Source organism: Epinephelus lanceolatus, chromosome 12 (assembly GCF_041903045.1).
Source record: "Epinephelus lanceolatus isolate andai-2023 chromosome 12, ASM4190304v1, whole genome shotgun sequence".
NCBI lineage: Eukaryota > Metazoa > Chordata > Actinopteri > Perciformes > Serranidae > Epinephelus > Epinephelus lanceolatus.
The window spans coordinates 38,828,221-39,049,601 of record NC_135745.1 but is presented as its reverse complement, the minus strand read 5'-3'; the positions used below and the strand labels follow the sequence as shown (position 1 = coordinate 39,049,601).

Here is a 221,381-nt window from a genome sequence, read left to right as displayed (position 1 = left end):
GGGGTAGGGGTTGAAATCTTTCCCTAGGAATTAGGACACCACTCACTACGTCACCGCGTCGGTTACGTTCACACATACGTAACTATTTTAAACAGGAAGCTGCGACCCATCTACATTTCCAACCGGCATCTACAATGAAGTCTCATTCATCCTACCGATCGCGTTTGCCGCATTCATCATGCTTCGTTTGATGAACGACAGACGACAGGGGACTTCTGCTAGCTAGCTAACCAGCTAACATTACGAGGCAGCATAGTTATACTAGCTGGTTATCGTAATGTGAAAAATCCAACAATTTTGCAGAACAGGACAGATGACAGATGCTAGATAGTAAGAGCTAGCTAGCTAGCTAACAAGCAACCTGACGACGATAACATTAGCAATGTATGAACTTTTTCCCCTGTCTCTTGCTCGGTGGTAGCCATGGCGACGTCTACCCCTCACTGGCAAGTCAGCATCTGAAATCCCTCGCTCCGAAGGGCTAGTTTCATGCCCACTACCCCTCGTTATGCCCCCTACCCCTACACGCAAAAAGGAATTGGGACACTACCCCTCGCAGGAACGCGCAAATGTAGGGGTAGGGCTAAGGGGTAGGGCTAAGGAGAGGTATTGGGACGAGCCCTAAGTACTCATTGTTATTTCAGAGAGCTATATTGTGGTCGGCATGGAAAAGACTAAGGCAGCATTTTACATTAAGTATCTACTCACTGTTTAAACCTGGCACCTCGCATCAATAATAGGTGTACAAAGTCATCTAGTGGGCCGGATTGGAACCCTTGGTGGGCCAGTTCTGGCCCCTGGGCCGTATGTTTGACACCCCTGATTTAGGGCCGACTCATGCACTGTTCTCAAGTATAATTTTGAGGCACCTGCACGGGCGGATCATCAGACAATAGGTTCATGGGCACAGATATGCAAAGGGCCCCACCACCTCTGCTCAAAGAGGTAAGACATAAAATTTGTGGTGGGTTTGTGTCTCTTTGTGGTCGTTATGCACCTTCATGTGATTTTATGTCTCTATGTGGTTATTTTCTGTGTCGTGTTCTTTGGGGTTTTTTTTTGTCTTTTTGTAATTTAGTTTAGTTTTAGTTTAGTTTAGTTTATTTAAGAAGGGACAGTGCAAATTAATAAATACACATATATATGTATAAAAAGGCCAAATTAGCCAAAAGGCTATTTTTCACCCGTAGTCCCTTGGCAAAGATGTTACACAAGGCCACCTATAATACAACAAAGCACAAACAACAAACAAACAAACAAAAAAAAAAACAGAAAAAAGGCAAAAAAAGAAAAAGAAAATGAAAACAGGGCATACAGTTTTAACACACTTCTTTGAACACATCAACATCAAATGATTTTAACATGATTTGGGTTTCTTTGTTGTTGTTTTTTGCCTGTTTTAAGTAATTAATTTGTGTCTCTTTGCAGTTTCTTTGAGTGCCTGCTCAGTATGTGTTAATTTGAGTGACATTTTGCAGGTGAGGCCAGTGAGGCCCCTAAAACTCTGGGCTCCTGGGCCTGTGCTCGGTAGGCCCGTTCAGTAATCCATCCATGTGTACTTGTATTTCACTGGATTATTTTTATTTTATGAGGGTCTATCCTCCAATCTATCTGTTTGACATCTTTAGTTAGTTACTTTGCAGATGCAGACTACTAACAGAAGTTATACCTAACAAATAAATTATGATGCACTATGATAAGTTAAGCAACCTGGCAGTAAATAAATCTAGCTCTACCTTTACCAGCTGCAACAGCAAAGTGATGCTTACATATAAATGCATCAATACCTATAATACATTTATACAATACACACTATTGTGAAATAGGCCACTCTGCATAATGAGTACATTTACCTTTGTTACCCATATTTATTAATATTTTGATACTAACAGTTTTGCACTTTTACTTAAAAATTAAAGTAAATTTTAAATGCATGATGTTTACTTTTACTGGAAACTTCTAAACTTGTTAATCTCGAATCAGTTTTTATTGTACTGTTGTTTCCACTTGCCATATGTCTCCATTTATTGTATCTGACCTACGTAACTAATGTTCAGACGGCGACGACAACAGCGTTAGGGTAATTTAGTTTTTAGGTTGTTGGTTAGTCTTAGGAGTTTTGTAGGTTGTAAAGGTAACTGTATAATACATGCACTTTCTTTTTATTAAATCTAGACATGTTGAACATATTCAAAATATTATCTGCTTTGTGTCTGGGCCCTTAGTCTCAAACTTTAGATATGTTGTAGCTTATGAGGGTGTCCCATTTCACATTATGTCTCATGAATTGTTCTCGTCTTTTTTTTTTTGTTAATTCAACAGTTTATAAAGTAGTCAAATCCTGTACACTCCACAGAAAAATGTTGACCAGACCCTAAAAAATGTATTTGGTAATTTCATATTTCATTTGTACAGTTAACTGTTGAGTTATATTTTTCATACAGTAAGTACATTCAAACATTTTTGTGTCAGTGTCCTAAATGTCAGTCATTAGACATCTCATTCAGGTCAGCCTACAATAAATGAATTTAGAGTTCATCATAGAGATCATATTGTTGTCCAAGGTGGTGGAGGGAATTTATTTTTCATTTTCGTTTTTCCATATATGTAATTAAGGGTAGTTAAAGTCACTGATCACACATTTGTGTAACCAGTAGTGAGGCAATAGAGTCACTGTGGAGTCAGACTTTACTGTAAATCCACAGGCAGCCAGAAATGCCAGGACATTTGTCGGGCACAGATCTACTGATGACTTCAAACTCACCTCACAAAGCTAAAAAAGAATTGCAACACCACTTGTACTTTATGTTTGTGCAAATTTGCGACCTGCAAGTCAATCTCTTGTCACCTCTATTTGTATCTAACGATCTTTTGGCTCAACTTACCACAGTGTGTGGTGCGTTATGTGCTTGAGGCTGAGCCAAATTAAATGTGACGTGGTCAAATGTGAAGTCAAGTTGTGCATCGGTGTCCTCGACCAATAACAGCGGGGCACAAAGGCTCAATGCAGCGCATCAGAAATCCCTATAACTTAGTTATCAGTTTGGCACAGTTATAAGCTGAACAAAATTCAGGTAACTCTTGCAGTTGTTGAACCATTTTTGTTGTATTTTCCAGTTGTGTCGAAGGCTTCTTGTTTTTCCTATCTTCTACTTTTTTAGTTACATTACATTTACACTTGTTCTGATCTGTGCACTGCATGCACAGAGATGAAATTGGCACCAGTCCTCTATTCAGACTGTGGGTATTCAGCTCCTTTAAACCCTATCTTTGTCCTTAGTACCTTATCAGCATGCAGTGGTGGATGATCTGTCACACTTTCACCTGTTTTCTAAATAATAACAATACATAATTTGCAAGTATGGTCACGCCAACATGACGCCTTTTGTCTTTCTGCTCACTACAATTCTTAAGTATTATTCTGCCCATACTCTAAATAACCCTTCCATTATTTTAAACAGTAGCCTCTGAGCAAGACTAGAAATATATATGTCTTAATTGAGTGTAAACGTGAGTGGGGCAGGCTGAGAGATTGGCTGAACGTGCCCTGGAGCTTATGACACATTGTGTTCCACCGCCATCATGTTGACAGCTGCAATACCCAGCTGGTCAGGCCCATAATTAAGTTATGACTTCATACAGTGCAAAAGCCTCAAATATAGTAATGCGTTTAATCTATTTCCCGTGACATCTTCACCGTGATGAAAACACTTAATCATTCAGCATGACACAGCGATCATTAAATAGCAGGACATTTATTTCCATTATGCTTTGCTTTATCACAGATTTAGAGACATAACTCTGTTTCCTATATTTAATGATTTGTGCCTGTGAACAAGGGGTAGCAAGTCTTATGCCTTTCTTCCCTATTATTTGGCTTCCATGGTATTTTCTAGAGTGGGCTTTCCCCCAGTGTCAATGACTGACAGCAGCAGGTCGCCTGGACCCTGATTTAAACTCGCCGAAACTCTAGCAGACAGTAATCCACTGTTGCTGCTTGCCTCTGCATCATCCTGTTCTTGCTACTGTGTTTGGTTTCCATGCTCCTGGTAGTATACTGAGAAAAGGAAAAAAAAAAAAGACAACAAATTAATGAAGAACTGTCCTGCATTTTATCCAAACATTTTAGATCACTAATGTGTATTATGGAGGCAACATACGAGAATGTTTTTAACTTACCTTGAATCGTTTGTCACGTGGAGCACAACGCAGCAGAGGGCAGCACACAGGCACACAGCACCTGGCTATATGCTGTTTAGCAACTATAGAGTTACATAAAATCCCATTAAACATATCTTCGTGATGAGACAGTTTTCACAGAACAGTTGCGACGTATACTCGCCCATGTCTGACCTATGTGGCCTTCCACCTGACCTCTCAGCCATGTCAAGAATAAGGTCACAGTTGTATCATGTTCACAGCCAAAACAGATGGGTGTTACCTCAAAAGAACATTTACACAGCAGACGACAAGACAAATGTCAGCCGCACTGAGCATAGACAGCCAAGAATGAACAGCAGATGGCATTTATGCACTTAAAATGTTCTGTGGGCACTTGAACAATGATCCCAGCCAAGTGGATACAAAAAACAAAGCAGATGAGACAAAATAGTGTGTCTCAAAATAGAGGCATGTGGGTGTTTATTTACAATATGGATAGCATTTACAGTATTGACAGAGCACCACTAGGAAAACAGGTAACACAGGTCAATGAGATGCCAACACAGAAAACATGAAACAAAAGTCCAAACTAAACAAACACATGCAGCTAATCTACAAAGTTACTTTATCAAACTGCCATTCAACCCTGGATTTGACTGCAGGATTTCAGTCAAGCCAAGAGTGTTAATTCTGGTATGCACAGGTGAGATGGATGTAAACTGTGAGCGGCATCAGCTGATTATAAGATCTGAACAGAGACAGACTGAGCAAGAGGGAAGGAACGAGAGCAAGGGAGACGCACAGCACACAAACAGACATGGCATGTAAGCATAAAGTCTGCGTAAAGTCTAAAGAATGAAGTCTTCCTTACTGAAGATTTGCACCAGTGATCTCTTGTTGCACCTTTGAGAAAGGCGAGGTGGAATAAGAGTTCAAAAGGTGGACAAAAATTTGCATCATATCACAGAAATCACACGTATATATAATGTGAAATACATTATTCTCACTCTTTCAGATGTTCTTCATTAGGTACATAATTATTTTCATCAGTGGTTGATTGTTTTATGTGTTTTTTTACACACATTACACCTTTATTGCACCTTGCATTGCTGTCTACCTATAGTGTAATTGTTGATACCACCACTGGGAGTCTCCAAAGACAATTTCAAACCCCACACAGAGGCTTTGAGGAAATACTTCACCCTTAGTGACCATTGGTTTGTCAATTACTTGCCAATGTTACGTTAAATTCCTGAAGGAAATAGTTGATTCACATGTTTCTGAAGTGCATGTAGAATCCAAAAGAGGCAAACATTCATGATGAATTTAAGTAAAAGGGGGGTCATATATCAAAACATCCATTTAGAAACTCTCACACAACTCATGCAGTATAATCAAAGTCTCATTTATCCAGTTGTATGCTCAGTACTTGCCAAACAGACGCAGCTTTTCAGCAGGGAACTGAACTACAAATGATTATCAATTCTGTCTACAGCGCCAGACTCCATTGACAAAAACAATAATTTTACCTCCCTGAACACGGGAGCTGCTGCTCTACTACTGCCTCAGTTAGTGTTATTGTGTGACTGTTCTTTTAAAACAGTGGTTCCCAACTAGTCCAGCCACAGGGTCCAGATTTCTCCATAGTCATTAATTCAAGATCCACACAGTTTAATTCATTCGACGTCATACTTGTGTTTTGCCATGTCATCGAGCTAGTTTGCCGTCTCTGTCAAGTATCTGTCTGTTAGTCACTCACTCTACAGCAGGAAACAGCACTTCAAAATAAAAGCTCTGTGCCGAAATTCATTGAACTTAAAAATAAATTGTGTTTTTTTCAAACTTGATATGCTTGTGAGTCACTTGCGGTCCATTCAGAATGGACCTGTGACCCACCGGTTGGGAACCACTGTTTTAAATGGTTTACTCAGATTCAGATAAGTCACACAATAGCACAGACTATCAATTGAGGCAGCTCCCATGTTCAGCGAGGTAAAATTACTGTTTCTGTAGATGGAGTCTGAACTTGCTCTGCACGGGGATCTGACCCTGACGAGCAGAGCCCGCTGAATCGCCATCGGACCAATCAGATCAGCCTATCTGACAGAGGCAGGCTCTGGGCGGACGTAACATGATGACGACAGCGCTACGCTGTAGGAGTCAAAAAGTAAACAGCCAAGATGGCAGCTGCCGAAGGATCGCGTCCATTCAATTCAGCTTTGGAAGAAACACTAAGCCAACTACACATATCTTTTTCCTTGAGAGGAACAGAAGACTGCCCTAGAAGCCTTCACTTCCAGGAAGGACGTTTTTGCCTTTTTGCCAACGGGATACGGCAAAAGCATAATATATCAATTAGCCCCACTGGTCAGCAAACCAATGGGGTTTACTGCAATGAATATCTCACCTTGTTTTTTGCTCTGATTGGCCATCGTGCTATCCAATTGCGTGCGGCGGCATTTAATATGCCTCAGTTAGTGCCGGGGTGTATCAGTGAGGGCCAGACTCAAAATCTTTCTAGATTTGAGTCGGGATTTCCAGGCTAGAAGTGCTGAGCATATAACTGGAAAAATTAAATTTGGATTATACTGCACAGTGTGTTAGTTTGTAACCCGAAGTCTTGATATAGTTCTGCTGTTTTTAAATGCAGTCTCCAGTGACTCAGGTCAAGAACTTTTCGTTGTTTTTGGATTCTTCGTTCACTGCTGAGGCATGCAAGTTTTTTTCATGAACTTAAGGTCACACTGGTTGAGTTACTGACAAACAAATGACCATTTTGGGGCTGAAGTATTCCTTTAAGTTTCCTTTGGTTTATTATTGGTCTACTTCATCATTGAGCCACGCTAAATAAACCTATCAGCAACCCATGTTGTGATATAAACAGCTTCCTCTTCAGTTCAGAAGGACAAAAGCACCAGTACCAATATATCAGTGTCAGATATGTCCAAAGGTTTCACACTGTAGTCTCACAAGCTGAAATTGCAAACTAGCAACAGCAATATAAAACAAATGGAATGAAAATTTAAATATATTTTTATTTCAAATAAACAGCGCATAATCAACCACACATGAAATGATTAAATACACTCAAAATAAGATTTATTTGCCTCTCTACGCACTCACAGAAAAAACAACACATGTATTTGTAAAGCTGTGCCGAAAACAAGTTCTTTTGGCATGTTTCATTTTTCAGCTAGTGTTTCTTAATTTACAGAACAAAACAGACAAACCTATGTAACAAAAAAAAAAAACAAACAAAACAAAACAACAAACAAAAATAAACTAAAAATGTCTCACAACATGTTCAACATTTCACGATGAAAACTTAGCACCTTGTCCCAGTCAGTGTGATTGTTAGACTGGTGTATAGTGGGTAAGAAACCATGGTAAGATGAGAAGGTTGGCCGTGATGACACCGGCAATTACAAGGCATACTCCTGCTTCTTTAGGATATTGAGGACAGTGCAAATTTAGACACCATGATAAAAAGAAGTGTGCTGTCAGACTGACACGAGATCTCAAGATCAGTTTACAACTCATCTTACGAGCCACATCCACAACTTCACTACATACTTGATGCTATACACAATGACCTGCCAAAAGAAAATACTGTATGCAGTATGTGCTGCTAAATCTGTGAAAGTAAATCAAACAGTTTACATGAAATGGCTTCTATAAAGAGCAATTACTAATCCTTAATACTAAGGCACTCCTTAAAATAAAACAACAAACATAACAGCGAGGTGTAAATGTGGAGACGGTCAAAAGAAATCAACTCTGTGCACAAAGCTGAGCTCCAGTGTCTCTATGACATTAACTCACCGCACAAACGGACAGTGACCACAACATCCACGTAAGCATATTTAACAATGTGACAGAGACACACATCGTCCCCTACAGGGCGAACCTTTACTGACCCGAGGTAAGAACGACCTTATGTGATTGGCCACAGTGTTTCCAGGTGGGTCTGCTGTGGACAATGACGATACAATACGTGCTGATGTTTTGCTTATATACAAACAACGAGGAGAGGTCACTCAGGATGGAGACTGACTCAGTGTCCCTTTGAGACCTGCCCTTTCTAAAATGTAACTGATGCAAGTATTGTATATATATATATATATACAGACGTTAAAAAAAAAAGTTTATTTTCTGTCAGTGCAAAATTCAGAGTTCCTGCTAGCATAATTACGCAGGTGTCGAAATGCATTCCTTCCACAAACACACTCACAAACAAAGTGTTATAGTTCCTAAACACGAGAGGGCAAAGACACACGTGTACCTCTGAAGTCTTGCAGTTGTGGATGATGACATCTATATTACTGTGATCTATGAAAAATGCAATTTAAAAAAAAAAAGGGTGGAGATATTTGCACGCTGCATCAACAAGCAGACTTTCTCCCCAATCACATTCAGAATCATGCAGCTGCTGGCCATGTTATCTTTGCAATGATAAAATCAGAATTTATAAATCAATTTTTTTAAATTAAAAAGCTACTTTTAATTGGGGGGGATCATGCCGTTTCTTTTATTAACAAGATTTATAAATACACATATATCAATTAAATATCTGGGGGTTATGGGGAATAAATAAACCTAAAGATTGTGGAAAGGCTTTTTTCTCTTCGTGCTCGTAGTGAGCCAACACTGAGAGGAACTGCTTGTCCTAAACTCTTCAAAGCTGCAGAGGCAACATCTCTTGTCTGAAATCAGCCCTTATGATTAAGTTCCATTTTTAATGCGAGCCTTTTGCAAAAAAAGGGCGCAAACAAAATGCTAATATGCACAACTAAGATTTGTAAAAGCAATACCACCCTGTTTCATCCTAAAAAAAAAAAATCCTCCCCATGATTTCTGGGACATCCATGGTTTACTTAAAACGTGCTGGGCAAGAAATGTGAATATGAAACAGATTCCAGTTACACCTGCCATTAAAATCAAAATGCAGTTAAAAGATGTATCTGCACGCTGCAAAGAATCCCACATGTACTATATATATATATATATATATATATATATTTACACGAGAGTAATTACACTGCAGAGGTATTGATCGGAGGATTAGTTTTTCTTCACCACTACTGAGGTAATACGGAAAACTTGGATTTAAATGCATGTTGTTATATGGGTGTTAAGGCATAAAACTGACTTTGTGTGTTAAATAGACTTAAAACACATCTTGTATCTGCATTGGGATTTTAACACAAAGTGTATTTGAGGCCTGTGATTTCAGTCCTGTTTAAGAGGAATAGTGTCCTGATACGTCAGCTGAGGAAACATTAATACTGAGTAAAATCCATATTTTGACCACAAAACACAGACAGCAGCATCGCAGCATGTGTACATCTGGTTTGAAGAGCTGTTTTGCCAGGTACACATGGTGTAGTAGAACGGCTCCTGTACAGCCAGCTCTTTGTCAGATCAATACTTGGTATCTTTTTTCAAGGATTAGCTCTGGTAGTAAAAATGAGGACTTCTAAAGGATAAGTAAGACGCTAAAGTGTATTTACACATCACCAGGGTCAAACAGCACAACTTGAAGTATTGAATTATCTTCTGTCAGGTGATAAATTGTTCAGGCAGCTACGATACAGTTTGCTGTCTTTGTAGCACAGATCAAGACGCCACTCGGTGAGAAACTTCAATCAGACTCACACTGTAAATCTTTGTGATGCAAAAAAACGCAAGGTGTGCACGCACGGGCTCAGCAGAAGTCACGATGAGCCTTTTGTGCACCTTTTCACACAGTGATCCTATGAATACACTCTATTTTCTCTCTGTCACTTTACACACAGTTTGTCTGTACAGGTTTTTGACAAAATCATGATGGATCGGACGGAAGACGTATGGTTTCCCTGATGCCATAGTCTGCCTGATGTGACAGGATGAGGCGTGGCGGCACAGAGACAGTGGTTATTCAATGAGCCCCTCCTACAACAAACGCTGAATGATGTTTTAAAGGTCCATGCTAAATTCTCCATGAAGATCATCTAAGGCCACAATGTTCATAGAAGAAAGTAAAATGTAAACACTATAAAAAAAAAAGAGAGGAGAAATTATCATGGCGATGTATCCCTCGCAGGATAAAAGGCCATTGTTGTTAGGTTCGACAGACACACAGGATACAGAACCACAAAGCATAGGTCGTAGACATGTGTCTTATTACAGAGTTTAAAAGAGAGCATATACCTTATGACATAAGGCACTTCAAAAACTACTCCCAGTGCCCTGTTTTGGAGTAGATCCACTGTTAATCTCCTGATCATCTGCGTTCTCCTCTTCCTCCTCCTCCTCCTCCCGCCAGCCACCGAGGTGGACAGGGGCTGGCATGGTAATGCTGGAACCGAGGCCACTGTGTGCCTGGAAACCTGTCAAGAGTGTTGATACGAAGTCAGAGTCTCACTCGGGCATAATCGAGTTAACACAAGGGAAATGATTTGTTTTCAATGTTTCAATCAGGTCCCGCCTGATTTAACACATTAAAGCAGGGATACTAAACTTGCTTTGCCCGGGGCACTTTTGTAAAATGACAGGGGGCTATGGACCAGTTAATAACAATAATAATAACAAACATTAATGATTAGTATATAAATAATTAGCCTGGACCTCAGTTAGGGGTCCAGGGGACTGTCCCATGGCTATTTTGAGGCTTTTTTAATGCACTTTATTTACATTCAAAGTAGGTCTTTGAGAGGATGCACCTTCCCAATAACTGTTTGTGGTGCTAAACCAAAGTTCATATACTTCCAATGTTCAACAATCAAAGATAAAAAGGTAGCACACACACAAATACATAATCCCAGTGTCTATTAATTTACTTTTATGGATAGAGTGCTGCAGGGGTGACGTGTTTTCTTTTGTATGCTGACCCAGAAGTTAGCGTTACCCTGTCTTGCTTGACACAAAGCTAGTGGGAACTGTTTGTTGGATTCTGGATCTTTGCAGAGAATAGGCTCTGTAGCAAACAAAGTTAATAACACTTACACATTTTACTCAGCAGGATAATCTATGATACGATACAATGCGATACGATATGCGATGTGAAATGTTTTTTGGATAAGTATTGCTGCCTTACAATTATAGTCTAGAAGAAATAAAAAACATACAGTACATCATTAAAAAAAAACAGAAAAACATACTACACATAATGGTATTGCACGTAACACCAGCACACAATAGAGAACCATAAGTAAAACACAACACAACCCCTCAACATCAAGAGACATTATTTAAAATCTTAACTGAGGTTGGCACCGTTTTTTAAGTGTAAAAGCTATCGCCAGGAGCAAAAAGCTAATGAATAGGCTATAAACAAGCAACACCTGGCTCGCATGACTTTAAAGTCGCCATCACAACGATGCTGTAAATCCAAGTCTGCCGTGATGACGTTCTGTGGTGTCATTTAGCCACTTGTTAGCAACCATCTTTTTGAAGACAGCTAAAAGCTTCAAAATTCACAAGTGGAATATTTACGTCTTTTATGTCGTAGAACAAAACGTGAAAGTCTCTTAAGCTTGTGTTCACCACAGACCTTATTTAGGGCATCTAACTTAAAACCCATTGACTTCAAGGTGAGGGAAACTGAAGTGCTAAAATGCTAACTCATGTCTGCGTTTTCAGAGTCACTTCCTGCAGCACTCTATTAGAAAATTATCAGCATGCCGCCCAGCATAGGCCGTAAATTGTGTTACAGCTTTTAAAGGCTGGTCACCTGGCTGATAACATATTGGTCCATGCCTGTGTACACACTCTTAATACACTATGTTATGCATCATTTTGTGAACAAAAATGAATAATCATATCAATAGCATGTTTTAGCCCATATACTACAAACTATATACGTATACTTTGCTTTTTTATAACATGTTTTTTCACCTCTCTGGCAGCTATTGGTCTCCATTAATTTTACTATGGTGGGAAAATCTATTTGGAAAGACTTGTACTAAGTCTCAATGAGCTTCATATTTGCAGTGATGTAACCATTGTGTGCTGCTGCAGTCGAATGTAAATTTGACAAATATTAAAGCAGACATAATTATATGAATCATAACAATGTTTGGTGCTTTAAATCTCTGCTCAGGTTGTATCTGCTGCTCTGACTGGAGTGTGTAATTAAGTGCTACAGATTTAGGTCGTGACCATGATTTCAGCACTACAAGCTTCATCTTTCTCTCGTTACACACAGTCATTAGATTCAATGTTCATATAAAAACATTATGAAATTCTCACTCAAACCTGACAAACAGAACTGCTCACTGTCAGTCACTTGCTTTTCAACTACACTGCTGTATATTTTCCTCAAAAACAAGATCATTTACCAGTGTTTGTGTGCAGATCTCTCATTGGCACCGGGTTCTGCCAGTGCCCCGAACTTCTCTGTGGGTGGGAGCTCTGCTGGTGGAGCTGGGGGGAAAAGCAGCTGTCAGTGTGCAGCAGAATAAAGCTCTAGACAAGTGGTCAACAGGGGATACTGCAAAGTGTTACCCCACCTGAAATCTGTCTTTGCAGTATCAAAGTCTGTAGACTTAAAAGAGGACTTTTTTTTTTAACAATAAAACCTGGTCATCACTGGAATCCTTTGTAACTGACATGAGCTGAAGCTGGTCGCTGATCAAAAGACACATTTTGGGGAGAATCACTTTGAACTCCAGGCATAAACAGAGAAAAGGATGGTGCGTATATTAATTCCAACTGTGGGGCCTGAGGGCTCGCCTGGGTCCAGACCTTCGAGTCTGCTCACTCCACCAAGTTGACTGATTAGTCTGGCATCGTGACATGAAATAGCAGTTTCTTGGTTGAAATGAAATACAACCAATCAGTGCCACGGGCAGGACGGACGCTGTTGTCAAGCTGTTGTCGAGGGGTGCGAACCAATGAAGAGTAATAGCAACAATAGCAAGCGCCACAGACAAGATAAATGCTGCTAGTGAGGCTGTTCGAAATCGACATGTCTTCTTAATATTGCCCATTATCGTAATTTATCTTACTCCACTCCGCTCCACTCTTAAAACTCCATCAATACAAGTATGTTGGCATGGCTACGCATCAGTGTGGACTTAAATGACATTAGATTAAAGCGGATATGTTGGTTTCTAGTGACAGGTTAAATCAAATCCGCCTCCCCGTGGAAATCCAATGGAGTGGATGCAGTGTCAGACTGAAGATGGAAACGGAGTATAATGAGTTGACAATTTTGTCAGATATCAGGCAACCAGGAGGCCTTTGTTCATCGTCAGGAAGTTACCTCATGCAAGTAGATGGCATGGAGACTCATCTCTGCTGAGGCAAACTCTGAGTGCAGTGCATTGCTCTGGATGTGTGAGTCACTGACGGACATGCTGAAAAACAAAACACATCAACCAAAGCTGATAACGAGCATTTGCATTTATTCATCAAATTTCACTAAACATTGTTCTATCACCAGTGCGTAAATAATGCAGTAGCAAATGTAACGTGTGATAAAAACCTGTCAATGACGGTGCGATCGCTGCGGTACATGGTGCTCTCGGGGTGGACGGATGAGTGCAGGAGGCTTTGTGAGCGGCCACGGTTGACATGTGGGAGCTGGGAGGTGGACAGAGAGACCAGGACACTGGCAGCGGCAGAAGCAGCTGTGCTCGTTGGAATGAAGCGACGGTCTCGCCCTTGTAGTCCGGACGCAGTTAGAATCGGATGAGCCAAGACACTGGCCAACAGGTTATCAGTCTGGAAACAACAACATGCGTCAATACAGAGCCACTAGGTAAATAAGATTACATTGCAATAGTTTGTGCAGAGAAATCTATTCTGGAATTATTTAAATATACTCTGTTAATTAATATTTACACTGTTTTTAAAATGTATTAATGTTTCTCACATTGTCTGACTGTCTAAATGCAGTTACCAACATGTACGAACATTGCCATTTGGTCAGCATTGCTTATATCTTTTAGTTCATGTGTGGTACATGGTATCTGTGTGATCCTAAGGTTTTCTCACCCCAGCGCCAGACTCATTGGACTGCAGAGAGGTGCAGAGAGGAGCCTCGGAGAGCAGCAACTGGGTGGAGGGGCCACCCTGTGCATCATGCTGCACTTTTTCCTTCAGATGGCTGATAAACACTGAGCTCTCCTGAGGCGGCTGCCAGTGTGGGTTCTTAATGGTGAAATGCATCAGAGACAACTCCGTCTTGCCATTTTCAGCTTGTTGGTATATGGAGGCCTCCGTCTGGCCCTCTGACATCCACTGCAAAAAAAAAAAAAAAACATTCAAAGCCATTATAGATCTATTCAAGAAACAACATTAAATATTCAATTAGAGTTTTGCTTATTGACAGTCACACAACTGGCCTGAGCCCTGTGTTACAGAAGGAACACATCTTACTGTTGGGTTTCCATGGCGTCTGATGTCCATTTGCGCAAAGGAACAAATGTCTCCAACTCCAACCACCTCCACTGTAAAGTTCCTGAAGAAGTCAATGATCTCTAGAGACTTATTCCTCAGGTGGAAGATGAGAATAAAGGGTGTGACGATAGGACTGAGCAACTCCTCCAAGATGAACACCTGATTTGGACAGAGAAGACACTCATTAGATATCAGCAAATTTTACACATAATCAAATGTATGTTAAATACATGCACATATAAATCCAGTGATTGTTCTATTAGACTGTATTCAGCCCAACAAACTCTTATCACTGACCAGGTCCTACCTAAACAAACTCATCCATAACTTTAGTTCAGACTATGACAAATGTGTTCCTGTCCACTGAGCTTCTCCATCCCTCACCGCTTTGTACTGGAACAGCTGCGCCACCTCGTCACGGGTCTCGCTCTTGTTAGCATTGCCCCTCCAGTGGTCTGGCATGTAGTGAATGTGCGCCAGCATGCACTGCAGCAGCTGTTCTGGACACCACACCATATGCTCATCTGGGATGAAGGACCTGGTGTTGGACAGGTAGAAAGTATGTACACTTTTCAACAGTACCACTGTGAACTAGGAAACAGGATAGTTTTGTTTTTGACTGAAAACCTATGACTGATTGTGAGACAAAGAGAGCCCGTTGAAAATCTCCCCAAATTCATAAATGCATGATATGCAGAATGTCTATAGGTTCCTTTATGATTAACTGCCCTCACAACCTGAAAAAAGCTTCTATGAAATGATTGACATACTCAAATTCAATTAAAAAAAAAAACATAAAAACAATCATAAACAGTTGTCTGTATGTGATATAAACTGCAAGCGCAACAATTACAAAGTACAGACAGCTTCCTTAATTTCAACACCTGCTGATAGTGATGGTCACAGGAAAAAACCTGGCTCTAAAAACTCACCTGGCGATGGTAATAACCACTCCCAGCACAGTGATTGCGGTCAGAATGTGCTGCACTGTCAGAACATCCTCATCATAGACCGTCAGCGCAATGAGCACGGCCAGAATTGAGCCTGAGAAGAAGGCGAAGTTCTTCGCGAGCACAGTCAGCACTGGTGATGTAAAGGAGTTCATGTATTTGGAAGTGGGTTTGTAGCCGCGGCCTAAACGTCCATGCAGCTCATGGTCCAGCTCGTTGAAGTGGCGCAGGTACAAACGCCCATACAGGGACCAGCGCCGTGCACCGAGGCTTCCGGGTTCTCTGCGGATCACTTCGGTATAGCTGAAGAAAGCGTACAGCACCTGCCACACCAGAATGAAGGGACAGAGCAGCAAATTGGCCAAACCCATCAGCAGGATGACTCTACTGAGCTGCTGTGCGAGCTCCAGGCGGTTTCCACTCCGCTTGTACTTGGGATGCAGGTTCCACTTATTCTGAAACAGAGAGCCAGGACCCCAGAAGAGGATGAGCTCAAAGTTGTACTTGAGGCCCTGGGTGAGAAACACCACATTGCCCAGCAGGGGGAGCTGCAGCTGCACTGGCAGCAGTGATTTGTTTATCATGGCCACCATGTAGTTCTTGAAACGCAGGATGCGGTGATAGATGTCAAGTTCTGTCAGCTCTTTCTTGTGTATGCACATTTGCTGTTCTCGCTGCAGACTGATGAGCCGGTCCTGGACTTCCTGCCATGTGAAGTTGCATAGTTCATCCTGGGACAAGGAGGCAAGAAGTAAAAATTAGCTGACTAATGCTACAGGGACAAAGCATGACAACACAACTCATCGTTTTAGGTATGGTTATCCTCATGTTTTTAAAACCACAAGCACAAGACATCTGTCACAGTTTGATTTGGGTGATTTTTTTGATGTAGCGTGTAGGTCTGCAGGTGGAGCACTCACCATTCTGATCTTCAGTGCTTTGATGTAGAACTGCCTGATCTCCCAGTAGCTCAGAACATTGCAAAATACTTTAACAAGTCGATAGATCCAGAAGATGGCTGCCATGATGAGAAGGAATATAATCCAACTGTTCTCCTGGATCCTGAATTTAAAAAAAGCTCTTTTCAGACATGGCTGGGTTTATATATCCCATAGAGTGATTGATTTTTGTCATTCAGATATAAATTCACACATGTCAGGACCTTTACAGAGAGCAACAATGCTCACACAATATTTAGAAAAGGATGGAGAGATATCATTAAGAAAAACTATTAATATCCTGACAAAGTGGTTAAGGTCGAGGCTAGTTTGACATCTGAGATTCAGAATAACATCTACAGTTGGCACTGGGAGACCCATATGACACCCCTGTCCTCTAATGACATTGTAAAGTGACACTTTTTTCTGCATTTAACTTATAACATGATGAACAGATGAGAAAGTGAGCAATGTTGTAATGTATTACATGTTGTGAGAGACTCAGCCTGCTTACTTCATTCTAAAATTAAGGAATCTTCTGAGTATTAAATGTCAAAACATGCAGCACAGTTGGCATCATTTAAGCATATTCATAAGCATTCATTAGCCAATATTATTCACATCATTCTATATCATTTCATACTGGGTCAATTTAAATGTAACAAAATATGAGAATGTTTTCGGGACAATCATCTTGCTTTAAAAGGGAAATTAGAGAAGTTGTGACGAGGACACAGAGGATCCAAACTGAGGAACAAGCAGTTCCAAAATTAGAACTCCAGACAGTTTTACGTCACTGACTTTGATATAAATGACTATTGAGCCACAGTCAGAATCAGGAACAGATCCATGGCAGGCCTATCAGACAGGCTGGAGAAAACAAGCAGGGGTAGGGCTACATCTTGGGAAAAAAATATGACAACACGAGGGTGGTGGGGGCCCTGTCCCTTTCAGCCAGCTAGTGAGGCGTCATCTGGCTGTCAGCTTGCCATATCTCTGCTGGACAGTTTTACCTCACCAAAGCTATCAATTACATCACAGTGTTTCCTAAAGCTAAACTAAACACAGTACACAAATACCCTCCTTGAAGTAACTATCAGTTGCTGGAATGCGGCAACTGGAAGCTGCCGATCTCAGATTCAAATAAACAGCAAAACATTTCATAGAAAGAGAGTTACTTAAAATCAAACATAAAAATAAGAGATCAGTCTGGTTAAAAAAACACTTCATCCACAAAATGACCATCTGTATATCAGTTAGTAACGCCAGGTTACCTTGAATATGTGAAGAAAACTTTGTTGACTGATTGATTGGGGACCACGCGGCAAAATTATATCAAGCATCAGTTTACAAACTCTCACACAACTCGTGCAGTACGATCCAAGTCTCATTTATCCAGTCAGTGCTTTCCAAACACAAGTATAGCATTTAAAACTGAACTAAAAGTAAAACTCATCTACACTCTCTTTAAAGCGAGTGGATAACACTGCACAAGTTCTGTGAGAGCTTGTACATGGATGCTATGTTACAGTTTTGCTGTTGTTCAAGTGATTCCCACCCCCTCAATAAATCAATTGTATGCCGTTTCCTGTGGAGGCATGCAAGAAAAATAAAGTCTTCTTCACAAATTTGTATTAACACAGCATGATTAACTGATTTGAAATGGTAATTCTGTGGGTGAAGTATTCCTTGAAACCTTGTGCTTAACATCTGGGTCACATTGTCTTATTTTGGATGTGTGTTACAGTTTCTTCTTCTGGGACAACAGTTTAAGAATGAAAACAAGCACTGGATACTCAGGTCGGCCGATAGCTGAAAGGCATTGACGTAAAAAGATTGTTTCTGCTATTGCTTACAGTTAAGGAGCTTAAAGAGGCATTGCCTACCATTACAAATACAACAGGGTTCTCATAGTTTGCTGGGGTAAATCAAGAAACCCACAGGGAACAGCTAAATAGACAACTGTTCCATATTCCTTCCTCGTGAATGTTACTGTATCTTGCAGTCTGAAGCCACATCGGACACAATCCAATAAGAAATTAAGTCTGAAAGTCTGATTACAACTGTATTAAGCCAGACAAATTAAATCCCCCTGAAGGCCTGTCTCTAAAAGGGCGAGAGGACGAGCACATCTCTTTATGTGACTGTGCGGGCTTTTCTATCAATTCACCTGGACTTTTCCACTAATTTTACCCCTGAAGGAAAGAAAATACGCTTTCACACTCTGAAGCTCCCCATAACACTGTATTAAACACGATTACCTCTGAGTACACTGCTCACTAGGGAGGATGGCATCTGGAAGAGTGACCTTGTTCCTGTCCAGTGGGTTCTGGCCCGGCCCGGTGTGGTTGACTGCTCGGTTGGCAAACAGGACATCATACTCCACACAGTTGACAAGGAACGTCGTGAATGTGACAACAAACAAAAACTGACTGTTATGATGAGATTAAAAAAAGAAAGAAAAACAGATTAGGCATTGTTCTGCATGACAGTAAAAAACAAGAACATCAAAAGTAATTACAGTGACAAAACAGATTAATAAACAGCACTGAGATAAGTGACTATATTTAATTTCTAACCATCAAAACACAGACAGCACGCTCTGCATACACTGAGAAGTGATTAATAAATAATAGAGCAGATAAAACAGGTCAATTGCAATTCTTTTAATACATATGTTGAAAGACTGAGGGTTGTTTTGGGCTGTCGTTATGTGGATAGATTTTCTCCAGCTAATGGTTAAAGGGGCCCTGTATTAATAAACCAACTGCGGTAAGAACCAGAGTAACACCAGTAATAGAGAAGGCCTACTGGTGGTGGCAAAAAAATATCTTAGGCGACAGAACAGAAAATAAACAATATGTTGATAAGCTGGCATGGTGATGTGATTATGTTATACTGCTGAAATACTAAACAACAACAACAAGGCAATAATCAAAATGTTGGTGTTTAGTGCAGGGAAACTGCTTCACATGAGCTTCCAAGTACAGCTGCTGTTGAAATCATCTGGCTCAACTTGTTCACGCTGAGGCCCGAGGCACACTTAACTGTCATAACAACATAAAAAATCACCACGAGGCCCGAGTCTTAGTCACAACAAGCATCCTGTTAGACGTGCACACCCAAGCTAATGCATTTGATTACACACATATCACTGCATATCGTGATGTTTTCTAGGAACTCAGTGTTTTGTGCTACTTCATACTTACACAAGTTCAAAGAACTCGGACAACATCATACATGCAAAGCCATTCTTTTGATGGAAATGATAGATGTGGACAGGCTGGTTAAGGAAAATCTGAGTTTATATAGTAAAAACCTGGATTAAGCACAGATAATCTTCAGGACAACAAACTCAAGGGTGCCTCAAAACTTTCCTGTTGATCCCTGTTGTAACCACACAAGCACATGGCAGTTAGGAAGTAAACACTGTGAGACTCAGCAGACTCTAAATATGACTACTGATGAGCATCTTTACAAGTCTGAGGTCAGCATGACATGACGCCAGTGACATATGCAATGACAGTGCACTTTTAAACACCTGCTATCTAACTGTGGTTTAAAAGGATATCCTTTTGAAGAAGTTATCCAGGTTCTTGATATGGTGCCATGAGTCTGTAAAATAAATGACAGCATTAGCACTTTGCTTCATCTTATTTTCAGACTACATTCATGAAGTGCAGTGCTCTCAATGTGCACTTGTTCTATTAAAGATGATTTATACTGAAGTCGTAATGACATGTTTACCTTTCAGGCCTTCGGGCACATGCACCAGTAAATCCTCCTCCCCTGGTGGTGAGTCCTCCTCAAAGTCCTCAATTCTCTGATACTCCTGGTAAGCTTCAAAGTTGGCCATTGTGCTTCACATTCTCGAGGTCACTCCCAACTGACGAGCTACTTGTCCTAACACTCTGTACGAAACGGCTGCGGTGTGGTAACCTCAGCTACATTCTGTAGCTAGCTGCTCAGCAACTCAAGCAGCTCAAACGAGGGTAACGTTAGCTTCAGCTAGCATTAGCTTGCTAACTTGCTTGTCTGGCGGACAACGCTCGTGTAACACTACACTAGCATTGCAACACGAAGAATACTGGGTGGAAGTTATGAGTTAAATACACGACTATTAGATTGACTGGTGAATGTTAATCAGCGTCGTTTACAGTTACAACCTGACTCAAGTCTCAGGTGCTGGTTAGCCTGTGAATGATTCAGCCACTCATGTAGTCCGGGTGAAACGGTTTGTTTTGTTCGCGACTTGGTCCGTCCATCTGCTGCTGTTAGACCTCCTGCCGTCTGTGCCCAACGGTCAAATCTCAACCACAGCTCGGCCAACACACACAGCTGTGTTTATATCACGATATAGTGGTCTTCAGTGTGTCGCGAGGTCCGTTAGCTGGTTTCCAAAAATACACCAGCCAGTGTGTGTCCACTGTTTTTGTCTTTCACAAACAAATGTCAACAAAACGTCATTGACGGTACTTCCGCTTGACTCCACCGTCACTTCCGGGTTTGAATTGTAGTTTTCCGTCGTTTACCCAAATAAAATCAAATTTATGTCGCGTCGCTGTTCAACAACGTTGCGCAAGTCGCTTTAAATGTGTCAGCTTGTTGCCTGTTGTCACTCTGTCGTCACAAACTAACACTCAAAGTAAAACGAGGTCATCTGTAGGCAGAGAAATGCACTCTGGGTCACTGTCAACATGGCAGCCTGCATGGTGCCTGTGGATTACTGCACAGCTTAGCGATTATTTTCACCTAACCAGCTTCTCATCACTGAAACAAGCATAAAGCATGTTTCAGTTACTCTGCTGCAGAGCCAGCATCACGGCTCCGGCGCGATGCAATAAAACAGCAGACATATGGAAACTTTCACGGTAGGCTAAACTGACCGGTGCCTGGTGTACAGTAGCTACTGACAGCTGACCTGTAGCTGCTATAAAAGCCATGTGTTAGTTAATCAACACTGACAAAGCTAAGCCTGCTTTGATTTTCCAGGTGACATAGCTGGTTTACACTGGTGTTTAAGTATAGATAGGTACAGTGGGGTGCATGTGTGTGTTTGAGTTTGTTATCAGGACAAGGAAATGTATCAAACAGGATTTTCATATTTCATTTATCTTTTATTTTTAACTGTAAAAAAATAGACAAATTAATAGAAATAAATTGAATAATGTTCTTTAGGTCCAGAGTGTACAACTGACAGAATAATAGTGAATTTTAATCAATTTATTGTTAAAGAATCAGTGGCAACATCAGCCTGCTCCAGCTTCTCATATATGAGGATTAGCTTTTTCTTTGTTTTACATTATTTTAGATTCAATAACTAAACAAGCAATGTGAGGATACACTCGCAATAGTGATGTGCATATGTATGTTTAAATTATTGGTCACTGTCAGTGTCTCCTCTGCAATTCCAATATAAGGTGGAGACTTGACTGATTCATTTATTATTAATAACTGAGAAAGTAATCATCCGATTATTCAGTGGCAATAATTGCTAGTTGCAGATCAATCTAAATCTCTTATAGCCTTAAAATATATATTGTAAAAATCAACAGGCTTATATCTGGGATAGACATCTATATGGGACAGGCCTTTAATTCCTGTCACACAAAACTGTTGCTCAGCAAAACACTATCAAATTGTTTATTTAAACCTGTATGAATATTACCTGTAGTATCAGATAATATATGTTATGAATCACTAATTTGATCAAGCTCCGACAAACCTCATCAGAGAAAGAGAGAGTTACAGCACTCGAGGATTACGGCACCTAGCACACAGCCAGATTAATTTTTATGACAAACCGGTTTGATTCTTTTGATCTGAAGGAATATGAATAACTTACAGGGTAATCGAGGAATGGACACATAATTTGAGGTAGCCAACAGCCTGCTTTATACATCCAACGAACTGCTTGGCAACCAGACCAGGCATCTAATTGAGACAAGCGTTTATTTGTCAAAATGTGTAGCCATACCAGGCTAGTAAAAGGGACTGGGTGTTTATTTGGGACTTGAAGTTTTACAGTACCTTTGCTACAATAGCCCTGTAGTACTTTCATGATATGTTATTGAATGCCTGATTTTTGATCATATCCAGGTGGTATACATCCCCACGATCTCCAGCACACAGCTCCTCACAGCAGCCTGGAAATGCTGTCAGTCGTGTTTGGAGCCTCACCCGGAGAGCTGTCCGCCACTCCACCACCCGAACATCCAAACCCCCAGGAGTGGCCCTGAAGTTTATCCTGGGACCAGCAGTGCTCACTGTGTCTGCTCGGCTGTTCTGCCATGTGGCTCACTGCGAGGCAGATGTGAATAACAACATCCCGGTGGAAGCTGGAGCCAAAAACTCCGTGCCTGAGTTCAAATGGCATATCCTGTGGGAATTTGTCAAACCTCAGCTGTTTGCTCTCATCGGCGCTGTTGTGGTGAGCTTGAATCACATCTCTTGAACGTACTGTCATTTTCCAAGATAGAGTATGTCATATGCTGATCAACTAAACTGAGTAATTTTCTTTTCAGCTTGCGTTTGGTGCCGCTATTTTGAATATTCAAATCCCCTTGATGCTTGGGGATCTGGTGAATGTGGTTGCACGTCACCTGAGAGAACAGACTGGGAATTATTTCCAGGACATAAGACGCCCTGCACTGAAATTACTTGGACTTTATGGCATCCAGGTAAGTACGCAAGAAACCTGTCAAAGCTCTAAGCAGTTGCACAACTCACTATGACACGAGTCACGTACAATCAGCCTGTGGTGGACTAAGTGTGCCAGCACATGGCAGTGTGTTATAATAGTGATAAAGCAGCAGTGAGCATGTGCAGTGGTAAGTTACGTCATTTTCTGCCATGTTTTCCTGCTGTCAAATAAGTATATACTTCTGATATAACTATGATTGTCTGGCCAGATGTTTTATTTCCACAAAGACTCTTAATTGCACCTTTTTAACATATTTAATTGTAGCATCGGGGATAATAACTGGACATTTATTTCTCTGTTAATTAAATGAAAATAAATCCTGGGGGTGGATGCAATAAAAACAACACCTGCACAATATCATGCAATCCAAGACAACAGCTCTGAGATAACTACCGTTTTTATGAAACTTATTATGCTTTAATTATTGAAACTATTTCAGAGGAAAAGACCATCACTGTCGAGGCTGTTGTTAGTATGTTGTTGTATTGGATAACATTGTTAAGTGTGCCATTTTCTTGCAGTAATTCTACCTGTTTAGTGATGGCTTTCAGGTCTTATTCTTTCATTTTTCTTACAGCTATGATGCTTATTACCCTCACACGTCTGCTTGTTCTCTTATACTCAGTTTCATTTTGGAAAAAAAATGTGCAAGAAAATGTCACAGCTGTTTTCTGGAAAATGGTGTGTTGCACTGGTCATTAATCACCCCTCTTTGTGCAGGGCCTGCTAACGAGTGGCTACATCATCCTGCTTTCAAGGGTGGGAGAGAGAGTGGCAGCAGATATGAGGAAGACTCTTTTTGCATCCTTACTGAGGTACATATTCCCTGATGTATGAGCATCATATGGTCATCTCTTTTCAATCTCGGTTAATATTATTGGTTGTCTGCAACAGTGGTTCCCAACTGGTGCAGCCCCAGGGTCCAGATTTCTCCATAGTCATTAGTTCAAGGTCCACACAGTTTAATACATTCAGCATCATGCTTGCGTTTGGCCATGTTGTCGAGCTAGTTTGTTGTCTCTGTGAAGCAGCTGTCCGTTTGTCACTTGTTCTAAAGCAGGAAACAGCACTTCAAAGTAAAAGCTCGGAGCCAGAAATTCACTGTACTTAAAAATAGATTGTGTTTTTTACAAACTTGACATGTTTCAGTGTCACTCAAGGTCCATTTAGATAGGACCTGCAACCCACTTTTGGACCCCGACCCACCAGTTGGGAACCACTGGTCTACAAGTGTATTGACATAGTCTGTGTTATTGTTTTGTCTTAGGCAAGATGTGGCATTCTTTGATGCCAATAAAACCGGGCAGCTTGTGAACCGTTTGACTGCGGACATACAGGAGTTCAAGTCCTCCTTTAAACTGGTCATCTCTCAGGTAAAGTGCTACGTATGTGTTGTGAAGTAATAAGTATATTTTAGTTTGAGCCCTCTAATTCCTATTTGTGGCTCTTTTTGCATATTTGCAGGGTCTGCGGAGTATTACACAGACAGTTGGGTGTTTCGTCTCTCTCTATGTCATCTCCCCCAAACTCACAGGCTTGACTGTGGTTGTCCTCCCCTGTCTGGTGGGAGCTGGGGCTCTGATCGGCTCATTCCTCCGCAAACTATCCCGTTTGGCTCAAGAACAGGTGATACCAAATCATTTTATAATGTTGCTTAGAATCTTTAGACTGAGCAATGTCTTGTACACAGAGTTTCATTACCATGTCACAAGAGGCTGCAATATCAGAACAGCCAAAATTCAAAAAGCCGTAGATATAAGCAAGGAGAACAGACCTTTACAAACGTGTCAGACATAGTGCACCTTCTCCTGCCTAACACAATATAGATCTGTTCTCACTTCTGCCCACAAGATGCCAAGTTTCTTTACAACTCTTCCTGGCTCCGACTCTAATTCTCATTATTTTGCGGGCCGACGTACAAACAGAAAGATGTGACTATGTCAGTGCTTGTATTGTGAGAAATGTCACTGACACTCCAAAGACGCACCAGTCAGAGTGACAGAAGGTTGTTCCCTTCAGATTGCTGAAGAAAATCAATATCAATCTTTGCAGTGCTGCCACAAAGCCTAAGTATGTCATTACACGGTGACAAGGTGTCTGTATTTATAGCATGTACAATTTGAGATGGAATAAAGCTGCTATTATTTTGAAGTTTAAAAGTTAAATTTGCTGTGTGCCTTAACTTTGTCTGTTTAATTTTAAGGTGGCAAAAGCAACAGGAGTGGCAGATGAGGCACTTGGCAATGTGCGGACAGTGAAAGCTTTTGCAATGGAGGAACGGGAACTCCAGTAAGTGATAGGGCTGGGTATCGTTTAAAAAATTACGATACCAGTACCAATACCTGAAAAGTGACACATATACCAATAGAGTACCTTATTTGATTCATTTTTTTTCTTCATTTGATGCCCATCATGTGAATGGAAGCATTCAGTTGCATAAAATGCCAGAGGCCAGAAGTGTGTAGTATAGCCATACTTTTGAACACTTAAGCAGCATCTGAACTGCAAAACCACACAATTAGAGTTTCTTATCTAGATCTAGCGACTTGGTACTGGGTTATTTCGCTTGAAATCTTAAAGGTATTGAGTACCGATACCCAGCCCTAGTAAGTGAGAGTATATTTTAAAATACTCATAGCCATAGTACTTATAGAGACACAGTATACTGTATGTCAGAGATAATATGTTAATGTCTTTTTTCTAGGTTATATGCATATGAGGTCGACAAATCATGTGACATGAATGAAAATCTCGGTGCTGGAATTGCAGTTTTCCAAGGACTGTCAAACGTTGCCCTGAACTGTGAGTGTATTTCAACTATGTTCACTGATAAACACAGCATTAAGCAGATCAGTACTGTATCTGACGATATCCAGTAAAGTAATGTTTTTGTGGTGTGTGCTTTCAAAACAGGCATTGTCCTAGGAACTATTTTTGCTGGAGGGACTTTAATCTCTAGCAATGAAATGTCCCCTGGAGACCTCATGTCTTTCCTGGTTGCTTCTCAGACTGTTCAGAGGTAAAAGACACAACCTGCTTCACAGTGATTCCTCTTTCTTACCATTACCATACCAAATGAATCAGTTTAAATGTAGCTGATGTTAAGGTATAACTCCTGTTCTCTTTATGCTCAGGTCATTGGCCAGTATCTCTATCCTATTTGGACAGGTGCGTAAAAGTTATATGCATGTAGAGCATGTGTTATGTATGCATTTGTTAACATTTGAAATACTATTAAGTGAGAAATCAAGCTGTCAGTCTCTAACTTCTGCAACAGATGGTGAGAGGATTAAGCTCCGGGGCCCGGGTTTTTGAATACCTAGCCTTGGTGCCTAGCATTCCTCTGTCTGGAGGAGGACGCATCCCGTACCATTCACTGACAGGAAGAGTGGACTTTATGAACATTTCATTCAGGTTGGAGCCTCGAATTAATTCAAGTAGATTTCAAGACAATTCTAGATATTAACTAAACATAACTATCAGAGCTTACTATCTTTTGATTTATTTTTGTGTATATTTAAAGCTATCCAACAAGACCTGGCCATCAGATCTTGACGAAGTTCAGCTTGACGCTGCCTCCTTCTAAAACTGTCGCCCTTGTTGGAGAATCTGGAGGAGGTAATTTCCTCATTAATGATTCTGAGTGTAGATGTGTGAGATGTGAACAGTGTGAGACTGTAAATGAGTAATCCAATACATTTTAGGAAAGTCCACCGTGGCGTCCTTGTTGGAGCGTTTCTACGACCCAACTAGTGGTGTAGTCATGCTGGACGGACTTGACATCCGAACACTTGATCTGTCCTGGCTCAGGGGACAAGTCATTGGATTTATCAATCAGGTAAAGACTGTTATTAATTAAAATCTGGGATGCATTAATGATTAAGTCAGATTAATAAAACTGTTAATTATACACGGCTTTATCTTTCACCCTGTATCTTTGCAGGAGCCAGTTTTATTCGGATCATCGATCATGGACAACATCCGCTTTGGGAAGCCCGAGGCCACAGATGCTGAGGTCATTAATGCAGCCAAGCAATCCAATGCTCACGGTTTCATCATAGGTTTCCCAGACGGCTATAACACTGTGGTTGGTGAGTGCACTCCTTCAGGCATTTACAGATATTATCATATGTGTGCTGTTTAAATACTAAACTCTAGATTTTTGAACCCAGGTGAGCGAGGTGTGACATTGTCAGGTGGCCAGAAACAGCGCATTGCTATCGCCCGCGCCTTGATCAAGAACCCCTGCATCCTGGTGCTGGACGAGGCCACCAGCGCCTTGGATGCAGAATCAGAGCGGGTGGTGCAGGAGGCTCTGGACAGAGCCACACGTGGTCGCACTGTGCTTATCATCGCCCACCGGCTGAGCACCATTCAAGGGGCTGACCTCATCTGTGTCATGAGCAATGGTCGCATCGTAGAGGTGAGGTAGCAGAGTAGTCAGAGAAATGGAGGTGCTCTTATCTCCTGTTAATTTATTGGACTACCTGCAAGCTCAACGAGGCACTAAAGAGAATTTGCTTGATTCCATGTTCAGTAATTTATACATATATATTGGTCGCTTCCATCTCAATGTGCTGAGTGTGTAGAATAAGTTTTAATTATATCTAACAGCTTCCTCTTGTCTTTTTAAGGCTGGGACTCACTTGGAACTGCTGAGCAAAGGAGGACTTTACTCTGATCTGATCCGCAGGCAAAGAGCCGAGGGGAAGAAATGAACACACTAAAGCGTGTTTACTGTAGATCTACACTGAGTAATGAAATGTCTTTTTAAATGAATTCATAGGAAAGGTTTACCTCAACAGATAAATTATGTAAAACATGTAATGTAAATCTACCAGCTCTGCCTAGTTTTACAACAAACTCCAAAATGTATGTATGTAAATTTATAAGTGGACCAGCAGGATCGGCCTGTGATGATGAACAAACTACACTACTGTACTGTATTAAACTTAAAGCTGAGGTATGCAGTTTTCTGGAAACGGCAAAAACCAGCAGAATTTGAAAATATACACTCGTCCTGCAGCTCTCCCCTCTCTGTCCTAAGCCCCTTCCACCAGATCTGCACCCGCTATATACGGGAACTCAAGCTGCTGTAGTAACTCAAATTTAGCCCTGGGTCTAACCTGCATGATAGCAGCAACGGAGTCGGTGAGTCGGAGCAGTGTGGTTCCCTGGTGCTGGCTGGGTTCTAGTTGCTGCAGCCGCTGACTTGGGGTCTGTCTCAAAGGCTGCTACCTGCGCTCCTCCCAGCGAGGTGGTCTGTAGCGGCAGGGACAGAGCCCGAGGACACACTGTAGGGGTCAAGGTTTTTTTACACTCACACCCACCCGACCTGCAAACACATACGTTAATCAACAAGCCAAACTTGACCCCAAACTATCAACTACATGCATTATAGTAGCACAGTGGTCAGGACTGAGACAAGGACAGAGACAGACTGAGCACAGCAGTGTTGATAATAAAGCTGCTTGCATGTGTGTGTGTTTGAGAGTGAGACAGAGGTAAGGAAGAGAAGGTGGAAGGTGGATTATTGCATTCAGTGTTTCTTTAAGTTGTAATTTGACTCGCCTGCCCAAAATTCATTGTATTTTCTAGTAAGCTCACCCAAACCTACCAGACCCTCAGGATGTGGGTTGACCCACGCATCACTACTAGCCACATAAACATGAACTTGAATTAGCTGCAGTCTTAAGCCTCTGACTATGCTTAGCATTTTCTCTCCGTGCTTCACCGATATTGACGTGTTTTATCTTGCTTGTTGTCAGACTCTCCTCAGATTCTGTCGTCCTTTTATGGTGTTGCTCTACAGTGCAGACAGTTATTGGCCTGCTTGAATTGCAGCTATTTTTCTTTGGGATTCTACGCCACTGAATCAGGGTTTCACCCAAAGAACGCATGCATGTTTGTATTTGTAGAACACGCTCTTCCTGAAAATGGCCAGAGCCAACAGAATGTACACAAGTCTTGTTTTCTTTCAGACCACTTTAATTACAACATGCTCAAAGGTTATTCTGGGAATTTGCCCAGTGACGCCAGATAACACTGCCTGCCTCAGCTTTAAATGTGAATTTCACAACACTGTTTTCTCTTATTCTGTATAGAATGATCAATTATATTGTGGTAGAAAAAATAAACTTTGTTTTAATGAGAATATACTGTTTTGTTCCCTTTATTTTAGTGGATCATAATAGACATGAACTCCATGTTTTGTCGTGAATACAGGGTTAAAGACACTAAACACTGAACCTAAACAGTGAGCAATATATGCTCTGTGGGTAGTGTCATCTCTGTTAGTGATCACACAGTTAAAATTCTCCAATTCACTGCAGGATTTAAAAAAAGCAGAAATGGAATGTCCACTTTAGTTGCTCCCTACAATCATCCATTTTGTTTAGATGTGATACCAGGAGTAGAGCTGCTGTTTTTGGCACCAGTGTTACCTCCTGTATGCACGAAGTAACCGTGAACTGTCTTTTAAAGCTGTCATCTTACTATAACTAACAGGAGGGAAAATATTTTGAGCAAATTGTCGCCATTGAAATCTGTTATACAGATGCTGGAAACTAGTGTTTTATCCCAAGAGTGTATGTATGATTTTGAGTGTAGTATTACGTTGATGCCCTTGTGTGTCTGTACAGTATGTTCGCTGACACAAAGTCTTGCACACTGGTGAATATTAGCCATCACTATCATTAGTTGTATTGTGGGCTCATTTGTCAAATGAAACAAGTCAAACACATAGATCTGTCTCCCTTTAACATACTGTTTGCATCATTAAGCAGACAAATTAGGCTGTCTGTAATTAATAATTCAAAGTATATTAACATATAGCCTGACAGCCTCCTAGTGGAATCCATTTTCAGTGTAAGATTAGTTTACAAATGATCAATTTAAGTAAGGGAAACACATTTAAGATACCACATAGTCCTGTACAGTTGCCTACACACATCCCTCACATTGTTATCTATGACTAAAGTGGGTCAATGTGAAGAGTCTGAGGAGAACTGTAAATGTGGACCAGTTTACCCCCTGCACACAGCCATTTTGATCTTTTAAAAACCTAACTCTGCAACAAAACTAGGCACAAACAGAGAACTGCTTCTGCTTCTAATCATGAGAAAGACATTGCTGCATTCTGCTGTTTGTTGAGCCTGGTCTGGTTTTTCGAGACAGTTGCAGTTCAACTTTTGGCCTCTAGATGACCAACAAGACGAGCTTGGCTGCAGACCGACCAGGAGCAAGTGAGTGCAGATAGCTTCAAGCTAACGCTAGCTATCACAACATTATTTACCCCAGTTTGGGGCTTTAATCAGTCATTGGTTTGCTAGCTCGCCCAGGGGCTGGCTTCACTGGCCAAACATGCAGAAATATGAAAAGCTTGAAAAAATCGGAGAGGGTAAGTTTCATACGCTTTTGATAAAGTTACGTTGATATTAGCTAGCCTGGTTTGCTAACCTAGCATTCTTGTAGTTGAGTAGCTAGCTAACGTTAGCTATATTGTGAGCTTTGTGCCTACGTTAACTCATTCCCTAGTTAACCATATACAAAGCTGTGTGTACGGGTTTTTCTTACACGAGTATGTGTTTGTGACAAGATCTGTCAGAAGATGTATGCCTGCCTGCTTTTACGATATTAACGCAAGCTAGGTAGCTAGGTAGCTACGTAGCCGTTGCTATGCCATTCATCAATACGATAACTGATTTAACTAATCGTTATTATGCTCCGTAGGAACGTACGGGACAGTTTTCAAGGCCAAAAACAGAGAAACCCACGAAATTGTGGCTTTGAAGAGGGTCAGGTTGGACGACGACGACGAGGTATGTTCTCAAAACAACCTAATTCTTATTTCAGTATTTGCTAGCAAGCTGTTAGCATGCTAGTGCTAATCACTGTGGGTGTCATCTCTCTCAGGGGGTGCCAAGTTCAGCTCTGAGAGAAATCTGTCTCCTGAAGGAACTAAAGCATAAAAACATAGTCAGGTCAGTCTGCTGCCCAAACTGTGTCACTGTCTGTCAGAGGAGTTAAAATGCTGAGCAGGTTGCATTTAAGCAGGATGTCAACAACCATCAACTTAAAGCTGTTCTGTCTCCTGCAGACTACATGATGTTTTGCACAGTGACAAGAAGTTAACCTTGGTTTTTGAATATTGCGATCAGGTGAGAGAGAGTCATCATAAACATACAGTTTGTTTTATTGTGTGCCATCTGAGGCTAATGTGTCTCTTATCATATACAGGATTTGAAGAAGTATTTTGACAGCTGCAATGGGGACCTAGATCCTGAAACTGTGAAGGTGAGAGTTTAACCAAGGACAGCATGCCTGCTCAAACGCATACTGTGTGAACAGCTTGGTTTGTTGATAGCATCATTTTTAGCTTCTGGTTGTCATGTCTGTACATCTCATGAAACTTTGAATTAACTGCTTTTTCCCTTCGATGCAGTCATTCATGTATCAGCTGTTGAAAGGCTTGGCCTTCTGTCACAGTCGAAACGTTCTTCACAGAGATCTGAAGCCGCAGAATCTCCTCATAAACAGAGTGAGTGTTCAGGTGCATTTGGACTTTGTCTTAAAGGCTGAAGAAGCTACAGACTTGAAATCAGTAACAACATGTGTGACATGTAAAGCTAAATCTGATGGACTGTAGAGGCTATGGTTTATGATGTGTTCACTTGTGTCTCTGTCTATAGAACGGGGAGTTGAAGCTGGCCGACTTTGGGTTGGCTCGAGCCTTTGGCATACCTGTGAGGTGTTACTCTGCAGAGGTAGGTTGTACATTGTCATTATCATATCAGATCTTTAATTTTTAAATTTGTAATCGTGCGTGAAATTGCAGAGATTTTTGGCACATTCAATATCAAAAGAAAAATCAAGAGAGTTGTAGTACATGCCACACTACAACCAGCATTCAGTAGACTCTATTATGCACTTTTGTTGGCTTTACAGCTTATACACTTTACATTTATTACTCTGCTACTTCTCGTCTTATCTTGTCGTCATTTTTGAGCAATCTGTGGCACACGAATTTCCTTTGGGATGAATAAAGGTCTGTATTATCTCATGTTATGCAGTCTTAGCACTGTAGTTTGGTATTTTGAGTGCCGAGAAAAAAAAGTTGAGACCAATCTATGAGCTCTCAGTTCGTCATTTAGGTGCTATAATTAAGTGAAACACAAATGAATTTTAAACCCAAACAATATACCATCGATAAATCGGATCAAATGTTGTATTTTTATTTTAATTAGTATTTTTTCTTTTGCTCTTTAAGTCTTGAGCTGCTGTAACAACCTAATGAGGTATCCATAAAGTTTATCTTATTTTAAAGGCGCTCTTTGTGCTTCTCAACATGGAGGTGGCTCAGCTGCCGTGTTAACCAGGAGGGTGGGTGCTACACTTCCGCAACAATGCCATCCTGCTATCAGGAGTTGCCGCCATATCAGGGCAGTGCAAAGCGGCAGCAATGAGCTAGTCAGTGGGATACACACATGCACTAACAAAACAACAAACCACAGAGAAGCTCAGATCACAATAACACAGGAAGCGTCTCTTCTCAGGAGGCCACTATAGCTTTACGTAGCAAATAGTGATTTGCTGCTATATTCATGCTCTGAATGTCTCATACAGAACCGTTTCAGATTTTATTTTAGCCCTGAATGACACAACTCTTACATTTCTTACATAAAAAGTAATATCAAAATATGGCAGATGTAACTAACAAACTGCAACAACAGATCCAGGCCCTCAACCACAGTGTTCCCTGTGTCTTTGAGGTTATTAAAAAGCACTTATTTGTGTTATTATTTGTGTGAACAGTGTAAAGTTAAGTCATTAATTAATGATAGGAGAGAGTGGACCACACAATAGCATGAACTTTAAGTTGTGTTTGGATTTTCTTTTGTTGCTGACGTTATCAGAGAGATGACAGGCAAGTCTCAGATAGGTTTAGTGGATTTGGTTGGCTGACCTAAGGGCCCGGCGCACCAATCTCATGAGGGGGCACTTGACCCAGGGTGACTACAACTGATCTGAAAATGTAATAAACAGAAAACCTTGAGGGGGACAGAGTTTGAAGCATTGAGGATTTGAAGTAAGGTCATTTTAAAAGGTCATTTCATTTCAGAGGATGTATTGCCCTGAGACTCTTCGAACTGGTTCAGCAAGAAGAAATAAATGATCCAACAGTTATTTCACTCTACGTGGATATACTGTAATATGCAATACAGGCAGCATGAATTAAACACACAGACTAAAGATCTTGATGACAGTAAAGGGATTTTGCTGAATCAATCCCGCCAGGTAAAATGATTCAGAGTGGAGTTCATCAGCATTCTTACTTTTTCTTACGGCCCTTTTCCACCAAATTAGGATCAGGATTCCTTGAAATGTTGGTGCTACCGAGCAAATCAGTCTGTGTTTCCACCAGTTTATGGCAGAACCATCGTTGTCACGGGTGTGTTATCAGTGAAGGGTGTTTTTTTTTTTTTTTACCCAAAAAACAAGCACAGACCAACTATTAACGACGAGAAATCCATTACGTTCAAGAATCGCTTTTCAAATTGTAGACTATGACACGGCATGGTGCTGCAGTGGTTAGCACTGTTGCCTCACAGCAAGAGGGTTCCTGGTTCGAACCATTGGGGTGGGGGAGCCCATCTGTGTGGAGTTTGCATGTTCTCCCTGTGTCAGCATGGGTTTCCTCCAGGTGCTCCAGCTTCCTCCCACAGTCCAAAGACATGCAGGTTAATTGGTGACTCTAAATTGTCCGTAGGTGTGAATGTGAGTGTGAATGGTTGTCTGTCTCTATGTGTCAGCCCTGTGATAGTCTGGTGACCTGTCCAGGGTGAACCTTGCCTCTCGCCCAATGTCAGCTGGGATAGGCTCCAGCTTCCCCGCGACTCCTAACAGGATAAGCGGTCACAGACTAGAATTAATGAACGACACGCCCGCTGCTCTTTTTGATTCCGAATTTATTTTTTGGTCACAATGCTATGAATGGTTCAATAAAACATCTCCCACAACCCTACAGGTGGGTTGAGGCTGTGGAAAACAGGGCTCCAGGATGTGCTGCACACAGAGTGATTTCATATATTTTTAAAAAAGCTATCAGCACAAAGTCATCTTTGTACATATGTTTTTTGAATATTGTAAATAAGAACTCAACACTGCAGATGGTCGTGACTCAATATGTGATGTATTCATCACTTACCAGCTTAAAGCACATTCACGTTATTCCGGTTTTGAAGGATCCACAAATTTAACTTTCTCTGTGAAAATGACTCATGAAAAGTTAGCAGTGGTTCTTTAGCAGGTGGTTGTATCATTAGCATCTGTACTGAAATGAACTTTTAAACTTTTCAAGTTGAAACACAAGCACTTCATTCAGCCCACACAGTCTCTCTGGGAAATGAAACTTTTTTTTTTTGTTATGATTTAATTTTGTTCGTTTTACTCCTGTTCCGTCAGCACACTTCACCAAACGCATTTTCATATAACCCGAAAAAATGTCTCTCAAACACTCGACACCTGACAAAGCAGCAGTTTGTTAAAATTGTCAAAAAGGTGTAATGGAAACCGGATGGCTGATGAAAGTTCAACATTTAGTGTTAGTGAAAATCTCTTTGTGGAATCAGTGTTGGTACAAAATAACACCCACCCCGGGAAACAGTCATTACACTGAATGCCTGAACAATGTTAGCACCAGTTTGGCTGGATAATTGGTGTGATTGGGTCGAATTCTTACACTGAACTCTGTAATTTGTGTGTAGGTGGTGACATTGTGGTACCGGCCTCCCGATGTGCTGTTTGGTGCTAAACTTTATTCTACCTCAATTGACATGTGGTCTGCTGGATGCATATTTGCAGGTTTGTATGTGATTATTGACATAAATGTGGACATAAGTCACTCTGTTATTGTCTTTTTTGACATTGTTTTGTTAACTAGTGTAACTAGAATACTTAAACAGCTAATTTAAAAAAAATCATAATTCATAGGGTGCTTTAAATGTACAATACACTCTGCAGGATTTTCCTAAGAAGCGATGTACAGACTCGTAGAAAAGGAGTCCCTCTCAGTCATCACTTATGACCCACTAGAAGTGTGTGGCAGTGTATTTATCTGCAGAGACTCTGTCCTCTGCCTTTATTTTTATTTTGTTCTTATTTTGCTGTATTTGGGACACTCCTGGGCACAGCATGCAGGTGAGGTCAGGACTTTATAAAAAGTTAGAGACCTGTGCTACAAAGCCAGTTTAACTTACCCAGGATATCTTTTCTTATCTGGTTTGACTAACCCTAACATTGTCCGTCTGATAACTGGTACTACAAAGCTGGTAATCAGCTAGTTCAGTCAACTCTGGGTTTTCCTGTTGTGCGTTCATGTAAAAGGTGCAGGGCTGTTAATTAGGAGCGACAACATCAGAACTATGAATGAAGTAGGCTGCTTCGTATCATATGAGATGAAACCGTTCTGAAAGTGCCGGGGACTGCGAGACCGTAAAATACCAATGGTGCGAGATCTGAACAATGTTTTGTAATCTTATAATGTATAATGTAGAAACATTGAAAATACTGTCCAAGAATTCACCATCCCCCGAGACTTAAATCACATGCAGGTATCAGGCCTATGTGACACAGTAAAGGGCAGAAAAGTAGCCTCGTTAATAACTGATGAGGTCTGTCTGACCAAAATGTTGCGTTTATAATAACGAGAGATGATTAACAGTGTGTGGATTATGTTAGTAATAAAAAATCTGTTTTATCCTAATTCTCATCACACAGGTGTTCCATTTTATTTTGAGCTCGCAGTAATGAATCACAGTGGAAAAGTAGCAGCACTTTCAGCGATCACTGCAAACTAAACTAAACTTTGCGCAAGTTAAAATCCTGTTAAAATCATGTGTTTAGTGCTGTAAGAAGTGATCTCTGTGTTTGTTGGAAGCTCTGTTTTAAAACCAGCTGAAACAATGAAATGATTCTACTGACCTATAGCAACATATAGGCTCCTCTTTTGTACCCGAGACTCCAGACATTTGTCTATGTCAGGGGTTAGAGGTCGGGGTGTTTACAGGCTGTGATCTGATACTCTGACGTAAAGTCAGCACAAGTTGCCACGGTGATTTATCCCGCTAAAAAGAGAACCAGCTTTGTAGGATTGAAAACCCAGAGTTAACCCTTAAGTTACCTCACTAACTCCAAATCCTGCTTTGTAGTACAGGCTTCAGGTACCAGACTGTTGAGCAGCACGCATTCAGGAGGAAGCTGTGAAAATCAGTTACAATGCCGAAGCCCTACAGCAAATATAGCAAAGTAAAACACCTAGCAGAGAAAACTAGATCCAGACTGAATCCAGGGTGGGTTTCACTTTTGCTGGTGATACTGTTTACAGACAGTAACTAACGATTCCTGAATAGTGAGCCATTTATCACTACAGTGGTTAAATATTGTCAACAGGGTTCAGTGTCTTGTCTGTGTAGTGGGGCAACGAGGCACTATGGAAATAAGTACTTTAAACTTAATGTTGTTGTACAGTATGTAGGTTGTTTTTTTTTTGACAGAATCAAATGAAGCCAGATATAAGATATGAATTATATTTGACTCTGACTCCATGTCTCATTCAGAGCTGGCCAACGCTGGAAGGCCTTTATTCCCCGGGAACGACGTGGACGACCAGTTGAAAAGAATCTTCAGATATCTTTTTTTAATAGTTGTCAGTATCGACAGCTTGTGTCTCCTGCTCACACAGTCTGGTATGCGGGACTCACACTTTGTTCAGACAGAACTATTGATCTACTATGTGATGAATGATTTACAAACGGATAGTCTCGACAGGTCGGACACACCTCTCTGCTGCAAAAAAGTTTTTCTTTAACCACTCGGCACATTGTTGGGTACACCAACTGAAGAGCAGTGGCAGACGATGACGAAACTCCCAGATTACAAGGTAACTGATTGGTGTCATTTGTTTTGTTTGACACACAGTGGATGGAGTACAGAGAATGTGGAGGTACGTCAGGCTGTGTGGGTCTGCGGCGTGCAGTACCGCGCCCGCCCCACCTGCACATACGACCGATTACTACCACAACCTGATTTGAGCTGCTGACACAAAATGCACAGACGGATCGTGAGCTGTTCGTACATAAATGACGCAAACCTTAAATGTATATTTTAAGGAAGGTAATTCAGAAATGTACATATTCTTATAATATTGAGCAACACTGCTCCACTGTTACCGTACCTGTTAGTGATGCACCTGATTGAAGCGGCTCTCTTCCAGGTGGTGCAGAAGACAGAGCTGACACACACAGTAGTGAGTCAGAGGATTAAATGGTTAAAACATTGCATTATTCTCATTATTCTCATTTTATTTAAATGTATTCATCATCCAACACCCACGATGTGACCTGTGTGTCCTTTTTTTCCACCCTAAACTGACCCGTATATTAAATTAGGACAAATAACCACCTACAGATCACCTTTTTTGCGGGTCAGCTGCCGCCAGGTACCCATGAGTAGCCATCTCTGTGAGGACACGCTCTGTTATCTCTAAAGAGGTCTGTAATCCAAACTTTTGCTGCCATGTCATATAGATCTATGTTGCTTATCTTGATTAGTTCGTCCACATATCGTGGCTCGACCAGCATAGGTGGCACAGGTTACACAGCGCGATCCTCACAAGATGGCGCCTCCAGCCATCACAGCGTGACGTCAGCTTCACATTCTCTGTACTTCGTATGTTACCAAACTATTCTTTACTGCTTCTCTTCTCACCTGCAGCCATATCCCATGTATCCAGCCACCACCTCACTGGTGAATGTCGTCCCCAAACTAAGTAGCACAGGACGGGATCTACTCCAGGTACTTTCAACTTCTATACCGTTAAATGTTAAGAGTTAATTTGTCTGCATGCATTCGTTCATGGACTCAAATATCAAAATACATTTTACTTTGATGGTGAATAAAATGTTTCTTATTTCTATCTTTTTTTAAGTGTTGATGCAAAAAGTTCAGTAACTTAAGTTAAATTAATTTATCAGTAAACACTGATATACAGTTTTGGTTGCAGTAAATTTGATGTTGCCGTTCACTTATGTAAATTTTCCTTTGATCTCACCCAGAACCTGTTAAAATGTAATCCCGTCCAGAGGATCTCTGCAGAAGAGGCCTTGCAGCACCCTTACTTTGCTGATTTCTGCCCACCCTAAATGCTAAATGGCCTCTCGCTGAACCTCCGCCGCCAGAATCAATCATCCTTCACTCTGTTGGGTCATTAGGACCGGTCCCAACAAGGCAAATCCCTCACCAGTTTTCAAACACTCCCCTGCATCTCATTCTGTCGTGCCTCTGTGTGGAACAAAGTCCTGGTGGCTCTGCAAGGTTTTAGGTTCTTTTAAGTTGCAAGCCTGTTTAATTTGGTACATACACGTCTCCCAGTTAATTAGCACTAGCGTGGGAGGATGCGGTATGTGTCACATTGAATAAATTGTCTACCTGTGGAAACGGCTGAGAACAAAACACCCCTCTGCTCCAAAAGACTTTAATTAACATGCTGTTTATTTCTCACGTTTAAATGGTTCGTCATGAATGAAAGACGGCCCTTTGAATCTGCGGTCGTCTCATTTGGTGAATTCATTTTGTTTACCTAAAACTCAAAGTGCTGGCACAAACTGCATCAGCTCTGACATTATGGTCTCTGGTCCTGTTGTGGTGTGTTTTGCCACTTTGCTTCCATTAATAGTCTTACAGTTGGTGGAGAGAGTGTTGAGTTTTGATGCCAATATTAATATTTCAGAGATTAGAAAATGTGATCTTGATATATTGGCCATAAAAACAAAGCATAAACCTGTTTTATTATTATGAGCATCACTTCAATTTGGTTTTTAAAGCATTGTGATTTGGCTGTAGCTCCTCATGAGCTGCGATAAATGCTGGCGCTGACACTGATACATGTGTGAGAATTTAATACCCAGTTATATATTGGCTCTAGAGGAGACCACAGGTTCCTGAGACAGCTGATGCTCCAGTGTTCCTATTTCAGATATATTCACATTTCAAATTAAATTGCTCATTTGTCGGTTTTAGAACCGCAAGTGAGCAATTAATCTGAACATTTAAAAGGCTGAATTTGTTTAGTGTCTTTTCAGGATAACATGCTGATTTTGTTTTACAAGCCTGTAAATTCCAAATTTCAGAGGATTTTTTTTTGGATATAAATACTGTATGTAATTTGGTACTAATTTATTTATTTTTTTCAAGGAATTCCTCCCTTTAAACCTTTTGTACACACTTAAAAATTGTTAACTCGTTATTAGAAACTTTTTACACAGGTTTAATTTTTCTTTTTTATTTATAATAAGAAAAAATACTCCTATGTTAATACTAATACATTATTCACTTATTATTGGACTTTTTTTTCTTTCAGTTTTTGCAAAATTTAAAATAAAAATAAATAATGAAACCTGCCCAAATAGTTAAATTACTCACTTATTATTTTGAAAATTTTGCATAGGTTTATTTTTTATTTAAAATAAAAAATAAACAATTACACCTGTGTAAATAATTATTCACTTGTTGGAAAGTTTTTACACGGGTTTAATTTTTTATTTATAATTTAAAAAAAAGGTGTCGATTATTGGACTTTTTTTTTCATTTAAAATAGTAATAAATAATAAAATCTGTGTAAATACTTAGAAATTACTCACTTATTTGGAAAATTTTGCAAAGGTTTATTTTTTTTTATTAAAATACAAATAAACAATTAAACCTGTGTAAATAATTATTCACTTATTATTGGAAAGTTTTTACACAGGTTCATTCTTTATTTAAAATAAGAATTAATAATTAAACCTTTGTAAATACTTACAAATTATTCACTTATTATTGGAAAGCTTACACAGGTTTATTTTTTATTTAAATTAAATGTAAATCATTAAACCTGTGCAAATAAAATACTATAATAATAAATTACAAAAATTATAAATTATAAATTGGAAACTTTATCCTCCATATGAACTAAATTTGTCTGTACATAAATTAAAACAGTTCGTCTGCTTTGCACTAAAAGACTCTGGAGGTTACACTAGCAATTAATTAGAAATTAGTAATTAAAAGTATACCAGTTGAACACAGTCTCTATTTTCCCTCTAATTATTACCAAATTACATACTTCTTTCCTGGAGATTAAAAGGCAATTACAGACCTGTAAAATATGCTGTCGTATCATGACTTATTTTACATTTCAGACCGGAACAGAAAACACACTTACACATCCCAACATTACAATTCTTTGTCCCACTACCTATTACAAGATTGTATAATAGCACGGGAAGCTAATTTATAATTTTCTTTTTTCTCAGGCTTTATTATGTCCCCTTTTTTATTTGTCTTTTGTGCACTTTGTAAGTTTTATTTTAAATCGTTTAGGTCTCACTATAATAAATATGTTGAACACTGACAGCCAGGATTATAGACGGTTATCAATAAATGGGCCAATACACACATATATATGTATATTGTATATGTTAATGACTAGTGGACCATTAGTGACACATTACTTTTTTTTTTTTTTTTTTTTTTACATCATCTTTATCATAATTATACTAATGTCTTTTAGCTTTTCTGAAATGCTTTTGTATTTGTTAAATTAGAGATGAAAGAATCCAGGTAATCCACTGATAATCTGTATTTTCATATAATGATTGTTTTGCACCATTAGCTGTTTCCATTCTGGTTACTTATCATATTAACATGGTTAACAGCTCGCAGTGTTATTTTACTCCAGATTGCTACAGCGCTACTTATCCCATAAAAGCCTACATGATGAGTTGTGTTTGAAGTAGCTGTGTTAATAGGGGGATGATTTGTTTTCATTTTGCCGATGTAAGACAAGATAATGGATGCATGTATTTATTAATGATGGAATGTCTGCTCATTTGTTTTTGCATTCATTTAAATGTAGCACAGCTTCATTTGGTACAGGAACTCTCCTTTTGAATGATTTCATGTTACTCAGATCTAAAGCATTTAGCAGGCTCTTTTTAGGATTTAAAATGTTTGAAGGTTGTGTGTGTGTGGATTAAGTTATAATGAAAAAAAGAACAAAAGCATTTGCTCTCAGTATTTCATTATCTCGTGATGACAGGAGGTTTCAGACAAACTGCTGTAGTTACTTTATACAGCTTCAGTTTTACCTTTGAATGAAGAGTGGATTTTGCACTTTGCTTTTGTTAGTGATTATTTTTGTGTATATTTCAGCCATTAAGACTCAGTATTCAGTAAAGTGGACACAAATACATGTTTGCTTTTGAGATTAAAATTTCATCCTTGACTTTAAACACAGTAGTTGACAAAATGTCACCACAAGGTTCGTCCCTTTAGGAGCTGTTGTGGAGCTTTCGATCATATCCACGACAGCTGAGCAAACTCAGTCTGCTGAGAGTGTGTGTGGTGTGATGTGATTGACAGCTCCCCAACAGCCACCTTAATAGACCTTGTGGTGAGATTTGAAAATTATTTAACAGCCTGCTCATTTCTAGGTCACCTTGACTATTTCAGCATTTTGGGCGAAACTAGTAATAGTAAATACAATCGTGATTCCAAAAAAGTTGGGATGTTGTGTAAAACATGAATAAAAACAGAACGCAATGATTTGCAAATTGTTTCTGACCTATATTCAACTCAACACAGTACAAAGACAAACTCATTCAGAATTTGATGCCTGAAAAGTTGGACCAGGAGCTCAGCAAAGTTTAGAAATGCTCAAAAAACACCTGGAACATTCTACAGGTAAACAGGTTACTTGTTATCATGATTGGGTATGAAAGGGGCATCCTCGAAAGGCTCAGCTGTAGCAAGGATGGCGTTTAGTTTCACCACTTTGTGAGAAAGTGCATGGGCCATTGGAAGGACTTGAGGGATTTCACCATCTACAATCTATAATACCAAAAGATTCAGAGGCTCTGGACAAATCTCTGCAGATAAGGGGCAAAGCTGAAAACCAACACTGAATACCAGTGACCTTTGACCCCTCGGGTGGCACTGCATTAAAAACCAACATGATTGCTTTGAGGATATCACCACATGGGGTCAGGGACACTTTGGAAAACCACTCTACCATGCAAACTGAAAGCCATTTATCAAAAACATCCAAAAACACATCTGGCTGGAAAAGCGTGTTGTGGTTTAAATTGTTTTTGGAAATCATGGATGTTGTGCCCCTGAACTAAGGAGGAAAAGGACCATCTAGACTGTTACCAAAGTTCAAAAGCCAGCATCTATGATGGTATGGGGACGTGATCGTACTCAAGACATCTAGGTAAATCGCACATCTGAAGGCATCATAAATGCTAAAAGGTTTTAGAGCAACATATGCTGCCATCCAGACGACGTCTCTTTCAGGGACGTCCCTGCTTATTTTAGCACGATGATGCCAAGCAACATTCTGTACGTGTAACAACAGCATGGCTTCGAAGTAAAAGAGCGCGGATACTAGACTGGTCCACCTGCAGTCTAGACCTGTCTCCCATTGAAAATGTGTGGCGCATTATAAAGAATAAAATACGACTAAACAGACCCCAAATTTTGAGCAACTTAAGTCGTATATCAAGCAAGAACAGGAAATGATTTCACTTTCAAACTTAAACAGTTAGTTAAAAGAAAAGGTGATGTAAGGCAGTGCTGAACATGCCACTGTCCCAAATTTTGGGAACTTGTTGCAGGCATCAAACTGAGAATGAGTGTATATTTACAACTAGAACTACTGTCTCCTGGTTGTATGCCTCCACAAACCTGTCACGTTGCATTTACAGTTTACATCCATGTCTGTTAAAACATGGATGCTTCACACACATCTTCCCCCGGCAGCACAGAAGATCTACACAATCAGCACAGCCACCAAAGACTAGTCTCCAATGCAGTATCTGACCAAATGTCTCCCCTTCTGTTCCTGAGTTATGACATTAAGTAATGGCCAGTAAAGTGTTCTTGCAGTACATACACCAATCAGCCAAAACATTTAAACCACTTGCAGGTGATTGTGTTGTTACAATGCAATGTTCCATTGGGAAACCTTGGGTCCTGGCATTCATGTAAATGCTACCTGATGCGCTCCACCCACCAGAACACCGTTGCAAACCAAGTAAAGCCCCTTATGGCAAAGGCACTTGTTGAAGGCAGTGGCCCCCCAGCAGGACAATGCACCCTGCCACACCATAAAAACTGCTCAGGAATGACTCTAGGAATGGGATAAAGAGCTCAAAACGTTGACCAGGCCTCCAAATACCCCAGATACCAACCCGATCAAACATTTGAGGGACATGCTGGTACCCCAGAGGTACCCCCGATCCTTGGTGAGTCCTCCTTGGACCAGACTTGGCTTTGACCTGTCAAGGCATGAACACAGGACCTCTGGGGGGGGGGGTCCTATAGTGTCTGGCACCAAAGCATTGGCTTCAGATCTTTTGGGTGGTGTGGGTTGTGAGGTGGGGTACCAGCATGGCCCACAGATGTTTGATCAGACTGGGATTTGGGGATTTCGGAGGCCAGGTCGATGCCTTGAGCTCTTTGTCTCGTCCCTCGGGAACTCCTGAGCAATTTTCCTGGTTTCAGGGTGCATTGTCCCGCTGGGGGGGGGGGGGCACTGCTACTGGGTACCTGGTCTGCACCAGTGTTTAGATGAGTGGAGCGTGTTGGGTGGCAACCACATGAATGTCAGACCCCAAGGTTTTTCCACAGAAAATTGCATTGCAACATGATCAATGTTGTTCACTTCACCCACCAATGGTTTTAATGTTTTAGCTGATCAGTGTATGATCTCACAGTGAAGCTGACCTTCTGGATATTGGACGTTTGTGTGAAGTTTTGTCATAATTAGCGTATGAATTCCAGAGTTCTGCAAAAACACGTTTTGCGAGGTTCCAGTGACCTTCGACCACCAAATTCCAATCAGTTCATCATTGAGTCCAAGTAGATGTTTGTGCCAAATCTGACAAAGTTCCCCCAAGGTGTTCTTGAGATACTTTCATGCATCAGACGAGGTAAAAGTGACCTTGACCTTTTACCTTTGACCAAATTCTAATCAGGTTACGAGAATAGGGTGGACAGACGGACAGACGGACGGACGAACAACCCGAAAACCTAATGCCTTCGACTGAGGTTATCACCAGCGCAGAGGCATAAAAAAAACAATAAAATTAGTCAGTTTGAATATTAAGTATCTTGTCTTTGTACTGTATTTACCTGCATATAGATAGAAAAGGATGAGCACATCATTGCATTCTGTTTTTATTTACTATTTTGGTTTTGGGGTTGAAGTAACATAAATAAATAAAGGACTCAGACAGCTGAATCTCGACCACATTTTGACTTAATTCGAGCTTGGCTGCGAGGTTTGATTAAACCAGATGTCAACTTTGTTTAAATCCCTTTAAAACGTGGTTTCAAATATTTCTCTCAATAGCAAAAAATATGTCTCAGCAACAATCAAAGTTTCGGGGTAAACATCATGAGGTCTTGCTAATTAAGAGTTTAACAGTAAAAAAAAAAATCAGCTAATCTTCATCAGGTCTTCATGCTTGTGGCCTGCCAACAAATGTAAATGACCCAAATGTTGTACAACTGTGATTGGTGCAGGGAAGCTCTCCTGTCAGGTGACCAAACCTGTTCTAACCTTAGCAGATTATTTTGTGTTCTTTGTGCAAACGTGATTAAGTGAGCAAGTTTTCAAGGTCTTTGAAGATATACTATGCAGGATTTTCTAAAAGACAATGTATAGACTCACACAGGAGGAATACCACTTAATCATCTCTTAGGACCCACTAGAAGTGTGTGGCAGTGCTTTTTTCTGTAGAGACTCTGTACTCTTGCCTGGATTTTCTGTGTTCAGGACATTTACAGGCGTGTACCCCCACAGAAAAAGATAGTGACCCAAGAGACACAGCGCCAAAAAAAAATGCAAAGAGAGGGAGTGAATCTGGGGCTGGCTTCCTGCACAGTATATCTAAAGTAAGTTAGCATGCAGTTTGGTTTGTCAGTAAAGTGACAGTTTGACTTCAGACTGACTACGTTACACAGTTAAGTGTGTATTAACTATTTAATGTACAGTTCAGAGTTAAAATCACATATCTACAATAAAATGCACATAAAGCACGTAGAGCCAGATGAAGCAAGTTCAGTTCCCCAGATGTTTGTGCGCATGAAAATCTCGATGTCACCTATAAAAACCAGCCTTGAAGGCACATTTTAGTTTCACTTCAAGCCACATTATGTTTAGTTATTCCATGAAGGTTGATGGAAAGATAGGCTAGAGCAGTTTTTAACATCCTGCAGGATATCTTTTTTTTTTTTTTTTTTGTGGGGGGGTATTGCACAATCCCAAGCCTGGTTTAAGGAGGATGGAGAACATTGTTTTAATTCATCTGGCTCCAAAAATACATTTTGGACCATACAAAGTGAATAGCATGGCTAAGATTACATTAAGAGACCAGAGATAATAGGAATACATAATGGTCATGCAAGGAAGAAAATGGGCGATGCGACATAAATGATTAATTGCAGGAATAAAATAGTTCAAATCTAGGTGTTGGGTGACAGAAATATAGAGAATACGGTCTTCTATTTGGCCATAACTATGCGGTAAATATCAGGACTACTAAATGAGCACAAACAGTTCAGTAAGAGTTGCTGCCAGTTCAGATACACTCTGCTGTTCTGTGACTGGTAGTAAGGCAGGGGGTGTGGGGGGAGAGAGGTAAAGACCCGGGACATTTTTCACAAATCCTTCGTCCACAGTTTGCAGTAAATGCTGGGTCGTTTTTATGCTTTTTAAACCCGACAACAGGACACACACACACACACACACACACACACACACTCGAAATCATCATGGCAATGCAGCATCATCAGAATAGCATCATTGTGTAACATGAATTGGCATTTCTGTCTCTTTATTTGGTTAATGATGGTTAATATACAATTGTCATATCATACATCTGTGTTGCAGCTGTTCAGTTTACATCCATTCCAGCTGTTGAGTACGTCATGAATTGAAAATGGGAATCCCAAATCTTTTCTTTTCTTTTTTTTTTAAATGTCAATTTGATAACACTTTATCTGATTCAGTGCATTTATTGCTCATGACACAACGCCACTTTTTTTTTCCTGTTTCCTGAAAAGTAAAATTTCCATTTGGATAAAGTCTCTTCGTGAGGTGGTCTCTGGCTCCTCTTGGAGTACGCTCCTAATCCTATTAATGCTGGAGCAGTGAACACACCACCGTGTAACAGTGTGTAGTTTAAACTAGAGCCATAAAAGGTAGTCACAACCATAGACGTCCGGTCACTGGCTTTCAAGTGATGGCTGATCTCCAAGGGTTTGTGCTTCACATCAACAGTCATCTAATACACAGACAACAGAGTAATAAAGCTACAGTGTTATGAACACCACTTTACTTGATTGGCATTATACTTGAAAGTTTCACATTAAAAAACAAAACAAAAACTGTACTCTGAATTTCCAGTATTTATAGCGAGGATATGTAAGTGTACCTACAAGTCCATAACTGTAGTGTCAAGGATTTAAATAACAGTGAACATTAACAAGAGAGACTCACACGAAGATAAGAAGAAAAGTTGTGTACGTGAGTAAGATGGGTAAATATAGAGTTTATTATACTTGATCATTTATACATCACAAACTGTTATTTGTGACTTATTACATGTTCCGGAGTAATAATAATAATAATAATAATAATAATAATAATAATAATAATAAAAGGATACAATGGTAAAATCTTACAATGCATTTCTGTTATAAATCAATTGAACTGAATGGGGCTGAGGAGCGTGGTGGTTTGGATGTTTTGAGGCAATTCTCTTGTATCTAATAAAGTCTATTTAGTTTGTCAGTCACGTTATAATCACCAGAAACTCAAAGACACTTACGGTCCACCCAGATAGAAAGTCCAAATTCCTTCTGGTGTAAGAACAGATGAAAAAACACTTGTATCTCTCTTTATATATCTATGTATAGATATATTGATATATATGTATTTGACAAATGTCTCACATGAGCAGTATAGAATTTCTTCATGGCATTTGATTGCGGGTTATTTACAAATTTCTGTCAAGTTTAGGAATGTCACCAACCAGCCTTTTTTAAGTCTACGTATGTTCAATAGAGAATAGATTACTATCACAGGGGATTGTGCTGATGAACACCTTTAAGACACAGTAATGAAGAAATGTAGCTGAGAATTATCAAAAAGGCAAAAAAGTAAAACCTGATTGTTTCTCTTCTAATGAATTCAATGTAAATAAGGGCCTACTTCTGCAGCAAGCTGCATGCTAGCAGTTTTTTTTGTGACAGTCAGCACAGCAACACTCTCCCAGAAAATGGGAAGACAATGAGAATTGAAATGTCAGCTATATAAAGATACAATCAACAGCCTATTTTTGGCCTCCTGACTCTTGTTTGTCCCTTACTGAGTGTAAAAAGTGACTTACAAACACATCAGATTCAGTAGTTTCTGCCATCCACATGGAACAAAATGAGATACTTGCATATATACAAATAATCAAGTTCCTTTTCTGTTTTTTTTTTTTTTTTTAAACTGATGAAGCACAGTCGTCTAATTCATGAGACAATCCAAAGCCTCACGGTAGCAAAAGGCAACATTAAACACCAGTCTTGTGTTTTGATTCAGGCATGAGCAGCTCTTAAATCCAACAATCAGATTTCTGAAAAGGCTCTCCTGCTCAAACTGGTGACAGTATAAGGTCACTCAATACAGCATTGGTTAGATGCTGGAGACATAACACTGTTGAGAAACTGCAAAGCTACACATAATCCACATGTATTCTTTTTTTTTTTGGATTGATGCACAGCAGAACTTGCACAACAGTGTTACATCTCATCACAGATCAGAAACTCCTTCACATTTTTCTTCAGCGATTGTATAACTCTAAAGTGACTGCATAAGAAAAAGAAAATGAGACATGAATAACTTAACACTGATGCCTTGACATGGCAGTTAAACCTGAGTTCTGTTTTGGAAGTGGTCTCTTTTTTTTCTGATGATAGTACTCTATTTCTATTCAGGCCTTGATAAACTACTATACGTTTTTGAGTTACACACTCAACCATTTTTCTGTTAAATACATAAATTATTTCACAGTTTGCTGTCAAGTCCCCAGATGTGCCACCCCACCCCAACCCCTACTTTATGTTGTCAACAAGCAAACTCCTCAAAGTTGCCTAGAGTCGGGTGACGAGGTAACATGTTCGGCGTGAATCCGAGACTGTCCGAGTGACTCCGGAGGGTGTCACAGGTGCTCTGCAAAACAGAGGGAAGGGAAGGAGGGAAGACGAGTTCAACCGGGTTAAGGGAGGGGCGATGAAGGGAGCGATGATGATGATGATGAAATAAATGAGCCACAGGTAAAATGAGAGCGACCGGGACAATGGAGGGACGTGGTGGAAATTAAACAAATTGCATGAGGCGAGGAGAAATTGTACAAAAACAGAATTATTAACCCATCAGAAACAAGGATAGGATACACAATGAGTGACAGAAACATATGTGGGTAATGATGAGGTAATGAATACAACAGATTTGGAAGTTCCAAGATCAGCCACATCGCATATGTTTCACAGGAAGTGAGAAGAGAGTTTAAAGAAAATCAGGGGGAGGTGGGGAAATATGAATGAAAGGAGGGAGAAGAGAAAGAAAACAGCATATTTTTAGTCCTGCTTTTCCACTAGTATATTAAACTCTAATAGTTACGGAAGTTGAAACATCCACATGTCTGCATTTCCCTGTATGTGCAAGAGTGCTTGCTGGGTAGATAAATCCTGATACTGTATGTGGATAACAACCATCAGTAGTCCCATCAGCAAAACTGGCTATTCCAGCAGACAAATAACCATTTATATTTTGTGCAAACTCACTGCATGCAGACCTGCGATAACATCACAAAGTAATGCATCTAGTGATGTTATCTGGCACGAGCCTCAAATGCATTGCCTCTAAATGGACCTCTGTGCTGCAGGGAAACAAATAGATCTTGTGTGGTTCAGCTCTTTGCACAACAATTCAATAAATATGTTATCTGTTTTCACAGGAGTACTGCACTTTATCCTATTGGGAAAGAAAGCATCATTATTCAGTGGAAGGAGCGAGTTTTGCATAGTGCAGGGAGTCAAATCATTATGGAGAATCCAACCAACTTCTGTTGAGCCGATGAATACAGAAACACACCAAACTAGCCTGCCCTGACACAACAGTGGATATTAAAATGCTCACTGCAGTTGGATGATCACCCCTCTTTTTGTCGACTATCTACCAAATCATTTGTAGCCACTGAGGAAATGATGTATGAGATGGTCTCAAGTATGTATGAGAGAGAGGGACAGCATGGGAGGGAGCATCTATTATCAATGGGGTGTGCTACCTGGGGGCATGATTAGGCGTGACACCAGGGCTGGTTGGGTTCTCTGGAAACTCCTGGAATAGACATGATGAAAAGAAAGATGGGTGAGGGTGACTGAAATGAAAATAAAACACAATGCAAATGCTAATAGTAAACTTGTGAGGGAATACGGCACGAGTGTTTTCCCCGCAGTGACATTCAAGTGAAGATGGCTTTTCGAAATAAGATTTGAGTCTTTTTAATAAGCAGGGAAAACAAAACAAAAAGGTGGTGACGATCACTGGAGACAATTAAAGTCCAATAAACTAATTCATTACTTCAGTGCCGGGTTGTTTGAGTGGAGATGTGACAATGGACTAGTTGGAAAACGGTTATTGAATGTGACAGAACGGAAGTACAAAAAGATGGTTTATCGTAAGCAGGTGAGAATGACATGAATGGGACAGAATACAGTAAATATCACACTATGTAAGACTCCAGTAAAAGCATGACATACTGTTAATATCAGCCAACTGAATAAAAGCTTCTTCTACTGCCACTTAAAAACCGGACTGGCTAACATAACCTCCTTCATCACTACGTTGGCTTGAATGAACATATCTCCACTTGTACAGAAGAGAATAAACAACTTTTCACAATCTTTTCCTCCACATCAGCTGTCAAACCAAATCCTGAACCTGAGGCAACTGAGCATGCAAGAACACAATCCACATGCAGAGACAAACCCACGGCTTTTTCACCCATTTGAAGAGAAGTAAGGGACATGATATTGAATTGCTTATAATGAAAAAGTCTTGGGCTTGTGTGTCACACAACAAAGAATTAGAGCTTGCATTTCCAAGATTCTGCCAATGATGGATGCAAACTGGTGGATACGGTTTACTCAGGGACAAAAGGAACTGTCTGCGCTTAACAAAAAATTGCTTAAATGCTTTTGGTTGAAACAGCACCAGATATGAGGGAATATTTTAGCTTTTGTTAGTGCTTTATTCCCCACAGTGAGCTGCAGAGAGGGATAAATGGCTTTTAGCTGTTATTTAGACTTCAGACACGAGCAGAGGCCCCTATGTGTTAGAAACAGACTGTATAAAATAATGAACGTAGCTACCATGACGTCACCTATTCGTCTTTTTATGGATTCCCATTTTGAAGCCTTGAGTTCGGCATGTCGGCCATAGCCACCTTGGATTTTTGGAGCCAGAAGCGACCATATTTGGACAAAAGGGTGACCCTGTCAATCTGACTCACAGTCTGTAGCGACACCTCTCAGACAACCTGTCACTCAAAGTGACCACACCCCTAATTATACATAACTGTAAGCCTTAATAACATTCAAACAGGTGAGTTATATAAAAATTCACACCCTGTACTGTGTCATGAATGTTAAAATTAGCTATAGAGACCAAAACTGTTTATGTACCAAGCTGTAAACATGTTTATATCTGCTGTAAAGTTGGTGCATTTTAACATGAGGGTCTATGGGGATGGACTTGCCTCTGGAGCCAGCCTCAAGTGGCCATCAAAGGAACTGCAATTTTTAGTCCATGTTGGCTTAATTTTTCAGTCCCAGAGGTTGCCACTTAGTCACAGAGAACTGGATCATGTGTTTACAACAGCTCAGATTTTGAGAATATGGTCTATTTACATTGAAAGTAAAGTTTAATTATTATTTGAAAAAATTGATGGTGGTTATATCAGCAGTTACACAACTTATTCATAAAGATGTTTAGAAAACAATCTCAAGTGTTGACAGTGATAAATCAATAAAAATAACGCTGAAAAGAAAAACACAGTAAATAAAGAAACTATATTTATGATGTAAGATAAACCACTTCTAGTTTCAGATTCTCAAACTTTTTAGTCAATTTAGATCTGTTTTTTATGGGTAGAGTATTCCAGGCAGAAGAAGCTTGACAGAGTCCATTTCTCATCTTACAAGTAGTTTGCGCACATTGCACCACCAGGGTACATGTGTTTACCTGACTATGATAAAAACAGTCATGATTATTGATTCCTCACAGATTTCACAGAGATTAGCCCAGGAATAACAAGAGAATTTAGATTGCTGCTCTGTGTAATCTGAAATTGAACAGAAGACTGGGCAACATATGCAAGAACAAGATACAGAACATTATTTAGTTTTAGCTTTGTTCATCACCACCCATTTTGTAGTTGTATAAAGCGCAATACGTAGATAGTCTCTAGGTCAGTGGTTCCCAGATTTCTCAGTCATTAGTTGAAGATCCAATACTTTAAGATCCAGCGTATTACTTGCGTTTGGCCATGTTGTCGAGCTAGTTTGCCGTCTCCGTCAAGTAGCTGTCCATTAGTCATTCACCCTTCAGCAGGAAATGGCACTTCAAAATAAAAGCTATGTTTTTTACAAACTGTACACATTCTCAAGTCACTTGCGGTCCATTCAGAATGGACCCATGACCCAGCAGTTGGGAATCACTACCTAAGCTATAGACTGTATAAAAGAAGTGGACGTAACTGACGTCCACAAAGCCTCGAGTCTGGCATTTTGGTTGTTGCTATCTTGCTTTTTTGCACCCAGAAGTGACCATATTTGGATGAGAGGGCTGACCGATGTAGGGGCAAGGGACCATCATGGTAGCAGTTTGTCAAGCACAAGGTACCCTCACCATCAAGCAAATCCTGCTATATGGTCTGTTTTACTCTAAATGGGACCATAACTTACAAAATGAACATCATGCTGCATTGAAGAAGACTTGAAACTAGAGATTGAAACTATAAACTCATTAGGAAAATGTTTACTGAAATAATAAATTAGATAAATTAATAAAGTAAAGTGAGAAGTAGGGTCATTTTCTCGTAGCCTTGTATAGCAATTGACTTCTTGTTACAACCAGTCGAGTCGCCCCCTGCTGGCCATTAGAAAGAATGCAGATTTAGGGCACGTCAGCACTGGCTTCACTTTTCAGACCCAGAAATAATCCCTTGCTCTCAGCTCTACTTGTGCTGGTGAAACACAGAGCAGATTTAGGTTGTCCACATATTTAACTAAATGAACATTTTAAGCACATACGGTAAATAATTAATTAAAAAATTAAAATAAAAGTGGACCCCAGCAACTACCTTGTGGGACTCCTCAGGGGTTTATTAATTTGCTATCAGAGGAAAGACTTGTTTTGCTCTGCTGAGGTGAAAGCTGAGGGTGAAAAACCCTGATGTCTGAGCTTGGCATAAAGAACACCATGACCATCAACATCAATTTAAAATGTGACTGAAAGTAACAGTTTCACTTGTTCTTCTCAGCACAGTGAGCAGACTGCAACTGTAACCAGTAAAGGTTTGATTCAGCAGTGTGTGCTGAACATTTGCTGATTACTAATATAAAGAAGGTGCATTTCAGTTATAAATAATTCCATAACTGCTCCGTATAAAGCTTACATAACAGTCTGCAGGGGAAGTGGAGGTGCCTCTGGATGCCAGTGTGTTAAACCACTGGGCTCGACAAAACGCTGTGATTTAGGGCAGGACAGAAATGCCCCACATTATTCTAGCTTTCATTTTGAAGTTAAAATGGGTTTCAATGCCTTGAAGGCTTTGAAAATGAGTTGATCATGAAATGTTAATACAATCTCCAGACCTCTTAATCTTGCTCTGTTTTCTCTCATTCTTTCACTCCTCTACATGCATTGATTCTAAATTTCCTCTGATCATACCGCCAGACATAAAGCGGCAAAACCTGAGTACAATAACAGCTTTTCCCGCTCCGAGTGAACTGTAATTACATGATTGAAGGTGACACTGAGAAGCTACTGTATATTGTGTAAACACTGGAAAGTGGGTTGGTGCGTGGGGTCTACGGGAACTACGGTGAGGGCTGTAACCTCTTAATGTAAGAGCAGTTTATGAGTCATGATAAAAAGATGATCCAGAGCAGTTCAGACAATTCACAGCTACTTGTCCATGCACTTTAGTTTAAAAGAACTGAAGTAGCTAAACACTTGAGAAACTACAAAAAAGAGAAGAGGCTTACAAAGTCAGTTTGCTCCTTGTGAGTGCTCATCTATATTCCATCTTTAAAACTGTTGTAGATTTTCGGCATCATAGGGAATATTTTGTGCTGCTTCCCTACAATATTCACCATGTAAATAAAGCGCTGTATGTGTAGTACTAGATTCACTGATTATGCATTCATACTGTGCAATAAAAACAATGTTTATATATTATTAATGATTATGTTCTCTAGCACAATGCATCTCTTCTGCATGGGAAATTGAAACTAACGATGACATACTGCAGTGCGGCTTTGTTTTCTCTCTGGTGCTGTTCATTAAAAGCATTTCCAGTGTTAGCAGACATTTTTTGTTGTTGTTGTTGTTGTTCCTGAGGCTCATATGATACATCACATTCATTTCATTCAATCAAGTGCATTCTGAGAGACTAAAATTACCAGATTGTCGCTCTGACAACGCTGTGGTCGTTTCTTGCGTATGAAGTAGCCCAAAACCTTATCCTTAAACACCTAAATGCAGAAACATCAGATACATATTATTCATAGATGGAAAACATCATGTTCACTGACATTAAGACAGAACACTGGCAGCAAATATATATATTTAATTTACATTTGAGGAAATATGCTCATACTCTCTGTTGAGATGATGAGATGATTGATACCATGAAGCTACAGCAGCCAGTTAGCTTAGCTTAGCATAAAGACTTGGAAAAGGGGGAAACAGCTCAATAATTAACAAGTTATATCTTGTTCATTTAATCCAAGACAGAAATACAACGCAAAAACTTCAAGTTGTGGTTTTATCAGTCGTCAGGAAACCAGGTATTTACTGTTCCCTAAAGAGTCTGGTACATCACCGCCACAACTTGACATTTTCACACTTTGTTTTCGTACGCATTAACCAAACAAGATATAACATGTTAATAAGTGAACTTTAGAAGTACTGATAGGCAGATTTTGTGACCTTCAGACAGAGCCAGGCTGGTCATTTACCCGTTTCCGAGTTAAGCAACTGGCTGCAGCCTCGTAATTACAGTACAGGCATGAAAGTCTAAATGAGCTGGTTTCCCAAAATGTCACACTATTCTATTAAAGCTGTAGTTGGTAACTTTGATTAAAATATCTTTTTTATCATGTTTGCTGAAACTATTAATATATCCACACACAGTCTGACATGAGATAGATAATCTGAAAAAAATGATGTTCCTCAGCCTCCTCGCAGTGCTTCTAATGGCATTTGCAAGACTCCACCGCAGGTGAACACAAAATAATCAGAGCCAAGGAGTCTCTGACACAGCTGTCAGTCTAGTCAGCTGAAGTCTATTTTGTGACATGGTGACAGCGCCTGGATGCAGGTGACAGATGTGTTTAAAAAAAAAAAAAAAAAAAAATGCAGCGACAACACAGACGTTTCATATACAAGACATACAGTACAGGCCAAAAGGTTGGACACACCTTCTCATTCAATGCGTTTTCTTTATTTTCATGACTATTTACATTGTAGATTCTCACTGAAGGCATCAAAACTATGAATGAACACATGTGGAGTTATGTACTTAACAAAAAAAGGTGAAATAACTGAAAACATGTTTTATATTCTAGTTTCTTCAAAATAGCCACCCTTTGCTCTGATTACTGCTTTGCACACTCTTGGCATTCTCTCCATGAGCTTCAAGAGGTAGTCACCTGAAATGGTTTTCCAACAGTCTTGAAGGAGTTCCCAGAGGTGTTTAGCACTTGTTGGCCCCTTTGCCTTCACTCTGCGGTCCAGCTCACCCCAAACCATCTGGATTGGGTTCAGGTCCGGTGACTGTGGAGGCCAGGTCATCTGCCGCAGCACTCCATCACTCTCCTTCTTGGTCAAATAGCCCTTACACAGCCTGGAGGTGTGTTTGGGGTCATTGTCCTGTTGAAAAATAAATGATCGTCCAACTAAACGCAAACCGGATGGGATGGCATGTCGCTGCAGGATGCTGTGGTAGCCATGCTGGTTCAGTGTGCCTTCAATTTTGAATAAATCCCCAACAGTGTCACCAGCAAAACACCCCCACACCATCACACCTCCTCCTCCATGCTTCACAGTGGGAACCAGGCATGTGGAATCCATCCGTTCACCTTTTCTGCGTCTCACAAAGACACGGCGGTTGGAACCAAAGATCTCAAATTTGGACTCATCAGACCAAAGCACAGATTTCCACTGGTCTAATGTCCATTCCTTGTGTTTCTTGGCCCAAACAAATCTCTTCTGCTTGTTGCCTCTCCTTAGCAGTGGTTTCCTAGCAGCTATTTGACCATGAAGGCCTGATTCGCGCAGTCTCCTCTTAACAGTTGTTCTAGAGATGGGTCTGCTGCTAGAACTCTGTGTGGCATTCATCTGGTCTCTGATCTGAGCTGCTGTTAACTTGCCATTTCTGAGGCTGGTGACTCAGATGAACTTATCCTCAGAAGCAGAAGTGACTCTTGGTCTTCCTTTCCTGGGTTGGTCCTCATGTGTGCCAGTTTCGTTGTAGCGCTTGATGGTTTTTGCGACTCCACTTGGGGACACATTTAAAGTTTTTGCAATTTTCCGGACTGACTGACCTTCATTTCTTAAAGTAATGATGGCCACTGGTTTTTCTTTAGTTAGCTGATTGGTTCTTGCCATAATATGAATTTTAACAGTTGTCCAGTAGGGCTGTCGGCTGTGTATTAACCTGACTTCTGCACAACACAACTGATGGTCCCAACCCCATTGATAAAGCAAGAAATTCCACTAATTAACCCTGATAAGGCACACCTGTGAAGTGGAAACCATTTCAGGTGACTACCTCTTGAAGGTCATGGAGAGAATGCCAAGAGTGTGCAAAGCAGTAATCAGAGCAAAGGGTGGCTATTTTGAAGAAACTAGAATATAAAACATGTTTTCAGTTATTTCACCTTTTTTTGTTAAGTACATAACTCCACGTGTGTTCATTCATAGTTTTGATGCCTTCAGTGAGAATCTACAATGTAAATAGTCATGAAAATAAAGAAAACGCATTGAATGAGAAGGTGTGTCCAAACTTTTGGCCTGTACTGTATATATAGCGGACAAAGTATATATACAAGCCCCACAAATTTCCATTTTATTTCCATCACAGTCTGTTTTTATAAAGTGCTTGTGACATCTCAAATGTGGCTTTGACTTGCCACTGAAACATGTAGCCCATTCATAGAAAATACAGAGATGTATATCATGTATCGCCAGTCAACATGAAAATACTGATATATATATCCCTATGTCAGACTAGGCAGAGCTGATGGAAAATAAATCAAGATTCTATAACTGCACTGCATATTTCTCACCTTAAATGTTTTCAGAATTAAAGATTAACTGTAAAACGATAAAGTTGAGGACCCAGCCGCCATTTTGAAAACAGGCAAGTCAACACGAAGTACCACCGACTGGCCGGACCAATTTCCTCGTTTTACAGCAAAACAGCACATAGAGTGCCGAAGTCACGCCCCTTCTGGTGAAGCTCATGGGACCTTAGATCGGAAAAAATATGAATGGGAGTGAATGGGGAGAGCAATATTATCTTTTGTTCCCGTTTGAGTTGCGACATGAAATCTAAATATGTTGTTAATGAATTTAAAACATACATTTTAAGCTCATACTTTGTGGTAAAACTGTTGAGATATAAGCTTTTTAATTAGAAAGACTCAAGAGTACACAGGAGGAGGTCGCGTATGTGACGTCATAGCCTTCGCTCGCTTCCTGCAGCTTGGCCTCCCCGCTGAAATTCCACTGTTTTGTGATTACTGGATTTGTGATTGAAGATGTCTGTGTGTTTTGTGCCAGGTTGCAGTCACTCCAAGCTGCTGGAATTGAGCGAAGGCTATGACGTCACATACGTGACCGCATCCTGTGTAGTTTTTCTAATTACGTTTTTTTCAAAAGCTTATATCTCAACAGTTTTACCACAAAGTATAACTTTCTTAGCCTTAAAATTTATGTTTTAAATTCATTAACGACATATTTGGATTTCATGTCGCAACTCAAACAGGACCAAAAGATAATATTTCTCTCCTCATTCACTGCCATTCATATTTTTTCCAATCTAAGGTCCCATGAGCTTCACCGGAAGGGGCGTGACTTCGGCACTCTATATGTACAAATATGTTTCTGAAAACATCTGAGGCTAGAAATAGGCAATGCAATGATAAAATCTTGATTCATATTTGATCAGCGCTGCCTAGTTTAACAGTTTGACTGCAGTTTACAGGCAGTGACTGACATAACTGAGAGCTGCGTTAGAGACCCCTCGGCTCTGATTGGTTGTTTTCGTTCAGGTAAGGTGGATTCTTCATTTCATTAGGAACACTATGAGAGGGCAGAGGACCATGATGTTTTTTTCACAGACTATCTATCTCAAGCCCTACTGTGTGGATACAGTGACAGTTTCAACAAATATGACAAAAGTTATGTTTACAAAAGTTATCAATTGCAGCTTTAAGATTTAACATAAGTAGGGCTGCCCCCCTGATAGTCGACCAAACGTTAGTCAACCAGAAAGAAATTAGTTGGCAAGATTTCCATGGTCGCAGAAAAAAACAAACAAACAAACAAATTTGAAACTATATTAGGAGCTCTGCCTCGTCCAAATAAATTAAAACCTACATGACTGGACCATGTGGGAATTTAATTTGAAAGGACAGACACAGGAAGTGTCCACGCTGTCAGACAGGAGTCAGGTTAATCTCCAGGGCTGGTACCTGCGGTTATTCCACAGGCTAGTTAATAACATATCGGGCAGGAAATCCAAAGTGTGGGATCATTTTGAGAAGGTGAAGGACAAACCCAAGGTGATATGTAAACTCATCTTCATTGGTCGACTACAAACATGACGTATCATCTGAAACATGTCAGTAGCTACATGCCCATTAGCCCACAGCGTCATTAACAGGCGGCTCGCTCAGTGTGTGACGTGCACTTGTAGATAAAATATAGGCCTATATTAATGAAGGGTCATTAGTATGGTTTTGTATTTCTCTGTAATGTAGCACAGTGTTAACAATGTTACTGATACTATTCTTTTTCACACCTTCAACTCAAACCATCAAAATATATCATTTAATCATTAAATTAATATCGTAAACATGTAGACGAAATTCTTAGTCGGGGGCAGCCCTAAACATAAGAAATACAAATATATACAAAGGTTATCTTCGACTTATTTTGCATGGTGTGAAAATCACTTAGCTGTTAAGTGTAACATGTGACTAATTGCATTTATATCCACAAAGGCAAGAATAAATGTGTTAAAGTGTTAAACAGGTTGCCATTTTAATTAGTGAAAAACATCACGTTACCTCATAAAGGTAGTCAAATATTTCCAGTATTGTTAAGACACTGGCTCCGATAAACAGCCCCATCTGACCTCCAATGTCACCTAGAAGAAGAGAGATTAACAGATATGGGCAGGTACAGTAATTGAACAATGGTGCGTGAAAGCATTCCCTTCGCTGTCACTTCTAATTCAGTATCTCAGAGTAATCTGAGCAGAATTGTCAAAAGTGTCCATCCAGCCCCAACTTCACATCAGACCCAACCCGGCTGCCCTTGCAAGAGCATCAGATTATGAAAATGTGTTCAGCCTGTTTCACAAGTTCAAAGAGGAAACCTCAAAGCACCAGGCGTGAACACGCGATGTGAAATGTGCGGTGGGGGCCCGCTGAGAGTGCCGATACCAAGGTCAGCCACATTCTTCTGTCACAATGAATCTGAAGCTGCGAGAATCTTACCGAGAAGCCCTGCAATTTCATAGGCCTTCTTCTGCTCAATCTTCTCATAATTCAGAGCTTCAAAGAAGATGTCCAAGACCAATATATTTTCTCTGAAGAGAGGACAGACAAGAGCACACCCAATAAAGTTTATTTCTGGTGATATTACAGTACACCAAATGGTATCTCACATTTCCTGTGCAACTATCTTTCATTATTGTTACATTGAAGGTGAACGATGGAGACCCAGGTCATGCTTTGCCACAGTACATCCATCCATCAACAGAAAAAAAAAGAAAAACAGGCTGGGATCTGAAAAACGGACCGCTGCCAAATAATACTTACCCGATATACTGCTCAGTTTTGTTGAATTTCTTAGCCAGATATTTAGCAGATGCCTTACTGGGGATCTTAACCATGGACAGCTCCTTGCCATAGCGAGTCATGTTGCAGGGGGTCTGACAGACACAGTAATCGTTGTCTTTCTCTACCAAAAAGTCTGTGGATGATCAAAGTCATTTAAAAATATTGTGATCACTGCGAGGAATCAAACAAACCTGCACACAGAGGCTCTCTAAAAATATCTCTGCACACAACTGAAAAACTACTTTCGCTGCCATCGTTCACTTTCCATGAAAGCAAATAATGACTGAAGCTATAATACAGAGAGGGGAGAAAAAAGCTCTATGGGATTTATTTGACATCAGCGAAGCATGGACACATCACAAATCTTCCTAATGGAATTTTTAGACAATAATTTTACTTTATTATTTTTGCTTCAGCACTGTCTGAGATTAAAGTAATTTCAAGTTAAAGCTACAGACGGGTTATATAAAGGCTTGAATAGTCTCATGGCACTGCTGCTGAGCACTTGGTTGAATTCAGACATAAATGCAAAACCATCACACTAATATTTCATTCTTGTGCAACAAAGTGTGCGGGCTCACCTAAAGCTGGGTCAGCACAGTCTTTGTACTGCTCAGGTGTGCACACTGTTGAGGTTCCTGTTTGAAATAACATGAAGGGGAGAATAATTACACATATAAAAAGCCACATGAGGACACAAATATTTGCAGCTTGTTTTAAAGGAACACTGTGTAAGATTTGGGGGGATTTAGTGGCATCTAGTGGTGAGGACTGCACACTGCATCCAGCTGAATGTTCTCCTGGTTAGCTTTCCTTCAGTGTTCATTGTTCAGGAGGTTTTTACTGGGAGCTGAATTATTCACAGTAGACTCCTACTCTAAAAAACCAACGGACCCATCGATTTTTACTGGTAAAAACACTGAATAAAGAAGTTTCACGGTACAAATCAGTAGGTACTGGATGAATATGGCTTGTCTTGTGCGTTCAGAAGTATGACATCATGTGATATATTTGTCGAAATTAAACAAGAGTTTTAGCTGGAGAAGTATCTGTTGCATAAAAACCAAAAGTACAAACAGGCTTTTTGTAATTTAAGAGTAAGTAACACCAGAATTCCTAAAGTCACTGGAAGATATAAAGGGCTGGACAGAAACCAGACTTTGATGATAATCACGTGGGAGATGAGTATCATATTTTGTTCGAATGTCCGAATGTAAGAGTGTCTGTTTAAGTAACATTGGTTGTACTTTAGCTACGCCATGTGCCATTGTTTTGTTATTGTATGTAATGTTTGTACTCCAGACCATGTGATATGGCTGTGCGTCAAATAAATTAAACAAAAGAAAGTACTTCTCCGACACTGTGCTCACCTATTTTCTGATCCAGACATTCCTGTGGTTTTTACCAAGAGGCAAATTATCTACACTGCTCTCCTCCTCGCCAAAACAAATGGACCCGGTAATTCAAAGTGGCAGAAACACTAAATAAAGCAGTCACACGTTAAAATAAATCAGTGTTTTTCCGATGCTGCTCGTCACGGAGGGGTTGCTAACTACGGTGGCTGTTGTGAGAATGCAAATGTCCCTATCTAGAGCCAGTGTTTAGTTTGTCCGCTCTGAGCTTCTGTAGAAACATGGTGGTGCAACATGGTGATCTCCGTGGACAACGACTTGCTCGCTGTGTAGAAATAAACGACTCATTCTAAGGCAATGAAGACACAATGATTCTTATTTTCAGGTGAAGAAAACACACATATTATTTTATATTCCATCTTTGCCAATACATCCCCCTAAATCCCACACTGGACCTTTAATTGGCTCTTTCTGAAATCATACCAGGCATGTGAACCATCCTGCAGTTGCAGTTCTCCAGCAGGTACCGAGTTTCACAGTCAATACGGCAGGCGGTGATGCTGTACGTGGAGAAGTATTCAGAGTCTATGGGAGTAGACTTGCAATCTCCCCAAGGCGGAGGGAGGTACTGAAGCTGAAAGAGCAAACAGCACATGTTTTCCCTCAGTATATCAGCACACAGGATTACAACGAATGCCATAATGCAAGCGCGGTGCAGCAGAAGTACAAAAGAAGACGACAAGCTGACAAAACCCAACACGAATGTCTCAAACATAAACAAAGAGAAATAAATACAGAAGCATTTAAAATGAAAATGTGCACTGAGAGACAATATTGGCACAACATATCCGGTCAGACCAACATTATTGCTCATGTATTGGCAGCAAGCAGACGTCATGCAAAACATTACTAATGCAGGTCTAGTCCCCGGTAGGAAGCAGAATACCATGGGAATAGAGACAGGCTTAATAGAAATCTGTAAAATACGCAGATTCAGACAGGACACCACAATCAAAGGACAAATTTTACAACCCTGAGAACAGAATTCAGAACAATAAACAGTTTTCGGATGAACAGATAAATGAATAGTACTGCATTTAACCGACATTATAATCTATTTTAGAAAAGATTTGATAAATAAATAAACCCTGATGAATAAACCACTCCCCAGAAGCCTATTAATGTGGTTTTGTTGTTGATTAACTATTTAGATATTCTAATCAGAGCCCATGAGAGTTTATTATAATGACCCTGGACTGCGAAGCCCTGTGACTGAAACAATGAAGAGAAGTCAGTCTGCAGTCTCATTAGAGGTAAAACTCTCATTAAAAGGTGAGGAGCAGGTCATTACCTTTATGAGTAACTCTGGGAATTCTTAATGAATCCACTAATGAGGAATATTTAAGGCCTGAATTTTAAGGTTTTGTTTCATAGTAAACATTAGGCTCATGGTGCTCATCTTATAACTGCAGTAATGTGCCCCGTGTGTGTGTGTGTGTGTGTGTGTGTGTGCGATCTGTTTAGAGCTCTTTAACACATAAAGAAACTCCTTTTTTGGTGCACCGACATTTAACCACCAACAAGACTTTCAGTCCACTTTTAAAGTCTTGTTTACAACAATTTATGGTAATGAATGCCTACTACTCATTTTCATTACAAAAACAACCAATTATTTATGAAGGCTACCGATGCTTGCTCGGGCATTGGAGCATTTAGCTACTAATTGCGGTGGGAGCTAGCCAACAATCAATGCCAAAGGCTTCTTCCTGACAAACTTCGCAGAGAATTGATGCTGCTGTTGTCACATTAAGGCTCACGGTAATTCCCAATCATCTCCACAAGCTCTAACCAGGCTAACTCTGACAATCTAATGGTCATTTAGCAGAATTCAATAGAAAGTGACAGAGATAGACTGCGCTTCACTGAAGGAGTGGACTTAAACTGGCAAACATTATTAAGCCTTTATTGAACTCCATTTCTAGTCCACAGACTCTCATAACTGCAGTTAAAAAATGGATGCCAGAGTCTTCATGGGTAATAAAACCTAATGAATCACATTGTCTGGTCCCTCAAGATGATATTAAGTAGCGGTATAGTGGATTGGCCCGATAGCATAATGGCGAAACAAACAAAAAAATGTGAACAGAACTGTACATGACAGTGAGAGGGTAAAGCCAAACAACAGCTTCAATGACGATACAGACTCAGGTGAATGGATTAAAGCTGGAGCGAAACCCATTAGCTGCTCTTTACTGACATCTAATAACCAGGGAAGACAGTGACGACAAGGACGGACTGCAGATGTTGTTGGATGTTCAGCCACACAGAGGGGGACAGATGGATCCATTCCTCAGGGACGGGGGAGGGGACCAGCAGATGAAAGTGTGGAACTTAATGATGGGTGTGTAGCTATTTAACAATACATCATTTGTGGCATGCAGCAAGCCCAAACAGTTATACGCTACCCTCTGCTCTTGGCTGGAAACGAACGTTTGGAAGCCGGGGGCGACCCCGAAGCCCAGCTCATGGAGGAAAGGAGGCTCTGACTGAGAGTGAAGCTGTACCTTTATGCCGGCCTCATAGGACGTCTCATCTAGGGCGAGGGGTGAGGGAACACAGCCCACATCATTATCAAGATAATAAGGAGGAGCAACAGCAAGGCGAGGGACAGAAAGACAGCCTGTTGTCAGTAGAACCACAAAATCGGCTCTAACTCCCAGAAAACTTTGCAGCACTGGTTGGTTGTCATTCAGCCATTCTCTTCTTACACCCACTTAAGCTTGAGTGACGACACAGCTCAGTTTCAGCCATTACATAATTCTACTCCAAAATTTGGTGGTGTAGTCTTCATGTCTCTCTGAGCTCACAAGTCATAGCTTCCTATTAAAAATTAAATTCCTCTGACAGGAGCTTCACAAATGAAAAGTCTTGAAATCATAAGTGCTTCATCCAGCTGTTACACTGAGAACAGTGTCACTGTACTCGTCAGAGACTGACTGAAATTAATGCCGGCCAGGCTTTAATGACAGTCTAATTAATTCAGCACATCTTTTAGGTCGTAAACACGTCTTTTAGCTGTCAGTGGCGTGGGCGCTCATGTCATGATTATAAATGACAATCCATGCACTTTCAGGAGGAAACTTTGTGGTGGTGATTACTAGATCAGATTCTTGGAGATGGCTGAATGATGATACACTTGGAGCATTTTACAACACTCGTACAGAGAAAGAGAGCGAGAGAGAGACATTACATGTTTCAAAACTGCTTCCCAAACACAGAATTTGTCATCTTTGTGGTGTCCAAGTGTCTGTTTTAGGAGACCTGCCTAAATCATCCCATGTTATTCTGCTAAAACAATGGTGGACGGTTTTATTTGATCATTTATCTCATGCTCATGAACTGACCAAGACCATTAACTTTAGGAGCAAAATCATTTAAATTAGGCTCGATTAATTTCTCAAGTAATGAATTCGATTTACCGCTGGAGTATCCATTACTTCAAGACTTCACAAGGACTGATTATGTGGTGGAAATTTTAATGAGCCTGAGGCGCAATTCAAAAGTACACTTGATCTCAAAGGTAATCACTGCAAAATACTGAAATCCTTTGTGGCCCCGGCGCCATTTTCCTGTGACTTACACTGAAGGTTTGCTCTGTTTGTCGGAGGATATTCTGCCTATTCTGCCACTGTTTGTGTTTGGAAATCAAAAGACGGGTGTTTGGCTTGTGTGCTTATTCTAATGCGGACAAAAGAGGCACGATTTGAGTGTGTTGTCTTGGCAACATGACATGCTGTACAGTTCCATTACATTTGGATAGGGCGTCCATGTGAGCTCAGTGTTATGACCTTGCACACAGGCTTCCTGATCAGTTCGGACTATAGTTATTACTTTTCGTCCTTCACTGTCGGCAGTGAAGGGATAGTTGAGGGCTTGAAACTAATTTTCTGCAAAACCTGCCACAGGCTTTTTTTGTTCCCCTTGATATTGCTTGCATTTTACTGTCCCTAAATCACACTGCATTTCTAAAATATGTCTTCAAAATAGCTGCGGGCCATCTTGCTCATCTAACGACACCCACTTTAAGTGCTGGTGGAATTGGGAAATAAACTAATATGATGACAGGTGCACCAGGCTTCTTTTAATGGCTTAATTTCACGTCAAAAACATGGTGATGATTTTAATATCTTTCCCTCAAGATACAGCAAGTCTAGAGTGGGCGTCTTCAGAGGTCAGTTATTTATAGTGAGTCTTTAAAGCAGTCTGATTTTGGCTCAGTGCTGCTGCTGATAGACTGTTTCAGTGAAAATCTCAGTGAGAAGTTTCTTTAAAGGGTGTTAATTATAAAAGACTAGTAATTATCTCTTCAAACACTTTAAATTTGTATTTGTATTTTTTTTATTTTTTTTTTACAGATTTATTGTTTTGATCATTAAAGCCTGCTAAATCATAGCTTGGTTTTGGTTTTTGCCCTTATTCCAAAAAAGAGAATATTTCTACTAAGCTGTTTACATGGCTAAACAAAATAAATATTCCACTAATATTCCCGTTCACATGCAGCCATGCCTATTCTGATTAACGTGCCCTAACATGTTGCTTATCGCGCCAAAATAGGATTTTTTTCCCAAAGTTTTCCAACAGTAGCTGACTTGTTTGACCATACGAACATAGCCTCCTTCTTTAAATCTTTCAACCACCTTCTTGAAAAGGTCAGCGTTGTGGTATTTGCACGTCCAAAACCTGCTGATATCCAAGTCTTTCATAAGTTTTGAAAGTGTTTCTTCTTCCCACCATAAATGTGGGCTTTTCTTTTAGGCATGCATCTCTACCCCAACCTTGTAAACTGTTGATTTGTGTACAGTGCATCCATGACAACGCACAGAGCTGACCGTAAACAGGCAAGAGGCTGTGTGTCTCAAACTGCAGTAAAAACCCCAGCCGAGGAGCATTCCAAATGCGCTGTAAACATGTTTAAGGAAAGCTGCTAAAATGTGAATAATATCCCACGTCTTGATTGAAAATTTTTCATTTGGAAATAGGCCAGACGAGATATAATGTTTCCATGACCCACATCACATTTAGAGTACTATCAAATTCTGAATAAATGTGGAATATTAGTGTGCCTGTAAACGCAGTCAGGTTTTCTCTGCCTTCTCTTTGAATGCACCACTAGAGACACAAATAAGCTCTTTTACTATTTTTTTTCACATGCTAGAAAGACTCGATGTGAAAAGTAAAACAAACACTCTGAGCTGCCAGATATTTTTGTGGAGTCTGAGGTTCTTTTGGCTCAGACAAGCACAGTATGCTTGTATGCTTGCATCCAATCATTACTTGGCCCTGCTCTATCAATATTCCTTGGCTGCTATAAACTCTCAGTTTCATGTACCAAGAATCACTGGGTGTTTTTATAACACCTTTTCCCACACGAGGCAAACCAAAGATCTTATTTTGCTCCCGGCTCTGTGACACAGAGGTAATGGTCACTGGTTGGCGAGGATTTGGGGACAAACACAAAATGGAAACGTCGAGGTTGGAGAGGAGGAGGCTGAACATTAGGTACCAGTTGCTGCTGACATGACACAAAAGTTTGAAAACCAGGGGCCACACCAAATCCCAGCTGGTCAATGAAGGGCGGCTCGTCCTGGCTGTGGATCTGAACCTTGATGCCTGCTTCGTAGGAGGTCTCATCTGTGGATACAGTATGCCAGAGAGTGTAACAACAAGTACGGTCGCCTATGGAAACCCACGTTTTGGCTCTGGCACTGATACTAAGTGCTGCTAAAACTCATGCTGAAAGCCAGTAGCAGAGAGATACTCATATGTTAGTGTGCTGGACAGCTATTAAACAGATTTACAACCAAAGATTTATTGCATGCTGTATACTTTATGAACGTACAATACAGTGGGGGTTGTTGTCCACCGTAAATTGAAGACAATATGACCAAGAATGCAGTTTATTAGAGCTGATGTCAGTTGTAGAACTGGAGAAACATATCAAGATAAAATGTAGTGTAAAATTATGCACACATTTAGCAATAAAGTGAAACACAGGACCTGCAAAAATCTTTTCTTTTCTATATGAAGTGACGGACAGAAATGACAGAAGGACCAGAAGAGCACAAAGGGGTTATACAGGTTAAGATGTTACCGTACTGACCTGTCTCTCCCCACACAGGCAGGTATTCATCCTGTTGAATATCCAACATAATCTCCAAGCCGTTCCCCGTTCCACCTTTTAACGTGGTCAACAAAGGGTTGCCGTCTAATCCGGAGTTGAATGTGTAGCATTTTCCATAGCGTGTGTAAATCTGCAGATAAAAAGAGCACAGAAAAAAAACAGGAAGGTAAATGAGAAGTCAAAGCCTTTCCACCGGGCTGTGGTAAATTGTGCACCTGTAAGAGATGTATTACATGTCAGCCTGTAATTGTGCAGGACAGCTAATCATTGCAGAGGCTTTGTGATTATCAGAGAAAGCAGCACCGGCTTTAAACAGGCACCTGGCTCTGATTTGAGGAATTAATGAGCTTTCTTTAGCGGCGGCAGCAGCAGCAGCCATCAATCTTCACCCAATTTCACTCCAAATTTCCCCTGAGTAACTTAGAGTGAATGTACTATTTTGCCGTCATTAAATAAGAAACATCTGAGGTGGAAGCTCTCTGGACACACAAACTCTAAATTGGGTTTGTAAAAGATTTGTGTGTCTTGACTTACAAACTTCTTGAGAGACAGAACCTGTGCCAGTGAGGCTCAGTGGTACTTAGCATTTGATGTGCAATCTCTACAGTGCGTTTGCTCACACCAAATATCTTTCAGATTTAATTAATCCAGTTGGCTTGAGTTATTTATTTTCAGTTTTTGCTCCGGCAATGAAAGATTATTTTTCCCCAGTTTATGGATTTTCCCTGTGATTGGAAAATTCCCAATCCTCTGCCAAACAAGTGCAAATAAATCAGTATCATGATTAGAAATGTTGACATTTTAAAATGAAGTCTAGAGTTTGGATTAAGACTAAGAAAGCGTAAAATTCTGACTACAGCTTGAGGGGTTGAGTAAATTCAAGATAAGTCAATCAATTTCAACTATCAGACTGTAGAATTGATTGGTTATGCAACACTCTGAGAAACTAGAATATGTATTTCTCATGCATTTTGACAAAATATAAAAACCTGCAGTGTTATAAAGAAGTATCAGCTCTCGTATTACCTTTACAGCATTTTAAATTGAGAGAACACACCTACGTACGTTTTACACAATCACACACAAGTTCATCACAATTACATATGCAACAATACCTGCTTGTTAGTGTCCCCAGAAAGCAGGTACATATTTAAATGGGGTGAGTTTGAATGAGTCACGACGAGACTGGAAAATCAGAAATCATCATTAAAGTATGGAGGTAAAGCGAAGCCAAGAGGATTTGAATTTTTAAAGCAACTGATTACCTAATTGTAAGATTTAATCACTACTGAAAATTTAATGCTGTAAATGAATAGGGGCAGGCCCTCTCACATTGTTCATAAGATACCGGTCTATTTTTAATATGGTGAGAAAAACTCACATCCTGATAATGGCACTACTTTGCCTTGTCGATATAACGACGTCATACTGTTACGCCGGCAACAAAAAGCATGGCTGAAAGCAAAATTGTTACCAGCTCCGCAATGGAGGAGGTAAGTTCCAGAAAGGGGAGTAACTTCAGTGGGTTATGGCATCGTTAGGCCTTGTGTCCAAAATGTTGTATGAATAGCCCCAAACTTTCAAGACCCTTTTAGTGACTTGCTGCTCAGAGGAAACTCAGTCAGCGGCTCATCCAGCAGCAGAACAGCATGTCTCCCTCTCCATGTAGGAGTTAACTCCAGGTCATTCTGTCATAAGCTTGTCATAATCTATGGCTATGTAGCACTAAAAAAACCCTACATATAGTCACTGTAACATAACAGCCTGTCAAAATAAATGCAGGTCTGTGTGTGTGCTTGGGGCTCTGATAGTCAGCGCTGAGTGACGCTCGTTACAGCGAGATATATTGAAGGGTACTTTTTTTTTTTTTGTATTTGACAGCTGTTAAGATGTGTAATTTGTAGTTGATTTCACTTTGCTATATGTTTCCTATTTCATATTTAACCTTGCTCTAAGTTGCAGCTGTTCACAAACTGAAGAACTGAGAGTTATTTTTGGTTTAGTTTTTACTGATTATTTGAGGACAAACTGTTAAATTTATACTGGTATATAGAGCTATGACACTGATTTTGTTGCAATTGTATGTTTCTGAAAATTAATATGTTTTGTCATATAATCAAGAACATTATCATTGCAAAAATACCCTGAAATATTACCATATTGTCCAACCCTATAAATTAATACCAATAAATTTACTGCAGTGAAATATTTTAATTTGAAGAACATCTATCAGTATTTAAATTAAAATGCCGCATTCCCCTTTTTGGAATCTGCAGTAGCTAATTTCAAGTTGTGCCATTTTAGAACTTGATTTTCAATCATGAAAAAAAAAAAAAAAGAACTTCAGTCACCTGAGGAACAAGTCTGATTGATATTGATCCAAAATTTCAAAAAACAAAAAACTTTCTTAACATAATTAAAGGTTCATTTTCAGGATTTTGTATTCAGTTGCTCATAAAATTCAAATCATTAAGACCGCCTACGGGAAAAGTTCAAATACTAATTTGCTACATTACGCCACACTTCCTACGTTAATGATCGTGGTTGTCCAATAATCCATACTTGGCAAACAGTAATGTGTCAAACATTCACTTTAACACCATGACAAGAAATCGTGGCTGCTGGGATGGTGTTTCTCACAGGCTGTCTCAACATTCCAGCAGTCTGTCTTCACTACATTTCTAAACAAGTAACACTGGTGAAAGAAAGGAATGTCATATAATGCTTAATTTTCACGACCCAGCACAGCGAGGTCATGCTAAGAGAGCTGCTGGCAAAAACTCAACCACTATGGCAAAGCTGATCTCAAGAGATCGGAGTCAGTGTTCCATGTCCAGACACAGACAGACTTACATGCAGCTCAGACAGATAAGACAGCGCCTTTGGTCCTTTCCCCCTGCTGGCTGTATAATGAGGTCTGCAAAAGTGACTAGAGACCTGTTTTTAAAGATTCTGATTTAAGTTTAGATAAAACAGGAGCTGCACACCATGTGCTACTGAAGATGGGAGCATGCAGCACAGTTTAAATCCCAATTACGGCCCCAATCTGGCTATGAAGACAGATTTTAACGACCACAGAGGCTCTGCTGCACTGGTTTGTGCAAAGCAGGGGAGCCACCATGGACAGCTGACATCTTGCAGTGTGTGCAGGACTTTGCATTTCAACTGTCTCAAGAAGTAGTCACAGTAACAGGTCTGATATTTCTGACTCTGTATCTATAGATGATGAGATCTGCAAAGGCAAGTGGTGAAATGTGATGCCTGTGACAGGTTAGTGTTTTAAAACTGAGCATGTTCCCAGACATAAATTATTATCAGTGCTGCAGGAATAAATTAATCACTCTGCGTGCATACTTCTCACTGCACAAGTTTCTCCCCTTTGAGCCTTTTAAATATTTCCTAACGGTGTTAGAGGCTGTGTTGGGAGCATCTGATGGAATTATTACCATTTTGAATAATGTGGTTTGCAAACATCATCCACTTCCTCCATGCAGCATTCAGAGCTTACTCAAAAACAAATGGGTGTAATAGACTTACATCTGGTGTTTTAAATGTGAGACTCAGCTGCTTATTTGAAACAAGACCATATACTCCACATGCCCTCCAGATGTTTAATTAGAGGAGCTAAAATTTTAATTTGAACTGATTTACGACGTCTGAATTATTAATGCTCCAATTTTTTTCCCTTAATATTGTTGTCACGGGTTATAAAACAAAAAGGCGTTAAAGCAACTGGCAGAACTCGCCAGGGTGAATATAAGCGAATGAGAAAGTCCTATAACTGTAAAGCAGACAGTGACGTTATTGATGATGACATGACATTGATTTTCCACCACACCATGATGTATTTGTTTCCTTGAGTGACTTTTTGAAGACATCAAGTTTAATAAGGAAAAGGCTGTCATGTCTGAGAGGCAAAAACAGGACAGGCTTGTTTGCAGCTTTGAAACATCAACACCTTAAAACACTCTGAGAGAATGAGGATGCGGCATCAAATACTTGCATGAATTATTAATACGCCTTGTAAACAGCACTCATATCCACACCTGACAAACAACATCTCTCTCTCTGTACATACAGTGCTGAAGTTTTTGTAGGTGCAGGTTTCCCCACGGAACTTGCACTCCAGCAGCATGTCCTCCAACTGGTGGCCGAGACGTCCCATCATCTCAGTGGTGTTGACGCTGTAATCAGGGGGTGGGGTGTAGTTGTTGAAGTCCAGCAGGCTCAGGAGACCCTGCTTGTGGTTTTCTTTCAGGATGGACAGGCTCCTCTCCATCACCGTGTGATTAGGATACATGAGGTCCATCCAGTAGCCGCTGTGATACAGGTCATCCTTGGTCAGAGAGGACACACGGAAAACATTTTTGTTGCAGAAAGTAACAGCTGGGAAGGACATGTTGTGAGCCCACACCATGTTGATCTTCGTGACGGCAGGGTAGGACATCAGGTAGAGGATTCGGTTCCAGGACCAGGTGCACAGGAGACTGACACACACGAAGAAGGCCATAATCCAGATGACTCGCTGCGGCTTCGATTTGTCCGGAGAGAAGACAAACTTCAAACCGTGGATCTTCGTCCTCATTATGAAATCCACCGTGATCTCTTTCCACGATGGTTTAAGTGAGCTGGACTCAGTGTTCTGGAGACGGGTCTCTTGGGCATCACTGTCTTTGTGTGGCCCCAGGGCGACTGCTTCGGATGTGGTGGTTGTCTTAACCATAATTGCTTGTGTCAAGGCAGGTGCTTCTTTACCAAATGCTGTTTTTTTTAGTAGCCCCCCACACACATGCCTAATTTACACACAGTGGCTTTCTCTACAACCATTCTCCAGCTTTATGCATCACAAATTCCAGGTAACAGCGACTGGAGTCCTAATGTGCAGCTGTCCCACTGTTCAGGCTTGAAAATTCTTTCCCGTGAAGATATAAACAAAGGAACTGAGCTCCTTGGGGGAGGTAAAATTGATTTACATAATGATTCCTTTATGAGAAAAACAGCTGAATCACTCCATTAACGAAAACCATCAAGCGTAACCATCACCAGTCCTTCATCAATAGATAAATGGACGTGATAATTGCAGATGTAAGCGACGGCTTCACTCCCAGAGGCAATCACTTTGAAAATCCGGAGAGGCTTACCCCTGTTGCTCTGATCTTTCACTCCTCCATCTCCCTCTCCAGTGCCAGACAATACTTGCAGATTTCGGTGGTTTCTCTCTTTGTGCAGTAGCTGCCCAGAACCCAACTCCTCCCTTTTTCCACAGATTGAAGAGATGCTTTTTAGACTGTTGACTTGTAGCCTGCAGAAAGGAATATAAAGCTTGTTGCCCCCCTACACACTCTCTCCACAGTCGAATGGAGAATGAGGTGGAGCCAGTGGATGAAATTGTTTTCCTCCGGTGATGAAGTAGACCTCCAATGGTATAGAGAGGCGGGGGGAAGGTATCAATCAAAGTAGAAATAATTGTGATGAAGAAACTCTGCAACAGAATAAAATGATGAAGTCTGAAATCCTTTAATACTGGAGCATATGCAGCTTGCTCGTGAATCAATATATCTATATAATTGATAACTGAGGGGAGCCAGCTAGTTGGAGAAAAACGCAGCAAAATCCCCTTCAAAATGTGTTATGGCACATTTCCGAGTTCGTCTTGTCTGCCAGTTTCAAATATAATTTCACAAATGCAGTGTAATGAGGGCTGACATCCTGCTGCATGCAGATGTAGCTCTGGCTGATATTAAAGGTGCTTTACTCCGTTTGTGTGAGACTATCAGAGGATTCTGTTTGGCAAAAGCCTCGGATTCACACTGAGACAGGTTTTTTTTTTTCATTATGTTTAGCTGGAATTGTTTCAGTCTGTAAATGTGACTATTGGCTGAGTAACCTGATCAAAGCTGTGGTGATGTATGGTTGGAAGAAACGACTCTGAAAAGTACAAAAAAAAGAGAAACTGTTGGATTGTTGTGCGTGTTTGGAGAAGAGGGCGTCATTTGCACGTTTAGATGGGATGAATTGGACTAAAATAATTGGATTCGTCCTAGTTTAAATATAACAGAAAAGGGTGGAAATGCCTCATGGGAATCACGGGGTCCTTGTCGCACTGTCTGGAGTGATGCAGAAGTGTCACAAGATGCCAGTAATGATCTGCCAGTTCTATTTCAGGAAATTAATAATGCACTAATGTGCCCCATTTCATCTTAAAACATATACTTGTGAAAATTAAGCAAATGTGAACGGAGAACTTTTATGTACGTTGATTTTCCAAGAACAGTTCAACAATTTGGGGAATAAATTTCTTCTCCCTAAGCATCTCAATCACCAGAATTGAACATTTATCCAAACCAAGGATACATTAGCACTTTATTTTGTAGCTGATCCGTTGAAACTTTACATTTTTCAACGCTCTGGTGAAGGCATGATTAGGTGTAGCTGCAAAAATCACTTTGTCATGGTTAGGAGAAGTTCATGTTTTGGGCTCACAACACCAACATTTCGTGCAACAAATGCTGCTGGGAAACGCTGCAATATGCTGCTATAACACCCACATTTTATGGCTCAAACACCGCTGAGGGATGCTGTGATGTGTCTGTAAGAAACACCCCCAAAGAGTAAAAAACATCCAGGTTTGGTGCCACAAACACTGATGGAAATGCACAAAGGATTGCCAAAAGACAATTAGTATTGTTGTTTGTTGGTTTCAAACAGTGGTCTGCAGCTTGGCAGGCATCTCACCCAAGTGACACCCCATCCACCATCCCTTCCACCGCTCCAGGGTAAAGTCAGCTTATATATTAACTCTCTTATAAATGTTGATATGAAACATGCAAATGTAACACATTTATTGTTTGCAGAATTCTACAATGCCAACATTTTCTTGTGGCGACTGTGCTGCCTCAAAGTAAGATAAAAAGATCGACATCACTCTTATATCTGTACGCTAAATATGGAAGTAGGGATAGCAGGCTGTTTCGCTTAGCATAGACTGGAAGCAGGGGGAAACAGCTAGCCTGTTACCAGTGGCGACTTTGAGACGTCACTCTGCACACTTCATTTTTGCACCTCAGTTTTTGTACAGATAAATTAATAAAGTATAGCATGTTAATAAGCAAGCTCTAGAGATATCTTTATACTATGATAATCTAGCTTCCTACTTAATGCACAGACATGATAGTGGTATCAGAAAATGAATGTATGTAAGTGACAAATTATTTCTTTGAGTGAGAGTGGCTGGAAAGTGAACTTGTAGTTACTGTTTGCAAGTTATGAATTTCTATATCACTTGAGGCATCATTTAAAATTATTTTTGCTCTGCATAGCAAAGCTCACCATCTGTGGTGCGCTTCACATCTGCATCCACTGCCTCACTAAATGCTGTAGGGAAATGCCCAGTTTTTCTTACACTGACACTAAATGTTTCCCTTTAATCAAAATCAATGATGAAGTGATAAGTAAACAGACGTGAAAGTGTGAATAGAGGAAAAGAGGCTTATGCGCTAGATGTAATTGGATGTCAAACAGTGAGCAGGGTTTAGCAATCACACATTAACTCAGTCAAACCATGCTGCTATTCAGTACAAAGGATACATATTATGTAGTGTTGAAAAACACAATATTATTTTATAAAAATGTTATTCCGTGGAAATATCAGGAGGTCATACTCTAAACTTGTTGTGATGATGCATTAGGAGTCCTGTGTCCCGACCAACACATTTGTTATTCAACTAAAATGCAAAACTTAATTTAATAAAAATATTGTTTGATAACATTTCAATTTATCTCCAGCCAATTTAATTATAGCCAAAATTATTAATTCATAACAAAGAGAGAGAGGGTGGCCACTATGCACAACAGTTTTTTGCTGTGTTCAGAAGTTGTGGTAATAACAGTTTGATAACATTAATGAATGTCTGGATACAGAAAATAAAGAGAAGCTGCAGTAACAGCTTCAGTTCTGCGGTAATAGTTATTTTCCCCCCGTGTGCTCTCAGGGCTTTCCGGTAGCAAAACAGCTAAATTAATTGCCTCGGTCCAGCTTCCCCAACAGCTACTGGATGTCATGTCTGCACCACACCTCTTTTTTCCTGGCTTCCAAGCAACACACATGCTTGGCATTGCTTTCTTTTTAGCCTTGTGTTCAAACCTTTTTATTCATAGAAACACCTGGATAGGCTTTGTTTAATTGTGGAAGTAAGGATTCTCTTTTTGTTTGGGAAAGATCCAATCAAAGTGAACAAAAGGCTCTATTTTGGCATCAACAGGGATAACTACCTCAGTGTCAGACCCGGCAACAAAGCAAAACAAAGACGGGAAAAATACAAATGCTGCATGAGCAGCAGGAAAGTAAATAACTCCAACAATAACACCTTATCAGACTTATAGCTGACTGTCTGCTTTCTGCACTAACTGCCCAGCGGCATTGATTTCCTTTATTCTTGGTTTCTTTGCAAAGATGTCAATAGATATGAGGCACATTTAACTGGTGAGTTAATTACTTGAGCTCATTTGTGCTACAGCGGAGGCGTAAAGCGGACGGCTCTCCTGGTTTCTCAATCGTCTCTCGTCAGCAGTTTGAGCCGAGCGCAATTTCATTACTTGCAGCTGCAGAGGCTACACACAGGCAATGCGTGACAATCATCGTTAGTCTTTTTAACATGTGCTTTCGCTCTGTGACAGCGGCTGTCCACCAGTGGACTTTAATGTCAGCCCTTTACATTTAATCACAGGTATGTTTTCAGTATCTATGTCTTCTCTCTGTGTATATGTCTTACGCTGGGCTCAAGCACCTCCTACATAAATTATTCTTACTTCTATTACCATTATTAGGCTACTATTAAAGATTGTACATGGAAAAATACCAACAAGTTCCAGCCTTTCATTGTGAGACTAAACTGATTTTCTGGCCACTTGGGGGCAGCAGAAACAAGCCCTGGCAGTAATTTCATCAGGCCATTTATTCACCAAAGTATTTTTTTCCTAGCTGAAAACACCAGGACACTTTGGTTGCGTCTGGTTGCTATGATACGGAATATCTGCAGGGGCAAAAGTGTCTGTACAAGGTAGAGCATTTGCTATCAATGACAGGAAGGCTGAAGCACACAGGGATAGTGGACGGACGCACTGATCTATGTGGCACTTGTCCCCTACCCCACTGTGATTGGATGGCAGGGTAAAACATGACAGTGACGAGCAGTCTTTAATCCAAAGTTAAAAACTTTTCACTTAAAAATAATAAAAAAAATAAAACCAATGACTGGCTAGTTCACTCGGTGTAAAAGTCCACAGTACAAGCAAGCAGTCCAAAAACACATCCGAGGCGCTCTGACTGTCATTAAAAACCCTTTATTGGTACATGGATAACAATCGCGTTTCAACTAGGGAGTCTTCAACAGGGTGTGAAGGGAAGTGCACCTGATTTTTTTTAACAACGAACTACACAGAGCCTTAACCCAGTGCAGACCTCCCTATTTTTTCCTCATTAAACATTTCTCACTTCTTGGCAACCAGAAAGAAAATGCAAAACGTGAAGTGCTCAGCGCTGAACAGACTTTCAGCACCTTCTCATGCTGCTGGCATTTGTAGCATGGTGTAAACAGTTGCGCTCCAATTGCAAAGAATTCCAAAAATATGCTGGGTTTAGTAGAAAAACACTAGGGTGCACAATTGACCAATCAACTGGTTGAAGAGTAGGTAGAATTTTAGTCAACCAAGATTTTCTTTGGTTGACTGCAGCTCTAAATTACTATAGTTGTTATAGTTGTCACATATCCAGCAGACACAGCTGAGCTTGTTGGCATTCAAAAAATCCAGGGTGATTAATGCGCTCTGCTTTCCATCCCAAAGGTGGAGCTATCACATGTGTAAACCTTAAGTCTGCATCCACTGATTTTATTTGACCATGTCAGACAGTGCAACAGGCTTTAAATGCAACACTGATATATCATTAGTTATTAAAGCTGATGGAGAGAACGCGCTAGCAAACAGTTGTATTTACACATCCAGCAGACATTGAGCTCTCTTCCCATCATACGCAGCCATTACCTCAATTGTTAATATGAAATATTGATTAGTGAAGCGTTAAGTGTAAATATTAGACCACTTCAATAAAGTCTTATCAGTGCATGTTCTTTTGTTTTCAGCAGATCAATGATGTGCTGGACTCAGTAAATTTACAGGACTTACGTACCTCTCCCTCTTATGTTATTGGATCTACAACATGACCTCATAAGAAGGTTGGAGCCTTTCCAATCTACTCAAAGAAACAACAAAGCTTTCCAATCTGGTGTAACACTCTGCAATCATGTTTCTGCACTGAGCTGCAGTGTTTTAGGATTTTTTTGTAATATGGCTCAGACTTCAGTGTGACTGACTTTCTAAAACTGTGTTTATTTGTGAAATCATTTCACAAAATCATTAATTTAATTAAAATATCCCCTCCAAGACAGCGCTGCAATCACTCAGGAATATAAAGCGCTCCGGGGCAGAAGTTAATGATTTTTCGTCTCTATAAAATTGCCAGCCTCCTTATTGAAAACACATTTCTGCTGCTTGCACATTTCTATTGTTATCTTCCCGAGGATGCAAAAAACATTTCATCTTTGTCTCAGTATTCAAGCATGTAATTAGAGAATCATGGTGTAATAAAATTTGCCAAATTGAAAACGAGCAGCTGACTGCCGTTTGATGAGAAAGAAAAGTGCAACTATTTGAAAGATAAGTAATTTTTTGATTTGTACATTTATTGCCCGGCTTTAAGACCAGCTCAGTGATCCCTGCGACTGTCAGGGAGTGACACTAACCATCCTCTTTCATGTCAAAGCTTAGTTGAACCCCAGAGGTCTCATTAGAGGAGGAGCAGAGTTTTGACTAAGTAAAGGGGAGAGCTCCTTCAAGGGCCAGTGAGAATGTTCAGCTCCGAATGAAATACCGGCGGCAATTAGACCCACATCAGAAACACAGGCAGCTCAGACAAGGCAAAGACCAAGATGAGAAAAATACAGGCTATATCCAACATTATTACCCAGTTACTGCAGAGCTGAGCTGATTAGCTAATTCGTCGATTAACAGACCACAATTCTGATGACTAAGTAATTATTTAAGTCAAGTAAAAATGCCAAAAATCAGCTGGCTATAGCCCTTATTTGTGAACATTTGGTGTGTTTCTCAATCTTCTGACAGTAAACACAATATGGTGTTTGGACTGTTGGACCGGGAGAGAAGCATTTTTATAATGAAACCCCAGGGAATTGTGTTGGGCTTTTTTCTTTCTTTCTTTTTCAAATCAATTTCAGGACTTTTTCTGGCCAAATCATTAGTTAATTGAGTAATTCTGAATCAATAATTAAAATAGTTATTTGCAGCCTTAAGTGACTGCTCACTGAGCACACATAGAAATAAGGCTCATTCTAACGATTGCTTCGTTTCATTATCGTTTAATCTTCCAATTGCTTTCTTGATTAGTCAATTCATTTTTGCTATGAAACTGGCCAATATAACGACACTATCTAGGGCACCCATGTCTATAATGTATTCTAAACATACTTATAATGCATTATGATCTGCTGATAGAACTGTATAATTAAATGTTACACATTAGTATACTTATAAGCATTCGTAAATATTCATAATGCCTTATAACAATAATCATAACAGTATTTTATAACGTCTTGCACGGCCATGTCTCGTAACACTTTATTAATGGTCACTCACTTACCTTTTAAAAGCCCATGACTGTAATGCATTACTTATAATGTGTTATAATCTGCCTATTGCACTGTATAATGATTGATATAAGCACTTGTACATGGTCATAATTCTTTATATACAATAACCCTTTACAGTGACTTAGAACCAGCTTGCAATGTTCTATATGAGCCCAATACCTCGGGAAATTTCATACATGTACTTAAAGCACATCCAGAGACCACTTAGAGTAACTTCTTATCAGATTATAATGCATTACAACTATGACAATTATAATACACAATGTGTAGTGCCCTGCAATTATGAAGTATTATGACACTTGACCTTGTTAGTCATAATAAAATGCTTTATAATGTGTTTAAGTATGCATAAGGTGTTTTGAATATTTATGAATGATGATAACTACACTTACACAGTGCTTTAAGCAGATTATAATGCGCTATGAGCATTTTCTTAATGCATTGAAGACATGGAAGTCATGGAAAGTGGTACCATAATTTCCAAGGCGCCTGTTTCAAAATCCTTTTCTTATCCAACCATCAGTCCAAACCCAAAGATACTAAGTTTAATATTATACATAAGAAGGGAAAGCAGCTATTTATTATGACCTGGCAATCAACAAATCAAAATGACTGATGATTTCAGCTCCATGCTTTGTACTGAACTTCACACAGTAATGTGACGACTATACCTTTAAATAAGAAGAAACTAACGGACCAAACGAGCAGACCGTCTGACAGTCCTTACATACATACAGTACCCACTTTAAACTTTTGATAAAAAACTATGAAGTTGTAACATTTGAAGCTTGAATAAATAAAGCTGATTTGTCGAATACTAAATAAATATTCCACATATAAGGCACCAGAGTCTCTCAACCGTGACTCCAGGATTCCTCATGGAGTTACTTGATATGCAGCATGTCACACTCAGATTCACATGAAAACTTCACAACTCGACTCCCTGAGATTTTCCAGACCTTAAAATCAAGGCCAGAGACAGGCAGACAAGTCCTGTGCTACACTGTGATTTAAGATGACCAAACAAATGCAAATCTGGAGCACAAGACAGACGGTTAGAGCCAAAACAAATGCAATCAGGGATGTCACTCTGGTGGACGGGCAGCTTCTTTAGCAAAGGGAGACATCTTGTGGCCTGCCTCTAAATGAAACCAACCTCCTTGTTTAAAAAAAAGAAAGCAACACAGCCACTCTGTATGCTGCACCAGTAACGCAAGGGAAGCAAGAATGGATTTTTAGCTAAGATGGGCTTATACTGTGAAATATCTCATATAAAATTCATCAAACAGGAAAATATTGGCATGTGCTTTGTAAAAATTATAAATAAATAAAATAACCAAAAGCTGTTTTGGAGGAGAGTGCAGTGCATCCACAGTAAATCCTTTTGCTCATAAACATATTTGTTTTTCAGTTTCAGTAACGCAAAATGCAAGACTCAGTGTTACTTATTTAGAATCCACAGTAATTATGAACATTTCTGACGCAGCACATGTACAGTATATCCCCCTCTGGCAGACCAGGTGGAGGGCAGATGCAGCCTGTATCAATAAAAAACAGATGCTGGCGGCTACACCTGCCGTCTTGTTCCCTTGTTCCATTCCAGGCAGAACCCAACTAAAAAAAACATAAGTGCGCTGTCACTCAAGCTTTCAGTCTGCAGCCCCGCAGTCACACTTTGATAAACTCACTCCTCATATTTCTTCACCAGTACTTTCATTTGCAAGGATAATCAAATTTTTTTTGCATGTCCTCATCTTGTTTGCTCAGCTGGAGGCTTTTGGTATCCATTCCTGAATCCATTTTGCCCGCTTGCCCAGAAATTAAGCATCGTAAGCACTTGCCAGCTGCCTAAAAGCGCCACAGAGAAACAGCATTCCATCAAGAGTTTCTCCTGTGTCAGGTGAACATTATTATGAATTCAAATCATATCCTCAAACACCCGCAAGGCTACACAGGCTCTCTCTTCTTCCGGCATTCAAACAAATGTCATTACATAATCTAAATGTATAGGATTTTTTTTAAACACTTGAAAGTGGATTACATCATCCGTCATACTTCTGAAAAATGACTTGTTGTTTCCAGCAATGTGTCATGTCTGACTTCCCTTGTTCAGTGACTCGTGGTGTCGAGGGAAATCTCAGTTTACTTGAAAGAAGATAGTGATACAATACTTTGAAAGGTGCAAGGCATCGCTTTTATTGGCTTAGAGAGCAGGATATATAGATCCCAGAGGCCATTAGTAGAAACTAAAGCTAAATATGGGCATGGCAGATCATCGAAGATCATAAGGACATGTGATATGGAACCATGAATTGTTGTTTTTTTTTGCCCTATCGTTGTCTGGTAAAATATAACAATCTGCATATTAACAAGCCTAACACATGCTTTTGTTTGGATATTGCATGATGCCAGAAGGCTGGTAATTTGCGACACAACATAATGGCACTATTGGTTTTGGACAGAGTCACAATTGTGTCCGATGTCTCCACCTAACAAGCTAATTAACTTAAGAGGTTCTGTCAACTGGCACCTTTAATGTCTGCCTCTGGTAGTATCTGCTCCCAGATGTGCAAGTCAGCAAAAAGGCATCCCCGTGCAGCGTCCCCGCTATGAATTCCTTTACTATTCCTCGTCAGCGCCATTGATCGGACTGCCAATGCTGCACTTACAGTAACAGTGGCTCCCGCGCTGGCCTTTACTGACACTGAGTAATGGAACAAACACATTAGGTATTTGCTATCTGGCCTGTCATCGACGCTCACTGCTTCAGATTTGTTTATTTCGTTGTTTGTACTGTGGGGCTTTATTTTATCTCTCCCCTTCTTTCTCTTCATGCTCCAGGCAGCACTGTAATTTTGTGCTCCTCCACACACCTCTTCCCTTCATCTCTCCTAATGCTTCCAGTTGTGCATCGCAGCGCTGACTCGGCTCCAAAGCAGGCTGAATCACAATGATGGTGTCAGTCGGCAGCTGAGTCCCAGTCCCACCTCAATCTAAGCACAGCACAGCCTCCTTTCCCTCTATCTCATCCTTTCTCTTTTATATCCACTTTGTCTTAGCTTTCTCCTTCAACCCTGTGCCTTGCTTACCCCCTTTTATCCTTCTCTCTTCTATAAGCTGCTACTCTTCTGTCTCCTCCTATCTACCACACTGCCGATTTTCTGCCTCTTCCTGAACTGGTCTAACTCTCAATCCTGACTTCTGCTTCCTTTACTCACCCTCCTCTTTTCTATGACCTCCAAAACCAACTTCAGCCTCCATACTATACTGCAGCGGATGAAGTAAAACACCACATCCTGCTTCTCGTTTGGCAGACGCTGAACAAATCCCCAGCCACAACAGACAGACCACAATGTAATATCAAAAAGGCTCTGCACAATCCGATACCTCAACAGGAAGTTCAATTGCAGCACACAAGATCAATAGTTAAAGGATAAATGTGATAGAATCAACTCTGTGCATTAGCCTGCTAAAGCTCTGAGCCGGTGATCGAATGAAATGATATTACGCCAACTTCAGCATGCATCCTGCATATACACACTGACACATGATTTATTTGGTCAGAGCCAATCTTGCAGGTTTAATCCACAGCAGCGTGTTGGGGTGCTTATGCTTGTGAGCATTAATGAGGCAATAAATCAAACACCAGTTCACGGGCGGTGTGTACAGCAACAAGATGGAGGCACCGGATTAATTTTGATAATGAAATAAAGCTATAGCTGAGAAAATTGTTTGGCCGATCAGTTGAATAAATGGGATCATGCTTTCTTTAAGGTTCAGTGTGCAGCATTTAGGGAGATATAGGAGCAGCAATGGAATATAATATAATATAATATAATATAATATAATAAGTGCTTTCTGAAAATAAGAACTGTTGTGTTTTCTTTACCTTAGAATGAGCCGTTTATATCTACATACGGGGCGGGTCTTCATTTGTAGAGACTGCCATGTTGCACTGCCATGTTTCTACAGCAGCTCAAATGAATAAACCAAACACTGGCTCTAGATAGGGACATTTGCGTTTTCCTGTCAGCCACCGTAGGTAGCAGCCCCTCAGTAACAAGCAGTGTTGGAAAAACACTCATCTTTTTCATGTGAAACTGCTTTCTTTAGTGTTTTTACCAGTTTAGATCACTGTGTCTGTTTGTTGTCTGGATTTGAAGTCATCAGAGAAAAAAGATAAGCACACATTAGCAGGTGCTGGGCGAGCGGCCCATCTCGACAAGCCACGTGGCTTCAGAGAAACACTGATTTGTAACATGAAACTGCTTTAAGGGGGATTTATACTTGTGCGGCAGACCCTATGCTGTAGCCTACACACGTGGCCTACGCTGTTGTGAGCATTTATACTTGTGTGGTAGTGTGTTTGTGTCACTCTGCAGTTACACCTCCAAAACACTAGTCGGCGGCAGGGTTTCTGTGAAGTGCTGTAAAGTTTAGTTGATTCAAAACACATTAAACACACATTAAACATGGCTTAATAGAGACAATTTCAAACACAAGTACACAAATCAGCTTCACTATAACTCGCAGCTGGACACATTTTCCCCACAAATACAACAGGCTAATGTTTTTAGCACAAGCCTATGGTATTTTACATTGTATAAATTAGCCTAGTGGCTAGCGGACTTTTTTCTTCACTCATATGAAGTCAGGGACAACAGCAACATTTAACAAAGGTAACGTTACAAAATTCGGCTCCTTAATGTAACATGCTAACGTTATTAGCACAAGCCTATGGCATTTTACATTGTATAAATTAGCCTAGCTACGGGGGGAGATTTCCTCTGCTCATATGAAGCCAGGATAAATCAAATCCCCAGAAGATAAATTACACACAACACTTAAAATGCTGTTTTGTGGAGGCTTTATTATCTACACAATTTATTGTCTCTTATTTGTGAAATTAAAGTAAATAAAAGCTTTGTTTCCACTGACGGAAATGGTTTCAGCTTAAAGTAATAGGCAGGAGATCTGCTTCACCACGACGTGTAGTTACATTAATGGGGAGGTGCATGTCAGGCTACGGCGTAGGGTACGGTGTCAATTCAACGCAGAAATATAAATCCTGCATTATTCAGTGTATTTACTGGTTTAAATCACTGAGTCTGTTTCTCTTGAAGAGGCAGAGACCTCTGTAGATAATGTGGCTCATGGTTAAAACCTGCTGTACAATGAACACTGAAGGAATTCTAACCGGAAGAAGTTTCAGCTGGCTGTAATCTGCAATCCTCACCACTAGATGCCACTAAATCCCCCTAAATCTCACACACTGCTCCTTTACTATAATGTTGAGTCACATACTCTGCCTGAAATAGACACATTTATATACATATATTTTATACACATTAAGTCTTGCAGAAGCACAGAAATTCTTCAGTGTAATCTGAACAAAGCTTATTACCACAGTTCGCAGACTGATACAGGGATATTCAAGGCTATGTTCCTGTATATATTCATAGCACTGGGTAAAAAAATTCCAGCATCCACCATCTGCCAGCCTTTTAATGTCTGAGTCTCGTTCTCCTCCAGTGAATTACAGCATCCTCCCCCCGAAAAAATATTTCATTACTTTATGCAGAGGGAATAATTGCACTTGGGGGCCCAGATATTTCCTCTCCAAGATTTCTCAATACCACTGCACCCATATCCAACTCATTAGCAGAAACATCTGGTCTTTCCTGTCACTGTAGGCATGCTGTAGTTTCTCCAGCCACAGTTTCTTTGTCTGACCTTGACACAAAAATGCACATGCAGGCACAAACACACATCTATATTCTCATGCAGAAATACTACACAGATTGAAGTATCATAAAGGTAATATGTTAGATTCTAGAAGAGCAAAAATAATAGTACTCTAGGGGTTTTGAATTGGAAAAGGTAATAGTCTATTTATTCTAGCACTCTGCCGTTTTAATGCCATATCAAAATGCAAAACACTCAAGTTTAATATATGAGCAGAGGCATTTGAATGATTTCATGCATACATTTCCTCCGATTTTTCCACACACAGACAGCTAATTATCAGATGTTGTCTAGACCTTGTGTGAGTCATCTTGCGGTGATGTTCCTGAAGTATATAATGGGTAATCTCAGTTCCATCACATCTCATCTCCTGTGAGAGGACTTGCCTCTGAGCCTCCCACAGTAAGATCAGCAGGCCGAGGAGGGGGGATTCAGGCAGCTCCATGAATATTTAATTAGTCCCCTCTATACTTAGGCCCTCAGAGCGTCTCCAGTTTCTGACATTTAGCTGAAATTTGCCCTTTGTGCGTGGGGATGTGAAAGAGCCAAGGTCACCTGACTGACCGCACTGATATCAAAATCTGCCTTTATTAGCTTAAATGTGCCGTGCTGTTTTGGTGGAACTCAAATCTGGTGCGCTATTTTCTTGTACAAGGCTGAAGCTCTTCTTACAGTAGATGTCAGGTTTGGTGTGGGTTCAGTGGAAACCAATGTCTTTCAAACAAAATAATAGTATTGACACTTTAGACCTACTAGGTAATTAGTATAAATCATTTGCCTTACTTCCACTGCTACTGGCTCTCTAAGAAATTGTGCAGCATGACAAACCCATCTTGGTGCTAGGCTTTCATCACTCAAATCAATGGCCCATTTCATCGAAATACAATCCTTCCCCTGTCTCTGCAGCAGGACGATTAAGTTCCATTCAAATTCTGCTGACATGATTTTATCTCTTTGGTTGAGGCTTGAAAATTGAGGGGAAAAAAATGGGATTTAACAATAAATGAAAGCACAAGGGTTCAGAAAAATTACCCTTTCACTGTAAAAGTGACACTGTTCTGTTTTGGTGACTTTATGTGTTTTTGATGTTGTGAGATGAGACAAAACGCTAGAACATTTGGTGCCACTGCTACCAGAAAGATCATTCTTCTGAGGTATTTACAAAGAAAAACAATAACATATTAAAAACTCTACTGGTCTCAAAAACGCCATATGTTTACTACATAATGCATGATGCATGATGTCAGCAGAGATTTGTTGAACCATATGGCACCTCAGTAGTTTACATCTTTCTGGGGACAATTTTAAGGAAGTAACTCTCATTTCTCCTTCAAGAAAAAGGATTATTAATAGTGGTTGCAAAATGAAGAAGTGGACATAATATAAATATTGCCATCACTGTAAAAGCCGAGGAAATATCTTTCTGCTTTTGGCGCCTGCTCTCATACACAGAGATAAAGCATTACTTTATTAGTATTCCTCAGAAATTCTGCCTGTCTTACACCCCCATACCTGTTGTTCCCCCCTGAGCCACTTAATCTTTGCACAAACATGCCATTAATTATTCAAAAAGGAAGGATTATGGGACCATTACCGAAGAAACAATTAAGAAATGACAACATAATTTGAATGAAAGTGACGTCTCTTTCCTGAACGATATCTGAAGTGAATGTCTCATCATGACAATGCTCATTTAAAAAAAAAAAAAAAAAAAAAAAAGAACCACTCCCTTGCAGCAGAGCTCTGCTGTAATGTCTTCTGGTGTTCATAAACATAAACTGACTCATATTTCATTTCACCGAGGGCAGTGTGAAGCATTCAAATCGTAGCATTATAATGACTATTAAACAGCTCTCAGTTGTTAGCATTGTTGCCAAAGGCTTTTGCATATGTTCAAATCTGGCTTTCATGCTTTTCTACTGAGTGTGTGCATTTTCCCTTTAATTTAAAACATCATTTTAGATCTTCAGATAAATATTTAGTCTAAATATTTAAATAATCTGCATTTATCCTACTGAGAAGTTCTGAAATATTTAAGATAGCACTTTTACACTCTCACATCTCACCATCTAAGGATGAGTGTTTTTTCCCCACAATGATTCTGATGCAGTTTACACCAAATTTCTCCCTGAAGCAAGACCCACAGAGGGAGCCATACTTACTGTAGTAAAGTTCTCTGGACCGCAGTCCTTGCCTCTATATTTGCAGTCAAGCAACATTTCATCTATGTTGTGGCTAGTCCTCTGCACAAACTCCAGCATGTTGAATGTTTTGCTGGGGTAAAACTTGCTGTTGTCCCCCGGTTGCCCCAAAGCGGCCATGAAGTCATCAAAGTCCCCTTGCTCCACACCCAAGAGCCCCGCCATCCAGAAGATGTCATCCCTACTGATCTGGGACCTTCGATAGCTGTTGTAGTTGCAGAGGGTGATGGCTGGGAAGTACATGACGGGACTGTCCATCTCATCAAGAATGGTGACATGGGGGTACTGGAGGTACTCGATCACACGGTCGGCAACTTGGTAAAGGAAGATGGAAAGGGAGGAGCTGAATGCAGCGGCCCAAAGCAGCCGTCGAATAGTCACTCCACCGGGCAGGAAGATGTGGCTGAGGCCGTGGAGGGTACAGTTGGCCCCGAACACTGTAATGTCTGACGGTGGACGTGGCGCTTCTTCCTCTGGGGCTCCCATTATCACCAAGAGTTTCCAAGTTAGTGTTGCTGGATGTGGTCTTGCTGCAGTGATGACCTGCTGAATACTGGCGCTAACAGGGAGGTTCACCTAGACTAAATGTACAAGGAAGGCTGGACAAGACAGAGTATAGTTTCCTGTTCACACCCGAGGGAGGGGAAGGGGTGGGTAACTGAAGCTGGGAAGTAGCGATGGACTGGTACATCAACCAATCCTGGTTGAGGTCTTAGAGGGCACATTGAATTCAAGAGATCCAGTTTCATTTGGGAAGTAAGACCTGATCCCACAGGGGGTCATAGCAGATGCATCAGACAGGGATACAGCAGAGAGGCAAAGATGAAAACTGAAGCATATTCAATTTAGCAACCTCTAAAACACCCAAATTCTTTTGGCACACATCAATGGCATCGTGCGTCTCTGACTGAAAGTTGAAGTACTTTATTGTTTTAACTTCAGAAGAATTCAGTGCAATTTAATGAGTTAAAAAAAAAATACCGTGCCCCAATCAAAACAAGGCTGTTCTTCTCAGTTCCTGAAAAGTTGACATTTTTGAGACAGAAAATGTCAGCAATTCCCAATTAGCATCACATTTACTTACAGCAGCACACACAAACTTAGAGGTGCCATGTACAACCACAATAATCCATTAGCCACTGAGAAGCTACACAGGGGAAATAGCTTAGTGCTTTTCTTAATGAAACATTATTGTGAAAAGCCACTATATTACTCATTAATGGTGTTCATTAAGCTTATTGCAGCTGATGACAGGAGTCAAACCTGTCACTCCTCTAAGTCACAGACTCCTTTTTATAACCTTTATGCTACCATCTTCCTCTCTGAACTTTCTTGTGATGATTACACATAACACAATGACGTACATCACTGCGGAGAGTCAAGCAGGCATTCATCTATTCTCAAAAACCTCTTTAAAACCACTAAAAGGATCAAAAAACACGTTAACTTATGTCAATGCAGTCACAGCTCATCCCTTAAGTTTGCAGCGCACACATCATCTTCTATCTTGCTGCAGCCCCCCTATCATGTGTTTTGTAACAGCATCAATTATTAATGTCTTCTCCTGCATACATTTCAACTCATGGACAGGGGTGTATATTTGCAGAATGCAGGCCTGAGGTTATTCCAGTCCATCCTGTTAAGCATCTGTCTCGTCTGAAATTGATTTGCTCAGAGCAGCATTTATTTAAAAATAAATTTAATAAGTTAACTGATGTTAGGAGCAAAGCAAGGACTTCTAATCGCCTGTCAGAACTACTTAAAATATACCTGGTTAACCTGTTCTCTCGTCAGTCTCAGCTTCCTCACGTACCAATCTCTCTTCATCATCCACACCTTTTCCTTCTTGCATACATCCCCTTATCTAACCTTCTGTACATCAATTCCTCCTCTCATCGCCCTCTATCCTTCCCCTCCTTAAATCAATTCTGTTGGTAGAGGCCAAAAGCAGAGCCGAGGCACAGTGAATATTGGACTTACTTTCATTTGGGGGATACAAACAGGACTCCAAATGAATGATAATGTTGATCTGCACCTGCTGGATGTGTAAATGAGCAACTGTTTGCCATATCAACTTAGAAGGTGATGCTATGTCAGTGTTATGCTCACAAACCATTTCTGCTGCCTTCAAGTGGACAAAACAACCAGTTATTGCAATTAAAGCTACAGTACACTAAGTTTTTTGATAGTAGCACAAGAGGCAGACAATCATGCTCCTCTGTGTCCTCATAGTGCTCCTAATAGCATTTACAAGAATCACAAAAAAACAGAGCCAAAGTGTCTCTAACACAGCTGTCAATCATGTCTATCACTGCTCATAAACTGCCGTCAAACTGTCAAACTAGGCAGCACTGGTTGAATATGAATCAAGGTTGTCATTGCATCGCCTGTTTCTCTCCTCAGATGTTTTCATAAACATATTTCAGTGTACTGTTTAGCTGTAAAATTTGGACATAGCTTCATTTTGACTTGAATGTGTTCAACATAGCAGCCATGTCACAAACTGTCTCATTTTACAGCTTAACAGTACACCAAAGTATGTTTCTGAAAACATACAAGGTGAGGAATAGTCAACGCAGTAACGGAATATTGATTCATATTTAATCATGGCAACTTAGTTTGGCAGTTTGACCACAGTTCCTGAGCCGTGATGGACATGTTAGACAGCTGCTTTCTCGGAAAATGGCCTGTGATTGGTCATCTCCCATCAAAGGCTTGATTTTCTAAAGCCTGAAAACAGAGCCAAGCAGAGATACAGAAGTCTAGTGTTCTTTCAGACCACGTGAATTACAATACGCTCAAAGTTTGCCTACCTAAACTTAAGCTACATAAGGTCTCAGTACAGCTTTTAAACAAAGTGAACTTTCAGGGTTGTTGCTGTGCACTGCATTGCGACCCAAAAGCGCAAACAGTATGTATGTAAATCTTAAAACTGCATTAAGTAATGTTTTGGTCACTTGGGGGCAGTGCAGAAACCTGTAAACACAACACTGATCTACTGATACCTTCTACGTTATATGATGAATGTGTTAGCTGTTAGTTGCCCATCAATGTGTCCAGCAGACTCGGAGCAACATTAGCATTCATTCAGAGTCGTGTTTCTGTCCAATACTGACTCACCTTTTAGCTTTATTTTGGTCTTTACCAACTCCTCAAGGAAAACTCCTGGCTTGTAAACTGCTAAATGCTTATCTGTGTTCAGCAGCTAGTTGCTCACTTTGTCTGACCACTGTTTCAAGCTGGGCAGGTAATGAATTGTGTTTTGTGTTTTCAGGGCTTTATCACTAAAAACAGCTACCAGGTTGTTGAGAGTGGTTAGGGTGAGTCAAAACAGTGACTGGCCAAAACACAAAACAATAAAATGAAAGATGCTCAAACCCTCTAGAGGGCTGGAGGGAACAGCAGGGTGATCTTTTTCTGTGGCTCAATCACTACAAACACCCCCTTTAACATTACATGTGGTCTTTTCATCCATTGTTAATGTAAAAGTATTGATTGGGGCAGCTTTAACAGCTAGCGTTACCACTGGGGTTGTCACTTTGTGTCTGCACCCAACACTGACACAGCACTCACTCCATCACTTCATTCATGCTGGCCAGAAAATGATTTTACATAAAGGATAAGTCATACCTTATGATTTCGACATTTTTTGCCAGCCAACATTTGCCACTTGTATTGTAGTTTGACAGGCTTTAAGTACATCAATAAAAAACAAAAAGCAAAGCTCTGCCAAGGCTGCACAATGTTCTGACTTTAAATAATATAGTGACAATCGAGAGATATCTGTATTAAGAAGCAGGCCAGTAGTTTAATGAGGAAATGATGAAAACTCCTAAAGAATGTCTAATATCTGACAATGTTAGTAAATCTTTTCCTGGATCTGAACAAAAACTTATCTCTTGTTCACTGGATAATGTCCTACTGTAATTTTCCACCAAATGTCATTAAAATCTGATTACTTTTTGAAACAAGAACAAGTTCAGATTATAGCTGCTGCGCAGCAATGGTCGGGGCCGGGCAATTTTAGGCAAAATTAGGCAATTCTGAGCAACACACACACTAAAACAAAGCATGTCACAACCTAGAAGTTACATCATATAATTATGGCATGCCCTTTAAATTGTGGATGAGTGGCTGAAGTGATCAGACTCATAATATACAAAGGAAAGAAAAAACTCAAGAACAAGAAAGTCAGAATAACATTAACTGCTAGCAATTATGAACAAACTGGCCTGATCTAGCTTAAAGCTAAACATTATCCATGGTGACAAAGATGAAAACATTTTTTAAAATGTAAAGGTAGCTATTGGATAGACACAAATAAACAGGGAAAAGAGACAAAAGATAACAGGGAAAAGTGTTGATAAAGAGTATTTGTCTCTCCGCGAAACTGCCTGGATCATAATTATTTTAACTTTGGTAGTCTCTAATCCACATAGCATGATGCCTGAACATAGGACTTTCACATTAGAATGTCCGTTCTGCCTTAGCTGAGGCTTGAACTCACAACTTCTGAGGCTGAGGTCCGTCTTCTATCTCACTGTGCTAATTGGCAAGTGACAGTTCATGTGTGGCTTCACAAATTGACTAAGCCAAGCATCAGGGTGCCAGACAGTAGCCATCCATGCCATGGAAGAGCAAATTTCAAAGTGAAAGTTCCAAAGCTGTAGCACATATGGTTGATCTGTTATGAATTTTCAAAGTTTTGAAATTTAGAGGCTTGCTGTAGCGCCACCATCAGGACTATTGGCTTGTGTTTCCAGGTGAGGACATCTGGCATGGGACTGGACCTTTATAAAAAGTTTGGGTAGATTTCTCATATGGAAATGTTGCACGAGCTGAAGCTTGAACTCACAATCTTCAACACCAAGAACCATCCTCTATCTCACTGAGCTAACTGGCAAACAGAAATGTCACATGTAGCTTCACAAACTGACTAAGCCAGTCACCTGTGTGCAAGACAGCAGCTGTTAGTGTGTAAAGGCAGATTTCAAACGGCTGTCAAAAATTCAGTTATTAAGACAAAAATCTGAAAATACACAAATTGCATCTAGACAGCATGGAGATGTTGGTAATTTGTTTTTAACAATGATTTATTGGCTCCATAAGTGAAAAACTGATGTTAATAATGCCATTTTTGCATTTGAATTGTTCACATGAGAGCGAAATTCCAAATGCTGTAAAAAATTCAGTTTTTGAGATAAAATTCTGATATTTGCCACACATCATCTACCATGACTCCAGAATTTTGTCATTTTTTTTTAATGAACATTGAAAATGTATTTAGCAAGAATTTGCAAGTATATGTTTACAATGCCGTTTACAGTCAAACATGATGCACTGTAGGCTCAATTTTCGATAAATCAAAAATCTGTGTGGATCGTTTGTGTAGGACAGTCTGAAGATGCTCTGTAGCAAGTTTGGTGTCAATTGAGCAAAAATTGTGGGAGGAGATAGGTTTAAGAAGTTTTACAGTTTTTGAAGAAAAAAAAAAACAGAGTGATGGACTTCATAATTTGCAATAGGTTTAAATGTACAAAAGTTTCTTCAGTATTGGGGCTACGGTTTGATGAAAGTTGCAAATCTGTAGCACGTATGGTTGATTTGTTGTGAATTTTCAAAATTTTGAATTTTAGAGGTTTGCTGTAGCGCCACCATCAGGACTATTGGCCTGTTTTTGCAGCTGAGGCAATCTGGCATGGGACTGGACCTTTCCTCGGAAGAAGAAGAAGACGAAGAAGACGAAGAAGAAGAAGAAGAAGAACATGCAGCAAAACAATAGGGTCCTGGCATCTTAGGCTGCCCCTAATAACACAAACCTTATGTGAAACGCTACAGTATGCTTCAGCTGAGCATTCAGACACTGCTAGGCAAAAACACAAAGGCAACCGAATCTAAAAGCTGATGTTTGGGTTGACTTTAAAGAAATTCAAACCACAGTGACCTCTCTCTCAGCGAGTATGTCAAATGCCTGAGAGAAAAGCCATTTAGACAACGTCAGGTTTGGCAAAGACGCATCAAAACCACAGAAGTTCAGACAGAGCAGCTTAAAGAGTGTGCAGCTTCAAACTTCTTTCATGCACAGTTTGCAGAGGCATTGAATACTGCTCTTTGTTTAAGTATAAGTGAATTAATTCAAAGCTTTTCACTATGCTCGCGCTATACCGAGCACTGAGTACATCTTTGCTGTTCCCTGTCGCCTGTGGGTACAATTGAGTAATCTTCCTTCAACTACAGCAAATAGAGAAGTGGTCAAAGCACATTTCTGCAGTTAACAGGTGCACTCTGAGCAAAGTGCAAGCCACTACTCAATCAATACACTATGGAGGTTTTCCAGATGCTTTAAGTTAAGGTGTACTGGTTAATGCGCTGCCTTAAGAAATCAGCAATTCAGTACATCATGGCTTCTCTGTGTGCCTGAAAACACTTTCTTTCACTCTACAGTGAGAACAAGCCAAGGCTGCATTCACACGTGTCAAGATTACTGATATCTTTAGAGACTAAGTGCTCTTTCACATCAGCCGCTTTGTATCCTGACTGTGTGGAGAATGTCAGAGTTAGTCTGCTGGATCTGACAGCGGACATGTTACGGGTGGCTACAAGAATGTCATTTTCATAATGCTGAAAGGTCATTTAAATACTGAGTCCAGAGGAAAAAGCTTTCAACCTGTCCCTCTGCTCCTCAAATTCTAATTACCTCCCCTCTTGTTTGGTTGACCCGAGTGCAGCCCAGTGACCACCCAGCCATCCAAATATTGAGTTTACACCATTTAAGTGTTTTTGACTAGTTACAGGCTCTTTTGTGTGATACAAAAATTGCTTTGAGTCCTCCACAGAAAGGTCAGAGGTCAAGAACAGAGCTGTGTCCCTGCAGCTGTGAGGGAGGCAGCATCTATGCACAGGACACAAGTCACACAGACTTTATAAACTCTCAGTCTTTCCTAGTTTGTTTCACCACATGTAGAGAGGGCCTTTCATGTCCTTCCAAAATCAAAACAGCGAGAAGGAGCCAAGTTTGAAAGTGCTGAGCTGACATATTTAATGTTAACGACACATTTCACATCAATAAGCCCGACTGAGATAATGATGAACAAGTACGCAAATAAACTCATTAAAATGCAAGGACAGCACAGGATGCTGGGATTCATTTCAAGATGTGTTAAACCTTCAGACCCCAAACTTCTCAAGCTTCAAGGTTCACCCAAGTATTCATCTTCAACCACACGAAGCTTGACAAATGCTAAATGAAAAGTAGCTGTGAGCATTGCATTTGACCTTGGGCATATTCTGACAAAAAAAGTTTAAGTCCCTCTACAGACACATTTTAAAGTATCAAATAGTTTGTTCAACATGGTTTTCTCACATAATTGTTGAAAAAAAAACAAAAAAAAAAACTCTGGACAGGGGCAGGAAGCAGATCTACTCTTTCTCCCTCACTGAGAAATTTGCTTACAATAGGTTTTTCTTTCACTTTCTGCTTTCTCTGGCACTGGTTGTGCTATGTTGACCTGTGAAAGAGCAGTGCACGTCAAGACAGCTAGGAGAAAACGTGAGAAATTTAGCCATATCAAAACTGAACCTCAGTCAGACCAAGAACCAAAGGAGGAATCTGTTGTGCACTAAAATTCTCAACTAGCAAAAGTATCAGAATGGTAAGTGCAGTTCCCATCATTTATATATACACATGACTTCAACGGAACTATGACGAACTACAATGTGTCGCGTGCCGGTGACGTCATAGGTGATAGAAACATGGGATTTTGACTGGCGGCAGAGCTCTTCACACACATAAAATGTAAATAAAAACAAATCAGTTGAGTCTTGATGAAATGGCCAGTCAGGCTAAATGCTACAGAGAGAGTTTAAGAGGTCCTGATCGCTACGACGGTACGACGAGAAAGTGAAAATGATAGGAGGTGTGTGCCCTTTTCAGCTGACAGCCTCTGTGTGGACAAATGACCCTGTCAATTAATTCATTCAATTCATGTCCTGTCGAAACATTACTTAACATTCATTAGAATTAACTTCTTGGCTTTGAATATCTCATGTTATTGTTGAGATCAACTGACTTTAGCTAGCTAACTAACATCAGCCAACTAACCTGTGACGAATTGTCTGCCACAGACGTAACGTTAGGTGTAGTGACTGGCTGGATCCCACAGCTTTCCATCTTTACCCTGCCGTTTGATGGCTGTGCGCCACAGATTTCTTCATTCCCCATTCTTCACTCACTCACAAGAAAATTGCAATTCTGTTTTGTTTGTTTTTTTCTTTATTGTTTGCTGTGCAGTGAACAAAGCAGCAACATTTCGGCATTATGAACTCATAGCCGCGACGAGTGTCTCTCCCGGGTCGAATTCAAAAAATTCACCCAAAAGGGGGCGTGGCTGTTGTTACGGCAGTGAGTGACATTGTGTTGAAGTCATCTATGTGGTTTGTTTACTAGCTTGTTAGCTTGTAGGCTAACTGGCAGTGTCTGACACAGCGTTAGTGTCTGTGAAACATATAATAATATCTGCTATGATGGTTGGTTCTTTTTTTAGATAATGAAAGGAACCTCCAGGGTCCAGTTTACATCCCAAAACAGCACACTCTACCATGTTTGCTGTCAAAACTTTCACTATGCCAGTCCAGCTCTCTCAGCTCTCTCAGCTCTCTGAAGTGACAAGTTCGCTTTGCGCTGGAGGTTTCAGGTTTCTTTGTCAGTGTTGTGTTGAAGTCTGTTCCACCGTCACTATGTGTTTCCTTATCAGACAGCGACTGCCTTTTGTATTAGTGATGTACCTAAACTAGCTTGCCCGGGATTAATTTGAATCTCAGATTTCATGGTAGTGCACAGTCAGTACAGTCAAGGTCATTTACTTTCGGGGACATAAACATAAAGAAAATACATTTTTGAGTGGAGGGGGACTTAAGCTAAAAATACTCGCTAGCTTTTTCTAGAGCTTTTAACTGCTTCGAGTCACATCTAACTGAACCAAACTCCATCTGCTGAGTAGAAGGCTTAAAATATCACCAAATATTCATATCAAAGAGGCTGGAAACAGTGACGCATTTTGCTAAAAAAATAAAAATAAAAAATAAAAATACTTAAATTGATTGAAACTAATCAATTAACTGACAGACTGTTTTAGTTGTAGTTGAAAGCTCTAGCAGAAAAGCCGCTGACTTTTAATTGTTTTGTCAAAGACAGTAATGCTTTTGATTGACTGGGACTTGCAACTTCTCGTTTGTGCCAAAAATGAGACTGTAAATGCAAATTACTTCCACAAACAAATCCTCCTCTCAGAAACACCATTACATACTTCATATGTAAGAAAACATCCTTCCACCAGTACTCCAGATTTGTAGTTTTTCATAAAAGGTCTTCTTGGCATCAAAATATTGTAACTTGCATAACTCACATTAGTTGGGAAATTTTAGATTTCCAAAATAAAAAAGGTGACATTTATTCTAAATCACTGATCAGTCACTGCCAACTGAGCCAAAAGGACAACCATAACACATTTAATACCAGCAAAGTATCTGCTCCTATTCATCCACTACTCCACTTTCACTTCATAAAAGCAGATTTTTAAATGCCATTAATCAGAATCTGGGACTTCAGTGAATGTAGACTGCAGCTGGTTTCTCTTATGGCAAGCAGGAAATGGGCAATGAATAATGAGGAAATTCAATATTTCAGTATTGACCCTAAAACACCAGAATCCTTCATCAATTGGATATAACAGCAAAGGCAAGATGCTATAGCTTTGCACAGCAGTGGTGTATGCTGTGCTGTGGATTGGCTTCACAAAGAGCATGAGCTATGACTTTTGTATGTCAGAATCCCTCCCTGTTTGATTTAATGCCTAATTCCATGCTGACAGTTATTCATCAGGCACAAGCAGAGGACTTCATACAGCTGCCAAAGCAATCACACGGAGTATAAAAGGCAGAAAAGCTTCACTGTGGGTACTTCAAAGGACCTTTCAAAAATTAATTTCTGTCCATCTAAGACGGCAATTAGCTGTAAGTACAGTTAAGGGGAATGAAAGGTGACTTTTTCCCCCATCCATTTAAGAGAACGGTTTGGAAACAACACTCTTGAGATGAAAATATTATCTGGAATGACATTCACATATCGTCCAGACTGCGGAGACCTTGAGTCTTCAAAGAGTGAACTTTTGAGAACTATATAAAACTGATTTTACAGGTTTGTCATGGTGTCAGGGAACATTGCTGAGGCACCTTGTCCACAGAGGGACCAATATTATACAATTTTGGGGAACTCAGTCCAGATCTGTCAATGTCAAATATTATCTGTGCCAAAAATAGAGACATGTTGGCTGAGGCTCTAATCTGTGATGTCATTAAGAGACAAACCTTTACGTCTGAGGAGTGAGCTACTACTCCACCTTGAAGATGATGTAAAAATAACTTTAATGATCTGATCACTGAGGAAGGGACTTAAACAAATCATCCACCTTAAAATTGAATTAAGGGCTACTGCTATCGGCAGCTTGGATGATCTTTGACTTGTGACGATGAACACTTTTCTCCCGGGCTATCCAGATAATAAAGGCTCTAGTCTGCATTTGCTGACTAAGTGGAATTTGTATTGAATGGTCTTGTTGGAGCTTTTATTCCCAAATCAATGCTGTTTCCATTTAGTATTGGTAGCTCTGAAACATAGCACTTGTCTGCAGGAAATTACAATGTCAGTGACCAGTGTCAAAGTACAACAACAGTGTCACACAAGTCCTCCTGCTCGCTTAAGAGAAGAATTTCAGGAAGGCTTAGTTGATGGAATCACAGATAAGAGTCTGTGTTGTCTTCAGGTTGGATGAACAATTCTATTTATATGACAGTGAGGTCAAAGAAACAACATATGTGAACGCTGGTCATTGATCTCCCGTGGCCAGGCTCTATTGAACTATGATTATTTTTATTGTCAATCAATCTGTCAGTTATTTTCTTTATGAATGGATTAGTTGTTTGGTCTATAAAATGTAAGAAAATGGTGAAAAATGTCAATCAGTGTTTCCTAAAGCCCAAAATAACATCCTGAAATGTCTTCTTTTGTCCACAACCCAAAGATATGCAATTTACTCTCATAGCGGACTCAGACAATTTTGACTTTTAATCTATTATTTGATTGTCAAATTAGTTGCTGATTAATTCAATAGATGACAATGAATTGATTAATCATTGCTGCTCTAGTCCAAGTGATACATTTCTTGCCTCGAAAATGATAAACGATAATGTCCACTGAAAACCAGTATCCAAGCAGAATGATTCAAGGCCTCTGTGCTCCATTCAACCTGTCAGGGCTCATTGTACAATAATGACCAACTCTCCCGGTACATGATTACAGGTATCAAGATGGTACCACGCTGTAAAATGGCCCAGCGCAGGTTAACCCACTCCTCACAATAATTGCAGTGATCAATACGATTACAAAGAAGAAAGCAACACAATTTTGAAACTGCAATAACTGGGTAAAAAAAAGGAATAAAAAATGGACAAAAGAGGACAAAAACCTTGCAGTACAGGACTTGATCATGTGACACCTGTCATCTCCATGACAACTGGGCAAGTGATGTGCTGCTGAAGGCTAACCTTGATTCAAAAGAAATGAGTATTTACACAAAACTCTTCTAGTCTCCATCTGTAAAAGCTTCTCCGGCTTATAAATCATGAAAAACCCATGAAGTGTTTGTGGTGATGTTGATTGATGGATTCCATTAGATCTTTCATCACTAATCATCACAGCTAAGTAGTCTGATCCCCATAGTCAACACGAGGGGTTTAAGAGGAATACTGATATTATTAAGGAGACTAGAGTATTTAGGCAGCTCTAGAGTATAATGCCCTGACTTTGCACTGCTGTACAAAGTCAGCTAACTGGATTAGCAATGACAGGCGAATGGAGGCACTGGACAGTTCTTGTCAATAAAGAATTACTCCCTCTTCTCATTTATGCCTGGGTGTAAAGTTTGAATTGAGAACACAAGCTTGCTTCCGATGCACTCCCACAGCCATTAATTATAGCCGCTATAAATTGCTTCAGACCAATTAATATACGACTAGAGGGAGCGTGATTGTTTTGATAGCTGTCTGAGAGACGTCTGGAAAATGAAAGAGAGGAGGAGGAAGGCAGAATAGCTGCGAGGGGTGTGACAGCCCTGTAGTGCTGCATGGTCCTGTCTGCTGTCTTCTCCCTCAGGGAGATTGGCAGGAAGTCCATCAGAGGGATGGCTGACACCTGTGTTGGCTGGATCCGCAGCTTTATAAGCTGGTGGAGGCAGTCAGTCACTCTCTCTCCCTCCCCTGGTATTTGGTTTGTTGTTTTGGGTGGGTTCAGACTTGTGTTTACGTCTTTTGTAGATTGCAAAACATTTCCCACTGTGTCAGTGTTTATAGAAAGTAAACAACTGGACGTGACTGCATTTTCTTTGGTTAAATAAAGTCAAAATGGAGACATCTCTTTTTGGCAACAAGGAAGAAGACTTAAAGTTAATGCAGTCCTTGATTCCAGGCTATAAAGACGAAAGGCCATGTTTGAAATCTTGATGTTTGCTTCCTAGCCACACTAAGGCCAAAAGTAAATCATTCTTTTCATATCTAATATACAGAGTGTGAATTAGAGATTCAAAGATTGCAAGATTTGCTACCCTTATTGATGCCATGCACCAGGAGGGACTATTATAACAACTCTTGTCCAGTCACCCTAACATAGCCACTGAACTGCAATACAATCAGAATGCTGTCGGTCGAGTAAGAACCCATCCTGTGCCCCAATAATTACGCTCATATACTCTATACCAAATGGCTTTGCCTAATATACTTTTGAGGAAAAGCAACTGCTGTGTGTGTTATGTTCACAGACAAAGTGTTTCCAATCTCCGGTCTTGTACCCCACAGGCTTCTTAGGGTGGAGGTTGGGGAGGATGGTGGGAATACGAGACGCAGGAGTTTGATGTCGGAGACCGGAGCTCATGTCCTACATCCTGCCGGTGATCAGGTTTAGGCTCCTTGAATTCTTTGGTTAATGTCCAGATGAAACAGCATTTCCAAAGTATCTAGCTCCAGTATCATGACGTATTTCTGAGTCATGCAGGATAGGCAGGTGGGATATGATGTTTCATTGTGAAAAATGAGCATGTCAACTCCAATGGTGTAGTAGTAGTATCTGTCAGGGATAGAGATGAAGTCCATTGTATGCTCCATGTTACATAAGTAGCTGAAGCAGTCCACTGTAAAGCCCCGTTTCCATCAAACACTTTCGGTATGGTACCTTTGGAACCAAGAGTAACCCTTCAGACATGGTACCTAGACCCTAGATCCGCTTAGCGTTTTCACCGCAAACAGTACTCTTAAATGTAGGCGGGGTTGTTGTCAATCACTCCTCCATCCAGCATGTGCTGTATTTCCTGCTTTATCAGTCTGCACCTGGTTTATCGTCCACAGAACAGGGTTGCACGCAGACATTTTCAGAACAAAATAAAACAGGCTGCAGTGAGAGTCTCTCTCCATGGGATATTTAATAATAGTGAGTTTGCCAGAGCCCACAGGAACAACGCTCCATAATGCTTTCTTTTTCTCCAAATGAAGGCTAGGATATATGCAGTTTACATAATTCTGTCAAAATTAATATATATGTGCAAACACTTTGAGAGCCACTCATTACTAAGTCTGTGTCACCCAAGACAGACAATAAAAACTAAAGCAATGGTCAAAATTGTCACAGTGAAATTTAAGGTGTGCTGATGGATTCAAATTGTCAACTCATGCACTGAGTAACATTACAAGTTAACGTCCCACCTTAAAAGTCACCGGCAGTCGGCCAAGTGAATAAGTTATTTTTTTCTCAGACTCCAGCTGCTGTGAGAGGCAGCAAAACATCCTTTCATTTCATAGTTACAGTTTACTAATATATGAACAGCGGTTACATGCCTCAAACCAAGCCACATCTCGGCCCTCAGCAGAGTGACCGTCTGCTACTGACCAATCAACGAACTGCAGTGTTCACAGCTCCACCTTTTAGTACCAGATCTGTGTGCTTGGTACCCCAACAGACGGGGGGACCAAACATGGGGATGGTATGGAACGGTTCCATTGGTACCATCCACAACTTTTTACAGTGGAAATGGAAAAAAAAAGCGCACCAAACTGAACTGTACCGTACTGTACTGCTTGGTGGAAATGGGGTTTAAAATGTCACAGATATCACTCTCCTCAAAGTGAATAAAATCTAGCTGGTAGCCTGTACCTGCAGCATTTTGGGGGAAACAAAGAAACACTGATACAGCATGCTCTTCCTAGCTAACTAAATTCTAGCTCTGTGCAGCTAAAAGTTGCAGATTGATTGATGGGCGGATGTCATGATATAATTGGTTGAAACTGGGTGGTACTAGTTTATGTAAGCACACATACTATTTTGTTTTACAGCAATAAATGTCACATTTTTTGGCATATTTTGTTAAATAGGTGAACAACATGACCATTGGATGTCATCCAAAAGGGTTAAAAGGGCTTTTTTCATGTCATCTCGACTTTAAGGTGAGGGACATATTGGGGTTTTAGCTAAATACAGAGAAAGCAAACAAGTTCATTCATGTGTCACCACTGACTTCTTTAGTATTTAACAAGACTATGATGTTTCCCTAACCTTAACCAAGTACTCTAAATTGCCTAAACATAACCATACTAAAGCTGTCATGAGACGATGCAGTGTTGAAAAAGAAACTGGATATTCTAATCAAGGCCTGTCAGTGGAATAATTTCCCCATGATGCATGCATTAGGGTTGTGGTTGTCTGCAAGGAATAAATTGACTTTTTATCCAGTTCGAAGCCACATTTTTATGATAAGCTTTTTACATCTTGGCTGTTTTAAACTATATATGATAGATGTAACGTCTGGATCTAAAGTTATCACAGACACAAGCTGAGGAAACAATGTCTTTTTCAATACCTTGTTCATTGTTTTCAGTGGTTTAAACTGAGGGGTCAGTTTGCCTGACTGTAATAAAGGCATCATTGCAGCGTCTATTGTTATTGCTTTGACTTTGAGAGTTCCCTGGTGGCAGAAAATCACATACTGTACATTTAACAGTGAACATTTTTTCTTTATCACAGCTTCTGGTTAGATATAGAACAGCTTTTACAAAGTTACAGCCATTATCTCAATCATCTCGTGACCCTTAAGTGTTTAGGAAGCAGTCAGCTAGTAAAGCCAACAATCAGGGCCAGACAGTAAGGCTGCACTCAGCTAGTACTCTATGTTTATACAATTTATACAATCTTACATGTGCCCCAACTTCAGCCACTTTTTAATCTAAATGAAATATTCTTGTCTTTTGTACCTTTGATTAAAATGCTTATTTCCTGTAATAAATTGTTGGCTATTTATTTCTGCAAACCCCAATAAACTTTTATTATTTTCCATTATATCCTGTCTGTTTTCATTCCATATAATCTTGTTTCATTACATTCCCGTATATTTTATCTCCCCTTTTTTATTGTCTTTTCAAATGTTATTTTCTTCTACGCTTTTAAAACTGCTACACAAATAAACTTGCCTTGCCAACTCATTCATAAACTGCACACACTCCTGACGTTGCCCATTTGCATATTTGAGATTATCTTTCTGTTTGGTTTAATAAACCTTTAAAACTCATGTGTGCTCTCCCCTGAGCTGTGCTGTGGCAGGGACGTGGAGTGTGAGCAACACACCGAAACCAATTACCTCCGTTCTGTACATCTGACAGGCAACTTTAAGCTGAGACAAAATAAATGGGCACATAAGTCGGCTCAGGAATCAATGGCATTTAAGGCTATATTTTTACTGATTGGAAGAATCTTTCCCTATTACATGCGATCGTTTGGTGTGGCGACAAACTGTCACCGGGCTGCAGGCCTGAGTTAACTAATCAGGCTATCTTTGGCCAGTAATGGCCGAGTACAAAGCATGAGGAATTCAATTAAATTGGGCAAGTCAACATTCACTCAGCTACAACCTGTGACATTAATCCACGGGAACACCCTGCTGAGCCCAACCTCCCTTACTCCCCTGGGATTAACTCAATCAGTCTTTCTGATGGTTAACCAAGCAGGACGGAACCAAGGACACCGAGGCTTATACATATTAAACATGGCACACACTACAGCAATTTCCTTTAATGAATCAATAGTTTCTGAAACATGCTTTGGAGATGTTACAAATTACACACCACCACCAGAAATAAACAACAGTGCCTCACCTCTCCAGCTGTACTGTTGCTCAGTTATTACCTCCACTTCTCTGCAGCTTTTTCTGGTTCTTAACTCTCTGGGCGATGTGTAGAGAACCTGTCTATAAAGCTATATAAACTGTAAACTGTGAGGACCAACTTTTCATTTCAGCAGTGCAGGAAAAAAAACACTTTGGCAGCTGCTACAGGGCCATATGATTTTTTTAGGGGGGAGGGGAGGCTTACACACAGTACCAGAGCCTGTTGTGTTGAGTGCATGTCTATTCTCAGAGCAGATTTTTTTTTTCTCTTTTTGTCTGGGCCCTTTAGCAGACAGTGAAGTGAGAAGCTTCCATTATCCTTTTCAGCTGCCTCCTTAACAAGCTCTCCTGTGTGCCTCAGAGCTATCTACAACGCATCTCCACTGTTCATCCACCAAGCATTCGCTACTGACACAGTCCCCACAAACTGCCTCCACCCTCCCCCAGGTAGTACGGGCTTCAAGTCCTCATCCGTGTTTCTCCAACAGAGAGGGAGTTCAAATTCAAACAGCTGAATTGCCTTTGTATATCTGTGAAAAAAACACACTGATAGAACCTTAAGCTATGATGCTAAAAGCTTGTTGATATATCTGAAGACACGTTAAAAGGATTTGTGCTCCCAAGGTTCTACGTTTGACATTTCTGCCAGTCAATTAAGTGATGTATTTGGTTATGACAGCAAAACAAAATGTCAGTCAGGGCACTGGCACACAGATGAAAAAGCATTTCAAAGAATGCCTGTGTGCCCTGATTCAATTAATAGAGGCTGGCAGCAGGTGGCAATGTTTATTTAGCCAGAGATACAATGTTGTGGAAAAGTGCCATTGTGTCTGAATAAGTGATAGTGGATGGAAAAGATTCTTTAATGAATGCACCTGTGAAATCTAATATAATCCAACACAACGACTCAGCCACAAGCTCTCTCTTTACAAAGATAATAATGTTCATGTTGTTTATCCAGATTTCTTAATGTATGAATGTTTTTTTACCCACTCTTTTTTATGTGAATGTTTTTATTGCTTGAAAAGTGCTCGATGAATAAAACTATCATTACTATTGACACTGTCAGAGAGGTATTCATTTCACTGTATGTTTATCACTGAAGCTGATGTTTGCAGTGGTATTGAAGTGGACTACTCTGTATTGAGCCCACCCCATTTACTAACATGACAGAGGAAAAATATTACAAACACATGTCAATACAATGCAGTCCATGACAAAAACACCACTAACTATGACCACAGTAATAAACACTCGTCCTCACCAAGGCTAGGCATTAGTATTTCATTTTCTGTCAGTTTCTTTTTATTTTAGTTTTGACTTTAAAGTTTAATTGTAGTTTGAGTGTGTTTTTAAATGTTTCAAAAATGTTTAGTTGTAGTTTTTTTTTAATGTCGTTTTGGTTTAACTGTAGTTTTAGTTTCATTTTGTAACCCAATTGCCACAGAAAATGTTAATGCCTTTAACGTTTCTGCAAACCACTGATACATTGCATTTGCCATTATGTAGCGGATATGTTGAAACTTCACGTTTCAACAATGCTGTGGTTAGCGTATGGTTAAAGGGCCAGTGTGTAAAATGGGTTGAAAACAGTGACATCAGTGGTCAAATTCTAGATTGCAGGGCTCATTCGCTCACCCCTCCTGTCGGGTAAATGACGGTGGCCTCGTAGGGACAAAAAGCCTTGCGCAGACACGAGTTTTTCAGGAGTAGGTCTATCTAGCCACGAGGTGAATATTTATTTAGAAATCTAAACCATGTTACGATATTGTAATGAATCCCTCACGAGCAGGAGACCAGAGTAGCGTTCGGGAAAAAGGCCCGTTTATTTGAGCACTCCAAAAACTCCGGTAACACTCCAGGGGGTAAAAGACTCCGTCCCAAACTCTGATTCTTCTAGCGTAACACACACACTTCATACACACATTCTCGTTTACAATACCAAGCGGGTATCCCCTCTCCTCTCTGCTCCACCAATCTCTAGTCCGCACACTGACTGACAGCGTAGCCTGTAAACAAAACTCAGCTGTTTATTTAGCCTAGCAATATCTCCGGACTATAGTAGCTACAATGGACGACTTTGAACACGATTTTGAAGAGTTTCTTGTAGCAGACACAGATCCAGAGCCATACCTGTTTGAGCCAAAGCATACAGATGAGGAACTTAGATGCTGAGCGGGCGAGAAGAGAGGCTGAATCCTCCGCTCCCATTTTGCTGCACAGAATGAGATTCGGTGCTACCATCGTTGGGGAGATATATTATCAGGAGGAAAAGCGCCGCAGAGAGTGCATCACAAGGAGTGAAGTTGCGTCTTCTTCTCCTCGCAGATGACGATTCGGGTTCATTCTCTCCTGTTGCGTGGTAAGTGTGGTCCATTCGCAAACTTTATAACTAAAAAAACTTTTCACTTCTCTCTATTGACGAACTACTAACACTCTCTGCTGTTTCCTCCTCCTTCTTCCTTCCTTCCGCTGTCTTCGTTGGTTTATTTATACACGCAAAACGCGTTCTCTGGCTGGCTGGATTGTCCGCTCGGGCTGCCGTATATACATGGCGGCGCAAGATGGCGACCTCTCTAAAGCAAGGCCCTTGCTATATATATATATATATATATATATATATATATATATACATACACACATATATGTATAAGCATAATTATAAGGCTACGAAAACCAAACAAATTTTATTTTATAGCGATTATACACTTATATAAACATATTAATGGGTAGAATATTCAGATTCAGATTTGACAATAAACCATGCCAAATATTATTACACACTGGCCCTTTAAGTGTAAAAATGATGATGCATTGGTGTAAAATACCCCGTTTGGGGGGCATGATCCTGGCATGAAAAGCAGCAAAGTCTTGGTCAAGAAAGAACCACCTTTCAGGCCACAATCACAGCCAGAAAAACAGAAATAGATCGATAAAAGAAAACAGCTTTCTGGGCCAATAATCCTGCTGGAAAAGCAGCAATGTCTCGGTAAAAACAACTTATTTTTGTGCCTGAAAAGCTGCTGGAAAAACAGCAACAGGTCTCTACAAGGAACCCATGTTCAGTGCCTAAAAAGCAATGACTCACTAAATAGTTTTTTGTTGGTCTCAGACCATGGTCTGCAACTGGGCAGCCATCTCGCCTAAGTGATACGCCATCCACCATCCCTTCAAACTCCAGATGACACAGCTTATATATTATGTCCCTTCACAAAGGTTTATGATATATGTATGAAATGTACAAAATAAACATACAATACCAACATTTTCTTTGGTGACTGGTCCAGAGTTTGTTAGGGCCAGGTAAAATGTCTCCGAACTATAGCTACATACAATTGACTTCTTATCGCTCATCCTGCCAACACAAACTGGCCTTACAAGCGTCGTAGAGGAAGAATATGTAGCAGAACTGTTGTAATGGATTGCATTAGATTGTACAGGTTAGGGATGGGTCACGATTTTCGAATAGTCGTTTTATTTTTGAAAAATCAATTTTTTAATGCGACTATTACTATTTGCCGTCTTATCCCCCCCCCCCCCCCTTTATTTGACATGCAATACAGCTCCTAACCGCACAAGGGCAGTATAGGATTGCTACAGCGGTGTGAGATGGGCTACCAGCTAGTTTGATGCTCTTCTACAAACAAGAGAAACATGCAGAGACTACTACTCCGCGAGGAATGTCCGCAGTCATTCGGGCTTTCATAGTTGAGCGCACTTCCACGTTGTAGTTTCCTGTAAAAATGTCCGTGAAAAATTCCCGCGATGTAAAAAATACATGCCGAGCAGTCACTGGTGCGCGGAGCTTTGCGCGCACAGGGCTTAAGGACGTCCGCTTTGAGTCCGCGCGTACCTCCGTGGAGTCCGTTCCGCGTATGTTCCACCCGAGTATGTTCGGGCCTTTAATGATGAATGGATCTCTGTGTGCGGGTGGGGGTGGGGGGGTCGTTTATTTGAAAAATTGTCGAATAGTTCCCACGATTTTCGAATAGTGTTTTTGCTTGTGCTGCCCATCCCTAGTACAGGTGTACCTAATAAAGTGGCCAGGGTGTGTACTTTTTCATTTGCATCCCAAAAACAGCATTTCAGTGCCACTTAGCATGGATAATTACTTTTACTTTTTTGTTTCACAACGGCCTAATCTCTCCATACATCATGGAAGCAGCTGGCAGATCAAAGTCAATTCAAAGAAACAGGACACAGTAATACACACCTAACCTGGCTGTAATACATACTAACAGCTTATGACTCAACTTAGACCTGGGAAACAAGAGACTAATGAAGTGATGAATATAGTGCTGGTAAATCCTAATGATAGTGTGTGAACAAGAAGGCACACACACACACACACACACACACACACACACACACACAGAAACAGTGCCTGTTCCATCATAGAGCAACTACTGAGCCACAAATCATTCTGTTAGCGTCGACAAACAAGCTATTTATCTATCCTAGTCCAGATCTGCTCCTGTCAGCAGAGGCGAGCCTCCAGATTAAGTCTCGACGGAGACTTGTGAAGTCTGTGTTCTGTGAAATTTGATTTTTTCATTCTCATGGATGTCACATTCAGTCGCTTTCATTTTAAGATGACTCAAGCCACCAAATTCAAACAAAATATATTCATGCGATTGCACAGCAGATTGAACATTAATAAATGATGGCTGTCATTCATCTTGTTCGGAGGCGTCTAACAAAGCTGATTTATCTAATGTGAAACAACCTTTATCCCCATGTATAATATAATATTGTGCCTATGGGCAAAAAAATCACAATGAGCGCCTATAAGTAGTTCAGCTAGTGGTTGCAGAAGGTGAGCTCATACATTTGTGACACCTGAGAATTTCAGTTTAATTTGAGTTCACTCGTGTGAGAGATTACAGTGGGTCTGGGTGCCTGTGAGAGGCGCTGGTACATGGCAGTGGAAGAGGACTTGGCTTTCCACCTATTACTCCCAAGCCTCCGTGACCAATAGCATACAGGAAGGCAAACGAGTCTGTCCACCCATGATAAATGCTCTTAGGCCAAATCTGTGGGCGACAGAAAAGCCGAAACCATGCGCTGCCATTTGTCCTCATGAACACAGTCTATAATTTGAGGACAATAATTTTCTCTGACACTGCGATCACATCTAGTGAACTGTAAGACAAGGAAATAAAGAGGCGCAAAGTCTTAATGAGGTGTGTTAGCTACACCACTTCAGATCCACATCGATTTACCAGTGTAACCAGAGCAGTTAAGAGACAATTATTCACACAATCATTGATATCTACAAAGTATATACACTCTTCTTTGCACACATTCAGATGCTCAATCAGTCAGAACTTATAGAAAGGCTGTAAAATTTAGTGATCAATCGGTCTTTAGATCTCTTTGTCCCCTCCCATTGATTATGGAGTTTGTGTCTCATCAGGGTGTGAGAAGGCAAACACAGGATTAGGTCTGTTTCAATAGGGACTGGTCCAATGATGGGCATGTTTTGATGGATGGGAGGGGATGACTTTGGTTTCAGTGCTGCAGCTTTTTAATTTGTGAAGCATCATTAGCTGGAGAAGGCTCCTGCTCGTAGCTCTGGGGGGTGGGGAATCAAATAGATGCAGCACAAAGAGATACCTCTTCATCCATCTCGCTGCCGTAGTAGCTTTCACAGGCGGTAAGGAGAGGACATTATTCATGCATTGTGATGCAACGTGAAACGCCATTGTTGACTGTAAGCTGCACGTGGGGGATCTTGAAAACTACCTTTCTGCGTGAATTATGTGGCTTTTGAAATACACAGGAATACCAAATGAGCTTGAGTCAAGCACTATATATCCTGGACTTGTCATGCAATCCCCCTCCCACACACACAGCAATGTGTGTGGGCTTGGAGTGTCAGGCTGGGGTCCTACTTATTGCCGCAGTCACTATGTAAAGTAGATTCATATATGCAAACGGTGTACACAACTGATTCAGATTTGCCTACAGGGTAAAAATAGATGTTCGCAACTTGTCTAATTTCCATCATTAACACGACTACATTACAGATTTTAGCATCAGCATCAGGTTTAGATCCAACTGAAACACAATTTGACAGTGAGAATTTACCTGAAATATACACAAGTACTCAGGAAAGGTTGGACATGATACCATAAGGGCTAATGATAATGTTCAGTATGTTTTCTGTGAGCCTGCCTCAGAGAAAACCCCACACTTAAACACAAATACTATAATTTTCCGACAGCTCTCACACCCCAAGGTGCTGCTTTCTATGGGTAAGTAGGGGTTAAATGAGCATTTCCCTTATGCCTCCTGTGTTTTGAAGAATAAACACTCTGCGGCAGTGGATGCGTTTTTTATCCTCTAGCCCACTCATATGGTGCCTTTTGATTTCCCCCCAAATCAATTGAAAAGAAACAATACAATCAAGTGCCAGAGGCAAACCACTCATTCTATTGAACACATGTCTGCATCGTGATTGCTCCGGGAGATTGAGTATAATCATAGCATACCCAACATTTTCCTTTTTTCTTTTTTTTTTTCTAAACGGACACTGAAAAGGAATACATGAAAAAGATTCAGTTCCCTCAGGGGTTTAAAAATGTGGATCGATCTCAGTAAAATCAAAAGATACCTGATGTTCTCAGTATAAAAAATAAACAAAAGCTTACACGGTTTACATTTAGGTTTTAAAGACCTCCCCAGTTCAATTTAAGCTTTCAACCTTGCTGACTATCCATACAGTGTTTTTTTTAAATGCAACAAGACATATCATGAGTGAAATAAGCAGTCAGTGCCATGGCTGAGTCATTTTTCTTTGGCAGTTTACCAATAACAGTCTCAAAAACATGCACTCAGACAGCCAGTAGTTTATGTCATAAAGCTAAAGAACCTATGAAGAGACAATGAAATCATGACCTGCCCTACTCTTCCTCTGATTGGCTGGTACATGTTGCCATCATTGGTTGGGATTGTTTGCAACTCCTCTTAGTTTGCAAGAGGAGTGAGATTGGTTAGGTTTAAGGTAAGAATGTCAGAGGCAAAGTGAGGCAGAGTAGGCTGAGTCATGCCCTCACCATCCTAGACAAAGTGACTGCAGTCAGGAACAAGGTTTATCTAACGTTAGCAAGACATTATTGGATGTTTGATGACACAGTCAACCCAAAGGGCTCTAGTTTCCCGGCGCAACGCAGGGTGGCGCAGGGTGGTGAACCCCGCACAGAGCCAGTTTCGAGCAGCTTCAAGCAGCGCAACCCGAGGCGCGCTCAGTTTGGTAGTTTGGCAGACCGAGGTGTGCTGAGATGGGTGTGGCGGCGCAGCAGGGGGAGGTGTCGACAGATCCAGCTTGGCGCAGTGACAGTTTCGTGCCAAAAGGCTTTGCCGAAGGTGCGCTAAAAGCTCGCCAGCTGAAACCACGTCTACTGTCAGCGCAGGGGGAGCGCAGCCGATGTAAGCCGAAGTTTGGCTGATCACCGGACAGTGTGCACACATCACCAAAACCTCACAGGCAGGTTTCCAGAATGTCAGGCACATTAATAATGCAATAAATACCCAAAAAAGCACTATTCAATGCAACTATCTGCAATCAGCACATAAATGTATCTCTATATCGACTGTCCCGTCACATCTGATGTCAGATCAAAGGGGATTGGCACCGTTTGGCACGTTTGGCACACGTAATGGAAACACAACCTGATTTGATTAACAAAACTAATGCGTTCACATCCCTCTCAGCCAACCACAAACAGCCACATCATCAGATAGGGAGTATATATTCAGCATCTGTCATCTTAGAAAAGTCAAAAGAAAAAAAACAGAGTGAGACTGCAAGAGAGAAAGAGAGAGCGCGCACGCACGAGAGAAACGCATCATTGTTTCACAATTGTGGTGACCTCCTCCCAGGCTACCTTTGCATCATCAGCCCGTGGAGGTCTGCTCGCAGTTCCGTATATTCGGACACTGCGAGCTTGGACCTCCCGGACCAAAACATCAGTTTCCTCCTGGGAGAAGTTTGGCCGTCTGACGCTGCTGCTCTCTTCCGCCATGGCGAATTGAGTAAACTCTCATCACACCTTCGCGCGGCGCATTTAAGGGCGAGGAGAGGGGCTCATTTGATGGGTGTGATGTGTGTAAAACCCACTCCACGCCTTCTCTCCTCCCTCTTTCCGACTTGCGCAGGTAGGAGGGACGGAGGTGGGACAGACGAGTAGCTGCGCCAGTGCGCACTGTGTGCCAAACTTGCAAAATCCTCCTGGCCACACCCAGTTAGCGAAGCGCAGGTGCGCTGCACCCCCGCCTCGCCCGGTCTGCGAAACTAGAGCCCAAAGGCTCATGTTAACTATTACTCCACACAATACTCCACATTTGGCAGTAACTACAAATGTAACTACTCATTTTTTTTAATTGAATTACGCAATTATATTTAAGGAACTTTAAATGGGCTTATTTCTCGTTACTATTGTCTCAGTCAGAGCAGACAATCGCAGCCTACTCCTTGTGGTGACACAAAGAATGACATGAATCAATCAGTCATCATTATGCTGCATTAGTATCATGGATTCAGGCAGACAGTAGACAGCAAATGGACAACACCTTCTGGACAGCACAAGCAAAGAAAAAAAAACAGTTTGAGGGAATGGCAAGGATGGTGAAACGTGTTGTAACAAACAGAACTGCACACCAAGACGCTCCGGTTAGAGGGACTTTAATGCTTTGTAACATTTTGAGCACCCGGCTCTTTCTAAGACTTCAGGATTAAGGGTGGCAAATGAAATATGCATGATGAGATGTTAGTATGGTGATGCCCTATTGTTTACAAACAATGGAATAAAATATATTAAATTAAATAATTTTGTGTCTGTTATTTTATAGACAGAGTAAAAAAGAGTAATTATAACTGACTTGTGTTGCTTGATGTAACAATAAATAATGTAGGCCTATGGAAACTGGGGCTGCACCTAACAATTATTTTTTTGATTAATTGATTAATCTAACAACTAATTTTAACAATTGTTTTTTTTTATTTCTAAATGAACATAACACTCATATTACACAAAAATAAATAGCAAAGATTGTCTCATAAATATATATATATATATTTTTTAAATCATCTTTTCTTAAAAACAATGACAATAGCGGCAAATTTAAAAATAGTCTAATTTCCACATTACAGTTGTGTCATGATAATATTAATTACGATAACAAGCCCGATGTGTCAGATACCTGATCAGAGAGTACTGGACCTCACATTGAAAAAGATTGCTGTGACCTATAGATTAATGTAATTACTGTATATCGTAGCAATCCTTTCCCTGAGCTCAGAATTTTTTTGTTAAGTACTTGACTTAAAATTTATAATGGGTATGAGATGGATGTATTTCATTACTGAAGTAACATGCAGTTAAGATAATTACTGGCAAACATATTTTTGCATCAGTGTGGGGCAAGGAAAGTCACTGAAATAATTTACAGACTTGTCACAGACTGTAACAACAGACTGTAGTGTTAGTTTAAGCTGTTTTCTCGCTTGTGCATGAACGTTTAAGTAAACAGAAAATATAAAACAGCCAAATGATGCATGACATAATGTTATAAGCGGTGCAGAACCTAGTAACAGAAACACGTCCCGCGTGATGATAATTCTTGTAGCATATATGATGCTTGGGTGGAGCCAATAGTAAACAAGACAGTGCTGTCTTGCTGCCCTCTTGACAAAGAGCTCCAGGATGCTTTCAGTGCGCTGCATGTTCACTCCCATGTGAAGTCATTTTCACTTTGTAGGCAAGGTTTTTAGTTTCATCTCATCCTCCAGAGAAATCTGAGCTTTGACCAGATGCAGCCTACTTTATTGCGACGCGCCAACGCATGCTTTGCAGATCAACATATTTTTGTAATCAATGATGTTGATTATATCAATGAATCGCCCCATCCCCAATGAAAACATATTTATATATACACAATCATACATAACATTTGACAGTTGTCATGTCCCACAGTGCGTCACAGCAACACTAAAATAACACAGCTATAGGTGCACTGAAGAAGATATTTAAAAGTAATTCAAAAGTTACTCTCCCAAGTAACTAATTACTTTGAAATGTAGTTATTGGTAAAATAATTCAATTACTCTTAATGAAGTAACTTGCACAACACTATCGTTTACACTTTAGATGAGCAGAGTCAAGGGTGAGCAGGTACGCCCATGCTGCAGGGTGGAGGGTGGGGCTAATACGCATATTTAAAGATCTGTACATACTAAATGAGATAAAAGTGAGTTAGATCTAAGACATTTAAAGGCATGAAGGGATGATTTTGATGAACAGTGATGAGTTTTTAGAGGTTTAATCAATGCCCGCACAGGAACTATAAAAACAAACATCTTCAATCATCTTAAACAGTGATATATGCAACACCCTCAGTAGCATCTCAATAACAACTCTGGATTTAAGAATGACATAATTTCACTACAGACAGTGTCAGATTTTCAAAGTGGTGGATGTCATCAAACCAAACTGATGAAACTGTATGTTGCATTAAAAAACAACAACAACATCGTCTAAATATTTGTGCATGACTGAACTCATTTACAGCAAACCTCCCTTCCAAAGGAAGAGGCGATGAGGCAGTAAGCTAATTAGTAAGAGGCATTTCTTGTTATTAATTGTAAGGGAGGTGTGCACCTGTGTCATGTAGTTTTGCCATCCTGCCATCAGTGTAAAGGCTGGGTTATTAAAAACCTAGCAAAATGTTTCTATTTATAGAAACGAGCAGGTCTGTGATTTAAAGCTGCGTAGTGCAGGTGCCCTTAGAGGAGATTTACTACGGTTGTTTCTGAAGGATTTTCTCTGGAAAAGGCAAAGTGGCGGGTTTTGCTGTGTGAGTCAAATTATAAATATGAGGGCTAGAAATAAAGGTACTTAAGCAAAAAGATGTATGCGCTTATCTTTAATGGTTTTTGGCCCCATGGTCACTTTTTACAGCATGCAGAGGCTACATATGATGAGACATAATTAAGCCTTAAAGGTAAGGTGCAAGCAGTTGTAGCATGGAGACTTTAAATGCGATAGATTTTACCCCCTGAGTCGTTATATTGTTTTTCTCTGCATACTTCGATCGAAGGTTGTTAATAAAAGCATAGTCGATCTCAGAGGGTCGAGGATCTGCCTCATGATATGCTAAATATGCTCACACTTTCAGCACTGCAACAAACCGAGGAGCTCTGCAGCTCTGAACAATTAACAATTTAAAGTCTTTCCAGGAATGTTTCAGTGTCTAACCTGATAATTCTTACAACAAGGTAAATTAGATATTCATGAGGAGGAGTGTTCCCCCTTGTCGATAACACTTCTATCACTAAGCAATTATGCAAAATTCACGAGTCATTAAATTAACACCAGAATTTTCACCGCTCTTCGTCTTTGCCATAAACTGCCAGTTCTTGTCTTTTCATCTCCTTAACTTATCAAATTTGGGCTGTTATCTCTCATTTCTCCAGGCATCCATATAATGAGCATCTAATTGTGTCATCATTAGCTTAATTACGGTTAATAATATGATCATGCCCACCTGGAAATGGATGGATTGTATCGTGTTGGAAGATAACTAGTCACAATTGTGTAATTGCATGACTGGAACAGTACAAAGTCTCGCAAGACCCACAATTAACTTCTGGTTGTTGATTAAATATTCAACACAAGGAATCCATCTCACTGAACTTCTGTTGTGTTTCATATGAGTAATATTTCATCGCTGCTGGAGATTATGTGCATAGTTACATGCTGTTGCCCTGGCAGACAGACAGAAAATGTCAGAGGACCACTGCACAGTTAACCATCCTTTTGGGTAACTGTACAAAGGAGCATGCAAAATGCATTCAGTTGCTGTTGAATACACAACGGGCCTCATTTGCTTGGCTGAACTTTGACTTCTTACACGCATGACTCATTAATGCTAAACCGATACCAGGCAGTCGGCACAAATGATCTCTCACCATACTTAAGATGGAGAAACCGCTGACTTGTTTGACATGTCACAAATCACCAGGAGTGTCTGCAAATGAGAACAATGGTTGAGATATGGATGTAAATTGAAGCTGGCAACTCTCATGATTTTTTGATTCATACATCACTAAAGAGCGACCTCACATACACAAAAGGCAAATTCAGAACGCTTCCCACCCCAACTGCAACTACCTACTCTCGACTGCACACACAAGAGTTATGTATGTTACTACCGTTCTATTATTTCTGGATGATAGCCACAGACAATATGACATATCTGGATTTCCACAATCTGTAGCAGTCAGGAAGAATGAAACACAACTCTCCACAGCACCGAGGTTCAATTTAAGTTCTTATATGTACTGATGGAGGACGTTGCACAATACATATATCACAGACGTGGAACAGATTTTCTTTAGTTCAGACATAGAATTACTTGACTTTGTTTGGAAGACAAAGAACTGCCTCTAAAATGAACTACTATCTACAGACTGGGACAAGAATCAATTTATTTATTATGTTATAATAACAGGACTGTAATTTACTGTACAAACATATATGTGGATAGTTAGCTACTAGTTTGTACTACTAAAAGGTTTTGTTAGATAGTAGGGTAGCAAGGTTGTGCTGATTCTGGTTAACGATGCCCAAGAAGTCTGTTAAATCCAGTAATATCACTCAGAGCTAGGTACATAATTATCCAAGTTTTGCAGTAAGGTGAATTTGAAAAAAAAAAAAAAAAAACACAGCACGCCATGACCACACTTGACATTTCTCATGTTGAATTCAGTAGGTTGGGTGCAATATACTGCAGGCTATTTATAAATAGTGCTAATGCATTTTCTCTTCCCTTTGCTGAGCCATCTCTCTCTTTTGATATTTGCCTGGATGTCTAGTTAAACAAAATAATTGTAATATTTGCTCAAATCCCTTTAAAAACTGTTGTAGATACTGTATTAATGGCTGTCAATGGATGGGTATATGTTTGGTAGTTAGCACCGTAAGTTAAACATAATGGCATTTGCGCTTTTTTGAATGTTTTTCTCCCAGCAGATTACAACCAAATGAATACCCCTTCTCTCACCCGAGTGGTAATCCATAGCCCCGTTTCCATCAAATACTTTCGGTATGGTACCTTTGGAACCAAAAGTAACCCTTCAGACATGGTACCTAAACACTAGCGTTTCCACCACAAACAGTATTCTTAAAGGCGCTGTATGTAAGAATGTGGCCAAAACGGTTACTGCACTCAAATTCAAAATACTGCCGCGAGTCGTGTCCGCCCCCCCTCCCCTACAGATTTGAGGTTGCTGGACAGCGGCACACTGGAGACTGATTTGTTTGCCCACGGGCAGCTGCCGTGGCAGGGCTGCGTCGCCGTATTCTTGATCTTCAGTTTTCCAGCGGACGGTTCGAGCAAGTCTCTGCTGCTAACGCTGCTGCCATGATACAGCGGAGGAAGAGCCAGCTGCTAATGCTATGTACCGGGACACTGCTAATGCTGCTTGCCGTGCTGCTAAGGTTTGTTTCTCAATAAAATCAGTCGGGTTGATGACCCATCTGCACATGGGCTACAATGTATGACCGAAAACGAATAACAGTTCAAAGTATTCAAAATGTCCATCCCCGTCTAGCTATGATGCTAGTTAGCCAACTTTGGCTAAAGCTTACCTGTCGAGGAGAAGAGTAGCCACTTCAACATCTGATTTCAAATTTTTCTCCGCTTTCAACCGTCTCCACCGTTCAAAAGCATCTCTTATATAGACCCTCGCTTTGCCTCCAGTTTTGTCTTGGCGTTTTTGGGAATCATAACGAGGTCGTTTGGGTTTAGTCGCACCGTCAGCCATTGTAGCTCAGTCGTAACTACTGGCAACCCGGATGCTGAGACTCTACTGACTGCGTGACTGGTAGACGGCGGTGGGTGGGGCAACAGGCCAAAACACAAATTCAAAACATAAACATGATTTGCGGACTGTAATTTTTTTTTTTTAAATGCGAATATTCTGGCTGTACTGTTGTTGTCGGTGAAATCAGTATGTTAAATGAACATTATTCCTTAGTCTCTGTGACATATTAGGATGATTTTATGACTATTTGCTTTAGATTTCTTACATATAGCTCCTTTAAATGTGGGCGGGGTTGTTGTCACTCACTGCTCCGTCCAGCATTCACTATATTTCCTTATTACCGGTGACACAAATGGAAGTCTGCACCTTGTTTATCGTCCACACAACGAGGCTGCACACTGACAATTTCAGAATAAAAAAAAAAAGCAGGCTGCAGTGAGAGTCTCTCTCCATGAGATATTAAAAAAAACAGCACGTTTGTGCATTTAGTCCTTCTCAGGCAAGCTCAGGGGTTTAGTGTTGCCGTAGCCCACAGAAATTTCTCCAAGTGAGCATTAGGATATATTCAGTTCACATAACCCTGGTGGTATAATATATATAAACACCAGAAGATCCATTCATCACTAAAAGTGTCTGTCATATAAAAACTTAAGTGATGGTCAAAGTTGTTAAAGTGAAATTTAAGGTGTTGATTTATTCAGGTTGTCAGCTCATGCAGTTAATGTTCCACCTTAAAAGTTGCCGACAGTCGGCCCAGTTAATTTCTACAAAATTAATATTGAGTAAAAGAAAATTATTGTCCAGTTAAGCCTAGATATTCAGCAGACTGTGCTCTGTGCAGTATGCCAGTTTGTGTTTGTGCACCTGGAAAATGGCTGCCTCTCTGCGAGGCGTCACCAGAGAACTCTGTCTCTCTGGCACCTGATGCGGGGACATCTGGCTGCTTCTCTGATTGTTGTTACATCTCTTCATGTTCTTTTTATGGGGAGGATGTTTTAGTGTTTCCGAAGGTTTGTGATATTGCCGTCATATCCTGCAGACTTCTGAAACATAACACATTTTGCTTCACAACAGTTTTCTTAAGTGTCTCCAAATGATGCTTTACATTCTTTCCGCCATCTTCCTCTGTCTGGCTTTATCAGTCTGCCTCATCATTCTTATTACAGTCAGTGCGTTAAAGACCAAAAAGGTCATTATAAAAGCCAACAATGTAGGATTAGTTTGGGAGGACTCAAAAACACTGGCTCATTTCATACAGCAGCATGTACATATCTGGTGCAAATTCACTTGATATAGGAGATTACATTTTATGTAAATCAACAAGAATCAGTTGATAATCTGTAATAAATCCTGCGTAGAGCACTGTGGCTGCCAATTGTAGTTTTGCTTTATTTTTCACTGCATATAAGCAACAAGACAGACTCTTCATATCACAAACAAAAGGAGGAGAAGAGATATTTAAATCAGGCATTATCGGGACTCAAACAAAAATGTGTATTTTCTGTCATCAGCAAAACCATGCTTAAGCTTTCACTTAATAATGAGCCCCAGAACAGCTTCTGTATTCTGTACATCTGCCATAATTTGGCCTTTGCATTACAAAACACACACACTGAGCACGTATCAATACAAACCTATACATACAAAATATATATATATTTAGGGAAATACTAAGGAAGGCATTGCTGTTATTTAAACCTCATTATGGTCATTATTTCAGCAGCACCAGTGAAATTGTTTTTTGAGCCCTTCCTAATTATGAGGCTTGTCTCGTCGAGTCTTGCCGACTCTCTCAGCATTCATGATTGAAGGTTCAGCAAAGAATGGAAGCACATTCTCTGATACAACCTAATATGGTGCATCCATTTATTCCCTTGTATTGAGAGAGAGCAGTGGTTTAATCAGGTCTGGTGTAATTAAATGCTGAAATTTAACATTTAGAGTTATGCAAAAAAAAAAAAATCGAAGAAGAAGAATTTCTTTTGTTTTTCATTAAGCTAGAAAATAACAAGACGAGGTCTGAGGTGTGTCTAAAGAAATGCAAAGGTCCTGCTTCAGTGGAGCAGAAATCTTAAGCCAGGAAGTTCTTCAGTCTTTGCGTCAGACATTTCTGGATTTTTTTCACTGTGCCACACTCTGTAATTTAAATGCAAATCTCTAAATAATAGGGATGGGCAGCACAAGCAAAAACACTATTCGAAAATCATGGCAACTATTCGACGATTTTTCGAATAATCGCCCCCCCCACACAGAGATCCATTCATCATTACGGCCGGGCTCCACCGGCTGCAAAGCGTCATGTCAGCGTAGCATCGCGGCGTATTCATTTGGGCTCCACTGACTGCGTACGGAAGCGACACATAGAGAAGCCAGCGGGGTTGTTTACCGTTTGCTGAGCCGAGAGGCTGCATGTAGGCTGCATGAAATGTTAAAGCATTTTCCACCTAAATTATTACATATATTTGAGTTATCTACAAGTTTACTGTACTGTTTGTCATCTACTCGCTTTCAAATGTCCGCCACGGACATTTACACAATGTCACGGATAAACATGGGTAAATGCATGAAAAAAAAATCATCACATATCACCTCTGATAATGGTTTATTCATTTAAAAACACATTGTGCACGTTTAGCACATTATTTCATGTAGTTTTTATCTGCTGGAGGGGCGCGTGGGGGCGCATAGGGGAGCGTAGCGCGACAAAAATAGAAGAGCCGCGTAAAATAGAGAGTTGTCGCGCGGCAGACGGGGGTTGCTGGTGGAGCCGCTGTAATTGATTAACAGGGGGGCGAGCTGCTACGGGACTCGCGCTGCAGACGTGTCGCGCCGCTGAGCCCGGCCGTACGGTCCCTCACCGCCTCCTGCGTGCCTCGCTCTCAAATGACTGTGCATACTTGTTGTAGACTTGTGATATGCAAGCTTTGCCTCACAGAGTTTGCACTGCACCTCATTTTTGTTTATTTTGTCGAAGTTGTTCCACACGGAACTTTTTGATGACTGTAGTAGTCTCTGCATGTTTCTCCTGTTTGTAGAAGAGCATCAAACTAGCTGGTAGCCCATCTCACACCGCTGTAGCAATCCTATACTGCCCTCGTGCGGTTAGGAGCTGAATTGCATGTCAAATAAAGGGGGGAAATAAGACGGCGAATAGTAATAGTCGCATTAAAAAAATCGATTTTTCAAAATAAAACAACTATTCGAAAATTCGAAAATCGTGACCCATCCCTACTAAATCAGTTAATGTAATACATGGGCATTAGAACAAGTAGTCTTTACTGACATGTCTATACCAGCGGCCTACTTATGTGGAGCTAATGTCTGCGGAGCTGAAAGGTCATGCTATATATTCATCAAGCTAGTATTTTGGCTTTTATTTGCAGTACAGAGTGATCAGAAAAAGAAAATGTAATAGACAGCCATCTATGAATTTCACTAAAAATTATTTTCAGAAACAAACTTCACTGGTTCAGGACTAACAGCAGGTTTTTCCACACATTCATGTATTTGTGGCAGCCCGCCACAATTAAAACATCTGCCGCCACATTCTGATTTTCTATTTCTCGAGCTGGACCGTTACTTAGGTGTGGTGTTAGAATATATACAACATTCAGTTATTCATAGCACCACATTCCCACAGTACCCTGGTCACAGACAGAGCTACAAAACTTCCGTTGATTGTACTGGGTCTAAAACAAACAAACAGCTGCTCCTCTCATCTATCTAAATCTACCTATCTATCTAGATTGCTAGGCTGATCAGCTCTGATCGAATTGACTGACCAATTATCCACCCTGTGGAGTGGAAGTGCTGGGGAAAAAAGAGAAGAATTCAGCCAGTGCTGCGTTCACAGATTCACAAAAACCTCAGGATTTACAGAGGGGACACCACCAAGAGAAAAAAAGGCTGAGGTATAAAATCACAAACTTAGCTCTGTTTTGGTCTCCACCATTTCACAAAGTAAACATCAAACTCTAAAAGGTTCTGCATGCAACATTCAGAGCATCAGTATAGCAGCAAACAACTATTTGCTTTGTAAAGATATAGTGGAGTACTGACGTCCTGAGCAGAGGATGAAGTTCTGCTTTCTCTGTGTGTGTTGTAATCTGAGCTTCTCTGGGATCTGTTGTGTTAAGCCAGTCCGGCTGCATGTTTATGTTAGTATCCCACTGGCTAGCTCATCGCCACCATTGTACTGCACTCATACAGCAGTTACAGCTGATATGGGGACGGTGTCGCGGATCTCCAGTTAACACTGTTAGCTCTGTCAACACTGTTGCTGTTGTTTCGCCCTGTCTATGGACTTAGCATTATTAACTGCTAGCTTAGCCACCTCCATATTGAGAATCGTGTCCAGTCAACTTATTTGCTCTTAATTTTGCATAGACTCCTTTCAAGCAGTTAAATGCTCCACTGTGTCCACCAGCTAGTATCGAAGTTTGCTTGTCATTTGGTGCTGGGTGAGCAGTAAACAGCTGCCTGCTGTGCTTTGAAAGGATAACAAAAGTGGTGAAAATCACCAAAACATCAACGTTGCAGGCTTAAAAACTGAAACAATGAGCTACAAAAAAGCAAACATTTTAGGACCTTGGGCTCTTGGAAATTGTATTGGCCGTTTTTCAATAGTTTTCTACATTTCAAAGACTAAATGTTTGTTTTCCAGTTACTTGATGACTTCTTTTTAATGTTAGTTAGTTACAGATTATCTCTCTTAAAGCACTTTTATCATTTATATTTCTTATAAGAAGCATTTAATAGATTCCCCAACAGTGAATATTTAAAGTCAGACTTGACGTGGTAGGACATATTGTTTACTAAAGAGCTTTTACCAAGTGCAAAGCTGGCTGTTCTAAATGGTCATGAGTTACAAGGCTCAGTATTATACTTTAGGTGTCTTGGTAACATATTCATCTGACAATTTAAAAAAAGCATACTTTAGAGCACATAAGGTGAAACAACCTACAGCCACACAAAGATAGCAATCACATAATGAAGCCTCAGTTTAGCCCACAGACGACTATCAGCCTATGTAATAGACGTAGGCTGCAATCAACAGTAGAGAGTGTCGATTTACAGGTGGCTACCATGAGAGAATCACCTGTCAAACATAACAACATGTGACTAACCAGCTCTTTCATGAGGCTGTCCGCAGAGAGAAGATTCACCGTCAGTCTAGTTATTTTCTGGGCTGATGCATGCTGAATCATATGCTGTGTATAAGGTTGTCTCTAAAGCTGTTGATCAGGTGTTTGAGTTCAATTATGCCGAGGGAAAAGATATCAGTGAGGAGGAGGATGACTCAGTGCACCTTCCAGGATAATGAAGCTAATGCACAAATACAGGTCTTGACATGCAAATGAAGATGATCATGAACATTCTGTATCATTTTAAATTGGTATTTTTCACAGTGCCGTCATGGATTCTACACCTTTTTATAGACGCAAACAAAATGCCCTCCCCCCCTCTACAGTCAGACATCCCGGCCTGAAGCTTCATCTTCATTCCTGCACTGTCATATCTAATGAAATTAAATTGACAGACTGTGGTTAAACAATGTCCTTTACTATATATTCAGTTACCTTGATGTCTTTCAGTTTAGGTTGTGAGGAGCATATCTAATATATCAACGTCTATGTGGCTACTTACTAACGTTTTACATTAGAGGCACCGGTGCTCCTTATTTAAGCCTTCCCAATACAGGATATTTTTAGGACTGATACTAATATTGATATTTTAGAGCTGGAAAAAATCTGGCATAAAATCTGACATTGGGCAAGAGGTGGAGTTCACCCTGGACAGGTCGCCAGACTATCGCAGGGCTAACACAGCCGTTCACGCTCACATTCACACCTACAGGCAATTTAGAGTCACCAATTAACCTGCATGTCTTTGGATTGTGGAGTAGTACCCAGAGAACACCCATGCTGACACGGGAGAACATGCAAACTCTGAACAGAGGAGCTCCCCCACCCTGGGTACAAACCTGGAACCCTCTTGCTGTGATGCGGCAGTGCTAACCACTGCACCACCATGCTGCCCACAGGAATAACAATGAATAGTTATTGCTGTCTTCTTAGTTCCTCCAATGTTAATTAAAAATTCATACTTCTATTTGCACAAGGATATGGAGTAACCAACCAAGGGGGGGAAGTAACTAGCTAGGGTGGTCTGGAGCCGTCAGAGCCCAAATTTGGCGGCTTCTGGTACATCTAAATTATACTCATCTATCCATCATACACACTGATCTTAATTTTTTGTGTATTTTAATGAGTTTGTCTACACTACTGTAAATACATAGTGAATCATTGTAAAGGAGAATGAGGCTTCTTGTGCATTTTAGGCCACACAGTCTGTAAATAGCTTACAATATTTAAAAACATGCCTAATTAGGAATCATAAAATTATCATAAATCATCATAAAATTATTTATTTATATTTCATTGTTGACACCTTTGCTGTATGGTTTATTAAGACATGCAACAATGATGGTTAATGTATTGTTCTCCTATAAACATAAATGTACTTTTATTCAACAGAAATAAAGAGTTATTTTAATGGGGAAGACGATTTTAATCCCATGTCCCATTTTTGTTTGAAATATTTATAAATGATCAATAACAAAACACGTGAATTACTTGACTCATAATCTTCACTATCATCCAAGCCATTAAACCATATTTTATTTTTAAAACATTTTTGGGGGCATGTGATATCAGTTTGCATATTTATTCAAAGGCAAAAATACAATTAAAAAAACAATCCTCATATGACACACAGTAGGCCTGTTACTTTGGCAACATTGCCTGTTACTGTGTGTGTTTGCAGTGTGTCTTAGAGATGGCTCTGCTGTGAGAAGCGCAATGTAAAAACAGGTATATCATCCATTCGCTCTTTCTCTAAGCCTATAAACATCTGTGTGGCATATATGGGAAAACAGTGATCTTTTTAAAGCTTACTGCGCTATTGTCAAGTTGCTGCCACTTTTTTTGTCGAAGTCACCCGTCTACTGAGAATGTCCCCGTCTGTGCAATCAATGCAATTCTTGATGTGTTTTGTCATCAATTATTTTGCTAATATTTGTCAAACACTGAAGACGACTCTCTGCTCTCTCCTTAACTCTGCAGGACACAACCTCTCAAACCGAGAGTGCACAAACACACATTCATAAAGAGCTAACGGGGGCAGGAAAGGAATGTTTCTCGATCATCATTCTCACATTGTTCTTAAGTGGAGGCTAGTGGTCATTAAATGTACACGCATTGAAAATTGCATCTTGTTTATCAAAACTATTTTATTAAAATCAAAAATGAATATAATTAAGTGGCTGGCTGGACTTGAATGGTCGTTGTATGCTTGACAAGCAGCCACCAATTATAGAAGGCTCAGTTTTGTTATTGCTTTCTTTTCTTTCAATTATTTTTTTGTAAAATTGTGTTTATTCATTCTCCCTTGTCTGATGAGATGATAATCAGTCGGTGTGATGGGGTCGGGTTAGAGCTGGGTGTCATTCAAAACTTTTAACAATGATAATCTTGTTAATCTTTAGTTTTTATTTCAAATTTCTCAGCTTTACTGCACTGCTGTATATCCAGTATTTAGAGAAATAGGTGCAGGCAGGTCAGTGCAAAACATAGAGTTGCTTGTGTTTAAAGCTCACTGCTCCACACTAAAGGCCTTCAGGCCTTGGAGACAACTGGCTCATCAGTTCCCTTCCATCTGATTTCTGCTGCTTTGTGCTTCTTTTTGTCAGAGTTTCAGATCTTTCTCCAATTAAAACAGTGTCAGAATACCAGCTAAAAGGGCACATTTGAATCTCTGAGAGGACTGTGCTGATCCTCCACACGCCAGATCCAAGTTGTTTTAACAGTGCGAACAATATAATTAAAAATCAGGAATGAGATGCCCTTAACACAGACATTCAAATTTTAATTTAAAAGTTTCAAATCCAAGTCCACACTTTTAAAACTGTTAATCATGGTACCAGTTTTATGAACCATGAGTGTGATTTGATACATAGAACTGTCTCCAAAATGTTTGTAACCTCAGTGGTAGCGGTGCAGAGGCTTGATCTTCCATCTTTAACGGGAAGAATTACTGAATTACTGTTTTCTTTACCCTGAGGACGGAGGAGTTTGTATTAGTTACACTAACATTCACTGCTGAATGCCACGGCAAGCTACAAGAAGTTTTTGCAATGTCACATCGATGTGCAGCTCCATAGAGAATGAAGTGTAAAAAGAAAGAGAAGGTGGCCTCACAGTACCTGGGAAGATTTTAGTCTGGGTACATTTTCTGGTTAGAACTGATAGTCCTTCCGTGTCATACATAAAGATGGAAATGTAAAGCTCATTTGGATGCAAATTCAAACAAACATTGGCCAAGTCTTCAAAGTCAGCCTAATGTAAAGACAAAGGAGCGGTTCCACATTGCATAGTGGAACAGAGTCTTGTTTTTCTGAGATGTTCATGGTGACAATAGTGACTGAACTGTCACAGTGACATTCAACGACTGAAACGTATTATAAGTCAATGAGTTTTCAAGCATTAAATGATCACTGAACAAAACCATTCACTCTGAAGAAACCTTTCCCTACAATGACTTTCAAGCTGGAAACTTTATTCTCCTTTATTACCAGTGGCAAAATAAATTTTATGAGCATATGGCACTAAAAGGTAGAAATGGTACTTTACCACCAAACTTTGCCCTTAAAAACATGAACTCTTAAACCATGAGGAAACATTTTCTTTAGCATCCTGTATGCTTTAAAGCTGCATTCCTGTAAAAGATGACCCTCCGGTAAAAGGCCCACCAGTCATACATTGATTCAGAGGCTCAGGTTATGGTCAGGTAGCAGGTACAGGGTGACTGTTTTTGCTTAAAATGACTAGATGTATCAGACGTCAGTAAGGCATGAAATGAGCCATCCCTACGGAGGCGTCTCTGGAGCAGAGTACAGCAGGTACCTCCATTTGTCACTGCACAACCCATGTCTGCTTATAGCAGCTCCATAGAGACTATGCAGCTGGTCTGCACTAACCCACATATCAACAAATAACAACAATAATTACATTCTGGGGGTTGATGTTCGATAGCATCAATCAATTCTAAAAGTTAATTTGTTTAAGCTTTCAACACCTGCAACCATAACTCAAAAGTTTTGCAATCATGGTTTGTTAGCTTAGAAAGTAAAAACACCACAGTTTTAATTGGGTGTCTGAATGACCCTTTGCTAAGTCCACCCTTGAACGCAGACAATCACAGCATAGCATCAGCCAGCTCTGACGCAGAGTCCAACAGCAGTGCTCCATAGACTCTCATGTACTCTTCATTTTCAGGCAGGTTTTGTGGACTTTGAGCTAGTCGTGCTTAAACGTTGTGTCTGGTGGACACAATGATGCTCGTTTATCTCCTTTAACAAGGTACTAACTGTTCATATCCACACCACCATACTATTGAGTATACCAGTAAAAGATTTAGTATGTCCCAATACATGGTCCGTGAAATGCTGTATGCCAAAAATACCATGATGTCCTACTGCATCTGGTCACATTTCAAAGTACACAGGCCAGCAAGCTTTTCTGGCTATTCTGACCCACAATCCTCCGCGCAATCATATCGACTGAGCTGCAAACAGATGACAGAGACCTTCCCTGCTTGACAGGAAAAGTGTTGCTCCCACAGTCATCGGTTGCTCCTTAATTTCACTGTCTTCTGTCGACTGCCAGTGATGTGGTGGTTCACTTTTACACTGCAATCTGTAGGCGGTAGCTTCTATCTTTGTCTTTTTAACCTGTTTTTGCTGCTGAGTCAGTTTGACATCCTGGATATATCCTTCAAATGCATGCTGGAGACCCTTCTGCCTGCTTCTCTCTGAAATCGCTTTTTCATTTGTCCAAAAATTAGATAACATTTCTTCAGGGAGTGCAGTAAGTGTCAGTGGGATTCATGCTCGCTCTGACAGCTTGACAGACCATCACAAAGGGGCAGGGTGTAGCAAAGGGTCATTTGATTTTGGGATATTGTAGCTACATTTATGAAACGTGGCTACTTTTAAACCATGCTTTTCACAAGCAACTTGCACTACATACTGGAGATCCCTATGCAGAACTATTCAGGAGATAATCTTCAAGTATTGACATTAATTAGAGTTTAACTGTGAGATTCTCCTGAAATTAATGTGGCTTTCTTGGGAAGCTTTGTCTCTCTTTTGGTCTTGTTGAACTCCAAAAGCAAACAGTTCTCACATGGTTCTAGAGTGGTGTTACAGGCTAATGGTTATTTTCTTCACAAAATAATCTATGGCTAAGCACAGACACTGGCATGCAGAGAGCACTTTACATCAGACGACAGCCAAAAGTTTCATTTTAGCCGTTAATTAACATAGATGAGCTAAAGCTGACATAATCCACCATCTGTGATATTTATCATTTTAATGCAACAGTCAGTCAGCCTACTGCCCTGAAGTTTTCAACATTGCTCTTTTAAATAAAAAGGGCAAGGAGAGGCAAAAGGGTCAATATAGGAGATTCATTAGTATCAGAGTTGTTTATCCAAAATCCAGTATCCAACTGCTATCTAGGGCTGTCCCGAATGCCATTTTTTTAACATTCGGACCTTCGGCAGAATTTATAACGAATATTTGAATATTCCTTCACGGCAGGCGGGCGGGGGCTGTGGCTGTGCTGCGGCCGTGCTGCCTGCTCTCTCCGGTTTTACGCCAGGCTCGGCTCCTTTCAAAGACTCCTTGCGAAGCACTCCTCCGGGGTTTTTTCGGACCTAACTGTATTGCGGAGTTTTGCACAGCAGCGACCGAAACTTTGCTCTCAAACCACAAAAAAATGTGATGGCACAACAGTCTCCTTCAGTACATTATTCTATGCTCTTTTGATTTTCACATTGGCTAGTCATCCTGTTTAATTTGTCTTCTGATTAAATCGGAACCGTTGAAACAAGCTGTAGGAAGCCTCTGCAAGTAATTGGTTGCTGGCAGACACTCTGTGCTGCAATAAAATGGTTAATCAGCAGTGCCGTGCACTGTAGAGCCGATGCGCTGCTGGTTCTGCCGGCCTGAATAGAATATAATGTCTATAGCCTTACTGTTGCGTGTACAGCCTTATAGACTGAGCTGAGTAGTGATGCGCGGGTCGACCCGTTACCCGCGGGACCCGCGGGACCTGAAATGGACCTGCGGGTCGGGCAGCAGTGATCGTTTGTTAAATCAGTCTGTAAATGATATTTTGACATTATTGGCTATTATTGTCATGCCATCCGAAGGTACTGATGCGTTGAGCAGGTGACAGTCCACGGCCGTTTTCAAAACACACTTGTGTCACGCACTCCAAAAAAAACTTGTTGAAACTTTAAACAATAATTTATTGTACAAAACGGGGGAAACAAACGTTGACAAAAACGGTTCCATAATTCATATTAAATTCAAAAGATAACGAAAAAACAGCTACAAGGTAGAGGGAATAGTGATAAAGTGGTAAAACTTGGCACTGATCCACAGCCTCAGACAGATGCGCTCAAGCATGCCATGAGCACAAGCTCAGTTGGTAGGCGATACTATATTTTCACATTTTTAACAATGCAATTTAAAATTGATAACCTACATTTACCAACAACAAAAAGACTACATTTAGCACCAAAAAAATATGTAAAAAATAATAATAATAATAAAAAATAAGTAAATAAAAAAACGAATATTGAATACCAAATTTTCATAACGAATACCTACCCACAGAAACGAATATTCGAATATCCGAATATTTGGGTACAGCCCTACTGCTATCCAAACCCAAACCTACACACTCCAGTTTTGCATTCATCCATGTCTTATTTGGGTGCGCTGTAATGACGATGGCTGCAGAGAGGTATGACATCTTCATTTTTCGCACTCTCCCACTTTAACATTTTCAAACAAGAATCCAAATTCTACTGGGGCATCATCAAAAAGACTAACCTGAGGTGGGAAACAGCTCAGTAAATCCTGCCATTTCCCTAAAGCCAAGCCACCAAAACAACCCCCTCAAGTCATAATGAGGAGGAAAAATGTGATGGGAAACAACTGCGAAGGCACTGTGTGAGCGGGGAACACAGGCCAGCTGCTCACTAGATCAGCTTCAGCAGGGGTACCTCACTCCATCACCACCGCATCAGTGAACACATCACATAGATGGAGAGAAGCTGCATCAATCAAACACCACACCATGGGGATCTCAAGCTTTCAGACCCTTGGGGAAAACTTTGGAGCCGAAATCCAACAAAATATCAACAAAAGAGCCTTGGGTTAGAGCGCATTTTGAGTGTAGAAATAAAAAATAAATCCACAGACTCCCTGCTGGTACCGGTGGGTGCACTTCTTTCCCATGCTTAATCCAATCTTAAACAACTAGGTACCCTCCGAAGGAGAGAAACAAAATATCCAGAGAGGATGGGGATCAAAAGCAGAGAGGAGGGAAGAAGCCGTATAACAAACAAGTCCTGGTTTATTTCCAAGAGGCTTCAGTGCACTGAATCAAGATTATTTGTGTGTGAATCTATCACAGCAACAAACGGCTGATGAAAAAAAAAAAATAGCAGATACAGCTGCCTGGTCTTCCAGCACTAGGAATACCAAGGTGGGGTCAGTTGATGCAACAGGATGTTGACATATTTAACGTTTGAAGACAGTGTGAAAGGAAGGTTAAAGCACGCTACACACAACATAAATGTACCAGCAGTGCCACAAATTTCAGTCAGAAATATGATTGTGTAGGCTGCTTGAATCTGGTTGTGAGCGATACACTACGAACTACTCATGTGAAAAGACACAGAAATTTTTTTGCTGTGCTAAAATGAAGCTTGAGGAGGAAGCAGCTCACAGCAGCTACTGTGTCTGCTCTGATTTTCGGGGGGGAAAAAGACACAAGAAAGAAGAGTAGAGGGCTACATGCCAAATGTGGAGGACAGAATGGTAAAGGAGACGTGAGCTGCATGTGTTGTTGGTTTCGCAGAGAGCTGGAGGTAAATTATAAAGCCAAAATAATTAAGTCAAATCAAAGCAGCAGGCTTCACCGTGCTTTTTCTGATGTTCGTACTGCTGCAGAGAAGGTTTTCATTCCCCATTGCTGCCCACCATTCTCCTTTTTAGTGTTGTCTCACGGTGAAAAGCATTGTCGGTTTTGTGCTGACAAAATCAAACATGTTTGAGAATCTCGAAATGTCTGAGGGGGCTCAAAAAGTAGACCAGACTGCCTCTCAGCTCTGCTCAAACTTTAAGAACAGTTCCAGCGTGATTTCAGATTTATTTTGACATGTTTTGTCTTGTTTGCCCTCCTGCCTGTAATATTAAAATTGAGCAGATATTTGAAATCTCCTGATTTTTTTGTGTAAGGAAATATAAAGTACAACAAAACTACAGCACATCTCTGGAAAACCTGTAAGCCTCGGACTCTGAGGCATTTCCCTTTGTAGCTGTTGACTGACAACTGAGAGCTGGAGTTGCTATGAGACGCTCTGTCAACTTCCGTGGTGCACTAAGACTGCAGCATGTTATAATGTATAGACAACCAAGGTTAATGCAAACTGTTTTTCCTTTTTACCATAATGTTAGCTATTTAAGCTGTCCGCACCTTTACAACATTCAATATTTGGGAGGATCCATCATGCGATTAGGCTTGTTTTCCACTTTAAAAAGTAGTAGTTAGTTAGCTTAACTTAATAATGATAGCGCAGATTTCCTGCACATATTTGATTCGATTTGATTTCCCTTTATTGTCAGAAAAATGCCGAAATTTGTCTTGTATCCTAGGACATCAACTGTTTCACATAAATACAAAAATACAAAACATTTAACTAAACCACACGACAAATGCTACAAATCACAAAAGACATTATGAAAATAATATATAGAAAAATAAATATCATAGTAGACATAGTGTTGTGTTCTTCCCACGTTATACAAAGGCTAGCAAGCATTAGCTTTTTGGTGGTTGTAATGGCAAATGACCAGATTGTCAAAACTCACTCCAATAGGTGCTGCAATTCACTAACATTAGCACTACTCACAAGCCGTGACAGATGGGGCAAGGCAAGGGCTAAGCTAACAACTAACAATGTTTGCCCCAAGCCATTAGGGCTGTCAAAGCACCATGAAATTGAGTTTGAATATTTTCGAATTAATTTAGTAGAGTTCGAATAATATTTGAATTTATTATTATTATTGTTATTATTATTTTATTTTATTTTATTTTATTTTATTTCTTTTACAAAAAAAAAAACACAAAAAATAAGATGCTTATTGCTGGCGCAATATAAACGACACTCAGATGAAAACACCCGTTCTGACCGTACTGAAGTGCCAGGTATGACCAACTTCTGCCTCGCTATCTGAGCAATGTTTGGATACTTCAGTGCGCCTGTAATTTTCCACCACAAGAGTGGATCCTAGTCGGCTCGTAGTGGTGTCTCATTCTGGTAACGAGCCATTTCAGCCCGAACAGGATTCACCGTGATATACAAAATTATTAATAGTATTAATTAATTATTAATGTTATTCGAATCATCAAATTTAGGTTTGAAACTTATAAAAAAAATATATATTTGAATATATTTCGAACTTTGAATTTTTTTTTGACAGCCCTACAAGCCATGGATGTGAAGAGAATAGGATACAGCGCTAAGAGGTGGAGCCCAATTCATTCATATGAAAGTTGCTCAATGGCGCATGGAGCCCAAAAAGTTCGCCATCCCTGGTATAAAAATACTTAAGATCTTACAAATCATTGGGTCCATATAGCAAGCACATCAGAGACTTCCACCAGGCAAGCTGCTAACTTCCGGTTTAGCCCTCTGCTAACTTGAACGGGGGTAAAATGATTAACTGTGCAGCTTGAAATGTTATCGGACCAAAACGAGTCATTTCACGGTGGCTGTAATGCTAAAAAAATGTATCCAGTGATTTACAGACATCTCTTTCACTATGCAGGTCTACGTGGAAAAAAAGGCTTTTTGGGCCCAACAGTATCACATGAAGTTGAATTCCATATTTGGACTTTGAAATTGTCTTCAAAGCCCTGCTCCATTTCCAGGGGCTTGATACCAAGCTGAGTAACTGCCTGTGTGCCTGGACTGAAGTAATATAACAAATAATATTCTTTGCACGCCCACACAGATGCTGCACCGAATAAATTATAGGTCCAACGTCATGTGTGTGTATGCACTTCAATTTGGCTGTAATACACCTAAAATGTTAAATGTGATGATAAATGTTATTAAATATATATATTGTTTTTGCCATACCCCTCAGGCTTATTGCTGTTGTCTCCAAACTGCATACATCTTCAGAATATTTGAATTTAGTCAGTAGATGTTCTCCACAATGAAGAAAAGGCAGAAAATCATGATCTCTGCGGTTCAGCAGAACCCACCTCCTGTCAATACATACAGTAGGACAAGCAGCGAAATGCTAAATGGGGCCCAATCAGAATAAGACGCCAGTTGCTTCACATTCAGCACAAAGGTAGTCAGCTGGGACCCATTACTGCATGAGTACCATTTACCAAATCAAGACATATTGTGTTGTTGTCAGTTATGTATCTTAATGAGATACATAAAAGCGGTAAATATATCAGTATGCCATTCAAATAGACCGTGGGAATATGTAGAAGTGTGATGTCCCTGAGCTTAGAGACTTTGTCAAAGCCAGTTAATAATAACACCAATTCACCCAGATATCTGTTACCAATCCAGAAGAAAATCCTTTTTCTTCTCAAAAGACACACTCAAAATGCCCCCTAAGTTCCTACTACTGAACCAGGCTCAATTTGAACCAACTTCAAACATCAAAAGATTTATGGCGTACATCCCTTATCCTCCGTCATTCATGCACAAGCATACAAACATGCACCGACACGGCCTCATAAAATAATTAAAGGAGATAATGACAGTAGAGGCCTGAATGCTAAATTACTTCCCTTTTTTATTTTTCCAAGCCAGCCGAGCTTCCTTTTAACTCCAAGGGAGAAAAAAGTGAAGGTTCAAAACGCTCTCTGATGCAGACTTAAAAGACAGGTTGGATTTTAATATAAATGCTCAGGACGTGACGTGTTCCATGGTGTGTGTGTGTGTGTGTGTGTGTGTGTGTGTGTGTGTGTGTGCATCTGTGCATGTGAAATGATTTCTATGCTGTGTGCATATGTGTGTGGGAGGCTGTGTTGTGTATTTGTCTGAGTCTCTGTGTGTACAAACGAGTGGGTGGATAAGTGCATGCATGGGAATGTGTTTCTGTGCGTCAGTGTGAGTCTGTGTGTATACATAAACATTTATTTGCTCTTCCAGGTCTTGTCTTGAATGTACCCCGGCTGAATTTGACCTTTCCGCGTCGTCCAAAGCTCCAAACAGGCAAAAGATCATGAAAACTGTGACAGAGATCAATTCTCTCGTTCCCCCTCTCGTGCTCCCCTGAGTTTTCTACTTGGTCCTTTTCTCTTTGGCCTAAAACTGAATTAATTGACCTCCTGCACTATGAAACTTCTTCGCTGAAAACTTTACCCTATCATCAAAAGTATAATGAAGTGACTGATAATTAATTAATACAGTCCCTCCTGTGTTAATACCACAGGCCTCAGTCGAGTAGATAATACTCATATCTGTATCTGTAATAGGGGGCCACGCTTCAGTGCTTGTGATTGTGTCCAGAGAAAACAATAGGTGACTGTCTGGCAGAAACACAGCGCGCCTGATATAAATTAAACACAAGAAGCAGCCCTCCTCCTCTCTTCATTCCTGCACTCCTACACCAGAATGACACCTAGTCATCAGGTTATTCATGGGGAATATAAAGGGTAAAGTATTAAATCGAATTTTAACAGAGTAGGCAAGTTCTTTATTTCAGAAGAGCTTTCGTGTCATTGTCTCTGACAACAAAATTACAGATGCTCTGCTTGTTGGTTTGGCTGGATGGCAAACAATTTTTAGAGCATTCATGAACTGCACTTTGTCACTGTGTTTTTGCATTAATGCAATTTTGGTGTCAGATTTGATTTATTAAGTAATTGCATGCGGACTGATTGTTGTGATTGTTTAGGCATGTGTGGAAGGATTCAACGATTGCAGAGAGTTGTTTACAGCTGACTAAAAAAATAGCTTTCAAATAATCAACATGACAAATGTACAGTTACACGCTTACACAAAATTAATCAGAAACTATTCTGAAAATCAACTAAAGGCCCATTGTTTAGGATTCAGAGGGATACATTTGTCAGAAATTAAATATAACATTCATAACTACGTTTTAATTCGTTTATAAGCACCTGAAAATAAAAATTGTTGTGTTTTCATTAATTTAGAGCCATTTATATCTTCATACAGAGCGGGTCATCTTCCACGGAGTCCACCATATTGTTCTACAATAGCTCAGAATGGACAGTGCCATTCGCGTTTTCACATCTTCACATCGGCCACAGTAGTTCTCCTACATGCTTGGCACATGGGAAAAGTTTCAGCTGGATGCAGTCTGCAATTTGACCACTAGAGGTCACTAAATCCTACATACTGACCCTTTAATAAGAAAAGACAAAATGCCAACAGTGTACTACTCTCAGGTGTGAATATAAGTTTTTGATTGTTGGCTGAACAAAAAAAGCTATTTTAAGACGTGACTTTGGGCTGTAGGAAACTCCTTCCGGACACTTTATGGCTCAATGACTGATTAATCAATAAATCAATCAAGAAAATAATTGCCAGATGAATCAACATATTTGTGGTCCTGATTTGTTCTTCATTATCAGGCTAGCTCGGCTCACACAAGTTCTATGATGGCTGAATCACCACTGTTTATGTCTGGAGCAACAGACTAGAGCTTTACAGATATTCATGTACAACACTTGGACAATACTATCGTCCAGAAAAAGCATATTAACTGTTACGAGTACTCATAAAATAACAGCATCCACCTCACCTTTTGTTAATACTTTGGCTCCAAAACAAGACAAACACATCGTAAATGCTATTAAGTTAAACATGCTGAAATATCCCTGTCAAAACATCACTACTTAAACAGTATCCATTAAAGGAAAAAAAACAATACGTAGTGTACTCAGTTTTTCCTTGGCACTTCCTTGCAGCATTACTGTGTGCAGGGAACTGGCTGTGGTTGTTAATAATGCCCCTGTGAAACCTGTATGCATTAATAATGAGCTCAATCCACCCTTCCTCCTCCTTATCAGCTGTTCATTTAGTTAAAGAGGATAAACAAACCTCAGTCAAGACTACACACATGACCTTTTAAACTTCAGCTTGGTTTCAGCTGAGCAACTGTCATTCTGTCTCATCGAACACTGGGTGATATTTTCAGGCACCACAGGAAACCTTAGCCAGGGGAGACATTAAAAGATTCGACACAAGTGTTTTAATACCTATGTTGTTTGCAGAGGCTCAGTCAATATTCCACTTGGCTTTATCTAAACTTGCTGAATGCCTCGGGCTGATTGATAGTCCTATTTTATCTACTAAAAGCAATTGAAGCCACCCCAAGTTGCACAAAATCTGGACTCAAGGACAGCCAGGCAACGGGCCCTGGAAATGAAATTACAACAGATTTAGAGTTACCACTAAATTCTGTGCACATGCGAGTAACAGCTGTCAGTAGGTGAAATAATCCCTCAAACGCTTATCAAAACCAGCCTAATAGATCCCCATGCACATGCAGACAAATCTCTCTCAGCTGTCAATCTGGTGCCTCGGGGAGAAAAGTAATAAGAATTCAAAATGAAATGTATTACTTATTAAGCCAAATTTTATTACAGCAGGGCCACCAAATAACAACAAAACTTCAGTATTTCCACGCTCTGCTAGACTGCAGCTGATGACTTCACAGCAACATTTTAAACCAAAATGTAAAGCTGCCCTCTCAGCAGGTTTGTCTGCGATAGCAGGAGACAGCCCTGTCCTGAGGAGAGAGGAATAGTAAGAAGGTACAAGTGGCAGCAAAATTGAGTGCCACAACAGATACCAATTCACTGATGTGTTTCAAACCACCAGCAGAGAAAAATACAATGATATCATGGTGGCATATGAGAGAGTGATCTAAAGAAAAGCTTCTTGTAAAGACTGGCGCAGTGGCTGGCACGCCTGCCCATTGTACTCCTTTCATCTTTGAAAAACATGTTTTTTTGTTTTTGAGTCACATGATAGCGCAGCTATACGGATCTCACTCCCATTTGACTGAGAAGTATAATCTATTTTGGTTGTATTGGAAAATGTCACTGAATAAAAGCCAGACAAAGCTTTTAAGTTAGAGACATTTGTAGTGGCAAGAAAGCTCCCTTTAATTCAGGAAATATAACAGATGTAGACGAGATGCAAAGAGCACTGGAGAGGAAAATAAAATATTTGATATTATGGGGAAACTCTGAGATTGCCTGGTTGTTCTTGTGTGCATCTTTCAACTGTAATCCTACCTAAAATACTTACATATTTCTCATGAGTTTACAATTCACATACAAGTCCAAGTAGTGTCACTACAATTCAAGATTCAAGAAAAAAAAAAAAAAAAACAAATATAGCGATAGTGACAGAAGAGCGAAGCAAATACGTCAGCCGCGGTGGGCGCCAACTGTCTTACACATGATAGCTCAACACTGTGCCATCTGAACAAACACAATACCTGAAAGCACGTTTTTTCATAGTTTGATGTTGTGTCACAATCTACCTTAGCAACACTTCGGTCACAAGCGAATACTAGTGATTGACCATTGTCTGCTGAGGCATAGTCTTGCTCACCAGACCTTTTTCAAGAAAAGAAAGGTCTGGCTGGGCCGACTTCACTTTAAGATTGAAGAAAAAAAACGCCCCAGCTGCTTGTATTTCTTTCAACCAATCACAATCGTTCTGGGCGGTGCCACAGCAACGGTGCGCTTGCAAAAATATTGCCGGGGGGAAACAGGTTTTGGTGTAACACGCCCACAAAAATATCGCCTACGGGACACGAACCATGGCAGAAAAATGGCTACATTCCCGCAAGATCAAACACCGCAAAAGTTAGTAAAGGACGTGTTGAAAACGGTTGAAAACTGCTACAAAACCGGAGGTGGTAGGGCGGGACTTCAGCGGGTGGCTCGTTCCACCCAATGAGAGGCTGATCTATGCAGCGAACTTCCGCCCACTCAGACTAGCTGAGGCAATACACATGCTGAATGTGAGCAGTGCCGGGTGTTACACACACTAAAACTAGCGTGCTAGCTAATGTTAGCTAGCTTGCTAATAAATACCACAAAATACAGTGTTATTGGTGCATTTTACATTTTCATACATTCTATGACTGTCTCATGACTCACTTTCAGCCAAGCAGCATCTCTAAGGGCTGGGACACGTGCCGCATCTTTAACCGCAAATTCATAAAACGCGAGGTCGGGTGCTGAGTGCTACTCTTGTCCTTACTTTGTGCTAACTTCCAAGAGCATGGGGGCAGGTTGTGTCTGAGGATGCAAAGCGACCATAAACGGCACTGTATCATAACCTATTTACCAGAATTCCTAATTGGATAGCTGACCTTCTTCCAGGCGTCATTTTGTAGTGTGTATTAGGCCTAAAATGTTGTCTGTGGGACAGATGTTAAGCTCTGGGCAGCCCTGCACTTACTGTAAATGATCAACATATTTTCCACTGCTACCACAGCCTGATATTTCGAGAAGAAGGGAAACATATCTGCCAGCTGTGGTTGGTTGTTCCTCGTTACATGACATGTGGTGCACACTGCTGCACTCCAAAACTTGAGCTCAGGTTATCTCAGGGTACAGCTGTCTCGCCTTGGAAAATAAGCACTTGGGAACGATTGCATATCACGATGACAATACTCTTGCTTTTGGGGGCGTCTTCTATGCATCTACAATGAAAAGAATGGATTTGAGGGCACAAAAACGCAGCATGTGTACAGGCCCTTGATGGGGTAGTTTTGATTGTTCATGGCCAAATCAAACAATATCACCTGGTCAACACGGCAACAATCTCTGTCTCCTCCACGCATACAGCTTTGCTATTGATTTAGGCTGTGACATTACCGGTCAAAGTTCATCAAAGCTGAAGTCTATGCAATGTGAAGATGCAAATTTGCCACCTGAAGCCAATGTTTTATTTGCCCGTTCGCTTGCACTGAATGAAAGTCAACATGAGGCTAATATTTTCGCCAGTGATATTTCCGTGCATGTGTGACCATGCCATAACGCCCCTATTAGGCATTATAGGCAGATATAAGGACACTTGTTACTGTTTATTAATGCACAGTATGTGTCAACAACTATAACTCTATCTATCTCTTCTACAAGAACATTTTATATTGTTATTTACAACTGTGGAGTCGTAACTGTCGACAAATGCAACAATATTATAGCGTGTTATAAACCTTTCACACAATGTCTATATACTGCTTATAAATGTTACAGCTACTTTCAGCGACATACATTACAGAAAACATATAACCCTGAACAAGACTTCACCCCATGTCCCGTGTTTCATCCACTCATGCAGCCTGTAAAAAGTCTTGCACCTGCAGGAGCTTTGTGTCCTCGACCATCTTTTTTTTTTTTTTTTAATCAAACTACCCCAATATAATAAACTATTTTTGGCTAAAAAGATGTGGAAAAACTCCCCTGCCAATATTATCTGTAGTTCCAATTTGTGTGTGTGTGTGTGTGTGTGTGTGTGTTACCAATGTTTCCTATTTGTTTTTCCATGTACAGGCAGTGAAAATAACTTCCCTTTGGAGGACAGACAGTATTTGTACATTTGTCTGTCTCTGCCTGTCTGTTTGTCTCTCTCTGTTTACTGCGTCTCTTTTCCTCCATCCATCTACATCAAAGCTCTGACAGCAGTTGTGAGCTATCTCACTACTGTGTGATCATGCGTTACAACTCAATCTAGTACATCAGCAAAAGTGTAACAACTTTGAACTTGAACACTATTTTCTCTCGCAGCAATTAGCTGAGCACCCTGCAGGGCTAACTGCTTTACAAGTCTACAACTTCACACTTAAAGACTGCTGACAAAATAATTCACCACGTGAAAACCATCAGCTTAAACAATGGCTGTGGTCTGCAATATGTCTGCCTTACAGCTGCAGAAGCTCCTGAACTCTCAATGGGGGAAAATAATTTTTTACATTAGTTGCAAAAATATAAATCCTTTTAATCATATGTAGCTCTGAAGTGTAATATCCATTCATCCAGGGTCTGCACACAAAGTATTTCAGCAAGGAAAAAGCAAACAGCTCATCATCAACCTACAAAAGGTGAAGCGGTCAGTAGTCTTCTGCCAAAAAGCCAGCAGGGAAAGAAACCCACAAAAGCTGCGATGTAGCTCAGTAATATACTCAGAAAAACAACTGGCTCAGAGTCCAATGGATCCCACTGCTACATGATATGATTGTACGCCTGAGAGGTTTGCAAATGTTTTCACGTTCTTAAAGGCGTCACATCCACAGTCTAAGCCTGAGGGTTGCAACAACAACAATCAACAACAGACGGAGCTGGTATTAGAGACAGCCTTACAGTCCGTCACATCAGGTGGACTCACACATGCTGGACAAAAAAGTGAAAAGCTTTTAGCAAAACAAATCTTGTAGGTTGACTGTATTTAGATATCATATAATTTATTACTGTATTAAAAACGCCTCGAGAATCTCTGAAACCTTGAACTCAGAAAGCAGCGAGTGAGAATGTACTGATGGAGGAACTGGCCCCGCAGGATAAGTCAACTCCTCTACTCCTGTAAACTAGAGTCAGTATTTGGCTGTGAAAAAGCAATTCAGGGAGATAATATGCAATTGACTTTACTCTTTAACCCAGTGCAAATCTGTGACGGATACTCTGGAAATATTTGGTTACACAGACACAAGTTATATTGATAAAAAGGCTTATGGGGAGCTAAATCCCTCTGCTCATCCATCAACTGAGGCAGCCACACTCTGGCCCTTTGAATCCCATACAACTCTCACCTTGATGCTTGAATCGACAACATTCATGCGATTATTGTAAGCAGGGAAATAAAGCAGACTGGAGGTTTGTAGTTACAACACTCGGCTCTGCGCTGACAAGCTTTCGGCTTTTACCCAGTGTCAATGTGTACAGTACATGTTATTCAAGCCATCTGTCCTCTGTTCAATCACCAAAGGTCCATCAACTCCGGTAGCCAGCAAATTCCCTTGAAACATTTACCACTTGACCATGAAAGCTCCTCACTCGTAAATGACAGTGTGAACTGAGCAGGACTGGAGGAAACCTTCCTGAAATCAAAACAAAAAGCCTCCTGACACAGTCGGGTCACTGACTCAAAGTATGTCTCGGTGCTCTGTAAACAGAGCAAACCCTCAGGTCAGGCTGCCAGAACAGATGCAACCATTACTGCATCTGGGTGTGTCACAACCTCACATAAATATCTCCACTGCACCACAGCCAGATGGGAGTTGTACTGAACGCATTAACTGCAGTAGCATTCAGATTTGACTGTCTTTGATTTCTCCTAACTCATACGACCACTCATCCACAACACACACACACACACACACACACACACACACACACACACACAAACATACAGTGGTGCTGCAATCGCTTGTGTTCCCAATGTAATCACTAAAGCCTAGTTCTGTCTCTGCTTTTGTATTCCCCTTTGCCATCCACACAATTTTAATTCTGTTCCTAATCCCACCTACAGAGGCCCAGGTAATTACATATGTTCAACCCCGCGGTCCCCGCTGCAATATAGCAGGAGACTTGGAGAAAAAAAAAAAGCTCCAGCGTCTGTTTGCGCTACACGAAGGAACAAAGGGACAATGCAGCTGCCTCGTCATTTGCTCACTCATGTTGCTTTCTGTCTGACAGTGTCTGTGGACAATGGCGGTACGCAGATCCAATGAGATGCCTTGGGATTCTCACACCGTGGGATTGTGTGCCCTATGGCTGATCTTTAATTTCTGAATACACGACACAGGCCGGGGGCACAGTGGATTTAGCTGGATATTGATTCCTGTTACAATGCAGCTGTGTTTGCAATCTAAGCACATTGGGTGTAAAAATAGAACCATTATTATTCGATTAGTAGGCTTGACAAAGGTAAAGCAACATGACTCACCTACAAATCCACCATGTGTTAAAACAATGATGGTACAATGGGATAAAGCCAGCAAAAAAGTACATCCCTTAAGACTCTGATTTGGTGCGATTTGTTTGAAATGTGAGGTACATAAAGACCTTTATTAGGCACCCAGCTACTCCATTAATCAAGGAAGTGTGCTTTCGGTGCTTAGATCCAGCTGAGGCTGGCTGGATAGCTGATCGCGGTGGCTCTGTGATGGATTGTGTGTATACTGTGTTCTCCGAGCAAGAAGTGGTGCTCCCCGGGCCGGGCGAGCCCCTGTGGCACTGAGCCATGAGAAATTAGCTGAGTGTGCCCAACATTTTTCTGCCTTGACATGAATCTGCAGATCCACTCCAGTCAACACAACACACAGTAACACACAGTCTGGGCTGGGGAGAGAAGCATGAGGTGTGACTCATCATCCCTTCATGTAAGGACATTTGGCACTGCTAAACTATGCCAGTATGCCAGTAGCATGTTATCCTCATCCAGCTGCTTCCTGATATCTGCCTGAGAGAAAATACACAGCATAACAACTAATCTGTTTACAGATAAGAAACAGAGCCACAAAATATTCCCCTTTTTTGCCCGTATTCCAAAAAAGACAATATTTCTATTAAGCTGTTTACGTGGCTAATGAAAATGAATATTCTACTAATATTCCTGTTTACATGCAGTCGTGCATACTCTGATTAACATGCTCTAACATGTCATTTATCACGCCAAAATATAGAGAAGTGAAACAGCAGAAGCCAATTCTGACATTTTTATTCTTTGTATGAAAATAGGGTTTTTGATCAGTGGGAGACTTGTTGAACACTGTGAACACAGCTTCACTCTTTCATTCCTTCAACCACCTTCTTGGAGAGGTCGAAGGGACGCAGAGTGAGCAGGGGCAGAGGTTGCCGCAGACCCATGGTTCTCTCCAGCTAAAAGGGGCCCAATCTGCCGACCTGAACATGCATTTCTGTTGCTCTGTTGAATATTTTAAATGAAGTTTATGACTTGATTGCAAATCATAAAAAGTCAGACTCTGCAGTGTCTTCTGCAAAGAAGAGAAGACCTACCATTACTGCCAAGGGAACCTTGTCTTATGCAGTAAACAGCACCAGTGGGGTGCTGTGGCCTGTTTGTATAGTCGTTGATTCCAGCCCCTTAGTATCCCCTTAATCGCACCCCACCACTCTGTTGATTTGGCTGCCGGGAGTTTTAAAAGCTTGCAGGTTATATGCTGTACTTCTCTTTCCCTTGCTGCTTTTCCTAACAATAAAGTGCAAAAAAAGAAAGGTCCAGATCAGACCCTTTCTGACATCAGATTAAAAGCATGTGTGCATGTGCGTCATTTGATAGATTATGACTTGGGACATTAAAGTGCAGGTGGATGCATGTTGTGTAGCAGGTAGGCCAGCTAGGTATATTCTGTTTTTTGGCTACAATGAGGAAAAAGTCAGACACATCAAAGCACAAAAGCAGAAAAGAATAACAAAGGAGAGGAGGATGGTGCTATAAGATAAGGTTATATTACTCTATACAGTGCAGGAAGAACTAATAATTGGTTTGTGTGCAGCATGTCCATGACAACACATAGGGCTGACTGTAAACAGGCAAGAAGCCGTGTGTTGCAGACTGCAGTTACAACAGTATCGCAGTTGCTAGAGCTTGGTTTCAAGTCTATACGACCTTCCCATCAAAAGTTATTCGTGAACACACCTTCCCGTTTTTGGACACGATTCCTCGAGTGTCGAGTTCACCCACTTCCCGACGTCCTAGAAGGTCGTGGGTGGGCTCTATCGACACGGAAGGGCCGGAAATGGGAGGTAGAACTTAGTTCCATCCCTCTATGACCTTTCTATCAAAAGTTATTTGCGAACATACTTTCCCGTTTTTGGACCTGACTCCTCAGGTGTCAAGTTCACCCACTTCCTGACGTCCAAGAACGTCGGGGGTGGGCTCTATAATTGGCACTTGGATCAAGAATATGGGGCGTCAATGGAGATCAATCAATCTTTATTTCAGACTCAAAAATAGGTCCATATAAAATATAATTTTAAAAAAAATTTAATAAATAAATAAATAAAATAAAATAAAATAGAGAGAATAACATATACCTTGAGAAACAAATTGTGTGTTCATGAGGGGATCTGGAAAGCACTGAATGATTTTATAAAAAGTTGAGCTATAGGAGAGTTTCTACAGGAGCAAAACTCAAGACAGGATTTTAAAGGCTCAAAGTAGTGGTAGAACCTGGAGGGGAATGGAGGCATGTTTTTGAAAATCTGTTGCAATGGTGTAACTTTTTGACTGTGTATATCTTTACTTTGTTAGAGGAACTATTGAACTGTATGGCTGATATTGACATATGCTTCATATTAATTTTGGCATTAATGCAAGGGAGATGTAGAGGGACAATAAGTGGGTGTGTGTGGGGATGTGGGGGTGTGTTGTGTTGTTAAAGTAAAAACTTGCAGTGTAATATACTACATAATACTGATGTTTGTACAATGAAATGTCAAAAAGAAGTTGTTAAAAAAAGTATGAAATGACAATGTGACACTATGAAAGAGGCTGCTTACAGTGATTAACGTACAGAGAATTATCACTCATCTCTCCAGCTAACCTTGGCTTGACAGAGCTTTACAGTGATTTCAGCTCATTGTTTAGCTGTCAACTCCCAGTTTCACTCTCACAGTGGCTTGTTCAGTTGCAGCAAGCAGCTCAGCCCAGTCAAATGTTACCTGCATTCAATTCTTTTTGTGCCGGAGGTCAGGTCCCAGACTGTCCCAACTCCCTGTGGGATCAGCAAACTTTCAGAAGTTACAGTCGCCAGAGGTGCTCTCCTCTCTGTAAACAGTCAGTTCAATGTCTGCCCACAGAAGCAGTAGCTAACAACCAACACAAAGCTTTTAAACGGTCCCAACCAAATCACAGCAGTAGTTAAACCTGTTAATAACCGTTGACAGTTAACCTGTGTGTGTGCTGACTCTCACCAACTGTTTCTGGTGCAGAGCTCACATTCCCACAGCAGTAGTCTCATGGCAGCGGATAGGCGGCGGGACCTTGGGGTGCACTCGCTAGCTAGGTCTTGTCTCATGATAAACACAGCGAGAGAGAGGCAAGAAGGGACTAACTGAATAATGTGCTGTGCATAACTTCTTAATAACTGTTAGGCAACAACCATGTGACGCTAACAGTTAGCCCTGTCAATGTGTGTGTGGGCGGACTTTCTGTCCCCAGCATGGAGCTCACACTCCTGCAGCAGCAGCTACAACCCATGCAGTCCGTATTGGGGTGAAGTCGAGCATGTTGTATTTGACGGAGTTAGCAGCTCAGAATGCTGACGTGCCACCAAAACTTTCAAAAGTATGGCTATATTAAATGCCAATCTATTCACATCATGGGTATCGAATGAAATCCTCTATCATCGCTAACACATTAAGGGTACTGGTATAGCAGAACTGTGTCATGAGGACACTGAACCAAGGGGGTGTGCAACATGCAAAGAGGTAAGCACTTTGGCATTTTTGGATTGTAGAACTTTGATCACTCTGATTTTTGTAAGATCATGGTAAGCATGTTATGAAAACATTGTGCGGTATCACTCACTAGAGACAACGTTAATAAAGAAAATAACTTGGTTAGACCTACACCACCATTGTATAATGATGGGTTTTCTGTGGTACTAGCATTGCCACAGTGAAGCTCTCCTTTCACATGCCACATTTTTTGGCCCTCAAATCCATTGTTGTCAATGTACAGTACAGGCCAAAAGTTTGGACACACCTTCTCATTCAATGCATTTTCTTTATTTTCATGACTATTTACATTGTAGATTCTCACTGAAGGCATCAAAACTATGAATGAACACATGTGGAGTTATGTACTTAACAAAAAAAGGTGAAATAACTGAAAACATGTTTTATATTCTAGTTTCTTCAAAATAGCCACCCTTTGCTCTGATTACTGCTTTGCACACTCTTGGCATTCTCTCCATGAGCTTCAAGAGGTAGTCACCTGAAATGGTTTTCCAACAGTCTTGAAGGAGTTCCCAGAGGTGTTTAGCGCTTGTTGGCCCCTTTGCCTTCACTCTGCGGTCCAGCTCACCCCAAACCATCTCGATTGGGTTCAGGTCCGGTGACTGTGGAGGCCAGGTCATCTGCCGCAGCACTCCATCACTCTCCTTCTTGGTCAAATAGCCCTTACACAGCCTGGAGGTGTGTTTGGGGTCATTGTCCTGTTGAAAAATAAATGATCGTCCAACTAAACGCAAACCGGATGGGATGGCATGTCGCTGCAGGATGCTGTGGTAGCCATGCTGGTTCAGTGTGCCTTCAATTTTGAATAAATCCCCAACAGTGTCACCAGCAAAACACCCCCACACCATCACACCTCCTCCTCCATGCTTCACAGTGGGAACCAGGCATGTGGAATCCATCCGTTCACCTTTTCTGCGTCTCACAAAGACACGGCAGTTGGAACCAAAGATCTCAAATTTGGACTCATCAGACCAAAGCACAGATTTCCACTGGTCTAATGTCCATTTCTTGTGTTTCTTGGCCCAAACAAATCTCTTCTGCTTGTTGCCTCTCCTTAGCAGTGGTTTCCTAGCAGCTATTTGACCATGAAGGCCTGATTCGCGCAGTCTCCTCTTAACAGTTGTTCTAGAGATGGGTCTGCTGCTAGAACTCTGTGTGGCATTCATCTGGTCTCTGATCTGAGCTGCTGTTAACTTGCGATTTCTGAGGCTGGTGACTCGGATGAACTTATCCTCAGAAGCAGAGGTGACTCTTGGTCTTCCTTTCCTGGGTCGGTCCTCATGTGTGCCAGTTTCGTTGTAGCGCTTGATGGTTTTTGCGACTCCACTTGGGGACACATTTAAAGTTTTTGCAACCTTCATTTCTTAAAGTAATGATGGCCACTCGTTTTTCTTTAGTTAGCTGATTGGTTCTTGCCATAATATGAATTTTAACAGTTGTCCAATAGGGCTGTCGGCTGTGTATTAACCTGACTTCTGCACAACACAACTGATGGTCCCAACCCCACTGATAAAGCAAGAAATTCCACTAATTAACCCTGATAAGGCACACCTGTGAAGTGGAAACGATTTCAGGTGACAACCTCTTGAAGCTCATCGAGAGAATGCCAAGAGTGTGCAAAGCAGTAATCAGAGCAAAGGGTGGCTATTTTGAAGAAACTAGAATATAAAACATGTTTTCAGTTATTTCACCTTTTTTTGTTAAGTACATAACTCCACGCGTTCATTCATAGTTTTGATGCCTTCAGTGAGAATCTACAATGTAAATAGTCATGAAAATAAAGAAAACGCATTGAATGAGAAGGTGTGTCCAAACTTTTGGCCTGTACTGTAGATGCACAGAGGGTGTGCTCAAAAGTGAGAGCGACGCCGTCACTGCGAGCAAGCATCTCCAAGCACCTATTTTCTGTGGTGCTATCATTGTGCCCTAAGATAAAACTAAATTTTGGGAATGCAGCAACACGCACCACATGTCATGTGACAAAGCAAAACCAATCATAGCCTGCGGAATCTTTCCTTTTGTCCGTAAATATCAGCTTGTGGTATAATGAAGGAGAAGCTCTGGGCTACCCAGAGCTTAACAGTCTTTCCCACAGATAATATTTTAATATTCACTTAAAAAAAAAAAAACAAAAAAAACATATACCTGGAAGAAAATCAGCTCCGACCTTGGGATTTCCAATAAGTAGGTTACGGTCGCTTGGTGACGTTTGGTGCAACCTGCCTCTCCGCCCTCTAATGTTGGCACAAGAGTAGCACCCAGCACCAAACCTTCAGTTTTCCAGGCGCTAGAAGACGCAGCATATGTATGAGCCCTTACTCATCTTTATCATCATCTCATACTTCATCAACACCAGTTAGATTAACTGCCAGTTATGTTTCATATTGCAGTCAGTTAACTAACAGCATGAGTGGATAGTTTGGCACACAGTGTGCTGGAGTACGGGTCTGAAGCTGTTGCCCTCTTTCCTGTTTATTAAATTGATAATGGATTCTGAAATGTGGTGTTTATTATGACATGACTTAATGACCATGGATGGGCAAATTCATTATAATAATTAATAGCAACTTTGATTAATAAATAATTAGACATTCACTTACTTCAATGACAACAGGTTCAATTGCTAAATTTAGATTAAATTAGATTCTCTGTGAATAAATTGATAATTGTGAATCATCAGCAACAGTTGGCAGGACAGGAGTTTGTGCTGGAGCCTGTGACAGCAGCCCTGTCACCTCTAAGCATACGGCTAATGTGCTGTATTCTCACTAAAGACAGCAGGGCAAATTACACTAATCAACAGCACGTTTTTAACATGCTGCCGATGAAGGCAACCTGCTTTGGGCAATGACTGTTTGATTTAGGCAAATGTTATAGCTGTTTAAATATCACATACAATTTGTATTCAACATTCGCACAACCCTAAAAAGGAGGCAAAAAATGGTGGGCGGAGGGGAGGAGAGCAGGGAATTTGCTTGCAACGCCTTGGTGCTTGACGTTTGCTGAATCAATGAGATAAACATAAGGGCTCTGAAATGTCAGAGTTTACATCTACAAGATTGAAGACTTAAATTTGGTCACTGGCGACTGCTCTTAGGGAAAATTCCATTTAAAAAGGTCAGCCTCAACCCTCCTCATAATGAATAACTAAATGTCTGGGTCCCTGTGTGGTTCTGACCTCCTGTATCAAAAGCATGCAATTGACTTAAATGCCTTTGCCTTTGTTAAATAAAACCACCCATTTCTGGAAACCACAGACGGATATTTTTATCAACGCAAATGTCCCTTCTTATACTGTATTCTTTCAGTTTTAACTCCTGGATCTTGGATTTAACAATTATGAAACAAACAATTATGTCTCACTGATGAATGCAATGCTTTCCACCAATGACTGCCATAGTTGGCACAACACATTTATGGTGACGGCGTAAAAAGTCAGCAATTAATTTTCTGCTTATGCAATCCTGTAATTCAATCACACCTCAACAAAGAAGATTAGCTAAACACATGGCACTGATGCTCGTTAATTCATACAAGTTGCTGCCAGGGTCCTTGCTGAGGTCTGATGGTTGGACTAAAGCTTCATAAGGAAACCTGGTTGCCTTATGGATGGGTCTCTGGCTGGGATTAGACTTACAACAGAAGACCAGGTGGCAGTGCAGTAGGAGGCTCTTGGCAGGAGGTGGTTTTGTGAGACTGGAGGGGAGGAGAATGTTATCCTGCTGGCTGAGGGAGCTGTTTCTCACCCCCTGGTACAAGCCGAGCACCCTTCTGCCAGAACATGCCTGTGGCGTGTGGGACTTTCACCAAGTCTGGAAGGGAGAAGCTGAACTTCAGAATTATCAAGTTCTTTACCGCAATTTTAGACTTGGAGCAAGACTTAAGGGTTTTTTTTTCTATTTTAGATGGCCATTTCTCAAAATAGTTTGTCATATAAATAAATATATACCCCTGTAAATGTCCCTGCATCAGTCCTAGAATCAATCTATACACAAGTCTTCTAAACAGGTACCAGGGGAAAATCCTCTGCTGCACAGCATGTGACAGATGTTACACTACTATGAGCAATTGTTTAGAATACATAACAAGAAGTACTTAGCATTTAGCATGAGCAGCAATGACCACCATGTCTAAACACAACAGACAAAAAAAACAAAAGGGAAGGACACACTACATTATTGGTGGTACTAATTGACTTTGAATGCAGTGCAGGAACACCACAGCAGTAAAAGCAGAGTGTCAAAGGTGTGACCGCAATAAAGCATCTTTAAGACTGCAGTTAAAGGTACTGCATGTAACCTTTTATATTAATTAATCCTTTTATTTTGCTGATGGGTGAACAGATTATAACATAACTTAAAAACTGAAACCTTTCCCAACTTTTTTGCCTATAACAGCCTGTGGATTCATTTCAATTTAAAGGACTCAGGATGTTTTTTGTGGGAAAATCTAAAGAATGTGACATTCATGCATGTTCACAAGTGCCTTGCCTCTCTTCACTCTGCTAACAGTGGTAACAGTGTAAGGTCCTATCTACATGTATACAGACATTTTTGTAAACGTATCTTGGCCCTTTCCTTCACATGCCAACAGAGTTTTAGGTACCTAAAACGAAGATATTGTAAATTGCATGCTAAGGTACAGATTTTCTAAAACCACAGTTACTGCTTTTTGTGTGGATGTGTAAGACAGAGCGTTAGAGGAACAGTAACATACTCTTCTCAATTCATGCATGCCCACACAAAGCAACAAGCTTTGTGTGTGAAGAGCATATGGCAGGAACAAAACAACAATGGTGGACTACTGGTCTGCTAGCACTGCTTGGTCTAACGACTACTTTACACTTTAACTATTGCTGCTCCACTTCAAGCAACACTTACCTTTCTGGAAGTTTTACGCTTTTCTTTTTTTAGGTTAAAAAGCTATTAATAAGCTGATGGCACACTAAAATGTAAGTGAATTCCACCAGAGATAAAAACACATAATTATACCATTCTCATATGGTTCAAAGAAAACTCCGACCAATCATTGCATTCGCCGAGCGCCATGTCTGCCTTCCCCATGTGGAGGCCTCCGACTGACGTAACCACTCGCGTAACATCCCCCCCTCTGCTGGACAGGTATTTTTAGTTTGCCTCTAATGTAACATAGGCTATAATGTTATATATGACAACACAGCATCCAGTTGCTAACAGTTAGCCTACTGTAGCCTAACGTTGCCTGAGCCTCAGTATTGTCTTCCTTGTTTGTTGCCAGTCACCAGTACTATCTAACGTTAGCATTTACGTTACATTATAAAACTCATCAGTCATCACTGACCCCAGATAAGTTTCAAAACTCCGGGGTTGCGTTTGACTGTGCAGGACAGGTAACGTTATGTTTAGTTTGACAACACAGCATCCAGTTGCTAATGGCTAACGTTAGCCTACTGTAGCTAGTGTTGCACGGTATACCGGTACTAAAATAGTACCGCGGTACTAGAGTATTCCAAACGGTACTATACTGCATTTGGAAAATACCGGTACTTTGAAATTGATTCAATTCATTAATTTAGTTAATTTATTTTACTCATTTATGCACACAAACGCCTTTCTTGTTCCTACTGGAGCACAGATTGCGCAAGTGGTGTGTATGACAACACCTGTATCAACATTCATGATTTTTTTGGTACCGTTACACCCCTACTATTTATTGTTCTAATGGTTTGTATCCAAAAGGACTTTCCTTAGGAAAAGTACCGAAGAGTATTGAGTATTGGTACCGAAACAAAGATTTTGGTATCATGACAACACTGACTGTAGCATAGCCTCTGCAGCATTAATCTTTCCACTTACTAGTAACGTTAACACTACTATCTAAAGTTAGCACTGTAACCTTATTCTAAAACTCATCAGTCATCACTGACTCCGGTTGAGTTTTAAAACTCTGGGGTTGCGTTTGACTGTCTTGGTTGTAATGTAACACTCGCTCTCCTCTTCCAAGTATCTAACGTTACCTTGCCAACGCCTATGTCCAACTTAGACGTAATGAGGATGTAAGGAAGGAGGGAGGACTGGGCCTTTGGAGGGAGGTGGAGTTGTAGGAGGAGGGGGATGGGACTTTGGAGGGAGGCGGGAGTTGTGGATGTTTAAATTTTTTCTAAGTGCTGTGAGAAATGCAAGAAAGGTAAGAGTAGCTTAGCATTGGGGGGGGGGGGGGGGGGGGGGGGGGAATGAGCTGACCACAACAAAGTTAGCCAGCTAGCTGTAACAACAGAGCCGTTGTTGGTTGCTTCTTAATGTCAGCTGATAAAGTAATTTGGAAACAGCAAGCTACTTAGTATCATGGAGCCAATGGTCCACATGAACAAACATTCACGATAGTAACATTACACTGATATTACTGTGATTTATTTTCAAGCATTCTGTCAACACGGTGCCGGTCAATTATGCTCAGTGTCATGTCTGTCACGTCGCTGTTTTGGCCGTTGCCCAGGTGCTTGCTGGTGCCTATGGGGTGCGAGCAACAGCATACTTAAAGACGTTACTTAACCGCCACCAGTGACATTATTAATGAGGATTTTCTAAAAAGTCACATACAGAACCTTCAAACATACAGCACTGAAATGTGAAGTATATTTCTATAATGAAGCCAGAGATCATAGTCTTGTACTATTATCACATGCAGTGTTCACAGTGATGTTTTAGTGTCAGGCCGGGCGCTGCCGCATGTGCCAAACATGTCAGAGAATGGGGCCTCACATTCACACTAGACAAGAACATGGCATTTTTCACATTGGCTCTGGTTTGCGAAAGAGAGAAGAGATTGGGTTGGTAAATGAGATTGGGTGTGGGCTGTGGATGAAGGAGGTGGAATGCATGAGTGAAATCCTCTTTAAAAGGACTGGAGGGAAGATAGTCTGTGACAAGCCTGAATGAAGACCAACCTAACCTGGCAAATTAGGAGGAGCAGCAGTCTAAGTGAGCATTGCCCCTGCTCAGACACTGACTCAGGCAGGAATGCCTCTGATGATACGTAAAAAAACAACACAGGTCCTAAATTAGATGCATAGCAATGAGTAACGCTGCATAACAATCTGCATCCGAGCACTCTCTGCCTGCTTTTGTTCCCTGCTTTCCTCTTTAGGTGGCAACCACAGAAACTTATTTCTCTCTGATTTCAGAGATAGTGAAGATTTTTTTATTCCTTTGAGGATTTACTCAGCAGTCAGAAGTCTGTCCAAAACAATGTAAAGCACTCTTAACCCTTCCATGTGTGGTATATCCTTAAAATCCCCAGTTTGAGTCACTAGCACAACTGTTGTTCCCAAACGTCATGTGGGCAGATTCCCATGGATCTAGCTAATCTTGTCACATGTTCCATTTCTCTGGTTCGACTAATTTCATCTTATTTTGTTTTACTGTTTTAATAATTCATGTGTAAGAGAAGGGAAGATGATCTAACAGATGAAATCAACCTTTGTGAAACTGTAATTACAGCAGCATCCACAATGACAACATGGCAATTAGATTGCTTGGAAATAGGAATTACTGTGCCAATAACTGTGCCTGTGTTGTTACAGACTGTGGGTACACTGTTTCTTATATTAACACATACTGAAATAAAGAAAATACTTGTGGTGAAATATCACTTGCCAACAGCTTCCAATCAGTTGTGCCAACTGAGGACAATTATCAGACCCATAATGAGTTCATTAGGATAATGAAAGAGCCAGGCTGATTTCTATTCTGCATCTTAAACCCTTGTATTAGGTTCTCCACTAGCAATTTAGATTAGCGAACCCAAACACAGACTCAAGAAATGCGCTGAGCAGATAAGACATTGCTGTTGCAGAACAAACAGAGGTTACAAAACACTTGCGTCCAAAATAACCGCTGTTGGGAGTTTAGAGGAATGTAACAGAACGATCTAGATGAACACAGTAAAGTGTATTTGGGAAGTGACACATTTTATTGAGATGGCTCTGAACTCCAGGGGCTGGTTTCAAAAAATTTTTTTAGATGACAGCCTGGCTGATAATGGATTTTTGAGGCCAACACTGATATTGATATTTGAGAGTTTAAAAAAATATGAGGGTCAATAGTTTTTTGTCTTTTGCATAAACATGTACCCTTGGTACTGATCTATCAGTCTTTCTTTTAAGAACTGTGACCAAGATCCATACAAAGAGTTTTCACAGACAGAAGTAACAGGTTGGAAATTTACAGCAGTGGAGACATCGTCAGTCATTTGGTTTGTCTAAGTAACTTACCCTGAGCCTGACTTTGAACAGAAGTACTGAGCCTTGAGCCACAATAAGAAGCCACAGCATCTCAGCTCAGCTAATGTCTGCTCTGCATAGGGATTTTATGCTACTGACAGTTTTTTGTTTCACTATTCACTGAATTTCCCCAGTAAAATGTCCTTGTCCATGTTGAATATTTCCAGAAGGCAAAGATTTTCTTCTGGATGAAGGGAGCTGAGCGCTTTGACGCAGTTGTTCTGTCAGCCATGTTTTTTTTAGTTTGAAAATAAGTGATAATCTGTTTTTTCCCAGGATTCATGGCAAATTAGTCTTACTTTAAGACAGTCAAGCACAACCTTGTGCAACAGATAAAAATAGAACTCTATTGCGTAGACTGTATAAAAATAATGGATTTAGCCACAGAGATGTCCCTCATTGGTTGGACTCCAGTTTTAAGCCTCGAGTTTGTCATTTTGGCTGTCGCCATCTTAGTTTTTTGGAGCCAGAAGTGACCATAGAGGGTGGAACTGTGAAGGAGTCAAGGGGTGGATCTGAGATTTCGAGGACACCATCATGGTACAGCCTTGTCAATCACAGAGTAGCCATACCGTAAAGCATACCCTGCTTTATTGTCTCTTTTTACTCTAAATGGGACTATAGTTTACAAAGTCTACACCATGCTGTATTAAAGTAGACGGAAAACTAGCAACTGAGACCAGAAACGCAATAGGGAAATTTTTACAGAGGTAATTAAGGAAGAATTAGGGTCATTTTCTCACAGACATTAATACAATCAGACTTCTTTTTGCAACCAGTGGAGTCACCCCCTGTAGGCCATTAGAAAAAATGCAGGTTAAAGGCATTTCCGCAATAGCTTCATTTTTGAGACCTGAAGGTATAATCAATCCAATCCAATCCAATCCAACCCACTTTAACTAATTTGTTAGATGAAATCATGAACATTATTTCAGTAAAAATAAATAGTTGGCAGTTCCTTCAATACAGTAGGAATAAATAAATGTCAGTGTTAGGGCAAGGAAGAGTCATCATTCAGTATCCTTGTGGCTTAACGGCAGAAGCTCCTCCTGAGCCTCTCGTTGCTGGCCTGGTTTAACCGGTACCTTCTTATAGGCAGTTATGGAGGTGGCTGGGATCTTTTATGATTCATTGAGCCTTATTTTCACAGCATGTGGTATAAACATTTTCTTTAGTGTCTATAGTATGTCCAGCTGAACAAACCACTCTTTACAGGGTCTTCCGGTCGTATTCAGTGCTGTTTCCCATCAGGATGCTCTTCATGATGCAAGAGTAGAAATTCCTTAGTATTTGAGGGGATCATTTCCTCAGGCATCTCAGGTAAAACAGTCTCAAGTGTCATATCTCAGTATACAAAGCCCAGGTCAGGCTCTCAAGGATGTGGACACCAAGGTATTTGAAGCTATCCACCCTCTCCACCTAGGACCCATTGATATTAAGGCAAGTGTCATTCCTTGGCTGCTTCTTCCCAAAGTTCACAATCATCTCCTTAGTTTTGCTGACGTTCAGGGGTAGGTTGCTGTTCTGACACCAGCAGCTAAGGTCCTCTACTTCTTTCAGGTAGGCCTTTTCATTGTTATCTATGATCGGGTCCATCAAACTTGATGATGCTGTTCAAGTCTGAAGTCGCTACACAGTCGTGTGTGTGTGTAAAAAGAGTAGAGCAGGGGACTCAAAACGCAGCCCTGGGGTGCTCCAGTGTTAAGGATGAGGGTGGAAGAGGTGTATCAGGAAGTTAAAGATCCACAAACACAATAAGGTGTTTAATTCCAGCTCCTTGAGCTTTGTGACCAGCCAGGAGGGACATATGGTGTTAAACGCTGAACTGTAGTCGATGAACAGCAGTCTCACATAGCTCCCTTTCTTTTCCAGGTGAAATAGGGTGGTGTGGAGAATGTGTGCTATGGCGTCTTCTGTAGATCAAACTGTAGTAGGTCCAGTGTGTTGGTTAGTGAGGAGCAGATGTAATCCTAAACCAGCCATTCAAAGCACTTTATCACTACAGAGGGGAGAGTCACTGGGCGGTCGTCATTCAGGCAGGTTGAATATTGCTGTGTTCACAGCAATATTCAGGCAGGTTGAATATTGCTGTGAACACAGGGGCTAGTTGGTCAGCACATAGTTTGAGGACACACTCACTTACACCGTCTGGTCCTGCAGCTTTCTTGGTGTTCACACGCTTGAATGCCCTCCTGACACCATGCTCAGAAAGGGAGACAGGTGTGAGAGGTTTCACCCACACATCCATTAATCTCTGTTTCAACTGATTTTGGTTGCTGACTACCGATGGCCTCACAGTGAGCATAGAAATTGTTGAGCTCACCTGCAAAGGATGCATCAGCGCTTGACAAGGAGGAGGGTGTCGGCTTGTGGTCTGTCATATTCCTTAGAGCTTGCCACAAGCTTCTGGGATTGCCTTCCTTGAATTGTAGTTCCACTTGATCAAATCCAATCTGAAGACTATTAGTTAGACCACAGGCACAGTGAAAATATCTTTTTGTGAAACTGGCCTCATTGAATTTTTAAACCAAAAATGAGTCTGAAGTTTAACTGATGACTTTCAGCTTTAAATAACCTACACAGCCACACAGGTGTTTTCAATTACTCTGGCTCATTGGACTCTGCTCAGGCTGAAGCCGAGTGAAGCTGTGCTTGGAATTACATTTTGTCACAAAACTCTCTGGACCAATAGAAAGCATAACAGGGTAAACTGTACCACCCCAACAGGTGCAGCAAAATTAACAGGATATAATGCAGGAGATGTCAATAAAGCCTAATTTGTACCCACATAGTTCTGAGAAGAGGTCTAATCATGCAATATAAGTGAAAACACCTGCGTGGATGGGTGTTCAAGGTCTTTAATACACAGTGTTTGTACCCACATCAGAGGGAAATTGAAGAACTCTTGATTAAACTTCGAATATACAAACCCTCAGTTTTCTGGGGACCAAAAGTAACTGTACGGATAAAAACTTAAAGGAAGACATACTTAACATATGGTTGCAAATACACATCAGTCAATGTCTGACAATCAATTATTACCTTTATAGCCATGTGACTGACTTTGCTTGTCAAGAATTTTGAAATGTATGGCCCTGAAAATCCCTCTGATTGCTTTGGCTGCTTGTTTGGAATTACTGTGTGGCTGCAACGCCCTAAAATTGAGGGACTATGTAGCAATAGAAATACTTATTACCCAATATAAATGTGAACCGTTAGGACTATCGCAATAACCAAAATATTGCAAAACAGCGCTATTGATAAGCCAATGGCAAGGGATGGCAAGCAACCACCCCATCCGCTATGTTCATGGTTTTTCTGTTTTTCATGGGAGCACAGTGTTTTTACCCCGTGCAACAAAGGTCAGCAGTCTGATGAGGCGCTGAGCATCTAATTTACACTAAGTGCTGCGTGTTTGCCATTTATGTCCAGTCACTGATAGTTGAAAAATATTTAACTTTGAGTAAAATGCTTCAGCCTCTCATCATTGTCACTTTTTACCCAGCCATCCAACCACAGTGGAAGAGGGGCCGAACAAATAACCTGCCACAAAGACCAACCATCACATCGTTGACCAACAACATTGGAGGGGAAATTAGTACCAAACCCACATAGGAGGGGTGTGTCCTCTCTCCCTACGTGCTTCAGTCTTATCTGACCCAGTGCAAGATCTTTAACTTGTGCCAACAATTTTTACTTTTGCAGATATTCTCTATCATAGCAACCAGATGCAACCAAACCGTCTCAGATGAAAAAGTAATTACTCTTCTGTGTTCTGAATTTACCAAAAAACATGTATCTAACTTGTTCGAAACTGTGTCATCTTTGTCATTTTCATGCAACAACAACAGACAACAACAAAAAGTGGTGCTAATACCACATATTGCACCGTTGAGCCACTGTTAATCACTGCAGGGGAAATTCCTTCACAGCAACAGCCCTGGGATCCCCCCGTCAATAATATAAACGAGAAGTTACCACTTAAACCTCATAGTTATTGTTTTATTTCAAATCCAATATGCCAGAGTTGAGAAAAACAACTGAAAATGTGTCACCATCCCAACACATATTGGCCACATTGTACACAGGATACTGGTGTGGAGGTGCTAATTACAGTATGACTAAGGCAGTGATCACGCCCTGGATGGAGAGGACACTCAAAAAAAAAAAAAAAAGAAATGGTTGAAAAAAACAAAGCCTTTGGTAACGTCCATGAATTGGGTGTGAGTCACTTTTTGTTCAATCTTTTCAGAATGCGGCACACGCAAGTACAGTGCATCTTACGGAGCGATTGTAAACAAAGGTGTTGCTTTGGAACTGTAATAAAAACATGGCAGAATGGCAATGAATCACTGATCATTCATTTGCAGCGCTTCCCATAAATTCATGACGGTGGTCGTTACTCATCCTCAGCTTGAAGCATGCGAATGAGGTTGGCGCTCCCGTCATTAGCCTCTGTGAAATAAGCACCACCTCTCAGTGAGAAGTTTGAAACAGCACTCAGCAGCACAGCAGATAATAAAGCATGGACGAGGCTATCTGCTTTAATTTATATGCAGGCAGAGAGTGATCTGCCTCGGGCGTGTTAGGCCTGACTAAGCAGAGTGAGTGAGACATTGACTTGTCTGCAGAGAGCCTTCCCACGACCCACTGAGGAGAAACGCATCTCCTTCAGCTTTGGAACGCGGTGCTGATGCAGGAACATCTTAACATGAGCTTGACTGGACCTTGCAGTTACCATATGGCATCGGCTAGCAGAGTAAACAGTGAAACGGGGTTTTCAGAAGAATCTCGACAATGGCAGTGTTATCAGGGGACTACATCTTGGGAACATGTAGCCTAAAACCAGCCATTAGGGAGAGCTAGTTCAGCTACCAAAGCAGCAGTTTCTTAATAACAATTACTGTTTTAAGTGTTCAGTGTGAAGTGTCTTCAAAAAGGAATGTTCCCCCGTGGCTGTCGTACATAGAGACTCCTAATAGACTTTATCGGCAGATATGAGAGAGAGGCAGAGACAGAGAGGAAGATGGAGATGAAACAAAGAGGGGATGAGGACAGAGTGAGAGAGAAACAGAGATTCCCTTGGCTTTCCGGGGTATATAAATTATCTGACAGCTGCATTTGTTAAATGCAAAGAGGATACTGGAAGTGCAGTGCTGGATTATTTTAGTAATGACTGTATTTTGAGGTACCCAATTATCACTAAAACAACATTCATTTATGTGAAAAATTTTCAAAACAAATATATTCAAAGGATAGGCATTTACAGCCAAAGAAGCTGAGATGGGTCTATTTGAGCCAATGCAGATACAACACCTAAAAGCAAACACAAAATATACACTGATTTTTTTAGGTCTGCATAAAGCACTTGTATCAAATAATATGCTTTCGTCCCGTGTGACATCATACTGGAATTTAACATTCTCTGATTAAAACAGTCTGAGGTGTGGATTGTGTTGTATTGGGTGAAGTATGAATCAGCAGCAGCAAAGGTTTACTAATCCGCAGATACAGAGGCAGAGACAGGAGACAGGAAGGTACGAACTGTGCTGCAGAATAGAGACACTTTGAGATAAGCACAGTTACAGAAAATGCAAACTAGATGACTCACCACTCCTCCTCGCACGTATCAGAACAACACATTTCAGGTAAGGTCATTACAATTACAGATAACAATACAGTGCCAGAATTCACTGCTGTGCTAACTGTGAGATTTTGTTTCACTATCTCTTGCAGGTTTGCAGTTCCGTCAATGTCCTCCCCATAGCCCCTCAAGCTCACTTAGTAGGAGCTTTGGCCCTCATTTATTGTGCTATTGTTGAAACCACTGCAAATCTAAAGACTGGCATGGTGGTGATACAGACACCGTCTGATTACACTGAGTGCAAGCTGAGAGAGCATATTCACAACACCTACAGTGCATTTCTGGCTGTGCTCCGCAATAACACAATGCCCACTTTCGACTGCCCTCCATTAAAAACCACAGGTGGCATGTAGGCTTCAAATCGAACCCATTAATAAATGAGAGCCATTGTAATTTTGAATTACGCCAAACTCTGAACTCAGCCCGCGTCACATTTGGATATCCATGACAACAGTCAATTTAGCACTTTTGAAGGGTGTGACTGTGAATACAAAATTGCCATTTCAGTGTCCACACTGCAACAGCTGAGCACCTGCACCAAACAAAACAAGCAAACACAAGCAGGGGTGGAGACTTTACATTCCAAAAATGTGCTTCTGGTGAGACTCATGTCCCCAGTGAAACCATTATTTCATATCCTCCAGTTCCACAGCCATAATGAGTCTCAGGGGAGCACACAGTAGTAACAAGCTTCTCCCTGAAATCACAAAGGAAGACAGGACCGGCTAATAAATTGGAACGTGTTACAGTTGTCAAATTGTAGATCAATAACCAACAAGAGTGCACAGGAAACCTTATACAGCAACAGTCTGTGTGGTTACAGTCTGGCTCACAGGATGTAGACTGCTGGTTTAAGCCTGCCGTTGGCCGCTTCGCCCAGACAGAATTTTCCTCCCCTTCCACTAAGGATGGGGCTCACTAAGAGTTTTTCAATACTGCTACCTTTATGGATACTCCTTATAGGTTTGGTACTTTATCTCTTATTGGTTCTTTTTATATTTCTAAATAATTGCTTTTTGGAAAATAAATTAATTCATAAAAAACAAATTCAGAACAGGATTACTGAATATTTTAAATAAAACTAAATGTCGTTTCCAGAGCAGCAGTCATTTTTACAACGGCAAAGTGTAGGCTAGTTTTGATCAGTCACTGTAAGTCATTCCTCCTGTCCTCTGTCCTCCTGTCCTCTGTCCTGCTCCCTCTCTGCTGATGTGAGTCACTGTGTGAGTCACTGTGTGCAGGTATTAGTGCTGATAGAGAGAGGGGGATGTCTGTGTCAGGCAGCAGCTTAGTTTAAAAGAATCTGCCCAATTATAAGGTTAGTGGCAAATTAAGCTAAACGCTTAGTCTCCATACAGACAGCTGTCATTTTAGCTTATTTTTAACAATTAGCTATAAGCCAAACTAGCGTGCTGTCCTTGTGTAAAACATAATGTTAGCGGCGGTGGATGAGAGACAGAACAGAATGAAATATCACTGTTTACATGTTCATGCTTGCTGAACACGTGCATTGATAAAGTATTGGGTTTTTACTCTCAAAGGTTTAATTGCACTTACAGTCATGAGCGTAGCTGCCGTCAACTTGAGTAATTTTTGAGTTATCTTCACTTCGTTTCCACCACGGCCTCTCTACTGTTTACTGACTTTACTCCCTGTCATGTGGCTGTGTGTGTATGTGGAGGAGGTCAGCCCTGGCACAGAGCACAGGTGAGGGGCTGCAGGATGATAATGAATTAAACCAAAATGTTAAAAAAAAAAAAAGTACAGATAAAAGAACCAATAACTTTGGTCTTCGATAATTTAGGCCCGGGGTTCATTTAATACCAGGTTTTGGTACTCATCCCTACCTTCCGCTTCATTTATGTGACCATTTTGAAGTCCGTTGCTATGCGAAATTAGTCTCACATAGCCCGACCTATCTCCACACTTCTGTCTTGCACTGTGCTTGAAACAAGAGCATCAACCTCCAAACGAGCAATCTACATACTAAACCGTCTCTTGATGTTGCATGTGGTGTGTTGCGGCACCCTTTTAATGACAGCGCTCGCCTTCTCTCAAGAGGACAACAACAAGTTCCCTCTTGACGCTATTTTGCAAGGGTGCCATTGATGAATTCTGTGTTGTGTGTGTGCCACTCAAGACAATTGTGATTGGTTTTTAAAAAAAAACAAACCTTGGTGCAGAATTGTGATGGGTTCAGCCAGACCTTTTTTCCAGCCTCTGCCACAGCACAGGACAGGTCTGGGTATGCAAGACTAGTGATGTCATACTTCTAGTTGTAAATGTACTAGGGTTGTCAAAAGTATCGATACTCTGAAAAGTATCGATACTCAACGCTGTATCCGGATACAATACTAATTTACAAAAGTATCGACACTAACAGTGCACACCACCTCAGCGCCTGTTGGGTACGCGGGACGGGTCCGACGGACGCGCGCTGTGCAGGCAGCGTCTGGCAGGCACAGAGCCCTCGCTGCAACCTGGCTTGTTGTCGTCGCTGTGCATGCATGCACACATTTCTGTTGATGTAATATGGCCAGCGTGGCTGCAGGAGGATCAGAACAGCCAGTTTTGGTCAAAATGATAAAGGAAAAAGCGCTCTTTGGAATATTTAGTGAAGTGAACACAGCACGCTGCAAACGGCAGGTACAGCCCCTCCCCTCACTAGCAGCTGGTGTCGCCAGCATCAAACTAAAATATAATTTCTAACGTTAATGTGGGAGCTAAGCAGAAAACTTTATCAGTCATGCCCGTCTGTAACATTAATAGACAATGTTAGTTTAACAGGACAACACAATTATGTGTGTCTGAAAAATTATGTTAACTGTAAAGTCACAGATTGAAGCTGAAAAAACGTTTGGTTTCTCCCGTAACCCCTGGTTCTCTGATCACATAGTGAGGTAGAAACAGGAGCATCCTGAGCCTAAACTACCAACTCTATTTGATCAGCAACAAAAATATGGTGCCAATTCACCAGAAGCACAGAAAATAAACAGGGCTGTCAATAAATATATTTGTATGGACAGATCTTGTTTCTGGTTGCTATTTATTTTGGGGGGATTTTTTGTTGTTATCATTGATGTTACTGTTCTGATCTTTATTTAAAAAATGACAGGTCTCTTAATTTTTTGCTGCTGTATCGAAAATGGTATCGAGTATTGAATATTTTCCTGGGTATTGATATCGAGTTTGAAATTTTAGTATCGTGACAACCCTAAAATGTACAGTCACTACAGAGGGCTGTCAATAAAAAGAACAAGTGGGAACTAATATGTAATTGATTCATATTCATAAAAGCCAGCTTTACACAAGATGCGCAACAGCAAATATTTTGTACAACGTAACGTAGGATGAAGAGCACTGAATTCTACAAAGTAGCTGACTGGATGCTACAAACTACATTAAAATGTAAATAATAACAATGTTTATCCTTTAACTACGTATCGTCGTCCTCCCTGATATTTTCTGCCGTGTGACAAAAGAGGATGTGCAATAGTAAAATGTTAAGCATCCTTGAGTAAGACAGAGTGAGATAAATGGACTTACACAAACAGTGGCGCTAACTGTGGTCTCTTTCTCCACAAGGTTAAATGACTGAATGAAATGTATAATAAATGAATTACACAATTAATAACTGTGACATTTTAAGACTGAGTAAACATTACATAATCATCAAAACATATTCATTGTGTGGAATTACCATTTAAGATTTTATGATATTTAAATACAAACGCCAGGACAAATACCTCTGCATGTATTAGAATAAGCCTTAAAATATTCCAAGGGGAAAAATGTCATTGTGCTCATGCTCACATAGAGTATTGATTCTGTTCAGTGAGGAGTGTCTCCTGTAGCATGTCCTAATGTTCACTGATCCAATATATTGATCAGCAGGGTAATGAGATGTCATTTTGATGTCAATACAGTCAAATGTTGGTGAGCTACTGCAAGTACTTTGGAACAAATACAGAGGGGAGAGAAAATATAGGGTTGAAGTTTGAATTGCACCCCATGTTACCTGCAGGAAGAGTGCTGTTGCACCTTAAGAGCTGGTTAGATGAGTTGGGTAACTGTGCTGAACGCAGAGTAATGCAATTCAAGATAACAGCATAGGGGCATGTCTCACAGACGACTGCCATGGCAACAGACTGGCCCAAGGTAGCAAGGGGCTAGATTTTATTTCAGTTCACACTGAAATGAGAGAACAGATTAATCATGAACTAATATACGAAGCTTTGATCTATTTAACCTGTTAATGGTAAAATACTCTAGGGTAAACAAAATCAGATAATTGTGTGTTTAGATATAGGTCTGAAGAAAAACAGGGTTTAAATATTTAACTTTCATCCATGTTAACTGATGCTGCAGGATAATTATTGGCACTTCAGTCATTGCAAAGCAGGATATAAAATTAATAAAGGGTCTTTGCTGACAATCAGAGCGCCTCGAATGCTTTTCAGACTGCCAACCAATATCATGGACTTCAAATAAGGAAGCTAGACAGTCATTGTTTTTTATTGTTATATGGAATTAATTGTTTTTGTTCTTCATTAATTTGTAGCGAGCATGTCTTGTGAAACTCCTGACCTAATCAGTCACAAATCATAACTGTTTTTTCATTAGCAGTCCTATGTAATTCTATTAACTGTTTAAATTTCAGACACTCAATAGTTTCATGCATTGCAGTAGATATGATGGTCTATTTGATGGCCTGGAAAATCAGTTGTTTAACTGGTGTGTAATAAGACCATAGCTGGACCCAGTATAGGGTGACAGAAACAATTATGATCCAATGAGTTTTCAAAGGGCAGACACTCACTGCTGTGACGTTCCCTTCGGCTACATCCTTTGAAATCTTAGAGTTACCAGGATGAAGAAAGATAAAAAAAAAGTAGTTGAATCATGAGATAATATATTCATTAAGACCCTGCTGAAAGATGCAATAATACAGTTTACATACTTTCATGTTTACACAATATCTTTTTAAGAGCTGAAACAGTTAGCTGATTTAATGTCCGGTAAGCCTGGTATACACTGTGCGACTTTGGGCTGTCCCTGACGAAATATGACCAACGTGAAACAAACATGACGATATCTTTGGTCGTGGCTCTAAAACCATGGACCTACATTGCAGAGAGAGAGGTTTAAGGATGGCCACTGTCACGGTCTGACAGTGTCAAATTTGGGATGACCTACGTCTACGAATCAACCAACAGAAATGCAACATGCAACTGCCAGGTGAACAGCCTAGCAGCTAGCAAACAGACACAGACTCACCACAGTATATAGTGCCCACAAAACTTTAGGTTATTTTAATAATGTGATCCTCTATGTTGTGCTTCACTGTTGGAGAATTAATAAGGCTTGCAGCATACTTGCGCACTCAGTATGGGTAGGTATTGCATCGTACATCATAGCCTGCGATTCAGTAGGCGCTGTAATCATACATTCTGCATACATCAAACTTAATGTCGTACCCAAGTTTATTAGATCCATGTCGCACAGTGTACCTTGCACTAAACTTTAAGATTGGTAGAATCTCAGGCCCTGTCCAAATACCCACACTTGCGCCCTGACGTCTTCCCTGAAGTGCACTTGCCAAAAATGCAGTTAGGGGCGTAAGTGCGCAAGGGTTCGACGCTGTTTAAAAAGGAGAATTGGGACAGTTGCGTACATGTCACTTCCGTTTGGGTCCAGCTGGTCCGTCTCCTAGGAGACGAAACATGGCGATAGAGGAAATAACGTTGTTCGCAGCACTGCTGCTGCAAATGATAAATAGATACAATCAGCGAATGATGAGGAGGATTAGAAGCCGCAGGAGAAGGCAGCATCTACATCAGATCCAAGTATTGATGCGGATGCCCAACCAACAGGTAAATTGAATTAAATTTTACTCTTGAATTTACCTGTTAATAATGTGTATATTAGCTGTAACATCTTTTTTTACTCTACCGTTAACGTAGCCTAGATTACCGTTATTACTATTAAAACGTTTTTTTGCTTGGATAAATTGTGGTAAATTGTGATATAAAATAAACTATAAAGATATACGGTAATAAAATAATAATAATTAAAGACACAATCAAAACTGTAAAGTGATGTGGACTATCATACAAACCTCAGGTCAACTGTAAACTGTATATTATTCCATTATTAACGCCCTGTCATGTATTATTAAGTCCACACAGCGTGTTGTTTGACGTTATGTTCCTCTAATGGTTGTTGTCAGTCGGAGTTAACGGCTCGCAGATACGTCAGTTACCGTTTGAAGATGGTGAGTTGTACCGGCCAGCTGTGCAGTGTTACGGCGTCACGACACTACGGAGGATTCTGGGTAAAATCCTTCAGCGAAGTGAGGTCTGATGCGCACTTTCGGAAGGGGTGCATTAAGGGCGCAGGTTTGCACCCCTTGATAACAACAGAAGACAATTTGGACACCCTACGCACTTGCGCCCCTTAGCGTGAGCGCGCAATTAAGGGGCACAAGGGTGCAAGTGCGGGTATTTGGACAGGGCCTCAGTCTGTTGGAGGCTTTAGCTGACAGAATGAATCAACTCAAATTTTGAAAATCAACTCTGCGAAGTCATTTTTAAAGAAAAATTACAGAAGAACTCTCCAGCAATCATCACCCATCACTGAAATGTGAATATTTGCTGGCTTCCTTAATTGCCTTTGCAACTACAATGAATACTTTTGGGTTTTGAATTGCAAATGTGACAAAACAAAACCAACACCAGTGTGTTAATTTGCGCTTTTGAAAATTGTGATGCCCAATTTTAATGATTTTTTTTTTTTAAAATGTTTTATGAAAAAACAACAACAAAAAAAAAAAAACAATTATTCAATTCACAAAGAAAATAATTGGGAAATCAGCCAATAATGAAAATAATCTTTCAGCTCTAGATCTTTTTAGGGGTTTATTGAAAAACAACAACACTGAGTACGAGACAACTGTTGGAAGCCAATCATGAAATGTCAAATATCACACAAGGTCAAATATTCACCTAAAACCACTCCTCACATCAACAAACCGAACAAAAATGAGAGTTCAGATGGTTACACACAGAGAAGGTTAAGGAATGCTGGAGTGTTCTGTTACTCTCATACCAGAGGTGTGACCTTCTGTCCGGCCATTGACTGCAAGGCTATCAAACCATCTAACTGCTTTGTATCTGTAACTGCAGCATGTCCTGCAACTGCAGACCATAACAGTGTATAGAAATAAACTTTTCTGCAAAGCCTATTCGTGATGCTATCTCTATTTCTGGCCGCAGCAATGTAAGATTGTATTTTCGCAAGTACTGAAGCGTTTGAGGGCCATTGACCCACTATGTATTACTCAACACATTTCAGCTGACACTGTGAAAGTCGGCACAGATGATGCTATACAATATGTAACACACAAGCTGTAAGAAAAAGAATAAAAGCACATAATGCTGCCACCCATGTAAAATCCTTGTGTGAAGTAAAGGGATATTCTGGATTTAGCATTAACCACAAATTAAAGGATTTTGGAACATAATTGTATTGGCCATGGTTGTTAAAGAACAAATGAAAGGGACACATCATGACAGAGCACATAATGTACCAAGAGCAAACTAAGTGGGTTTAATGAAGAAAAAGAGGAGCCAGTGTTAAGCTCAGAGGCACACAGCAATCTCTCTGAGATTAATTTCATTAAGAACAGTAATTCAAGACTGAAAGCGATCTCATGTCAAAGCAAAAGCACAGCAGACAAACAATTTTTTTAGCATGAGCGTAAAATGTTCTCCAAATCTTTTTTTGGGAGGTGAAGAAATGCTGTTATTCATACGTCTTTATTATTCCTACAGGACATGTGTGAGTGGAAGCATTTTGTCTCCCACAAACAAAAGTGTTACCCACTGTCATAAACCGAGCTTGTACAATACAGAGGAACATATTGGCAATGTGGCCTTCATATAAAGTAATCCGGTCTTGGTGAAGATAAACGAACCTCCAGAGCCCATGAATGTAAATGAGTTAAGCACTGCAGCCCTATTTATGATGGTGAGACGCAGGTCACAATCAAGGTAATGACAGGTGAAATGATTTCTAGCACAATTCTGTCGGTGTGATTAGTGGTCCGATGAGCTAAAGTGTAAGGAACTAAAGGAGCAGCCTGTTTCCAAGCTCTGGGCAAAATTTGGTGGGAATTAATAAACATTCTGAACATGTAGGCGGCAGAATCGATTTACTCAGAAACATATTAATTTGTGCTTCCTCGTTGTGTTGCTGTACTTTAATGGAAAAAGCACTCATGCAAATAGAAGGTGCAAAATGCTCATTGTGCCCAAGCAACAACAAAAAAATATATAGAAGTGCTTGTTTTGCAAAAGCAACACCATCTTCAGTTTATCTGTTGTTCTATACCTGCAAGTCATGAACATAAGTTAAACTAGATTAACCTTTGCTTAAAGCACAAATGACTGTTTTCCTCCACAATGCATAGTCCTACATATAATTTAATCAAGTGATATTACTTAACCTGAGGTTGAACTGATCAAAAATTTATAACAATAGCAGTCTCAAGAGAATTGAGTGAGTCATATGCTCTTTTCTTCTTGAAACTAGAAGTATGCGTCGGTCGATTGCCTCCCTTATATTTGCAAACTGCAGTTCTGACAATGTGATCATCCTCATGTGACGCCCTGATACTTGAGAAATAAACATTTCCTTCATATTACAGCATTAAAGATATACTATGCAGGATTTTATTTTTCAAAATGCATGCACAGACTCATACAGATGTCGACTCAGACTTGGTAATCACTCTCAATCATCACTTATGACCTACGTGAAGTGTGTGCAGTGTATTTTTCTGCATGCATTCTGCTCTCTGTCTGTATTTTCTTTTTTCACGTCTTATTTTTTTGTGTTCAGGAGTTTATGATTTTGTACCTCCACAGTGTGAAGGTGAGGTCATGGATTTATAAAAAGGTGCCAGGCCATAAGCAGCAGGCATCAAAGAGAACATACAGTAACCCACAATCCTGCACAGTGTACCTCTAACTTTTAAATTCACCCTTGATGTAGACTCACAAGTAAGTCTTTAGATGCTTTGCTTAACTAAAGACTGATATCTTTCTCCCTGATTTTGTGTTTAGATGGGCAGATACAATTTCAGAGTTTAAAAAAACTCCCTACGTTGCAGAACCAATGGTAAATCCGCAGGGCAGTCCTTCGGTGGCTCGTTGAACTCTTGTGCTCGTAAACATAGTCCGACTGCTTTAAAAGTTTTAAACAAAGTCACTGTAAGTCCTTCATTTCCACAATCTTGTGGACTGAACACATGTTTGATAAAACGGAGTTAAATCTCTCGGCATCCATTTTCAAGCTCTCTGTGTGTTTGTTTCCTTGTGGACGAGAAAAAGGGGAGCGCACATTTCCGGGAGGGCGTATCCTTTTAAAAAATGCAAGAGGCGTTGCTTTGTTGCCGGCCGTTTTCTTTGGTGTGTTAAACACATTTTAGAAAGGAGTGTCCCCAGACTATCAGAAGGCAGAGATCTCTGATTGTCTGGTGGCGAGACTACTCTTGATGTTTAAAAATCCCTCGTTTCGGTTAGTGAAAAGTTCTACTTCTCAGGATAATTCAAGTCTAATCACCAGGGCTAGATATGAATATTCAGATATTCATTTGTTGAGTAAGTAGCAGGTTTTCAATTTTGGGATTCGTATATTCATTTTTTTTCTGAGAAAGAAATGATAAAAATAAAGCTCAGTGTTTCCACTTGGGGGCTGGTCTAAATATATCGTAATCTACTGTAATCCTAGTTCTACTTCTTCTTCTTCTTCTTCTTCTTCTTCTTCCAAGGAAATCATACTTCCCATGGGTGAAAACTCACCAAACTTTGCACAAAGGTCCAGTCTCATGCCAGATATTCTCAGCTGTAAACTCAAGCCAATAGTCCTGATGGTGGCGCTACAGCAAGCATCTAAAGTTCAAAACTTTGAAAATTCATAACAAATCAACCATACGTGCTACAACTTTCACAACTTTTGTACATTTAAACCTATTAAAAATTATGAAGTTCATCACTCTGTTTTTTTCAAAAACTGTAAAACTTCTTAAACCTATCTCCTCCCACAATTTTTGCTCAGTTGGCACCAAACTTGCTACAGAACATCTTCAGACTGTCCTACAAAAACTACGTTTCTCAGATTTTTGATTTATCAAAAATTGAGCCTACAGTGCATCAAAATGTTTGACTGTAAACGGTACTGTAAACATATACATGCAAATTCTTGCTAAATAAATCTTCAATGTTCATGAAAAAAAAGACAAAATTCTAGAGTCATGGTAGATGATGTGTGGCAAATTTCAGAATTTTATCTCAAAAACTGAATTTTTGACAGCATTTTGAATTTTGCTCTAATGTGAACAATTGGAGTCAATGTAAAAATGGCAATTTTAAACATTGGTTTTTCACTTATGGAGCAAATCAATCATTGTTACAAACAAATTACCAACATCTCCATGCTGTCTAGATGCAATATGTGTATTTTCATATTTTTGTCTTAATAACTGAATTTTTTACAGTGGTTTCAAATCTGCCTTTCCATGCACAGATGGCTGCTTTCCTACACAACAGTGAATGGCTTACTCAATTTGTGAAGCCACTGTTGAGTCGCTACTTGCCAATTAGCTCAGAGCGGTAGATGACCATCTTAGGTTTTAGAGGTTGCAAGTTCGAGCCTCAACTGGTGCAGAATCCACATTGTAATGTAATCATCTTCTTGTGCTCCAGCTTATTGCTTAAAATTGCCTGAGCGTGACTGATCACTATGCAGCATCTTCAAGTCTTTTTCTGCTAGAAAATCTGACTTCTCATGCTTGAAAATAAACCAAACTTTGCACAAAGATCCAGTGTCAATACTTCAGTGTGAAGCCATCTGAGGCTTCTCACTTTGCACATAGCTCAACTAGTTAAACATCAGTTTTTCACTTATGGAGCAAATCAATCATTGTTAAAACAAATTACCAACATCTCCATGCTGTCTAGATGCAATATGTGTATTTTCATATTTTTGTTTCGATAACTGATTTTTTTTACAGTGGTTTGAAATCTTTTTTTCCATGCATGGACGGCTGCTAAACCTGCACGTCTGGCTTAGTCAATTTGTGAAGCTACACATTAATTGTCACTGACTAAGTAGCTCAGTGAGATAGAAATTGATCCTTAGTCGCAGAGGTTGTGAGTTCAAGCCTCAGCTGACGCAAAAGGCAGATTGTGTTGCTAAATTCCTAAATGTCTTCCAATTCTTCTGCTTGTTGCTCAGAATTGCTTAAAAATTCCCGGACCCGAGCCATCGCTGCGCAGCAGCTATAATTAACTATTTACAATGGGTAAAACGTCATTGTAGGGCTGCGCGTAGCGTATTGGGTCATTTAGGCCAGTCTTGCCCTGTTCTCTCTTTCTCCATTTATACGAGACAAGACTCTGTAGTTAGCACACCCCATGCAGTTCCTCCGCCTCTCCACTGCTAGGAGACTACTGCTGCAGGAGTGTGAGCTCCACACCAGAGATGGTAAGTGAGAGTCCAGATGCCCTATCTGCCCTAGTAGAGCAGCTACAGAGATGGTCCTTTAGCCCTGCTTCTAGCCTGTGTAATATTACTGGAAGCTACAGAAAGTTTGCTGATCCAGCAGGGAGTTGGGTCGGTCTAGGATCAGAGCCCCAGCACTGGCCCAAAAGACGATATTCAGGACAGCCCTACTAGACATATTTCTGTTTGCAAAGTATGAAATCACACCACCTCTAAAACTTGCTTCATGTTTGTCTGAACAGACAGTTGGGCAGGGCAAAGTGAAATCTTACATTATATTAAAGGGCCAGTGTGTAAAATGGGTTGAAAACAGTGACATCAGTGATCAAATTTTAGATTGCAGGGCTCACTCGCTCACCCCTTCCGTCGGGTAAATGACGATGGCCTCGTAGGGACAAAAAGCCTTGCGCACGAGTTTTTCAGGAGTAGGTCTATCTAGCGACGAGGTGAATGTTTATTTAGAAATCTAAGCCATGTTACATATTGTAATGAATCACTCACGAGCAGGAGACCAGAGGAGCGTTCGGGGAAAAAGGCCTGTTTATTTGAGCACTCCAAAAACTCCGGTAACACTCCAGGAGGTAAAAGACTCCGTCCCAAACTCTGACTCTTCTAGCGTAACAGACACACTTCATAACTTTACACACACACTCGTTTACCATACCGAGTGGGGACCCCCCTCCCCTCTCTGCTCCACCAACCTCCAGCCCGCACACTGACTGACAGTGTAGCTGGTAAACAGAGCTCAGCTGTTTATTTAGCCTAGCGATATCTCCGGACTATAGTAGCTGCAATGGACGACTTTGAACATGATTTTGAAGAGTTTCTTGTAGCGGACACAGACCCTGAGCCATACCTGTTTGAGCCGGAGCATACAGATGAGGAACTCCATGTGTTTGATGCTGAGCGGGCGAGAAGAGAGGCTGAATGCACAGAATGGGATTCGGTGCTACTGCTACCATCGTTGGGGAGATATATCATCAGGAGGAAAAGCGCCGCAGAGAGTGCATCACAAGGAGTGAAGTTGTGTCTTCTTTTCCTCGCAGATGACGGTTCGGGTTCATTCTCTCCTGTTGTGTGCTAAGTGTGGTCCATTCGCAGACTTTATAACTAAAAAAAACTTTTCACTACTCTCTATCGACGAACTACTAACACTCTCTGCTGTTTCCTCCTCCTCCTTCCTTCCTTCCGCTGTCTTCGTTGGTTCATTTATACACGCGAAACGCATTCTCTGGCTGGCTGGATTGTCCGCTCGGTCTGCCGTACATACATGGCGGCGCAGGATGGCGACCTCTCTAAAGCAAGGCCCTTGAGATATATATATATATATATATATATACATACATATATATATATATATATATATATATATAAAAGCATAATTATAAAGCTACGAAAACCAAACAAATTTTATTTTATAGCGATTATACACTTGTATAAACATATTAATGGGTAGAATATTCAGATTCAGATTGGCAATAAACCATGCCAAATATTACACACTGGCCCTTTAAAAGCTTTTTTAAGTTGACATTATTAACTGACCAGTTTTGACCTCATAGGGTCTACTTGGGGCCACATATAGTAGAAACCTTGTCAACATGCCAAGTCATTTTTATTTATATAACCTGTGTTCACAAGTTTACCCAGAAGGACTTTCTAATCTGTACAACATGCAACACCCTCTATCCTTACACTCCCATTTCAGATAATCAACCTCCATTACCACAACCACCACCATCACCAAAAACACTGCAATATCTTGTTACACATACTGTTTTTTTGTTTTAAACTATGACTGTCTATGTCACTGATTTGGACAAAAAATGGCAACACATTCTCATTGTATGATCGCAACACAATTTCATTGAAAGTTGTTGAATGATATTAATGAATTATTATTCAGTCCTGATGAGAAGTACAGCCACATGTGAGGCTTCCAGTGCTTTAATGGGGCCTTTCTGACATTTGGCAGATAAAAGAATGGCTTACAATAAACAAAGCCAAATACAAATCAATGAAAAAAAAAAACAAAACAAAACAAAAAAAAAAAAACATAATGATTGACCAAAATGCAAATTAGCTCTGGACATTCCTAACAATGCCCTTTATGACATATCGGTTCTCTCCTGAGCCGTACTGCTCTGCATGACTTTTTATGAATGTTTTGAGTATCTTAGTGCAACAGCGCCTGTCTGACTGTCAATATGTGAAGACATTTACTAATTAGCACTGCAATAATTACTGCCATACTAACACTGCTTGCATTGCCTACCTCTATTTCTGACCAATGCCTGAAGCAATTAACACCTGTCACAGCAACAACAGAGTACACAGGATGGTAGAGGCATGTGGCTGTAATTATTTGTATTATTTTGAACTGATGCTCAAAGAATAATAAGCTTGTTTTCTTGTGATCACAATAATCTCTACATAATTAATCTTTTCATGATCACTAGATAAAATGCAAAAGACTGCTATGTTGTGATCATCCTGTCAGGGATGGCTTTTGTGTAATCCAAAGTCACTATAAAATAACTTTTGATTACTACAGCATAAGTCCCTTTAGGAATATTTTAGGGCTATTACAGCAGCCTTGTCGTTTGGTTGCAGCAGCAGTAGGCTGTAAGGACTAATGTTGTTATCAGCTGATGTCAAATTTGAGCAGTGACATAAGGCAATCTTGGGTAGAGATTAGGTTCATTCCAGAAACCCTGACTGGAATGCAGACGAGAGTCGCCAGCTTAGGCTGGAGGAAATGACAAAAACTGCAGTCAAGTTGTACAGTTTCAGCCTTCCTGAGATGACATTGAATGTCAAATATTTGTCATACTGCAAAAAAAATGCTACTGCTGATGCTGGGCAGGTTATCAGTCTTGCTCATATGAATTTAACTATCAAACAATTTGCCAGTCTCCAGTAGTTGGTGTTTAAATAATGTAGATTTGCTGTTTTATATCACCATTAAATAAACCATTTGAGAAGGATGGGACAGCATGCTGCAGAAAACATGTAACCAGCAAGCTTGTTAGGTCAAGATCACAAGATAATTATTCAGTGATTATGACAAAACAAACCATAAAAGTGATTACACTTATGGCCTCTAATTTCTTCCGTACTCTGTTGTTGCAACAGCGATGTGTTACTTTCCAAGCTTGCTTCAGTCTGTGCTCAGAAGTCCCAGGATTAATTTACCTGTAGTCACTGCTATGATGGTGTCTTGGTAGATGTAGTTGTGTTTAACCTTTGTGCATACATCTTATGCTCTTCCATGAAGCTTGTGGGTTAGGGGACGACAGCAAAGGAAGGATCCTTGGTTCCTTGTGTTTATTCTATAGATTGCACTTCTCCCCAGGGCGGTATACTACCTATAGAGAGGCACTGCCTTGAAGGCTTAAGTAAAGGAACAAAAATCCCACGCTGACAGTTAACACCGTACATGAAACAGTGTAACATGACTGGCGAGGGTCTTATTCTGTGAGACACACAGTGACACACTGGCTATTTTCAGGTAGGTAATCAGTAAATCGATATACCCAGAGGTTGGTATACACGGTGTACTTGTGTGGTAAATTGCAAGAAGTGCTTCATTCAAAGTACGCTACTGAACTCCAAAGTAACTGCCTCAAATGTAATGGCGCTTTTTTCTACTTACAGCCCATCTTCGTCTACGGCATCATACATTTATTTTTAGATCTGGTTTGATACTGAAAATGATGGCAGAGAAAAACAGGCCCATACCTCTTTTTTGTAACCACTCTTCTCCCTCTTAGGTCGTCTTGTTGTTTACTACACACTCAGATTTTCTCTCTCCCTCTCTCTGTCTGTCTTTGCCGTGCCCTACTCAAAGTAATGGAGACTCCAGTGTTACAGGTAAGGTTGTAAACATTAGCAGGAGACTGGTGATCCACGATAAGTAACTGGAAGGACCTTTAATTTACAAGACTGGGGACTGTTTATCGATTTAAGCTCTAAAACATGTCCTACAGTAAATGTGACAAAGGGTCCGCTATTTGCAACAAGGACACATGCTGTTCCCTCTGAGACCACAGGTCTTAGTACAGCCAAACTGCCCTGTCTAATTTTCACCAATGAAGTTTAGCGTGTGCACACTGTTGCTTATAAATGCTGTAAACTCAGATCACATCAGCATTAATGTTGACAGGTTTAATAAGCTGAAGGGATCACTCACAAGGCTTGTTGGACAAAATATCTGTATTTGCCCAAAGATATTTCTTTAATGGCTAATTCTGTATAATGAGTGTGTATAATGAAGTGCTTAGTGCCAACATCTGCCCATAAAATAAATAACTCAAATATCACTATAACCCAGCAGATGGTTGAAATCCCTTAAATAACTGTCAGAACAAGGGCAAGGAGATATCTGACTATTGTCGGCTACAAAAAATATAGAAAATAGCCACAGACTTTTCATTCAAAAAAAGCATCACCCCTTTGCTCCATTTGATGTATATATTTACAAGTTATCTTACTTTCCAGATATGCTCTCCTGTTTCCCCATCTCCCTCTGTTCCTGAGTTTACAGAATATGTCTGCTACAGTCTGCTAAGTTCTCACAACTCATCACCTCTTGGAAAAACTCACGAAACATTATTCAGTGGAGCGTCTTGTTTTCATCCTTCCTGACACTTCTCAAAGTTGTTTCCCTTCACTGCATTCCCATATCAACTGCTCTTGCAGAGCAGCTGGTAGTCCAGCATGGACACATTAATCTATGTTTTTTACTTAAACTGATCAGCTAACTGATGCAGATTAAAAGAATACTTGTTCCCTCCAGCTGAATCCTGAGGATAGCTTTGTTCCGTAGAGTCAGCCCACATACCCACTTCACCAAACCAAATGACTACAGTGGGTTCATGTGGTGGCTGCTGGAGCAGTTTGTGGATTTGGTATTTTACTGCTGCAAATTCTATTTCATGGGAAGTACCTCTGTGAAGTGTCGTTACATGCTCTCACTGTGTATCCCTGTATGTGTACACAAAGCTCCATGTGGCAGTGTCAGCTGCCATGTTCCTGACTGCAGGCATGTCTCTGTGTGTTGTTCCTGTCTTTGCCTGTGTACACATAGTAAGAAGATATGTAAACAAAGGTTTGAGCATCGATTAGACCCGAACTGATGCTGGATTTTGGGGTACAGCTGTCCCAACAACTGTTCTGATAGCAGACATAGCAGGAAAGGCACATGTGTAAGAGACATTTAAAGCAGTATTAATCACTATTTTTGAATGGCTCACATAACTATGTGAGGAACGGACAGATTATCACCTGACTCTGCAGTATCGGGCCCTGTCTACACAGTCATATTTTTGTAAACTAACATTTTCCTCTACATTTTGGCCTCTTGTCCACACGCAAACTGAGTTTTAGGTCACTAAACAGATTTTTTCAAAACTGTTACTTTCAGAAATCGATGACACCACATGCCCATTGATGCTTTGTGTAGTGTACATACACTAGAGATAACAAAAACAATGGCAGTCTACCGGTTTGCTAAGGTTTTGTTCACACTGCTTGGTCTAATGACTACGTTACACTGACCCATGAACTCTGTATTGCTGCACGACCTCACAGACAAATGCAGGCGTCTGCTGCAACCAGTGTTTTCTGCTCCACCCCAGCATCCGTGATTTAAAGTCTGCCAGTATCTAATGGTGAGGATCAGTTACAGTCGAACCAGTAGATGGTCAGACGGTTTCCAGAGTGGGATAGCTATCGATGAGAAATTGAAGGAAAACTTTAGCATGTCCAGAACATCAGTCATATATTTGAGTGAGCTCCTTCATCTTTATATTGAACAGGATTCAAGAGTATCTGGGGCCATTTTTGTATCCTAGTGTGGAATAGGGCATTAACGACTTTGATTTTTTTCAGGTTGAATTATCTGTCAATAAAGTCTAAGTCAAGTCGACAAGTCATTTGATGACGTCATCACATTGACACGGCGGAGGAAAGTGAAGTATCTCCACATATGTGATGTGTGTCTGTCAAGGCCCGAACATACTCGGGCGGAATGGACTCTGCGGAGGTCCGCGTGGACTCAAAGCAGACGTCCGCAAGCCCTGTGCACGCAAAGCTCAGACTTTACGACCGCGCGGACTCCGCTCCACGCACAGGTGACTGCTCGGCATGTATTTTTCACATCACGGGGATTTTTCACGGACATTTTTACAGGAAACTACAACGCGGAAGCGTGCTCGACTATGAAAGCCCGAATGACTGCAGTCTGCTCCGCTTATAGTACGCCTGAGTATGTTCACTTAAAGTATCAGTGTAAGCCAATCAGAGGCAGCGATTGCATTCCGTACACAAGCACAGAGAGAGAGAGAGAGAGAGAGAGAGAGAGGGAAAAAACACACGACTTGTCGACTCCTCCCGGGGGGTGTCGACTTGTGCCACTGACATCGACACGTCGACAAATCGACTTTTCTGTTAATGCCCTAGTGTGGACAGAAGTATATTGTAAAACAAAGTCCATATGGACAGAATTATTTTTTTTAAATTAAGAGAGAAATACCAGTTTCCAAAAATATCTGTATACATGTAGAGAGGGCCTCAGGCAGCTGTCTGATAAACAGACTGTACACAACTTGCCCAGCATTTAATGGCAGAAAGACAAAATTAGCAACTAGCTGGTGCACACTGTGGAGCATGTAGCAGCTTAAGATCCAGATATTTTCTCCACCAAAGACTTGATAGTGGGGCTTGGCAAGTCATTTTATTTTCAATTATAATTGGCTTCTAACAATTAACAAAAAATCCTAATGGAGATGAAACTCAATCAAGATGCACTCAGTGCTGCCAACTTGTTGCTAGATTTAGCAACTTGTCAGACCCCTAAAAAGCTTTCTAAAAAGCGAGACGAAGAGAGAAGAATTTAGCAACTTCAGACCATCAGGGAAAAAGTAAGACATATATGCAAATGTGTGACACTGTAATTCATTCCCATGCATGCAGCTCAGAGTAATTGCAGTCCATAGCTCTTCAGCCAACAGGGCAGGTTTCCTCCCATCTTGCCCCATGTTTATATTAATATTTTATTTGTTTTATTTATTTATCTTATTTATTTTAAATGTTTTATTTATTTTTCAAAAGATCCAGTTAAAGAAACATGGTTTAAGTTAAGTAAATGCATGATATTTCCAGAGTCAATGAGTAATGTCAATATGACCAAATAATCATGATGATTTTGCCCATAAGCGAGCAGTCTTACTTGGTAGAGACCATAACAGAGCTTACAGAAGAGGTAATGAAAGACTTAGATGCATCAGATGGCCAAAAACATGACTCCAAATAAATGCCAATGTATCCTGAATGTGAAAATATGAGACTTTTTTTGCATTCACCAGTATAAATTTATCGGTGACAGTCAGTCAGCATTGTATTTTAAAGAAATCTATTAATGCTGCTTTAATGATGGCTCCATTTTATGTAGGTTCTACAGTACAGACACTGTCACACCCAAATACAATGCAGCCGTTATTAATGTTATTAGTTACACATGTTGATGAGTCAATATGTCCTCTGTAAGAAAGACCTACAGGCTGATATTCATGCCCTAACAGGTTATCTTCAACAACTCTAAATGTGGTTTTCAAAGAGTTGAGACAAATACACATTTTACAGGATTTCTTACAATTAATCATTACCGTTATTATTAACAGAATCTGCATCACCATCTGCTGAACTGTGATATTTTACTCTGCCAACTCAGCTGCCGCAGACTGTCGTCAACAAAAGAACCTACTCTGCAGACAATGAAATTGTAAAATTACGTTTTTAAATTATTTAAAGTGCATTTCACTGCACTGTGTACTCAAATTGTGCAAATCAGCCAACATACAGGAGCTCTGATGACACTACAATATTAGGGCTGTAGAAACGTATCATCTGGCTGGTTTCGAAGAGATATGAGCCTCCAAATGTTGAGGACTTCTGCCTAAAAACATAAATATCTAATGTGTAGATCCACCAGTCACATTGTGTCAGTCAGCCTCATCTCAACTGTGGCCATGTTTCATCCCCTTGGCACCTGCTGTCATCTGGATGATAAGATGAAAGACAACTTACATCTTAAAGACTGAGCTTCAGCAAAATGTGATGATGAATACTGATTTTACACACTCTGTAAGAAATGGACAGAAATGTAGCCCCGGGGGGCTTGTCATGACCTGTCAGGACTTAGGAATGGAGCGCTACATCTACACTATCAGATTATGATAATCAAGCTCTTGTTCACTAGCTGCAGTCTATCATCAACTGAGGTGCCATTTACATACGGTGTTAGTCATAGGCTACTCATGTGGTCTTTCAGAGCCACAGCAAGTCAATAAATACATATTGATAAAGGTCATCTTGTTGACAGGAACACAGCCATTTAAGCTCAGATTCTGTCTTAAAAATATAAATCTGTGTAATCTCCAGTGAGTTAAATTAAACTATTTTTAGTGGATTACTGTCAATATGGTGACAAAATGTCAAGATTAAAATCGGGTTAATCCTACTGTGATCTTCAAATAGAAAAATCCCAAATCGAGGTTTCAGGATTCAAGGATCAGGATGACTATTATAGTAGAGATGGAAAGCAGCTTCTGTGAGATTTTAGGAGAAGATGTGAACTCTGGTTCACTTCAGACTGAAAGGTAGATTTTTACACCTCACCAAAGAGATTGTGTTAATGTCTTTCATCCTTCCGAGGCTCAAGAAACTCGAGCATAAGGATCTGGGGGTTACAGAATATACTCATCTTAAGACCATGATATTCTAAAAAGATAACAACTGCCCAGGAAAGAGCGGATTTAAAAAATTGAAACAGCTTGCCCTGACAGGGCGCTAGAGAGCCAACTTTCATGGTCATTATTTTGAATTTCAGCAGGTAGTGCAAAATGTTCCTAAAATTTGGCCACGGTCCACAAGAAAAATCTCAGTTTTTCACAACAGTGGTAACATATGCTGAATGAAATCATTAAGATGGACTAAACTGCTTAATTGCATTGGAAATACAAATTAATGCATTCTCCCCTTGCCCACCCACCCCATTACAATGCAAAACATTTTGAATGCTTTGTTTCCCAACTGCATCATAACCCAGACATAATGGAATTCTTCCTTCATTTATTCAAGGTCAAAGCTCATCACTCCCACAGTCCTTTGCATTGTAAATCTTCCTCTCAACATGTCTGTGGGGGAATTTGAATAATTGAAAATTTCCTGTAGTCGTCATCTAAATATCAGTATTCTGCTAGTGAATAGTGATTCCGTGTCTGGAAAAGAAAACAGCATGGACACACGTTAGCAAAAGAGTCAACAAAATACAACCTTGTATATTAGAAGCATGTCTTGATTTCACAATTTCTGCTGAAGATTTTCTCATAAACTGCCGAGATGTTTTCTTTTTCCCACAGAAGCAGGTTATGAACTCAGTTACTCTATTAGAGAGCAAGCCCCTGTGTTCGCAGTTAGTTGTGTGAGATTATTATCAGATACAGCCCCAAACACTCAGCTCGATGGGTATGGAATACTGGCACTCATCCAAGTCCTGACAAACACATATCTGCCCATTGAGAGCAAAATGCAGGGTGGTGTGGCACTGCTTCACTCTCTCCAACCAAACAACACACAACAGTGATGGATATCAACGAGGCTGTTCAAATCTGATGCCAGTTATTCACGGTCAGGTGAGAGTTCACAGTTTGCTGGACCACCAAATTTGCCCAGCAAAAACAAGTAAACACGTAACAAATCAGAATTCATTAACTGTGTTCTACCAGCTCATTTTACAGCAAAAGCATTTTCAATCAAGCAAAACAACGGCAATTAGCTTCCCATGAATGATTTGTTTCTCAAGACACTCTTGAGTGCTGCTTGGAAACAAACATGTAAATGGAGAGGTTCCCAATTCGCAATATTCGTGATACAAATGGAGAATAAATAAATAAATAAATAAATAAGACTGAAAATCAATATTAAATTAGCGTTTTATCTTCTCACACAGGAGCAAAGAGTTTTGATCAACTCTGGAGATTATAGAGTCGGTCGCTTAAAAACTGGCCATCTGTGGGGATTTCTTTCAGGGTTGATTAAAGATACAACAAAGATAAGAAATCGTATTTTTGAGAGTGGATAGACTCAATTGAGAGATAAGTAAGTTAGGTGGTACTCCATCAAACCTGCACTTTAAGAGATGGGATATAGGACACACAGACGCAGTGAGAATAATAAATGGTGAAACAGAAACAAGTGATATTGCAGTGCTGCCTATCCCTAGGCTGCAACTTTATTTATTTTTTTTCTTTTTGGCCAATGTACTCTTGTTTAAATAAAATAATGGGCAATCCAGACTAAGCCAAGGAGAGCTTTGCTTTGCCTACTGCTTTTTGGATCTGTATTTCACTAAAATAAAGTGGCCTTATAGTAATGAAACAGTCTGATTAAACCGAAACTTATATTCTTGCATTGGGAGTAAGAGTGGAGGTTGCATGACAGGAAAAATGTACACATGAATTTCAGATAAACTACAGTGATTAACAGTAATACAGTCACATTCTTACTTTATTTTTCATTATGCTGGTTTAACTGTAACACTAATTAAACAATTTTAAGTATGGCTCAGGGACTACATAATTTCTCTCTTTCAGAATATGCCTATTTAAATTAAAAATACAAAAAATAACTAAAATGCCACCCTTTACATTGAGGCCTACTTACGCTCCCTGTGTAAATGGCACTTTTTAAAAATATCACAGCCACATCTCACAGTGCAGCTGCAGTTACCGTGTGTGTTAAGATCTTTACGACAACGTATTGTCTGATGTCACCCAGATCCAGGTCTCTGCTTTAACTAATATAGTCCATTAATTCTAATCAATACATGAAACTACTGTGGGGCAAATTTATGTTACTGTGTCTATTCCAAACTACTTTTCAATTTAATACTCCATCGTTAAATGGGTAATGTATTACCAGCTATATAATCAGCTAACACAACAAACTAAAAGCAATCCCTTTACAATTTATTGAACCTCATTCATACAAAATGGTGAATGAAGAGTTATGCTTGATTGGATACGTAGCCAAATGGAGTGTTGAATGAATCAAAGCACACAGAATGACTGCTTGGTGATAACTCAGCACCACAGCACCTTTTTTTTCCTGAATGATGTCTAAAATTATCTTTGTAGAAGTAACTGTTTTGTTTAGACATTTGAAATGCACAACAAACATTAAATTGTTTCCCTCGGCAATTGAGAAATAACTTGTCTGAAACAGATAGTTTGGAGCAGCGCTGATGAAAATTTGAATGAGCAGAATAAACAAGGTGGGGAAATAATGACAACAGACAGCACGGTGACTCCGACCTCATAACAAAGCAATAATCAGTGAGGAACTTTGATTTGAACAAAGTTATTAAAGCATCCGTCAGATTTGCAGAAACAAATGCTACGTGCATGCCTTAACCATCAACTTGACCTCAGCACAACACCTCATGGAAAGGTGTTTCCACAAGATAGGTACACACAACACCTAAAAAATGATTTCCCTCTTCTCAAAACCAAGCTGTCTTCAGAGATCTCAAAGCGATCCAGTAATGGCAAAAAAGGGAAATGTTGCAGCAGTTCACCCCAGGATCTTTCCCTCATCACAGGTTTTATGCACTGTTTGCCATCAGCACAGCACAAGCATCAACCTCAGTACACAATGCAACACAACCAACAACAACAGCAGCTTTTGGAAGTACTGACAACACTTAAGAAATAACAACCACAACATTAACACTGGACTATATTAAGAGTACCAGATGCATTAAAGCCAGGCATCGGTTTCAAATAAATAGCTCAAGCAACATTAAATCTCACTTTAAGCTCATTTGAACAAAAATGAAAGGGACAGGCTGTCAGGTCTGGCAGGAAATAGAACAGCAAACATACTGTGCAGAATATCAACATGTTAAGATAAGAGAGCGCATCAGGACTTACTGTGGTGAAGTTGACCGGGTAGCAATCCTCTCCTCGAAAGGTGCACTGCAGTAACATGTCACGGATGTCATGACCTGTGCGGTTATAGAAATCAGTCATGTTGAACAGTTTGGGCTTGAAGTTCTGGAAGTTTGCCTTATCCTTTAGGGCAGCCAGAACCTCGGGCTCAGCCAAGTGTGGGTTGGCTATTTGATAGTTATTGTTGAGGAGGGCCAGGAGCTCTCCCACATGATACAGGTCATTTCTGGTGATTTTGGAGAAGCGGAACTCATTGAGGTTACAGAAGGTGACAGCTGGGAAGGTGAGGTTCGTCGCCGCCACCTCATCCAGTTTGGTGACGTGAGGGTACTCCAGGTAATATGACACTCGATCCATGCAGACCAGCAACAATAAGCTTAGTGAACCGAGGAAGGAAAGACTCCAAAGAAACCGACGGAATGTCATGTGCCCATAGGCGAATATATGACTCATGCCATGTAGGGTGGATATGTTAGCAAAAGCTTGCAGGTTGGAGGGCCTGACGCTTTCAATGCTTTCCTCTGAGCTCCCCTTCATGGCTGTAGAGTGATGCTCAATACTGTCTGCCCAAGAACTTCAGGTTAAAGACTTTGCTTAGCAACAGCAATAGGGGAATCCAACCGGCAGTGTTGGTTTGGCTGCACTGCTTCTTTATTCCCCTCCAGAAGTGGCAATGGTCTCAACAAATAGCTACCTTAAAATGGTTGTCAGTCTCTGTAACAGTTTTCTTTTCATCCCAATTCACCTTCCAGTGGTTGTCAGCTGTTCCTGTAGTCCCAGGTCCCCCCTTTTCTTTCAGGCTGCTGTTTTATTATCTCCAAAGCCGTCTCTCTCTCACTCCCTGCTCAGCTGTCCTTTGTAGCGGCACCAAACACAATGACAGCTCCAGAAACACCCACTTCTACCAAAACGCAATGCCTCCTGATTCCTGAGTGGTGTGAAAAGGGACAAGAATACAAGGGACAAGAAAAGAGAGGAGAACAGAGAAAATAGCAGACGTAAGGATAGAGGCGAGAGATGGGGGGGGGGACTGCAATGAAAAGGGCTAGCGTTTGGAGAGAGGTGCTAAGCCTCAGCAGTCAATGGGACCCTTCCTCCTCTAAGCAGAGAGAATGCCTCTACATCGCTGTGATAATGGGATGCAATGGTTTTGTGAATGGAAGTAATAAAGAGAGAAATGGCTCACTGGTCCCCTCGCTGCCACCTTCCTGTTTCTCTCGTGTCTTTTTTGGCTCTTCTTTTTTCTTCCAGAAATAAAAATCAGGGGGTCAGAGACCTCCGACCAGCCCACCACTGTGCTTGACAACCGGCGTTCACAGCTCCCACGGGTTCCACTTCCTTATTTGCACAGATCCTCAGTTAATAGGGAAGACCACCTCTTGATGCTGTATGGTCACCCCCCACCAGCAGAACCACTAAAGCCGCTTCGAGACCTCCAGCTTTAGTCCTGTTAACATACAGATTTATATTCTGCCGTGTGGAGCCTCTCTTTTTCGCTTCCTCTCTCTCTCTCCCACCACTCCCCCATTTCTTGCGCTCTCTCTCTCTCTCTCTTTCTCTTTCAGTCTCTCTCTCTCTCTCCCTCTCCCTCTTTAGTAGTCAGGATCCATCCCACTGCTGAATGGCTGCTTTGCCTGTGTGTCTGTGCTCACAGGGGAAGTCTCTCAATCTGGACACCACCTTCACTGTGTTATTATTCTCTAATCTGCTCCCACAGTCTCTGCCGCCAACATGTTTGCTCGCATACCAGAATGCTACAGGTTGCATATTTATCGCGTTGATATAATGGAATTCCGGAAATGTCCACATTTTAACCTTCTCATATCACTGCAAACAAGTAAAGCAGGCAAATATAAGACCCAAACCAGCTGGATAAATGTTTTCTTCATTATATAATTCATTCGTCATCTGATTTAAGGGCTTTATATATTATATGAATGTATGTATCCACTCTTGTGACAGCATGGGTTAAATATTTCCATTTTCTTTGACGTTCCAACAGATGGACTAATCCCAAAAGCATTTCAGTCTGGCTCTTGCAGACCAGGGATACGGTTCGCTGTGTGTGACTACATGAGAGTTTCAGGCTTGACCAGTAATGGAGTTGGTGATTTTACTGGGGTTAATATTTCACCACACCACTCTGAGAACCCTTTTCATTTCTCCAAGGACCAAACAAGATTATCACTCGTTGGCTACCCGGGGATGTCTTATTATCATAACAATAGGTGAACCGCCAAGGATAGGACCACAGCCCTCGAGGATTAAATCAATATTCTGCCCTAGTAACCATGCGCAGAGACCATAGCAACCATTACCCACAACACTATGGAGGCATGCAGTTTGGATGAAACTACCCGAACCATTTCATCAGTAAACTTCTGAGAAATACAATGTCAACTATACATTGTTACAGTCGAGATGCAATTAAAAGAAATGTTCACGGAGGGAAATGCAACATGATGCCCGAAGTGATAGAATCTTGTGGTTTTGAATCTGCCCATCACAGTCGTTTCACCTGACAGGGAACGCTAAGACTTAGAATGGCTCGACAAAAACAATATCTGAGGTATTGCAATTTCAAAACTACAAAACAGCATCCTATTTTTTGCTACTTCCCCCCAAAAAGCAGTACAGGCTAAACTCAAAAAGCCACTTTTATTAGCTCATAACATCATAACACCTTAAATACATCCAATACTATTCCTTGTCAAAATGTCTTGTTTAAGACTTGATTAATTTGAATTTGAAAGTGGCTCATGTTTGACTCAAGGCTACATAATCTCCTATGATTTAAAATATATAAAATTCACCTGCACTCCTTTGTATTCACAGTCCAATAATGATTAATGTGCGAAAAAGAACACTTAACAGTGAGGTTAGTGAAGGTGGCCTGAGACACCACCTATCCCCCATTTACAATGCGGCCCTTGCTGCTGTACCTAAGAGACTGAACAACAAAGACTGCCCGAAACTAACCTCAAGTGGCTCAAAGAAACACAACGACAGTCGTTCACTGGTAACCACACATCATGCCTAACGACTGTTGCTCACCAGTGGCCCCACCCACTCCTAACGACCGTCGTTCACTAGTGTGATTCACCTGACCCAAACAATGGTCCAGTGAAACTCCACTAACGAAGTATTGTCTTATGAGGGTGGTGGGTGTACACCTCCACAGAGGTTAAAAACCTGAGTCTTACTCCACTGTTTGTCAGACTAGTGAGGACTAGTCAGACTGATGCGTTGAGAACTGATGAAGCCGCTTGGATAAGAGGCGAATTGTCTTCTAGACAAAATCAAAGTCCAGTTGCCTACGATTTAATTGTTGCCAGAATGGAATTGACCTGGATAAATGAGAATATCCACAGACTTAACAGTGATGGATGATGCTGTGCCTGTTTAACATATGAGACCTTCACTGAGTTTTAATATGTCTTCATTCATAAACAGAGCCAGGCTAGTCAGTGTTGCTGACAAACACTGGCAAACGAAAATCCCTTAAGGAAACTGCCTGAAACAGAAATAGAGAACGAACTTGGCTGAATGGTTATGGTACTAGATACTACTCTGCGATGAGCATAACATTTATTGGTGAGTGTGTAGGGACAACTAGAAATGTATACTGTAGTGGTGTTTGCTGAGAATACATTAACTAGAAAAACACACAATAAGCAATCCGACAGCAGCAACTGAGTATAAGGGACCACCTCCAAGTACTGGACCAATTTGTGGAGTGTGGTGGATGTGCAGAGGGTTGACTATAACCTGACCTGTTGTGTCCATGATATTATGTGTCCTGCAAGAACCAAACCTCACCTTTTATATGAGAAAAACAGGAAGCCCTGAGGTGAAATCCTGTGACTACGGTGATAATATTACATACATGGTCTCACAGTAACTGAACGCTGATCTCAAACTGCAATAAAAATTAGACTGTGATAAATAACTGAACCGTCTACAGTAAAACAAACATTTCTTCACATATTGATTAATATTTAACATCAGAGTATAGTGATTTTTTTGTTATTGTCGCATAAATCTGCATTTGACATTCAATTTCCATATCCTATAATAGAATGCAAATACCCTTCACACTGAATTTATTTGCATTCTCTTTACATTTGGGTAACGTTGTCCTGTGTAAAGATTAGCAAAGTTAAATCCCAAATTCATACTGGCAGGCATGCCTGTTGTTGCAGATTGCAGGATGAGAGTGGTGGACTTTTCAACAGTAATTGGCTTTCAAGTGGATGGTAGAATGCACAGCATAATGCAGTGAATATTAACAAGGAGGGGTAATATTTGAGTCGCTGCTAAGCACTGCACTCTCTTTTTTGGGGGCCTTTGAATTTAACTTTTAACTATCAGCTAATGTTCTGAAAAATTCCAGGGCTAAAATATGTCAGGCTTATGGAGGCTCGTCTTTTTCTTTCATTACCAACACAATGTCAGAACTGCATGTTAACTAGTTCAGATATGTTTGTGAAAGCAACAAAATGTTGTAAAGATTTATAAACATTTAAAGACGAGTCGACCCTAATGCAACCGAGACAAGAGCGAGGAGTGATTCACATCATGTTTAGGCTAATATGAGTGTCTATGTAAACAGCACAACATATAATAAAGCTCTTAACCATAATGTATGCTCTTCCTTTATCCTATATATATGATTGTACTTTGTTTAAAGCTAGACCTTTCAGTTTACAGTTTTTGCACATTCAAGAAATGTGTTACCTCTTAATCCACAACAGCTTTATCTGGGTTAATGTACAATAAAATGTTTAGCACTGCCAGAAATCAGTAAATGTGATCAAAAGCTACACAATGGAACGCTAAATGGAGCCAGGATTTCTGGTAATTTAAGGAAAGAGAAATGCTTTTAATCTGCCAAGATATGATATGGTTTAGGCTGGTCCATAAAGCAAAGTCACAAACAATGTGATTTACACTGCTGGTCTGCTGTGCTGCTCGATATCACCAAAAATTTGGTGACAAAGCTTTGGCAAAAAAACAGTTTAACCTAATTTGACAAGTAAACATCTTAATTTCGTGAAAACAGCACTGCAGCAGTGTTGCCTCTCTCACTCCGTGGATCTAAATGATGTTGTATATTAACTAATAATGCCATAATTACTACAGATCAGCAAAAAATCCTATGACAAGCAAGCCGCCCTGATATGATGTAAAGCTAAAAGGAGCAATTACAGTTTGTCATTCTTGGTGATGCCCAAGTTATGCAGATCTGGCAAGCACCTCAGAGGACAGATTACCCTGTTAGGAACTGAACCCTGCAGTAAAGCAGTTGACATTTAAGAGCACATACATCATGAAGTTAAAGAAGGAACAGCAGAGATGCAACACTGCACAGAACAGAGCGATGCCAGCACGGAGGAACAAAAACATTATCTGAACAGCAGATTAGACTGAAGGTGCGATCCTTTATAACTACCCCGGGCTCGTGGCACTTTGTATTGCTACATACTGTGTTCAGCAGCGTATGAAGGTACACTGGAACTACACAGCCAAACAAGTAAACTCAAGTTTATGGTAGTTTTGATGAGTGTAGAACATTGAAATTGCATGGCATCGCAATACTTTGCGTGACAATATTGTATCGATACACTAAGTTTTGTCAGTTTATCAGTTATTAAAAGTTTGATAGCAACTATAATAAAATCAATTGCTTTTTTCAGCTTCATAAAAATGACTGAAGTGAGAGGAACAGACTGAAAGTGTTATCTTATTAGAAAAAAAATGTTCTTTGGATTAGGGTTGCAATGTTAGGATAATTTTAACGGTACGATAACTGTCTCCAAAAATATCAGGGTTTCATGGTATCACAGTATTACAGATTTTATATTATTATCAGTCAGAATGACCCTTAAAGGTATGAAAATGGAAAGGTTATTTTTGGTTAAACAAATGTTTATTTCCATAATTGAAACTTGACAACATTTACTAATAGAAGTATGTATAAAAAGTTTACCCTTCGAAAATAACTAAAATAAAGGGGAGATTCTCCGTCTAGTTGCATTTTTTTTTCAATATCGTAGATAAGCAAATGTACACGGTATGATAATCATCAACTTTTATATCACGGTATACCTTCAAAGCGATATATTGCTGCAACCCTACTTTGGGGACATAATTTGCAGTTGAAAAATAGTAATAGATTGCAATATGTTATCACAATATCAATATCGCATATCACAATATGTTTAACATTGCGATAATATTGAATCATGATTTAAGTATTGTGATAATATTGTATCTCTGCTGATTCCCAACCCTAGTGCGTAGTCGAAATTAGAAATAACAAAACAACTATTTCGTTTACAATGCTAGTTAGATCAGCAAATAATGTTCCTGACCCTTTTTCACCTGCACTGTATCACAGACCTTTACTTCATGACTAAGATAAACTAAATGCTAATGTTTCACCCTTAAGGGTTTGGATTTCTCATCCAATGAGGGGGAAAATTATAAAGCTCCAACATTTGTTTTAGTGTGGATATGTTTACAGAAACAGAAACTGGTATATTTGTATAAAAGACTGTGAAACAACTTGTGCATTCGGCAACTACAGAGTAATCACTGCAGGCATCAAACTAAGCTTTGTTCTATTAAGCTTCAAACCCTGCAGGAAAAAAATAAAACAAACACTCCTCTTAGCCTTTAGCAATATGTTGATATGAAAGGCTGCGATAAACACAACAGCCGACATTTTTCTTTTTCGGTGACAGACAGACTAAGCGAGGTAGCAGATGTGCGTGCACACTCACTCACCTTTTCTCCATCTTCTCTTCACAGATGAAACATGCAAAACGCAGATTTCTGCCAGACAACAGAGAAAAAGATGGCCTTCACAATACAGTCAACCAATGGCTGTTATTCAATGCGTGTGGCAGTCGCTGCAAATGACCTTGCATAAATGCTGTCTGAGATAAGGGCCTATTCATATGTAATCTACTGCTCAATATCTGCTGTGTGCTCGTGGGGAACAAAACTGAGAGGTGAAGAAAAAGTCCAGGACCCTGGACCTGGGAATGGCAATTTACTGTGAAGAGATCTGGGACTAATTACATACTCAAATTGTAACACTGAGGGTGTCATTCATCAATACAAATGTATGAATTTCTAAACAGAAAAAGCAGATAATTTAGCAAATCTAAGAGAACATCAGAGGGTCCTTGAAATGTTTCAGCAAGAACACTTCATGTAAAACCTGTAGACTAATAATATGGATCCCATACTGCTTAGGCTGAATACATATTAATGCTTAAACCACAGCTGACAAGATGTTTGTGTATTTGTGAGCCGAGTTTTGTGTGTACTCCGTGACAGATAGAAATGTGTCTCTTTACATCTTGTTTTGTGAGAATTTAAATAAATAACTGTGACTTGCTAAAGGTTTTCAGTAATGAGCCCAAAGCTATTTAAAACCCAAAACGTTCCCATGATGAAGCTCTTATTAAAAAGCTCCACTGCTTAGAGCTCTTCGGTGATTGCCTTGACACTACTGTCAATTTACTTCACACTCTACAACCTAAATAGCCTACTTGATAGAGAGTGATGTTGCAGTAACTTTCTCACTTTCACTGCTTACCCAATATACCATCCGATGATTCATGATATGGGTGTATCTCAAAATTGAGTGGAGCCTCACTAGCAGGTTTAAAGCTGGAACAACTGGCCCGAGCTTTGGTATGATAGTAAAGAATAGGCATGATGAAGTGCTTTACTATTTAGAGAGATGTGTTTGTATGATAAAAGGTATTATTTGTGTTCAGTTCACCCAAGTCCCTTGGGTCTCATCAATCAAACAGATAAAATGTCTTTGATACAGGAGCTAGGACATATAGTATATATATACACAGCACACACACACATCAGACAAGATAGATACATCTTTGAATTGTGTTACTGGCTTATACTTAAAAGGGACAGTTCGCCCCAAAATCAAAAATACATATTTTTCCCCTTACCCGTAGTGCTATTTATCAGTATAGATTTTCTTGGTGTGAGTTGCCGCTTGTTTGAGATATAAGCTTTAGAGATATCTACCTTGCCTCAGATACGAAGCCCAGTTCAGACCAGAGATTTGCAATGACACAAGTTTAGATAGGCAACTACTTGCGATGCGCCATTCTGCAATGTTCTAAAAACCTGCGGGTTCACAACAACACAACTAGATGAGACAGTGTTTCATCTCTATGCAACAACTCTCTGTACTTGCGTTCTGATTTCTGGCTTTTCAGGCTTATTTTGTGGCTGAATACTAAGGATAGACCGATACATCGGCTGGCCGATATATCGGGCCGATATTTGAGTTTTTTACTTGTATCCGCATCGGCCGATACGCGCGTGGGTTCGCTGATTTATTTTTCCCTGGCACTTTTTTTCATTTGAAAGTATGTGGTTAAGTTGAACAAAGCTGTTGAATCCTACTGTGTACAGTAGTTGTTGTTTTATTTGTGCTTCAGCTTAAATATTTGTTTATTTTATAAAGACATTACTGGAAGATTTAAGAGCACTGAACTCTTTTTTTATTTGAATGTATAATAATAATAATAATAATATTCTACCTGTTCTACCTCAACTTTCCATCTTGTTTTAGTATTTTTTACTGTTCAATAAATGTTTCTTATTTTAAACTTGAGACCTATAATATTTGTTATCATTGTGTCATTTTTTTTTTATGTAAATTGAGGGAGCAAAAGCAGTATCGGCCCCAAATATCGGCTCAAGAAAATCCGCAGTCCATAATCGGTCATCGGCTAACGGTGGTGGAAAAAAATCGGTATCAGCATCGGCCCTAAAAAATCCATATCAGTCTATCCCTACTGAATACAACTTGTAGCTTTCTAAAATATTGATGGGGATAGTGATAGTGAGATACTGGCTACAGCTGCATTTGTAGTAGTGATGAAACAGCCAAAAAACAAACAAAACAAACAAAACCAGCCAAACCAAATACGCCTTAATAATATAAATAACCAGTATCAATAAATCAGTTGATGAGAATGTGTGTGTATGAGGGGGCAGAAGCACGCACAGCGAAAAGCAACAGCGACCAGCACGTAGTGAGGACAAAACCAGAGCCCACGGGGGGACGGAGCAACTACATCGATTATTAACATTTTGACTTGGCCAGCGGACTTCACTGTAGATTGACTGTTCAAACAGGTGACGTGCTTTACATTCTCAAACCAGTTGCCAGTGATTTGACCAGCTGAGCTGCAGGTGACACTATCAGCCAGCTTGAGTCAAACTCTGACCAGCCAGTTCACACCGCTGCAACTTTTTTCTGCAACGTCTTAATGGAAGTAGATGGCACTTAGCCTGTGGTGCAATGTGTCTTTCCAGATATCCCAACCTGGTTTTTCAAAATAATCCACAGACCTTGTTGTGAGCAGTTTCATGTAGTAACTGTTTCTTTTCTACCGACTTACCGAACGCACAGCTCCTGCTGGCTCACCTACAGAAGCACAGAGCCAGCTAACTTTACAGCTAAGCCGAGAAGGACGCTATCAGTCATCTCACGCTGTCAGAAGCACGAGCTTCAGGTCCATGAGTAGCTGCACCCTTCCTTCTGTGAGATGATACGATTGGTGGGTGTAGTTTGGAACAAAGAAAATCGTTTCCATACATAACTGCTCACAAAAAGGTCTGCAGATTATCTTGAGTAACCGGGTCATGGTTTCTGGAAAGAGACATTGCTGTTGAGTTTTCCAAAAGTATTTTTGGAGCTCTGAGTACCACAAGCCGAGTGCCATCTAGTTCCATTATACTGAGGAGAAGGCAGACATCTCTATGGTCGATATCTCCAACACTCAACAAATCACACCAGAACAATCTAGATTGATAAACAGCACCACAGGTAAGAGGAAAAATATGTATTTGTGATTACAGGGTGAACAGTCACTTTAATTACTTAGTACTTACTTTAGTTACTGGTATGTCACTAATAGGAAATATTGTATTTAAATATAAATAAGAGATGTTGTTTAACTGAACTCTGAGAAATAAAATAACCTTGTGGGATTTGCAGAATAAAATGTTTTAAGAGAAAATAATATGTGCAGTCAAACTCAGCAGACACCGACATTTTTCATAATCAAATCTGAGTTAGTCCTCAAATGCACTATTATTCTACATGACTTCAACAATCACACACTGAGGACCAATTTGGATGTTAAACTTCATCCAGAATAACAAAACAAGAATATCTAAAAAGAAATTACAGGCTTGGAGCAAAACATTTTTATCCCAATTATCAGCATGAAAATCTTGAATTTGTTTGAGATGTTCTACACATAAAAATGTCCAGGATCAAACACAAGCTTAGGGATGTAAATACAACATTACTAAACAAACAAATCTCCCCATTATCACAAACAGACACAACAGCAATACCAATGAAAAGCTGGAATACATTCTGTGTACATCAAAAGAGCAGACAAACCCACTAGGGGGCCTCAGATCATAACCTGCCATGGCTTAATGTATACTACCAGCTGCCACCACTGTGCACTTATTGATGCAAAGACACTGGACACTATATACACAGTATCTGGATTTTTCTGGTGTCTGAATGTGATGAGAGAATATGTTGTTAGCACAAAGCTGAAATACTAGTGGCCCTTTGCAATTAGTCCGAAATAAGAGTTTATTTAGACACAAACAGTTAATGCACCGAGTAAATACAGTCTGATTTAAAATGATAGAGACTTAGCAAAGTAGTCCAATATATTAGAAAGCTAGACATTATTAATGAAAATTCCCAAACATATCTGCCGCACACTTTATCAGACAAAATGAACCTGGGGCTTTTGGGGCTGGGCTTTTGAGGCAAGTGCCTGCTTTAATCCTGCCTTGCTCATAATACCATACATTTTTAATAAGCATAGCCTCAGTGTACATTAATCTATCTGGTAACAGTGCAGGTCTACATGTGGATCACCAGTGAGCTTACCTGAACACTGATTGTGGCTACTAAAACGCAGCTCAAAAGTCTTTTCCTGTAAATGTTATGTTATCTAAAAATACCCCTGGGTCCAAAATATTTTGTTGGCTACTGGCTACATGGAAGATTACAATGGATTACAGTGAGTGGACTCTACTACAGGTAGACAGCTCCAATTGAAAGGTTTCATGTAGCCTTAAAAATGGTGCAAGTGTGCCACCCAGAGGACACCATTATTATATGCAACGGTATAACTTCCCCTTTGTTGCATTACAAGACTGCAGTGCAAAAACAAAACGAACATTACATGTCTGAATAAAAACTAACACGTTTGGGAGGCCTCTTAGCTGCAGTTTTATTCATTCCTGTAGTCATTAATTTTATCTTAATGTGCAGTTTAAGACTACTCGCCCCACAAAGCAAAGCAGGTGAGCTTAATCAGTCACTAATTAAACGCACGCTACATAAACAGCTGCCCATGAGCCAGAAAACGGGGATAATTATTCCTAAAGAACTTGATATAGCATTTGGCGTAGTTCATATTGTCAAAGTTAATATTTGAAAGCGTTTAAATATGACTAATGATATATCTAAAAAGAAGGGGAAGAGTTCGGGTGAGAAAAGGGGGAAAAGAAAAGCCAAAAGAAGAGAGACTTACGCGATGTACATCTATAAAGTTTTGAAACAGGTGGGTGAAAACACTTTAGCTGCTTCGCTTTTCCTGCCTTTAAAATTAACTAATAACTCCTTTCCTCTCCGCCTACATAGGTCCATCCGGACACGGGCATTTCAAGCAGAGCAATGAGCATCATGAACTCCTTCGTGAATGACCTGTTTGAGAGGATTGCCACAGAGGCGTCCCGGCTGGCTCAGTACAATAAACGCTCCACCATCACCAGCAGAGAGGTGCAAACTGCGGTGAGACTGCTGCTGCCCGGGGAGCTGGCTAAACACGCCGTGTCTGAGGGAACCAAAGCTGTCACCAAGTACACCAGCTCCAAATGAAGACTTCAACACCCATAAAGTTGCTGCGACAAAGATTTCAAACCTGTGCAACAACTGTTATCTGGTTGACTTCAATAAACGTCAGCATTAAAAAGCAGATGTGTCTGTATTTATTCTCTTCTTTCATTTAGAGAGGGAAGAGCAGTAACGCGCCAGTATTGACCACTAGATGGGGTAATTGCACATCTGTCATATTGCAGGCATATTGACTGAGTGTCTTTGATAAGCAGACCTAATTCCTGTACATTACAGCTATACATGTTTTATTTGCAGACAAAATACCTAAAATCAACTGTAGATACATATGTGTATATAAGGACAATAACCCACATGCATGGGTTCATTATGATGCTGCATTTATATAAGCACCTGCATGTATTTGCACAGTGCTATTCGATATTTAGCTGTCAAATTATGCTTTTTGACACACTGTAAATTACAAAGTCAGTCAATTCCCCATCATCACTAATCCCAAACTATCTGCATAACAGAAGACAGTGTGGTAAAGGATCACAACAGCTGTAACTCTACAATCGGTACATATTTAATACTCTGGATACTGATAATAAATGACAGAGTATTAGTTATTTTTTTGGTGCATATTGCAGCATTTGGTTAAGTATGAGGAGGCTGAGTGACATCAAACTTATTTCTGATTGTCACCTACTTTTTTTTACATCCTCATATGCACACCCCATGTGTATACATGATTCATCATACACTCTCATTGATCCAAAAGCACCTGTGCATCTTGATGAGACACAAATAAACAGAGGTGCACTGAGAGCACATCAGCCCCGACAGGTGTTGAATTAAACAGGTGGATGTGATGTCAAGAGGGTGACATAAATGGAGCCTGATCAAATATTAGCTACTGTCAGTCATATAATCGCTTCTTGATTTGTTACCTCCCGGATTTCATTTATTGTATTTGTAAGGACAACGCACATTGGTCAACATTTCTGTAAATGTGCCGGTGCCAAAACATAAAGACAGCATTAACTACAGCAAACAGAAATTGGCAAGATAGATCAGAAGTCATGCAAAGCAACAAGCCACAGCAAAGCATCAGTAACGTTACAATACAATAACACAACACACAACATGTTAGCATAAACAGACTTGTAAACAACATGAAGCACCAACACACAGATTAGCATTACATTCAGATATGAAGGGCAGCAATAGAAAATAAACACAGATAAAACACAATAGAAATTGTGTATGGTCATACGGCCTCTGCAATAAACGCGATGGGAAAGAAGCTCTGAGAGTCAGCTCGTGAAGTGTCAACTCAAATCAGTGGCTATAGCTAGCAGCTAGCTCGTTAGCTAAATCGGTTTATGGCTAGTAGGCTAGTTGCTTCATGTTGTCCCAGGCTAATGTTAGCTTACCGTTAACGCGTTACCAAACCACAAACTTTGCGGCTAAACACGATAGAAAGTGTAATTTGACGACACTTACCGATGTTCTGAAGATTTTTCCAGATTTCTCTATTTCCGGTAGGCTGCCAAAAACAACCACAAACTTTAAATATCCCGCCTACCGTCAGAAAAAATATACCTAAGATGGCGGCCGGAAGTGGCATCTCCTGCTCGCTTGCTGTGTGGGCCACAAGAAAAATATCATCAGGATATGCTATATGTAATATTGTTAGAGCCCACTGGAAAAAAATATGAATGTTTTAAAATAGTAAAACATTAGTATAGATACATCAATTTATTTATTATGTTTACATGTACCACAGGATTAGAAAGGAGTGTATGTATCTATCTATATTTGGCTGAACAAAAAAGCCTCAGCATGAGAAACTTGGCAAAATCCCACTGACAGCATATTTCTGTGCAAGACAGATAGACAAGTCTACTGTATGATGGATCAAGAGATGGCTTTAAAACAGGGGTAAGCGATGTAATACAGCACTCTGCATGTTCTTCAGTTTGGTTTTTATGTTTGAGGAAGAACAGGTGTAGCCTACGTCTCTTATTCATTTGTGATCACTTATCTCACATGTAAAGACAGTGAATACGTGACAGGTACAAACTGCTTAACATGCTTTTTATTTATACTTTAAGATAAAGCAGCAGTCTGTTTTAAAAGAACTCTTTTCTGCCTCTGACGTCTTTGTCTAAACCCTGATCCATTATTCAGTTAGCTTTAAAAATGGACATATTTATAAACTGACAGAGGAAATAATGCAACATTGTACCCTTGTTATGCATTCTAATCAGGGTTTTAAAAGACGATCCTGTCAACTGAATAGTACTTGATTACAGGATAATGACACTAGCGTTTGAACCAGTCCAATCTGCATAAAATGGAGGAACTGATAAAGGTCTCTCTAATTAGGATGGTGTTTACATCAGGCTTTACATACACCTATTAGGCTACCCTTGTCAACATCCTGCAAAGCCGGGCTCAGTGTGATAATGCACTTGGATGTGACTCCCACCGCTGACTGTTATTGTTGAGATACCCATTTTAGATGTTTCCCAGTATTCTTGGTAATGATGTGAATTCTACAGATGTTATTACGAGGGTGATACAGTCTTTAATGGCAGTAACTTTGTTCATGATTATCATGCCCATTTAGGTTTTGTATCTCGCACCCTTCCCCATATCCCCTCTCATGCCCATGCCTGGTGGTAGTCATCGCTGTCTCCTTTAGGCAGACTGCTATGAACACATTATGGATGGATGCATTAGTGAGTGATGCAGAGCCCGGGCTGGCTTGCCTTGTTTTCGTGTGAGAGTGCATCATTAGAAAATGTTCCACTTGGCAGGGAAGCGCGTATTAACTGCAACCGCAATGAAATGAGGTTGTGATAGATGGTTAAAGTTATACAGGACTATTAGGTTGAAATATGAACCTCTCAATTGTCATGATGAAACAAAGGGCTATTTGCGTGGTGATCAGTGCATTGAGAGACAATTGGAATCTGCAAAGACCGATACAATACATTATAGGTAGTGGGCTCAGAGCTGAAAGAGTACAGAAAAAGTAATCATGCTTCCACAGAATAGTTTGGAGCTACTGTTCAATTCAAGGCTCTATAAATTCATTTAGGTTCTCCACCAACATCTCAGCATTGTGATGAGACCTGGGGGAGATTTGCAAATAGGACACCTTGTCTAAGCCCTGTTGTGGACTCTGATGAGCCATATATACATATGAAAGGAAACCTGTGTAGATTGGCTATCAAAGGCCCTTTAATGGCATTGAAGACTTTAAGCAGACTGTGTGTGCCTAATGTGTCCATATGGACTGCCAGTGTCAATATGATATTAAGAAAATTAGAACAAGCCAAGATGTGAATCAGAATCAGCAGACAAAGACATACACTCAGCAACTAGCTTCTCTTTATATAATGTCGCTTGCCAATTAAGCATGCTCATTAAGTCATATCATGTTTCCATGGTGACCTCCAAGTTATTCTACCACCTGAATACAAACTTCAGACCTTAGTTTTCTTTAACTCCCAAGATGTGAACTGAAATGTGCGACTTACACATTAATTGCTCTCTTACCAGCACAGAATTGCCCATGCCAGACACATTCTTGCTTCCTAACAATAGTAACACATAAATCATTAATAATAGAAACACCTGATGGATAATTAAGTGATGTCATGGTGGCGCTCTCTCCAAACTTAGACTTTCTTTGGGTGCACTCTGTCTTAAACTAACAACAGATCCAATTGCAAACCCATTAGCATTTAATATTACTGTAATTACTGTGTACATTTCATTATGTTCTCAGTATATTAAATGACTGCTCAGTGTGGAGGGAGGGCTATAGTTTAATCTCTTTCTGTATTACTGTGTGCCACAGTACTCAAAACAGCATTAAGAGGCACATAATCAGAGGGAACTAATTGCCTATGATTGCATAAATGAAGTGCCTCTCTCTCATCAGGCCTGTTGCTGATGTCCAGTCTCTCGCCACCCTGGGAGAGGAAGGCGGTTGACCACAATGCTGAAAACCTTGGAGAGACAGCTTCTGGTGGGTAATGTGAGGAAACCAATGATTTAATATGTCCATGGGGGGCTGTGAGGGCAGGGGGTGTTACTACTGCTGATGCTTTTTTTTGTTGCTTTTTGTCATCAGAGTTGCCTCCGCTTCACAGAGGAAAAAAAAAAAGAAAAAAAGAAACATGAATGCCCACCATTTGAGAAATGAATTTATCGAAGTCGCTGTCTTTTTCCCCATTAGTAAGTGTTTAGTTCAGCGTTTTAAATAATTGCGTTACCAGGAATGATATTTAAAATACATTTGGGAGTCAATGAGGCGGGAAAGTGCCTACATGTTTTGCTGATGACACCCGGGCCATTTGGAAGACATCAAAGTAGAGAGGAGGTAGCCCAGATGCATATTATAAACTCATTATGTATATCATTTAAAAGGATGTACTCCAGCCGCAAAAACAATATTCCTAGTCTCTCTCTGGTAATGTGTGTTTTCAAAGTTGAAACTCTTACTCGCCTTCAGTTTAATGTGGCATCTATTACCAAACTGTAACATAAAATAAATGACCTTGATTTCCATACTAGAACAGTCGTTAAGGTATAGATGAGATGCAGCAATGCTTCCGTGTTTCCAAATGGGAGAGAAGGTAAAACCTCTCCACAAATATCATGCATTTCTCCACCTGTGGTGCAGACCTTGCTTTCCACAGAGCTTACAGGCGTCTTAAAGGACTCTGACAAAGAGGTGCATAAACATACATAAAAATATGTGTGTTTTCATGCATTGGGTATCCAATACAACAAATTTTAATAGATGAGGATATCAGAGCAAGTAAATCAATCTCCAGAAACTTCAAGGCAATTCTGAGACATCTTTGCAAGCCATAAAAATCTATCTTTGGTGTCTGGAGACTTTAAAGATGGGATCGGTTTTGCGACTGAATAGAATTTCTACCAACATTGGAAAATGGTGGTCCATCAGTCAAAAGAGATGTTTGTCAGATGCCTAGCGAGTAGGCTTAAGAGGCTTAATTATGTGCCGTCCCTCCACCATCAGAACACTACACGTGGGGCAGAGTGACACAGCGGTTGCCAGTCATTCAGCCTAATGTTCTAATGCAGGGAGCCATGCGGATACATAAAATCCATTAAGGCTCTGGAAAGAAAAAAATACTGAGCAGAAAGAGACATTTTGCAAACACATACTCACAGGAGCTTACAAATAAGGCTTTCTTATTTGGTCTTCCTTTAAGGAAAATTTGACCCTTAAAAGTTGCCAAAAAAATCCAAAAGTCAGCCATTACTTTTTAAACCATTTTTTTAAGGTTTAACAGTGGAAGCTCTGCTGGGAATGGCAAGAGTATGTAATGCAATTATTTCATCCTTTATATGGACTGTTCTTGTGCAGCACATTTAGAGTAGAAGAGGCGGAAACACACCAAATGCATGGATGGATTACTGAATGTGTTTACAAGGCATAGGCTGATGAGTAAGAGACTCGAAATAACAACAAAAACATGCGAAGGAACTGCGAAAGGTACAAAATAACGAAAAGAAACAGGGAAAACAAGCATAAAGAGACACAATATGACCACAAAGAGATGCACAGGAACTGCAAAGAGACACAAAATAAGGACAGAAACGGGGAAAACAAGCAAAAAAGGACACAAAACAACAACAAAAATTAGGCAAAAACACCAGAAAGTCTGTCTTGCTCCTGTAGAGGAGAGGTCATGGGGACTTTTGCGTATCTGTGTCGAGGGCCTTGTTGTCTCACATTTGGTCTGTGACTAAAGTTGTATTTTTATGTGCTGATTTATAAAATCTATAAATATATCTATCGTTGTTGAGGAAGCATACCTCTTTGCTGATTAGAGTCTTGTCTAATTAAGTAGCCTGTGTAATTTAAAAGATATTTTCTATCACCCCCCGCTAAAAAAGCTTTTATCGCAGTTACAAAACACAAGTTTATTCAACTCATTTGATACTGGCAGCCTGACAGAGACACTTCATAGCTGTTACTTTGCTGGAGGCAAACAGGAGAGGCTCGAGTGGCTGCATGTGAGACATAAAAATAGCATTACTTGTCACACTCCAGGGAGGGTCTCATACCGAATATCAAAACAACTCTGTGAACCAACCCTGTGAACAGCCGGCAGGCACATAGTGGACATTAGCCAGAGAGAACAACAACAGACACAGAGAGACGGGCCTTTTTAGACGCTCCCCCTCACTTAATCACACACTACCACTTTTCTCTGTGAGAGGCAAGCCATTCAGCATGTCGCGAGGCAGCTTTGTCTTCACATCTATGGCCTTACGCTCTCTTGAACTTGACGAGGACATGCTGGAAAGACACAAGTACAAGAAGCAGGTGGCGTCCCATCACTTCAATAGCTATATGCTGAGGAAGACGATCAGTGACAGGGCACCGCTGAGGTCCAGCACTGCCATGCCTCCAGCTGTCTGCCAGGACGTGGTCGTCCAGAACGCTCTGTATACGGGAGACCTGGAGGCCATGCAGCACCTCTTTCCTAGAGGATCCACAGTGAACCTCATCATCGAGCCGCAGGGAGGGGACATGCGCTGGGTCGCCACAGGAGAAGGTAGGAGACAGCATCTGTTTTCATTAGAAATTAATTCAGGAATTCATACGATTTGGCACAGCTAAGCAGCTTGATTGTATTTCCTGGAGATTAGCATCCAAAATTAACTGAAGTGAGAGACATTACCTGTGATGTTGTGGGAAAGAGAGAAAGTAAATCACTGCTTTAAAATGTTTTAGAATACATCTACAAGCTATGTAACTGGTGCATCTCACCCTGACCCAGTATTAGACACAGTGATGCAGTATTTATAGAACCAGAGCACGAGGGAGTATTTATAGAATCTATATGTCCACCACATACACAGACTGAGGAGTCATGTGTTTGTTCTGTGCAATAATAATCCATTGTATTCAATTCTGGCCTTTCTCTGATGTCAAAAATAAGCTTTATGCTTTTTTTATTTTGTGAAACTAACATTTTGAGTCAAGTTTGGGTTGTTTGTCCCTAAAAAGTAATGTTCAATACTCTAAGTTAAAATGTTGTATGGATACTTTACACTAGTAATGGGCCTTTGCAATACTAAAATCATTCTGTGTATCAAAACAATGTGTTTCTCCAAAACTTCTGCAAGTGCAAGAGACAGCATTGTCTGTTGACATGGTGTATTAGCTGAATCAGTGGGCAGGTGACATGTAACACACCAGTCATTGGCTCCCAAGCCACTGCGCTGGCAAGGTTCACAGGGTCAAGCAAAATATCACATATCACCACCCTGAAATAGCCCTGTCTGCATAAACAACCTGCATATGCACTTTATTTCCTTCGAGACAAGCCGGCCGACTAAAATTTGAATAAAACAATCTAGTTAGCTCCAGTATGGCGTACGTGGCACCTAAAATAAAGTTCCGCAAACAAAAAAAGTACCGCACTGATGTGATCGCCACAGCCAAGGCCTCGGGTTGTGTCCTGCAGTTCTGGAACTCTCTGCTTGTGGGTGATGAGCTGACGATTCTCAGCATCGTGGACGATGATGAGTATGAGTACCTTATAGATGCCATTTATGACACCAGCAACATCGAGGAATGGAAGAACTACAGATTCAACTACAGAATCCTGAGTAGGTTTATCAGAGCTTTGGTGTTATATCACAGTGAAGCCACTAACTGTAAACTGGCTACTTTTGTTGTGTCATGCAAGCAGTAATACTCGTTAAGATGTGTGTTCTAATTGACAGCAAAACCCCTCTTAGATGACTAATATGCAACATGTCTGCTTGTTTACAGCGATCCTAAGCGTTGAGCTCAGAGTTAATTTTATACTGTATTCTCTGCTGGCAGGACTATGGTCGCTGAGTTATGAGCAGGAGCTGACCACACCGCTTCACATCACAGCTGGCCGAGGCTTCACGGACTGCCTGAGACTCCTGCTGCAGCGTGGGGCCAGTGTGGACCTTGCACCTGGGGGCACCACTGCCCTGCATGAGTCTTGTGAAAACTGCCAGCCAGAGTGTACCAAACTGCTGCTGATCCACGGCGCCAACGCCAATGCTGTCACTGAAGACGGCCTCATGCCTCTGCACTTATGCACGAGCCCCAAATCCTTCGAGTGAGTGAAGTAGAACAGAACTATAAAGTATAACAAGCACAAAAGAGTAACACAGTCTCACTTTGACATTACCGGCTCTTGTTGATAGTGCATGAAAACAAGCTAGCACGTAAGCAGAGAACGTGAAATGGTGGCGCAAGAAATTGTTATCATTCAGGGCTCAGTCCAAACCTCGAGGGTGGGGGGGCATGCTCCTCAGGGAGATTATTTATGGCAGTTATATGCACTATTTTGAAGCTGTTTGAGATAATAGAGTGCCAAAAATCTGCACACCATTTGGGAAAAACATAATACTTGCCAAGGATAAAAAAAAAAACCATCCCGTACAGCCTACATCCTGTTTTGTATTTAATTGTTCTCCAACTGTCTTCATCATTCTGAAACAGGAACACAGCACTCACTGATACATATGTAGGGTGGGAATTTAGTCTAAATGTTAAATTATGCTGAAGTAGAGTTTATAGAATAAATGTTAAGCTGATAAATCTGCTAAATTTGAATCAATCCAATAAAAATCTAGACTGCTCTAATGATAGTTGTAGATTTCGGGGGAGACACAGGAGACACGTTTCCCTCAGTATTTAGAACATGTGCATTTGTTTCACTCAATAAAAGCATGAAAGTAGCATAGGACTTTATTTCCGCAAAATTGAAATTTTATTTACACCATAAATTGATGCAAACAAAGTCAACTGAATGCAGGAAATGAACTGGCTGATGCTAAATATATATTGAAATGAACCCTATACCTTTGATTTGCAAATCAATCAATCAATCGAATCAATCAGAGAAACATTTACTCAATTGTATTCAATTTTTTAGGGAATACCATAGATTTGGGGCTTCTGAGGAAACATTCAGGGAAGCACCCCCACTCAAACTTGATCAAACCTAGTGGCATAAAAGGAGACCCAGCCTAGACATCAACAAATTCAGGATCATGTCTTGTAAGAAAATAACTGTAATAATATCCACATTTACTCCTGTGTTAAATGGAGTCCAGTTTAAAGTCAATTTAATGTAACACACTGGAACATTATCATGAAAGTGTACTTCATCTGAAACTCTGCTCTGTTTACATGGGAATACAACTCTGTCTGCAGATGTGCCAAGCATCTCCTTCAGTATGGTGCGGCAATCAACGGTCGCACTCTGGATGAAGACGAAACTCCCTTGCATGTTGCAGGCAGACACGGCCTCCCAGACCACACTGAGCTCTACCTGCGCTACGGAGCTGCCCTGGACAAACAGAACATCGAGGGTCTCACGCCCTTGAACGCTGCTTGTTCACAACCCCAGGAGGTGCAGGACCTTGAACGTTACTTCAAGGTGTGCAAGATAATGCTGGAGGCGGGAGCCAACATCCAAATTATGGACCAGGACAGACGCACCCCTTTGCACATGGCCTGTAAGAATGCCAATCCAGACATAGTGGATCTGCTGCTGGCTAACGGTGCTTGTGTTAACGAAATGGACTACGGGGGTGAAGCTCCAATGCACAACATCCTGAAGGTGGTGTGCTACAAGCGTTCCCATGACCCCGAGAGAATCGTCCGTGCTCTGCTCAACCACGGCTCTATTAGGGTGTGGCCTGGAGCTCTGCCAGTGGTAGGAAATCAAAAGATACAAAGATCCTTAGGGATAAAATGTGTGCACATGCATTTCATATCAGCTAAAGCATTGCTGATTGCTTTGTAGTGGTATATTATATTTACAGCGTGAACCAATTATTCATCAAGGTGTCCCATTTTGCATAATTAGCACATACCTCACATGTAACACCTTGAGAAAGAGTCTTGAAACACTAAACACTTCTTTGCAATATTCCAGACTTCACAACTTCACATTCAAATCATTCCCATTTCATGACACAACATGAAGTGTTGCACTCTCTGCGGGAAACAGACTACAACCATCAGTGAACCCACGTGCACTAGACAAAATGCCTGGTTCCTAATTAGGCAAGTGTTAATAGGAGATTAATTAGCACTAATTGCATAATTTCCAGTTAAACCCCTGGAGGGAAGACCAATCTGTTCATTTCACAAGTGTTTAATTACTTTATTTCTTCAGTTCTATGGAGTCACAAGCTTGCTCATGAACTTAAATGATGATTATATGAATCTGTGCTGTGTGTTGTGGTGTTTCTTTAAAGGTTCTGAAGCATTGCTGTGAGTCTCCACACACCATTGAGGTTCTGCTGAATGCCTACAGTCACCTCAAAGTCACAGACACCTGGGTTGAGGCGGTGCCACCAGAAGTGTTTAAGGCAAGCTCATTAAATAATTATTTCATGAGCTGGGTGCAGTGTCGGTGTTTTAAGACAAATGTTTCGATATGTTGTGGGTTTTTTTAATGTTGTATCTATGTTTTACCTCATCTTCTCTCTTTTTTAATTTCTGTGTGCATGCCAAAAGTTGCATGTTTTGGGGCACAATATCTGGACTACACTAAGACCATGAAAGCTCCATTAAAATCAGTGCTAAGTAAGTTAGTTTTGGTAGTTCAGCAGCTCTTAACAGCACTCTTAAGGCCCAGACACACCAAACCAGCATCAAAGAACTAGTGAGGACAAAGGCCTGTGTCTCAGCCTAGTTGCACCAAGCCCCAAGGAACAGCAATGAGCTTTGAAGCCAATTTTACATGTTGGCCAAATGTGGAATTCCAACGTCTGGGTCCATCACATGATGCCATGGGCCCCGAAGGACTTTTTCCCATAGACTTGCATTGTGAAAGTTTGTAAATCAGTGGATAGATTTTTTTTTGAGTGTCACAACAAAACAATTTGTTCCACTATCAGGATTTGATCCTCTAGATGCCACATTTAATAACTCTGGAAGAGCAGTACAATTAAAGCATTTTTTTGCCCAATCCTTTTGTTTATTACTGTGGGCAGAAGTTAGCCACTCAGCTGCTTAAAATCTCGGGCGCTACAGTACATCCAGGTAATTTCATACAGCAGAAAACAGAGCAATTTTGGCGTTATGTGCCACTGAGCAATGTTCAAGGAATGAACAGGGCCCCACCTCCAACGATGTATCCAGTTCTCTTTATACATCTATAGTTGCACTTAACAAACTGCAAAGACTAAAGCCAGTGGCCAACTAGCTATACGTTCTTCTGCTTGTGACTGAGAGGAAATAACTCTCCATACCAGCAGGCAGCATTAGTCTGTATTCGTCATTCAAAAGCAGTTCTGTAGGACGGGTGAGTGCCCTATGTACAAAGGCAGCGCCCTTGCCGCAGCGGCCGCGGGCATGATGCAGCCTGCGGGCCCAAAGCCCAAAGAAAAAAAAGGGGGAACTGCAAAACCAACAGGATGGATTTAAGACACTAGCTAGCCAGTTAGCATACTAACAATATCACCTGATGTTGGAGGAACAAATGATATTTACCATGCACCAAAGAACAATGACACAATCATGAACCATTTCTGCAAAAGAGCTCAATGGTGAAAGAAAAAGAGCTGAATTGGCTGGAAAAAGCAGATAAGGGCTGTAAAACAAGGGCCACAGACACCCCCAGTGGCCCAACATTGGCCAACAGCTGACCATTGGTTTGGTGTGTCAGGGCTCATCATAGTTGAGGTGATCCATCAGATAGTAGGAGAAACTCTGAAGCCTTTGAATACAGAATTAATTTATACAAAAACATTGAAATGATGATATCAGTAAAACAAAATATGCCAAAAAATTAAAAGTCTTCTGCAGGATGTTTATAGCTGTAGCGTGTGTGACAGTGGACCACACTAATATCTTAAGCAGAACAAAGCTAATGAAGATGACTAGCTTACTGAATGTTTATTTAATTATTACTGTGATTTACTGTAAATTGAGACAAATAAAATCTGTGCTTCACCAACTGATCTCATGTATTTTAATCCAAACAGGAACACAAAGAGTTCTACCAGTCCATCTTCTCTTTGGAGCGGACCCCTCGCTGCCTGCAGCACTTGGCACGCTGCAAACTCAGGAGCTTCCTGGAGGGCCGGGTGCACAAGGTGGTCCCTAAACTCAACCTGCCCAATTTCATCAAGAACTACCTGCTCCTGGAGTACAGAAACTACATCCATTAAAAACACTTTGTGTTGTGTTAGTGTGACTCCTGATGAGGACAGAGTGCTGCTACATGTGAAGCACGAAGCGGCTGCTCACTGGATAACAAGTCAGGATCATAATTAAAACAGTTGCATCGACTGTAGCACTTTACAGCAGCACACTTAATAGTTTGAAATACATTTTGTGCCACACATTTCAGGATGAAGCAGCAGCTGCCTGTCACTTTTATTCCAGTTAGTTTGGTTTTGTACCACAAGAGGGAGCTACAGACTAGAGCTGATGAAATAGATAGCAGGTATGCAATTGTATGTTTTATATATTTTTTATTATTGAGATTACATTTTTTAAAACTGGTGAACTTGATAGTTTAGGGGCTCAGATGCTTGTGTTTTTATACATAATGATTATCACGGTAGTTTGATGTTAATGCGCAAAGTGATGGTGTGTTGTACATTAAGGATTGCCTTAAAATATTTGCATAAATAATTATTCCCATCGGTGTTGATGTAATTAGGCGTTTTATATCAAAAATAGGCTTGATGCAAAATAAAATATTCCACCATGGCTGTGTCATCTAGTCATTTTTTATTATTATTTCCTGTTTCATGTTATCGCTTTCCTCTGCTTATAGTCTGCTGCTGCTGAGTGTCGTTTTTCTATTTTTCTACACTCTCGGTTTTTGTATTAATGACAAAAAAAATACATTTAAAAAAATCAGATTTCTGTTTTAAGACTACACCTACGGTTTAAAAAGATAAGCTGCAAGTTTAAATTAAAAACAAGCTGCAACATTAAAAAGATACCGATTGTAAGTTATGCTTTTAGGAAGAGATCCTGATAAAGTTGTTCTTCTTTCACCTGCACATAGATGCAGAAATGCACAACGAAAAAGACAAACAAGAGTCCAGAAAGTTGCAGCCGTCAGTGTCTCTTAGCGAGAGTAAAAAAAGTTAAGTTGGAGGACTCAATACGGCCACACGACTATTATCTGCAGACTTAATTTCACCCATTTACATTATATTGAATAAACAGCAGCGACGATTTTTAGCACTTCTTGTGACAATTAAAATATACAGACTATTTCGTTATAACAGACTGTAGGAGGCAATTTCTATTAGGGCCTACTTCAACCATCCTGCGTAAGACTTATATTTCAAACGCCAGAAATTGTTGAAAATGATGAGTATTCTATATGGATGTAAATCTGATTTGATCATTACAAATGTGACTTAAAAAAATGTTAATAAAAAGTGTAAAGAGGAGCTGTGAGTTGCTCTCCAACAGAAAGGCAGAGGAGCTCGGCAAATGGTTTCAATAGATCACAGAGAGGTGCTGCTGAAGTCACTTGCAATTATAAGAATTAGCCTGGCCTGGCCCTCCACTGCTAATCAGAGTCGGTGGTGATATGTTTATGTCCTCGTGCAATCAGACGACCAGTTGGAGAGCCCGGGCACCCAGGACTCAATAGGGCTAATCATCATCAGTTCCCATTGCCAGTTAAAAGGTGAAATGATCTGCGATTAAAGCAGTGCTTAAAGAAAAGGAAGGTGATTTTTTTTCCACCCTCTGTGTGCATTTTTTGATCAGGAATGAATTATACGCCTCCCTGCGCGCAAAGCAAAATGTGTGCGTTATTTTATGTATAAAAATTAAAAGTTTAAGGGGGATTTAGTTGACAGATGATGAGCAAGAGACGTTAAAGTTAATAATGCACATCTTTTTTTAACTCCCCCGAGTTCAAACAAAGTGGAGTCCCTCAGATTTGACTTTGGCCACTCTGTGTGTCCGTGTCCACACTGCTGTTGACCTCGCATAAACGCCTTTTATCTGAATCTAATTTCGCGCAGAGTATCTCTCTCCAGGGAACAATTGTTGCAGCACTTCTTTTTCCCCCTCTGAAGCCAAACGCATTGTTTTTAGCCGCGGAGAATAGGACAGAGAGCGGAGAAAACATCTGCCTCTCCTCCCTCCTGACTCTGATGCCCATCGGCCCCAATATTCCAACAAAAGCCACCGTTGTTTTACGCTGTCCCTTGAATCCAGAGTAATTACTTATCATCAATCAAAATTAATAATAGCTGATTGGGTTGGTGTGGTCAACGATTATAGAAGGGGAAGGGCTGGAACAGTCTCTCACACCGTTTTGCAGTCAATGGTGAACCTGGCAAAAGGGGAGGGAGGGCTGGGGGGTGCGACCCGTCTATTTGGTCTCCACTGGGAAACTACCGCCTCTCAAGACGGCCAAAAAGTCAGAGGCTGAATAAGGAAATGAAGCGTAATTTGAGGAAGATGGATGAGCCCCCGGGGAAACACCCCCTTTTCATTCCTCTTGTATTGCAGATGATAACCAATGCGCTCTCGCCCTCTCTCTCCGCGCGCGCGCACACTCATACACACATACGGTGCATCGGAGAGGGGCGGAGGGAGGAGTTGCAGAGAGAGGGGAGAGGTAGATAGATAGAGAGAGCGTGTGTTTATGTCTCAGTGTGTGACAAATAAGAGGGAAAAGGTAGCGGTGGGGCACACAACAAAGCGCCCGACTGACTGACGCATATAGAGTGCAGAGATCCGGAGAAGCAGTCCACTCCCAGGGATGACAATACGACAGAGGATCTACTTTCAATCCACTCTGTCTTTGAACTGAAAGTTTTGCGCGTCGCCGAGGAAAAGGACACCTGCTTTCAAGTTTCCACCAAATCAAAAAAGTGTTTGCCTGCAAAAATGCAGAGACCAGGCGGCCAGGGGACGGCGTTCTCAATCGACTCCCTGATAGGGACTCCTCAGCCCAGACCGGGACACCTGCTCTACACGGGCTATCCTATGTTCATGCCGTACAGACCTTTGGTTATTCCACAAGCTTTATCCCACTCGCCTTTATCGTCTGGTATACCTCCACTCGCGCCTTTGGCTTCTTTTGCGGGACGGCTCACCAACACGTTCTGTGCCAGTTTGGGACAGGGGGTGCCATCCATGGTGGCGCTTACCACGACCATGCCAAGTTTCTCGGATCCTCCGGACAGTTTCTACCCGCCACAAGAACTCCCAGGTCCCCGTTTAAGCGCCGCCGATCCCGGAGCGAGAAGGCAGGAAAGTCCGCACTCTGATGAGCTGCACAGCCGGGACAAGGGCTCCGAGCTGCTCAACTTCTCGGAAACTTTCCAAACAATATCAGGTAAGCTCGGCCTCATTATGTATTCATGGTATTTTAGCTAATCTAAACCTGGAAGCTGGTGCGTAAAAAGTGACCGTTGTGCGTAAAAATGCGTTAAAGCGGATATTGTTGGTCCATGGCGATAAAGTTTGATCTCAGGGATGCACTCGAATTAAAAGAAAATGTTGCATCAGTTTTGCCACCATTGCAACATAACAGAAATATTACTGATACATTTATTAGAGCCCAAACTTATGTGGATGCAACCTGATGACAGTTTAAATAAAATCTAACGGTCCAGATACATTTATTATATATACATTTAAGAACAGCCTGCCATTGGAATTATTCCTGAATTATTCTTTATATAATTATAATAAATTGGAGAACATGCTTAATCACATTTAAAGTTAACTTCATCACAATGAATTTTAAAAGGGAGATTAAATTAAACTGTGTTAAGTTGCCAAAAACAGTTGCAGTGAAAACTTACAGAACAACTCCAGGGCAGCTGTAATGATCTCAGTATGAGTTCAGTTAATGTTTTAACTTGTAAAAACATTTTAGGTGATTCAGAAATTTGGTTCGTGCTGATTATCTCTACCAGCCTACTAAAGCAGCACAATGATTGATGTCTGACGTTGTAAGCCATTGCGTAATGGTCGTTTTTGGCTCAAGTGACTCAATGTGAATGTGTTTCTTCTTTATTTTTCCTTCACGTTTTAGGTGAGACCAAACTGTACAGCTCAGACGACGAGAAGCTGGACCTAAAATCAGCAGACACGGTGTGCAGTGACCGGGAGGACAGCTCCGCAGACAGCGAGAACGAAAGTTTCTCGGACGGGAACAACTGTGGCTCCCTGTCCCAGAAGAGCAAACTAAAAACCGGCTCGCAGGAGGCGCTACCGACCGGCAGCTCCGCGGGGAAGAGCCGGAGGAGACGAACAGCTTTTACCAGCGAGCAGCTGCTCGAACTTGAAAAGGAGTTTCACTGTAAAAAGTACCTTTCTCTGACTGAACGCTCCCAGATTGCACATGCACTTAAACTGAGCGAGGTGCAGGTGAAGATCTGGTTTCAGAACCGCAGGGCCAAGTGGAAACGGATCAAAGCCGGCAACGTTAACAACCGCTCAGGAGAACCGGTGAGAAATCCCAAAATTGTGGTCCCCATCCCCGTGCACGTCAACAGGTTTGCTGTGAGGAGTCAGCACCAACAAATAGAGCAAGGGACCAGGCCATGAACTCTGATGAAAATCAAAAAATATTATTATTAATAATGATAATAATAAAAACACTTACATTGACTCTGTTCCACTGATTCGTTGAACGCATGAAGCACAAAAAGGAGGACTCGATTATTTTGTCTGAGAGGTGAGACTGAGCAGAGGAGATGGTTTGCTCGCAGACAGATCAATTATTTGGCAATACGCTGTCATTTTTATTTATTGCTGTGTGAATATGTAAATATAAATGGGTAAAAATTGGTACAAATGGGCACTATGAGATGAGACTGTAAAGATTTTTTTAAGTATTTATATGTAGGGCCAAACTGTTTCTGTTGCATGTCCTCATTTGGTGATTTTTTTGTTTTGTGTTTCGTACAATTTGTTGACCACATTTGCATGTAAGGCGGTTTACATTTTTTTTTTTTGTTTGGCAACTGTAGGAAACACCTTTGACAGCTATTTGTGAAAAAAAGAGAAAAGATGTGAAGGAAATAATGACCAAACAAGGGACAACTGTAAAGTATATTGACCTAATAAATCGCTTTATACGAAAGTTGGAATCCAGATTGAATTATTATTGTATGGAGGGTAAAGTAAATATGTTTTTATGGTTGCGTAAAAATGTCAAGGAATGATTTTATCCTGCTAAAATGAAAAAAAGTGGCCTATATTGTTGAACATAGCGATTTATTTTTCAGTGCAAACCACAGTCTGGCAGGTATTTTGATATTATGTAACACATGTTAAATAAATAAAAATCACAAAGACGCAATTTTAAATTTAATAATGAGGATATTTCCACTTCACTTCTAAATTTATGAAAGCTTTAAATAAAAAACTGTTTTTCTCTTTGGCATTTAAAGAGCTTCAGCGTTGCAGCTGCAAAGTTCACAAACATCTGACTGTTTTCAGTGATGCAAAGTCTTAGTTAGTTTTAATTCATTATGTTACAAATTATTATTTTTTTCCAACAGAAGCACCAGGACCTGAAAGGCAGATGTTTTTTAAACAACAGCTGTGATTGATTTCTCTTCAGGAGGCCATGTTGTCTCAAGTGGACTGATGGATCCCCATTAGACTGAGAACATGCAACACACTGTAATGAACTTATCTATCAGTCACTGCAGACAGAAGCAAACCGACAGCAGCCATCACTAATCTGACAGGTTAAAAATTAAGTTGGTCAAATAATAAAAATGGACTCTGCAAAAAAAAAAAAAAAAAAAAATCATAACAGGAAGTAATTTTTTGAGACAATTTTAAAGGCTGCTAAAGATGATAGTGTTGCTTCTATGACATATTACATAATGGACCTATCTTAAATGATAATTTAATTATTGAACTTAATTCGAGAGAGATTTGATATTTAATTAAAATATAGACACCTGTAGAAAAATCTTAAAAATATAGTAATAATAATAATAACAGTGGAAAATTATTACATGAATTTTAATTTTTAAAAATCTTTTATTTATTATACATGAGGCAACATGGCTTCTAAAATAAAAAATATTTTAGCTAATAATTAAAATAATTTCCTATAGCTGCATTACAGTTACAGACCTCATTTGCAGGGATGGCTATACTGACACACTGAAAAACATTCTTAGTACTCACTCAAACTAAATATGGAAAACTTACATGGCAATGTAAAATTCTAGAGCAGCAATATTAAAATAATCGCTCACTAAAATAATGTCCGGCCACGTAGCTATCAAATGACAGCAGAGGAGGAAGAGGGCTTGATGTTTTATGCAAACCTTCAGATGTATGTTTCTGAGGCTTACACAGTTTCTCTGAACTGTTTCCAGAAAAGTCTCATGTTGGAATAATTTCACTTCAGCTCAGATGAGAGACGTGATTGGTTTTTCCTGTTTCCAAAACAGACTCAGGCCTCAAGCCATGTTTGAGCCGCTGCAGCAGCACCTGTTGAGGTATGGTGATAGGGTGAGAGTCTTTAAATGTTTTATTAATATGTCATTAAATTAAGCAGCACTCTTCTCGATCAGTGTTTAGAATATAAAGGGTGACACTGTTATAAAAATATTCTTGAATACAGCAGGAAACAAATCATAATCGTGCATTTAATTTCCCCTCAAGCCTCTCATGGACACACACACTGAAAATGATTTTTGACCTCAGAGCATAAACAGACATTTCATGACCTGGGCACCCATGAGTAGTAAAGTTTATTCCACTGTCCACCTCATACATCAAGACTGTGACACTTGGATGGGGATTCAAGGAGTGATGCTCGTGTGAAGGAGCGGTGGAAGTTTTATTATGGTCCAAGAGCTGACTAATATAGATGGTCAATTCCACGACGTTGTGCCAGAGTGCAACAGCTATTTCCGTCCCCATGAGCTGCATGGTGGAGGTGACGACGAGGAGCCGTGACACAGCTCAGAGGCTAAGGTCATGGTGGTTGTTATGATCTAGATCCTGGGAGTGGGGCGGCTTTATTATAAAGTAAGGGAAATTATTAACTAAAAGGGTGACATCTTAAAGGATTTGATGATTCAAAACACTAAAATCATGTCACTTTATTTGGCTATAAATATAGATTTGTGTGATTCTGTAAATCCTTTATGAGCTTTAATAATCTCTCTGCCATTAAAGCTACTCTTTAAGTGAACACCTCAGTCTCAAGACAGCCTCAGTATCACTCTGCCATTCTGCTACTTGAATCACAAATTGAAATATCAGAAGTTCTCTCCAGCGAAGACATTAAACCATTTCCACATTCCCACCTGGAGAGAGAGAGAGAGGGAGAGGGAGAGGGAGAGGTAAGTGAGGGACCTCATTACTTGCTGCTTGTGTGAGTGCAGGCTGCTCAGCGCTGACTGCAGGCCTGACTTCTTGGGAGGGTCCGGACGGTCGTGGCTACAGTGATGTATGGGCAGATGCATCAAATCGCACAAGATAAACAAGCGATGAGTTTCATCAGGGCCATCATAGCTTTAATTTGGCTGCCTAATGAGTCAGATCTAGTGGCGGAGATAAGAGTTGTCAGAGGCCCAGCTCTAATGAATTTCTTGCCACTTGTAATCAAGGTTGCCTGTCTGAGGGGGGATGATTAATGGAACCCTGGAGGATTCCCTCGGCCCTCAGCCTTCATTACAGCTAATGCATTCTCAGGCAAATTAACAGAGAAATGCAGGCAAAAGCCAACGGGGAAGGGGAGAGAAAGAGAGAGGGAAGGGGGGAGAATGGGAGAGAGTGATGGGAACAGAACGTTTATGTAAGACAAAGGAGAGAGAGAGAGGGGAGGATGAGGAGGAAGATAGCATGGTGGGGATGAAACAGCCCCGGTTGGCAGCAGGAGAGGGAAAGAGAGGCAGGGGATGTGCTGAAATCCTCTGATTAGCGAGAGGTTCAAGGATATGGAAATGAAGGCATGAGTTTTTGGTTGGTTAGAAAGGGGCAAGGTGCAACATGGATGTACTGGGCAGACATGATGGAGCTGAAATTGATAAATGGATGTTCAGGTCTGGGGGGGATTCAGGAGAGGAGAGATGGTCAGACGGAAGGAGCAGAGTGGATATAATTATTGGTTAAAGAGGTTAAAAAGGGTGAAGGGAGGACAGGAAAACAGGAAGCAACAGTAACCTGTGCAAATCAAAACACGCCACCTTAGAGCAACATTTATGTTACGACCGGGCACATCACTGTCTGCTCGCTAAACAGGCTGTTAAAGTGGCCCGTGGCCAAGCAGCCCCTACATGTTATGGAAATATGGATTTAATGTTTGCAAATATGGTCTCGTCAGGTCTTTGTGTACCCATCCATCAGCCTCAGACCCACCTCTGCAATCTTGGAGGCAATTTGTCTGAGAAGAGGTGGGCGGCAGAGAGCCCTCCTCACTGTTTAGCAGGCCCTGATGAAATATCAAAACACACAGCAGTGCAAGCGAGCGCTCCAGTCTCACCACAACATACACAAGTGGCCGGGGTCTGCCAAGGCGTGAGGAACGGTAATAAATTACAGGACACAGTCTTATAGTGAGATTACTCGAGAGGTGTGCACTAAATATGATTCTGTTTAGGGTCATTCAAGCAAGGCCTTTACAGTTTGACATATAAAGGGAACATTGACCTCAAAATCAAAATAGCACATTTTTCGTCTTACCTGTAGCGTTATTTATCACTATAGATTGTTTTGGTATGAGCTGCTGAGTGTTGGAGATATCGGCCGTAGAGACGTCTGCCTTCTCTCCAGTATAATAGAACCAAATAGCGCTCGGCTTGTGGTGTTCAAAGCGCAGAAAAAAATACATTTGAAAAACTCAACATCAATGTGTCCTTCCAGAAATCATGATTGATTACTAAAGATAATCCACAGACCTTGTTGTGAGCAGTACCATGGAGGAAATATTTTCTACCAAACACCAACTGTATCACTGTGCAGAAGGAAGAGTGCATCTACTCATGGACGAGAGTGTGCGCATGAGATGTAAACATCCTCTCACACCTAAAATAAAGAGTAAAACAACCAGGTTACAACAACTATGTTGGCGAATATGTGGGCATACAGAGGCAACCCACACAATATTTTTTGGGAACGTCACAAGCTACACCAATTCTGGGAAAATGTGAATGTCAGAATCAAAGAAATTCTGGGATGTGCAATACCTTATAACTGTAAAGTTCTGTACCTTGGAAATATTAAAGAGAGATTTGGCCTATGGAAAAAAAAAAACTATCAGCACAGAGTAACAGAAAATATTTTTGTTAGTAAATGAAATATGATACATGAACTGCAAGATACTGGAAATATATATATATATATATATATATATATATATATATATGTATATATATTTTCCTTTACCTTTCTGATTATGAAAAGAACAATGTAAGTTGTTATAAATGACACTTACGGTTGTATATACAAACTAAAACTCAATAAACATTAAAGTATTAAAAAAAGTCTTCCTCCTCAGCTGTAATGTTAGCTAGCTCAGCGGTGCTAGGTGAGCTAGCAGTAGATGTACGCCTCCTTCTGCGCAGTGATACAGTTGGCGGGTGTAGTTTGGTAGAGAGAAAGTAGTTCCTACATGAAACTGTTCAAGTTCTGTGGATCATCTTGAGTAACTGGGTCATTATTTCTGGAAAGAGACAATGCTATGTGTTTTTCAAAAGTGTTTTTTGGGACTTGGAGCACCACAAGCTGAGCGCCATCCAGTTCCATTACACTGGAGAGAAGGCAGACATCTCCACGGCCGATATCTGCAACACTCAATAGCTCACACCAAAACAGTCTAGAGCAGGGGTAGGCAACCTGCAGCTCTACAGCCCCTCTTCAATGACTCCCTGGCCAAAAAGTAGGCTACATGGAAATGAATCATGATTGTTTTTGAACACTGAAATTTTAATTTATCATTGTTGTAGGCCTAATGTGATTCTTACTTTATCCAGTTGTACAAAAGTGTAACGTATTAGCCTACAACGAATCAAATAAACGTTTCAACATTTCGTCAACTACAATGTGAGTCATAGCTACGTCCATGGCCTGGCATCTTTTCTCTAAGTTTTGCGGAACATCAAGAGCAATGACTTGTCTTGAGTCTCCTTAGCAAGGCTAGCAGTAGATTCGAAATCCAGAAAGGAAAAGTCTTGGAAATATTGAATTTAATAGTGCAGAAACCTGAATAAAATGTTTGCTGCAAGGTATCAAACATTCATAAATACAACAGAGTCACCACCTGGTGGTGAAATGGTGAAACATATTAATGATGAGACCTATATAAATGCTGATAAGCTAATTTAGACTTAATAAGGTTGTGTTACCTTTATCATAAGACTCAAATTTATTTTGCGGCTCCAAACAGATTTAATTTGACCAAAAAATGGCTCTTCTGGTAGTAAAGGTTGCTCACCCATGGGCCTATAGTGACAAACTCATGGGGAATTATCACCTGACGTTCCACTTCCCCTCAGACCTGAACTTTTAGATCTATTTTAGTGTCTTTTATCACATTGTTTTGGTTTTTCTGGCCCCAAAATTAGCTCTAGAAACTCACTGTGCACTACCTGCCCAGCGCCAAACAGCAGACAGGCCCAGTTAGCAACTAGCTGGTGAACATAGTGCAGCATTTAGCAGCTAAAGAGCCAGATATTTCATTGAGGAGATGGTGGAGAGCAAACAGAGATTAAAAGGAGAGTGACAGTTGGACTAACATTTGTCAGGGGGACAAAGCTGGATGTGTAAAAAGGCAACTATTGGCTAATATCAACTTAAATGGTGATGATATGTCAATGATGTGTTTACAGGTTTTTTTTTCCGCTGCTCCAAAGTGGCCAAAAAAAAAACAATAATGAAGGTTTAAATTTTTCTGTACATTAAAATATCCTTGTCCACTTGACATTTCGCTGCACTATATTTGTGGTTTTTTTGGGCACTGTGTCCATGATTTTCGTAGCTTCCTCTTGGATGCTTGCTGCTAATGGTCTCCCACCTGGCTGCTACCTTTTATAAAGTCCCGACCTTACCTGCATGCATGACCAAGAACGTCCCGACCACAGCAAAATAAGAAAAAATGAGAAAATACGGGCAGAGGCTACGTTCTCTGCAGATAAATACACCGCCACACATGTCTATGGGCATCATAAGTGATGAATAAGAGGGATTACTTTTGTATGAGTCTATACATTGTTTCCTGTTTGTTTGTTTTTTAATCTTATATAGTATATCTTTAAAAAGTCAGCTAATCTGCTGCAATAGACCTGTCCGTCTGTGGGTGTGGGCTGATTGACAGACTAACCAAACAACCGATCCACCATCATCAGATTGTGATTCAAATATTGCTAATTGGTGCAGGGATATGCAACATAACTGTTTTCCTGTGTGAGCCTCCACTTTACTAGTGAGAAGAGAGATAAACCAAACTGTCATGTGCTCATGTAGGACCCCATTAGCGCTGATAAGAAATCTGACTGATACATTTTTGGAGGGCCTTTAAGTGTGACCTGAAGCATTGTGGCTCCATGTCAAGCCAGCACGGAGGGAGGAAGTGGAAACCCTAAAGACAAACCAGGTGATGAAACTCAAACAAAGCCGGCCAGCAGAGAGAGGAAGGGGATGAAGATATGCTGAGACAAGATTAGCAGGAAATAAGAAGTGGATTAGTGAGGGCTTGACTCCTCTGAACACTTAGACCTTTCACTTTTCCCCACGGTGTTGTGCTGCCTGACACTAAGCCCGGCTCTTTATCTTAATCCTCTTCCACCAAACTGTTGGGGGTCCCACAAGCAGGAAGTGGAGAGAGGTTGCTTTACTTACCTCAACACCAGCTTGGTTGAATTGTCTCAGACACATTACCAGGACTGTTCCAGTGATGCTGAGTGTCTCCAGGAAGTTTGATGAAGCAACATGCAAAAGGGAAGAACATGAAATGGCGGTATTTGTTGAAGTGATAGTGGGACTTTAATCTGAAAGACATGTCTCACCTCGTCAGCAGGTCATGAACAGAAGCAGCAGGAGTGTGATGGACGATGGATGAACACATACACAAGACAAATGCGTCAATTTCCCTAAATGCAGGGAAGGCTACTTCGTTTTATTTGAGTGTTTATTAATAGGTCAACAGTCAGCCAAGCATCCAAGCATACAACAAGGTACTCTTTAGCTTTTGCTTTGTTTCACGTTCTGAACGTAAGAGGAATTACAATAGGAAAATTAACTTGAACAAAAAACAAAACAAAACAAAAAAAGATATTTACAGACTGCATTATAAATATGTCAAATGTACATCATTATACACAAGTACCAAAGATGGTCGGTTAGTGTCGAGACCAAACAGAAGTACCTTAAAAATATGCCTAAGGTGGAACAAAAAACAACATATCAAAATATGGTTCATGGGTCAAAGGGGACCGTTGACCTAAAACCAGTTTAGTTTGTTTCTCTAGGAGGAGGTTGTCTTCAGATAAAAGCATTAAGCTAATATGTACACTTGTTCATATGTTGTGTCTGGGAAAACAGGCAGGTTTCTAGTGTTTTTTTTTTTTATCATCTACAGTATGTAAATAAGGGTTCATCAGGGTAATCACTATAAACATTAAACTCCCCACAGTAATCCCCTCGGACACTGAAATGTACTCACGGAAACAAGTTGGTCAAGTAAAAATCAGAAATAAGGCCAGTACCACTGTACAGTACGAGTAAATTTGAAGGTAGCTGCTTGAATTTGTGGTCGGTTTTGGGATGTCTTACAGAACTAGTTTGACATTTTGGGCAATGTGCTTATTCGCTGGAGTCTGGAGCTAGAGCCAAGAGACGCTTAGCTTTGCTTAGCTAGCTAGCATAAAGACTGGAAGCAGGGGGACACAGTTAGCTCAGCTCCCTCCGGTGTTTGAAAGTCTGCCTATGTGGTGTAACGTTATGCTAAGCCTTTGGACACCAAGTCCGTATTTTTCATACAAAATTGTTGCATGTTTACAAAGAGATATGACTTCATGTTGTGTCAATCACATTTAAGGCTCCCTTTACATATGACAATGGACATGTCGGTTGCAAACGTCACTGTCCTCCATGCCCTTCCATGCATCCACTATGAAAGCATTGATGCAGCCAATAAATGGCACTAGAGGGCGGAGTCAAAAGTTTTGCACGACAACAAATAAGGCGATGGTGGAGGAGGTCGTAATATTGTACCTTTGTATGGAGGTAGGGCTGTAGATGGAGGTGGTCTGTGTGGCCATTATATATCCCGACACGTGGACAGAGCATTCTTTTCACTAAATATTATAATATATTACCAATTTGTTCCGTTTCGCAATTATTTAAATTTCTCGGTCGTCTCCTATGGTCGTACCTCTCTTGAACTACACTACATTGCGTCCACAATCTGGTACTGCTCCGTTTCGTGCGTGTCTGTAAGCTTTCAGAAAACATGCACAAATATGGACGAAAGGCTCTGTCCATCTCCGTCTTCGTATCTAACGTTGAGCATAAATGAGCCCTTACACACCGACTCCAAGACTTTTGTCCATCATTCAAGTTTTCAGGACAGGTTTCGATTTTCTGCATTATTTTTTTGCATCTGTCAAAGGCCTTTAGAAAGTTGCTTGAGTAAGAAGCAGCGAAGAAATGTGGCGAAACCTGCGGACACTACGTATCCACAATGAGAGTGCGTAACAGGTCAGAGGTGGCCATGGGGCCAGCAAGAAAAAGACGGCGAAATATTTGGAAGCAATTTTCTTCTTGAAATCTTCAATGACAGAGAAAGTAACGTGGCCTGTTCAGAAATGCACAACGGCGATGATGACGCCTACAGCAGAGTGCAACTTAATAGCCACACTGCAACACTTTATAACTCAGGTAGCAGCGGTGCCAAATGCAAGAAGCAGGCAGAGACTGGCGAAGAGGTAACTCCAGTGGAGACAAGCAAGGGAGCAAATGCGTCTTTGCCCCATATTGCAAATTTTGACAATGAATAGAAAAATAAAGGTGCAAGGGTTCTGTGTGGAACACGCATATGACAAATCCGGTGTTTGCTAAGCTAGGCTAATCACCCTCTGTCTCCAGCTCCGTACAGAACACACAGACATGAGAGTGGCATTAATTCTCTGATCAAGACAGCGAATAAGCATATTTCCAAAAATGTCAAACTACTCCTCATATCACTACGGTCATTTACAAACATCCTCTTTGGACCACATATTCACTCACCATGGGCTCTGCAAACAGGACTACTGTAAAGCAACAACAGAATCCTGAAGATAAGATCGTACAAAAAGTTAATAACTTGCTCTGTAAACATACACATCCTGCCTCTGTAAACCCATAAAATCAAGACGGTTTAAAACCTTAAAAATGGCAGTTGAATAAAAGGGAAAGTACACGGTAGACATTGTGCCAACTCCACCTGAATTCATCTCTTATCTTTACTATAAATGAATTGGCTTATCATGTCAGTGGAATACTGTACATTTGTATTAATGCAAAGAGAGCCAAACTAATTATACGTCCCTCTACGAATCTCCTTGCTCACTTTATACCTAGATGTCTCGCTTCAGTCACTTCAACGCATTATGTGTTAACTCTCTGCTTTTAGGCTGACACTTAAAGAAAAGGATTTTTTTTAAATTTAACTCTAAAAGTCAAAGTTCAAACTGTTCTTATAAGGAATAAGGTGAAGGAACAAGAACTACTTTTTACAGCGATCTGTACATCAGAACACAGTTATGTTCCCAAATCTTCACTGTCTCCAGTGTCCTCTCTCCCATGGTTATGAACAGAAATGCCCAGTCGCTCTCTGCTGCACACGGTCACGGACGAAGACATAAGCACACGTGTTGTACAGTTAATGTACGGACGCACACACACAGTACCACATATGTATTTCACAGCAACAAATGGAGGAAATGCTCTCGAGAGTACCAATTACTACAGCCTTTGGCCACAGGAGGCGAATAGATGCTCCGGTATCTATGTCAAACAATTATCAACACGATCTAGTCAGTTGGAGAATTACTCCAACAAAGACGCCATTAATGGTACAATTTCACTGTTTCAATCAAACCTTTGAATTTGAATGAATTCTGATTGAAGAGGCACGCTTACAAAGCCATGCGGCTCGATGGTCATAAAACATCATGCCCCTTAATTCCTTTGTAGTCACGGACACTTTTACTGGAGGATCACGATAAGGGTGGCAGAGGAAATGACTCACTTTCACCCAGTAGGAATTCTGCAATCAACTCCTTTATGATGATCCGAACCCATTTTCCTATGAATTAAGTATCTAAATCATTTGGACTCTTCAACTATAATTGCTTTGCCTTT

At 40.5% G+C, this 221,381-nt stretch overlaps 7 protein-coding genes across 16 annotated transcripts; 5 read left to right on the top strand and 2 right to left on the bottom strand.

The window, feature by feature from the left end:
* Positions 1-7,176: 7,176 nt before the first annotated feature.
* atg9b (autophagy related 9B) lies at positions 7,177-20,980 on the bottom strand. 2 transcript variants are annotated; one of them, XM_033649787.2, is made up of 14 exons: positions 20,180-20,980; positions 20,004-20,047; positions 19,642-19,706; positions 18,694-18,864; positions 16,415-16,556; positions 15,477-16,225; positions 14,929-15,082; positions 14,524-14,703; positions 14,140-14,385; positions 13,628-13,866; positions 13,406-13,499; positions 12,480-12,564; positions 10,351-10,529; positions 7,177-10,192 (listed from the first exon to the last, which is right to left on the bottom strand). In XM_033649787.2, exons 1-13 carry the CDS (start codon positions 20,286-20,288, stop codon positions 10,369-10,371), a joined length of 2,439 nt encoding a protein of 812 aa, XP_033505678.2. In that variant the 5' UTR covers positions 20,289-20,980; the 3' UTR covers positions 7,177-10,192; positions 10,351-10,368. The 2 variants fall into 2 exon arrangements, with proteins under 2 accessions (XP_033505678.2, XP_033505676.2); XM_033649785.2 differs by having other exon boundaries at positions 7,177-10,529.
* Positions 20,981-21,104: 124 nt separating this feature from the next.
* Positions 21,105-29,289, top strand: abcb8 (ATP-binding cassette, sub-family B (MDR/TAP), member 8). Its single transcript, XM_033649498.2, has 16 exons — positions 21,105-21,303; positions 22,532-22,862; positions 22,957-23,112; positions 23,856-23,950; positions 24,403-24,508; positions 24,600-24,761; positions 25,339-25,424; positions 25,840-25,937; positions 26,049-26,154; positions 26,270-26,303; positions 26,413-26,549; positions 26,659-26,753; positions 26,840-26,973; positions 27,079-27,226; positions 27,308-27,558; positions 27,770-29,289. Exons 1-16 carry the CDS (start codon positions 21,221-21,223, stop codon positions 27,851-27,853), a joined length of 2,106 nt encoding a protein of 701 aa, XP_033505389.2. The 5' UTR covers positions 21,105-21,220; the 3' UTR covers positions 27,854-29,289.
* A 1,037-nt stretch (positions 29,290-30,326) lies between these two features.
* On the top strand, positions 30,327-41,785 carry cdk5 (cyclin dependent kinase 5). Its single transcript, XM_078173411.1, has 12 exons — positions 30,327-30,534; positions 30,867-30,955; positions 31,050-31,117; positions 31,234-31,294; positions 31,374-31,430; positions 31,579-31,674; positions 31,826-31,900; positions 34,901-34,997; positions 36,752-36,823; positions 37,016-37,074; positions 37,908-37,988; positions 38,249-41,785. Exons 1-12 carry the CDS (start codon positions 30,498-30,500, stop codon positions 38,333-38,335), a joined length of 879 nt encoding a protein of 292 aa, XP_078029537.1. The 5' UTR covers positions 30,327-30,497; the 3' UTR covers positions 38,336-41,785.
* A 4,986-nt stretch (positions 41,786-46,771) lies between these two features.
* asic1c (acid-sensing (proton-gated) ion channel 1c) lies at positions 46,772-183,715 on the bottom strand. Of its 8 annotated transcripts, XM_078173410.1 has the most exons (13): positions 183,251-183,715; positions 182,047-182,992; positions 67,164-67,314; positions 66,567-66,694; positions 61,487-61,637; positions 60,233-60,289; positions 59,631-59,784; positions 59,307-59,398; positions 58,875-58,954; positions 53,979-54,050; positions 49,873-49,911; positions 49,577-49,629; positions 46,772-48,459 (listed from the first exon to the last, which is right to left on the bottom strand). In XM_078173410.1, exons 2-13 carry the CDS (start codon positions 182,599-182,601, stop codon positions 48,381-48,383), a joined length of 1,611 nt encoding a protein of 536 aa, XP_078029536.1. In that variant the 5' UTR covers positions 182,602-182,992; positions 183,251-183,715; the 3' UTR covers positions 46,772-48,380. The 8 variants fall into 8 exon arrangements, with proteins under 8 accessions (XP_078029536.1, XP_033506369.1, XP_033506370.1 ...); XM_033650478.2 differs by having other exon boundaries at positions 182,047-183,715; XM_033650479.2 differs by lacking the exon at positions 66,567-66,694 and adding an exon at positions 63,469-63,596 and having other exon boundaries at positions 182,047-183,715.
* A 9,782-nt stretch (positions 183,716-193,497) lies between these two features.
* h2bk1 (H2B.K variant histone 1) lies at positions 193,498-194,135 on the top strand. The gene is made up of 2 exons (XM_033651331.2): positions 193,498-193,721; positions 193,802-194,135. The coding sequence occupies exons 1-2, from the start codon at positions 193,608-193,610 to the stop codon at positions 194,036-194,038; spliced, it is 351 nt and encodes a 116-aa protein (XP_033507222.1). The 5' UTR covers positions 193,498-193,607; the 3' UTR covers positions 194,039-194,135.
* A 6,032-nt stretch (positions 194,136-200,167) lies between these two features.
* Positions 200,168-206,778, top strand: asb10 (ankyrin repeat and SOCS box containing 10). Of its 2 annotated transcripts, none has more exons than XM_033650115.2 (5): positions 200,168-200,610; positions 201,891-202,158; positions 203,262-203,766; positions 204,314-204,427; positions 206,048-206,778. In XM_033650115.2, exons 1-5 carry the CDS (start codon positions 200,286-200,288, stop codon positions 206,231-206,233), a joined length of 1,398 nt encoding a protein of 465 aa, XP_033506006.2. In that variant the 5' UTR covers positions 200,168-200,285; the 3' UTR covers positions 206,234-206,778. The 2 variants fall into 2 exon arrangements, with proteins under 2 accessions (XP_033506006.2, XP_033506007.2); XM_033650116.2 differs by lacking the exon at positions 200,168-200,610 and adding an exon at positions 201,353-201,670.
* Positions 206,779-208,597: 1,819 nt separating this feature from the next.
* gbx1 (gastrulation brain homeobox 1) lies at positions 208,598-211,303 on the top strand. The gene is made up of 2 exons (XM_033650104.2): positions 208,598-209,388; positions 210,094-211,303. The coding sequence occupies exons 1-2, from the start codon at positions 208,938-208,940 to the stop codon at positions 210,606-210,608; spliced, it is 966 nt and encodes a 321-aa protein (XP_033505995.1). The 5' UTR covers positions 208,598-208,937; the 3' UTR covers positions 210,609-211,303.
* The last annotated feature ends 10,078 nt before the right edge of the window (positions 211,304-221,381 follow it).

Excerpts from the sequence above, each read along its gene's own strand:
- atg9b (XM_033649785.2), bottom strand. The coding sequence starts at position 20,288 with ATGGCCAACTTTGAAGCTTACCAGGAGTATCAGAGAATTGAGGACTTT. Across the intron at positions 20,048-20,179 it reads TGTGCCCGAAGGCCTGAAAG|ACTCATGGCACCATATCAAG; the intron begins GTAAACATGTCA and ends TTTATTTTACAG. Across the intron at positions 14,386-14,523 it reads GACGCCATGGAAACCCAACA|TGGATGTCAGAGGGCCAGAC; the intron begins GTAAGATGTGTT and ends TTTTTTTTGCAG.
- h2bk1 (XM_033651331.2), top strand. The coding sequence starts at position 193,608 with ATGACTAATGATATATCTAAAAAGAAGGGGAAGAGTTCGGGTGAGAAA. Across the intron at positions 193,722-193,801 it reads TCTATAAAGTTTTGAAACAG|GTCCATCCGGACACGGGCAT; the intron begins GTGGGTGAAAAC and ends CCGCCTACATAG.
- asb10 (XM_033650115.2), top strand. The coding sequence starts at position 200,286 with ATGTCGCGAGGCAGCTTTGTCTTCACATCTATGGCCTTACGCTCTCTT. Across the intron at positions 202,159-203,261 it reads ACGAGCCCCAAATCCTTCGA|ATGTGCCAAGCATCTCCTTC; the intron begins GTGAGTGAAGTA and ends CTCTGTCTGCAG. Across the intron at positions 203,767-204,313 it reads GGCCTGGAGCTCTGCCAGTG|GTTCTGAAGCATTGCTGTGA; the intron begins GTAGGAAATCAA and ends GTTTCTTTAAAG.
- gbx1 (XM_033650104.2), top strand. The coding sequence starts at position 208,938 with ATGCAGAGACCAGGCGGCCAGGGGACGGCGTTCTCAATCGACTCCCTG. Across the intron at positions 209,389-210,093 it reads AACTTTCCAAACAATATCAG|GTGAGACCAAACTGTACAGC; the intron begins GTAAGCTCGGCC and ends TTCACGTTTTAG.
- cdk5 (XM_078173411.1), top strand. The coding sequence starts at position 30,498 with ATGCAGAAATATGAAAAGCTTGAAAAAATCGGAGAGG. Across the intron at positions 31,431-31,578 it reads TAGATCCTGAAACTGTGAAG|TCATTCATGTATCAGCTGTT; the intron begins GTGAGAGTTTAA and ends CCTTCGATGCAG. Across the intron at positions 36,824-37,015 it reads GTTGAAAAGAATCTTCAGAT|TGTTGGGTACACCAACTGAA; the intron begins ATCTTTTTTTAA and ends CACTCGGCACAT.
- abcb8 (XM_033649498.2), top strand. The coding sequence starts at position 21,221 with ATGTTTCAGTTACTCTGCTGCAGAGCCAGCATCACGGCTCCGGCGCGA. Across the intron at positions 24,509-24,599 it reads TTAAACTGGTCATCTCTCAG|GGTCTGCGGAGTATTACACA; the intron begins GTAAAGTGCTAC and ends GCATATTTGCAG. Across the intron at positions 26,155-26,269 it reads GCTTCTCAGACTGTTCAGAG|GTCATTGGCCAGTATCTCTA; the intron begins GTAAAAGACACA and ends CTTTATGCTCAG.
- asic1c (XM_033650474.2), bottom strand. The coding sequence starts at position 71,907 with ATGGTTAAGACAACCACCACATCCGAAGCAGTCGCCCTGGGGCCACAC. Across the intron at positions 58,955-59,306 it reads TGAAATTGCAGGGCTTCTCG|GTGACATTGGAGGTCAGATG; the intron begins GTAAGATTCTCG and ends CTCTTCTTCTAG. Across the intron at positions 49,630-49,872 it reads TCAAACAACCCGGCACTGAA|GAGTTTCCAGAGAACCCAAC; the intron begins GTAATGAATTAG and ends TGTCTATTCCAG.